The sequence below is a fragment of the Eumetopias jubatus genome, unplaced genomic scaffold (assembly GCF_037043125.1).
Source record: "Eumetopias jubatus isolate StellerSeaLion01/CBP00866 unplaced genomic scaffold, mEumJub1_p1.0 scaffold_11, whole genome shotgun sequence".
NCBI classification, from domain to species: domain Eukaryota; kingdom Metazoa; phylum Chordata; class Mammalia; order Carnivora; family Otariidae; genus Eumetopias; species Eumetopias jubatus.
Genome location: NW_028274817.1, coordinates 13,788,664 through 14,066,601, shown reverse-complemented (window position 1 = coordinate 14,066,601; position 277,938 = coordinate 13,788,664). Strand labels below are relative to the sequence as shown.

At 44.5% G+C, this 277,938-nt stretch overlaps 3 protein-coding genes, 1 long non-coding RNA gene and 1 other non-coding gene across 7 annotated transcripts; 3 read left to right on the top strand and 2 right to left on the bottom strand.

Moving 5' to 3' along the window:
* The first annotated feature begins 24,396 nt into the window (after positions 1 to 24,396).
* Positions 24,397 to 40,041, top strand: VGLL1 (vestigial like family member 1). Its single transcript, XM_028094106.1, has 4 exons — positions 24,397 to 24,598; positions 33,799 to 34,203; positions 36,078 to 36,137; positions 40,001 to 40,041. Exons 1-4 carry the CDS (start codon positions 24,397 to 24,399, stop codon positions 40,039 to 40,041), a joined length of 708 nt encoding a protein of 235 aa, XP_027949907.1.
* Positions 40,042 to 82,585: 42,544 nt separating this feature from the next.
* Positions 82,586 to 82,692, bottom strand: LOC114201458 (U6 spliceosomal RNA). Its single transcript, XR_003607652.1, has one exon. It is a non-coding gene; the product is annotated as a U6 spliceosomal RNA (small nuclear RNA).
* A 43,592-nt stretch (positions 82,693 to 126,284) lies between these two features.
* On the top strand, positions 126,285 to 140,958 carry CD40LG (CD40 ligand). Its single transcript, XM_028094134.2, has 5 exons — positions 126,285 to 126,551; positions 128,392 to 128,523; positions 132,421 to 132,475; positions 134,348 to 134,410; positions 137,086 to 140,958. Exons 1-5 carry the CDS (start codon positions 126,396 to 126,398, stop codon positions 137,460 to 137,462), a joined length of 783 nt encoding a protein of 260 aa, XP_027949935.1. The 5' UTR covers positions 126,285 to 126,395; the 3' UTR covers positions 137,463 to 140,958.
* A 4,906-nt stretch (positions 140,959 to 145,864) lies between these two features.
* LOC114201454 (uncharacterized) lies at positions 145,865 to 170,288 on the top strand. Of its 2 annotated transcripts, XR_003607651.2 has the most exons (4): positions 145,865 to 152,636; positions 167,336 to 167,511; positions 168,266 to 168,551; positions 169,542 to 170,288. It is a non-coding gene; the product is annotated as an uncharacterized LOC114201454 (long non-coding RNA). The 2 variants fall into 2 exon arrangements; XR_003607650.2 differs by lacking the exon at positions 145,865 to 152,636 and having other exon boundaries at positions 165,073 to 167,511.
* ARHGEF6 (Rac/Cdc42 guanine nucleotide exchange factor 6) lies at positions 148,431 to 244,825 on the bottom strand. Of its 2 annotated transcripts, XM_028094132.2 has the most exons (22): positions 244,398 to 244,825; positions 242,899 to 242,982; positions 216,114 to 216,198; positions 213,805 to 213,929; positions 212,315 to 212,516; positions 203,003 to 203,073; positions 188,452 to 188,546; positions 185,608 to 185,703; positions 184,028 to 184,150; positions 170,085 to 170,223; positions 167,691 to 167,750; positions 165,675 to 165,821; positions 162,751 to 162,837; positions 161,892 to 161,970; positions 160,953 to 161,095; positions 159,752 to 159,877; positions 158,148 to 158,168; positions 156,940 to 157,033; positions 155,590 to 155,679; positions 153,674 to 153,773; positions 151,972 to 152,026; positions 148,431 to 150,878 (listed from the first exon to the last, which is right to left on the bottom strand). In XM_028094132.2, exons 1-22 carry the CDS (start codon positions 244,560 to 244,562, stop codon positions 150,738 to 150,740), a joined length of 2,328 nt encoding a protein of 775 aa, XP_027949933.1. In that variant the 5' UTR covers positions 244,563 to 244,825; the 3' UTR covers positions 148,431 to 150,737. The 2 variants fall into 2 exon arrangements, with proteins under 2 accessions (XP_027949933.1, XP_027949934.1); XM_028094133.2 differs by lacking the exons at positions 242,899 to 242,982; positions 244,398 to 244,825 and adding an exon at positions 234,694 to 234,753.
* Between the last annotated feature and the right edge of the window lie 33,113 nt (positions 244,826 to 277,938).

Genomic DNA, 277,938 nt, shown 5'->3' with positions numbered 1-277,938 from the left:
CATTGATTGGAGGATTGGTTTCCTGAGGGACAGGCTGCTGCTTCTCTTCCATACGCAATGCTTGGAACACATAACTACAACACAGACAAACTCCAGGACCGTTAGAAGGGGGCTGTTTTCTTTCTGACTTTTCTCCCCTGCTCATTACGTTGGCTGATATGAAATACTCATGCTCTTTTTATATAAACACCCTGGAAGCGAAGGTCACAAATAGCTGTCAAATGATAAATGATTTGGAAGGTGATATTGGCAAACGGACATCAAGAGTCCTGAAGCGCACCCATGTGTGCGTGCACACACACACATAGTCACCCGTTTACTAAGTAGGTGGGTCTCCCTGGTCCCAACGATGGAGTTTATTGCGAGGCAACAATACGTCCTGGTAGCAAAAGAAAAGAACAATACAGAGGTGGGTTTTAAGCACAGTGATGCTCAACAATTACCTGACAAAGTCTAAGCTTGATGTTCCTTAAAACTATGTTGCTTACGTAAATATCAAATAATGTATTCCACCCCAAAGGCATGAACCAGAAAGGATGCCTTCACATGGCATGAGTGCCCTACTCTCTTGAGTCCACAAGTACCTTGCATAGGAGTAAACTCGAAACTCCATGTTAGGAGAGAGATCATACTGGCCTTGCAATATTCACGAGATATTTGAAGTTATTCCTGCTTTCTACAAAAGCAACCTGACAGGGCAAGTTTGGAGTAATTTGTTGCAAAGGTCTCTGTTTTCTTCCTCCATTTGTGATAACCCTGGACTCTTTCTGAAGCCCCGAGTGGCCAAAGCCAGTCCATTTGGAAGCCACTGCCTCTTCCTTTTAAGAGCAGAATCTGTTTTTCTGGTATAAATTATTTGGGTATTCTGACGCTTGGAGAAATGGTGGGAGTTAGCTGATTTTCTGAATACACCTTTCACAAATAATGTGAATCTTTAAGTAAACCAAACATTTCAGTGTAATGCCAAGAAGTGCTCGTAATTCGTTTGAACAAAGCCAGGGCTTGGAGAATAGGAAGAGGCTTTTAAATGTGCCCCTTGTGAGTATTTGCCAGTATTCTTAGAGATTTTTTTTTTCCTTATGGAGTCTCACATACAAACTGCATGCCGTTTTGGGGTGTGCGTGCGTGTGTGTGTGTGTGTGTGTGTGTGTGTGTGTGTGTGTGTGTGTGAAGACAGTCGCTTCATTTAATAACCAGACCTCTCAGATGATTTTTGCCTCTTACCACACCTCATTTACATGACTGGCTCGTTCATCCCCAAGTAAAATACTAGCCTGGTGTAAGAAAACAAAGTTAAAATTAGCCCTTTATAAAATCACAAATCGGGAACTGCAAACAGCCTAAAATCCTGGACACCAGTTACTACAGGGATCAATTGCTTGAGAGAAATACCTCATCCGAGTCCCACAGATTTGTTATTTGGAACCGAGAGGATTCCGATGTCGTGGGATATCCGAAGCTTTACACGCACAGAGAGAGCTAGAACAGGGCCGCTTGTGTTTGTAGCCCAGTTCCCTGCAGAATGGCCAGACTGCGGCGGTAAGGGGCGCTGGGCTGGGTAAGGAAAGCGAGGCCAGCGGCAGCACGAAGGTGGCTTTGCCGCCACCGGCATTTCTACCACTTCGTAATGCTTCTGCTGAAATAGCAACGGCGAGGTGAGAAGAGCAAAGCTCTAAGCAGACAGCATTTCTGCACACCTGTCAGAATGGCTAAAAACAACACGAGAAACAACAGGTGTTGGCGAGGCTGTGGAGAAAAGAACCCTCCTGCCCTGTGGGTGGGAAGGCAAGCTGGTGCCGCCACTGTGGACAACAGTATGGAGGCTCCGCACAAAAGTGAAAAATAGAACTACCTTATGACCCAACGATTGCACTACTGGGTATTGACCCAAAGAATACAAAAATACTAATTCAAAGGGATCCATGAACCCCTATGCTTATAGCAGCATTATCTACGGTAGCCAAGATATGGAAGCAGCCCACGTGTCCATCGATTGACGAAGGGACTAAGAAGAGGTGGTATGTATATATATATATAGCATATATATATATACAATGGAATATTCTTCAGCCATAAAAAAGAATGAATCTTGCCATTTGCAATGACATGGATGGAGCTGGAGAGTGTAATGCTAATCAAAATTAGACAAAGACAAATACCATGTGATGCCACGCATGTTGGAGAAACAAAAAAAATGAGCAAAAAAAAAAAAGACAAAGCAAGAAACAGACTCTTAACTATAGAAAATCAATGGTTACCAGAGGGGAGGTGGGTGTGTAGGGGGGATTAAGGAGCACACTTATCGTGATGAGCACCGGGTGATGTATGGAAGTGTTGAATCACTATATTGTATGCCTGAAACTCATATAATACTGCATGCTAACTATACTGGAATGAAAAAAATAAATAAAACCTGGGGATGCCTGACTGGCTCAGTTGGGGGGGGGGGAGGCATGTGACTCGATCTGGGAGGTCATGAGTTCGAGCCCCACAATGGGTGTAAAGGTTACTAAAAAAAATTTTTTTTAATCTGCTAAAAAATAAAGCATCTTTTGATCTGCCATTTCCAACTTTTTCATACAAAACAGACACATGAAAAAATGTTCATCATCATTAGCCATCAGGGACATTCAAACCAAAACCACATTGAGATACCACCTTACCCCAGTGAGGATGGCAAAAACGGACAGGGTAAGAAACAACAAATGTTGGAGAGGTTGTGGAGAAGGGGACCCCTCTTACACTGTTGGTGGGAGTGCAAGTTGGTACAGCCACTTTGGAAAACAGTGTGGAGGTGCCTCAAAAATTCAAAAATAGAGCTACCCTATGACCCAGCAATTGCACTGCTGGCTATTGACCCCAAAGACACAGATGTAGTGAAAAGAAGGGCCACATGCACCCCAATGTTCAGAGCAGCAATGTCCACAAGAGCCAAACTGTGGAAAGAGCCGAGACGCCCTTCAACAGCCGAATGGATAAAGAAGATGTGGTCCATATATACACTGGAATATGACTCAGCCATCCATCGGAAAGGATGAATACCCACTTTTCCCATCCACATGGATGGGACTGGAGGAGATGATGCTAAGGGAAATAAGTCAAGCAGAGAAAGTCAATTATCATATGGTTTCACTTATTTGTGGAACATGAGGAATAGCGTGGAGGACATCAGGAGAAGGAAGGGAGAAATGGGGGGGGGGGAATCGGAGGGAGAGAGGAACCGTGAGAGACTCTGGACTCCGGGAAACAAACAGGGTTCTAGAGGGGAGCGGGGAGGGGGGATGCGTCAGCCCGGTGACGGGCATTAAGGAGGGCACGTACTGCATGGAGCACTGGGTGTTATACGAAAACAATGGATCGTGGATCAGCGCATCAAAAACTAATGAGGTACTGTATGGTGACTAACATAACATAATAAAATTAAATTTAAAAAAGGAAATTAGGTTTAAATAATAGTGATGATAAACCTGCAGCATCAATGTCAAATTTCTAGACTCAACTATATGTCTGAAGTTGAAAATGTGATATCTTGACCTCTTTTTTTCTTAAAGTATTTTATACTGCTTTTAAGCAATGTAAGCCTTGGGGTTTTTTTGTTTGTTTGTTTTTGTTTTCTTTAAGTAATCTACACCCAACGTGGGGCTCGAACTCAGGACCCCGGGGTCAAGAGTTGCACGCTCTACCAGCTGAGCCAGCCAGGTGCCCCATAAGCTTTGGTGTATTGGTGATTCTTTTTTTTTTTTTAAGATTTTATTTATTCATTTGAGACACAGAGATACAGAGAGAGAGAGAGAGAGAGAGAGGAGAGAGCATGAACGGGGGGAGAGGCAGAGGGAGAGGGAGAAGCAGGCTCCCCGCTGAGCCAGGAGCCCGATGTGGGGCTCGATCCCAGGAAGCTGGGACCACGACCTGAGCCGAAGGCAGATGCTGAACCATCTGAGCCACCCAGGCACCCCGGTTTATTGGTGATTCTTAAGAAATTATAGATTAGGGTCTCAAAAATTTATCACTTCAATGCTTTTGATATCACTCTTCGCTGGAAATATATTGATTATCATACTGAGATACTAGTAGTGTTAGACTATTGATTTAGTGGATTTACACTTACTATAAGCATCTGTTTAATATAATTTGGTTCAGTCAGTTAGCAAGTAGCGATTAGGCTATTGTGTGCCCATTAGTATGCTAGAAGAGGCAGGGTGGTGGGGATAAAGGCAGCAGTAGGCATGGACCCTCCTCAAATGGCAGTTGTAATCTATTTGAGACAAGGCAGTCCCCCAAAATGTGGCGCTGATCCAGCAGTATCATTTCCAGAGCCGAGAACAGTGCCTGCCGCATAATAGAGGCTCAATAAATAGTTGCTGGATGAACTCATTTATGCTATGGATATACTTGCATACTCCCATTCATCACCAATGAAGAAGTTCATTGGCTTCACCACTACCTTGTTACCATTCTTGGTGGTTTCAGTGTTGAAGTGAACAATGCTGTTCTCCCCAGTCTTCCCGCCTCAGCAGCCCAGCTGTGTAAACCAAAAATCTAGGAATCATCTTTGATTTCTTGGTCTCCTTCACCCCCCACATCCAAGCCCTGCTGGGGCTTCTAAGTCCAAATACAGCCGGAATCTGAATACTTCTCCCCATGCCCCCTCCTACCACAGTAGTACAAAGCACCCTCAGCCCTCAGAGAGCTTCTGAGCTGGGCTCCCCATTTGCACCCTTGTCCCCTTCCAGGAATTTCCTTAATTTCTAGGGCAATTAAAATTTTACTGCCTAAAATGCCCTGACAGCATTCCATTACCGTGTTCCGGTAGCTCTTACAATAGAATCCAAACTCCTTACTGTGGCCTGCCCACGTAGTTCAGTGTGGCCTTGCTGGCCTGCCCCTCCAGACTCATTGCAGTGTGACTCTCCCTAGCACACCACTCTTTAGTCACACGGGCATTAGCTGTTTCTCATCCTGATCTCAGGACCTTTGCACGTGCCTTGGCCTGGGCTGCAGTTTCCCCAGCCAAGCTGCATCTTTGTCATCCTTCAGACCGCTTAAGTCTCACCTACTTAGAATTCCTGACCATCGGGTGCCTGGGTGGCTCAGATGGTTGAGCATCTGCCTTCAGCTCAGGTCGTGATCCCAGGGTCCTGGGATCGAGTCCCGCATCGGGCTCCCTGCTCCTTGGGAGCCTGCTTCTCCCTGTGCCTCTCTCTCATGAATAAATAAATAGAATCTTTAAAAAAAAAAAAAAGAATTCCTGACCATCATATCTATGGTACCCCGCCCCTCCTCCCCAGCCAGCTCCCCCTCCATGCCTCCACAGTGGAACCCTTTTCAGAGTAATTATACACTCTAACACTATCTGGTTGATGTGTTTACTTGTCTTGTGCCCACCTCCCCTCACCCTGGCAGTATGCGAGCTCCATAACAGCCAGGCTTTCTCCTGGCCCCTGCTGTCTCTCCAGTGCCTACAGCAGTGACTGGCACATCATAGACAACCAAATGCCTTCCCAGGTCTGAGAATAATCATCCTGAATGTGTTGTATTCTGTGAGGAGCTCCACATTTTTCAGAGGAATGTGCAAAACTTCAAGTAGGGCAAAGGAAGGGGAGTAATTACAATTATCTATAATATTAAACCAATGAGATAAGATTTTGAAAACACAAGGCTCACTGGTAGAGTTAATCACTATTTGGGGACATAAAGATTATATTTTTACAGTGTCATTATATTCTTGTTCATTATCTTCATAGGGAACTGGCTTTGAATTATAGTAAAAGGTCTTGGTAAGACATGTTAAGCTTTCTATCACTAGGACCTCTCAGAGGGGAGCTTATGGAATCCACATTTCTGGAGATCTTACTGGATACAAAATGTCTTTCTTAAATGAATTATGTAAAATTTCCTTTGGAAAATAATTTTATTTGATTTCTAAAATGACTTCATTCAGGGCGCCTGGGTGGCTCAGTCAGTTGAGCGTCTGCCTTCGGCTCAGGTCATGATCCCAGGGTCCTGGGATCGAGTTCCGCAAGGGGCTCCCTGCTCAGCCGGGAGTCTGCTTCTCCCTCTTGCACTGCCCCCTGCTTGTGCTCTCTCTCTCTCTCTCTCTCTCTCTCTCTCTCGCTCTTTCTCTCTGTCTCAAATGAATAGATGGAATCTTTGAAAAAAAAATGACTCAATTCTCTGACTTCCTACACTCTTCTTCTCTGTCATTTATTCTCTCTACCTGCTCTGCAAACCAGAAAATTTTACCAAAATTCTGTGACTTTACAAACTTGTTTGGGTCCCTTCCAGTCTGACTAAACACGTTATCATTAACCACTAGAACTATCTTTATTTTTGATGACAATGAAGAAATGAGAGCCAGAGATTCAGATGCAGATGCAAACACTACTGTAGGGATTTGGACCAGTTGGCAAGAACACTGTATTTCATTTATATATTTACTGATATTTTTGTTACAAATTCACTGTCTTAATGCCAAGGCAGTGAACTTCATCTCCAGCTCCACCTCGATGTTGAAATCACCCAGAATGATGACAGGGATAATGGTGAAGTCGGTGAACCTCTTCAAATGAATGAGTGGGAGTGTACAAGTCCATGCATGGAATACAAGAACGGGTCTACAAATCTTAGACCTTTTATATCTGAGTCCCATGTAATTGGGAGTTTATTTATAAAACTTTCTGAAGTGGGGTGCCTGGCTGGCTCAGTTGGTGGAGCACGTGACTCGATCTCGGGATTGAGTTCCAGCTCCACATTAGATGTAGAGATTACTTGGGAAAAAAAAAAAAAAACCTTTCTGAAGTATGAGTTCATCTGCTCATTCATTCAATGAATCCAAACTATGGGCCAGACATTTTTTTTAGGTCTGGGAACACAGGGATTAACAAGGGAGAATTGGGGGAGAAATAGACAATACTCATATTTTTTAAAATTTATTTATTTTTTTAAATTTTATTTTATTATGTTATGTTACTCACCATACAATACATCATTAGTTTTTGATGCGCTGATCCACGATCCATCGTTTTCGGACAACACCCAGTGCTCCGTGCAGTACGTGCCCTCCTTAATGCCCATCACCAGGCTGACGCATCCCCCCTCCCCACTCCCCTCTAGAACCCTCAGTTTGTTTCCCGGAGTCCATAGTCTCTCACGGTTCATCTCTCCCTCCGATTCCCCCCCTTCATTTCTCCCTTCCTTCTCCTAATGTCCTCCATGCTGTTCCTCATGTTCCACAAATAAGTGAAACCACATGATAATTGACTTTCTCTGCTTGACTTATTTCCCTTAGCATCATCTCCTCCAGTCCCATCCATGTGGATGTAAAAGTTGGGTATTCATCCTTTCCGATGGCTGAGTCATATTCCAGTGTATATATGGACCACATCTTTATCCATTCATCTGTTGAAGGGCGTCTCGGCTCTTTCCACAGTTTAGCTCTTGTGGACATTGCTGCTCTGAACATTGGGGTGCATGTGGCCCTTCTTGTCACTACATCTGTGTCTTTGGGGTCAATACCCAGGAGTGCAATTCCTGGGTCATAAGGTAGCTCTATTTTTAATTTTTGAGGCACCTCCACACTGTTTTCCAAAGTGGCTGTACCAACTTGCATTCCCACCAACAGTGTAAGAGGGGTCCCCTTTCCCCACAACCTCTCCAGCATTTGTTGTTTCTTGCCCTGTCCATTTTTGCCATCCTCACTGGGGTAAGGTGGTATCTCAATGTGGTTTTGATTTGAATTTCCCTGATGGCTAATGATGATGAACATTTTTCATGTGTCTGTTAGCCCTATGTGGGTCTTCTTTGGAGAAGTGTTTGTTCATGTCTTCTGCCCATTTCTTGATTGGATTATTTGTTCTTTGGGTGTTGAGTTTGGTAAGTTCTTTATAGATCTTGGATACCAGCCCTTTATCTATAGTATCATTTGCAAATATCTTCTCCCATTCTGTGGGTTGCCTCTTTGTTTTGTGGACTGTTTCCTTTGCTGTGCAGAAGCTTTTTATCTTGATGAAGTCCCAAAAGTTCATTTTTGCTTTTGTTTCACTAGCCTTTGGAGATGTATCTTGAAAGAAGTTATTCAAAGTGGATGAAAGACCTCAATGTGAGACAGGAATCCATCAAAATCCTAGAGGAGAACATAGGCAGTAACTTTTTGACATCAGTCATATATTATTTTTTAAAGATTTTATTTATTTGTTTGACAGAGAGAGACACAGCGAGGGAGGGGGAGTGAGAGAGGGAGAAGCAGGCTTCCCACCGAGCAGGGAGCCCGACGCGGGGCTCGATCCCAGGACCCTGGGATCATGACCTGAGCCGAAGGCAGATGCTTAACGACTGAGCCACCCCGGCGCCCCTGAATTTATCTTTGAAAGATAAAAGGGTGGGTGGCTCTGTTAGTTAAGCATCTGCCTTCGGCTCAGGTCATGATCCCAGGGTCCTGGGATCGAGCCCCGCGTCGGGTTCCCTGCTCAGTGGGAAGCCTGCTTCTCCCTCTCCCATTCCCCCTCCCCCTCCCCCTGCTCATGCTCTCGCTCTCTCAAATAAATAAATAAATAAAATCTTTTAAAAAAGATAAATTCAGATAGTACTGGGAACAAATCAAATCAGGGTGATTTGCTACAGATGATTTGGTAGAGGGAGAACATTCCTTAGGGTGCTAAGAAGTGTAGGTTGCTGAAGAGGTGACATTTAAGACAGCACCCAAATGATGAGAAACAACCTGCCAGGTGAAGAGCTGGGTAAAACTGTTCCGCACAGAGGGAATAACAAGCAAAAGTACTCTAAGGCATGGCTTGAGAGCCATGGAAAGGGCATGGGTTTATTTGGAATGGCATGGGAGGCCATTAGAAAGTTGATTTTTCTTTCTTTCTTTCTTTCTTTTTATTTACTTTTTAGAGGGGGAGAGGGAAGGGGCAGACAGAGAGGGAGGGAGAGAACCTTAATCGGGCTCCACTCTGGGCATGGAGCCCAATGCGGGGCTCCATCTCACAACCCTGACATCGTGACCTGAGCCGAAATCAAGAGTCAGAGGCTTAACCCACTGAGCCACCCAGGCGCCCCAGGAGTTGATTTGTAAACAGAGTGGTAATGCAACCTGGTTTCTGTTTCAAAGGGATCTTTTTAACTGCTGTAGAGAGAACGAACTAGAAGAAAGTAGAAAGGAGGCTATCTTGGTAGTCCAGGCAACTAGAGATGGTGATTTGGACTAGGGTCATAGCTATGGAAGTGGTGAGAAATGCTTGGGTTCAGGACATATTCTGGAGGTAGGTATAGCGTGGGGGATGAGGACGTTAAGAAGTTTGGGTTTTGTAAGTACGGGTGTTTCTATTATAATGATGATTCTGAAAAACTTCGCATTCTGCTAATGCGTGTGCTAGAAATAATAGGGTTTGGGGAAAATGTAGGGTTAAGGTAAACCACTTCAAAACCCATAGAACATTGAAACCAAAGCATTAAGAAGAGCAACACCAATTCCAACAATAGTAATATCTCTGCTAGAGTTAACTCAGTTAATCCTTTCCAGCCTTCAACCCCGGGTCAGCTTCCTCCTCCATGAAGGGAGTCCCGGAGGGCACTCCTTTCTAATAGAGACCATTTTTATTGAAATTAAATAAATAATCCAGGACATTGGCTTTGTTATTTTTCATCATTTTAACACAGGAGAAATGCCTTTATAGCATCTTCATCAGTACTCACAGCTTTGAGAGATAGCTTCCCATAGAAAAGACCATTGCCATTATTGAAACCACTAAGCTAGCCACACTAGTAGCTGAAGGAAGGTCTCTGTAGATTTCCTGCTCTCTGCTTGGCGTCTTCCTATATTGCTAAGACCTTCTTTTTAACGGTGAGGAAATTTGCCACAGATTGCTTCAAATGTTGCCATGCTAGAAAAACAGCATGTGAACCAACACAATTTCTGTGTTATGTCAGTTCAGTTCCCTATTGCTTAGTTGGTATTTCCCACCAAAGAAACACACACTGTAGCGAACAGACTGTACAAGAGAAAGTCTTTTGTGTTTTTAGGCAGAAGAGTGATGTGATCTGGTTTATGCTTCAGAAAGATCATTCATTGTACGGTGCCTGGCTGGCTCAATTGGTAGAGCATGCATCTCTGGATCTTGGGGTCATGAGTTCAAGCCCCACATTGGGTGTAGAAATTACTTTTTAAAAGATAAAATTAATAAAATAAATAAATAAATAAATAAATAAATAAATAAATAAATAAATAAAAGATCACTGTGACTGGAGAGAAGGAGAACAATGGAGGAGAGGGCAGGAGTCCAGGTGACAGGTGATGGTGGTTCAGACTAGACAAATAGCAGTAGAGATGGCGAGAAGCTATTGCATTCATTCTGCATATAGTTTGGAGGTAGAGGTGACAGCATTCGCTGATGGAGCAGATATGGGGATTGAGAGCAAGAGAAGAATCAAGAATGACTTTCTAGGATTTTGTCCTGGCCATTGAGTGACTGCTGGACCTCCTAGCTGTAGTAGGGAAGCCTGGGGAAGGGACAGGTTGGAGGAGGGGAGCAACCGATGGCTTCTGTCCCAGCCACATGGTTTGAGATGTCTATACGACATCTGCATGAGATGCCAAACAGGCAATTTGATATGCCATTAAAGCTCCGGGGTTGAAGTCAGAGCTGGAGATTTAAATTTAGTGACATCAGCATAGAGATGATATTTAAAGCTGGAGACCTGGACGAGGAGTCTGCAGCCTTCCAACATTCCTGCCATATCTGATTCTGGTTCTATTTGTCTCTTCCAACTGTTTTTTGCCTTTTAATATGTCTTGTAATTTCTTCTTGTCTTTACTTTTTTAAAAGATTTCATTTTCTTAAGTCATCTCTACACCCAACGTGGGGCTCAAACCCACAATCCCGAGATCAAGAGTTGCATGCTCCACTGACTAAGCCAGCCAGGCGCCCCTGATTCCCCCCAAAACTTAACTACTAACAGCCTACTGTTGACTGAAAGCGTTACCAATAAAGTCGATTAACACGCATTTTGTATGGCATATATATTATAAACTGTATTCTTACAATAAAGTAAAACTAGAGAGAAGAAAATGTCATTAAGAAAATCATAAGAAAAAAAGAAAAAATCATAAGGAAGAGAAAATACAGTTCCAATAATGTATTGTATTTAGTGAAAAAAAAATCCTTGTGTAAGTGGAACCGTGCAGTTCAAACCCACGTTGTTCAAGAGTCAACTTTCCCTTCCCCCAGGTCGGTTAGGCTCTGATAAAAACCCTAGTAACTTGCTTCTCTTGAGGGCAGACCTTGTTACGAGAAAACAGAATGCAAACAAACAGAAAACCAGAATGCTCTGATGTGTTCAAAGTGGTTCGTTTCCCCCTCCGCCTGCCAGAAGCAGGAGACGGGATTTTTCTCGACTATTGAGCATGAGAACCTGATCAAGCTCCTAGAGCTACAACTCACAAAACTGTGGGGACCCACTGATGACTGGGTTCCCCTGCAGTCTTTGGTCTCTCTGGCGCCGAGCTTCCAGCAACGTGTCAATTACACAGCGGGATTTCCTGCCCAGCGCTGCTTCCCTTGGAGCTTTCTGCTCCAGTAAGTTGTGACTCTCCGTATTTGCCTGTCGGGCTATCCAGTGTTCGGGGCAGCAGTTGGCTCTGTGACCTCACTTCTCTAGTGAATCTCTAAGAAGAGTTACTGATTTTTCAGTTTGTTCAGCTCTCCGCTTGTTAGGATGGCAAGCTTTTTACTTGCCCCACCAGCATGGGGACTCTTTTTTTTTTTTTTTTTTTTTTTTTAGTGGATTATATTAAATCACGTTGTATGCTGCTGGGATGCTGCAGAAGGGAGGAAGGGATGTGCAGGAGAGGAGAGGATAATGGCCAAGCTGAAGCCCTAGAGTAGCTTATTTCAGCGGGAAGGATGCCGTCAAGTGGCCTTTGGCTGGGCAATTCCATTGATCCATGCAAGTTGTCTGGTGGCCAACATCACGTATAGCCCTGCCTTGTGTCCAGCAGTTTTCTCATCTCATCCTACCAGGCCAAAACACATTTTGTACTTTCGCTCACTTTGGGGACCGGACTAGCTTTTAAGTGGATTGTGCAGAACTGTCTGCTTAAAAGTCGCGCACTGAATAGCAGTGGAGATCGGGCACCCCCCGCAGAGGCGAGCAGCAGCGCCCCATCGGTTGTGGGGCATATGGGAGCACACCCTCGGGACTCCCAGAAATACTCTGGGAGGAAGAAGCAGACTGGAAAAGGACTTAGGAGTCCTACAAATGTAGGTGATCAAGGGAGCTCAGATTATTCAAGCACGAATGTCAGCGTCACCTCATTTGTGCCCAGAGCCTGATGAGGCTCTGGTGAAGTGCTCTTAGGTCGGCGCTTCTTAAGCATTAGCATGTAAGACCCAAAGGACTAGTGAACACTGGACTCCCTCCCCAGAGACTGGGATTCAGTAGGTCTGGGGTAGAGTCTGCGATTCCGCATTTCTGACAAGCCCTCAGGTGTCAGTGCTGCTGCTGGTCTTGGTAAGAGTCTGGCCTGGGACCAGTGGGGCCCCAAGAAGCACAGAGTCCTTCTCTGTGGAGGAGGTCAGGAAGAGCTTCATAGGAGAGGTATGTGAGCTGCAACAATGTAGACGTTTGGGCCCTGCCATCACCAGGAGGAGTTGAAGTGCGTTTATTTATTTATTTTTTTTTGTGGTGTTGGCAGCTGAAACTAGATTGGTCATGTGGCCATTGACATTGATTGTTGACACGAATGTAATGAAAGCATCTGCGGTGCTGGTGACCATTCCAAGGAAATACTGATTTCAGGTAATGCAATCTTAATGCATGTTGTTAGTTTTAGTAAGTAGATACGATGGGGGAAGATGAAGATTTGAATGACCCTTGGTTATTTCTGAACTGTGAATTTAGATTATGGGAATCCTAATTCATTTATAATGCCTTTTTTTAAAGTACTTTTTTGGTTTATTTTTAAATTTATTTTTATTTTCTTTTTAAATATTTTATTTATTTGAGAGAGAGAGCACTAGAGACAGAGAGAGAGCAAGCATGAGTGGGGGGCAGAGGGAGGGGAGAAGCAGGTCCCCGCGGGGCAGGGAGCCTGACATGGGGCTGTATCCCAGGATCCTGGGATCATGACCTGAGCCAAAGGCAGACGCTTAGCTGACTGAGCCACCCTGCTGCCCCAAAGTGTATTTTTTCTTTTTTAGTAATCTCTGCACCCAAGGTGGGGCTCAAACTTAACGACCCTGGGATCAAGAGTCACATGCTCTTCTGACTAAGCCAGCCAGGCACCCTCTAAATCATTTAAAAAAGAGGAAAGGGGGAGGAACATGAATATGTTTCATTTCCTACCATAAAATATAATGAATTAAAAAAAAATTTTAATATAATAAAATTTTAATAAATACTTTAGATAAATATCCACTTCACCTCCTCCAGAAAACCTTTCCTTATTCAATAGCCGAAGACTCTACCCATCAGATGAAGAGAGTTTTGCTGAACCTCCTTATAGATTGAAATTCTTTAGTTTGGTTTAATTTTGTCTTGCACTTTTTTTTTTTAAGATTTTATTTATTCGTCAGAGAGAGAGAGAGCGCACACAAGCAGGGGGAGCAGCAGAGGCAGAGGGAGAAGCAGGCTCCCTGGTGAGCAGGGAGCCCGATGTGGGGCTTGATCCCAGGACCCCGGGATCATGACCTGAGCTGAAGGCAGACACTTAACCGACTGAGCCACCCAGGCGCCCCTAATTTTGTCTTGTTTTTAAATTAAGCAAAGACCAACAGTGTTATCAATCTCCCTGGAGTTTCATGCAGATGAACAGTGTTCATGTTGAAACCTCGCGGTTGCCCTGCAATTACCTTGTTATAAATCTGAAATCTGTTTTTGGGTTACCTGGCTGGCTTAGTAGAGCGTGCGACTCGATCTCAGGGTCGCGAGTTCAAGCCCCATATTAGGTACGGAGCCTCCTTGAAAAAATGAAACATTAAAATCAAAAATCTGCTTTTGTTAAATGCAAGTTTATTTTTGCATATCTTTTAGTATTCCTTTAAAATAGACTTCATAAAGTAGCTTTCCCGCATCATAAATCATGTGTATTTTACATTTTGATTGATGCCACCAAATTGCCCTCCAGAAGTGTAGAACTCACACCACCACTCAGAGCAACAGTGTGCAAAGGCGTTCAGTCTCCCCTAAAAGGAGGTCTTAGGAGTGAAAGGAAGGGGGGGAAGCAGAGATAGTGACCAGCCGTGGACAACAAGTTCAAGAAGTGTTGCTGAAGAGGAACAGAGGAATGGAAGTGGAAACAGGTGGTTGAGAAAAATGGGAGATATGCGGGCATATTTGAACCACGACGGAAACAGTAGAGATGGAGAAATAGAAGCAGGAGAGAAAGGGGATAACGGAGGGTTAAAAGCTTCTAACTTGATTCATGACCAAGTGCTATTATCTCCGTATCATTAATTGATTAATCCCATCTGTTTCCTGATTTGAAATCTTAAAAATATGAAATTTTCAGGGCGCCTGGGTGGCTCAGTCGGTTAAGCATCTGACTCTTGGTTTTGGCTCAGGTCGTGATCTCAGGGATGTGAGATCGAGCCCCGAGTTGGGCTCTGTGCTGGGCGTGGAACCTGGTTGAGATTCTCTGTCTCCCTCTCCCTCTCCCTCTGCCCCTTCCACCCTGCTCCCACTCTCTCGCTCTCTAAAAAAAAAAAAAAAAAGAACTTTTCCCCGTGTACTTTACAGATTGTTCCACTGATCTTCCATGACTTGGGCTTCCAAGTTACTAAGACAGATTGCAGGTTATGTCCATTGCTAATTACGTCATATTTCAGCAATTATGTTACCAATTTGTAAGAACTCTGTCTCACTCCCTTGATTCCTTCTTTTTCATAGCGGACTGATTTTGTTCTGTGGGTGCAATATTCTCTTGGACATCTCTCCAGATACTGATTTGAATTTTTAAAACGTTTTCCACATTCCACTTTTCCCTGAAAAGTCAGTGGTTTTGCTTATTCATCTTAGTTTTTCTCCGCCGGGCTGTTGGTTTTGCTCAAGTGTCTGGTGATTGGCCATTCATAGGAAGGACTAGATCACTACGGTGTGGTAAGTGGTTTGGGGTCCCCTGCGGTTGTGAAGGTCACTGTTCACCTGACGAGTTTTCTCTCCGAATGTGACAGAACTGGGCAGGGGAATGGTTGGGGGCATGCCCATGGGAGGCTTCCCATTTATGAAACCTGCATAGGGAACAGGTTGCAGTCAGTGTCTTACCAGATGCATAGATCTTTAGGGGATTTAACTGTTCTGCCAAGACGTCTCTACATTCTTACGGCCGGCCCCCCAATTACCTGGGCACTCCCTCCTCTCTCCTACCACAAAGTCCACGCTGGGCCCCCTCTCTGGGCACAAGATGTGCTTTATTTAGAAAGCTGTTCTCACTGGCGGTAGCCAGGGGTGAAAACTACAGCAAGACACTGTGCACAGAGTTGGAGAAAGGCCCATTTGCCTTGGCAGACCTTTAACTAACTTCTCTGCTTTCTGCTCCATGACTCACTCTAGCCCCTACAAATTCAGAGCTTTCTCTGGGGCTCTATTTGGAAGATTCATAATCATTCCTCCAATATCCTTCTCTTATTCCTGTGCTAACAGGGTACGGGTTCCACATTATGATTTCCAGAAATTTCTTTTTGTTTTCGAAAGGTCACATAACAGCGGTTTAGCGCACAGACTCTAGAGTCACACGGCTTGGCTTGGACAGCTTTTGATCTCTCTGTGGCTCTATTTACTAACTGTTTTTACAGTGTTAAATTTTATTTCGTTGATATTGCCTCATTGGGCTAGCCCTAGCATCAGCAAACATTTGTTTTTTCTTTTTCCTTTTTCGTTGAAGTGTAGTTGACATAACAATATATCAGTTTCAGGTGTACAACATTTATATACATTGACCACACGGTGTTGTTACAATATTATTAACTATATTCCCTATGCCACTTATTTTATCACTGGAAGTTTGTATCTTTTAATCCTCTTCCCCTTTTCGCCCACCCCCCCTGTTTACTCATCGTTCAATTTGGATAATAATAGTACCTATTTTGTAGACTACTTAAACGGCTTAATACATGCAAATGGTTGAGTGTTGTGGAGGGCCCGTTGGAAACACTGAATAACTATCAGCCATTACATTTCTCTGGTCTGCGAGTGAGACCTTTCCTGGTTTCCCAGCACTGCTCTGGGTTTGTTCTTCTTATTTTTATATTTCTTCTGGCATTTTAGTGGGATTTGGGAAGGAAGATGAGATGAAATCCATGAACTCTGTCCATCACCTTGGACTGGACGTGAGCACTTGCATTTGAAAAGGGTAAAAAGGAGCCTTCTAGGTGATTAATTTTCTACCATTTTGAATTTCACATTCTTGGTTTACTTAGAATAGCGTAGCCTACAGGAAACCTTGGAGACCATCTAACAGAGGACTGTCTCTTTAAAAAGGAGCAAAAAATGAGACATACTTTCCCCAAGCTTGCGGATCTATTTAGAGGGACAGATCCTTGCTTCCTAGTCCAATGTCCCTACCACTAAAAATAAGTGTCTACCAGAAGTGCCCATCTTGTGCTCTTTCCTCCCTTAACAACAGCACAGTCCCTCCTTCCATCCAAAGCCAGTCCTTTCACCCGGACTTCACCCCATCCTCTCCTGCTTTCCTCAGCATTTTCTATTATTAGTAATACCTTCTTTTTGTAGCATATTCAACCTCTTGCTTTTAACTAGATCCTTTAATCATGTCAAAATCTATCCCTTTAAGAAAAAATAACAACAGGGGCACCCGGCTGGCTCAGTCTGCGGAGCCTGTGACTCTTGATCTCAGGGTTGTAAGTTCGAGCCCCATGTTGGGTGTAGAGATTACTTAAAAAAAAAAACTTTAAAAAAAAAGAAAAAGGAACAACAAAACTATTGGACCCCTCCCCCACCCCCAGACTCTGTTCCATTGTTCTAGTCCATTGTGCTTTCCTCCCCCCCCCCATCCCCACTTGAATCTGCCTCTGGCCTCATCACTCCAGGACACATCCCTCATTAAGATCATGTGTGACCTCCATGCCCCTCAATCCAACAGAACATTTTCAGGCACCAGATTCTCCCAATTCTCAGCAGCATTGGACCCAGGTGACCAGCTCCTCCTTCGCGAAACCTGTTCTTTGGGCTTTGGGACGCTAACACCCTCCCCTCTTTTATCCCGCCTCCTTGCCCATTCCTTCTCAGTAAGGTTTGCTGGCTCGTCACCGTCTACCTGGCCAGTCAGTGTTGTGGTCACACAAGGCTTGGTCTTAGTTCTCTTTTCCATCATTTTTAAAAGTAGCTCAATTCTTTATGTCTCACTCTCTACACTCCCTGGGTGAGTTAGAGCCCAAGGCTTCAATAGCCTTCTATATACTGTCAGCCCCCAAATTTAGATCTCCAACTCAGACCTCTCTCTCTCCTCACTGACTACTGTCATGTCTTCTTAGATGGCTCGAGGATGCCTCAAAATCAACACGTTATTTTCTCTCCTCTCAATGTTTCATAGCTCGGTGAAAGGCACACTCACTAATCGATCGAGTTACGCAACCCCCGAACCAGCATTATCCTTGGTACCCCTGATCCCCTAGATCCGATTCAGCACCAAACCTGTGTATTTTATTTTCTGAATATGTCTTGAATCCATCTGCTTCCCTCTACATCCACCCCCTTCCCCTCCCAGCCGCCGGAGGCAGCTAGCTTCATCTCTCCCCTAGACTCCTGGAGCCGCGCTGGGACTGGTCTGTGCACGGGGCCGTGGCCTTGATCTCGCAATCCGTTCTCTACACCGCAGCCAGACTGATGGCTTCAGCACACATCTGCTTAGGTCACTTCCCTCCCCTTCCCCTTCCCCACGCCCCTCCACACAGACCCCCAGCAAGCCCTCTAGTAGCTTCTCTTTATTCCTAGGAAAAAGACAAAATGCCTCAATATGGCCTGCAAAGCCCGGCCGGCTCTGGCCCCCCGCTCAGCTTTCTAGCTCATTCCTCATGTAGTGCTCCCTCTAGCGTCTCCAACGCCGGCACTGCTTCTTTTCCCCCCAACACTGTTTGCCAGGCCCCTCCCACCACAGGGCCTTTGCACTAGCTATTTTCCCTTTGTGTGGTTAACCCTTTCTCAGCCTCTCCGACCTCAGGCTCAGCATTATTTCCACAAGGAAGACAGTCTTCCCCGAGGAAGTCAGAGCTTCTTATCAGAGGCTCTTCTAGTACCAGACACTGACTTAGTACCATTGCCGTTGTACGTTTACTTGTGTGACTAAATGATTTCTCTCTCCCCGCCACTCATTCATTCATTCATTCAACAAATGTTTACTGAGCCCCCTACCGTATACCAGGCATTATTTTAGAAGGGGCGACGCGCTGTAAAGAAATAAATACGCAATATGACGGCAAGCAGTGAAGAACGGGGAAGCGGGGTAATAGGGCAGAGACTATATGCGAGGCTGCTGACTTGGGTGGGGCGGTTGCAGAAGGCTTTCGGGAGCAGCGGGCAGGGCAGAGATGTAAATGCAACGAGAGGCCAAGTCCAGAGGGCGTGTGTGGGGGGGGGGGGGCATCCCAGGGAGAGGAAATGGAAGGGTCAAGACAAGAGGATGTCGACCCTATTCAAGGAACAGCCGGGAACCCTGTGGGGCTGGAGTGGAGCGGAGGGGAGGGCGGTGAGGTCAGGATGGCGGGCGGGGAGGGGGGTGCACGTCATGCCTTTGGGGCCTTGTAGCCCAGACGTGGGAAGAGGAGCCGTAAGAAGCTTTTAAACAAGGAGTGACTGGATTCTCTGCATGTTTAAAATGATCACTGGCGCTGTCTTGAGGTGAACGGATTGAAGCAGGGAGGCCCATTAGGCTCTGGAGTGGGGCTGAGGAGAAATGAGGGGCGCTCAGACTAGGGCGAGCCCCGGGGGAGGTGGCGAGAAAACACAGGATGGAATGCATTTTGAAGGTAGAACTTTCGGGATTTGTTGATGGGTTTCTCCAGACCCTCCAGTGGGTTTCCTTTTCACTTCAGGCAAAAGTCAGAAGCCTCGGCAGGGCCGGTGAGGCCTGTCTCCCCTCCCTCCCTCCCTCCCTCCTTCCCCTTTGGCCATGTTGGCCTCCTTGCCCTTTTGTGCGCACAGACCAAGCCCGAGACCCCTTCTGCATTTGGCCTTCCTTCGGATATCAGGAAAGCAGATACCAGCATGGTTGGCTCAAATGTCACGTTACCGGAAAAGCCTTTCTCGGTGGTCCTATATGTCTCCCTTCCCTGCTTCACTTTCCCGGTCAATTCCTCTTTGTTGTACTTATTAACCATCTGGCCTACGCATACACTGAACACCTGTAATATGAACACCCAGGCATATAAGCGGTGTGCGTGTTTATTCCACGAAGGCAGAGAGAGACTTGGTCTGTTTCATTCACTCCAGAACAGAACTCCCAGAACAGTGCCCGGCACACAGTAGGGGTTTACTAAAAAGTTTGTGAAATATTGTTGAAACGGAGAAATGAATGGAGCAAAGAATGGCTCCAAGGTCTGGGACCTGAATGACGGTGCCGCCGCCCGAGGTCATCGGGAAGATCTTTCAAGGTGAGCGTCGGGACCGCCGGCTCCAAGCCTCCAGCTGCAGTCCCCGAACTGCTTCGTTCTGTCCCAGGTTCAGAGACGCACGCCCTCCCTCTGGGGCCCACGGAAGGCCGCGACACGTCCAGAATTCTAGGAGTCTGGGCTCCCTTTCTCTTCCCACGGCGAGAGAGGGAGAAAGTTGTGATGAGCCAAACAGACTTGCCCAGTTCCTGAGAGTGAAGGTGTCATCAATGTTTCAGACATTATTGACTCTGTGTGTGGTTTCCGGCAAACAACTGACCGCCTACTTTAAGAGACAATATCACTAAGTGCTTTTTTTTAATGCAAAAAAGAAAGAAATAAAAAAGAGCTACCTATTTTCCTCATTCCTGCAGGTGCCCAACCCGAATGACTTGTTGGAGCGCATTTTCTGCATTCTTAATAGATAGCCAGCAGGAAATGCCTCTTATAGCCCGGGCTGGAGGGGTAGAACGTAGCGAGGGGAGGGTACAAAATCCCCAGCCCCAGCTTCCGCAAGCACTGAGCTGCTCCTAGGTGGGCCAGGCAACTCTGACCATCACTTCGCACCTTTGCTCAGCTGTGGCATCTTGCTGTCTCAGTTGATGGTCAGGAATTAAGGTAGGAGAAGCTGGCGAATTCTGGGGGGCGAGGAAGGATGGAGAGTCAACTGGGCAGGAATCGGGGCAGGGGGGAGCGGTGAGCATCACATGCTTTGCTCACCGCGCTACACTCTGGTCCTTTGGGGGCTTTTGTTCCAAGTGATCACTGTGACAACCTCTCCGACACCCCCCCCCCCCACGCCCGAGGTGCTGGATAGCATTCTGCAGCAGGGTGGTAACCATGTCCTTACAAGCAGACTGTGGTAAAGTTGAGGCCCAAATTGCTGGCATTGGATTCCGTGTTAGAACATTTGTGCAGAAGTCTGGGCATCATTCTGAGGTCGAATTGGAGCGCTAGGTGTTTTTATTGTTTGTGCATTGGGGAAAGGTTGCAAGGTGCGGTGTACTTTTGGTAATTCTGCTATTCTAACTGCACAGCTGGTAAAGCTTGACCTTAGGGTTTTGTCCGCAAGAGGTTTTAACTACAAGCCAGGGACTGGGACAGGATCATCTTCTCCCGGAAAGTAACCCCCCCCCGCCACTCCGCCTCACGGCTCTCCCCTCGGTTCCAGCTTTACAGCGCCCCTTCTCTTAAGCCAGACTCCAGCCAATTCACGCCTGCATCAGGAGACCCCTCGCAGAGGGCTCACTTGGGAATGGAACTGTCCACGTTTCTGCAGAGGTGCAGTGAGATGCAGCTCTGCAAAGGCTGTAGCCAATAACGGTTCTCAGAATCTCAGTATCCCCGAGAGGCACGTCCTCTCCGCTGAGGTCTGAGTGCAGCCCGGAGAATTGCTTGTGACCTAGATCCAGAGAAGTAAGCCGTGTTCTCCTTTGAAAGGTGTGTCCGTGTGTTTGGGGAGAGGTAGCACTTGTACCCCAATCAGGATCCCGGTTGCCTACGGTCCGATCCCTTCAGAGACATTGCCTCTGACTTTCTCCCTCTCCAACCTTTCCTGGCTGTGGCCAGTGGCCTGTGGGCTCTGTGGTCCTTACCCGAGGAGACTAGGAGCATGATCCATGGCCCTGATATCCCAAGGGTCCGGCCGGCTGCCTTCCTTATAGCTTCAGGGATAGTCTACAGAGATAGATTTTGCAAGCTGTTTGTCAAGCCTGAGCCTAGAGCAGTGGCCATTGGCATCTCCAGGACTAAAGCCGTGACTCTTACAAAGGTGCTAAGCAGCGCTTGCAAGTACAGGCTCTCAGGAGAAGCCTGGAGGGAGTGGACAGATGTTCTGTCTGTGCTCCCCAAAGGAAACCAGATGACCGGCTTATGGCCTGGCTCAAGGTTCCCTAGAGATCAGAAGTCAAGGCTTCACATTTGATAAATGGGGAGACTGAAGTTCATAGAGGGGTTCTGTGAGTCCCACCGGGTAGACAGCAAGGGATGGTGGGGAAGGGACGACATTGAAGCCAGAGAGCCCTAGGTTCAAATCCCAGCTCGGCCCCCACCTAGCTGTGTGGCATGGGCAGTTCATTTCACTTTCTGGGCCCAGATTTGCTCATCTCTAAAATGCGGACAGTAGGACCTCCGTTGAGAGTTGCAAAGACTGGAGAAAATATGCATAGAGCTTCTGGCACAGAGGCGGTATTTTGTAAACTGTAGCCTTAGGAAAAGGGCTGGCTCCAACATTTGTCATGACTTTATAATATGTAACACCTCCACTTTCTTTTTTCTTTTTTGGCTGTGTTTGGGAAATAGATTTGACGTTATGACTGTGTAAATTTAAGGTGTTACATGTTAATTTGATAAATTTATATATTGTAACATGATTGCCATTATGGTGATAATTAGCACTCTATCATCTCGCACCATTATCCTTTCTTTTTAGTAGCTGGAATAATTTAGTCCTAGTCTCCTTGCAAGTTGGAAGACTGCTATGATATTGTGCCTTAGATCTCGAGGGCTTCTTTACCGCTTGTAACTTTGTGCCCTGAACAACACCGGCCCGATCCCCTCACCGCCCCCCCCCCCGGCCCCTGGTAACTATCATTTTACTCTGTTTCTAGGAGTTGGACTTTTTAAAATCCCGCGCCAAACTGATATTATAAGTACAGTTGACTCTTGAACTCCACGGGTTTGAACTGCGCGGGTCCACTTATGCGAATTTTTTTACAGTGCTGTGCTGTAAATGTATTTTCTCTTCCTTAGGCTTTTCTTTGCATTTCTTTTCTCTAGCTTACATTATTGTAAGAATACAGCGTATCATACATATACCAAATATGTGTTAATTGACTATGTTGTTGGGAAGACTTCTTCTGGTCAACAGTAGGCTATTAGTAGATTAAATTTGGGGGGAGTCAAGTTATATGTAGATTTTTGACTGTGTTCAAGGCCAATTGTACTTGCCTTTCTCTGACTCCTTATAATGTGCTCAAGGACACCTTTGCTTTATTCTTCCTCTCGATGCTGGGCATTTGGCTCGTTTCCACTTTTTGGCTATTTTAAATAAAGTTGCTGTGAACCACATGCACGAGTCTTTGTGCGGACGTACGTTTTCGTTTCTCTTGGTTGTATGTGCCTAGAAGCAGGGATGGCTGGGCCATAGAGTAAGCGTGTGTTTCACTTGATAAGAACCTGCCCAACAGAGTGGTTGTTTGCGTGTCTTTTGGAATAAGGACACAATGGATTCGTTTTTCAGGTAGTGCCTGGTTGTGCTCAGCATGGCTGTCAACCGGGGGAAACAGAGTGATGTGCTCAATGGAAGGCTTCTGTAGGCAGCAGGACCCAGTTATGGCTGGGGCCAGAATGAGTCTGAAAGGAGACCTTTTAGGAAGGGTCCCCTGCTCGCTGCCAGATTCCTTCCTGACGTTTCTAGCAGGACCATGAAAGAATAGGCTGCAGAATTCATACTCTCCAACCTCTTAATTTTACGCAAGAGGAATCTGAATCCCAGAGAGGCCATGTGCTTCCGCCAAAATCACACAGCTGAGGAAAAACCCCAGGTCCCCTGACTCCTAATTGGTCTGATTTCCCTGCATTGTGCTTTCTCTGCATGAAATGGAACTCCGGCATTCAGCCATTTGTTTACTGACCTGCTTATGCTAGGTGCTAGGGATAAAGAAATGAATAATAAATGGCCCTCACCCTCAAGGACTAGAGAGGAACAGAGACTATTAAACTCTAAGCAGTTGCATTAGATTCCCAAGAATGAATAAAGTTGCCTTTAGCCAGAGCACACTGCCAAGTCTGGTCAGGTGGCCAAAGGTAAAGAAGCATCTGGACAGGGTACTTCTCTACTAAAGGAAGGCCACACAGCATGTCTCGAGTGACCACTGTATGCCTGGTCCTGGCTTTGGTGCAAGAGGACAGCCCCCTCTCTAAAGGAGCTCGCGGTTAGGATGCTATGATGGAAGCCAAGTTTAAGGCAACTCAGCAAACAGCTATTGAGCATAGACTCTGTCTCAGGCACTGTTCTAGGTGCAGAGGATATGGCGGTGAACAGGGTTGACAATCTGACAATCTTTCAGGAACTTTTCACCAATGTTGCCATATACATTAGTGTAGAGAATGTTGATCTTTAAATCTGTACTTGGTTCAGAATATATCTGTCTGGAGGCCTGAGGACTGGCGTCCTTTGTAATCGCCCGTTTCTAGTGGGGGGTGGGGGGTGGGGGTGGGACACCATCCTAGGTAGATCAACAACAACAGCGGAGTAGGAGAATTTGATGTGTTTTATTCTCTCGCATGCAAGGGGTCAAGATGGAGAGCAATGTTTATTATGAAAAGTGAGGTACCCACTGGATTGCTTAGTCAAGCTCTCCAGGGGGGCCCAGGCCTTTGTCCAGGAGCATCTACATGCACTTCTGGGTCAACCTTCCGCTCATTTGTTTTTGGAGGAGGAAGGCACTTCCCCAGAAGGCAAGTTGCTCTTTTGTCCTCAATGGCCTTTTTTTTTTTTTTTTTTTAAACTTCCTGCTGATCTTCTACTGTGTGAGTTGCCAGATAATTCTCCTGCGTGGCTCCTGGGGGCCCCCTCAGCCCTTCGTAGACCTCTGTCTTGTTCCCAGAACATCGATCAGAGGAGACTCCTCACCCTGGTCCTCAGACCAGCGCGCATGGTGGTTGAGCTTCCTGGCACCGCTCAGGAGCCCCCAAAATGCCTCTCCTCCAAACTATAGCCAAGCCACTTGGAAAAAATCGTGCCAGTAACATTTTGTGTTCGATCCGCAGCTGTCCCCTACCTGTGTTGCTCACCATGGAAGAGATGGGGAAGACTGATATCCAGCTGCAGAGACCTATAAAGACTGAGTGGAATCCCCGGTGTGTCCTCTTCACCTATTTCCAAGGGGACATCGGCAGCGTAGTGGACGAACACTTCTCCAGAGCTCTGAGCAATGTCAAGAGCCCCCAAGGATTGAGCCCCTTGAGCCAGAGCACAGATGTGATCCTGAGGAATGGTGAGCATGTTGGGAGGGAGGAGGCTGGAATTTTCGATCAAGGCTACCACGGAAAGACCTGTTCTCCCAAGCCCCTGATGCGCTGACATGTGTGTGTATTTGCAGAAGGCAAGTCACACCGTAAGTGAGAAGCTGCACCCATTTCTTGGAAGTTTAGTGTGAAAATCAACACTGTGTAATCAAGCTAGTTCACCTATTTCGTTCTTTCCTTAATTGCGTTCAATGCTGGGTTCACTGCTTAGTACACAGTTAAGAGCGCCGTGACGGTTCGCTATTATCAGCCTTCATTATTTATTTATTTATTTTAAAGATTTCATTTATTTATTTGTCAGAGAGAGAGAGCGCGAGAGCACAAGCAGGGGTGAGGCAGGCAGAGGGAGAAGCAGGCTCCCTGCTGAGCAAGGAGCCCGATGTGGGACTTGACCCCAGGACCCTGGGATCATGACCTAAGCCAAAGGCAGATGCTGATAAATAGATAAATAAATAAGCAAGCATTCTTACATCTCTAAACAATTATTTCAAGATAGCTGTGTCAAAGAGTGCTCATGAAAATACCCAGGTTTGGAGAAAGCTATAAAAATTAAGCTGTCAGGGCTCTAGTAGGACTTTCATAGACCCTAGACATTTCTGACTCTATGGGCCTCTTCCTCAGTACAGCTATGAAAGAGGACATTTTGTGACTCTGCATTGGTATAAACACAACTTTAATCCAGGCTGGATTCATTTTTATGTATTCATTATTTTGTTATATTCATTTTTCTTCTAATTTTAAAAGACGTTAAAACATTTTCATGGGCTCCTAAAAAGTATCTGCGGGCCCTAGGCACTGTACTTGCTGTGCCTCATGGAGAAGTCACCCTGCAAGATGGATGGGAGTCCATTCACCACTTTGAAATGTGCAATAGACCGGGGTCTGCTTGATTTTAAGAATTCTCCGTTGTAGTTGCCCAGCACCCACGTTGAATGCCTGGCCCCCATGGGAGGATGTACATGCCTCCAAATGATTGTCCACTTTGTGCAAAGATGCCAAGTGGGGGGCCATCTGCCGGTGGGGGGAAGATCTCCCCTCTTTTCAGAAACCATCACTCTGGCTTTGCTCTTTGGACCTGGTTGGGGAGTTGGTGTACATCACCTTTGCAGAATTTACTTCTGTCCTAGAAATTATTTTTCCAGTCAGGTGATGTGATTTTCTGAGACTCTTGGGAGTTAAACACGTGGAAGGGCGCACGGTAGCAGCAGACACTAAAGGAAACGATGCAGTTTGCAGTTGCAATGGGCACAGTGGGGTGGCTGGAGGGTGGGGCTGTGATGTCCAAAGGTGTGTTGAGTAGTTCAGAGCAAGAGCAAGAATGACTGACTGAGTCATTTGGGGGAATTAATGTGTAGTTAAGAGCTGATAAATGGGGTAAGTGGGTTTCAGAGGATCTAATCAGCTCCTTGGAAGAGTCAGAACCCCAAGCTCTTCATGCGTGGACTTCACATGCATGGACTTTGGCTATTTGGCTTTGACTGAGTTGTGAACACGCTGGCCTGGATTCATTATCATCACTCCCTTGTAAGTGCCATCTACCTACAGTCCCTCACATCCTCTGTCCTGCTTGCCTGATAAAACCCAGCCTGAAATAAAACCAACTCTTGGCCTCTTGCCCCATTTCATAGGAAGACTCAAAAATTACGCCCATGCACCCTTCCTCTTCCTCTACTGCTTTTTGGAACTCCCTCCACTCAGGCTTTCATCCTTATCGCTCCGTAACCACTCTCATCAAGGTTAGCCAGTGACCTCCACTTGCCAAGTCAATGGTCTTTCCCTATCTCCATCTTTTTTTGACCTGTCAGCAACATGGCTGCAGGTGGTTGCTCCCCCCTCTTAGAAATGCCTCTTTCACTTGGATCCCGTAACATCACCTTCTCTTGGTTTTCCTCCTTCCTCCTGGGTTACTACTCCTCAGTCTCTTCTGCTGGACGTGCTCTTCTTTTCAGCTTCTAAATGTTTGGAGGCCCCAGTGTTCGGGTCTTAGACAATTTCTCTATCTACACTCACTCCCTAAGGGATCTCTTCTGTCTCTTGGTCTTAAGTACCATCTATGTCAATTTCAAATGCATTATTTCCAGCCCAGACTGCATCTCAGTCCTGTCTAGCCCGCTGCCTACTTGATCCCTTCACATATCTACTAGGAATCACAAACAATGAGTCTCAGACTGAGCTCTTAATTGCCTCCTCGACCCGCTCTGTCCACCGTCTCCCCATCTCAATATATGGCAGCCGCCTCCTTCCAGTTAACCGAGAGTCATGTTTAACTCCTCTCTTCATCCCCTACCCCATACCCAGTCCTTTGAAACAGTGGCAGTTTTACCTTCACAATATATCCAAGGTCTGATCATGTCTTCCCACCTCTGCCGCTATCGTGTTGGTCCAGGAAGCCGTCATCTCAGCCCAGGATTTTTGCAGTAGCTTCCTGACTGGTCTCCTTGCTTCCACCTTTGCTCCCCTTCCGTCTGTTCTCAAGATAGCTGTCAGAATGATATCACCAGAAGGAAAGTTTCGTCCTATGTCTCTTCTGTTCAGAACCCTCCAGTAGCTTCCTGTCTCACTTGGAAGCAAATACAGAAGTCTTGCATGGGGCCCTGTTTTCATTCTGATTTCATATCCTACCACCCCCACCTCATTTCATCCAATCTAGCCTCCTACTATTCGTAAAACATGCCAAGTACAATCCTGCCTCAGGCCCTTTGCACCTCTCCACCCCCTCCCTGAAATGCTCTTTCCCCCAGATAACTGCATGACTTCCCCCTTTTCTCCATTCAGGTCTCCATCGGAATGTCACCTCTCCAGCCAAGCCCTCTCTGCACAATCTCTTTAAAAAATAGAAACACCCCCCCCCCCGCGTCACCCTCTGTCTTCTTACACTATTTTATTTTATTTAGCATTTGTTACCACTGGGCATGTTATATATTTATGTGTTTTCTTTCTTGTCTCCCCCCCATTCTCTAAACTGAATTCCATGGTAGCGGGGCCTCTGTGTTAACTGCTACTTCCCAAGTCCCTAGCCCCAAGCCTGACACATGGAAGGTGCCCCGTAAATATCACTTGAATGAATGAAATTGTGATTCGCATCATAGGGTACTGATGTCTGCCATGGATGGAGTCACCGAAGAGAGTGCGGTGTGTGGTTTTAGAAACAGCTCCACCATTTATTGACAATGTGGTCTCAGGGCACATCACTTCCTCTGTCTGTGCCTCAGCTCCCTCCTCTCTAAAGCTGAGGATCACTTAACTATAGGAGGGGTCCATGAGGTCGTGCATGGCCGCTGACACATAGTGCCATGTAGGTGTTTGTTATGTTTGTGTGGTGGTATGAAAGCTTGACATGTTTTTTGAGTGGTGAGAGTGGGTATGGGGGCCTGCTTTCAAAGCACTAAGATCACAGAGCAGCAAGCACCTCCTGGAAGCCTGCACGTTTTCTAGGGGCTTCTGCCATGTGACAGCTGTATGGTTTCCTATGCCTTCTGACTTCATTCTATTCTGTGATGCTCCTGTGCGTGAAGGGAACTTGGACGTGGCTCTGTTTCTTGCCCAAGCCAACCTTCCGAGGCCAAACAGAGAGACAGCCATCTTCTCTGCCTACCTTCTTGGTTGCATTTACCCTGTGAGAATCTCACGGGTCCCTTGACTGTGACGATGTCTTCCTCACAGAGTGCGGGGCAGGTGGGGCAAATGTTGGTCCAGCTGACTGAGCAAAGGGAGGTCTGTCTTCCTCCAGGCCTCTTATCACGGTTAAGAGTCAAGTTTCTCATAAGCTGTGCTGCCTCACGAGAGGCCCCATGAAAGACCAGTCCCCCAGCAGTTCTCACAAGAGGTGTTATGTGAGAGCCCCACAGCTTCGGAAATGGTGGGAAATCCATAAAGTGGCCTTTCATTACTGCCCGTTAGCAACCTCTCAGGCCCTGCAGGCCAGCCCCAGGCCGCCGAGCCCTGGCTGAACCATGCCCAACAGAACAGGCTCCCATTCATGGGCTCCCGTTACCGACGCGGCCACTTTCTAAGGGCGCTCTGTCAAGCCAAATATGCAAAGCCCAAACACAGAGGCCCATGTGGCTAGGAAATGCCATCGAATTTCCTGGCTGTTTTTCCCAAATCCAAATTATTTTTTTATTTACTTATGTATATTTTATACTGGCTGGACTTTAGAAAAGAAAACACAGGCTGAAGGCATTTTTGAATTATCTCCCTTCTAAAAGGACACTTGAGGATTTCAGAGTAGGTGACCAGAGAAGCTGCGGTAGTTGCCACTTCTGGGGGGCGGGGGGTCAGGGTCCGGATGCACATCCCACCCCACTGAGCTCCCAGAGGTCTTTTGTAGCGAGACTCAAAAGATCATACCTCCTCCTCTCTCCTCTCAACCATAATCCAGTCGGGGTGGGGAGGAAACACTGGTTTGTTTGTTTTGAGTGTGAATAACCATTTGAGAGAGAGTCATGCTAGCTGTTCCTGGCCCTTGTGAACACTGACAACCTCGCGTCTTTCTTTCTGGTGAGGGAGAGGCATCTGCACCAACGCAGAGTGAGGCCCCACTGGACGCTAGACACCATGGGCCAGTGACCAGTCACTTCAGTCCTCAAAAGCCACTGTGATTTCTGAAGGTCAAAGATAGGCAACCTGAATCTGGTGTCAGAAGACAGGAGAGCGGTTACCTCCGGGGAGGTGGGCTCCCCGGGGTGGCGGCCATGTTCTGTTCCTTGATCTGGGTGCTCGTTACCTAGTTTGTGAATACGCCCCCGGTGGCACACTGGCACATTTTCCTGCATGCCTGTTGTATTTCCCAAAGCCACTTTACAAGGGATATTAATGTCCTCACTTCACGGAGGAGGCAACACAGCCCAGCTAGGGTTAAGTGTTGAGATGGGTCACACAGCCTGTGAGTGAGGGCTAGAGGTTGAAACCCAGGTCCATCGGACTCTTTACTAGCCCGCTGTCCTGCCTTTGTAGACCCTGACAACACCCCAGTGAGAGGGCTAATGCCCAGAAGGATATCGCTAATACTGTTGTCTATGGCTAACAATGATGGAACACGTCCTGTGTGCGGGGCCCTTTGCTGGGGGCTCCCACATGGATTAGCTCATTGAATCCTCACACCAGCTATTGGTTAACCCGCACTGTGCCCATTATCCTGGGGAGGAGACTGAGGCTCAGAGAGCCAAGTGATTTGTCCAAGATCCCACCGCCAGTAAGGGGTGGCTATTTGAGACCAGGCCAGTTTGACTCCGATCCTGAACTCTCAGCCACTTGCAAATACTGCACACGCTCTGTGTTTCATCTTCATTTTCATCCGGATAAAGGCTCTGGATAGTCAGCAAAAGACTGGGTACCCCGAGGAGGCGACGGTAAAGGAGGGAGTGGGGCCGAGCAGGCCGCCCTAGTGCCCTGGAACAGGACCGGGTCCCGTAAGCTGTCCTGTCCCCGGTGTTGTTTCAACCTCGGCCTAATACAAACAACATCCTCTTTGTTTCTGGGGTGAATGAATAAGAGGCCAGCACCACTAGCCAAGAAGGCAGAGAAGGAAAAGTCAGTGCGTACAGATCGGACAGGCCGAAAGTTGGACTGTCACGGTGCAAGATGTTCAGAGGGTGCTTGGTCTTAACTTCATCATAAAGCAGGATTTGTATTAAAGGCAGAGACAGAGAAAGGGGAGGAGGGCGAGAAGGAAGGATGGGTGGAAGGAAAGCAAGCCATTATGGATTGGTCTTTTACAACTGTGACTCCAATTCAGTGAGTCAAATGGTTTCCTCAGTTTTTACTTAAAAAAAAAAAAACTTTTTCGGGGCGCCTGGGTGGCTCAGTCGATGAGCATCTGCCTTCGGCTCGGGTCATGGTCCCAGGGTCCTGGGATCGAGCCCCGCATCGGGCTCCCTGCTCCGCGGGAAGCCTGCTTCTCCCTCTCCCGCTGCTGTTCCCCCTGCTTGTGCTCTGTCAAACAAATAAATAAAAAAATCCTAAAAAATATATAACTTTTTCTAATCACAAAAGTACTGTTATTTTTTGAAAATTAGAAAACAAAGATAAGCATTCAGGACATAAGCACACGTGCATCTATGCACACATGCTAAGTTTTACAACGAACGTAACATCATTTTGTACCTAAATGATCTCCCAGGATCATGACCTGAGGCGAAGGCAGCCGCTTAACTGACTGAGCCCCCCCAGGCGCCCCTACAACATCATTTTAATGGCTCCAGAGTATCCTTTTTATAGATGTACCGAATCTATTACAATTTTTGGACATCGGGTTGTTGCTAATTTTTCACTATATTGTAAATATCCTTTTGACGATCCTCGTAGCTACATTTTTTGCACACATCGTTGATTATATCCCTAAATTGTTATAAGGGGAATGACTGGATCAAAGGATGCATTCAAATTGCCCCAAGAGATTTTATGCCCACCTGCCACCGTCCAACCCCAGGAGTGTGTGAGAGCGCCCAGCTCACTGCAATACCGAGAGACGGAGCTGCAAAGGGCACGAGTTTTGGAATCAGCCAGCCAGAGCATTTGCCAACTGCGTGGCCTTAGGCAAGCTGCTCCAAGTCTTTATTTTGTCATCCGGGTCGCTGTGAGGATCACGTGAGCTCATGTGGGCAGAGTGCTAAGCAAAGCGCCTGGCCCATAATAAGTGCTCAGTAAACAAAACTGTTGTGGATTTGCAACCGCTCCTACCCGCCTCTGGTGTATCATTTCCTGGAAATGGATGTGCACTGAGCAATGGCTTCTGAAAATTCTCTTCTGCAACTACTGTCTACACCATCCACCCTCCACATCAGCCCTCAAGTGTTGTTACTGCTGCTGTGGGCTCTTGTGCTCAGCCCAGGACGCGCCCCCCCGCCCCTTCCCGGGCACTCTCTGAGGTTAGGATGGAACTGCGAGGCAGGGTCTAGACGCTCAGAGTTGGGAGTATATGGAATGGAAGCCTTTTGTATTCCTACTAAAAGGAAAATCCAGGCGGCCCCAAGTGTCCTAGAACCCAGATGTTCCTGGACTGGTCTCCATTCATGTAGTCTGGGGTGTGATAAAGCAGCAGTCTTCCCCAGGGCTCCCTCTCTCTCATCTCTAGAGGTAACTAAGAGTGGGGGACCTTGGGTAAGAAAGGGTCACCAGGGTCACTTCTAGCGGTGGCAACAGCCGCTTGAGCCAGTCAGGACTGTGACCTAGAAATGCCTTCAGAGTTCACAGGGTAGGTGAGCGTGGTTGCTGGAAAGAGTGCCCCCCCAAATTCAGGGTCTCCACCCCGTGGGTCACCAACATCCAAGTCTGCTCTGGAAAGATGGCTTTTGCCAGGTCACCCAGGGTCCACTATGGGGTTGCTGTGAATTTGGGATTTGGGACACTGCCTCCCCCCATGCTGCCGTCCAAACTGTGCTCTAGTGCACTCCAGATGGACCTTGGACAGTGGCACACCACCCACTCCCCTGAACATTTCAATCACAAAATTCTGGAAGGCCTAAAAGAAAAGAAAAGAAAAGAAAAGAAAAGAAAAGAAAATTCTGGAAGGGAAGCAGTTGAAAGAAATATTCAAAAGCCACTGGGGCCCTGCCTTGCCCATTTCAAGCATTCAGCCTCTAGGTCATATGTATGAGATCTGTAAGGCCAGTTCGGATGGAAACTGCCCGCTTGTCGGGCTACACATTGTTTCTAACTTGTGCTCAGAACATGCAGTACCCTTATTGAACGTGAAGCACGCCTAGTGATTATACTAAGTCAGCTTAATCACTCTCTTTGTGCTACACAGTGCCCTGAATCGCTACCAGTCTGTAGATATCAATTTTCAAAAGTAGCATTCATCCCCAAGAACAAATTTTAACGTTTTCATGCCCTTGGTTTCATTAAAAGAAGCCAACCGTCGCCCCCCCCCCCCCCCACTCATTGTGAGCGATGTGAAATGTTGGGTGAATGTCTGTGCCACGTAAGTTATGACTTCTTTTGCTCTTCCCGTCTGTATTACATGAAAAGCTATGATGGGAGGGCAGGCGGGGGGCGGCGCTCCAGTGTCACTGTGCAGACCACTCAAGATGCTTTTATCTTGTACAACAACCAGGCAAGTGGAACATTCAGGAGAGCTGGGAGAGACACACGTGGGGCAGGGGAGGTGCGGAGGGGACCAGACAGTCTCTCCAGCCCTCCAATCTTCCTTTGTCTTCACGCCCACACCCCTCCTTCATTATCTTGGATAGATGAGAGGCTCTAGGCTTTAAGCACCATCTGCCAGAGCGCTCTCCCTCCGCCTCTCTTGCCTGAGCGGGTGTTGCGAATGGGGAACACATCCATCCATGTCGTGAGCTGCCCTAGACTTTTGGAACACTCAGATTCAGCTGGTACCCTAGGCACAATTAGAAGAGTATCTATGAGACCAAAGGAGACTCCATCCCCCCTTGCTAGTCCACATGAACTTTGCGAGAAGAAACTGAGTCACCGCTTGACCTTGAGCATTTTGCTTTTGCAGGAAGAGATCCAAGCAATCACTCACCGCTCCAGTTCAGATCCCTACTTGACTAACCTGCTTTGCTAACTTGGTCCAGTCTTAGCATCCCCATGCCCCTGATCCCTCTAGAAAATGGGGTTTCGACCCCTAGACTTGTATGAGTGACTTATTAACAGGTGAGCATTAAACCCTTTATAAAATTCTGTGGTGTCCTTCCATTTGGTGTATTCAAACCACGAGCTATAAAATCAAGCCAACCAGCAATGACCAAACACAAATCACCTTTAATCAAGCAATTTTACTTCTAGAAAAGTTGCCTTGAGGGGCTCGGTGGACACGGGTGCAAAGATGTTCATCACAGTGTTGTGTATATAACTGAATAATACTGTGCTGGTGCTGGCTCTGTTCATTGCCAGGGGAGGATATTTGTGATCTTTTAATGATGCAAAAGCCGCCTTAAAAATCCCATGTGATGTGAAAACCATGTGGACCTGAATAGAAACAAATCCTAGAAAGAAGTATACCTAAAAGTAGACATTGGTGGTCTCTGGATATTGGAGTCAGAGTGGGGTTTGGTTTTTGTTTGTTTGTTTGTTTGTTTGTTTTACTTTTTCTACACCTTCTTCATGTTAAAAAAAATAGAGTCTGTAGTAACCAGAAAAAAATTAAGCTATTTCCACTTTGAAAACAATAAATACCTAACATGTCTTGTAAATCTTTCCTTCCCAGATAGTGACATGCCTCCAAATCAGTGGCGTTTCTCTTCTCCGTGGACAAAGCCAGAGCCAGAAGCATCTTTTGCATATGGTGCCCCCAACTGCAGTCTCATGACTCCGGATCAGTATCCCCTGTCCCTGGCGGGGAGCCCCTCCATTCAGTCTGATGAGCTGTGGCATTACCCCTCCCTAGGCAACCCCAGCTCCTCAGAGTCTGGCTACTCTCAGGCCTACTCCAGTGGGCACATGGTTCCAGAGCCCCAGCCTGAGGGGAAATATGAGCCTTTCCTAAGTCTCCTCCAGCAAGACCGACACCTAGCCCATCCTCAGGAGTCCACGGTGTGGGAAGATTGCAGTTCTGCCCAGGTCGCCAGAAGTGTGGGATTGCTCTGTGACTTGCCTCCCAGCTCAGCCCGTGGTAAGGAAATGCCTCCAGGTACCTGGAGGACTGCCTCTGATTGGTTGTAGTTGAGAGGGGGTTGGCAATGAGATGGGGTGCTAAGGCTAATTGCTCCCTCTTCAGACACGGGGCTTCTGAGGGATGGAATGTTCTGCTTCAATGTTCCATAGATCTTCACTAAGCTTCATCAACATTCACAGATTAATGATTCAGGGTTACATAGATAGCCAGCCAGATGGACTTGGCCCCAAATGGTCACCCCAGTCTGCTGACTTGGACTTACACTAGAAAAACGATTTAGGCTGCTGCCTAAAATCGCAGCGTCCTGCATTCACCTCGCCGTCAGACACCAAATAATCCACTTGTAAAACAGAACTCTCCGACATACCTACAGGCTCAAAACTCTATCCTCTAAACAGGTTGGCAACTTGCAGTGATGCCAGGTTCCTGGGCAGAAACAAGGGCAATCTATACCAACCGTCTGCTCCAAACATTAAAATTCAAAGTCGCTGTAGAAGCTGTCCCACAGCTGCCTGGAGACCGCCACGGGTCGGTCTCCCTTGGGTGTCTGCACCCAGGCCACCACCCCGCCCCCTGAACTAAAACCCCCTTAAGGCTCATTCACTTCTTCATTCACTCATTCGCCCAACAAATATTTAATCAGTGCCTACTAGATGCCAAATGCCTACCAAAGAACAAGACTCCCTTCTTTGTAAAGGCTCGGGGAGAATTGGCCTGAAGTATACTTTCACCAACAGAACAACCCAATCTGCTACAAGATTTGCCTTTCATATGAAACATTGGTAATAATATATATATTTTATGGTTTCATGGGGCCAAATCCACATCCTCTGGCATTCTGTACTCGACAGATTTTCTTTTACAACCCCCTAGTCCATACATGTCTATAGTTCTAGTGTTCTATGCCTGAAAGAAATTGCTAGACGTTGCCTTTACTCGGAACTAACTATACAGTACACAAAGGGCCTGTTCAGCATAGCCTACCTAAGTCAGGCACTGTGTTCCAGCCTAATGTCAAAAACAAATTTCTCATTAAAATACCACTCTATCATTTCCAGAGTTTGATTAGGAATGTACTTCAAGAGTAAATCATAAAAATGTCATGCATGGGAAACCCATGAAAATTCCCACTCCTGTACTCTTTTTCAAAAATTTGTTCCTGCTGGATTCAGAGGAAAAATTAGGCCAACTGTGTTCGCATACACACAGCAGTTAGTTAGAACACAGATGGCTCAAATCCTCACCTCCCAAACATAACAACTATACAGTTCAAACCCAATTCAGCAAATACTTAGTGAACATCTACTATACGCCAGGCACATCATGGCAAAATTATGATGCAAGCATGATCCTATTTCTGAAACCTCTAGACACATTATTACATGTCTATCACCAAGTCTGACTACTGAAAACTTCACGCTCTCCTACTAACATGGACGTCAGTTGTATTCATTGGCCTGATGGTCTAGGATCTGTTGGGGAAGTCAGGAACATTGCCTGTAAGATGGGAACAAGACCCCAAGGTACCTTAAAAACAGAAACGTCTCTGTTTTTGTAACATCTGATAAGAGAAAACGTGCTCGGGGTTTATAAACTGAGGGGCAGGGGGCGCCTCGGTGGTGGCTCAGTGGGTTAAGCGTCGGCCTTCAGCTCAGATCATGATCCCAGGGTCCTGGGATTGAGCCCCCCCCCCCAGTCTGGCTCTACACTCAGCAGGGAGTCTGCTCCTCCCTCTGCTTCTGCCCCTCCCCCTGCTCATGCTCTCTCTCTCTCTCTCTCTCTCTGACAAACAAATAACCTTTAAAAATAAACTGAGGGGCAGACCATTTGGAGTCCCTGGAGATTTCTAATCATGTGTTCTTCCTTTCTAGATAAGAAAATATATTTCCCCCCAGATGGTGGACCTGCCAGTGCCAACCTTGCAAGTGAAAGTCGGTATCAGGTTCTGCCTTAGATACTTTGTCCCTACAGCTTGGGAATAAAACTTGGGGAGAAGCTCATAGTGTGAAAACCAGGCTCTTCAACTGATAAGACCTCGATTTCTGTTACTTAGTATTTTCATGGCTGGAATTTGTTTCATCTTAGTCTCAAAGAGCCCATGTACTTTGTGCCTTGTAAAATGTCTTGACCATTTTTTTTTAAACCATTTTCTTATTTTGCTATCCGAGCAGCTCTATTGCGTTCTCTTACCCGAGCTAGATTTAACCCAGATGACTCAGCGAAATGAGCAAATTCATGAGGATTAGTTTGCTTGTCCCAGATGTTTAGTTTTCAGCCTAGAACATAGGGCTACCCCAGGACTCTGAGGCCCAGGAAAATGTCACCTGAGGCTAAGGGCCAGGACTCTGGGCTCCACGCTCAATTCAGAAAGTGTCAGTAGTAACTTCCAAATGGGAACGATATGGGTCTGGGGGGGAAAGGCATGAGGCTCTTTATGGCCTGGCTTCTAATCCGGGCTCATGACTTACTAGCTTCAGAAACTTGGGCACATTTCTTAACCTCTCCGCTCTTCAGTTGGCTCATTTGTGAAATGAGGATTAAGATAGGGTGGCCCCCCCCAATAGAGTTTCTATGAAGATTAAAATGAAATAATATATGTAAATGCTTAGGATCTAGAATGTTAGCTCCTTGAGGGCCAAGACTTTGAGGGGTGTATACCCACATCCCAGCATCTGCAACAGAGCCCGGCACAGAGGGGAATACATATTTGTTGAGTGGATGGATGAGAGAGTGCTGGAAACAATAGAATGGTGAAGAAGGAAATAGTAAAAATACATTGCCGACACAGTACAGATTCTTTTGTTTGAAGCCTTTGTGTAAGACAGACTAACGGACAAGCCATAAGCTCCCTTGGTGATTAATTGGCCATGCCCAAATGAGGAGATGGATTTAGGGCTGGTTCAAGAGCTTTAGCGTGGCAGAGTCAGGCTTCACATCAATCTCTACCCAAGAGGATGAGTTCTGCTGGCCTACTAATTAATGAAAGTCAGGATTATAAAGTCTCCTCTAAGTACTTGTTAATAGTTTGTACATTTTTTAATGTTAAGCCTTAGAATTACTGAAAACTTGATGCTTTAAATAGTTCCTTTAAAAGGCGAAAAAAATAACAGCAACACGTACGGGTGGGGACTATGAGCCGGATCCCACACATGCCGTCCTGCTCGGTGCCCACAGTGACCTTGTGAATTGTGTATGTGCATATCTTTGGTGCCTTACACAACAGGTCTTCAGGGAATAGGGATTGAACGAATGCATAAATATTCTCATTTTGTACATGAGGAGACGGAGTCTCGAACAGGCGACAAGACTTGCCTTAAGATCACCCAGCATCAGGTGGCAAGGGGTATTCCTCTCTTTGCTCTCAGTCTTAAAGCCATCCTCAATCATAAATGACAATACACATTAATCCTGAGAAACAATTCCAAGTTAAATCAAGTGTACCGTAGTGAGAGTTGGCAATTGGTAGGATCGTTTCAGGGCATATGGGTTCACGGTCTATCCGTGGCCAGGACACCGTCCTAGAATAAGGGTAATATGGGACAGCGGGCACGGGAACCCTATTACCTTGGGCAAAGGGCAAGGGGATGGACTCCCCGAGCCGAGACTAGTTGAGGGGAGATGGGGAGTGGGTACCCGGCTATGCCAACCGTCCCAAGTCAGCTCTCCTGCCACTGTGGCTCTGGACAGAGGGAGGCAGCAGGGCACGGGCACTGCTGGGCACGGCCACTTCCGGGCACCCCAGCAAAGTCCCTGCTCCTCAGCACACCACCAGGCTCCCAGTCTTGGCTGATGGTGAAGACCACGGGGGAGCTTGAAATGCACAGATTCCACGTCCTCACTTCCGGTAGATTTGGCATGGAACTCCATTGCCTCTAAACATTTGACTCTTTGTATATTTTGTATGAACCTGGTTTCCAAGTGAACTCGATGAACGTTTCAGTGGGAATTTCAGTAGTTCTGAAAGGTTTCCTGTGTGAGGCCCCAGATAAAGATTGGTCAAAGGAAAGAAGGAAGGTCGAGTCTCCTCCTGCCCCTCCAATATGGGCCCAGTCCCCTCCTGCTGGCCGAGGCAAATTACTTAACCTCTCTAAACCTCCCTCAGCAACTTTTCCTCTCCCCCCATCCATCACGCTCACCCGCCAAAACCTCCATCCCGGATGAACTTCACTGTCTCCCTTCTGTGCATCACGCTAACCAAACAGCACTCAGGAAAATCACCCCACCCCGCTGTTTCTACTTGCGACTCCTGACCTCAAACTTCAGCTGTGCACTCAGGAAGCTGATGACTCCCATACTTGCCCACTTTTCGACCCCCAGATTTGCACTCTCAGCTGAGGCTCTTGCCCCAGAGTTGATGGAGAAAACAGAGGTCATCTGCTCGGCGAGGTGCCTGCTTCTACCTCTCCCTCTCCTCCCAACTCCTGCTCTCTCTCACTATCTCTGTCTCTCTCTCAAATAAATAAAATAAAATCTTAAAAAAAAGATTTTATTTATTTGACAGAGATAGACAGCAAGAGAGGGAACACAAGCAGGGGGAGTGGCAGAGGGAGAAGCAGGCTTCCCGCGGATCAGGGAGCCTGATGCGGGGCTCGATCCCAGGACCCTGGGACCATGACCTGAGCCGAGGGCAGGCGCTTAACGGCTGAGCCACCCAGGCGCCCCCGTTTTTAAAGATTTTATTTATTTATTTGAGAGAGAGAAAGAGAGCAAGGGAAGGAGCAGAGGGAGAGGGACAAGCAGACTCCACGCTGAGCGCGGAGCCCGATGGGGGGGGGCTCCATCCCACGACCCTGAGGGTATTTGCAAGTGAGTGACTGTAACAAGGGAGCCTGGTCTCTGAGCTGCACAAAGGGAAAGGAGGCCAATGGGGGAAGACGGGTAGTGGAGGCTGATGGACTGGAGGATTAGGTTATGGAAACATGTAGTGCGAAGACTACTTAGGCCAATGACATGGGAGGTAGTGGGTGGAGAGTAGATGTTTGAAATTGAAATGGCAAGGGTGCCGCCTGTGTAGGCGATGACAGAGTCTAGCTGTCTGGCCATAGGAATGGCTGGCTGAGGTGGAAGGAAGTAAAAGGTCATTAGAGATGAGGAGAACGATAAGATTCACGGAAGTGAAGCAAAATAAGAACCAGTAGCTACCTACAAGGCAGGTGCTATTTTTATCCTCATTCACAGGATGGGAAAATTGAGGTTTAGGGAGGTTAAGTAATTTGCCCAAAGTCAAGGTGAGTGAGTGCCAGAGTCTGCTTTCTCTGACTTCCAAGTCCTTATCTTCCCTACAATGCCAACTCTATTCTACTACATATGAAGACAGTGCCTCTTTTTAAAATATATATAAAGATTTTATTTATTTGAGAGAGAGAGAGTGTGTGTACGTGTTGGGGGAAGGGGCAGTGAGAGAGGGAGAGAGAGAGAAGCTCAAGCGGATTCTCTGTGAGCACTGGGCTCGCTCTCACGACCCTGAGATCATGACCTGAGCCAAAACCAAGCGTCGGATGCTTAACTGACTGAGCCACCCCGGCGCCCCAAAGACATGCCTCTTTAACAAAAGAGTAGCTAACATCTATTGAGCATATATGTGCCAGGCACTGTTTGAAGTGTTTTCCGTGTGTTTAATTCACTTGCTCCTTTCCAGAATCTTGGGAGGTAGGTTGCATTAGTGGCCTCGTTGAACAGATGAGAATGTGGGGCTCAGATAGGCTAGGTAACTCGCCTGAGGTCACACAACGAGGCAGTGGAGGAGTCAGGATTCAAACCGCTTCTTCCTCATCACGCTTATCCTGTTTTTCAGAAAGCCAGTCTCCAGAGCGAAGAAATGTGTTCTTTTATTGAACCTCAGTCCGAAGAAGAGAATTCCTTTTTCCAAACCTGCTCGTGATTTTCTACTGTGAATCTAGAGGGTCTAGAGACTGCACCGTCCTTTTTTCTCTTTCCGTCACTAAAGAGCATTGCGCCAGGAGCACGTTGCTGTTCCCCGCAAAATCTGACACTTCTCTTCCTTGGCACCTGCGCCCTGTGGCAGGAGTTTTCCAACTTGAGTGACTCACCGGCACGTGAAATGGTTAAAAGAGCAGTTCAGGGATGGGAACCATAGAGGCCCCCCCACTGCCTGCTTCTCCCACCTTCCCTGCACCTGCTGCCCTCCTACTTAGAAATCAGTCCCCTTAACCCTCTACCAGCAGGGTCTTTCAAACCAAGACACCCTATGGTGTGCTATGGGGTTGTCCCACTTTGCCAACTGAATGGAGGAGATACCAGGAGTGGCCTGAAGCTGTCTAGCCTTAACCCAGACTCTGGCCAGCCGGCCTCATGCTTCTACCAAAGGCAAAATGAAAATGGGGTGGGCAAGACCCATGGAGGAAGTTGAGGCTGGGCATTCCCTGCATCCTCAGAGTCTGGAAGGAAGCTGAAAAGGTTCGGGAAGGCTCTCATGAATGAAGTCCTTTCGCTTGGAATTTTTGACTCCTCAGTTCTAAAAAAAAAAAATGATTCCAAATGGAGTTGCTGAGGAATCTGAGAACTAACTTACTGGAAATTAGTTAGCCGACTGCCGCATCCCAGGCTGGGCCTAGACTAAGTTCTGTGCCAAGAGCATTTCTTAGTTGTGGCTCCATGAGTTTCTTTCTGCCCTCACTTTGAGGATGAGGACTCTGGCATCTGACCCCCCCCATAGGTGTTCAGCTGGACCTTGGTGACATCTTCCAGCCTTCCACAGGGTCCCACCTGGCTTCCACAAACAATGAAGCCTTCCCTTTAGCTCTTTAACTGTTAGTGACATCTGGGAACCATTAGCTCTTTTCAGCACAGAGCCTTTGGGGCCACCCATGTGGATAGCCACCGCATCTTAGATGTGGCAGCAGGACCTCCCCACAGATTGTTCCAGATAAAATGACAAATTTCTTCAAACTCCTTCATGTCTCTAATCTAGTAGAAAGCCTTGTGGCCAGTGTGAGCTTGGTGCTTAGCCCGTGACAACCCCAGAAACCCCTGCTGTCAATGTTCGCCATCCATGCAGCACCCCTCCCCCCACTTGCCCCTGTGTAATAGCTCGGAGGGTGGACAATAAAATGACTTTTTTGGGTTATGCTCTTCTCTGTTCCAAATTCTTTCACATCATGATCTCATGCCGCCTTCCCAGCAACCCTGGGCCTGGCATTACCTCCATGTAATACATGTGGGTACTGAGGCTTGGTAAATGACCTGCCCAAGGTCTCCCCACCATACTACTTAACAAAGGTTAACATTGGCCTGGCTCTTCGATCTTTGTCCTCCCATCTGCTTCATAAATAAAGACCACAGCTCTTGCATGAGTGAATCCATGACCGTGGCAGTTTATTTATTATTATTTTTTAAAGATTTTTATTAGAGACACAGTGAGAGAGGGAACACAAGCAGGGGGAGTGGGAGAGGGAGAAGCAGGCTTCCCGCCGAGCAGGGAGCCCGATGCGGGGCTCGATCCCAGGACGCTGGGATCATGACCCGAGCCGAAGGCAGACGCTTAACGACTGAGCCACCCAGGTACCCCTATTTATTTATTTATCTTAAAGATTTTATTTATTCGTCAGAGAGCACAAGCAGGGGGAGTGGCAGGCAGAGGGAGAAGCAGGATCCCTGCTGAGGAAGGTACCCGATGCTGGATGATGTGCTGGACGATGCGGGGCCCTGGGATCATGACCTGAGCTGAAGGCAGATGCTTAACAGACTGAGCCACCCAGGCATCCCGACCTTGGCAGTTTAACATAGTAACGGTCTCAAGACTACAGTTTTTCCAGTGTGTTACATAGGTTTCCTAGATTAGTGAGAGAAAAGATACTTGGCTATTAAGTTTCTCTCGGAGTTATTTACCTTCTAAAGCCATGTTCTTTTTTAGGTGATGGTTGGGGAAATTCAGGGTGGGGGCTGATTCTAGCACTTGTGATGCTTAATTATACAAGTGTGTGTTTCTCTTGGCTCACGCTAGAAAGATTCATCTGTGCTCAAAGACGATAAGTACCATCAGGATTGAACTCTTAATATGCTATTTAGGGAAAAAGAAATGATTCCAAGAAGGCTGGCATCTTCTGCAGCCTGGTAAGATCTGGTAACATTTCCTTGCAGATTCCGAAGCTCGCCCTTGAATAAAGCTGAAAGCCGTAATCTGTTTTCCCACTGTAATAAAGAGGGAAGACAAGGCCTCCTGCCTCTGAGAGGCCCCTGCCCCTCTGACATACACCAGTAAATCCCCACCCAGATCAACTCCTACTCAATCCTAGACTTAGACTTGTGCCTTTCTATACACATCCTTTCCTTTCCTACCTCACTTCCAAAAAAGCTAACTCGAAAAGCATTTCTTTGACTCACCTTGGCAATTTACTCTCAGAATTACAAATTCACACTCAAAGGTGGGGTAGCTGGCCCTGTGTGTTGTCTGTGGTTTCATCTACACTCCTAGTTGATAATCTTGTGAGATGCTAGTTTGGAGGTGAGGGGTGTAGAATTAGCAGATGGATCAAGGTTTGAACCTGGGAAGTCGGAGCCCAATAGGGCTAGAGTCCACAAACCTCATTCACATCTTTAGCTACAATTTTGGGAAATGGGCAAGTGACCTGATTGACTGACTCACCAGCTGCCGCCCCTCCCCCCCCCAACACATGCCCATTCCTGAACTTGACAGCCGGGAAGAATGGAAATTGCTTCAAATGGGAAACTCCCGCACTTGAATGATGCCTGTACCGAAAAAGCAAGAAAAAGGTGACAACTTCCTTTTTCTAGTAGCAAAAACCATCTTAAGAATTCCAAGTCAGAGGGGTGCCTAGCTGGCCCAGTTGGAAGAGCCTGTGATTCTTGATCTAGGGTCATGAGTTGGAGCCCCATGTTGGGTGTAGAGATTACTTGAAAAAATAATAAAAAATTTTTTTTAAAGATTTATTCATTTGACAGAGAGAGACACAGCGGAGAGAGGGAACACAAGCAGGGGGAGTGGGAGAGGGAGAAGCAGGCCTCCCGCGGAGCAGGGAGCCGGATGCGGGGCTCGATCCCAGGACTCTGGGATCACGACCCGAGCTGAAGGCAGATGCTTAACAACTGAGTCACCCAGGCGCCCCCCCAAAAATAATAAAATCTTTAAAAAAAAAGAATTCTAAGTAAGAATGTTGTTTGCAGATCCAACTGAGACTGGTGTTGGAGCACTTTTCCATTCTACAAATCAGCATCACAGGTAGTACTGGAAATAAAGTCATCCCTCCACAAATCAATGCTAACTAGAATATAACCGTTCTCTCTCTCCCATAAAAACGATTTCTGCCCTTTCCATATGGTTTCCCTAGCTTGATATAATGAATTGAAAATAATTTAGTAAACCATTTGTATCTTCCACACGTGCAGTTAATAATGCAATAGCCCATCTCCATGCCTTTACTTGTGTAAGATTTTAAAACCGTATGTCGCTGTGAATTTTTACAGATTAGTGGGGATGAAGTAGGCTCTTGCATTTTTATAAGGCTTACAGTTTTGTTGCTATTTTTTAATAAATTTAATTAAGATTAAGTCTCAAAGATCTTCTCAAAGAGCAGTCTGGTTATATTTTTTTTCTTTTAATGATTATGCTTTGACGCAAGTTGAGTCTATTTATAGCAGTGATGGTTACTTTTTTGGTAAAAATGGTGACCCTCCACTAATCTTTCCAAATGAGCAGCCTTTTTTTTTTTTTAAAGATTTTATTTATTTATTTATTTGAGAGAGGGAGAGGGAGAAGCAGGCCTCCTCTGGAGCAGGGAGCCCGATGTGGGGCTCCGATGTGGGGCTCGAGCCCAGGACCCTGACAACATGACCTGAGCTGAAGTCAGACACTTAAACCGACTGAGCCACCCAGGCACCCCTCTTTTTTTTCCAATATTTTTAAATTTATTTTAGAGAGACAGTGTGTATGCGAGTGGGGGGAGGGGCTGAGGGAGAGGGAGAGGGGAGAGGGGAGCAGGGAGCCCGACAAATGTCTCCATCTCATAAACCTGAGATCATGACCTGAGTGGAAACCAAGAGTCGGACCCTTAAGGGGCTGAGCCACTCAGACGCCCCTGAGCAGCCTTTTCCTACTGCTGCTGCAAACCCTGAGTGAGGACCCCCCACCCTCCCGCCGTGTTCCTGTCCTGACTCCGCAGGTCGCTAGCTGTCCTCTTGATTGAGGCCCCCCACCCTGCCAGGTCTCCGTTTCTCTATGTGGAAAATGAGATGATCCCTAAAGTCATTTCCAGCTCTGCCGAGCTACATTTTGAAACAAATGTATTTACAACAGGGCCTAGCAACAGTTGCCATCCTGGGGCTCAAAGAAGAGAACAGGATCGGGGCGACTGAGGAGCAGAAGGGAGAAATGCGGCCCCAGATTTGCCGTTCGGCGGCAGGAAGTGCAGTTCACTGTGTGCCTGGTTCGAGTCTCTCTCTGTTCACCTCTGCTCCCTCCCCCCTTATACCTTTCACAGGTTGAAGCCCCCCAGAAGCTCGCCCCCCTAACTTTAGTGCCTGGTTCCTCTTCCATTGTCAAGCATCCTTGTGATTACCTTGGGCACCAGATAATCAGGATAATCCCCCTGTTTTAAGTGAACCTGATTGGCAACCTTAATTCCCTCTGCACCCTTAGTTCCCCTTTGCTGTGTCGCTGGAGATAGTCACAGGGTCCTGGGATTAGGACGGGGACCTCCCTGGGGCTATTATCCTGCCCTGTTGCATCAGGGCTGGCAATCGCCTACCTACCTCTGAATGCCCCCCCCATCATATCGGAGGACCTCTGTGTAACAAATCTGCATGACAGAATTGGCAGTTTTTCTTTGAAATGAAGCGGCCACTCCTCCAAATAGGCATACCCCTTGGCCTGGCAACCTCACCTCTAGGAATGTATCCGAGGAAAATAATTTGACAAATGCACAAAGATTTCAGTGTATAGGTGTTCAACACTGCATTGTTCATAATCGTGAAAAATCAGGAACAGCATAAATCCCCAGCCGCAGGGCATTTGTTGAACAAATGACGTTTCATCCGTCCAATACGATATAATGTACAACCTTTAAAAACGATGCTATAGGGGCACCTGGCTGGCTCAGTCGGTGGAGTGTGCGACTCTTCATTTCGGAGTTGTGAGTTCGAGCCCCACATGGGGTGAAGAGATGACTTAAATAAATAAATAAATAAACTTTAAAAAAATGCTGCAGATCTATAGTCATGAAAATGCATATTAAGTACAAAAACTGTCCACACATGCACTGCACACACACGAGTACTTAAAGCTCATTGTAAAATATATGCCTATAATTCAAAGAGGTGTAATTGTTTATTACAGTATTAGTAGTAGCAAGAAAACTAGAAGTGGTCCCAGTTTCTGTCAAAAACAAATTGGCTAAATAAATGATAATACATCTATACAATCGAACACTGGGGAGCAGGTACAGAGAGTTGGGTAGATTTATGTATGCCAAAATGGAAAGCAATATCATTAATTGAGAAAAGCAGGTTACAAAATAGCAGTTTGGTATTATCCCTTTGTGGTTCTTTTGGAAAAGGAGATGTTAGTGTGTGTTGGGGGGGGAGGTTGTTGCTTTGCACCGTATTACACAACTTCAGGGGTACCATTCACATTTATCATGATGCTTTTTTTAAAAAAAGATTTTATTTATTTATTTGACAGAGAGAGACACAGTGAGAGAGGGAACACAAGCAGGGGGAGTGGGAGAGGGAGAAGCAGGCCTCCCGCAGAGCAGGGAGCCTGATGCGGGGCTCGATCCCAGGACCCCGGGATCATGACCTGAGCTGAAGGCAGACGCTTAACGACTGAGCCACCCAGGCACCACTAATCATGATCTTCTATGTGACTAAGGCTCTCTCTGAAACACAGGGCAGGTGCATGTATATGCAGGCACGCATGTGTGTGTGTGTATATACGTAGCCAGTATATGTGTGTTTGTACATGTGTGGCACATGCATAGATAATTAGTGGGAGAAACTCAGACAATCTGTCAACGGTGATTTCCTTTGCAGAGTGGGTTCGGGGAGCTGATGTGTGTGCAGTGTGTATGTGTGTGTGGTGGTGTCGGTCAGGGCCATTTTACTTTTCACGATATACCCTTTTGTGCTGTTGGAGCTTTTTACAAGCATTTTCATAAGTGTCTTACACAGAAAATTCTTAGAAAATGAACAGTGGTTCTCTCTGTGGGCTGTGATCACTGGGAAGCACCAAAATCGGTTCTGTTCTTTCAAAGCTCCGCTGATAACCCAGAGCCATTCTCTTTTTGAGTCCTGTTCCTTTTGTGAGACTGGAAGAGAGTGATCCACTCCCCAGGTCAGACAAAGCTTCGAGAGATGACCCAGGCCAGACCAGGCCCCTGCCTTCAGATGCATACGTTATTTAAGTGATCAGGACAAATCACTGTTTATCAGGACAATATTAATAACCTTCTTTGGGAAATACTAATTACCTGTATTCAATGATTATTTTCTTTCTTGATTAGTTACAACTCTGTAGACTTAAAAATGAAATTTTTAAAATATGAAAATTTTAGAAACATCTATTGTCTGTTATGAAGTTATTTCATAGGCATTGCTGCATTTTGAACCTCACAGTGACCCGTGCAATTGACAGACAAGGAAACTGAGGCTCAGGGAGATATGTATACATATTGCCAAAAACGGGAGAGGGGAGGGAATGAGTGTTTAATGAGCACCTCCTATGTGCCGGTTACAGCACACAGCTTACTTCATTTTATCTTTAAGACAGGTAGGTATTGTTATTCCCATCCTGCAGATGAGGAAATCGAGGCTGTCGGAGGTTCAATAATTTCCTTCAAGGCCCCTGTCTTGTTCCATCAGAGGTGCCATAACGAATTACCCCAGACTGGGCGGCTTATGAACCACAGAAATTTCTCACAGTTCTGGAGGCTGCAAGTCCAAGTTCAAGGCGCAGGCAGATTTGGTGGCTTGTGAGAGCCCGCTTCCTGGGTCATAGGTGGCCATCTTTTCGTTGCGTCCTCAGGGGGTGGGGGTGGGGGTGGGGGGGGGAGAGACGAGGTTGCTCTTGGGTCCCTTCTATAAGGGCACAGTTCCCATTTGTGAAGCCTCCACTCTTAGGACCAAATCACCTCCCAAAGGCCCCATCGCCAAATACCGTCACTAAACACTCAGGGATTAGGTTAAAGCCTAGAAGTTGGCGGGGGCTGGGGGGGGGAGGGGGGGAGGCAGACAAAAACACAGCTGGAAACTTGGTCGAGGCTCAATTCCAAACCGGCTCCTTCCTTTCTCTCTATTAGCCCCCAGGGATCTCCGCACCTTTTCCCTGGTGAGCCTGGAGTTCCTTTGACATAATCCTGCAATTAAAAAAATAATAATTTTAACTTTTTCTTTTACAGAATCCTGCATTTAAAGCTCTTGAAACTCCTGCTCCCAGACTTCGTAAGCAAGGACGGTTGGCAAACAGGAACTCCGCTCAGAGATTTGGTTAACAAAAGATAAGGCCTCACGACTTCAGAATCATTCTTTGGTTCCTGAGGTAGTAGGTCGGGAAAAGGAGAGAGCCCTTTGTTTTTGTGGCGATGACTGCTTTTTTCATGACAATTATTCATTATTCACATATTTCTGTATTATAATTTAATAAGGACGGTAAAAACACGGGCCCTTAGAGGAATATCCGCCTGCAAGTAATCCGTTGGTAAACTCGGTTAGTGGAGGAGGGGAAATCGGGAGCTGTGGTTCCCCAGAAACGGTTTCCATTTTGCGAGATGAAAAGTTCTAGAGCTCTGTTGCACGACAACGTGAATGTACCTGATACCACTGAACTGTACACTTAGAAATGGCTAAGGTAGTCAATTTTATGTTATGTGCTTTTGACCACATTAAAAAAATCGTTTTAAAAGCCGCTTAGAAAGTTCTGGGAGTTTTTAAACAATGTCCAAGGAAGAAAAAGAGCAAAGTGGTGAACACGTTCTGTTCTTCGCTCTCACAGTGTGAGTGTGTTCCTCGCTCTTACTTTGTGGTTAGTGCAGACCTAGTAACTGCAGACCTGAATCTATCGTACTCACGACAGGTGAGGAATCAAAGCCACAAAGCTCAGAATAATAGCAGGGTGAGGAAGCTGACCATCTCCTTGCACCTGCAACCTCTGTATGAAACAACCCTCAGAGACTCTCTTAAAGAACTGTGAACTTAAAAAAAATTTACGTATCAGCTGTATTGGGACGCACCACTAGATGGTACAAAAAACCTAGATTTCTGGTAATGATTTGCTCATGTTGTGAAGGCAACAGCAGGGTATGTAATTTGAAGTACTCTAAATCCATTCTCTGTTAGCTTGCTTTCCTCTAGCTAATGACAAAAAAGCACTTTGGGGGAAGCCAGTTGGGATCCATTTTCAAAATTTTCCAACCCTTTGGCTGGAATTTTGTGTCTCAAAACCTAATTGCAATGGTGAGATGTCCACTCGAACGGACTTAACCCCAGCAGCTTCTAGCATTATTGAAATTATGAAAGGAGTCTTTCCAATTCTAGGTCAGAAGAGCTTGGTACCTTGAAAGTATATTGCCATTTGTACTGAAAAGAAATACTTTGGACTTCCAAAAGAGGAAGTAGCAGGATTCCATTTACATACAGTTTAAAAACAAAAGCCGGGCAGAACAAACCTATGATGTAAAACGTCAACGTTCTAAAAGGCATAAGACTAGAACTGAGAAATGAAACCAAAAAAGATAAACCTCGGTGTTAACATGTCTGCTCATATCACTGACATTTGACTACACCCTCAAAAGCCGAAGGTCGGTCTTAAAGACCCCATCAGCTAACAGCATAAGGTACAACCATGCCGGCAGGTTCTGGAAATGCAGGGACACTTTCCTACTCGCAAACCAACGCGTTCTGTGATGCAAAAAGAACAGATAATCAATGGACGTTTAAGCCAGGCAGAAACCCAACCAGTAGGATCTTCAGTCTTAGTTCTTGTGTTGTGTTACCGCAGCTGATCCAGTTGATCATTCTGAATAAACTGAAAAGCATCACTGCTGCTACCTCCTAGAGAAAAGAGCCAGCTTTCAGAAGGCAATCCTCATGCCTGAGTCATCTCTGTATTTTATCATGCCTAGCACGGTGCCCGACACAGGGACCTCATTCAGTAAATTGTTGTCCAATAAATAAATGAATGAAAATAGCATTGCGCAATGCTAGGCATGATAAAATACAGAGATGACTCAGGCATGAGGACTGCCTTCTGAAAGCTTTACGGATCCTTCTTGGACCCCCACTTTGCCCCCACCCAAGGCTCCCACAGTTGTCCCTTAGACGGGGGCGCAGGCCATTCCCTGACACCTGGGCTCTGAGAGACTGAAGGCTGGAGGAAAGAATGGGTTGTTCCTCTAGAACAAAGTTGACAGGGGAGATTTTGTTCTAGCCATCAGGTTGTAAGGCCTTTGGCTTCAGACACACAGGGTTTGAGGTCCATCTCCAGCGCTTTATGACCAACTTTGGGCCATCTGAGCCTTGTTTCTTTGTCAGGGTTTGTTGCGAGCATCTTATCACTGCTGCCATGGCCCACCCTCAAGGTGAACGCATAAGTGTGTGTGCGTGGGTGTAGACTTCTTAAACTATTTGAGTAGTAAGTGCTCCGATTTCCCGCGTACTCACCGTGCACCAGGCTCCGGGCTAAGTGCTTTAGATGCATCAACTCATTGAATCATCACAATAAGCCTACGAGTCATGAATTAGAGTCACTCTTTTGCAGAGAAAGGAAAATAAAACTCGGAGTGCTCAAGCGAGGGACCCGGCCCACGCAGCTGGGAAGCTGCAGAGCTGGGATGGAAGCCCGGTTTTGTCTGACTCCAAAGCGCATACTCTTAACCCCTACACTCAACTGCTGTAGCATAATTAAGGGGCATTAAAATGGAACCCTGTAAAAGCCAGAAAATAAAGTAAATAAATAGAAAGCTTTTGCTTTCGCTTGAAAGGCCATTAGTCCCAGCGGCCTTTCGGTGTCAAATGGGAAAGATAATAAGGTCGGCCCATCAGTTAGTAGAAGCAGGCAATCCACTTTACCAGTATGCTGGGCCCTTCTTCCCACTGCTCGCTAAAATAATTACCGTTCATTCAGCCACTTTAATGACTCCCAACCTAGGCCTGGGCGGCTTTCATTTGGCTCTCTACTTCCCTGTAGAACATCAAATTATATGTAGATAGGCAGCCCTCTCGAAGGGACCTTTGAAAGCGCTATTTAACAACAACAACAACAAAAAAGCAGAACTTTCCAGTTTCCAATCTTCTAAAGCCAGGACTTCTTTCCAAACTGTGCAAGACCTTTTGTCAAACGCATTCAAGTTGGCCGCTCTCCTGCCCCGCAGAGTTTGACTCCGTGGATGCTGTGCCGAAGTTCACACTGGGAATGGCCTTGGTGACTAAAACTGCTCCCGTTGCCCTAGTTTCAGCCCGAAATTTGCAAACTGCTTAGGTTCGGGGAAACATTTTAGTCAAACCCGGCCCGATTTCCACCCCTTTGGAGAGAGGCCAAACGCGCGCACGGTTAGAGAGGGAAGGAGGCCCGGCCCGGATGCAGGCGCGGGGCGGGGGGGGGGGGGGGGGGAGCGAGGGGCGGGGGGCTTGTGGGCGGAGGGGGCCGGACTCGGGGGTCTCTGCTGCTCTCTGCAGGCCGGTGCTGAAGACAGATTCCCAAACAGAGACTTTAGAATCGAGTGCAGTTCGTGCGACGAGAGAGAGAGCATCGAACAGGATCTCTGCGCTCTCTCGAGCCGCATTACTGAGCCGCTACTCGGTGTCACTGTCAAGTGAGAGTCCGTGCGCAGAGCTTTACTCCTCTTAGTACACATCTCATTTGAGCATCACAACAAACTGGTGAGGTATGCAGAGCAAATATGAATATCCCCGTTACATAGATCAGGCAACTGAGGCTCAGACAGGTTGCCGGCGTTGCCACATGGGGCATGGCTGGCTGCCAGGTTACAGAGCTTGCCCTTGACTGACTTCGAACCCACTCCCTTCGCCGCAGCACACAGCTTTATGCTGCTTGCCGAGAGCTTGGAAGAGCAACAGTGAAGGCCAAGTGCTCTAGCTGTGTAGCAGCGTCAGGCACACTACTTCTCTTTGCCGCGTTTCCCCCCTTTATTATTATTATTATTTTTAAAGATTTTATGTATTTTTTGACAGAGAGACCCCGAGAGAGGGAACACAAGCAGGGGGAGTGGGAGAGGGAGAAGCAGGCTTCCCGCCGAGCAGGGAGCCCGATGCGGGGCTCGATCCCAGGACCCTGGGACCATGACCTGAGCCGAAGGCAGACGCTTAACGACGGAGCCACCCAGGCGCCCCTCCCCACTCTTTTAAATGGGAAGAAAAACAGCTCAGTTTTCAGTCTTGGGGGGATGATACCTTTTCCTCTTGTCTGCAAGAGTCCCTGCAGGAAGAACAGAGCTACGGAAGCTGGAAGAACTAATTCTGCCCTGGAGAGGTGACCTCTGCCGTTCTGAGGGCAGGGGCAGGGACAGGCGGAAACTGCCAGAAGGATCAGGATGTAAGAGAGAATTGTAAAATATTCTTGTTAAAAACAATCTCAACAGGGGATGGGTGACCTGTCAGTACTGCGCGGGACTCATTGGTGAAGAATTGCATGCCATTCATGTCAATGACCAGACTTAGGGCTTACACATTAGCAGTCTGTTTCAATTATATTTTAAGAGACAAAAAATGCATGGTATACATTTTAATAATTAGAATTGGCTCTGATTCGCAGCCCATGTATCAAAGAAGGTCCTTATAATACGGATACACATATGCAGTTGGAGAATTTTATCTGGCTGGAGGTAAATGCATTTTGTAGCAAAAGGGAAAAAAAGAATTGAAAAACATTGAAAAAATTCTCAAGAGAATTTTTTAAACTATAGAGAATTTGTCAGTGGACAAAATTCATCTTATCCATAGCTACAAAACAAGGTCAGTAGGGGTTGGTCTTGGGAATGTAGGCAAGGACTTAATTCTACAACAGCACTGAAATGGGATCGTCTCCCTATCTCAGTGTTCTGGATCCTATGACAATCCCTGCTCCCCATTTGCTCTTTTCCTTAAATCTCTCTGAGACTCCTCTTTGGCATCTTCAGGAACTCTTCTTTCCCTACCATCTCCTAAATGTTAGTGTTCCCCAGGGATTTCTCGTTGGCCTACAGCTTTCACATACTACACCCTCTTTCTAAGTACATCGTTTCCCATAATACCAATGACCACTGATGACCGAGATGATTGCTCCAGAATCCCTGTCTCCTGCCAAGACCTCTCCTGGGAGCTCCAGACTCGTCACCCACCTGTCTTCCGAACATTGGTACCCAGAAGTCCCACAGGTACCAGCCCTTCCCAAATGTGTTCCTCCACCTGTTTTCTCTGCATCATTTAGTGAAGCCATCCTTAACCTAGCCAGTCAAGGTTAGGAACTTGGAAGTCATTTTTTTTTAAATTGAGATATAATTTGCATAACCACCCTTTTACAGTGTTCAATTCAGTACTTTTTAGCAAATTCACAGTTGTGCAACTGGCCCCACAATCTAGTTTTAGAACATTTCATCACCCCCGAAAGATCCCTCCCCATTCCCTGCTCCTTCCACCCTTGAAAACAATGAATCTACTTTCTGTTTCTTTGGATTTTGCCTATTCTGGGTTTTTCATATAAATGGGATCTTACAGTGTGTGGTCTTTTGTGACTGGCTTCTCTCACTTAGCCTAATGTTTGCAAGGTTCAGCCATGTTGTAGCTTGGATCAGAATTTCATTCTGTTTTATGGACCAACAGTATCCCATTGTATGTATGTACCGCAGTTTATTTATCCATTCATCAGTTGAAGGACATTTGGGTTGTTTCCAAATTTTGGCAATTATGAACAATGACGCTGTGAACATCCACCTACAAATTTTTGCGTGGACATATATCTTCGGTTCTCTTGTGTGCATACCTAGAAGTGGAGTTTCTGGATCATACGGTAATCTATGTTTAGGTTTTTGAGAAACTGCCAAACCATTTTCCAAAGTGAATGGGTTGTGGTATGCCCACCAGCCTTGTGTAAGGGTCAAGTTTCTTTGGGACTCAATCTCGATTCTTCCTTCTCCCTGAGTTCACACGCAGCTAATCAATCACCCAAGTCTTGCCGGTTGAACAAACTCAACATCTCTCCAAACTGTATCTTCTGCTCCAGTCCTCCTACTATTGCTTTGATCTGTCCTACATCATCTCTCACCTGGACCACTGCAATTGCCTCCAGACTGGTTCTTGACTCTGCCTTCTCTCCTCCACTCACTGTCACAATGGGCTCTCTAATAAAACAGGCACTTGACAGTATCCTTGCCCTGCTTGTGCTTGAAACCCTTTAATGCAGTGCCTCTCAACCCTAGCTGCATCGCAGAGTCCCTTCGACAGATTTCTTTCTTCTTTTTTTTTTTAAGATTTTATTTACTTGGCAGAGAGAGAGAGAAAGCATAAGCAGGGGGGGAAGCAGGCAGAGGGAGAGGGAGAAGCAGGCTCCCTGCTCAGTAGGGAGCCCAACTCGGGTGAATCCCAAGACCCTGGGATCATAACCTGAGCCGAAGGCAGACGCTTAACCGGCTGAGCCACCCAGGTGCCCCACCTGGACAGATTTCTAATATTCTGATGCCTGAGTTACACCCAAGGCTGATTAATTCGGAATCTCAGGGGTTGGGAATCCAGGCATCAAGCTCTCCCGGTGATACCAATACGTAGCCAAATAGGAGGAACACTGTTTTCGTGGTTCCCTATTGCTCATATGATAGAGTTCTGGCTCCTTAGCATCCAGATTCTTCACCATCTGACCCCTGTCCACCTCTTCATTTGCATCTCTTTACCCCTCCGGGCCTCACACGGAAAACACCGGCAAGTTGACACTGCCAATGTCATGACTCTGACTGGGTCCTAGGGTGGTTTTAGATCCCTGGCCCAGGACTTCCTCTTATGTCCAGGATCGTAGAGACTACTCCAAGGGCATTATTTGGACCCAATAGGGGACCACCTCCACAGATTTCCTACCTCTCAGGACTTTAAGAGTTTATTCCCATTGTTTCACCTCTATTTGCAAAGGAGACCAAAACCCACTCTTCTTTGCGGCTTGGCCTTTTAAAATCCTCCCTTCTGGCTTTAATTTTTGGCTTGTTCTTTCCTGTGTCCAAACTGAAAGCCCAAAGTGAGAGAAACCCACGCTGCAGAGTGACTCGCTGGGGTTTGGTGCCAAAAACCTTACGACGCCCACTTTCCAATCAAGGGTGACTAAATTATGAACTAGCACCACCCCCACCCCCTCCTTTTTAGTTCCTCACTCGCCTGCTATCACCTATTTTATAATTAGTAGTTGATTAGTATGAAAAAGATCTTCCTTCCTGAATGAGGCCTCACAATTGGGTTTTTCAACTTCTGACCCAAATTGCCGGACAATTTAGGGTTGTTGTTTGCTTGCCGGCTTGCTGGCTTTTTCTTTTCACTTGCCAAATCCTTGAAGCACATTTGGAACAAAGCAGCTTGAAAGCAGTTAGCCTGTTTCTGCACACAAACAGAAGAGCACCTAAGTTCGTCTTTCCACCAACGGTAGAAAAACTACTTTTTCCTTTTGTAGGAAAAGATAGAGATCAACAGCCATGGCGACCAAAATTGAAGCTTCACTTGAGGGGAACCGGATTCCGTTTTCCACGTAACACTGGGTTTGTCTTCCCAGGGCAGGACTCTACCAAATCAGGGCTCTCTCGTTTCCCGGCAGCATGTGGATTCTACGCAGTGGGTTTTTAGGGTGCACCGATGGATGGCTTTGAAACGTTTTCCCACCGGTTTATTACCGGCCAAGACAGAGGTAGCACTGACGCTCTTGTCCCTGAGAAGGCTTCTCTCACAAAGCGTCCCACTTCCTTTGCAAAGTTTACTTATTTTGCTCATCAGCAAGAACGTGAAAATGTCTTTTTCACTTCTTTGTGATCATCTCCCCAGCTCAGCAACTTCGTGCGCCCCTGTCACTTTGATTTATTCAAATGATGAGAAATGTCAACCTATTGAGATCTGGAGGGGACCGTGGGTAGTGTCACCCAGTGCCCTGAAAAGCCAACGGATTTCAACTCTCTGAACGGATGTCAGAGAGGGGCAAAGCTGAGCCCGTGGGACCTCTTCTTGCCATGCTTCTCAGTGGAGTGCTTCAGGGTGATTTGAACACACTTATTGAGGAAGCCACATGGCACCATCTTGGCCAAAAAGAAAAGAATCACTGAGAAAACGAAGCAGAACCTGTTGGTCCCAACCACCGTCTGATCTTACTGGATGGGCAACAGCCCCAGGGGAGTGACAATCTTTGTGAGGGTGCCACTGGTGGAGGACTTCATGGGAGGCCCCATTAATTAGTCTGTGAGGATGGCATCTCACGGTGCTTGGCACCAAGGTAGGAAGCCCTCACTGCTCGTTAGTTCTTGCTATGATTACTAAAAGTTCACTTCCATAGGGTGCCGCTAATGGCTGACCTGGCCTCAGACACGCTGTGACCCTTCCCGGCGTTCTTTCCTGATGGTGGCCGGCCTGGTGCTCTGGTGTAGTCAAAACCATTACAAGAACCCTCAGGGGAATGTCTCAATTCTCCTAGTGGGCTGGAATTCAGGGAACTCTAATGGGTCTTGAAGTAACTGGATCCAGGTCTGAGGCCCAGAAAGGCAAAAGTTCTCTTTCGCTGTATGGGATTCAGTGCGAATTTCACAGGAAGACGAGACCTATAGTACCTGAGGAAGCAAGCTGGTGGTCACCCCTCAAGGAAAGGCTAAGACACTCGGCAGAGCCTTGCGCTGTCTGTCAACAGGGAGTGACATATTAGCTCAGCGTGAAGGAAGTCGGTCATGAGGTGCTATATATAACAGAGCTCCGACCTTGTTCTTAGCTGAGGTCAGGTTGGCTTCCTCTAGAGCCCTTGCCAAGTGGCCTTTGTTGTTAAACAGCACACTGAGCTCTCTCTTAACTTCTTTAGAGGGAAGACAAAAGGATGGATTTGCCGGGCTGGCTGCAGTGAACGTTAAGTGAGTGTCCTCCATAATGAGGGCTGGACGGGTCCCAGCCAAAGTCCACCCGAAATTCACAGTCTAGGTGGGGACGCAGACGGTGACAGGTTGCAGCCAACTCCTACTGGCTCAGGAGAGTTCATAAGTGTTCGGGGATATTGGAAACCGACTGTGAAACACACGGGTATTACAAATTAAATTATATAAACTTACCATTAGATAAAATAGAATTAAAACAAAGGTAACAAGTACTCAAAGTTATCACTTCCTAACCCTTTTTCCCCTGCCTTTTATTATTCTCTGTGCTCTTGAGGTAATCTACGGCTCTTGGATCTCTATGGTGCAAATAATATATACAATATAAAACATAATAATATGATATATGATACCCCATAATGCTGTGCTGCTGACTTTTCTTCCCAGCTCAGTGTTGAGGGACCTCACACTGATAGCCTGAGATGGGCCACGGCAGGAGTACTTATATCATGGAAATCAGCGATCATTAGAATGGAGGATTTTTTTTTTCCTTCCAGAAAACCAGTTATTAAACATTCACCAGCGCTGCACCAGAGACAGACCAGCACATGGTGATTACGGTAAATCCAATGGGCCCCACAGCTATGGGATTTCAGCGTAGGAGGTGGGGGGGGGAGTGTGAGGAAGTGTCACAGAAGGCTTCGGAGAGAAACCAGTGCTGAAGCAAGCCCCTGAAGGATAATTAGGAGCAAAGGCCCAGAAGCCAGAACTATTGGAAGTGTTAAGATGTGTTCTTTGCCCTTGGGGCCTTCTCCGTGGGGTGAGAGAGACCAATGAAGAAATAGGTGGAAGGAAATGCAGGGTCAAGGGCGCTGCTGGGGACTGCAGGTCGGGGGGACTGCTCTGGAAGCACAGAGAAGGGCACCCCGTTAGTGGGGGGGGAAGGAAGGCTTCCTGGAGGAGGTGATGTGATACTTTTTTTTAAAATGATTTCTTTAATTCTTGCTGAACTATTTTGTAAAGCTTATTTGTTTGTTTGTTTGTTTTTTTTTTGTAATCGCTACACCCGACGTGGGGCTCCTCACAACCCTGGGGCGGGAGTTGCGTGTCTGGGGCGCCTGGCTGGCTCATGCGGCAGAACATGCGACTCTTAATCCCGGAGTTGTAAGTTCGAGGTCCACGTTGGGTGTGGAGATGACTGAAAAATAAAATCTTAAAAAAAAAAAAAAAGAGTCGCATGCTCTTCTAATTGAGCCAGCCAGGTACCTCTAGGATATGATATCTTAAGCTGAGCTTGAAAGATTATTAGGAGTGGCCATCTCTCTTGGAAACAGGTAGAAAAATCATGTCTTCTTACATATTAAAATGTTACCCAACATATTCTTCATAAAAGAGTAATAGTTATTCTCCCACACGATGTAGGACTTTGCTTTATATCAGCCCTGACCGAGGGCTTCCAGCTTCTGCCCCTGAATATGGGTGTGGTGGGGGGGGGGGAAGAAATTGGGAGCATTTGTTGAATTCTGACCTAAATGGGACCAAATCCCTTGTTTGGGGGAGTGATTACTAAATCCTATACTCAAAGGTCTGGTGTTTGCTAAGCCCTTGGATTTCATGGACAATGCATAAACCACACCATTCTCTTCTCAATACTGTACATTCCTATAAACACCACGGCCTGACTTATCCAAGAAAAACTGGCCCCGGATAAGGATGGAGTACATTCTGGCATACGCATCAGGATCAGGCCCTTTGAATTGTGAACGGGTCCCTACCTACAGAGAATCTAAGAAATGGTGTTGTCTCACTTTGGTAAGAACACTTGGGGAAAATACCTACTCTCTCTTTGCATTTGGGGCCTTAAAAAAAAACCCAAAAAACTAAAGGTCAGATTAGCAACCTAAAAATGAAACTAGAATGGAGGCGAGGCAAGGAGTGGTGTAACATTTGAGTCCCTGCTGAGAGGAGGCCGATGGAGTTATCCAAGCACCCGGATGTGAAATGTTCGCCCTCCGTGTTAGCAACAGGATTAACCCCTCTGCAAATAAACTCTTGGAAAGAAACCTGGGCTCAGCTTTCGCAGACACTTTGAGTTTTCATTTATTCCTTTGCGTTCTACTCAAGTTTCTCGTTTGCAGGGAAGAGAAACCCATCAAGCTAGTTCGGATAAAGGATGGGCGGGGGAATTGAATTAATTCAGAAAGCTTTACTGAGCATCCACTGTGTGCCAGGTTCTGCGCTAGGAGGCCCTGATAAGCAGTGACTAAGATGGACACAGCCCCTGCCCTCCGAGAGTGTACCATCTAGCAGAAAAAACAAGCACCAAACTCACAATTACACACTTTATCAAGGAACCATAAGCGCGATGTGCCCTCTGAGGGAAAGGAACCAGAGACTGTGAGATCCCATAGGATCCCCACCTAGTGGGACTGGAGGAAGGGTCAAAGAAAGCTCCCCTAAAGAAGTGACATTTATCTCTTCATAATGTATATACATGTTGAATCATTATGGTGTACACCTAAAACTAACATAATATTGCATGGTGACTGCACTTCAATTTAAAAAAAAAGTGATATTTGAAAACACTTAGGAATTTGCTTTTAGCTGGGATAAAGGTGGCACATCTGGTCCAAAATCAGGATGAAAATTGAAAAAATTAAAACTCAGAAACAGTGTAGAAAAACAATCTTCCAAATCTATTTTATTTTATTTTTTGTAAGATTTTATTTATTTATTTAACAGAGAGAGAGAGGGAGAGTGAGCGCACAAGCAGGGGGGAGGGGCAGAGGGAGAGGGAGAGGGAGAAGCAGGCTCCCACCAGAGCAGGGAGGCCGATGTGGGGCTGGAGCCCGATGTGGGGCTCGATCCCAGGACCCGGAGATCATGACCTGAGCCGAAGGTAGACGCTTAACCAACTGAGCCACCTAGGTGCCCCCACCCCACTTTTTAAAGATTTTATTTAGGGACACCTGGGCGGAGGGAGAAGCAGCTCCCCACCCTCTTGATCAAGGAACTGGATGCGCAACTCCAACCCAGGACCCCGGGATCATGACCCGAGCCGAAGGCAGATGCGTCACCGACTGAGCCACCCAGGTGTCCCTAAATAAAATCTTTAAAAAGTGGGGTGAGGGGCACCTAGGTGGCTCAGTTGGTTAAGCATCTGCCTTCGGCTCAGGTCATGATCCCGGAGTCCTGGGATCGAGCCCCACATCAGGCTCCCTGCTCTGCTGGGAGTCTGCTTCTCCCTCTCCCTCTGCCCTTTCCCCCTGCTTGTGCGCGCTCTCCCTCTCTCTCTCTCTCTCTCTCTGACAAATAAATAAATAAATAAATACAAATAAATAAATAAATGATAAATGATAAATAAATAAATAAATAAAATCTAACCTATTTTATACTTGCAGGATCCTCCAATCAGAACACTCAGTTATGTTCCCAGATCTTCCATTCACCCAGGGCATTACTGTTTGGCTATTCCTGATAAAATGCCATCTACTATGGCATTTCAAATGTGTGCATCTACAGGGCTATACCCAGCCAGCACCCCAGAAAGGAATTTTCATTGGTGAATGGGTGGTCTTAGCCATGAGAATGATAGGACCCAAAGGGTGTGGGAGTGCTGACGGTTTAAACAGGACATTATTGGATTTTAAAATTTTGACTCTCTGGCTTCACCAACGACTGTCTTAGTCTGTTCAGGTTGCTTTAACAGAATACCCTACACTGCAGAACAGAAATGTATTTCTCATGGTTCTGGAGACTGGGAAGTCCAAAATCAAGGCACTAGCAGATTCAGCGTCTGGTGAGAGCCCTTGTCCTGGTTTATAGATGGCCTTGTGTTGCTGGGTCCTCACATGGTGGAAGGGGCAAGGGAGCTCTCTGGGGTCCCTTTCAGAAGGGCACTGACCCCATCCATGAGGACTCCACCTCGTGACCTCATCATCTCTCAAAGGCTTCATTTCGTAAGACCGCCATCTTTGGGAGTGTGGTTTCAACATATAAATTTGGTGGGGGGGACACACTCAGTCTATTTCAACAGTGATTTATTTTCCCAGTGCTGTAAAGTTAATAACACCGTTGACTTGAGTTTCATTACTTCACATAGCAGGTATCATGTGCTTTTGAGAGTGCTGCTGTGTTTCCATAGTTACTTCCCATCTGAGAAGTTGGAGAGGAGGCATTGGCACTGACGCCTACCCATGATGGCCTCATCAAACTTGCCTCTGACTAAGAACGAGTAAGAGCAACCACCTAAAGTTGCCTGAATACATCGGCAAACACTGAGTCACTGGACAGGATCCTATTTGTACCATTCTTACCAACATCTCGCTGTCAACCCCCCCCCCCGCCGCTGCAAGATAACTGCTGGGTAGAGAAGAGGGCCTCTTCTCCCCCAGCTAGTTCTCTCTTCAAGGCATATGGCTCTTGTGGTGTAGACAACACAGTTGTCTAGCCTAGGAAAGCCAACTGACCCAAGGTTTGTGCGAACCTCAGCACTTTCCATTTTACAGAAACTTTTTTCAGTTACATTTGCATAAAAGAGCCTTTCCTCTTTACATTTCACTTTGAATTCTACCTTTGGCTGAACCCAAATATCAGAGTGAAACTCAGTCAAAACCACAGTGTAGACCCCAAAGAAGTAAAGGTTTACTTGAAACCTGAAGATTTTCTCAAAAGTTGTTGGGAGGGTACAGACAGAAAGGACCAGGCTTACTCAGATTTACAATAAGGACTGCAATCTCAAACCATGGGTTCTAAGGCCTTGGCTACCACTAGAGGTAGGTGGTGAAATAACAATGATGATACCACAAATAACAACAATCATGACGACTACTAGTAGCACCACTGTGCATTGGGCTTTTATAGGATGCCAGGAGGTGTCATGCTAAGCATTTTTTTTTTTTACTCTCACTGGCTCATGCAAACAACCATCTGGGGTAGTTATGATTATGACCCCACCTTACAGATGAGGAAATGAGGCTTACAGAAGTCAACACAAATGGCTCACGTTCTCATAGCCTGTCGGTGTCAGAGCTGGGATTTGAACACACGTTTTCCTTGACCGTGACTGTGTTCTAACCCAGACCAGGTAGAGTGGGAAATATTTGAACTCATCCTAAGCTCATTTCCAAAGCAAAGGAGCAGAGTGCCATTATGTCTGGATTCCTATAAAATATAATGACAAATATCACACCTCTTATATATACAATTATATATACATATAGGCTCTTTAAAGTTTAGGATGCCGGCGCTCTTGATAATTCTTGTTCTGACTAGACATGAAGTTCACCCTTAGGCAAGTGCTTCTTATTGTGTTAATAAAAATGTGTTTTCTTGGGATGCCTGGGTGGCTCAGTTGGTTAAGCGTCTGCTTTTGGCTCAGGTCATGATCTCAGGGTCCTGGGATCAAGTCCCGCATCGGGCTCCTTGCTCAGCAGGAAGCCTGTTTCTCCCTCTACCTGCTGCTCCCTCTGCTTGTGTTTTCTCTCTCTGACAAATAAATAAAATCTTTTAAAAAATGTGTTTTCTTGCCTGTCTTGAAAGCAAGGAAGGACTAAGAGGAGGCAGCCTGATAGAGGACCTCATGCTTTAGCCAGGTTAAAAAAAGAATCTTGGTTTTCCTTGGGTTGACCACACTGGGCAAAGCCGCTCACTTTGGCAATACTATTTGGGGCTGTTATACGTGGGGACAAGTTCGGATCAGGAAGGTAGGTGAGTAACAATAGCACTAATAAAGAACATATATACAGACCTCAGTTGATGAAGGACTTCATATATGGAGTCTCTCACTTGGTCTCCAGATGTTTTTTGTACCATTTTATGTTGAAATAATTATAAATTCCTAGGAGGTTGCAAAGAAATGCACAGTGAAGTCTGAAGCAGCCTTCCCCTACCTTCCCCTAATGTTGATATCTGACACAACTCTGGTACAATATCAAAGTCAAGAAATTGACATTAGTAAAATCCACAGAACTTATTCAAATTCTACCCGTTATACACATATACATGCACTCGAGTGTATGTGCTCGCACTTGGGTGTGTGTGTGTGTGTGTGTGTGTGTGTGTGTGTGGCTCTGTGCAATCTTGTCACGTGTGAAGATTTGTATTAACCACCACCACAATCAAGATACTCAACTCTACCATCACCACAAACTCTCTTGTTTTACCCCAGAGCCACACCCATCCCCCCCCTCCACTAGCCATCCCTGGCGACCACCAGTCTGTTCTCCATCATTATAGTTTTGCCATTCTGAGAATGTTATATAAATGGACTTACACAGTAGGGACTCTTTTGAGATTGGTTTTTTCTCCCTCAGCATGATTCCCTTGAGACTCACTCAAGTTGTTGCATTTATCAGGAGTGCATTCCTTTATATTGCCGAGTAGTATTCCATAGGGTGGATGCCCGCCCCCCTCAGTTTGTTTAACCAGTCACCCATTGAAGGACATTTGGGTGCTTTCTAGTTTGGGCTATTACGAATAGAGATGCTATCAACATTTGTGTACAAGTTCTTGCATGAGAATTTAGAACCATGAAGTTGTTTGTGGTATTCCTTTATTTTTCTAATGGCTGTAGCCTCTGCTGTGATATCCTTATTTCATTCTTGATATTGGTGATTTGTGTCTTCTCTCTTTTCGCCTTTTCAAACTTGAGTGGTTTATCAATTTTACTGAGTTTTTTTTTTAAGAACCAGCTCTTTGTTTCATTATTTTTCTCTATTGATTCCGTTTTCAATGTCATTAATTTCTGTTCTTACCACTATTTTTTTCTTCCTTCTGATTTCTTTGTATTTATCTCGTTCTCTTTTCTAGGTTCTTAAGAAGGTTAGATTATTGATTTGAGACTTTTTTCCTTTTCTAATATAAGCATTTAGTGCTATAAATTTCCCATTTTGCACTGCTTCAGATGCATCTCATACAAGTTGATATATTTTCATTTTTATTTAGTTCTCTGTATTTTTTTTAAAGATTTTATTTATTTATTTGAGAGAGAGAGAGAATGAGAGATAGAGAGCATGAGAGGGAAGAGGGTCAGAGGGAGAAGCAGACTCCCCGCTGAGCAGGGAGCCCGATGCGGGACTCGATCCCGGGACTCCAGGATCATGACCTGAGCCGAAGGCAGTCGCTTAACCAACTGAGCCACCCAGGCGCCCTTAGTTCTCTGTATTTTCAAATTTCTTTTGAGACTGCATCTTTGACTCATAGATTATTAAGTGTGTTGCTTAGTTTCCAAGTGTTTGGGGATTTCTCTTTTATCTTTCTGTTATTGCTTTCTAGTTTGATTTTGATCAAAGAACATACTCTGTATTTCCATTTTTTTAAATTTGTTGATTTTTTTTTTTTTTAATGACCCCGGACATGGTTATCTTGGTGAATGTCCCATGAGTGCTTGAAAAAGAATGTGTATTCTGGGACGCCTGGATGGCTCAGTCAGTTGGGCGTCTGCCTTTGGCTCAGGTCACGATCTCAGGGTCCTGGGATTGAGTCCCGCATCGGGCTCCCTGCTCAATGGGGAGCCTGCTTCTCCCTCTGCCTCTGCCCCTCCCCCCCTGCTCGTGCGTGCTCTCTCTCTCTCTCTCAAAAAAAGAATCTTAAAAAAATCTTTAGGGTTCCATTCTATTTATTTATAATGCGTTTCAGTAATTTGCTTTGTATAGTTTTCTTAGTGGTTGCTCTGACCATTACCACACACATACATATATTATCACAGATTTCTAATGTTAACATTTTACTACTTTGAGTGAAATATGGAAACCTGAATTCCATTTAGGTCCTTTTACCCTCCCTACTTTTCAGATATAATTGTCTTAAATATTTTCTCTACCTGCATTGAGCTCCAGTCAGATAGTGTTATATTATTTGCTTCAGCCATAAAATATTATTAAATACACTCATGAGATGAAAGATAGTCTATAATGTTTACTTCTATGTTTACCCATTCCATGTTCTTTTTTCCTTTCTGAAGGTTGCTGCCTTCTTCTGTTATCATTTTTTTCCTCTTTAGAGATCTTCCTTCAGCTATTCTGTCATGAAAGTTTGCTAGTGGCAAATTCCCTTAGTTCTCCATAATCTGCGGATGTCTTGATTTCCCCTTCATTCATGAAGGATAGTTTCAATGGATACACAATTTGTGGTTCACAGGTCTTTCCTTTCAGGACTTGAGAACTGTTGTGCCACTTCCTTTTGGCCTCCATGATGTCATATGAGAAACCCACTGTAATTCAAACGGGGTGTTCTCTATAGGATTATCTACAATTTTGTGGTTCTCTTTGGCTGCTTTCAAGACTTTTTCTTTGTCTTCACTTTTCAGAAGTTTGATGATGCTGTGTCCTGGTTTGAATTTGGGGGTGTGGGGGGTTTATCCTAACTGAAGTTTGCTCAGCTTCTTGAATCCATAGGTTTATATCTTTTGTCAATTAGGGGGAGTTTTCATCTATTATTACTGTGAATGTTTTTTTTTTTTTTTTTTGGTCCCAATCTCTCTGTTTTCTCTTCTTGGGACTCTTATAATATGGATGTTTTTATGTGTTTCAAGATAATTTGTAAATTCAAGAGAATTTTCAATAGGTTGTTGACGCATTTTTATGGCATCTGCTTTAAAGTCCTTGTCAGATAACGGCAACATATGATTCATCTCAGTATTGGTATCAGTTGATTGTAATTGTTTTTTTCACTCAGATTTTCATTTTCTTGGATTTGGTATATGACAGGTGATTTTTAGGTAATTTTTTATTGTATCCTGTACATTTTGACTATTATGTTAGGACACTCTTGATTTTATTTAAATCTCCCTTTTTATCATGTAGTTGCCCTGCTTAGTTTAGCGTGTAGGTCCCAGTCTATATGTATGGGCTCTAGTGGCAATGAAAAGTTAGTTTTCTGAGCCTTTAGAAGCCATCATCTTGTAGGCATCTGTTCTAGGTTTAGGCTGTCTCTCAAGATTTAGAAACTCCCAAAGGAAACTGATTTTAGTGTTCCAAGCTTCTATGAAGCCCAAGGGGTTTCTGTTCAACTAGAATTTTCCAAGACCATAGAGCTACAGCTCAAAACCCACTGTTCTGCTAATATAGCTGCCAGTATTTTAGTAAATTATGTTAACTACAGAGGATTTTCTCACAATAATTGTGATCTTTTTGTCCACTCTATTTAAAGTTGGTCTATGCTGGAAATTATACCTTCCTAAATGTCATGCATATACCCTTTCCTTACTAACAGATTTCCTTACAGAATTTGCTCTAAAACAGTTTTCCCTCTGTCAGCTTCGTGAAATGATGATAGTTCATTGTATATATTTATTGTAAACAAGTACATTTTAACTTCAACTAAGAATTTTCAAGGATATTCTTTCTGATGGACTAAGAAGAGTAATACTATATAACTTTTCTATACTCTCATTTTTAAAAATTATTTTGCTCTCTCCATCATAAAGAAAGTAGTGTGTGCAATTTTCGATAGGGTAGTCAAGGAATGCCATCTCTAAAGAAGGTAACATTTGAACTGAGATGACACAATGAGAAGGCAGCTATACAAACATCTGGGGGAATGGCCTCTAAGGCAAAGGAAACAGAAGTGCAAAGGCTTTGAGATGGGAACATGCTAAGCGGGTTTGAGGAACAACAAAGAAATCAGTGTAGCTGCAGCAGCATGAGCAAGGGGGCAAGTAATAGGGGATGAGATCAGAGAGAATAAAAGCAGTCAGTCCTAGAAGACCCTATAGACCATCGTCAGGACACTGGATTTAATTCTAAGGGATTTCACTTAGGTGGGTAGCAAGGCATGGAGGGTTTTAAAAAGATTTTGAAAGACATGATCTGACTTACAGTTTAGAATGATCACTCTGGCTGTGATGTAGAGAATGAAGTGGAATGGAGCCAAGAATAAAATCAAGGAGGCCAATGAGGATGCCATTACAGTGGTCCAAGCAAGGATGGCCAGTTTCTCTCAAACATACTTAAACTAGGGGGGTGGGTAATGATGAAGATGATGAGAGGAGGTCAAATTTTGATATACTTTTTAGATATAGCCCATTGGAATTTTTGAGGGTTTGGATGAAAGGGATGAAGAGAATGTAAAGAATCAAGAATGACTCTTGGGTTTTTGCTTGAATGACTATTGGACTATGGTGCTATTCACTGAGATGGGGAAGGATGTGACAAGGATCAGGTTTGTGAGGATGGGGTAGAAGACAGGGAATCAAGTGTTCTTCTTTGGCCATGTTAAATTTGAGATGTCTATTGTACATCTAAAGAAGTAGTTAAGCAGGAGATAGTATATATGAATGTGGAGCTCAGAGAAGAGGTCTGGACTGAAGATAAAAACTTTGGAGTCATGAATATGCATAGATAATATATAAAGCCATGGGATTGGATGAAATAATTTAGAACGTGTAGGTAGATCTGAGAGTTCAAGGTCAAATTCTAGAACATGCCAACACTTATAGATGGGATTAAAGGGAAAAAACCAGCAACAAAATTGAAGGAAGCAAGCAATTTGGGTAGGAAATTATGGTGTCACTGAAATCAGGAGAAGTAATTATTTCAAAAAAGAAGGAATGTTCAATCATGTTGAATGCTTAAGAGTTCGAATAACATGAGAATAACAAAGTGACTACTGAATTAAGCAATGTAGATGTCATTAATGACTTTGACAAATGTATTTGCAGTGGAGTGGTGGAGATGAAAGCCCAGTTGGACAGTATTGAAGAATGGATGGGTCAACTGATGAATGGATAAACAAAATGTGGCATATCTGTAAAATAGAATATTATTCAGCCATGAAATATTTATCCATGCTACAACATGGATGAATCTTGAGACATTATGCTAACTGAAAGAAGCCAGTCACAAGATACCACATATTATATGATTCTATTTATGTGAAATGTCCAGAATAGTTAATTCTACAGAGACGGAAAGTAGATTAGTGGTTGCTTAGGGCTTGGTAGGATGGGAGGAGTATAGAGGGTGATAGCAAAGGGTACAGAAATCTTTCTGAAGATGAAAATGCTCCACCTCTATAAGTATACTAAAAGCCATTGAAATGTACTAAAATGGTGAATTGTATGATATGTGAATTAAATCTTTAATAAAGCTGTTTTTTATAAAAAAAAAGAGTGAATGGAAGTAGTTATTAGAGTATGTTTGTATGTTCATGGCCTTGATGCAGTAGAAAGAGAAATTGGTGATGTTTTAAAGAAGGGATCCCCACAGATATTTCCAACTACCTGCAGGATAGCTCCACCTGGAGGTCCTATTGGCTGTAACTCAAAATTTTATCCCAAATCCATTCAGTGTACTCCACCCCCACTTGCTATGGTTGTGGCCCACGCCATCAGCATTGCTCACTGGACTCTTGTAAAAGCCTCCTAACCTGGTCTCTCTGTGGCCACTCTTGGTGTTCTCAAATCCATTCCTTACCATGCAGCCAGAGTGATCTTCCTAAACTGTTGATCTGATCTCAATTCCCCTACTTAAAACCCATCAGTGATTCCCCATTGCTCTTACAATATAGTCTGAGCTCCTTACCTTGGCCTATAAGACTCTCCAAGATCTGATCCTAAGTCTATGTCCTCCTCCCTGACCGTTATCACCTTTACACATTAGGCTGCAGTCATAGTGACCTTCTTTCTGTTCCTGGAATTCATCCTCACGTCTTTTCTCACCTCTGAACCTTTGCACATGGATATTCTCTCTTCTCACAACTCACTTCTCACCTCATCACCCTAGTGGCATGCCTTACTTCTACTCATCCTTTAAGACATCTTTTCTACGTTGTCTTCTCTGACCACCTATATTAAATTAGGTCCCCCTTTTTTTATTCCCATAAATCCCTGAGCTCTTGCTCTCACAGCGGGTGGCATACATTTTTGTATCCGTTTATCTCTCTTCCTCACTAAAGTATAAGCTCCAGGAGGACAGAATCTAGGCTTTCCTTGTTCACTGCTTGTGTTACGTTGCTAAGCCTACTGTTACGAAGTACCACAGACTGGGTGGCTTAAACAGCAGAAGTTTATTGTTTCACAGTTCTGGAGACTAGAGGTCAGAGATCATGTGTGGGCAGTGCTGTTCCTTCGGAGGGCTGTGAAGGAGAATCTGTTCCAGGCCTCTTGCCTAGCTTCTGGTGGTTTGCTGGCCATCTTTGGCGTTCCTTAATTTGCAGATGCATCATAGAGATCTCCGCCTTCATGTTCATATGTGCATCTGTGTCCATGTGTTTCTCTGGAGACTGGGCCCCTAGTCTTCCATCAGATCCTCAGTAATTTGTGGCCCTACAAGTGCTAAGACCCACTAGTTTATAGGGCAAACACTGCTTTGCTATGATATAGGAGCCCATCATATGGTCCCACCTAGCTTTGCTGCCTGACCTTTTACATGTCCAACACCTTGTCTCCAGTCACTCTGAATGAACTGTGGATTCCCTTCATGAGCCATTCTCTTGCTCACCTCTGAGCTTTTGTATATGCTGGTGTCACCTCTGCCTAATCCAGAATCCATTTTAGTTCATCTGGCAGATTCATACTCATCTTTTAAAAAATCAGCTCTGGGAGGGTGCCTGGGTGGCTCAGTTGGTTAAGCGACTGCCTTCGGCTCAGGTCATGATCCTGGGGTCCCGGGATCGAGTCCCGCATCAGGCTCCCTGCTCAGCAGGGAGTCTGCTTCTCCCTCTGACCTTCCTCCATCTCATGCTCTCTCTCTACCATTCTCTCTCTCTCTCAATAAATAAATAAAAATCTTTAAAAAAAAAAAAATCAGCTCTGGGATTAGCCCCTCCAGGAGAACTTTGACCTCTCTGGAGAGAGGTAAGTATTTCTCCTTTTGGGTTCCCATGTTCACACCTTCAGTAAAGAATATACCATAGACAAATACGTCTGTGTCTTCCACTGGACGCTGATATCTTGGAGAATGAGGACCAACTCTTACCTCTGAATCCCTACATTAGATGAGTGTCATTTACAGAATAAGCCTTCAAGAATGAATTTTAAAAAAAGAATGACTGCCCTGAGGAAGACAGGTTCCAACTTAAAGAATAAGTTTCTCACTCTAACAATAAAATGTTATTTTTGCCTCTAGACACTGCATGGCCACTCATGATGGATGATACTCTAGAAAGAGGATATGCACAGGTGAGAGGCTGACCTGCATCTGGCCGCCAAGTTCTCTTCCAAGTCTGAGAGTTTCTGACTCCCTGAAAGCTTGACCTTCATCTTTAATTTCCTTCTGACTGGAATGGGGCTTATGAATTGGATGACATGTCACCTTTGAACTGACTGATTAGGCCAGGGTTAGAAAAGGTACTTTCCAGAAGTTCACCATCCCAGGCAGACTCATAGTGCCTGGCTTTGTCTTCTCAGCACCTCTGACTTCCCATCTGAAAACTGACTAATACTTGCTAATTTATGTTCTGAAATCCTTTGATGAAAATGCCATATATGTAAGTATCAAGTAGTGTTATGAATAATAAAAAATGGATGAAGTTTCTATTGCTCACTCCTTGAGTGGCACTATAAAAAATGGATGTCTTTTGCAAAATTACAGGTCATATCTGCATTGGAGAAAAGAGACTGGTAAAGCATATTCAATCCCTCAATCCTTTGAATTCAACGTAGCAATGTATTTGCTTTTCCAAGACTCTCCTGTCTTAGTCCATTCCGGCTGCAGTAACAAATTACCATAGACTGGGTGGCTTTTAAACAACAGAAACTTATTCTTCACAGTCCAGGAGACTGGGAAGTCCAAGATTAAGGCACTGAAAGATTCGGTGTCTGGTGAGAGCCCACTTCCTGCTTCATAAATGGCCATCTTTTGGCTGTGTCCTTCCATGGCTAAAGGGTGAGGGAGCTCTCTGGGGTCTGTGATCAAGACACTGATCCCATTCATGAAGGCTGCATGCTCATGACCTACTCTCCTCCCAAAGGCCCCACCTTTTAATACCATCACATTGAGGGTTAGGATTTCAACATATGCATTTTGAGGGGGTCACACACATTCAGTCTGTAGCATCTCCTGATTATGAAAATGCCATAGAACCTTTCAGTGTCACTGTGGGCTGTGCTCAGCAGACTTCCATCCCAGACAATGGAGCCTCACCGCGGTGCCTATCCAGTGCTCTGTCTACTCAAAGCAGTGCTCCCTTTCTGGGAAATGCTCCTTTCTCCATTCTAGCCATGCATGGGAAGGACTACAGCTATGTTCTTAGAGAACTCTGTTACCTGGGCACAGTGACTGGTATAGATATGGGCACCTGATCCAAGGTAGGCCAATCCTTCCTAGGATCTTTTAATACTTGACATTAGAAAGAGCGAGTAGAAATTCCTCTCTGGCAGAAACTCTGGGAGGTATGAGCACAGAACTGGCCAGCTGCCATGCATCCGGCTCTGCGGAAGAAATTTTCTGAGAGAATGAAGCTGACACTCAGTGAGGCAAGGATGGGAGTCAGAAAAAGAAAGGGAGAGGAAAAAGGAAAGAGAGAGAATTCAAGTCCTTCATTCCAGTTGTCTCTGCCCTTCCCATGACTTGGTTATGTGAACGAGTAGGTCTTTCTTTTTTGTATAAGCAACATCCCAGCTGGGGTTAAGTCGCTGGCAAGCACAAGAATCCTGAGTAATATACACATGGAACATGCTATTAGCTCTGGAAATGAGTGAGGAGCCTTAAGCCTCCAAGTACTTTCAGCTCAAGAGAAGGTATTTTCTTTTTTCTTTTTCAAACCACTTTATTGAGGTATGACTCACATATGAAGAGCTATACATTAAATATCAACATATAAAACTTGATGAGTTTGGAGATAAGTATATGCCTGTGAAACGATCATCATAATCTTTTTTTAAGTTTATTTATTTAAGTAATCTCTACCCCCAACGTGGGGCTCAAACTCATGACCTGGAGATCAAGAGTCACATGCTCTTCCAACTGAGCCAGCCAGGCGCCCTTTATAATCTTTGCCATAAACATATCCATCACCTTCAAAGTCTCCTCCTATCCTCTTTGTCATCATCATCATCATCATCATCATTATTTTGTGATAAGGACACTTAAATATAAGATCTATCCTCTTCACCAAAATTTCAGTATGCAGTGCAGCATTGTTAACTATAAGCACTGTGCTATACCATAGAGCTCCAGGGCTTATTCATCTTACAACTGACACTTAGTACCCTTTGACTAATAGCTCCCGGTTTCACCACCCCCAGCCCCTGGCAACCAACATTCTACTCTCTGCTTCTATGAGTTTGACTATTTTAGATTCCTCATTTAAGTGAGATCATATAGTGTTTGTCCTTCTGTGTGTCTGGCTTTTTTCACTTTATATAGTGTCTTCCAGGTTCATGAGACAAGACATTTGCTATCCAAGGCACTTTTCTCAAGACTCAAGAACGTCTCCTCCTCCCGTGGCAATAACCTGGGCGGGGGGCAGTGTAATAGGAAAGAGAAGGAGCTGACTTGCACATGAAAAGGGCCTTACAGATCACGTGGTCAAGGCTTCATTGTACAAATGGGGAAATGGGGCTCCAGAGAGGGGATGAGATGATGCTCCCAAAGTCACACGGTAAATCAGCAACATAGCCAGAACTAGATTCCAGTTGTCCTCATTTCTTCTAACTCACTGGTTTTCCATCTGAAATTATATAAAGGAAATTGTAGTGCATTTTTGAAAAAACACCAAACTTTGTTTTCTTCACAGAATGTGCATCAACCTCTGAACCCACTTGTTCTATCCTTTCAAGTTAATGACTGTGCAAAATGTCAGGAATTTCAAATTATGTATCTGCTGGAGAGTTATGGCCATGACACTTAAAATTTTAGTTCTGCCAACTACTTTGACTCATATCCAATTCTCAACTTTGGCATGAAAGTCTAATGAAGGATCAGGTCCTTAGTCTTTTTATTTTTCCTCTTATAAAACTACTGCTCTATCTGGCCTTTAAAAGAACGATGTGACCAGCTTTTATTTTGATAATTGTATCCTCAAGACTTCCACAAACTGATGAAACTGTCATTGCTGTGGAAGTTTCCTGAAGCCATTAAGAAAGTATAATAGGTATTTTGGAAATGACGAGATTCATGTCATTGTCAGGCCCTTAAATATTTCTTCAGAGGGAAATGTGCACAAGTAAGATATTGCTTGTTATCAATCAGTTCGTTGGCCAATCAATCAATCAGTGAGTGCCTGGTAGGTACCTAACACCGCTCTAGTTGGGGAACAAAACAAGTAAGGCCCCTGAGACACTTAAAATATATGACCGTAGATATGTTTCCCATTTTATTTTTTTAAGATTTATTTATTTATGTTGGGGGGGAGGGGGAGAGGGAGAGAGTGTCAATTAGACTCCGTGCTGAGTGCAGAGCTCGACGTGGGGTGGGGCTCTACATAGGTCTCAATCTCATGACCCTGAGATCATGACCTGAGCTGAAACCAAGAGTCGGTCGCCTAACCGACTGCACCACTCAGGCACCCCAATATGTTTTCCATTATAAACATGCAGCAGCTTCCCCATGGTGGTTTGCTCTTCTTGCAATAGGAAGCTACATGGTAGACTGGAAAGATCCAAGGCTTTGGAATCAGGCTGTGGTGGAACTGAACGAAGTTTACTAATTGTGCAAACCTGGAGAAGTTAGCCCATTGCTGCCCCTCACTCTCTTCATCTATAAAGTTATAATAATAAACAATATATGCATTAATAACTATTGATAAATAATAGCAGCATTTTAATTAATCGCTAATAAGTCACACTGTCAATTAGTACTCAACATCAACATCATTAATTAATGCTAATATTATTAATCAATATTGTTAATACTAACATTAATAATTACTATTAACATTGACATTAATTGATCTTGATGTTGATATTTGTTATAAGAAATAATTTATTATTCTAGCAATTATACCTACCCTTTAGGGTTGTTCTGATAATGAAATGATATCATTTCCCTGGCATATAGTAGGTGCTCAATAAATGCTAACTAGTATTATGAAGAATGACTGATACATGTTTATGTCCAATTGTTCACGAAAGTGTGACAACTCAGGGAAGCAGGCAAGACAGTGTAGCAATCAAGAGCATGGGCTCCCGAGTCTGACAGAATTGGGGTTCAGTCCCAGCCACAGCACTTGAACTACCTGTGTGACCTTGAACAGACCACCCAACTCCTCAAATCTCAGTGTTCTTGTCTCTGGGATGAGGATAACAGAAGAACAGAATCTACCCCATAGGGTTGTTGGCACAGTTTGATGAGATGCGAGCTGGAGAGAATTGAGCACCGTGCATTCGCTCAAGGATGAGGTTGTCAGCATCTCTGCCGTAGAGACGGTGTGGTCACTTTACAAATCACTGTTATTTAGATACCATTTCCTTTCCAATAATCACAGGTAGAAACAACTGAGTCACTCATTTTCATCTGCTTTTGTCATAAGGGTCTGAAACAGCAGTAAAAAATAGACTTAAGGATACTTTTTAAAAAGCACTTAAAGATTTTCAAGATGATGCATCGAATTTCCAGCAGACTATTATTTTTTTTCAGAACGAGAGATCCAGATCTTCAGCAGCAACTCTTCTAGACACTCATGTAAGTAAGTAATCTAATGTTTGGGGGACTTTGAGAGAAGAGGCACACTGTGAGTATATAAAAGTGTTTACAATGAAGTGAAATTAGTCCTTTAGGCACTCTGAGATTGTGTACAACTAATATCGCATCACGAAAATCCAACTGCTAATATAGTTCTAAAGGAAAGATAAGGCAGGCCAAAGATTGCACTGTTTCAAACACATCTTGTAAAAAAAAAAAGATGAATTTAAACTTTTTCACTGCATTAAAATCTTAATTTCCCTAAAATAAATCCATTTCTGAAATAAAAAAAGAAGATAGCTCTGGATGCAGCGTCAGGGAGGAAGCAGAAGAGGGAAAACAGTCATTGACTATCGGCCCCATTACTCGGTCTCTCTCACCCTCCCAGCAGCCCCATGAGGTGGCTGCTCATGTTATCCCCATTTTGCAGAGGAGAAAACAGGCCCAGCAACATGGCGGAGCTTGTTCTAGAGCACACAGTGAAGCAGTGATCTGAACATGGGTCTATTTAATTCCAAACTGCATATTTACTCCAGACCTGACCCTTGCACTGCCACCTGTGACCTCAGGGCTCTTGAACATGTCATTTTGTTTATCTGTGTCTTGTTGCTTAGGTTGCCTTTAGCTTCATGTAGTAGAGTAACCAACACCAGTTTAAACAATAAATTTAATTTTCTCAAATAATAATGTCTTGTTGCTTAGGTTGCCTTTAGCTTCATGTAGTAGAGTAACCAACACCAGTTTAAACAATAAATTTAATTTTCTCAAATAATAAAGAACTTTGGAAACAGGTGGTTCTAGAGAAGGGACTGCAGCTCGAGCCCCCAGTTCTCTCTTTCCACTCTGCCATGTTTGGTGGGAAAGCAAAGTCTCCCACTCAGCATTGTACTCAGCAGCTCCAAGCATCACACAAGCACCGGACAACTTCCAGAAGCAGGAAGTGGGTGGAGGGAGGAGACTTTCTACATGCCCCTCTCTTTGATGAGAGAAGAAAACCTTTTCCAGAAGCCTCCCCTCACCCCTCTGCCAGTGGACTTCTCCTTTGTCTCATTGACCAAATTAGGCCACATGACCAGCCATAAACATGGCAAGAGAAAAAGAATCACCATGCTTGGCTTGGACAGTAATGACAGCAGCCGGGGACACCTTCCCTGAGGTCAAGAGCTCTTGGCTTGAAGGCCTGATACAGTCAGGGTTCTGCTGTCGAGGAAGACACGGAGGTGGGAAGGCCAATGAGCAGTATCCAGTAGGGTCTGACATGGGCCTCCATTTCCTTTTCAAGCAGTGAGAAAGTTGTTCTGGGCCACCTCTCTCTCTTTTTTTAAATTTTATTTTATTATGTTATGTTAGTGACCATACAATACATCATTAGTTTTTGATGTGGTGATCCATGATTCATTGTTTTAGTATAACACCCAGTGCTCCAAGCAGTACGTGCCCTCCTTAATACCCATCACCAGGCTAACCCATCCCCCCTCCCCCCTCCCCTCTAGAACCCTCAGTTTGTTTCTCAGAGTCCATAGTCTCTCACGGTTCATCTCTCCCTCCGATTCCCCCCCCCTCATTTCTCCCTTCCTTCTCCTGATGTCCTCCACGCTATTCCTTATGTTCCACAAATAAGTGAAACCATATGATAATTGACTTTCTCTGCTTGACTTATTTCCCTTAGCATCATCTCCTCCAGTCCCATCCATGTGGATGTAAAAGTTGGGTATTCATCCTTTCTGATGGCTGAGTCATATTCCATTGTATTTATGGACCACATCTTCTTTATCCATTCGTCTGTTGAAGGGCGTCTCGGCTCTTCCCACAGTTTGGCTCTTGTGGACATTGCTGCTATGAACACTGGGGTGCATATGGCCCTTCTTTGCACTACATCTGTGTCTTTGGGGTAAGTACCCAGGAGTGCAGTTGCTGGGTCATAGGGTAGCTCTATTTTTAAATTTTGGAGGCACCTCCACACTGTTTTCCAAAGTGGCTGTACCAGCTTGCACTCCCATCTGGGCCACCTCTCAATGAGATGGAGGAAAGGGCTCTAGGTGCAGTTAAAAAACAAAACAAAAAAACCCCTCAAACCTGAGACAGATAAAAATACACCTAATGAACACATACAAAGTCCACTCAAGTTCTTTCTCCATCCCTCAAACTACACTGGTTTTTTTTTTTAAAGTTTGTTTTTTTTTTTTTTTTTAGATTTTATTTATTTGACAGAGAGAGACAGCGAGAGAGGGAACACAAGCAGGGGGAGTGGGAGAGGGAGAAGCAGGCCTCCCGCCGAGCAGAGAGCCCGATGCGGGGCTCGATCCCAGGACCCTGGGATCATGACCTGAGCCAAAGGCAGATGCTTCACGACTGAGCCACCCAGGCGCCCTTACACTGGTCTTTTATAAGTCCTTTTCCCCATCAAAGCTGCACTTGGCATTCCTTTTAAACTAGTTTGTGAAGATGGTAGTCCTAGGGGTGGGGGGGGGGTAGATAGGACCTTGTCCTTCCTTGGCCTCCCTCCCCCCTCCAACCCTAACATCCTAACATCTGATCACCATCAATCTGGGTATAGGACTAGTCCTGTCGAAAGGAAGGAAGGAAGGAAGGAAGGAAGGAGGGAAGGAAGGAAGGAAGGAAGGAAGGAAGGAAGAAAAGAAAGAAAATAACAGTGAAATAGTCCACTGCAGTAGCATAATAGACCCAGAAGAAATCTGTTTTCTGTTTGATTTCTAAGTGAATTTTATTTGACCACAAGTTTATCCCAATCGGAAAATTTTCTACCACATTTTGTATTGTGCTAAAAAAAAAAAATCAGCAGTTGTCACATTTTCTTTAAAAGTGACTGTCAGATTAAATCTTACAACAGCTTTAGCGACTTAAACCACCTCCCCAGAATGGTTTAGAGATGTGTGCTATGGTAAGAATTCTCATGTATTATTTTTGTATTCAATATTTTACCATCAGCCTCTTAACCCCAGGGAAATGTAGAAACTGAATACTTGTCAAAATATTACATAGCCTTTCTAAAATTGCGGTACTGTGAAAACTGTATTTGCACTGTAACTCAGATTCTTGATAACACTATCTTTTTTCCCACGATGTAGAAAATTTCCTTTCCTTTCTTTATGGGAAATGTTCTTGTTTTTCCACAGGTTTTTTTCGAAAAGACTTAGGGCAGACCATTTTTACCTCTCCAATGATAACGATTCGGTCATCATTTCAACCTTTTTCTCTAGTCCTTTTAATTACTTCTTGAGAACCCTTTACCTCGCCTTGGTCTCAACAGCCTTGGAAAGAGGAAAGGCAAAAAAGTACCTGACTTAAGACCAGTTACCTCCTTATCTGGCCTTGACTGTGCCTTCATTCACTCACAATCACTAGCTATGCCCTTTCTGTGTGCCAGGCACTGACCCTTCCAGGCCCTGAGGAAACAGCAACGAAGAAGACAAAGTTCTCTGCCCTCCAGAAGTTTATACACGCCCTGTGTTGGGGAAAATTAATATCCTCCAATGAGGCCAGGAGCTCCCATTGGAACCCATATCTGTGGAGTAGTCATTCCTCATGTTTATTAAGTGCACTGTGCTTTATGTGTAGAGGTTAAAAGATTCAAAATGCTAGTATTTGATTTTTTCTTTTTTTTACCTACAGAAATGAGAATTTCAGAAGATTCGACCTATCATTTTCACGTGAAATTCTCATAACAATTCTATAAGGTGAGTAATGCATGCGCTCCACTTTACATATGGGGAAAGGAGGCTGGGAGAAGTTAAATAATGTAGCCACTTGGCACAGCTGGGCTTCGAAGTTGCATCTGTTTGATTCAGGACCCAGAGCTTTTAGCCTCTACCATATGCTGCCTCCTAAGTTAGTGTCGCTACTTCCCACCACGCTGTTTCTCGCCCCAGGGACCACATAGTCAATTACTGATATATTCACTTAAAAGCAGAAATCTGGACCTCACAAATTCAGCAGTTCTAATGAAATCAATTATACGGATACTCATTGCATAGCCTGGATCTGAAGTGTCAAAATAATTCTTATAGATTTGAAAAGTTATTTTGAAAACAGTCTCATTGGATGTTTGAAATCAAATGATGGGAGGAATCAAGACTATTGTAAAATATGTGCTTAATCTAAAAGCAGGATATTCGGATCACATCCCTGGTCCTTCCCTACAACTTGATGTTCCTCTTGTACAGCTTTTGTCTGATGATATATCACTGTATTCTCAGGCCCCCTGGCTAAGGAACGTCAAGGTCTTTTTTATTTTTTAACTCTTCCTCCTTCATCTTTTGACAATATCCACTAACCAACTAATCAGCAAAGCCTTATAGTGCTACAAAGCTCACCTCTTAAATCCAACATCACATCCCCCATAGCTACTGCTCGGCAGTGTGAAGGCAGAGCAGAAGATGACACTGAGGGTCCAACTGCACAGATGTTTTTGTTCACCCAGATACATGCATAACAAGAATGTAGGGGTTCTTTTTCTGTAAAGATTTTTTTTTTTTTATTTTTATGAGAGAGGGGGAAGGGCAGAAGGGGATGGAGGAAAAGTCTCAAGCAGACTCCTAGCTGAGCGTGGAGCCCGACATGGGGCTCGATCCCACAACCCTGAGATCATGACTTAAGCCAAAATCAAGAGTCTGCCGCCCAATTGACTGAGCCTGTGTCTCAGCTTCTACTGCTGGCTGACAACTCTTAGCCTTCCTTGGCTTGTACCTGACTCAAGGTACCTGACTTGTATCACCCCAGCTTTTGCCTCCATTATCACATGTCTGTCTTCCCTCTGTTGTCTGTGTCTTCACATGACCTTCTTATAAGGACGCCACTCATGGGCTTTAGGGCCCAACTTAATCCAGTATGACCTCATCTTATTTTAACTAATTATTTCTTTAAATACCCTATTTCCAAACAAGGCCACGTTCTGAGAGGACATGAATTTTGAGGGGGACACTATTTAACCCAATACACCTTATATTGGGATTTAGTACCAGCAGAATTATAATGGGTGTTTGATGTGATGACTAGACTCTAACTTTTTCTTCCTAGGGGAAAACAAACAAAAACAAAACTCTAGTTTTGAAGGAATGTATGCAATAACAGAATCTGAATGGAATGTTTCTGGTTACTATTTTGTAAACTTCCCCTTTCTTGGAAAACACAGAAGTGGGAAATGTCTCCACAGCTTCCCATTAGTAGATGGTGTTAATGATTGGCCTCCGATTGTTACTAGAGTCAACTAGTCCATTCTCAAGACATCTTGGTGTTGCCTACCCCCCAACTTTTGCCTTTCTACCAAACCACGTATTAACATACCAACCAGCTTTCAGCAACATCAGCCGGGTAATCATTGTAGTTTCAAGGGAAACATAGCTGATCTCATCAACTTGGGCAAAGTCTCTTGGAAGCAAATGCCATGACACAATTCAATTATTTAATCAAATAATCATACTATTACCCATAATCACAATTCAAGTGACCATCTTATTCGCATGGCCATTGGTTAGGACTGTTATGAATCCTGCAGATTGAAACTAGCTGATGTTGGATTCTGTGAATAGGCTACAAATTCCAGGGTCTTCCCCTTCTGTGACTCCTCAGAATTCCCCAAGGGAAGCTTGCCAACCACAGAGCTGACAAAGATTGCATGGCTCTGCTACCAAAGGAGCAAAGCTTTCTTACCATTGTTTTCATCTTTGAAATGGAAATCTCAAGAAAGAGACAGCTGTTTGTGGTGAGAAATATAACAAAGGCCCTTGTCTTGGGCAAAGTAGGGGTGATGAGAATTCAAAACTATATCATGATGAAAATGTGGACCCCTTAGGTCATCTGGAGAAACTTCTTCTTTCTGTTCAGGATTGTCTGTTTTGTTTCCTTCATGAGAACATAAAATCCTCTCACCCTATTCCAAGGAGAAGGCTGAATGACATGCAAGCAACTGTTGAAATCATGTTTGCTCAAGTTCTGGTGTGGAGGGAAAATTCTATTGCTTGCCAGCAATATTTTTAAAAACTAAGCATGTCCAGTCTGTTCTTCACAAATTTACCAATCAGATAAGTCCTTCACCAAATAAGAAAAGAGCTTACTAGGAATTCCTGGGAAAAGATTTGCACTGACAAATATTTCAAATCTATTTCATCCCTGTCACCAGACACATCATTTTGTGCAAAAATAAGCCAGTCAGAAAGAACTTCAGAAGATCATTTGTTGTTGATGGTTGGTAATTGTTTATTCCATTGAATGAAAAGACTTTTTTTTTTTTGCTGTGACACAAATCTGAATATCCCCACTCTGCATCCCACTACCACACCTGTGCACCCTCAAACAACTAGAGAACTCAAAAACAAGCCCCAAGCAACACTCAGATTGACCTACTGTGTCCCTAAAGTGCAAGTATACATAATAAACATAATGATAGAAGTCAAGGCAGGGGATGTGGCTTATTCCATCCCTTTTCATTGGTCTTTAAATAAACATATATGTGTTTACTGCCCTTCCACTTTGGACAATTTTTTTTTCCTGTAATTTGCTGTATGGGGGAAATGTAACTTCATGAAGCACTTTTTCCTACAAAGTGTGAGGCTTGAAAAACATGTCTAATGATGTGTATGTGTGTGTTTGCTTGCTTTTGTCCCCCCATTTTTATGGAGGTATAATTGACAGTTGAATTGTAGTGTATTTCAAGTGTAGGGCGCCTGGGTAGCTCAGTCGGTTAAGCATCTGCCTTCGGCTCAGGTCATGATCCCGGGGCCCTGGGATTGAGTCCCACATCGGGCTTCCTGCTCCGCGGGGAGTCTGCTTCTCCCTCTACCCCTCCCCCCTGCTTTCTCTCTCTCAAATAAATAATGAAATCTTTAAAAAAAATAAAGTGTACAACATGGTGATTTGATATACATATATGTTGTGAAAGGAGTCTCATTATCAAATTAATTAATGGATTCATCACCTCACATAGTGATGTTTTTTGCAAGAATGATTAATTTATACTCTCAGCAAATTTCAATGATACAACACAGTATTATCAGCTATAGTCACCATGTTATACCTTAGATCCTCAGAACTTATTCATGTTATAATTGGAAGTTTGTATCCCTTTCCCAGCCCCACAGTCCAATTTTCCCACTTCCCAGCTCCTGGCAACCCCCAATTCTACTTTCTGTTTCTATGAGTTTAACTTTTTTTTCTTTTTCTTTCTTTATTTTAGATTTCACATATGAGCGATACCATGTAGTATTTATCTTTCTCTGTCAGGTTTATTTCACGTAGCATAATGCCCTCCAGTTTTATCCATGTTGTTGTAAATGACAGGATTTCCTTCTTTTTAATGACTGAATACTATTCCATTGTATCTGTACATACACCATGTTTTCTTATCCCTTTATCCATCAACAGGCACTCGTTTCCACACCTTGGCTATTGTAAATAATGCTGCAATGAACATGGGGGTACAGATATCTCCTCTAGATAATGGTTTCATTTCCTTTGGATATATACGTGGTAAGTAGGACTGCTGGATCACATGGTAGTTCTATTTTTAATTTTTCGAAGAGCCTCCATCCTGTTTCCCATAGTGGTTGTACAAATTTGCAGTCCTACCAACGGTGCACGAGAGTCCTTTTTTCTCCATAACCTCTCCAGCATTTGTCATTTTTTTTGTCTCTTTGATAATAGCCATCTTAATAGGTGTGAGGTAGTATCTCACTGTTGTTTGGATTTGCATTTCCCTGATGATGAGTGATGCTGAGCATCTTTTCCTGTGTCTGTTGGCCATTTGTACATCTTCTTGGGAAAAATGTCTATTCAAGTCCCTTGTCCATTTTTAAATTGGGTTATTTGAGGGTTTTGTTTGTTTGTTTTGTTTTGTTTTTGCTATTGGGTTGTATGGGTTCCTTCTGTATTTTGGATATTAACCCTTTACCAGATATGTGGCTTGCAAATATTATCTCCCATTCTGTAGGTTGCCTTTTCATTCTGTTGAATGTTTCCCTTGCTGTGCAAAAGCTTTTTAGTTTGATGTAGTCCCACTTGTTTATTTTGCTTTTGCTGTCAAATAAAAAAAAATCATTTTTAAGACCAATGTCAAGGAGCTTATTCTCCTATGTTTTCTTCTAGGGGTTTTATGGTTTCAGGTCTTATGGTCAAGTCTTTAACCATTTTAAGTCGGTTTTGGTGTGTGGTGTAAGACAGGGGTCCAGTTTCATTCTTTTGCATGTAGCTGTCTAGTTTTCCCAACACCATTTACTGAGGAATCTGTCCTTTCCCCATTGCATAGTCTTAACTCTTTTGTCAAAAATTAGTTGACCATAGATGCATGGGTTTATTTCTGGGCTCTGCATTATGTTCCATCGATCTATGCGTCTGTTTTTATGCCAGTACCATATGCTTTTGACTATGAAAGCTTTGTAACACAGTGTGAATACTTTGAAATCAGGAAGTGTGATGTTTCTAGCTTTCTTCTTTTTTTCTAAAAATGGCTTTAGCTGTTCAGGGTCTTTCACAGTTTCATACAAATTTGAGGGTTATTTGTTCTAGTTCTGTGAAAAGTACCATTGGAATTTTGATAAGAATTACATCGACTCTGTAGATTGCTTTGGATATTATGGACATTGTAATAATTTTAATTCTTTCAGTCCATGAGCATGGAACGTCTTTCCATTTATTTGTGTCTTCTTCAATTTCTTTCATCAGTATCTTATAGTTCTCAGTGTACAGATCTTTCACCTCCTTGGTTACATTTATTCCTATGTATTTTATTCTTTTCGATGCTATTATTAATGGTATTATTTTATTTCTTGAGGCATTTTAGAATGCTTTATTTTTCTATTTTTAAAAAATATGGAATGCTTCATGAATTTGCATGTCATCCTTGTGCAGGGGCCATGCTAATCTTCTTTGTATAGTTCCAATTTGAGTATATGTGCTGCGGAAGCAAGTACAATGGTATTGTTTTCTTAATTTCTTTTTCTGATAGTTTGTTGTTGGTGTATAGAAACACAGCTGAGGGGTACCTGGGTGGTGCAGTTGGTTAAGCTTCTGACTCACGGTCATGATCTCAGGGCTGTGAGATGGAGCTCTGCGCTCAATGGGGAGTCTGCTAAAGTTTCTCTCTCCCTTTCCCTCTGCCCCTCCCCTTGCTTGTGCGCTCTCTTTCTCTAAAATAAATAAATAAATCCTAGAAAAAAAACCAACAACTGATTTTTGCATGTTGACTTTGTATCCTGCTACCTTACTAAATTTCTTTATTAGTTCCAACAGTTTTTTGGCTATAGTCTTTAGGATTTTCGATGTATAATATCATGTCATCTACAAATAGAGACAATTATACTTCTTCAATTAACAATTTTGCTTCTTACTACTTCTTTGGATGCCTCTTATCTCTTTTTCTTGCTTGGTTGTTCTGGCTAGGACTGCCAGCACTATGTTGAATAAAAGCGGCAGGAATAGGCACCTGCATCAGAATTACCTGTGATAGTTCTTTAAAAAAATACAGATTTCTGGGCCCCTTTGGCTCCCTTTCTCTTTCTGCACATTGGCCTGCCTCAGCCTCAACCTCTGCTTTCTACCTTGACTTACTTTCCTCATACTATTCTAACTTTTTTAGTCTATTCTCAACACAGCTGTCAGCATGATCCTTTAAAACTCTTCAGTTAGATTCTGCCTCTCTTCGACTCTCCTCAAAACTCTCCAGTGGCTGCAGTCACAGGGTCCTTCATCCAGAGTTCAGCTCTCATGGGACTCCTGGACTGTTCTTCTCTTTCCTTGTACCTTCAGGCCGAGAAGTCACTTGCCCCTACCTCATCCCTGTGACCTTGTCTCTTACTGCCTTCCCCCTGGGGTCACTCTATTCCAGCCAGCAAGCCTCCTTGATGTTTCTCAGATCTGTTTCTGCCTCAGCCCTTCGTTTTTGGCCCAGATACCCACATCGGTTATTCCCTCACCTTTTAAAGGGCCCTGCCCCAATGTCACCTTCACTGAGAGTCCTTTCTTTTCTGTAAAATAGCAACCCCATCTACGCCCTGCTGGACACTCCCCAGCTCTCTCACCCTGTCTTATTTTCTCCTCGCATATTATGGATCCATTGTTAGTTTGTGTACTGCCTGTCTCCCTGCACTAAAATGTAAGCTCCAAAAAGGAAGAGATTTTTTTTAATATTTTCTTTTTTTTTTAAAGACTATATTTATTTGAGAGAGAGCACAAGGAGGTGGAACAGCAGACAGAGGGCGAAGGAGAAGCAGAATCCCCGCAGAGCAGGGTGCCTGATGTGGGACTCCATCCTAGGACCCTGGGATCACGACCTCAGCCGAAGGCAGAGGCTTAACCAACTCAGCCACCCAGGTGCCTAAAAAAGAAGGGATTTTTTCTCTCACAGCTCCAGCCGTAGTGTCTAGCCTGGCACACAGGAGGCCCTAAAGAAACATTTTTTGGGGGGGCGCCTGGGTGGCTTAGTTGTTAGGCGTCTGCCTTCGGCTCAGGTCATGATCCCGGGATCCTGGGATCGAGCACCACATCAAGCTGTCTGCTCAGCGGAGAGTCTGCTTCTCCCTCTCCCACTCCCCCTGCTTGTGTTCCCTCTCTCGCTGTGTCTCTCTCTGTCAAATAAATAAATAAATAAAATCTTTTAAAAAAAAAGCTTTTTTTGAATAAATGAATGAATGAATGAACCATATATAGGCATGTAAACGCTGAGCTCAAGATGGATGCATATTAAGTGGTCATAGTGATACCTCTGGGGAGTGGGATTATGGAAAGGGGACTTTCATTTTTGACTTCAGCTTCTTTACTGCTTGAATTTGTATAGCAAGTATGCGTTGCCCTTGTAATTAGAAAAATAGAAATAATAGGGATTTTGAAAAGAAAATGAGCTTTCAAGGGCCAAAAAGCTGCTTAGGAGATTAGGTTGGGCAGCAGGTGGCAGGGTTGATTCAACTTGAGCTTCACTCGGCCCCCGTCGTGTGCATCGGAGCCCACGGGTACGCTGGCTGGCACTGGCAGAATGCCAGGGAGCGGGGTGTGAATAGAGCGAACAACGCTGCAAGTAACACACAGCGGGATGTGAACTGAAGCTGGGTCTGGGTGCGGGGTTACTGCAGATATTTTTTTTAATCTTCTGGGTGCTTTTGTGTATATTTTGATTTTTTTTTCCAGGATGAACATGTAGTACGTGTGGACTGGGGAAAAGGAAAGCATTCCATCTTTTGAAACGAACATTTTAAAGGTGTCATATCTTGTGCCCCCCCGCCCCCGCCCCAAGCAGGATGCTGCCCTGCGTCCAGACTTTAGAAGTTCCCTGCCTGTGCGAGCCTCAAGGAAATGCCTTCAGCTAACTTTGGGAAAACAAACTGGGCATTCAAACTTACCAATGTCAGTAGGTTGTGGGATCACCTCTGTTTCAGTTTACTAGGAGTTTCCCGGGTATCAGCTGAGAAGTTTGGAGTTACTGTTTTGAAGCGTCAATAGGTTCATGACTACAGTCCGTAAAGGTCTCTAGAGATGCATATTTTTTAATAAAGATTTTTATTTATTTATTTGAGAGAGAGAAGGGTAGAGAGAAAGCATGAGAGGGAAGAAGGTCAGAGGGAGAGGCAGACTCCCTGCCGAGCAGGGAGCCCGATGCGGGACTCGATCCCGGGACTCCAGGATCATGACCTGAGCCGAAGGCAGTCGCTTAACCGACTGAGCCACCCAGGCACCCTCTATAGATGCATATTGAAAAAAGAAAATCTAGAAGAATATTTTCATGTGACACTTTTCTCTTACCCATCTCCCCAAGCTTCTTTCTGCTTGATAACAGCTGCTCTCACCAAGAGGCATTTCAAAAACAGGATGATTTTGTCTTTGCCAACAGGAACCAATGATTAATGAAAGACACAGCTCTACATGGCTGAGGCTGGAGGCGGTGGCGGGGGGGAGGCTGTACACTCCCACAGCCGGCTGAGCATGACCATCCTTCGTGCCTCTTGGCCTCCAGGATCTACATGCATATCTCACCTTGGGGTGAAGATTTTCCTGTTAGTGCCCCCCCAATGCACATACACCTATTGCACACAGACATACACGTGTGTATACACACTCATGTGTGCACACGCACACACATCTAGCCCCGGACAGGAAGCTCAGGAGGCACCTCTGACCCCTGTGTATTTTACCCTCTTACCACGTGCGTCTTCCTTCACCCCACCTATGCTGCACCCCACCCATTGGCCAGTACCTTCTGGCCCACGTCCATCATCCTGCTGAGCATCTGCTTCCCCAACACCCCCACGTCTTCACTCCCAGCTCCTGACTCTATACCCATCCTGCATGGACTTCAGTCAGAGCTCCGTTATGCAAGGAACAGAGATCCACTCAAGCTGGTTCCACAAAGAAGTGTAGGAGGGGGCAGGCGGGTGGGCCAGGGATTATCGTAAGGAGATGGAGATCTTACGGCTCTCCCAAGAGGGCCACCGTGGTTGGACCTGGAACAGGAAGCATGACAGCTACAATTTCTGGGGCTCTCTCCAGAGGCCCAGGATCTCTCGCAGTGTCTCTGGTCTGCTCTACATATCTGCTCCATCTTGTTCTTTCTGTTGACCGGTTTCCTGCTCACTTTTGCTCATAGACAGTCCCTCACCTTTGACCCCACTCCAAGTCTGTCTTAGAGCCTTTCTCTCTCAGATGGTGGCTCAGAGTCTCAGTGGCCCTCTACCCTATTCCCAAGAGAGGAATCTCATTGTTCAAGTTTATCTTCTTAAGCCAGGCCACAGGAGTTCTACAGAGAGTACTGACCTTCCTATGAAACGGCCATCATTGGCCAAATGCCCACCGATCCCGCTGTAATCAGACAACTTTAAGAAGGGTGGGGTCTCATGGACATTTAGGCTCACAGAAGCAACTTGCAGATTCCCTGTGGAAAGGTAGGCAAATTGTTAGCATGTCTGGTACAGCTAGCCTGGAAACTGTGGTCTGATGCAAACCCAGACCAAAGGGCCCTGTCCACCGACAAGGACTTACAAATCCTACACGATATTCGTGTGCCCTGTCTATTCTCAGAGACTCCCAGAGTTGTTGGGTCCTAGGGTTCATTCGGCCTACTGACGCCTGTCCTAGCCCTTGCTCACTGGTCACGAAGTCCCTTCGTTGAAACAAAATGTGATAAATTCATAATATGGAATATCATTCCACCATGCAAAGGAATGAAGTACAGAACATGCTATTAACACGAAGGAACCTTGAAAACATGCTATGGTAAAGAAGCCAGTCACAAAAGACCACATACTATATGATTCCATTCATATGCAAGTCCAGGATAGAAACATCTACAGAGACAGAGAGAACATTAGCGGTTGCTTAAGATGGGAGGTGGGAGGTGGAGGGTAAGGAAGTGAGAGCTAAACGGTATGGAGTTTCTTTTTGAGGTAATGAAAATTCCACATTTCTAAAAGTAACTTTGGTGATAGTTGCACACATCTGTGAACACACTAAAATTCATATCCCCACAAAACTCAAGATGGCAGAACTGCAAAAATCTTTTTTCTCAGACTGGTGAGAGATTGTTCAAGTGAAGGGAAAATATTAGACACTCTAACTTCCAATTAATTTTGCCTCATCATGAGATGAGTCATGACGTGCACGGAGACACCAATCCCAACAAAGGTAGCCAAGCGTGGTAGTGAAATTCCATCCCGCAGTGCGCAATTCTCCCCCACTAGTTTTAAGAATAAAAGCATGAGGGGATAGACGTGTGGGAGACGGCATTAGACTTTTCCAAAGAGTTGTTACAGTGAACAGAGCCATCGCTTTTGCCTGTGGGAAGTACTGCATTTAGATGTGGGACAGGCGGTGGCCAAGAGGGCAGAATTTCTTTTGGAAAGTGGAGAATGGCCCAACTCGTTTGACGGACCGAGTGATTTTCCATACCACAGCTGTACTTGTAGCACTTCAGGATATGATCTCCAAGTTTTTTTAGAGGTAAGCAGAGCAGTGCCGTGTTTCTAAAACGAATAACAGAACAGAAATAGAGGGGAAAGAGCAGTGCAGACAGGGCGCATCATGAGGGACAGAACCAACCGTGGAGCAAACTGCCAAGTCTGACCTTCCAAAAACCTAGTTTATATTACTTAGCTCTCAATGTAGAAGTCTGGTGTCTCTGAAGTTTTTTAATGTATTTAGCTATTAAATATCTTTAAAATTAGAACCTATTGCTAGCACACCAACATGGGCTCACAGAGAGCTCATACAAAGAGCAAAGAGCAAAATGCGATTTCCACAATTAGTTGGTGCTAAAAACAAACAAACAACGAAGATGTGATTCGTATGCTTATTTAGCCTTTATTACAGAATTTTAAAACGGGGAAATTCAATCACTTTAATTGACACTGAAAAGTACAACAGAGAATAAGGTAAAGCAATTCATATGTATGGGTTTTTTTTTTTTAAGATTTTATTTATTTATTTGTCAGAGAGAGAGAGAAAGAGCAAGCACAAGCAGGGGGAGTGGCAGGCAGAGGGAGAAGCAGACTCCCCGCTGAGCAGGGAGCCCGATGTGGGACTCGATCCCAGGACCCTGGGATCAAGACCCGAGCCGAAGGCAGACGCTTAACAACTGAGCCACCCAGGCGCCCCTGTTTGTATTATTTCTTAACTTGCTTTTTGTTACCCGGTGATATGAAAATCCTGTTTTACAAAGGTCTGTGTCACAAAAGGAAGAACACACACCTCACAGTTGGCAGCATTTGGAAACTTAGAATAGACTACTCTCAAACTCATGAATTATTTGATATTCTACAGCTGTTTTCCTCCAATTTTTAGAAGTGGGGCAGGGCTGGGCCATCCTCACTTTGAAGTATTCTGAGTTCTTGCTTGCTTGATGCAGACACAGTTTGAAGACATAAATCTCTGTTTCTGGTGTCAAACTTCTTCCTTTCTGTCACAAGCTCATAGGAAATGAGTGGCCAAAATACACCCATTGAATAGACGAGATATGATAAATAACAATATCACAAATCTATGGAACCAGAAAGACAACCACGGCCCATTTCCTCACCTCTTCGCCCCAGAGATGGTGTTAGCACAGAATTAGTAAATCCTCACCCAGCCTCCTTTTGCAGAGATTGCAGGAGGTAAGCTCTGCCTTAGCAGTTGACCTAGCCTCCAAAATAAAGCAAGAAATTTTCCACTTCAAACTTCTGCCAGCTCTTGGGGTAGGTGGCTCTGTGGCTGGTTTACTTCTTTGCCTCTGGAGCACAGTCTGAAAGCAGGAGAAAGAAAACACTGGTACTTGCTTTGTGTAACAACATAACTTGGCAGGGCAAGCCTGGCAGGTTTTGTGACCCTTTGAAAAGTGTTTCTATTTCTCACTTTGAATTGGACTGGACCGTCCTTAATAATTAATGGGGCCCCATTGGAGACATGTTGACCTCCTAAACGTATGGGCTGTTGAGTCAGCCTGCCTACGTTCCCATTTACCATTTACCAACTGTGGGGCCTTGAGCAACCTTAAGGTTACTAGCTGTGTAACTTCTCTGAGCCTCAAATACATCATCTGTTAAATGTTAATAAAAATAGTCCCTCCATGGACACCTGGCTGGCTCAGTCAGTAGAGCCTGCGACTCCTGATCTTGGGGTTGTGAGTTCGAGCTTCACGTTGGGTGTAGAGATTACTTAAAAATATCTTCAATGGGGCACCTGGGTGGCTCAGTAGGTTGAGGGTCTAACTCTTGATCTCAGCTCAGGTCTTGATGTCAGGGTCATGAGTTCAAACCCCACATTGGGCTCCACGCTGGGTATGGAGTATAGTTTAAAAAAAAAATTAAAAACTAAAATCTCAAAAAAAAAAATAGCCCCTCCACGATGGTGTCATGAGGATTAAATCGTCATATCTCATTGAATCTAAGACATGGTCCCAATCATTGATTGTAGGATAGACCATTATTTTATGTACCACTCAAAAAGAAAAGGCAAGTTACCCCTTAAACTCTATACACCTTGAACACCTTGATTTTGAGACATCCTGGTTTCAGAAATGTTAAAATATGAAATGTGCACATTTCCTAATCAATGAAATACAGTAGTTAATACTGATAAGGTGCTTATAGCAATGCCTGGCATAAAGTAAGTGCTTAAAGTTTGTTATTCTGGGGTGGGATTTCCCAAAAAGAAGGCAGTCATCCCCACCTTGAAAACGGAAGCCTTATTGAGAAGTGCAGAGCCTTCAATAGGAGAGAGCGAGGCTAGGACCCCGATGTGTCCACGAAGGACCCTTGTACAGGAGTTAATCTTTTCATGCTTTTCTGTTGCACAGCACAAGGGCAAAAGCCATGTTTAATGTATGGTTCACATCGTCTGTCCCTCATTGCAATTCTCTCCAGTTACACTTACCCCTGCCCCTCCGCTAAAGTCTGACCCTCTGCAGAACTCTGCATGGTGGAGTTTGAGAGGACTACAAGGGGAGGAGAGCCTGTTCCACGTTCAGCTTGGAGCTGATGCCCAGGCAGAGGAAGCCACTGTCCAGGAGCTCCACGTGGTGCCAAGTCCGACCGTGAGGAGCTGCCCGGATGGAAGAATCTCTGAGAGTGGCCTGGGGCGGGGGGGGACCCAACACTGCACAAGTGGCTACCCAGGGAACGCCTGACTGAGGAGTCAGTGTGAGGGCGGGAAGCTTCCTTCCCTAGGATTTTAGAGAAACACAGACCCTTGGGGTGACAGAAGTGGCTAAGGCTTGGGTCACATCGGTGATGATATTATAAGACAATCCATGTCACTGAATTGGATCTGTACCTTCACTGTATTTCCACACTTTTAAAAAGAACGTTTTTCACATTTGATTGTTTCTGAAATCAGAATGTATAACTATGATGGTGGTGATGAGGATAAAAAAAAATAATAATATAATAATAACAGCTAATGCTTATATACAACTTAATGTGCACCAGGTGTTCTTCTAAGTACCTTATGTGCATGAACTTACTTATGACCCTGTGAGTTAGGTCCAGCTATTATCCCCTTTGACAGTTGAGGAGACTGAGGCACAAAAAGGGGAAGTGCATTTTTCAATATGTCACACATGAGCATCTATAAAGAGGCAGAGGTGTGCAGAACCACGACCTTAACCATGACACTGGCATCCAATTTACCAAAACCATGGCGTTTGTGTTCTTTCCCAAGGCTATCTCTCAACCAGTGGTGCCTCTTAGATACCCGGTGGTATCTTAGAATTGAGAAAACCCAAGTGGTGGTTAAACTGTCCCTTCAGTCCAATTTCAGTCCCATCTTCATGCACTGGGTCCTGCAAGGGACAGAATAGGGCAGTGGCTTCTCATTACATGGCTTTGAGTCCCAGCTATACCGCTTACAAGCTGAGTGAGCTCAGGAGAGTTTTTAAATTCCTCTGATCCTCAGTTTCTTATAAGATGAGGATGATCACAACATTTTCTTTAAAAGAAAAAAAGATTTTGTTTATTTTAGAGAGAGTGTGCGTGTGCCTGCGATCAGGAGAGGGGCAGAGGGAGAGGGAGAGAAGCAGACTCCCTGCTGAGCACAGAGCCCGACACGGGGCTCGATTCCACGACCCTGAGATCACGACCTGAGCCCAAACCAAGACTCGGCGGCTGAACCGACTGCGCCACCCAGGCGCCTGGGGTATAACATTTTCTACCTCACAGAGCTGCTGTGACCATAAAAAGAGATAATGCATGTGAACTTCCTTGAACACAGCAAATGCTCAATAAATGGAGACCATTTTCATCTCTCATTTGACTTCCTGGAGTGCTCAGATGAAGGGCCTTCCCCTCCAGTGTTCAGTGAAGGGGGTGGTTCTTATGCAGTGAAGACTAGCACCTTTAGACAGTGCCAGCCCTCAGTCAGCTCAAGCTTTCTAGACTCTTCTCAGTGCTTTTAGAGCACAGGTATTGTAAAGGGCTCACTGCAAGGCCGCCATATGCCTAGGGAACCGCTGCTACCACAAACCAGGCACGACTTTGTCCCAGATGGGAATGTGTAACATTTGCTCGTTTAAACTGGAAAGCAACGCCTCTAGGTTTTTGTTTCATGTCATTCAACCTTTTTGAATATTTCAAACCCGACCTAGGTTTGCAAGAAGCCCCTAAAGGCTTTGTCAGGAACAGAAAACATTCAAGCAAACAAAAATCAGACCCTGCCATCTTGCTTGAAGCAATGAATGGCCACATGCCAAGTAATAAACTAGAAATTAATGGTTCAGGTGCTGAAGTGATACCTAATTAATGAGCGGAGAAGATGCTGGGACTGAGTCTGTGGTAATCAGACAAATCCCCTTTGTTTAACTGTGAGCTTATGTCCTCTTGTTCTTCCTGTGGAAAAGAAGGCAAGCTTTTAATCCTCCCCTGGGTAAAAAGCCTTTTAATGGGTTATTAGCATGGAATCAGTGGATTTTAAGAAGGGGTTTGAGAAGAAAAATGTGGTCGAAAAGGGAGAGAAAACTGCCAGATGACCTGAGCGGTGGGAGAATCCGAGGCTGAACTGTTGTCTTTGGTAAGAGATACCTTGAAATTGACTCGTGGATTACAGAATGAGTACAAGTTTGGCACCTAGCTTTCTGAGACTATTTTGTCCCGTTCCTCGGGGAATGTGCATGGATCTTTGGTTTGAAGATTTTGGATTTTCTCCCTCAGCATGTGTCCCGAGGGGCAAGACACAAACCACAGCCAACCATCATAGCAAACTCATGGTCCTCTCATTATAAGCACACTGCTTCAACCAGCTAACCAGGCACAGCCAAGCCAATCAAGTCATCAATCCAACTGCTCTCCCCAAGGGCCCCCGATAGGATTTCTTGCTGTATATAATAACCAAACTCTGGGCCCTGATCCGAGTATTCAGGCAAATTTTGCCGTGGCTCAGTGTCTGAAAATGAAATCAGTCATTTCTGAAATCGGAATATCTGGTAGGGCCATCTCTGGGCATGGGGCCCCCCAACTCATAGTTTCCAGATAATACTCTATGGTGCTCATTTGGGCTTCAGCAGTTCACGGCCCTGATACTCTGAGGAAGGAGCAGGTATGAAAAACACTTGGGGGGAAATGTTTGGGTGGGTAACAAATAATTATAAGCCAGCTAGTAAACATTGGGTGAACTATTCTAAGTGGGTTGAATCCTTAGGGGCTAAGTCGCCACCTCCGATCTTTTCTGGAAATAGTTGGGGAGGAGATAATACATGGAATGAGAAGCAGAGACAGAGTTTACACAAACACACAGAGCAGCCAGGTACTCTGAGAGCTGGGTAACACTTGTCGCAGACAGTGGAAGAAACAGGAATAGCAAAATGATTAAGAGACAGGCAGAGGAAGTGGGCTGCCTAGATTTAGATCCTGTCATGGCATTCCGCAGGCTGGGCAAGTTAATTGATCTCCTCAGGCCTCAGTCTCCTAATCTGTAAAAAGGAGGTAATAACAGGATAGCTACCTCATGGAGTTACTGCAAGACTAAGTGTGTTATTAAATAGAAAATTATAGGGGTGCCTGGGTGGCTAAGTCGGTTAAGCGGCCGACTCCTGATTTCGACTCAGGTCACGATCTGTGTCCTGGGGTGCAGCCCCGTGTCCTCGGGCTCAGCACTCAGCAGGGAATCTGCTCCAGGATTCTCCCTCTCCCTGTTCATGCTTTCACATGCTGTCTCTCTAAAATAACTAAATTAAAAAAAAAAAAAAGAACACCATAACAGCACAGCTAAGCACGTGCTAAGTGCTATATATTATTGTTTCTGAGGGTTTTTTTTTTTTTTAGATTTATTTATTTGTCAGAGAGAGGGAGAGCACAAGCAGGGGGAGAGGGAAAGGGAGAAGCAGGCTCCCAGCCGAGCAGGGAGCCCGATGCGGGGCTCGATCCCAGGACCCTGGGATCGTATCCTGAGCCCAAGGCAGACGCTTAACCCACTGAGCCACCCAGGCATCCCTATTGTTTTTGAGTTCTAAATGTTTCTAGAATGTTCTTCCGAACTCGGCTGCTATGCCAGTTTACTGAGCAGCCATTAAGGACAGGGCAATTCAAAGGTGGGTGAGAGGAGAGCTGCTATGAGGAAAACTTCCAAATTCAGGTGATTGACTACCACCCGCAAAGTCTAGTTTTTTTACACACCCACATCTAGGGGACAGGGGAAAGTGGGAGTGTTCCCACATGGAAATGAAAGATTGAAATTGCTTATTTCGGGAAAAGCCAAAACAAACAATATGGAGATACAGTTGGGGCCGTCCCCACCTACTTCCTAGGTGGCTTCATAGGAAGCTGGCATTGGCCCTTTGAGCAGTGCGGGGTCATCTGGGTCTGGTTCTGTCACACACCTACTCTTTTCTATTCCACCATGTAACAAAGAACCAAGTCACCGTTCTTTGGTTACCGATCACTTTGATGAGTGCAACTCTTCATTTCCTAGTAACCGTTTCCTTCCTCATTACTAAGCCCTACCAACCGAAGGCCTCTGAGCCCTTCCACTCTGACTCAGAACAAGAAGCCCGCATGGCAAGCCCGACGCCATGAATCAGAGCTTTTCCAGTGTTTGTTGATAGGAAGGGAAGAATGCAGGTATGGCAACAGTGATCACAAGATCTACAGCTTTGGAAACCTCTCAAACCAATTTCTAGTCACTCGTCATCTAAAGATTTTTCCTGAGGGGTAAAGCACCTTGATGAGAAGACGGAAATGATGACACAGAAACTTCAAAGGGCTCCCCCTCTACCCCCACCTCATCTTATGCTCCGCTCCGTCCCGTGGCCCCCAAGGGCTTCATCGCTCAGGATGGGGAGGAAAGGATTTGACACCAAATTCACATTAAGTTGTTAGCAGTCGTGAGTGTGACCCCTTTAGGTAGTAGCATTTACAATTTGAAGGGAATCCCGGGTAGGGTGAGAAATCTCTAGTGGTGGACACCCAAGCCCTGGGACTTCTAGTCAGAGTAAGATGAGCTGGTTTGGGTGAGACTTTCCTCAGGTATTCCAATTAAACCATTTCTCCCACCCTGGTCAATCTCTAACCAATTACCCCCTTTCATTTTCTTCATAACCCTTATCACTATCTGAAATCATCTAGTTAATTGATCTATTTATTTGATTATTGTCTGTCTACCCTCCTAAGAATGTACTATACATTAGGACATGGACTTTGTCTGGTTCATTCACTCCTAAATCCTTTAGGGCCCAGAACAGGGTCTGCCATATAACAGGTGCTCAATAAACCCTTGTGAAGTGAATGAAGGAATAATGAACTGAAGCGATGTTTTTAGCAAGTTTTCCTGAAAGTGAATTGTTCCTCTCCCCACATAGCCTTTGACAATTCAGACCCCATAAATTTTTTTATGGAGCAAATAAGACTGCCCTGTCCTCCCTGTGCATTAAATAGCACAGGTCCATGGCAGTAAAAAGAAGCTCTTTTGTCACTCGAAGGACTTTTGGCAAGAGGTAAGCTGGAATTTGGGCTGCCAGAGGCCACAACACTCTCCTAGATATATATACACCAGCTTGGGGCCAGATGGGAACACTTCTCTTCTAACATAATTGAAATGCTGAAGAGGAATTTGAAAGATGAAGAGAGCAGGTCTCCACACGACAACCCCATAGCTCTGAAGGTTCAAAGGTTTCTACTTTGTTAGATGTACATCTTCTAATGACTCCCCGCTCTCCGTGGCATTTGCCTACGATAACCCTCGCAAAACTGAAAGGCTTTGGGACAGGCCCCCCCTCCCAGAATGTGCCACTCTGGCATGTGGATTATTTTGAGCCAACGGCAATCGAGACTCTGCGGGCTCAAGAGAAATTTTTGCTCCTCCCTTAACTACATAGAAGAATCTAAATTGGAAGGTCTTTCCAGAATAAGGGTTATTAGCAGAGATATATTTTCTCTGAGTAACCCATCTGGATGGCAGGGCAAACATCAAATTACCAATATTTGCTCTTCTTATTGCCCTGTGAAGTACTTTCCTTTCCTCTGAAGTCCCAGACCCCTACCCCCTTCTCCTGAGTTGAGGATGACACACAGACCCTGGTTTGCCTGTCTTTGGAATTTCCATGTCTGCGTGGATTCCCTGTAGGTGTGCCATTAAACGTGATTTTCTCCTGTCAATCTGTCTCAAGTCAGTGGCTTCTTAGTCCGGCTAGAAGGACCCTTGAAGGGGATAGGAATTTTTGCTCCCAGACAACAACAGTAAGGTGCGTAGGTGGCAAGTATTATTAGGCCTATGTGCAGGTGGAGAAAGTGAAACACAGCCAAGGTGGGTGAGTTGAACCAGCGAGGTGGCCTACTGTGTATTCCATTCAGGTTGCCATGCACTGAGTGCCTACTTTGTATGGACATAACTCTCGAGCTGTGTCAACCAATCGCCCGTGTTATTTTTCTCATTCAGATAGGCCTGGGTTCGCTTAGCTCAGGACTGGGAAAGGCTTCTGTGATAACCTAGAGGCTGCATTTGAGCACGCAGCCACAAATGAACAGAGTTGTGAAGGCCAGGGCCCCTGTGATGACACCCAGTGCTTAAGAGTGGTGGGTTTCCTGTATAGAATGAAAGGGACCTTCTGGCTGGTTCGTGATCACAAGGCTCACTCTGGGGCCAGGCTCTGCGCCTCCCTTGCATTATCTCATTGGGTTCTCATAACCCTTGAGGTAGGAAGTCTCTTTATCCCCCTTTTACAGAGCTTTACAAAAGCTCACTGACTTGCTCAAGGTCACAAAGCAAATAAGTGGCAGAGCCACTTAAACGGGAATCACCTGGGTCTACCTCTTTCTGGAGGGAGCCTCAGAGCATTTGTTTTGAGCTGAAGACATACCCAGCAGCATACTACGGCATCCAGGTAGAGCACTGGGGATCTGTCATCCCACACAGAGTAGAAAGCTCATTCAGCCCCAGTCCCACACAGTCGCCACTGGCATCAATAGCACAAACACTCAGTAAAGTGTGTGGTGAATGTGTGAATAATGTTGGTAATGAAGCCATTTAACCTTTCAGAAACGGTGACCACATGTTTAGAGTCTTCTGTTGGAAAATAGTATTTTAGAAAGAGCTCTATCCAACAACACTGTCATTTGTAAGTTCCCACACATAAAGGGCTGGCCTTCAGTTATATGGAAAATGAGCTTCTGTGGAAGAGCCCCACCCCTCCACACCCCCACCCCGTCGGTTCTGGATAGCTGGGCTTGCTTGCATCCACTGTCCTCCCTTCCTACGCAGGGACGAGGCCGTGGTCAGTTGCAGGGATCGTGAGCGTTAAGTTCCGAAGTCAGGTTGCTGGGCAGTTGTCATCTTGGCTCTGCCACTTGTGAGCACTATAATCTTAGGCACATTACTTCATCTTTATGCCCTCCATTTCCTCACCTGTCACGTAGATTAAATGAGTTCTTATTCGTGAAGCACTTAAAACAGAACCTGGCATGTAGTAAGCACTGTATAAGTTATCACGCTGCTTCCGGTAAGAAATGACCCTGTGATGACAGACTGGCTCGTAGATAGGCCACCCAATAGACGAAGTAGAAGCAGCAAGTTGAAGGTTAAGCCTAGAAGGTACAACTTCCGGCACCAAGTATTTCCTCTTTCCACCGTTTGTTGGTGATCTCCAGGGTAGTGAGATTGTGGCCCACCAGAAGCCACACTCCGTGACCACCAAAACTCAGAATTGCCCACCTCAGTCTTCTAGCAACGCTGCTAGGGTGACTCAGCACTCGCTTTGATTCCCCCTTAGCACTTAAGCCCGAGGAGAACCCAAACCACAGCAGCGGATGACATCGGCAGTGTGTATTCGGGCAGCCCCTCTCACTCCTTCCTTCAGAGTCTCCCTCCTCCAATCTCCCAGGCACTCAGGGTCCTCAATAGAGGAGCCTGGCGGCTGGGCAGGGCTCAGGCTATCGACCTTCCCGGTCTGGGATTCTGATGGAGCAAAACCTACCTCTCCAGTCGCTAGCTGGATTCAAATGGCCTAAGCCCTCATTTACAAAACAAATCAACCCCGCCTCCAATAGCTTCCTAATCTTTATTAGTGATCTGCCGGACTGATCCAAGATTGTTTTGTTTTTCCAACCCCCTCAGGATGTCCTCCCTCCTCTTGCGAGGCCACCCTTGATAGCTATGACCTCTCTTTTTTTCAAAGTCAGCCATAGCAAACCACATCTTAGGAGCATCTGAATAGGTCTATAACATCCTTACTTACGTTCTCAGTGGCGAAATGTTGGATGCCTTTATATCTTTTTTTTATTTTTATTTTTATTTTTTTAAAAAAATTTTTTTATAAAGATTTTATTTATTTATTCATGAGAGACAGAGAAAGAGAGGGGGAGAGAGAGGCAGAGGGAGGAGCAGGCTCCCAAGGAGCAGGGAGCCCGATGCGGGACTCGATCCCAGAACCCTGGGATCATGACCTGAGCCAAAGGCAGACGCTTAGCCATCTGAGCCACCCAGGCGCCCTATATCATTTTTTTTAAATGTCTGAGGTCATCTGTTAACTATTTTTCTTTTTTAAGGTTAAGAGATTTGGGGAAGGGGCACCTGGCTAGTTCAGTTGCTGGAGCATGCGACTCTTGATCTTGGGGTGTGAGTTCAAGCCCTACATTGGGTGTAGAGATTACTTAAAAATAAAATCTTTTTTTAAATAAAATCTTTAAAAAAAGAGAGATTGGGGAAATTTATAGGTATAGAAAGCTCCAAAAGATTAAAGGCATGGTTGTCTTTTTTTTTTTTTTTTGATTCAGAAGAGCACATTTTATCAGTAAAATGTAAGATCAATTCATGCATGCAGAGAGTTTTCATGAAACATTCATCTGTGTTTATGAAATGTTGTAGAAACCAATCCTTGGACTTCTAGCCTCCAGAGCTCTTAGACATTAAATTTCTATTGTTTAAGCCACCCAGTATGTGGTCTTTTGTTACATCAGTCTTAGCAAACTAATAAACTGCATGTATGGCCAATTAATATTATTCTTTTTGGATAGGTAAGGTGATCAAGCATGCAAATTTTTAATAATCTGTATATGCTGAGGGGCCAGGTATCCTGGGGCAAGTCTTCAACAGCACAGATATATTCCAGAGCGCAAGGTCACCGACGTGAAATAGCTGGCTGGTTTAACCAATAGTGACTATAGCTCTCAACATTTTGTCCTTATGCTCTGGCATTCTGGCACCAGGAAAGTCTGTGTCACGGTTCGCTCTGTTTTTTTTTTTTTTTTTTTAAGATTTTATTTATTTATTTGACAGAGAGAGAGGCAGCAAGAGAGGGAACACAGCAGGGGGAGTGAGAGAGGGAGAAGCAGGCTTCCCGCGGAGCAGGGAGCCCGATGCGGGGCTCGATCCCAGGACCCTGGGATCATGACCTGAGCTGAAGGCAGACGCTTAACGACTGAGCCACCCAGGCGCCCATACACAGTTTGCTCTGTTTATGGGGAACACAAAGCTAAGGGGACCAGATCCACTTTCCAGATGCCCCTCTCCTGAGATCACAGCCCACATAGTCTGAGGCCTATAGTGAAGAGGTACCAGTCCCAACTTGAAACGACAGGTCTGACTGCCTTGGCCACTGGAATAGGCTCAGGTAATGAGCACAGAAGAAGGAAAAAGAACTCACCCTAGAACCATAGCAGAAAGCAAAAGGCCCTGGGTTGAGAAACCTGGCTTCTTAATCTTCTTCTCAAGGACCTTGAATAAATTACCTAACCTCTCAGGGTCTCTTCATTCATATCTGTAAAATGGATGAGTTGTACCCCCTTCCTGCTAAGACAGAGGTTCTCAGGATGGGATCAGCATGAACCAGCTGTAGCATAATCATCTGGGACATTTGTTTCCAGCAAAATCCTGGGCCTTACCCCAGACCCACTGAATCAAAATCTCCTATCGTGGGGTCTTGGAATCTGCATCTTAACAAACTGTCGCTCCAAGGTCTCTTAATTTTTTTTAAGATTTATTTATTTATTTGGCGGGGGGGGGGGGGAGGCGGTGAGTGGGGGAGGGGCAGAGGGAAAGGATCTTCAAGAAGACTTCCCCCTGAGTATCGAGCCTGATACTGGGCTCAATCCCACAACCCATGAGATCATGACTTGAGCCGAAACCAAGAGTCAGGCGCTTAACAAACTGAGCCACCCAGGTGCCCCCAAGGTCTTTCTCAACTCAACATCTCACAAGTCTATGACCTATTATCCACTCTGCCTATCCCACTTATTTGCTTAGAACTAGGATCATTTTCTCACTTGGACCCCTTGTTACTCTTAGCTGCTGGTTTGATCCTTAGTGTAGCTGGTGATGTCCTCAAGGGCTTTTAGCTATAAAAGCCATATTTGTACTTTTAAGCAAGGAGAAAAGCAAAAATAACGGTTTGGTGGGGGAATAAGTTTGAAACTACTAGCTTAACGTAAACTTTTGATATTGTCTGGCTTTTAATTCTCCAGAACTTGTTTGGCCCTCATGGACACAAATAATCATGGGTAGCCTCACTAAAAATTTCCTTGAACTGGTTCCTTTGACCAAAAAAAAAAAAAAAAAAACCAACAAAAAAACCCACCACCACCACCACCACCACCAACAAAACAGAGAGAAGGGTTCACTAATCATTTGAATTCTACCAAACATCACATAATTGTTTTGCATATCCGTATTTTGGCCTTTCCTGCTTAAAGGTCTTTCCTTGGGTTTGCAAACAGGAGTTTGAGAAGAGTCCTGGTACTGACTGAGCTTTCTTGGTAATGTCACAAAATTTCCAACCACAAAGTCAATCTCCATTTGAGTCAGAGCAATTAGAGGAAGACTGATGGCTGTGGACAAAAGTACTAAAATATTTTATTGAGGAAGCCAAATAGGTAATTCAAATGGGAAAATGTCTTTTTACCATGGTGGGGTTCAATCTGCTGCCTTTTAGCAGGGAGATGCTCAGAAGATAGTCTTAAAGAAGAGGAGAAAATATGAATATTCGAGACTCTCACAAGCTGTAGGGAATGGCATTGAAGGATGATATTCTGGGCCTTTCTGTAACATCTGTTTATACGCTCTTTCTATAACTTAACATTTAAACCTTCATTTCTACATGATCTGGGTTGGTGCTTCAGGAAAAGACTTATTTCAACTAGTCCCAGATACTATTAGTCAAAGTCAATAGTAAGTTCATAAACACATGTGATCTTGGGCTCAATATGAACGCATACCATAGAGATAGTTAGAAAATCATTTTTAGCAAAGCTGAGTGCTGGCTAAAGGAGAGGTTCCCTGTATAGAAGTTGGAATCAGTAAGGCCACCAAATGCTTAAATGGCTCTTTTCACTTGAGAATACACTGGTGCTGGTAGCTTTCTTATTTCCTGACCTTTGGCGGCTAATGATGAAGATTTTCTTGTATCAAGATCATACTTTTTTTTCCATGGAATCCACGATAATAAAGAGGGTCTATACTTATAAAAGAAGCTCACAGTGCAAATGATTTGGATTGATAATGCTTGTGCAAATCAACAAAGACAAGTTACAGACTGCAAAAATTTCCAAACATTTACCAGGCTCTAAGTAAAACTTCAGGGTTAGAAGTTTTCAGCAATGTGACAAAATGTAGTAACCCTTATCAGGACTCTAGAGTCTGGGTAACACCTCCATCAGCTGAGCCACTTAGAGTCAGAAAGAGTCTGTTGCTCACCTTAGGGTTTCATATGATGCCCTCCAAGATGCTAGAATCTTCTCACTAGGTTACCACGGAGCAAGGTGTAAACCCATCAGGGTACTCTCTCCATCAAAACAACCAACCAGATTAAAAGGGTGTGGGAGAGGCCTCCACACATACAGCCTCCACATCAAGGCCCCTGAAACGTCTCTTTAGCTAGGAGGAGGTGATATAGGTGCCAATATAGAATCTGAGTTTGAGGGCGGTAACCTTGAGCTGCTGAAAATGGCTCATCCAGTTGCACCCATACGTACTCCATTGCTCATGGAGGGGTATCTGTTTAGACAGACCTGAGTTTGATGCTACTCATGCCTTGGGGCTCCAACCTAAGGGTCTTTGAAGAAATGACTGTCTTTACCTGACAGAATAAAAGCTTTTTGAGAGCAGTAGCCATGTCTCCGATCTCTTAACCCCGTGCCTCTTGCGGGCAAGTAGGAGAAAAACCACAATCTCACAGTGATGCGATGTTCTTAAAAAGAAAGCATTCTGTTAAGTTGCCTTTTAAAACGGTGGTTAGGGGCACCTGGGTGGCTCAGTCGGTTAAGCGTCCAGCTCTTGGTTTCAGCTCAGGTCGTGGGACCGAGGCCCGTGTCTGGCTCCACGCTCAGCCGGGAGTCGGCTTGAGAGTCTCTCTCTCTCTCTCTGCCCCTCCCCCCTAAAATAAATAAATAAATCTTAGAAAAAGATAAAACAGTGGTTATTAGAATGTGGAGCAACATCAGATGCTTAGTAGAAAAGGCTAAGTGGAGACAACTGTGTGAGGTGACGGATGTGGTAATTAACTCACCGGGGGCATCCTTCCACAGCACATATGTACATCAAATCATCACAATGCACACTTTCAACATCTTACGATTTTATTTGTCAATTATACCCCCAATAAAGCTGAAGAAAAGCTAAGTGAAAAAAGCACCATGTAGTCATTATATAGATTCTATAATCACAACCATGAAAAATTTTATGTGAAGGGAAGACTAGAAGGAAATATGACAATAATGGTTATGCTAAGAAGGTAGGTTTATGAGTAATTTTGTTCTTTTTCTCTTTTTTGGCAATATCATGAAATAATACTTTTTTTCAAAATTATATTTAAAAGAGGGGTTTTTGTCTAGTTATTATAAAGTTAAGTTTCCAACTTGAAAGCATGAATCGATTTTTTTTTTCCCTTGCATAACCCAATCTTCCAGAAACTGAGGATCTCAATGGCGTGAGCAGTTCTTCGTCCTAAAGAGGTTGCCCAGGAGAGGGGCTCAGCTTGCGCTCTTGGCTTTGGTGAGTAGTCCTGGAGGAACTCGGAGTCATCCCAGAAACAAGAGCCAGCAGCCTCATTCCTGTCCGTTCTTTTAAATCGAGGCCACGGTGCGACCCATGCTTCTGTGTGCCCACCAGCGTGGTTTCAGAAAGCGGAGTCTCAAGGAGGATAAAGAGAAGAATGGAAGCCCCTGATTTGGGCTCATCATGGACGGGCTGGAAATAGGGAAATGGCAAAGGAGCATGCTGGGTAAAAGATGGTGCCTCCTCTTCCTGGGAAGGAAGATGACCTTTGTGGCTAAGTTTGCCACTTAGAACTTTCCCTGTCCCCACAGATCATCCAGTGAATCACCAGGTTTTGGGAGGGCTGCTTACTACCTTCACACACACACACACACACACACACAATTTCAAAACCACATTTGAATTGATCCTGCAATTTTTTGTTTGTTTGTTTATTTGTTTGTTTGGAAAATGTAGAGAGGGAAGGGTTAGGGCACCATAGAAGCTTAACACCTAGTGTTTGTTGAGACAAAAACAGTTAAGTGACAGTGCCTGGTGCTATGTAATTAAATGCCATATGAATGGAAGAACCCTCTGAGGTTACCAGAACAGCCTCCAAAGTACTCTGCCACCCTCTGGGCTCTGGAGCTGTTTTCATTTATTAGGATTTGGTATTTAGTAATTATGGAACGTGCTTCTGAGAGACAGTGCTAAAATCATCTTTTTCATTTACAAAATCAGTTCCTAGTAGGGACAGATTTGGGAGCAAGTTAAATAAGAAAATGCTCACCCCACCCAATGTTCAGGGGAAAGTGAGTATGAAGTTGTATGCCCAGTGTGAATCCAGTGATGCAAAAGGTATGTATATTTATTTCTTTATTTAGAGAGACAGTGCATGCAAACCAGTGAGCCTAGAAGGAAATACTCCAAAATGTTATCAGTGGTTATCTTGGGGTTGCGGGTGCTTTTGTTTCCTTCTTTATATTTTTCTGCATTTTAAAGTTTCCCACAATGAGCACTTACCAGTTTTCTCATCAGAAAACAGGAGCTCCATCAGGCATCGGTGGGTGAAGCATTCTAAAATGAAGAGCCCCACGTGAAAATAATAAAATGGGTTTAAGAACAATTTTACAGACTTCTCTGGCTAACTGAAAAAGAATTCTTCACAGAAATTAAGCCTCTTTGAGGTACACTTTTTTCTGGTGAGATCTAGTGGGGCAGCCACCCCCCCCCCCCAAACTTGCCCTAATGTCTTGACCAATCACCCAGGGCCTGAGCAAGCCGGAGCTGAGGGCCTATGGCATGCCCAGCATTGCACCGGGTGTCATGAGACCTCTGTCTCTCCTCTCTTTTGCGAGTGAGCTTAGCCCCCACTAGCTATGGAAGGAATTTGGATTTTTTTCTGACCTTGCCTTCTCTAGCATTTCCTACCATTGTGAGAGCCATCATAGCACAGAGGTTAAAATCACAAACACAGGAGTCAGATTTGGATTTTCATCCACTCGGTGCTGCTTACAAGCTTGACCAACTAACTTGACCTTTCCCAGCTTCAGTTCTACCTCCCAAGCTGCTCTTGGGAGCCTCTGATGAGATAAAGCGTATGAAATCTTTGGCATGGACTGGGTGTATCATAAGTACCCCAACTATGCTAGTCCCATCCAGTTTCCTTCCCACCGTCACCCCAAATTCTGGAATACTGCAATATCTTGCCACGTGTCACACAGGAAAGAATCACAGAAACAGCAATACACGGCACTGGGCGGGAAAAAAAGGGGATGGTAATCTGGGATGCAGTGCAAATATGTGACACCGTTCCTAGCCATCCACAAGAAGCGCAGACTTTCTCTATAGAAGGAAAGGCCACGTTGGGTGGTAGATGATTTAGTTGCCACAGGAACTTAGATAAAAGAGAGAATCCTATGGGGCCTCCTGGAAAAGGTACAGCTGAGGTTGAGTCTTGGAGAGAGGAGTGTGGGGGGGTGTAAAAGAAGAGGAAGTGAAGGCATAATGGAGGCTGGGCTGTTGGCCTAAACTCATACCTTGCTTACAGCAGTAGTTTGTGAGTAGAATATAAAAACAGCAAGAGTCCCTCAGGGAACATTTTGTGGTCCAATCCCCTCATTTTACATCTAAAAAAAACCGAGACCTAAAAGGGGAAGGCCACACAGTCACACAGCTGGTCAACAGCACGGCCAGGACTAGAACCTTGGTCTTCTGTCCCACCCAGAGCCCAGGGATGTGGCACAAGCCTGGGAGAGCCTTGGGGGCAGGGATCCTGCCTTTGTGGAAACTGAGTGGGGATGGGAGGGAGGGAGTGGAGCATGACTGCAAAAGGGGATGTTCTAGAATTGGATAGTGGCAATGGTTGCACAACTCTGAATATACTAAAAAACCGTTGAACTGAAGTCAAGAGTTGGCCGCCCAAAGGTCCGAGGCACCCAGACACCCCTGAACTGTACACTTTAAATGGGGGCATTATATGGTATGGGATTTATATCTTGATAAAGGTGTTACAAAAAGTACTGAAGTGGGGTGCCTGGGTGGCTCAGTCGGTTGAGTGTTGACTCTTGATTTCAGCTCAGGTCATGATCTCAGGGTCCTGGGATCAAGCCCCACGTTGGGCTCTGCACTCAGGGTGGAGTCTGCTTGAGATTTTCTGCCTCTCCCTCTCCCTCTGCCCCTCCCCACCCCCTCCCTCTCTCCCTAATAAATAACTAACTAAAACTAAAAAAAAAAAAAAAAAGTACTGAAGCCCCCGAGGCCCATCCTGGGTCCTGGCCCAGAACAGGAACCCAGTTGTCAGGAAAGGAAATGGGGCAAGTGAATGGCAGGACAGTAGAATGCTGTATAGTAAAGACCATTTATCAACTGCAAAACTTCATACATACCAAGCAAAAACACCTGGGTGCCTTTGAGGTGAGGTCTCGAATTCATTCTCTGAAGTTCTTCGGTTTGGCCTTAGATGCCATTTCTCCCCCTCCTTCCCTCACTCAGAATGCCCTTGATCTCTTCATAAACAGTTGAGATCAGATGGTAGGAGTGCCAGGTGTTAGGTTCTGGGTACCGGCCAAGAGCTAGCTGGGTGTGTGGAGACCCTGTGGTTTGGGAACTGCTCAGGCCAGCAGAGGCCCCAGGCCGCACCCCCATTGCCTCTAATAACATGACAGGCACCAAAGAGGGGTTCAGTTTTGATGCCTACCCGGTTTATATGCTCTACAGCTTCCAAAACCTTCTGTGAAGTTGTAAGGGGTCCCTCAACTTCTTGAACACAGTGGTAAGGCTTTCGATGAATCAAAACACATATATCCATAACTGTTTTCCCTTAGTTCTCATTCATTCTTTTTCATCCATTTGTTCATTCGTTCCACAGAACAGAAATGTCCCCTACCCTTGTGGACTTTATGATCTAGTGGGAGAGAATCACTGTGGTAAGCACAATTCTAAGATGGTATTCGAGATTCCTACACCCTGAGGTACATGCCTTGTATAGTCCCCTCCACTTGCATGCAGGCGGGACCTAGGAGTATGATGGGCCATTACTCTTGTGATTATGTTACATTGTATGGCAAAGCTGAAGGGATTCTGCAGATATAATTAAGGTCCCAAATCAGTTGGTTTTGGGTTTCTCAAAAGAGAGACTCTTCTGGTGGAGCTGACTTAATCAGCAAAAAAAATTGTCAGATGACAATTGGGATAAACATTACAGAAGGGGAATGTAGGGTGCTAAAGAGGAAGATTGTACTAATCTCGCCAATGGGGGTTTTTAACGATATATATTTATATATAACTATATATTTATTTAACTTTATATATATTATAAAGTATATTATATATTTAAAATATATAAAAATATATTATATATAAATATATAAATATAAATATAAAACGATAGCTAACACTCAACATAATGTATACTGTTTTCCAGGTGCTGTTCTTGGTGCCTTGTTTAGGCCTTGCAATAGCCCTAGGAGCAGAGACCATTGTCCCCATTTTGTAGATGATGAGATGAAGACACAATGAATTTACTGACTTGTATGATGTTGTGTGCTTGGAGAAGGGTGGAATTGGGAAGCTAGGCCGTGTGGTTCTGGTGCTGAGGGTCAGTCCAAGCCAATGAGCCCAGGAAAAGCCTTCCTTGAGTGGGGAGGTGGGCGGTGCTTCAGGGGAGACAAGAAGGATGAGCTTCGTTCTTGCATCTTTTCGAAACCCTCTTGGGTTTCTACGGTACCTCCCAGGCCTGATTCTCTTTGGACCCCCCTCTTCACTTCTCTTTTCTCTTTTATCTAATTTTGAGATTCTCCTAAGGTCTGGTTGCTTCCTCTCTGCCCTCTTTTTAATGTCCTCTTCTTTTCTGCAAGGGCACTCACTCTAATGAATGGTCTTTTAGGAGTCAGTTGATCACTTTTGAGCAATGAATCAAAACTAATTTCAGAATTAAGTGGCATATGTGTCAATTTGCGTAAAGGTAGTAAACTGTCTGGAACTTGAAGAGAAATGATAGCTGCACCAGCTTGCAAGTCTAGCTACCCGGTAGAATCACACGAGAAAGCTGTTCAGGTGATTCTAATGGGTAGCCAGGGCCGGGAACCATTGGCTTAATACCGATAAAGCCAATTAGTACAATTTTCCTTCAAGGGGGTCTAGGAGTTAGCATGGAGGGACGGGCGAACAGTGTTACTTTGTTGACAAGACCATGCGTAAGTAAACACAAGCTAGAACAGCGTGAAAACATCTTACATCCACTGGTGCAAATGAAAAAAATCAGGAGACCAGAAAAATGATGGTACATCACTTCCCTTAGTGTACTCCACACAGTGTTAATGAGTGTTAGACACACAAGAAAATAAGGCAGTAAGAGGGTAGGAGGAAATGGTGCTGTTTGATGGGACTTTCCATATATATTGCTGAATCCTCATGACACTTAGAAGCAGATATTATCCCTGTTTAAAATATTTGGTTTTTTTTATTTAAATGTAATTAATTAACCTATAATGTATTATTGGTTTCAGAGGCAGAGGTCAGTGATTCATCAGTCTTATATAATATGCAGTGCACGGGGTGCCTGGGTGGCTCAGTCGTTAAGCGTCTGCCTTCGGCTCAGGTCATGATCCCAAGGTCCTGGGATCGAGCCCCACATCGGGCTCCCTGCTCCGCGGGAAGCCTGCTTCTCCCTCTCCCACTCCCCCTGCTTGTGTTCCCTCTTTTGCTGTGTCTCTCTCTGTCAAATAAATAAATAAATAAATAAATAAATAAATAAATAAATAAATAAAATCTTTAAAAATATAATATGCAATGCTCATTACATCATCTGCCCTCCTTAATGTCCATCACCGAGTTACCCCCTCCCCTCTAGCAACCCTCAGTTTGTATCCTGTGATTTATTTAAAATATTTGGAAACTGAGGCACAAAGAGGATGTGATATGCCCAAAGTTATAGAGATAGTAAGACTGAAAGATACATGTACCTTATGAATGAAGAACGTCAATACTGTTCCTCTTCTAAAAGTATTTATCAGCAATCGATGGTGAATTTTTGCCTTTTCTACCATGGATTACAATAGTGTTTTTTTCTTCATTCTGTTATTAACATAAATTTGATTAACAGATTTTCTAATACTAAACCATTCTCGCATTACTTGAATGGGTCCCTCTTGGTGAAGGTATATTAACATACTGCTCAATTTCCCTTACTAATATTTTACTTGGCACAGTTTCAATAAATATTTATGTGTGAGACGGATGTTAGGCAGTTTAATTTCTTATACTCTTTTCCAGGTTTTTACATTCTATCTTATCATTGTAAGAACACCTGAGATTTATCCTCAACACATTTTTTAAAAATTTTATTTATTTGATAGAGAGAGCACAGAGGGAGAGTGAGAGGGAGAAGCAGGCTCCCCACTGAGCAGAGAGCCCGATGTGGGGCTGGGTCCCAGGACCCAGAGATCATGACCTGAGCTGAAGGCAGATGCTTAACCGACTGAGCCACCCAAGCACGCCTACTCTTAACAAATTTTTAAGTGTACAGTACACTATTGTGAATACAGGCAGGATGCTGTACAGATCTCTTGAGCTTATTCATCTTGCTCAAACTGAAAATTTATGCCTGTTGATTAGTAACTCCCCATTTCCTCCTTCCCAGCCCCTGGGAAACACCATTCCAGTCTTTGATTCTATGAATTTGACTACTTTATTTCATTATTTTTTAAAGATTTATTTATTTATTTTAGAGAGTTAGAGAACAGGGCGGGGGGCTGGTGAAGGGATAAAGGGAGAGAAAGTCTTAAGCTGTGCGGAGCCTGAAGCGGGGCTCGATCTCATGACCCTGAGATCACAACCTGAACAGAAACCAAGAGTCGGACACTTAACCAACTGTGCCACCCAGGTGAGCCTGAATTTGACTATTTTATGTACCTTATATAAATGGAATCATGCAGTGTTTTTCTTCTTTTTTTAAAGATTTTATTTATTTATTTGACAGAGAGAGACACAGTGAGAGAGGGAACACAAGCAGGGGGAGTGGGAGAGGGAGAAGCAGGCTTCCCACCGAGCGGGGAGCCCGATGCGGGGCTCGACCCCAGGACCCTGGGATCACGACCTGAGCCGAAGGCAGACACTTAATGACTGAACCACCCAGGTACCCCGGTGTTTGTCTTTCTGTGACTGACTTATTTTATTTAGCATAATTTCCTCAGGGTTCATCCATCCTTCTTTTTTGAGGCTGAATAGTATTCCACTGTGTGTATGTACTACATTTTCTTTATCCGATCATCTGTCAACCGATATTTAAGTTGTCGCCACATCTTGGCTATTGCTGCAATGAACATAGAAGTGCTAATGTCTCTTCAAGATACTAATTTCAATTCTTTTGGATAAATACCCAGCAGTGGGATTGCTGGATCACATAGTAGTTCTATTTTTAATTTTGTGAGGAATGTCCATACTGTGTTCCATAGTGCTGCACCATTTTGCATCAACACGTGCAACGGTTCCAATCTCTCTATGTTCTCATCAACACTTGTCACCTTTTTCTCTAATAGTAGCAATCATGACAGGTGTGAGGTGATGTCTCATTGTGGTTTTGATTTGCATTTCCCTGATGATTAGCGACATTGAGCATTTTTTTATATACCTATTGGCCATTTATATGTCTTCTTTGGAGAAGTGCCTATTTGAGTCCTTAGCCCATTTTTAAATAGAGTTGTTAGGTTTTGCTTTTGTTTTTTGTTTTTTGTTTTTACTATGAGTTGCAGAAGTTCCTTATATATTTCAGAGACTAACCCCTTATCAGATATACAGTTTGCAAATATTTTCTCCCTTTCTGTAGGTTGCCTTTTCACTCTGTTGATTGTTTTCCTTGCTGTGCAGAAGCTTTTTAGTTTGGCGTAGTCCCACTTGTTTATTTTTGGTTTTGTTGCCTGTGCTTTTGGTGTCATATCTATGAAATCCTTACCAAGACCAATACCATGAGGCTTTTCTTGTATGTGTTCTTCTAGGAGTTCTATGGTTTGGGGTCTTACACTTAAGTCTTAAGTTCATTTTAAGTTGATTTCTGTGTGTGTAAGATAAGGTCCAATTTCATTCTTTTGTATGTGGATATCCAGTTTTCCTGACATCATTTGTTAAAGAGAATATCCCTTTCCTACTGTGAATTCTTGGCATCCTTGTCAAATGTCAGTTGACAGTATATATGTGGATTTACTTCTGGGATCTCTACTCACTTCCAATGGTCTATATGACTGTCTTTATGCCAGTGTCTTGCTGTTTTGATTACCGTAGCTTTGTAATATATTTTCAAATCAGGAAGTATAAGGCTTCCAGCTTTGTTCTTTCTCAAGATTGTTTTGGCTATTCAGGTTTCTTCATTGTTCCACATGATATTTAGGATTTTTTTTTCTATTTCTGTAAATAATTTCATTGGAATTTTGTCAGAGCAGCATTGAATCTGTAGATTGCTTTGGGTAGAACAGACATTTTTACATTATTAAGTCTTTCAATCCTTGAACATGCGATGTTGTCTTTCCGTTTGTTTGTATCTTAATTTTTTCATCATGTTTTGTAGTTTTCAGTAGACAAGTCTTTTTTTTAAAGACTTTATTTGTTTATTTGACAGAGAGATACAGCAAGAGAGGGAACACAGGCAGGGGGAGTGGGAGAGGGAGAAGCAGGCTCCCCGCTGAGCAGGGAGCCTGATGCGGGGCTCAATCCCAGGACCCTGGGATCATGACCTGAGCCAAAGGCAGACGCTTAACGACTGAGTCACCCAGGCGCCCCCAGTAGACAAGACTTCTACCCCCTTAATTAAATTTATTCCTCAGTATTTTATTCTTTTTATTATAAAGAATATTATAATATTCTTTATAATATAAAGTTATAAATGGAATGTAAATGGAATATAAATGGAATATAAATATTATAAATGGGATTGTTTTCCTAATTTCCTTTTCAGAGAGTTTGTTGTTAGCATATAGAAATGCAACTGGTTTTTTATATTGATTCTGTGTCCTACAACTTTACTGAATTCATTTATTAGTCTAACAGTTTTTTAAAAGGAATCTTTAGCGTTTTCTATATATAAGATCATGTCATCTGCAAACAGGGATAATTTTACTTCATCTTATCTGATTTGGATGCCTTGTTTCTTTTTCTGGCCTGATTACTCTGGCTAGAACATCCAGTTCTATAGTGAATAGAAGTGGCAAGAGTGGGGGCGCCTGGGTGGCTTGGTCATTAAGCATCTGCTTTTGGCTTAGGTCATAATCCCAGGGTCCTGGGATCGAGCCCCATGTCAGGCTCCCTGCTGAGCAGGGAATCTGCTTCTCCCTCTTCTGCTTCCCCTGCTTGTGTTCCCTCTCTCGCTGTGTCTCTCTGCCAAATAAATAAATAAATAAATAAATAAATAAATAAATAAAATCTTCAAAAAGAAAAAAAAAAGTGGCAAGAGTGGGTATCGCTGCCTTCGTTCTTGATCTTAGAGGAAAAGCTTTCAGCTTTCCATCACTGAGTATGATGGTATCTGTGGGCTTATTGTATATGGCCTTTATTATGTTGAGGTGCTTTCCTTCTATTCCTAGTTTATTTAGAGTTTTTATCACGAAAAGATATTGGATTTTGTCAAATGCTTTTTCTGCATCCATTGAGATGATCAAGTGATTTTTATCCTTTATTCTATTCATGTGGAGTATCATATTGGTTGATTTGTGTATATTCAACCATCCTTGTATCCTAGGGACGGATTCCACTTGGTCATGGTATTTTAGCCTTTTAATGAGCTGTTGAATTCAGTTTGCTGGTATTTTGTTGAGGATTTTTGCTTCTATACTCATTAGGGATATTGACTTATAGTTTCCTTGTGTTATCAGGTATTATTGTGCTGACATCATAAGATGAGTTTGGAAGAGTTCCCTTCTCTTCAATTTTTTGGAAAAGTTGGAGAATGAATGGTATTGATTCTTCTTTAGTGTTTGGTGGAATTTACCTGTAAAGCCATGTGGTTCTGGGCTTTTCTGTCTTGGGAAGTTTTTGATTATTGATTCAATCTCTTTACTCATACTGGTCTGTTCAGATTTTCTATTTTTTCATGATTCATTCTTAGTAGGTTGGTTGTATGTTTCTAGGAATTTGTCCATTTCTTTCAGTTCATCCAGTTTGTTGGTGTGTAATTCTTCATATCAGTCTCTTATGATCCTTTTTTATTTCCGTGGCATCACTTGCAATGTCCCTTCTTTCATTTCTGATTTTATTTATTTGAGTCTTCTCTCTCTCTCTCTCTTTTTAGTTAGTCTGGCTAGGTAGTCATCAATTTTGTTTACCTTTGCAAAAAATCAGCTTAGTTTTGTTGTTTTTTTTCTATTGATTTTCTATTTCATTTACTTCTTCTCTAATCTTTGTAATCTCCTCCTCTCTGCTAACATTTGCAGGCAACTTTTGAGTTACAAATGTTCTGGACACGGGGCGCCTGGGTGGCTCAGTTGATTGGGCATCTGCCTTCAGCTCAGGTCATGATCCCAGGGTCCTGGGATTGAGCCCTGTGCTGGGCGGGCTCCTTGCTCAGTGGGCAGCCCGCTTCTCTCTCTGCCTCTGCCTGCCACTCCCCCTGCTTGAGCTCTCTCTCTGTCAAATAAATAAATAAAATCTTTTAAAAAATGTTCTGGACTTCCTGAAACTGACATTAATTTCTCTTCTGTTTCCTCTACTCCCTTTTCCCCATCTATTGAATCAAATCTCCTGTGCTAGAGGAGGTGGCTAAAAAAGAGCCACAGAACTAGGTGAGGGGGTGGGAAGAGAGTGGAAAACTATCATAAACCTTCATTGGGAATTAGATTTTTCCTGCCTCCCCCCTCCTACCCAAAAAGGCCTACATTTCTTCCGGGCCATGGTTTGAGCCTGCCATTCTAGAATGTTCCATAATGCAAATATTACTTTCCTGCAGAGGTCATGAAATGTAGATTTTTGGCTTTCCGGTCTTGCTCAAAGATCGTCTTCATTTCAGTGAAATACCAGTCCAGAAGCTACTTTGAAAAGTGTCATATGCTGTCCCCAGCCTCAGTTTAGGAATAACTTGTGCAAAAGCCACAATTGCTCTTCTTTACAAAACCTCTACTGTGGTTTTCGCACATCACTGCTACCTTGAGCACAGTCTTTCCTCTTTCTTACAGAAGTAAGAGAAAGTATTAGTACTAAGTCAGCTCTGTTCACATTTCCGGTTTCAGAGGAGCTAACTCTGAAGATGCAGTAATTTTCATTGTTCACCAACTTTGTGAAGGATACTCCCCAAACCCACCCCACTGACAGAAAATTCTCTCAAGTCCTAAGCTGCAAATGAACATTTTGCTCTTAGGTGGGAGTAGATTTTGAGATAGGACTTTGTTAAGAATTATGAAAATAAGGAGCGCCTGGGTGGCTCAGTTGGTTAAGCATCTGCCTTCAGCTCAGGTCATGATCCTGAGGTCCTGGGATTGAGCCCCGTGTCAGGCTCCCTGCTCGGTGGGGAGCCTGCTTCTCCCTCTACCCCACTTGTGCTCTCTCTCTCTCAGATAAATAAAAATCTTTAAAAAACAGAATTATGAACTTAGGAACATTGGTAATTGACAAAATGCATTAATTCCTGGGCTTAGCCACATGAGTGATATCCTGGGTTGGCATTTTGTATCTAGAGGTTCCTAATGCTGTGAACCCCAGAATGCTGGGGCAGAAGTATGCAGTGTTGGAAAAGAAGGAAAAACCTCTCACAACTCCCCTCCCGTACAGCTCAAAGTCCTAGAAGACTTCCTTTGCCAGAATACATATGGCTCCACCTGGACACAGAAATGTGTGATCTCTCAAAAATCTTTTGCTATCAAAACTGCACCCTCTCCTTGTCTAGTAAATTAGCCAGGAATGGTCCTTAATTAAGATAGTGGTGGAGTTTTCCTTTTTAAGGCAACTTCCTTACCTACAATTAATTGGCTCATAATCCTCCTTCAGCTTCCCCTTCCTGTCTTGGTGTGTGTGAAAGAAGCCAGGAAGGAGAAGAGCCGTGAACTCCTACAGGGTCCCCAGAGCTCCGCTCCTGACCCCAGTGCTCGGAGGCCCCTGACCCTCCGTCCTCTTCTCCAGTTTCTTGGCTCGCGTCCCAGCTTCCAGAGACCCAGTTCTTCGCACTGAGACTAACCACATTACCTGCCCCCCCAAACCTCTCCCCAGCCAGGGTAGCTTTAAAGCGTCCTGGGAATTTGCCTTTGAAAAAGAAAACCTGGGTACAAAGCCTCCCGTCTGGGAGAACCCTCCCCCCAACAAGGCCTGATGGGAATGGTGGGAAGGTGTCATCTGCGTGGAGGATGAGGGGGATATCCCCAGGAGAAGGCACGAGAACTGGAGGTCGGGCTAGAGGTACAGCCAGGGATGGAGGTGTCCTCCCCTTGCCCCACCTCACTTCCTTTTTCCTATTTGTTTCAACAAGTCTTCCTTTCTGACTTACTTTCGGACATTTTCTGTACTTCTCTTGTTCTGTTCCTGAACTGAGACCCTTCTGTAACCACTTGGCTGCCATTTCCTCTCTCTGTCTGTCTCTGTGTCTCGGCGTTTCTTGATGTGCTCCCTATGTCAGGACTGAATAAATCTTAATCTGCAATTAAGAAGCCCACCCATCTGCAGAGCCTGCCCTCCCCTTGACCCCGGATCTTTCTGCTGGGTGGTGCTATTTTTGGACAAGGAGCTCTTTTTATTATCTATCTATCTATCTGTCTATCTATTTATTTTAAAGGTTTTATTTTTAAGTAATCGCCCAACCACCCCACCCAACGTGGGGCTTGAACCCACAACCCCAAGACCCAGAGTTACACACTCCACTGATTGAGCCAACCAGGCGCCCCAAGGAGCTCTTGTTAGACTCACCTCGAATCGTACCACATAGGTGCCCCCGTGTAGGTGATATGAGAGGTCATCCTTTGAAATTAGCTAATCTTTGCCTGTGGGTGGGGGTGGGGGTGGAGGAGCAGACTGTGGAAGGACAGAGATTGAGAAGAGAATAAGATCCCTTCAGCAACGCTGCTGCCTTTTGCAAAGCACAGAGGCTTGACTTGAACAAAAATGTTCCTGGTAGCAGAAAATGCTTCTAGGGGGGAGCTTGCTTTTGTCATGGTCATTCAAGGAAAATGTACTGATCACCTACTATATGCCAAGCACCCTTCTCAGGGCTGGAGATACAAGTGGCTTGGGGAACATGAAAGGCAAAAAGTGTTGTCCATATGGATCTTACATTCTAGAACCTGCTCCTGGACCAGGTGTCAGGACCATGAGTGCCAGTCACAGCCCCATCAGTTATTAGCTATGAGACCTTGGAAAAGTTCTTTAACAACTCTCTGAGCCTAAGAATTCTTATCAATCAGAGGGGTATGAGGTTGAATGGGTGAATGGATATGGAAGTGTGTTCTGTGAAGAGTATCAAATACCCTATAAATATATGGTTTATTTTTGTCTATCCTCACCCCTGCTGGGGCTTTTAGGGAGTAGTTCTTAACTGCGGGCCTTTAAGAAATGAAGGTGCCCTGCGACTATTTCACTTAGAAAGATTCTGTGAGTGCACGAGAGTACTAGTAATCGAAGATAGGAAGATGACAGATAGAGACACATGTTTTTTACACAAGTAATACATATTCATTGTGGGAAACTTAGAAAATACAGACAAGTTAGGGCGCCTGGGTGGCTCAGTCGTTAAGCGTCTGCCTTCGGCTCAGGTCATGGTCCCAGGGTCCTGGGATCGAGCCCCGCATCGGGCCCCCTGCTCCGCGGGAAGCCTGCTTCTCCTTCTCCCACTCCCCCTGCTTGTGTTCCTGCTCTCGCTGTCTCTCTCTCTCTGTCAAATAAATAAAAATAAAATCTTAAAAAAAAAAAAGAAAATACAGACAAGTTAAAGCAAACAGATAAAAGCCTTCCAGAATTTATCACAGATGAGTCTTGTAGTACCTTCCAGGCTTATTTCTCTATGCATGTACAGACTAGTGTAGAGCATAATCGGAGAGGGTCACACAGTCCTTATGCTTGAGAGTATGTCTTCTGTTGAGCATTTTTCTCTTCATGTCATGACCAGCATAGCGTTTCACAAGATGGGGCAAACTTTTTCTGTACAAGTGCTGTATTCGTTTCCAATGGCTTCCATAACCCTACAGCAAGCTTGCACACCCCACACATACACTACCACAAATCAGGTAACTTAAAACAACAGAAATTTATTCTCTCACAGTTCCGGAGGCCAGAAGTTCAAGATCAAGGTGTAATCAGGGCCATGCTCCCTCTGAAGGCTCTAAGGAAGATCCTCTCTTGCCTCTTCCAGCCTCTGCTGATTGCCAACAATCCTTGATGTTACTCGGCTAGTGGCAGCGTCACTTCAGTCTCTGCCTCTGTCACATTGCCATCTTCCTTCGGTGTGTGTCTGTGACCAAATTTTCCTCTTCTTATAAGGACACCGGTCATTGGATAAGGCCCATCCTAATTCAATATGGCCTTATCTGATTTCAACTGATATCTGCAAAGATTCTATTTCCAAATAAGGTCACAATTTACAGATTCCAGGTGGAAAGAATTTGGGGGGGCTGCTATTTGACCCAGCACAAGTGTCAACCCCATTGTTTATTTGAACATGCCTCAGGTATGGTTGGTTCTTCTGTGTCGGGAGAGTGGCCGCCAGGTATCCATGACCCTGTCACAATAGCGGGTGCCAGGGCTTCCTTCTCCTCCGAGGCAGGAAACATCTTGATGTCAGAATCCTTGATTGGAGGGGCTCCTGGCCGCCTCGGTCGGTAGAGCATGCGGCTCTTGATCTCAGGGTTGTGAGTTCAAGCCCCATATTGGACGTAGAGATTACTTTTTAAAAATTCTTGATTGGATTAGATGCTGGATGAGATGTAGATGTGCTCCGGTGGGAGCTATTCTAAGTCTACATTTAGCAAGACGGCACCATCCACTGTGGGACATTGTGAAGGAGAAAAGTTCTCAACTCTATTCATTTGCAGGTAAACACTTGAGCCACAACGGCTCTCAAAAGTGTGGTAATCGTTTCCAACTATTAATCTGTGGGCAAAAATTAACATGGGTGCAGAGAATGGAAGGGAACATACAGCTCATTTCTAATTAGTACTCATAGGCATTTTGGGGACACTCTCAACTTACTCTTACCCAAGTGGAACTATGGAAACATTATATTTTTGCCATGATATTTGTACTAACAGTGTATCACAGGGGTCCTTCTAAGCCTGTAAATATACTTCTGTTCCAAAATTTATTAAACTACCAATCCTAAACCCTTTGACACAGCCCTTCTGCTCCTCACCCCACCCCCATCGTGGTCCTTGACATCTTACCATTTTATTGAATCTCTTCACCTCCTTTTGCACCCCCACTCTGCCAGAAAAAAAAAAAATGTTTTCTGCCTCTGGCATTTCCTTAATTACATGCAGACATGGTTGGATGTTCTTTGCTAGGCTGCTTAATCAGAAGCCTGGACGGACCAGCTGCAGTCTTAATGAACTGACTCAGGAAGGAAATGCTAACAGAGATGGTGCACTGTGCACTCAGTGGGTGGGAGCTGATGGCAGCTAGAAGACCTGAGCATTGTGAGGGGCAGCCTGATTCCCAGGAAAGAGCATTGGCTGGAAGTTTGGAGGCCCGGACTAGTCTCTACTCTGCCGCTAACTTGCAGCACGACTTTGGTAAATCATCCCCTTTCTCTGAGCCTCAGTTTCCCCACTTAGGAAAACATGTGACCGGCCCCAGGAGACCTCGTGGGAAAACTAGAGGTCCTCTGAGTGAGGTCCTACTAAGAAGACAGTCTCCTGTGAGGTTATGGAGGAAATGGGTTAGGAGCAGAAGCACTGTTTCCGAAACAGCCCCAGGAGTGAACCACAGGAGGGATCAGAGAAGGACTGCTCAAGCTTTGGGTCAGAACTAAAGAGGGCGGCCTAGAGAATAGTAGGTACAAGTTAGAGAAAGACAGAGTGAGAGAGACAGGGTGAAGTCAAGAAGAAGGATTGGGTAGGGGTAAATGAGAGGGGCCCAAGGAAAGGCTGTGTGGTGGGGTCTTGGTGCATTGGAGTTTGGGGCCAGCCTGAGCAGAGTTCTGGAGCTCCAGGGGAGGTGCAGAAGGCAGGCTGAGACTGGAACGAGGGAGGTTAAAAATGGGCTACAACCACAAAGACAAGCCTTAGATGTTCAGGCTGATTTCTGAAGGAAAATGGGTGCCAATAATATGCCCCCCCCCATAGAACACTCGAACCCTGAGACCCTTCACTCTGGAACAAAGGGGATTTTTTTTTTTTTTACTATAAAGTCCTAATATTCTGTGCTCCACCTTAAGGGCCCATTGGAAGAAGCTGGGGTGCTGTGCAGAGCCCAGAGCAGGGCTTTGATCCCAAACATGCAGCCTCAAGAGGAGAAAGAATTTCAGTCTCTGGGTCTTTCTTTGCATGTGCTATTTCCTGTACCTGGACTGCATTCTTCTCTCACCCAGAAAATTCCCTCAGGGCTCTAACATTATCTCTTCCAGGAACCCTCTCTGACCCTCTCACACTTCACCCTCACTCCTCCTGTGCGCTGCCACAGCCCCATCTACTTGCCCTATTGTGATGCTTCCCTGGTGTACTATAGTTGAGTCCTTGCTTTCCTAGCTCCTTAACTAGCAGTTCTTTCTTTTTCATTTTGACTCCCCAGACCTATCAGAGAGACTAGTGCTTGCTAAGTACTGGGCAAATCCTGGCTGCATGGATGTGGACTACTTGTTGTCAGCCCCAAGTACCTCAAGCAGTCCTGTCATAGAAGACAACAATGGGAAAACCTTTGGGAATTATACAGAAAGCTGCCATGGGACTTGTGTCTTTCTGCTAGACACACATCTAATTCTCAGGACAACCCTATGAAGAAGGAACTATTGCTATCCCTGCTTTATAGACAAGGCAACTAAGGCACAAAAAGGTTAAATGATTCACCTAAGCTCCCACAGCAAGTGGAACAGTCTGGAATGTCTGCTACCAAATTCTGGCTATTTCCACCACCCTAATCTCTCAGAAAGATTGTTACACCCAAAGACTCTTCCCTAGTCAGGCTAATGACATTATTATTTTCAAGTAATTGTTTTAAACGATTGTGTTCTATGTTTTTGAAAAATGTTAGCAACAAAGAGGACATATGGATAGCAAATGAACACAGGCAAAGATGTTCACCATCATTAACCATTAGGGGAATACAAATCAAAACTATAATGAGGTAATATTATAGACCTTTCAGAATGGCAAAGATAAATAATACAGATGATGCCAAGTGCTAGTGAGGATAAGGAGCAACTGGAACTCCCAGTTAAAACTATCTTTGGTGATAGAAGGCAGAATAGTGGTTCTCTTTGTGAGAAGTAGAGGTGACTGGAAGACAAGAGGGAGGTTTCAGCGGTACTGTAAATGTCTACATCTGGGTGATGATTACAATGGGTATGTTTACTTTATGAAAATTCATTAAGCCTATGATTTGTGCATTTTTCTGTACATAAAGGTTTACTTCAATAAAAGTTTATTAAAAATAAATTCTTGTAAAAGTAAAATATGTTCATTGTAAAAAATAATGCAAAAGGTACAGAGGGTATAGAGCAAAGAGTAAAAGTTGCTTCCCCGCCTCCCAGTTCTACTTCCCAGTGGCAATCAAAGTTACCTGCATTTCTTGTCCATCTAAGCATATCGATAAATACAGCTCTATTTTTCTTACACAAATGGGGAGTGGAAGCAGAGTGCCCACGAGTCAAAAAACAAAGAGTGAGCATTTGCCAACAAAATTCACCTTTGGGGCTCTGGGATGGAGGTAGGCAACTGGCAGAAACAGAAATTGAGGAATCTGGCCACACTAGCAAAGCTAATACCTAAAACCAGGCCAATATTCCAAACACTGAATGTTGGGATTTGTCGGTGGAGTGCTAGGAGCCAGGATTCAAAGTTATGACAAGTATCTCTTCTTCTGAGGAGCCTTCCCTGATGTTCTTTCTATCCCAGCCACCTGTTGGGTCGGTACTCCTCCTTAATATTCCCACAGAAGTCTGTGTTCATCTCTACTGTGGCACTTCTCACATTGTTTTATGTTTGTCTGCCCATTGTACCGATTGGCTGCTCTGAACTGGGAGCTCCTGGCAAGGTAGGGACTATTATCTTCATCTTTGTATTCCCAGCATCCAGCTCAGCACCTGGCCCACAGTAGGCACTCAGTGAATGTTGATTTGAGCAAATGAACCGACTGAAAGAAATGTCTCCTGTAATTGCTTCTTACCAAGCTAGCCAAAAAGGGCAGCATCGTGGATGGAGGCACCAGAGAGTACATCATCTCTGGCTTTTTGCTGCAGTTCTGCATGGAGAATCCCACATGGGGCAACAAAAAATCTCAAGGCCAGCTAGGACTTTGCACTGGAAGCTTTAAAATGCAATATCTGGCTTTGAAGAAGACGTATAACACAAATAATTTACTATGCATTGATAATGGAAGTTTTCATTTTCTGTTGACTAATAGAAAATAAACAACAACTTTTAAATTCTCTTCCTTTGAGTGTGATGTGTTTAGGTTAACATGTTGATTGTTCAATGTTTTTAAAAAATGTGACTCTTGCCTTCCAGATCTCACAGAAATATCTGAAAAGAAACTTAAAAAAAAAAATGAATAAGTACAGGGTTTTTTGTTGCAGCATTGTTTATTACCTTTCCAAAAGATTTATTTATTTATTCGAGAGAGAGAAAGAGAGAGAGAGAGGGAGAGGACAAATGGGGGGACGGGCAGAGGGAGAGAACCTTCAAGCAGAGTTCCCACTGAGCTCAGAGCAGGACTGGGGGCTCAACCTCCTGGCCCATGAACTCATGACCTGAGTGGAAACCAAGAGTCAGATGCTCAACCGACTGAGCCACCCAGGCGCCCCTGTTGGAGCATTGTTCAATATCGTATAACTGGAAACAACCTAAATGTTTATCAATAGGGAACTAGTTAAATACACTGTGGTATGTCATTATACAATGGAATACTATGCAGTTGTAAAAACAAAAAAGAGTAAAGAAGCACTTTGCTGACATGGAATAATCTCCAAAATATATTGTTAAATGAAAAAACAAAGATGCAGAACAGTGTATTGTATACTACTGTGTGTGAAAAGGGTGAAAGAGAATATGAACTTGCTTGAATGCACAGAAGAGCTTCTCTGGAAGATGTATAAGAAACCGACAACGCTGGTTGACAATGGAGGACTGGGAGAAAGAGGTGGAAGGACGACTTCACATTGCACATTCTTTTATATCATTTACCTTTTTACCCATGTGACTGTATTATGTGGCCAAAAATAAATGTAAAAAGAATGAAATCACAACCACGGGAAACAAGAAAAGGTGACATCAGTGTGAAATAAATTTTGAGTGATACCAACAAGAAAGAAAGGCAATGAATTTGGACTAGATGAGAAATCAGAGCAGAAAACATTGCAATTCAGGAACTCAGAGGTCAGAGTGGGTTTTCCCAAGGAAACACCAATCTCAGAGACAATGAATGCAAAGGGCAGGGGTAGGCTGACGGGTAATCATTATGGTAACTCATTGAAGAGTTGCAGTGGGAACAGCTGGGGTAGGTGGGCTCTTTCTCTCTCTCTCTCTCCTTTCCCCCATGAACCCTTTGTCAGCAGCAGCGTTTGGCTTTTGCCCTCAGGCTGAAGTTGCCTGAGGAGGGCCTTAGGGAGGGTGCTAAGACCTCTGCAAAAGACAGGAAAAAGAAAACAAAAGGAAAACCAGCATCAGTCAAGAGTGAAACCCTCTAAAGGGCTTCACCCCCAGAGAAAAGCCCTCCTTGCTTTATCAGTTGTGGGGGTCCCTGGCCTTCCTGCCTCTCCACCCACATAACCTAAAGGGAAGCCTGCTTTTTGACAGGCTCTACCCACTGAAACAGAACCCGCAGTCAGCCCTCCCATTCCGGAGAAGGGTTTGTGGGGGGAAACAGATCAGTGCAAATTGCAGAGGAAACCCATGCTATCTACCCATAAAAACAAACATAGTTTTTCATTCATAAATATGACCAGACAACAAAGGGTCATCAGACATTTGAGGAAAACTATCAACATGAAAGAGAAGGACCAAAATAAACAAATGGAACTGACCCCCGAGGACAGAAAGATAATTAAAGGAATAGAAGAAAACTTAAATATATTCCAATTTGTATCGCCAGAGGCTAGCCAATGCTACTTTACCAGATTAGAATGTTGTGCAGCTCCCCTTTCGATCCCCTTAAAAGAAAATTCAGTAAATCGGCAGAGGTTTTACTAATTCCTTACAATGTGTCAGGAAGCAAGGATTCTGAGTTTGTTTTTTTTTTAATTGTCTCTTTCCTCTAGGAGCTAATGGTAGGGAAATTGAACAAGTCAATTATGAGGTAATGTGGCAAATGCTAGGGGAGATGAAGCGCAGAAGATGGATTAAGCCTCCCACCTTGTCTGCTGGGAAGGGAGGTTTCAGAGGGCCTATCTTCTTCATCAACCTTAATGGATAAGGGCGGAGAGAGTCAGCATGTGCACAGGGAACAGCTTGACCAAGCACAGTACATTTAGGGGACTAAGCCTAGCTTGATACGGCTGATGCTCAGGGTTGAGCAGGACCAAGTTGCGAGAAAGATGAAGACAGAAAGGTGGGCAGGGAACAGATCATGTTCTATGCTAAGAATTGAGATGCTGTGCTCTAGGCCAGGGTTTCCCAGACATGTTCAGGGAAAAGAGTCCATGCAAGGCCATTTGTAGAACAAAAAAAAAAAAAAAAAATGGTGATATATTTAACTCTTTCATATGTACTGGAAATAATTTTCCTAGCAGAAACTATGACTGTGTTCTAGGTTATCAATATAAAATCACAACCACAAGCATAGTCACACCAAAAACAAACTGTTGAAGTATGATCCCTTGTTTTTTGAACTTTTCCCTTGATATCTATTTGCTGCAATTCAGTCACTAGCTAGCAAGAAAGCATAGTAAAAAAGGGGGACAGAGATTTCAGAAAATTTTGCATAAAAAAACTGAAAAATGAAGCAATTCAATCCATCAACTTCATTCTTTTTGTGAACCAAGAGAAAGATGGTCAATATTTGACTTTGGGCGCAGGCACTTTCATGCACTCTATAGATCTACAGATTTCTTGGAAACTAAGGTTGAGAATCACTTCCGGATGCATTAAGCAACTGAAGTTTTTGAAAGGGGGCCCAACACCAGGGCCAAGGCCACTCCTTCTTGGGGGAGAGACAGGTATGGTACATCCTGACACAAAGGACATTTGATCAAGAATCAGAAATCAGAAAATAGAGCCCAAGTTTGGAAGCTGGAAAGGTAGCCAACTGTTGTAGAGGACCAGGCAGAGGAAGGACGGAAGAAAGAGGAGGCTTCATGGACTGAAGTGCAAGCAGGTTATCCTGGAGCCAATCCCATTCCTGCTGAACATGCCAGGGCACTCGGTCCATCTGTTTCCCTGCGTCTGGTGCAGAATCTTAGGGGGTCAAGTCAGATTAGATAATATGGTCACTTATAAGACTTAGAATTAACATTCTTCTGGCAGTATGAAGGATGGATGGGGTAGGGCAGGAAGGGAAGCAAGGAGATAAATTCGGAGAGTACAGGTTAGTAATCTAGCAGAGAAGGGATGTAGGCCCGGACTCTGATGTTGGCACGAGAAAAGTGGTGGAGGTCAAGAAGCTTTGGGGAAGGGGCACCTGGGTGGCTCAGTCGTTGGGCGTCTGCCTTCGGCTCAGGTCATGATCCCGGGGCCCTGGGATCGAGCCCTGCGTCGGGCTCCCTGCTCTGCGGGAAGCCCGCTTCTCCCTCTCCCACTCCTCCTGCTTGTGTTCCCTCTCTCGCTGTCAAATAAATAAATAAAAAATCTCAAAAAAAAAAAAAATAGAAGCTTTGGGGGAGAAGAAGCCCCTGGGATTGGGAAGGAATCTGGGCAAGAGAGAGGGAAGAATCATGGACGGGTCCCAGGTCTCTGACCTGGTCAATTAGGTGGGTATAGTAGCACTGTACCCTGAGATAGGAAGAAGCTTGAGGGAGAAGAGGTCTGGGCTGGAAGTGGAGTTAAGCGTAGGGCGTGCAAATGTGAGGTGGCTTTGGGATATCCAAGTGGACATATTCCGAGGTAGTTATAAATCTGAAGCTCAAGGTTGTAGTTATAGATTTGGGGTTTATCACAATGAAGGTGATAGTGAAAACCATGACAGTGGATGGGAATCACCCAAGGAAAACGTGTAGAATGAGGAGCAGGGAGGAGAGATGGGAGGGGAAGAGAGGAGAGAAGAATGAGAATGGGCTAATATCAAAGTTTTAAGGGGAACGAAGGAAAAGGGGAAACACACGAAGAAGCATTCTGAGAGGTAAGGGGGGAAAGCTTTCAGAAGGGTGACAACAGAATCATAGGTTAACAGACTCATAGAAAGGCCTCTAAAAATGAACCCTAAAAAGTATTCAGCCCAAACTAGGGAGCTAATAATGGTGGGAGCAGTTTCAGGGGAATATTGGGGACGGAAGTGCGACTTCAGGAGGCTGAAGTTGAGCAAGTGGGAGGCAGGGAGATTGGACAACTCTTTCTGGAAGGTGGTCATGGGAACAAATCCTGACATTGCCGGCATCTCTGTGGTGGGCCCTTCAGCGTCCCCTCCCTGCGCACTTGGCCGAGCTAATCTTGGCAAGGCCCTTGCAGTTCTGGCATTTTGTAACCCTATGAAACAGGCTTGGGGGAAGTCCTCGAGCCCATTTTGGCTCTCATGATCATTTTCCTTCAGTGGAACTCAGGTTACTTGTCTAAGAACTGAAGCCTCTGACCTGACTGATGAAAGTTTATCACGTGCATTGAAGCCACCTACTTGGCAGATGCAGTGAAAAGCTACACAGCTCTGGGCCCAAGGACAGGATGCAGGCGCGTGGGAGGGGAAGAGAGCAGGTGCTAACAATACAGATGGTGTGCCTACCGGAGCACTTTGTTACATTTCCTATTTGTCTCTCAAAACAATTTTATAGGAATCACGAAAGTGATCTTATCATGGTTTCTAGACCAGGTTGGGATGTGGGGTAGGGATTTCCACGGCTGCTTTTGTTTCGAAGGCAATCTGATAAGACGACACAAAAGCCATTGAGAAATGCATAATCCTACACATCTCAATGATTCAGTTCGTTGTCAAAACTTGGGGTGTTTTTGATGTTGTTACTGTTCTTTTGTTTTTTTACTAGTATGTAAGGAGGTGGCAATTATTTGGAAAACTCATTACCTTTGGCTAAACAAATCCCCCCAATTCAGGATGAGTTGTCTGTTGCTTAACACGTCTCAAAGATCTTTCGTGCACATTTTTATTTGATCTTTGCAGCAGCCTATAGTGATTTGCCTGAGGTCCATAGCCATTTGTTGGTAGAACAAGAACTAGAATTCAGGTCTCTTAACTGGAGCCTGTTCTCTCTATTCCGAGCCATTACACCAGCATCAGGAATTATCTGACAGACTGGAATAGTGTAGACAAGCAATTTGGCCAAGTCAAGCGAGGATTCCGACTTTAACCTCGATCCCAGGGTTTTGGACCCATTTCCTTCAAGACCCTCCTTCTCTTGGCCCTTGAGAAATTTATGTTTCTTAAATTACCTGTCCAGCTAAAATTTTTTTAAAATAACTCTCAGCACTCCTTTTTGCTTCGTGCCATGTAGACTTGAAAAGCTGCTGGGATTTCACTGGGTTTGAAGATTAAAGAAGTCTTGAGAAGCAATTAGCTGGGGGTATACCTGTCATAAAAATCAGTCCAAACTTTTGTTGACATTCGTTCCTTTCCCCATATGCCAGGTTCCCGGTTTGTATTAGTAAGACTGAAATTGAAATAAGTCTGTTGCTGGTGGACACATTTGTCACTTTCCTTGAAACTGGTGAACCCAGAAAACTAGCGATAGGAAAATATCGCCATTCTCTCTTAAGAAGTCTATGACATTTCAAGGCAAGAATGAATGTATGGAAGAAGAGACTTGTTTCTTCTTTACTAACAAAAGGGAAAGCCTGGAAGTGAATGATATGGGTATAATTAAAAAAAAAAAAAAACCTTTACGTAACTTTTTTTTTTTTTTTTGCTGGGAGAGAAGACTACGAAGCACATTTTCCAGGAAGTGTGGGCTGCAAAGATTGTGCGCTCTTAACTAATCCTGAGTAAGGTGGCCACTTTGACAGTGTTCTCATGCTGCCTCTGCCACCTTCTCGGTCTGAAGATAGCATTTCAACTCTAACACAGCATGATCGAAACATATAGCCAAACTGCTCCCCGATCCGTGGCCACCGGACCACCCGTCAGTATGAAAATTTTTATGTATTTACTTACTGTTTTTCTCATCACCCAGATGATTGGGTCAGCACTCTTTGCTGTGTATCTTCACAAAAGATTGGACAAGGTAAGCTGAACCAGGAGCCCTTGTTAACTGAAGTTGGGGGTCCTCATTGATTTGCGGATTGATTGGTTTTAGGTCTACCCAGATGATGGACAGTGGTGGGAGTTCACATAGCTAAAATGGTCTCGTGGCATAATGCTTGTCATCTAGTTAGTAAGGTCTCCTGCTCTGATCTTGGGTCGAGAGCTCGGGCTCTGGAGTCAGACTGCCTCGGTTCAAATCTTGACTCTGTCCCCTAATAGCTCTGCGATCCTGGGCAAGTTATTTTATATTTCTGTGCCTCAGCTTCCACATCTGAGAAACGGGGAAGATAATAGTACCCAGCTCGCAGATTAAATGAATTTAGCCTCGTAGCAAGATTAGAGCAGAGCCCCGCGCAAAGTGAGCACTAGGTGGGCATTAGCTGTAATTCTTTGCTAAAGTTTTGTTTAAGAAGTAAACTTTTCTGATGGAGACGCCTTTTTCTTTAATTGCTAACTAGAGAAGAAGAGTATGAATTTGATCTGAAACTTCCCAGTATTTCAGAGGAGCACGGACATGGATAAGTCCGGAATTTGCAGTCTTAGAGTAAAAGCGGCATTCTCTCTATAACTCTTCACTGATTGTAGTTGCAAGCTGCTCAGTTTCCCTCTGAGATGTTTTACATTCTCAAGTGGCTGGACTTACAGGAACAAAACTGTAGAGTAACTTAGGAGGTAGTTTTGCATCCTCAGGACAAAATAACTGTTGGGATTTATCCTGTTTCAGTGCGCTTACCCATTTCCACTGAGGGGCATTATTGGCCGTAACCGACAGAACATCAGTCATATATGAAAAGGAGAAATTTGATGAATTATCTGGCTGTTCCTATAAGTCTGGATGTGGGGACTGTGGCTGTACAACCTCTGGAGACTGCATTTTCTCAGGGATGTTTGAATGCCCTCTATTGGGATCCCATCCTAGAATTAACGCCATGAAGTTTTTCATCAGGATAAGGAGGGGCAGTGACGGTTGGGGCAATTCACTGGGTTACTCTGATTTTAGTTGACTAAAGAGCAGGGTTCTGGGTCTGGTTGTTTGTTTGTGTTTGGCCTGGTGGGCTCTGTCAATCAAATGCCTGGACCTAAGCCTAGCCTCTATGGGGGGAAGCGGCGACCACATCTACCAAAGCATTGAGGTGTGTTCTTAATGACAGTGGAAGCCACTGGCTAAGTGGATCTTGTTTTAAAACAAGAAAACAGTCCAGAATCAGTTGATTATACAAGTGAATTCCATACATTTAATTATTCTGAGACATTGGAAAATAAAATCTCTCTCGTTAACTTTGGGAATGAAAGATGGCTTCCTTAAAAATGCAAATGTTTTCCACAAATACTAAAGTTAAAAAGAGAGAGATGTAATTAGAACTCAAGTTAATTGACATACATTGCAAATTAACTTCTTTTTATAAAGCACTGCAGCACCAACTAAAATGAAGTGGGCAAATGAGCTCAATGGAAAACGATTTTAGACGCTGGGTTCACAATGACCTATCGTTACAGAGCAATGAGGAATATGATCATTCTCGAATATTGCTGGTATAATACATGGACAAAATGTATACTTTGTAATGAAATTTTATTAGAATAGCTGTGATTTCTACCTAGAGTTTCGGGTAATAGGACATTTTAATTGCTGGCTTTTGTCGATTTTTTAATGGCTGATACCAAATAACAATAATCCGGTATAATAACTTTTATTCTCCATTTATATCTGCAAAATCCTCCTCCTGTTACTGATGCCATGGAAGTGATTGTAGGGGCAGACATCATTAGCTGCCTTCTCCAGAATTATGTTTCTCATGTCCATGTTATTTCACAAATAGATAGAAGATGAAAGGAATCTTTACGAAGATTTTGTGTTCATGAAAACGTTACAGAAATGCAACAAAGGAGAGGGGTCCTTGTCCTTACTGAACTGTGAGGAAATTAAAAGCCGGTTTGAAGCCTTTCTCAAGGTAAGGAGCTCAGTTGTTGATTAAAGGGTCGTTGAAACGTTTTACTGCTTTTGCTAGGTCAGGAAATGAACGCGGACGATGGAGAAGTTTTGTAGACATAGGTACATATGTGCGTACATATATACATGGGTATATGTATCCAATAAAAACAAAGGAAAAATGAAGCCAAAATCCTATGTGAAAGGGAAAGGGAAATTGGAAGTGTGCACATTCATAGGAATGTTCTTGAGAGGAACAAAAGAGCCTCTTTTGGGGATACTACATGCAGCTGCCCCTGTGAACATTATGAAACACACCGAGTTTGGCCCTTGGCATTTCCCTATCTTTCCACCCAAACTTTGCTGCCTTGTCACTGCGGACCCATGGTCGGGTCCCCATTTCCCAGGGGAGCGAGAATCACTGGCCGGCCACAGGGTACGGGCCTGCCCTTACTGAGGGTAGTAGGGACCTCTGAAGGCTGGGGCTCTCACACACAAACAAACGCTTCTCTCGTGACAGAATTTCAGGTGCCATGAAAGCGAGATCTTTCCCCTTTATTGTGAGGAGAGCTGTGGGGAAAGGGGATGGACTTTCTCGGTGCCGCTCAAACCAGACCCCACAGAACACCACTTGCTCATGAAGCCAGTCCACTGTAGGGCCGTCCAAGCCCTGAGGTGGACAGAGGCCCCAGCGAGGAGTCACTGCAGTCTCTGGGGCCTGGAATAGGTACTGCAAACAAGAAGTCTTAGAGTGTTTACTGAGGGCGCACTTAACAACATGAATTCCATCATCACAAACAAGGAGTCCAGAAGCTCTTTCTCCTGGAGCAGAGCATCAATCTTTCTGCTTGTTTCCCCTCTCAGAACACTGAGTAAAATACCCTTGGCCCTCAGCTCACTTTGGGGTCATGAATAGGAGGCGGGGGGGTGGGGGGGCAGGTAGTCTGGGTAAACCAACAGCAGTTAGTTCTCGCATATAAATAACGTATCATTTAACCTGGGAGTAAAGGGCTTAAGATCTTATTTCTGAGCTTATTCCTGTCCTCCAACGGTAAAGACGCTAACAGCCTAGTCCTGTGTCACCTACAGGAATCAGAGTGCAGCCCAAATCTGCTGCTGGCTTTTGCATTCTTTACACTCATCTAGGTTCTAGATGAAGACTCCTCTTCATTGGCCAAGCTTGGAAATGAGTTGAGCTTCTCTGGTTGTCCGAGGATTCTGGCCAGGACTCTAGGGTATTGGGAGGTGTTGCAAATTCAAATGGGAAGAAAGCCACTTCCAGAACTACAGTTATTAATCCAAATATTTATTGGATATTTAATGTCCTTGGCCATGCGACCTTGGGCAAATGACCTCACGTCCCCGGCCGGGCCTGTTTTCTCATCTGTAAACGAGAGGGCTGAGGTTATCTGCCCTGACGCTGTGTGATTATATGATCAGCCTTGCAGCGAGAGTGCTGCTGGTTTTCCCCCTCCTCTCTCTTTCTTACTGAGAGTCTTACCGTTCAACGGCCAATTTCTAATGGCTTTATTTCAGGTCAGATACATAAAACTTCCCAAATCAGCTACCCAGGAGAGGAGCAAGGGAAACTGGCGGGCTTGGCCTCTCCGCTTATGCTTGCACGAAAAAAGTGACAGCTCCAAAGTTCCATATTCTAGAAAGGCAGACCTTCTCAGGCCTGTCAACCAGGGCTCCTGACGTAAGGCAGAGGAAGCCCCTCGCCTCTACTGCCACAGGAGCGGGATCCCATATGTCACATAGTCCTCCGGCTTCTCAGTCCTCCCCCGAAGACGGACCCGCTCTCCAATATCCATTCTGCCAAATTTCTCATTCTAAACAATATTTTGGACGACTTTTTTTTTTTTTTTAATCCAGCCGGCCACCTGCAGAGTAACCCCAAATTGGATTTTCATCTTCTCAGTGAGTGTTAGCAGGGCTTTCTTTCTGGGCTTCACGGTCCGACTGGACCAGGACAACCAAAGGCTTGAATTCGGGGGTTCCAAATCATAGGACTTGAAGGGGTCTTAGAAGTCACCAGATCCAATGATCAACCCAGGACTTCAGTCTTCTCCCCACAGCCCCTACCGAGTGGTCACCAAGCTCTGCTGGGACAGCTCTAGTGACGAGTAACTCATTAGCTCCTGAGGCAGGTAGCACCAAGCTGTCACTTTGAGGGGAAGATGGAATTTGGGGCTTATGCTCGGGGAAGTGCAGGCAGCGTCTTGAAGAGTGTAATGTCACGGTACAATCACGCCACCCCGCTAGACTGGTCAGTTCCAGGGTCGTCTGCCCCCCTCCCCCAGGCCTGAGATGTCTTTGATGAAGGTCAAAGCATTTCCTTTTCAAGGTAAAGGTCAACCTGTCCACACCTGCCACATAGACTTCCCAGTAAGAGAGAAATCACTAATCTGAGATTTTTCTGAAAGTCAACTTTGACAAGTCTTTCAGTTGAGGTGGGGAGTGAAGGAAGGGGGAAGAAAAGGGCTCTGGGGAGTGTGGTTGGGGGAAAGTTCACAGAAAGGCAAGGCTGGGCACATAAAAGACAAACTTTGCTGACTTCACGTTTTCATCTTGGCCAAACCCTGACACCAGTGCAACCACGTAGCCTAAAAGTACCTCAACCTCGATCATCACAGTCCATTTTTGAGAAGACACTAAATACTCATTTGTTTACTGGCTGTCTCACAAACATTTTCCTGTCGCCGCATTTTCTCAGCTCAAGTGGAAACTTGAAGGCCTGTGGTCCCTGTGAGCTTTTCGAGGCGCAGGATCCCCAGTAGGGCTCTGTGACTTTCACCCTCACATCTGGCAACCGAGCTGAGCCTACCGGGGACGCTCAACAGTCCCGACACTAATTCCTTTTGGGGAAGGAAGGAAAGGAAAGGCCCTATAGAAAATGGAGTCCAGTAATGGGAAGGCGCGCAAGACTTTGATCATCAAGGGGGAAAATACTAGTGTGCTCGGCACTTGTATTTAGAGCCCAGAGTGACGGTGTGAGCTAAGCAAATAGCCAACTCCATATAGAGATACAGATACTGTTTTCTGAGGCAAAGAGAGTAATCTCCACGGTGTGAACGTGATCTCAGAGTTTCTGCTCTTGGCTTCAGCCTCAGACTCTTGGGTGACCTCGTGCCAGCCTGCTAAGCCCTCGAGGCCTTGTATTCAGTATCTTTAAAATGGCAGCCGTAGCCCTGATTCCCTTCCTGCTTGTGTTGATGGCCATGCCCGTGAACTTCCCCAGTTGCTAAGTGAAAAGAAACCACTTAAGAAGTGTTGCATTTGCCTTTGAACACCAGCATCATTGGGAGATTACCTGGGTTTCCTATATGCTGATTATTCTAAATATATACAGGCCCCACAAAGCGACCAACTGCAAGAGAATCTCCTCATCCCCTCGACAGGGACAAGACAAAAAATGCCTGAGGGTCTGTTTGTAGTCTGGAATTTCTTCCCAAGGTCAAACGTACTATTACCATTTCCTAAGAGATCTCAGACCAATTTTATTCTAATAGATACACGCCTTGCTTTATGTTTAATAATATTCTATATACCAGTTCCCAAGGTGGAAACGTCTCCCCATTCAGCATTATTTGTCAATACCCGTCAAAGGCGGGGAGGCTGGGGTCATAGGAAGGGTCAGCTTCACAGCCTCTGGTCTGGAGAGAGCACTGCAGTGGAGATAATAGGGCCCCGATCCTGCCTCCAGGCTCACCCCTGGGCTTTCTGGGCTGTCAGCTCATCTGTCAGAGCCACGGGCTCCCAATCGCTATGATGGAATTAATGACAGGCTCTAAGTCCATGTGATAATCCTCACCAGGAAGAGGCAATAGAGTCATGACAGATGCCAAATGAATGATACCTCTAAAACCCCACACCAGATTTCCTGTCAAAATGACCTTTTGCACTATTCTTATTTTAGGAGATAATGCTAAACAAAGAAGTGAAGAAAGAAGAAAGCGTTGCGATGCAAAAAGGTAGGTTGCTATTTATCAGTTTTTGTGAATACTTAAAACCTAAAAGGAAGTTTCAGGCTGATCACACTGAACAACCCAGTTGTTAGAATTAGGGAATTTTTAGCCCTGGAAATAAAATAGGACTACAACGGCCAAATGGACACCTTCTCTAACACCTGTGATTTGGAAAGGTTTTGTATGTGCACATGTATGGGCAAGGCTGTGTTCTTTTGATGCTGACAATACCTAGGATGAAGAAATGCCACTGTTTTCAATATCTTCATCAAAGCAACCATACAGCCTGGTGCCACCCACAGAGGATAAGATGACAAGAAAGTCATCGCTGGCATTCATCGCTCAGTGATAATAGCTTTGGGTGGGGAACCATGGCCAGTGGGGTGTCTGCGATCAAGGAATGATTCTGTGTGACAACATTCCATTCTTTGCCCTGTTCTCCATGTCAGAACACCTCCAACATCTCAGGGTTGGAAGGGATCTTGACTGGAAGGAAGGGTTCTCAAACGCAGTGCCACCCACATAGCACGAATCTCTTTCACAACCATCTGGCCTCTGATCCAACACGCTAGGCACCTTCTAGCTCATTCATCATCCTGGTCCAACTTTGAATGGCTCTAGTAATTATAATAAGATTACTGTACTACTCAGAGAGAAGTCTTTCCTCCTCTGGAGTTGAAATTTGTTCCTATAATCTCCACTCACTAGACCCAGTTCTGCTCTTTGGGACCATACTAAGCAAAGTAGAATTCTTACAGACAGCAGCTGTCCAGATGTTGAAAACAGCAATCGTGGCCCCCAAGCCTCTTCTTCTCCAGGCTAAACCTCCCCAGTGTCTTCCACTGTTCCTCCCATGACCATTTCCGGGGCTTCTCCTCTCCCTGTTCCTCCTAGAATTTAGCACCCCAAACACAATAATAATGCTTGGAGTGAGCGAGCGGCTGAGCATGGGGGAGATGGAGTGTTGGCAGACCAGTGTTATTCACAACGTCAGTGAAAACGATGCTATCTATGGCTTATTAATACATACAAAGAAATATATCCATACAGAGATACAGATACTATTTTCTGAGGCAAAGAGAGTACTCAGAGCTTGCGTTAACTGTTGCTCTGGATGCAATGGGCCATCTGATTTCCATGAAGTTTTCGTCTTCAGAATGACTGTAAGATGTGTTGAGTGGTACCATGTTGTCTGTGAGTTACAGTGAAATTTGAGGAAATGGTGCACGTGGGTGTTGCCTAGCAGTCTTCAGGAAAAGGATCAACTTAACTGGTTATCTAGGTCATGCAATTTGATTCAATATTTATAGGGCACCTACGAAGTGTCTGACAGCAGGCTCATTCTTGGTAAAAAAAAAAAAAAAAGAAAGAAACTTCCACACAGTCTCCGCACATGGGACCTCGGCACATCTAATTAAAGAGCAAAGTTTTTACCCGAGAAACAACCCGAGCTAGGTACAATAGTTTGGCCAGTTGCTTGACCATGTCAGACACTGTTGGCATCATACCAGCTAAGTGTGCAGACACCACCTTGGGGCCCAGTGAGGTTCCCAATGGCCAGGAGCTGTTTCTAACAGCAAGATTCAAAATACATTTCACCAAGACCAGGAGTTTTAGCCTGCGTCAATCTAGCTGAAGTGGAGTCAGGTACTGAACGACCATTAGAAGAATGGGATCAATGCAAATAGCCAACTCAGTTGTTCAGATTCTAGAAACCTGCTTTCCCCTGTGACAGGGATTTCAGACCGTTGTACTCTTTCTTTTGTGTAACCTACTTACGCCCTGTCTCTATGACATAGCTATAGGACTAGACCGGATAGTTCTGTGGGCAGTATGGTATTGCTTTGGCCTGACAGTTGGCTTTTGGTTTCATTTCAGGTGATCAGGATCCTCAAATTGCAGCCCATGTCATAAGTGAGGCCAGTAGTAACACAGTGTCCGGTAAGTCCAAAGCCTCCGAGCCAGTCACCTGGGTGGGAAGGCTGAGATGCGCAAGCACGGCAGCCTAATGACCAGGCTCCTCTCTTCCTCTGGGGCCCAATTTACCAACCCATCCATACACCTCTCATATGCTCTCCTTTGTCTTCAAAGTGAGCTCAGATGCACAGATGGGACTTGAAGGGACAAAAGGAGGTGGGAAGCAATCCCGATGTTCTCATTATGTTCTTGCTCAATGGCCGATTCTAAATGATGAATTGCTGGGTAGAGGGACCATTATTCTGAGAACATAGAAGAGATGGCAGGTAGTGACCTCCTGGCTGGGAGCATCCCTCACGCTAACCCCTCTTCGCTGTGTGTAAATGGGCCTCAGGGGGTACTTCCTGCCATCTGTCAATCCCTGTATGATTAACCCCAGCCTCACGGGGGCCAACCTCAGGGAAATTAAAGGTAAAATCATTCTGCAAAGATCAATAGGTGCCAGGACGTTAGATTTTCCAATGAAGTAACAGCAGATGACATACTGTAATCTTTTCAACTCTGAAAAAGTTTATTTCCATATACGTTCTGCCATCATTCTAGCTCTTAGATCTTTTTTCCCAAACCTGTACCTTGAGAGAGCTGGTGCTGGAGAATTTGTCGCATCTGATAAATGGATGGAAACATGCCTGCGAGCACGAAACCCCCTCACTAGATAAATGCAGTCTGAGGGCATCAGAACAGTCTTGGAAAAATTTAGCACAGTTTTCCAGAAAGGAGTTCTAAACAGTGTGTGTGTGTGTGTGTGAGAAACACACATACAATGAGAGAGATAGAGACAGAGACAAAAAGAGAGAAGAGGAGATACCACCTCATCTCTGAGGTGGCTTGGGCTTCTCAGTGGGCGTAATATATACGTGGTTATCACAGATCATGACACGGAAGGAAGAGCACTGGATAGGAAGTTTTTGAACTGAGATTCTAGAACCGTGACTACCACTTGCTAGGTGACCTTGGGCAAGTCCCTTTACTGCCATGTTCCGCCTCACTTACTTCACAGGGTGACCCTCAGCGTCAAATCAGCTGATGTGGAAGAAGGTCATACTGTCATGTGCTAGACAAATGCAAGGTGCTGTTACTTAGCTTCCTTTACTGTAGTTTGGATGTCAGTAGAGTCGCAGAAAGCCCTTCATTAATACCAGTTATTTCCTACCATATTTAATAATCCTGCCAGGTAGCCATTCTCAGCAAATACACTTAAGGGAGAACATCCCAGCTGTGGTGGCTTGTCCGGGGTGGCAGTCCACATGACACTTGCACACCCGGATTGCATGACCTCAACAGAGACACCACTTAGAAGAGTAGCTTCCCGCTGGTCTTTGCCCACCAGCGCAGAAATCCTTGCCCTTGGATAGATTTCGTGGCCTCAGATTCTGCCAAAGAGTCCAAGATTGATATGGTCCCAGCATATTTCGGTCCGCCTCACAGGAGGTCCGCAGGGGATCAGGTGTGAAGACAACAACATTCCTCACCCTCCCCCCCCCAGTCCCAAACCCCCCACTCCTGCCTGGTCATGCTGCCACAAGCTTGACCTGCACCCCACAGCAAGGACAAAGACTAGGTAAGGATTTACAGAGATAATCCTAGTGGACTAAAAGATAGAGAACCTGCCCTTGGCTTCTCAAATGGCCCGAAAGTGAAAACATCATAAGGAAGTGTCATTTCTGTAGTGGTCCGGAGGGCCAAGAAATGTCAGACATTTCAGGATGCCTTTCCTGTTACTAAAGGATGAATCTTAACAGCTTGAATCTCACACCCTGATAGATCGCCAAATAGGAATTTTTAAAAAGGGCTCAAGGAAGCAAATGATCGATACTTTCACTTCTCCCCAACCCCCACGCCCGGCAGTCTAGCTGGCTGTGGGAGCTGAGATTTGAAATCGGGTGCACACACTACTTTGAACCCACTCAACATCTCCGCCGAGAAAATGGCACACCGTTGGTGGGTACTCAGGTTTAGCCACAAGAACACAGGTACTTTCAAGTTGGTGGCGCCCACTACAATGGAAGATCAAAACACACAGTGAAATGACAGGTTCATTTTCATACTTCCTTGCCTAATTTTAGTCCTTGCTGTGGGAGGCAGGTCGGGTTTGCGACAGCATGCGCAAGTAGGAAGAAATGGGGTCTTTCCTTTTGTCAGCTGAGGCTGAGCTACATAGACCGGCAACTCTTTGACTTTGTAAAATCCAAAGAAGGTGAGATAGTAGTGTTCATATCAGCAAGGATTTTGTCTGAATGTCTTATAAGTGTGCATAGTTCAGGACATGGAATTTTGAAATCACTCACACTTGAAGTTCAAGGGCAAATTGGCTCTAAACGCTCTAAAGGAAGAAGGAAACTCACTGTGCCCGGTTGCTGTATTTAATCTTCAAAACAAGTCTCTGAGAGACTCTGTAATACTAGCCCCGTGTTACAGATGAGAAACTAAAAGCTCAGGGTGATTGAGGGTCTTGGCGCGAGCTTGACTAAAGTCTGGATTGGAACCCAGCTCCATCCGACTGTGAAGCCCCTGCCGATCGGTCAGCCCCCAACTATCACGTGTATATGAAGCTGGTATCGAACATTAAACTCTGTGTTCTGGAGGAATGGGAGCCATGCATGCCTCACCTCACCACGAACTCCCCCTCTCCGTTACAGTTCTCCAGTGGGCCCCGAAAGGGTACTACACCATAAGCAGCAACCTGGTAACCCTCGAAAACGGGAAAGAGCTGGCCGTGAAAAGACAAGGACTCTATTACATCTATGCCCAAGTCACCTTCTGTTCCAATCGGGAAACTTCGAGTCAAGCTCCATTTATAGCTAGCCTCTGCCTGAATTCCCCGAGCGGATCCAAGAGAGTCTTACTCAGGGCTGCAAACACCCGCAGCTCCTCCAAACCTTGCGGGCAACAATCCATCCACTTGGGAGGAGTATTTGAATTGCATCCAGGTGCTTCGGTGTTCGTCAACGTGACTGATCCAAGCCAAGTGAGCCACGGGACGGGCTTCACGTCTTTTGGCTTACTCAAACTCTGAACAGTGGCACCTCGCAGGCTGCGGCTGAGCTCATGCTGGTGGTCTTCGTAATACAGCAAAGCAGTTAAGACCACCCCCTGTTGAACTGCCTATTTATAACCCTAGGATCCTCCTCGTGGAGAACTATTTATTGTACACCCCCAGGCATGTAGGGCTGCGGGCATCCAGAGAGTCCCATGAAAAGACGAGACCATTATGCGCAGATGGAATTGTGAGTAAACGGCAGATCATTAGTCAAGTTTCGTTTCATTTCTTTGCATGCAGTGTCTTTCCATGGATAATGTATTTGATTTCCCAGCGAAGACGCGGAAGGGCAATGGGGAGCCTCAGCCCTGGGTCCCCGCGGCCCTGATGGAGGGGGCAGGCTCTAGAAAGTCTGATGCAGCGGAGAACTGAAAAACCCTGCCCCCACCAGCCACCCTGACTCTCATCCTCTCCCTCCTCCGCGCCCCCCCCCCGCCCCCTAGACACACACAGTCAGGCTGTTGCTAATCGGTTATCTTATTTCAACCCTGTCGCGTCTCCAGCACTGTAGGCGGGAGGGGAGAGCAGAGGCAGAAGCTCTGAGGCTGCCCACTCCTCCTCCCGAAATGACTGTATTTAAAGGAAATCTCTCGTATCTACCTGCAGTCTCCCTTGTTTCCAGAGTGAACTTGTGATGATCTTGTTATTTATTTTTTGAATAATAAAGTGCCCTTAATGTTATTGTTGTCATCTAGCACCTAAAGCCCTTGGCCAGGTTGGTGGGGGGTGGAGGAGGAATTGTTGGGAAGGGTTCTTCCCAAACTCGGTGATGGGTTCATAAACTTGGTTCTCAAGCTTCTTGCACCACTAAATATCTTGGCGACCGCACCCTGCCTGGCTGTCTGCGATAGGCTTTGATGGATCGACGTGAAGCTCGTTCGGTGAAAAGCAATCTGGGTCTTTATTTCCAGCCTGCTCTGGAAAGGCTGCAGGGGATGAAAAAGAGACTTTTTGTTCTTGATTAATCACAGCTAAGCGAGGCTGGAGGGAGGATCTTTAATGAAAAGCAGTTGCTGATCTTTTTCGTACTGTCTAGGTGGTTCTAGCTTGGGTGAGAGGCAATGGAGCTGGGACAAACGGGGGAGAAGTACTGGTCCCCCGTTCTGCCACCAAAGCCAACAGACCTATTCTTTGGTCACCTTCAAGAAACCCAGAGTGGCTTGTTCATTTTTATTGGCAGAGTGCGTTGCTTAAAGCAAACACCTAGGTTCAAGCAGGAAAATATTACTGTAGGAATAGGAAAGGGGAAGGGGGGAGTCCACTCTGCCCACCAGCCCTGCTCTTTGGTCCTGTGGACCACACAACCCCTCCTGGACTGAGTGACTTTGAAGACGTTCTAGCATGAATTGCTAACACAAGGCTGAAAGCATGCTAGTTGAACTTGCTTGGCTGCATACCGTCTTCAACGAGAGAACTTTGGTATGAGCAGAGGTGACATTGCTCGATTCAGGGACTCATGGATATGTCCTCAGTGCTGTCTTGTCCTCCGGAGCAAAGATCCTTCTACAGCCTTGTCCTCTGCACGGGACACTTGAAGGAAGTGGGGCAGCGGCATGGCAGCAAGGAGACATTGGTCATGAGATTCTCATAGGTATGGGGCTCCCTTAGGAAGGTCAGGACCCCAGGTCCAGCTGAGAAGAGGGCCTGGCCCCGTCCACAGAGAAGAGACAATCCACGGGTCATGATTTTCCCTCCCTCACGGTACCTGAGTGCCCACTTTGGGGGACAGCAGTGCTTGCCCAGCTCGCGCAGGTGAGACATGCGGGCGGGGGTGGGAAGAAGCATTCCCCGTTTAGTAAGGTTCTTGCGCAGGGAATCCATGTCCAGCCTGGACAAAACTTTTACAGTCTTTGTATACTCACATGCTCTGATTTAAACATTGCCCTTGCACTTCACCCTACCTTCTTCTTTGGACATCATATCTCCCAATTATCTCTGCCTCTGGCAACCAAGTTGCTAACGATATCTGTTATCAAAGGAATGCTAGAGTTACAAAAACTACATGTTCTAGTCTATTTCTTCTGCTCTCGTGCTTCCTACTGCTCACTGAAAGACGCCTCCCAGAGCTCCCGTCCAGAACTTTCCCCTGCATGTCAGCCTCACCTAGCCAACGGCCTTCAGCCGCTCAGACTACTTCCTCATGAGGTCGCCTTGTCCCATCCTTTACCCTCGTATCTTCCTGTCCTACATGCTCACAGTGGGCTGTCTCCTCAGCCCCGCCCACTCCTGGGTTCAAACACCGCCTTCATGCCTTTAGTCCCGACCTGCCTCCTGCAGTTTGTCCCCTCAAGCCCAATGCACCCAAATGGAACTCCCAGTCTTTCCCCCAACGCAACAGGGTCCACTTTGCCAGGGAATGGCAGCCTCACTGTGCTCACTCCCATGCGCAATCCTACCAGCATAAATACATCACCTCTATTTCTTAAATAGTCTGTAAGTTAATCTACTTCTTTCTGTCTCTACTGCCACTACCCTAGTCCACACTACCGTTCATCTGTCTCCCAGAATACAACAACAGCCTCCTAGCCTCCCTGCCTCTACCCTTGCTCCCTCTCATTCATTCTCCGTGCACCACCAAAGTGAAGTAGTAAATGAAAGTCTGATTTGGGGCGCCTGGGTGGCTCAGTCGGTTGGGCATCTGCCTTCGGCTCAGGTTGTGATCCCAGGGTCCTGGGATCAAGCCCTGAGTCAGGCTTCTTGCTCAGTGGGGAGCCTCCTTCTCCCTCTCCCTCTACCCCTCCCCCTGTACTCTCTCTCTCTCTCTCTCTCTCTCGCTCGCTCTTGCTCTATCTCAAATAAATAAAATCTTTAAAAAAATAAATAAATGTCTGATTTTTCCACTCCCCTGCTTCATCATCTCCTGCAAATACCTCTCTCAATGTCTTAAGTTCCAACCCTCAGTTCCGCTAAGCAAGGCTACACGTACTCTCCCGCCTTGGGACCCGGGCATGCTGTGTGCTTGGAACCCCCATCCCCCTCCCCACTGCACCCTGCACTGAGCTTCATGGCACTTACCGAAGTTGAGGTTTTTCCTACTATGCTGTGAGCTTTTTGAGAACCAAGACCTTGTCCTGTACATCTGCTCATGGTGACTTCAGCGTCTGCCATAGCGCCTGGCATAGAATTGGCCCTTGATTCATTGTATGAAGAAAAAAATGAGTGAATAAATGCCCCTGCTTGTAACTTGGTTAAGTAGTTCATGAAATAATTCTGGGTGTTGGATAAAGCATAAATTTGCAATACTGTAAAAATATTTTATGTCCACAACATGTATATGATAAAACTGTACTCAAGGAGCACAGAATGACTGCGAATTATACTGTAGATAAAAATAAATAATCTCTTTTTCTGGGGTGCCTGGCCAGCTCGGCTGGTGGAGCATGTGACATTTGAGCTCGGGGTCCTGAGTTCGAGCCCCACGTTGGGTGTGGAGATAACTTAAAAATAAAATCCTTAAAAAGTACATCATCTATTTTTACTATCTGGTTCATGATAGTTTGCAAAACAGTACATGAAGTTGGTCCAAACTTCACTTGAACATTTTCAAAGTTGTTCTAATAAATGATGGGGACTTGAGAACCTACAATATTCTGATCATAAGTTATCTGATATCATCCCATTTTTATAAACATGTTACTTTTACATTCCATCTAAGGATTGGCAGGAAGGGAATGCTTGAAATGACCAATGATTTTTATTTCCAGGTAAAGAGAAAATGAACAAAGTACGAAATATTACTATCACTCTTACTTGGTAGGAAGCAAAGGTCTAAACGATGCAAACAGTGTGCCCAGGCAAGCTGTGGGTACGGGGCACCCCAGTTAAAGGAAAACAACACATTGACTCCCAGGCTCCAGGAGGGAACGCATTTCATGCTGAATTTGACTATTTCCACAGGGCCTGATGCCACTGTGTTGGAGGCCACGCTGCCGTAGGCCTTTAAAGCAGTCTGAATGAAGTAAGAGACGCAGAAACCTGGAACATGAAGCTAAGTAGAATTTTTTTTCTCTCTCTCTGAAACACATCTCCAGTTAAAAAAAACAAAACCAGGGGCGCCTGGGTGGCTCAGTCAGTTAAGCATCCGGCTCCTGATCTCAGCTCAGGTCTTGATCTCAGGATCGTGAGTTCAGGCCCCGCATTAGGCTCCACGCCGGGCATGGAGCCTAATTTTGAAATAAGTAAGTAAGTAAATAAATAAATAAGTCAAAACGTTTTTTAAACACCCCAGAAAGGGGCTCCTGGGTGGCTCAGTCAGTTAAGGATCTGCCTTCGGCTCAGGTCATGATCCCAGGGTCCGGGGATAGAGTCCCGTGTTGGGCTCCCCGCTCAGCAGGAAGCCTGCTTCTCCCGCTCCTTCTGCCTGTCTCTCTCTCTCTCTCTCTCTCTGTCAAATAAATAAATAAAATCTTTAAAAAATAAATAAAACCCTCAGAAATAGTCATTGTAGTGTAGTGGTTGCATCTGGAGTCAGAGAGACACCGTCCTAATCCAGGCTCTGCTATTTTACCACCTTTATAACCATGGCAAGTCATTTCTCCTCCTCTGGGCCTCAGGGTCCTTGCCTGGAAAGCAAGGTTTATGAGGGTTTAATGAGATCATTCACAGAAAGTCCCCAGCAGAGCCTGCTCTCTGGAACAGAACACCAGTGTGAGACATCTGAGACCAAGGAAAACAGGCCTCGCCCATTGTAGTAGGCCAAAGACCACACCCAGTTTGAAGGAAAGTAAAAGAAAAAAAAAGGCAGGGGATTAGATCACATACCTAACATTACAATAGATTTATGTGTAGCAAAGACTCTTTCTTACAGTTTCATTGTCAAAAACAATGAACCATTGGAGGCTTGGGGTTGCCAGATATGTCAGCTGGCTTGAACAGTTCCACATTTAGCATATTTAGGAAGGTTTTTTTCTTTCTTCTTCTTCTTTTTTAGTTTCAGGGGTAGAATTTAGTGATTTATCAGTTGCATATAACACCCGGTGCTCATCACATCACGTGCCCTCCTTAATGCCCATCCCCCAGTTACCCCATCCCCCACCCCACCACCCCTCCAGCAACCCTCAGTTTGTTCCCTGGAGTTCAGCATCTCTTATGGTTTGGCTCCCTCTTAATTTTCATCTTATTTTATTTCTCCTTCCCTTCCCCTGTTCATTTGTTTTGTTTCTTAAATTCCTCACTGTTGGTGGGAGTTCAAACTGGTGCAGCCACTCTGGAAAACAGTATGGAGCTTTCTCAAAAACTTAAAAACAGAACTACCCTACGACCCAGCAACTGCACTACTAGGTGTTTATCCAAAGGATACAAACATAGTGATCCGAAGGGGCACATGCACCCCAATGTTTATAGCAGCAATGTCCACAATAGCCAGACTATGGAAAGTGCCCACATGTCCATCTACAGATGAATGGATAAAGAAGATCGGGCATATATATACAAGGAAGGTTTCTTTTAAGAAAGACTGTGATCATTGCTTCCCGATCTAAAGGACATCAGCACACAAATGTACCCCTTCCATACCACACTCCTGTGAGTAACCCCAAAAGGCAGCTCGGCAACTCTCAAGAACACACAGTGGGGTTCCCATTGCCCACTCCTGGAGTTACACTGAATTACCTTCCCACTTCCCTGCTAACGTAATCCCACTTAAAGTCCAATAATTTTTGTCACAAACTCTAGTCCTATCTTCTGTACCTCTCTGCTGTAAACCTCTTTGAAGTTCAATGTGCAACCTTTAACTCAGATTTTTTTTAAGATTTTATATTAATTTATTTGAGAGAGAGAGACAGAGATAGGGACAGAGACAGCAAGAGAGAGCACGAGCCAAGAGGAGAGGGAGAAGCAGGCTCACAGCTGAGCAAGCAGCCCAACTCAGGTCTCGATGCCAGGACCCTGGGATCGTGACCTGGGCCGAAGGCAGACGCTTAACTGACTGAGCCACTCTGGTGCCCCTTTAACTCAGATTTGATTCCCATTTCTTGTTGCTAGGTTTTTTTCAATCCATCCACGCACCCATCCAACGCTGACTGATGTTATATCTTCTGAGCTAAACATGAGACGAATGTGATCCAGTCCCTGCCCTCAAGGAGCTTACAGTCTTCTGCATAACAGGGGTGCAAACATTTAAACCCCGGGGTCCACGCTGCAGCAGGGGTTAGGGACCAGTGTTGCACATGATACATGCGGAGGACACGTAACTCAGACAAGCAGAGGAAGGCAGGTGTCAGGAAAGGCTTTCCGGGAGTGGTGGCACAGAAGGGTTCAGGGCAGCTCCCAGAGGGCCTTGCGTGGGAACCAGTCTCGGTGTATGGCCACACAGCTCGTGCCGAAGCCCAGTCAAGGAAGAGGCCCGGAGCTCATTTGGCAGAGATAAACCGCCCTCCGGCCTGCTTTCCGGGAGGGGCTGACTCCACAGCATCCTGGGCGTGGCTCAAGTGGCCCGAGGGGCAAGTTGTGAGAAGGTGGCCAGGAGGCTGGGCCACAGACCAGACCCTGCAGGCTTGGAGGCCACGGACAGCTTAGACCCCCAGGTGGCTTCTGCTATAGACACTAAGGCAAGTTTTCACAGGTTTCCCACTCAAATTATGTGGAACATTTGCTCGTTCAACAAATATTTATTGAGTAGGTAGGTACGATGGGCTGGCCCCTGTACCAGGCCCTGAATTGACATAGATGACAGGAGTCAATCCCTTAACATTTCATGTGGGAGAAGACCCAGGCAGAGGCAGCACAGGTCAGGAAAAGGGCTGTTGGAGTCTGGATTCCCTGAGGACGCAAGACTTGAGATCACTCTTTTTTTTTTTTTTTTAATAAATTATTTTAAAGTTACAGAGAAGTTGCAAAAATAATAGTATAAATAGCAGCGTATCTTTTTTCTGAACCACTTGAGGTTGTGTGCATCATGGCCTCAGGGTGTATTTCCTAAGAATAAAGATATTCTTCTTTATAACCACAGCACAGGTGAGCCCCCAGTAACACAGGTTTGGATTTTTTTTCAGTAAATAGAATAAATGTATTCGCTCTTAAGATTTTTTTAATAACATTTTCTTTGCTTTGGCTTACTTAATTGTAAGAATACAGCATAAGATACATACCAAATATATCTTGACTGTATAAATCAGTAAAGCTTCCAGCCAACAATAGGCCATTAGCTTAGTTTTTTTTGGGGGGGGGGGGTCAAAATTACAGGTGGATATTTTACTGTGGGGCGGTTGATGCTCTTACCCTGAGATTGTTCAAGAGTCAACTGTACACTTACCAACTTCCATAAATTTAACATTGATACTGATCTGCCATTTGTATTCCAATTCCATTAAATGATACAATAATATCTTTTATATCACTTTGCCCTTCCAGTACAGGATCCAGTCTGGGGTCAGGTACTGAATCTAGTTGTCACGTCTCTTTAGTTGCTTTTCATCTGGAACATTTCCACAGCCTTTCTTTGTATTTAATGACATGGACATTTTTACCTTTAATAATAACAATCTCTCTTCCTTAAAAAAAAAAAAAAGAATGTTCCTTATTTTGAGTTTGTCTGATGCTTCCTCTTGGTCAAGTCCTAGTTATGCTTTCCTGGATGGCAAACCACATACATGACGATGTGTTCTCAGCGTATTATATTTGGAGGCACATGATGGCCATTTGCCCCTCATCACTCATGTGGATTTTGATCACTTGGTGAAGGAAGGTGTTGTCTAGTCTCTGCACCCTATAGTTACCTATAGTTACCATTTTCACCTTTGTAACTAGTAAGCAGTCTTAGGGGAAACACTTTGAGACCACGGAAGTATCTTTCTCATCATCAACATTTTCCCCTTTAGCATCTGAGAGTCATTTTTGCCTGAATCAGTCTTTAGTATGATGGTTGCAAAATAATGATTTTCCAACTCTGGGGTTCCTTCCACATTTACCAGTCAACACTCAGCATGGTCCTATAAACAAGAGCTTTCCCTTTCTCCCCACTTACTTATTTATCGGCATGGACTCATAGATTTCTACTTTTTTCAATGTTTTCTAATTCATTACTATCCTTATTTTGGTGCTCAAATTTACCTTTATTTGGCCAGTGGGAGCCTCTTCAAGTTGGCCCCTGTGTCCTTGACATGTGGCCCTGTCAGATTCTTTTCTTAGCATTCTGGTACTTTCTGGCACAACAAGATGTCCCAGGCTCATCTTATACCTTCCCTGCTTCAGCCATAGAATCAGCCATTTCTCCAAGGAGCTCTGATTCCTTTCAGTACAGAGTATAAGTGTTTAGAAACCAACTTCTGGGCACTAACTGTGTTCCTTGCTATTAGGGTGTCACTGCTCCTAGGAAATTATATATATATATATATGTATATACACACACACACACACACACACACACACACATATATATACACACACACACACTAATAACTATAAATATATATATTCATACACACTCACACAAAAGCTGTCAGAGTTAGCAAATAAAAATTCTGGATACCCAGTTATATTTGAATTTCAGGTCAACATTGAAAAACTTAGTATAAATATATCCCATGCAATATTTGGGACATGATCTATACCAAAACAGTATTTGTTGCATCGCTGAAATTCAATTTTTTTAAGTAAGCTCTACACCCAACGTGGGGTTTGGACCCAAGACCCCAAGATCAAGAGTTGCAGGCTCTACTGGCTGAGCCAGCCAGGCACCCCAGCTGAAATTCAAATTTAACTGAGCATCTTGTATTTTATCTGGCAATCCTAATACATACAAACATTCATAGTACATACATATAAATGTACACATACACACGCAGAGACACACATATATACAATGCGTTTTAGAAATCATGAGTTCACATCGATACTTGAGCTAACTCTAAATGGAAAGGAAAGAATTTTGCTTGATGGACAGGGATGGGAAAAGGATTTTAGGCAGGGCAAAAGGCCTATTACAGGACTTAAGAGAAATTCACGGAGATTAAATTTTACTGTGTGGTGGGGAGTAGCAAGAGATTAAATTTTTAAACAGATGAATGACACGGACCTCTTAGGTAAGCATGCTACTGGCACCAAAAAGGACAGACTAGAGAAGGTGGCACAAGAGGCAAGGAGACACATTAGTCTGAGGGAGAGACGACAAGTGCCAAAAACAGGTGATGGCCAGGAGGACGGAGAGGAATTCAGGAGCTACAACGGTGTTAAAAAGGTTAAGACTGGATGACTAGACTTATAAAGGGTTAATGTATAAATTTATACAGGGTTGAGGGAGAGGATGGAGCAGAGGATAATGCCCATTTTCCTGACTGGGGCAACTAAGTGGCCAGGAGTGCTGTTCACTGGGATGGGAGACATTGGAGGAGCAGATCTGGGAATAAAAATGAGGAGTCCAGTTTTGCACATGTTGAGTTTGAGGTGCTGTAGGACAGCCAAGTTGAGACTGTCCAGGAACTAGCTGCATCCATGGGTCTGGAGCTCAGGAGAAAGATCGGGATGGAAAACTACGGACATGGGAATCACCTGCATTTTGATCAATGAAGTTATAGGAGTAGACGAGGTTGTCCAGGAAGAGGCCATAGAAAGGAAGAGAAGAAGAAAAGTGTTGAGGATCAGCAAATGTTCAAGGGACAGGCAAAGGAGGTGGAGCCAGCAAAGAAGACAGGGGTGGTCAGAAAAGTTGAATAAATGTCAGAAAAGTCGGGATCAGGAAAGCCAAGGAAGGAGAGATTTATCAAGGAGGCGAGGGTCAAATAATGTGGAGATGTCAAGATAGGAATTGAAAAGTGTTCCCCGGATTCTTCAATTAACAGCTCATTAGTGACTACTTCACGAGAGTAGGTGGCTGAGGTAGTAGCCTACTTAGCAGGTGCCAAGTACAGAGGAGAAAGCGTGGTGGAAAGAGCGCGGATCCCAGAGGTGGACAGACCAGGGTTTCGAATCCCAGCTCCACACATACTAGCATCTTGTTCAACATCTGTGCCTCTGTTCTTTTGTAAGATGGGGCTAACCAATACCTCATAGGGTGGTTGTGAGGGTTTCGTGAGCTCAACCATATAAAACACTTGGGATAGAGCCTAGCACATGGAGGTGTGATATTGTATCTAATGCTTCAGAGTAGGAAACCTAAACTGCCAAAGGCATCCCAAGCAGCAACGTAATACTCAGTGCCTACAAAATTGTTGGCAACAGAAGTGGAAGTCAGGGGGCTTCCATTGGACTAATGGCTTCAAGGTCATTTTATTGTAGCTGTGACCCAAATCTAGTTCAGGAAGCTTCTGCTCCACCACCGCTGCCGTGACAATCTCCCACGCACTAAGCTCTGAGTGGACACATTGGAAGCTAGAGTACGGAAGCCACAAACACATCTCTGGAACTGGCCGCCAGCCACCAAGCCCAGGAAGATGTCCTCTGCCTAACGTGAGCCTTCCAAACATCGTGCAAAGGCATCTCATTGGCAGAACTGAAAATGTATCAGAACCCATATTGTATAGAGAACCCTAGCTGCAAGGGAGTCTGAGATAGGTCTTTTTTTTTTCCTTTTCTTTTCTTTAGGCGTCCAAGGAGAAACACAAAAAGGGTAGGAAGGGATGCTGAGTAACAACAGATAATATCCAGCACATCTGTCTCGAGGTGGAGCAAATATTTTCATCTTGACAGCTGACACCAGCATTCCAACTGTGGTCAAAATGTAGGCTATCACTGGTTGACAAAATCCTGATACCAGACAGAAAATGGTGTACAAACAGTCCATAGGTTGGGACCGGAAGGACAGGGGTGGGGAAATTAAGGAAGGTTCTGTCTTGTGGCATGAATTATCACTGTAAAGTGGGGAGCAAATATCACCTGCCCTGACGGAAACAGGTGGAAGGCCAGGGGACCCGATGAGAGCAGACGGCTAATGAGTACATGGGGGAGGAAGCTGCCACCGTGTGAGAAATCCTTCTGCACACTGGCTAGCAAAGAAAACACGGGACTTAGTTTATAAAGCATTGTTATTCTTATTTATTGAAAATGTCCATTTTAAAAGTCTTCAAAATAAAAACAAGTTAGAAAATTTGAGCTTGTGTAAGAAGAGACATGACAGAAGAGGAAGTAAAAAGCCTCTAAGGGCAGCAGTTTAATTACAGGGTAACAGGAACCCACTTACAGAGTGTTGTAAACAACACAACTATGGAGACACTGCTCTCGGTTTAACATGGCTTCATTTCCTTTATATTACTGCTTAATATGTGAGCGCGGACACCACTCTGAGTACCGAGGGCCTCTCCTCAGAAGGGCCAAGTTCCAAAAACATGCATATGTACACGTTGCTTTAAAATAAAGACCTTTCAATATTATAAGCAATCCTATACCTTATCGACTATTTTGTAATCACAAAAATGTTCCCTATGGATGTAGTTTGCACATTTACTGCAAGGCATTGATTAACCACAGGCGGGGCAGATGCTCAGATCTGTGTGGTTGTTGTTAATTTTTAGGTGAAGGACGGAGTATCTAAGCTGTTGGGCTTAAAAACAGAACAACGGCCATTTCCAGAAATCTTCTTCACTCTTGAGCTTCCAAAGATGGCTGCGTGTGGTTGGCTGATGGCAGACTGTGGAATCATCCCCTTCCTGTGGGGAGTTCTTCCTGTGCAGCAAACAGTCAGCAGCCCTGTACCGTGTAGCTATGGGAACTTGAGACCCCCCCCCCCCAGTACTAGAAAGAAAAAGAGCTTAGCAAGCTGGGGGATTCAAGCTTCAAGTGTGGTTTCTAAACACCATTTGCAAAACCCACATGTATAGGCACCCATCAAATGTATCTGGTAGACAACCTTGACCAGTCCATTGGCCCTTTGCCTCTCTTTCCAGTGATCTACCCCACCTGCCCAATTGCACCTGTCTTGGGGAGAGAAAGGGGCAGGTTGCACTGCTCTGTCCTGGAGCCTTGTGCCGACTTTCATTTGTGCTGAATTTGGATGTGTTTTGTTCTTCTGGGACCCTCTTCTAAACCTGGTTTACCACAGTTCTAATTTTGGAGACACTTACAAAGGTGATTGTTTGATTCAATGAGCAATGTTAGTAGACCAGTTCCAAATACTGAGCTTCGCTAGCAACCAGCACACGACCACTAGAGGGGTCCTTTCTTTCTGGATATACAAACTGGACCAACAGCACATTTCTGCAAATAATGCTCCAAGTTCTACTCAAAGAGGCTGATGAATATTACAGCTTCTCACTGCATACCTGGGAAAGCGATAAAGTGAATTAAAGCGGTCTACTAGGACACAATATCTCCTCAATGCAGATTGTTTTGAAGGATGAGAAGTCCCATGTTGAATATGCAATGTAGATGAAGTAACTGCTCACAGTCTATATTTTCAAAAAGTAAGCAAAGCGCACACATACTAGTTTACACACCGCTTCGTACGGTTGGCTGAAAGCACTGGGGAAATAGAAAACTTACGCACGAGGCAGACGGTTAGGGGGGAAAACCTATCATGCACTGGGCAGGGATGGTCAACTCTGCGGCTAAAGGGGAAGATTGTCTAGTGCAATTTGCTAATGGGTCTGGTACTGGCAGGGGTGACCGGAGCTTCTGCCCCATAGAGTTAAAATGTAAACCCACATAAAAGGAATAAGGGTGCTACTGTTTTCTTGGCCTTATAGACAACACAGGGCAGTAATTAAAATAAAAAGTGTGCATTGAGGGGTGGCACATGATAGTCAGGGCAGGGTGGCTGGGTCACTGGGCAAATGTGCTAGTCTTCCATTCACCCTACCCTAGTCATAGCTCAAGGAGCTTTGCCCTCCTTAAACTGGGTACTGAGGGGCTTCCAGATACAAGAAAGCATGAAAGAAAAAGTCAAGTTCACATTTACTAAGCCATGGCCAGCCACTGTGATATGGCAGCCAGCCCCAAAAGAGTGACGGGACGGGGCGGGGCAGGGAGGAGGGTAATGGCTGGTGAAGAGGCACTATGAATTGAAGGCCATCTGAAGACCGTTTAAGTCATTTGCCTATACTAGTTGTCCTTTTCTTATTAGATGGAAAAGACTCTGGGGAGACTTCCACCACCACCTCTTGCTTTTACCCCAGTCAAAAAGAAAACAACCAACCAATAACTGAATGACAACAAACACTCAAGCAAACAGAGACAGAGAAAGAGAAAGAGAGAGAGCGAGAGAGAGAGAGAGAGAGACTGACTCAGGTACAAAATAAAAACCAAGGAAGTGACCAAACAAATCATTCAGCTGGACATTTCGAGATGCCCTGGAGGCACGTGTGCCCAGCTGCACAGTGATGGTTATGGAAGAATGGAGGTCTTGCTACTGGACTCGGCCCGAATACACTCATCAGTCTGCTTCAACAGCCTCCGGACCAGCTTTTCTAGGTCCCTTCTTGATTTCAATTCTTCTTCCAGGCACTGCTTCATTCTTTTATTTTCCTATGATGGCAAAAGACTTGTTAATTCCCCAACCAAGGAGCGCCTTCCCAGGGCTCCTCCTGCTCCTCCTTTTAGCAGCCTTCACCACTGACTGTGCTTTCCTTCCTCAGGCTCCCTTCGCTCAGCTTCTAGACAAGGCAGCCCTCTGCCTCTCTGACCCCTCTCTGGCCGAGCCTTTGCATTCTTCTTGCTTGCAGTGTAAGTGTCCTCTACGGCTCTGGCCTGGGGCCCTCTTCCAACTCAGCTCTCTTTTCACTTAGTGTCTCTTCTCCTTCAACTCAACTCAGGGGCCTCCCGAGTCCTTCTGACACTTGACCTCATCTCATCTCACCAGCACTGGGTCCACAGTCCCCAGTGTCAGCTTGATATTTACAAGCGCCTCAAACTCATAACGTCCTAAAATGAACTCAGTGTCTCCACCGTCACCCCAAACTTCTCTTCCTCCTGTGCCTCCTGATCTCCGTGAAGGGCACCACCCTTTCAAACTAGATACCCACGTAAGAAGCTTCATCTTCAATCCCTGGCTCTCCCTCTTAATCCCAACATCACAGCATCATTTTCCACAGGCTCTACCCCTGCGATGTGCCTTCCTTTACGTTCATGTTCCTCCCTCTGCAGCCTCAATGGCACTGCCTCAGTTCAGGACTCCATCGTGTCTCACCCTGAGTTTTGTGATAACCTCCCAAGTGGTCTTCCAGTCTCTGTTCTCCCCCCTCCAGCCCATCCTTTCCCCCGTCACCAGGTACAGCCAGTCCCCAAACACCAGGAAGAGTGTGCATCATGGAGCACTGGATCACATCTGCAGAGGATCCCACAAATCAAGATTTACAGTTCTGTTTACACTCACACACTCAGGGATGATTTATCTTTGTTAACATTCTGTTTACAAATGTCAGAGAGCATGAAAGTTGTAACTAAGTATGGGACCCTATTGTAAACCGCTAAATAGGTATATGAGCAATCCTGAGAAATTTAAAGCCAAGACCGCGTGGTAAAATCAACAAAACCCACCATGAAGACACAAGAAAAATCCCCACCTCACTACGTTGTTCCTGTTATGTGACCCAAGAAAATGACTTTTCTATTTCATTACCTGTTTCAGTTCTTTGACCTCATCCTTCAAGGCATACACAGTGTCGACCAGACTCCTAGAACATAAATTTCAGAGATTAAGAGCTGGCACTGAAATACTATTAAGAAAAACTTAAGTATAAAAGCAGCTTTCGAGAACTACAGCTCCTGAAAAGCAGTGGACTTTCCAGCTGGTCGGGAGAGACACTGCCATGAATGGTGCTCGTGGTCCCTATTTTCAGGGGCCAACAACCGCCCGCACCCGTGGTCATTCGAATGCCATGTCATGGCACCTTTTCTCTACTGCCATCCTCCTTGGCCACTTGCTTCCCAGCTTGGGAGAGTACAAAAAAAGAGAGACTCGGGCTCATCATAAGGTTTTGATTCTTCCTTTGGGGCAGGAACGAACATCACCTAACATGTAATGTGGGGTGTCATGAGACCTGCCTATCTTATGGTATCCGGGCAATGGCACTGCTGTTCTCACCTCTCTGACCCTACATGACCCTACATGACACAAAGTCAGGGGCATTCTTTCTGGAAGATCCCATCTGTTCCAAAAGAGGATAAAGTGCCCTGGCTAAGTCATGGGACAGTTACTTCCCAGATGGCTCTCTCCCTGGACAAGACCTCTGGAGATCTGGGTTCCAGTTCGGATTCTCCCACTTACCAGTCCTCCAACCTTGGGTAACCAGTTTCTTTCTACTCCTCTCCCTGTCTTACTTTCTTCACATACAAAATGGCAATAATACCACATTCCCCGCAAGCCTCACAAAGTTGTTGTGGGGATTAATATAGCTATTATAACAATTATTATTACAACTGTTATCATTTATTGAGTGATGACCATGTGCCAGCCTTTATACTTATTCTTCCATTTAACCCTACCACAAACCTTAAAGTATTACTATCATACCCATTTACGGATGGGGAAACCGAGGCACAGAGTGGTCAAGAGGCTGGCCCCCACATCACACAGCTAACACGATGCAGAATTTGGACATGAACCAGGGCTGTTCTCTTAAGCCCAAGGGCTTTACCATTTTGCCACATCACTTCATATACCAGATGGGAAAATACATTGACGATGTCAAGCACTTTGAAATATGCTGTCCTATGCAAATTTAGGCCTGACTTCAGAAATGACTCAAGTTTAAACAAATGAATTATTTGGCTACTTTGTGTTTATTTTATGAGCCCATACGTACTTAACCTGATTTTTCCCCCATTGGGTCACCCTCACTAGTGTGCAAAGGTAGACCGGGAACATCATTTCCCTGAGCCTCAACTTCAATAGAAGTGGTGAAAGTAATGCTTATCTCGCTGGGTTTCTGTAGGATTCTAAATAGGTCAAGTATGTAAAAGTCCAGGGTTTGACTCAGTAAATGTGAGAAGCAACCCCCTGGCCATGGAAACTGGTGCTGTCGCCTTCCCAAGTGCCACCTAGACCCATCTGGAGTGCTATTCTTGCATACCCTAGAGCACCTTCCCATGTGGGGGAGCCACTGTGCAGAGAGTTCCACCCGCTCTGCCTCCCCTCCCCACTTCCCCTTGTTGGGGGGCAGCCCTCCCACAGCTCCCAACTGCATGAGAGCAAACAGGGCTATATTCCCAGAGAAGGAGGGACTGTCCTTCAGTGCAGGCTTTGCAAGAGATGCACTGCCCTGCTGGAACCTTCTTTCCAGCCCCCAGACAAATCAGAAAAGGTAGCCCGCTCTACTCACTTTTCTTCGATGATAGTCTGGCCATTGCTCCTGGTTTCTTCAATGATGAGTTTCTCCTCCTCGGGGAGTAAGACTTGTGGGAGCGAATCTTTGCGTGCACCTACAAACAAGGGTTGTGAGGGGAGAGTTACCCGAGACTGCTCTAGGTGTTGCTCCCTTCTACTATTGTCACTGAGGGGTCCTTGTTGATGGCACATTGCTGCCTTGCACCCAGAGAGCAGTCATCCAACATTTGCTGACTAAATCTTCCTGACGTGAGAAAATAGACAAATACATTGATTCAATTTTGGCCAGGGTGGGGGGCATTTTGTCAGTGAAGTCCGTTCCAGTCAAAGGTGGAGCAGGGGTTGGGCGTTACCGCATCAGCACAAAGACATGGGCATGTTTATGGCTCTGCTCAGACTCTCTCCAGGCCCTGGGGATGGAAGAGGTGACAGAACAGACAAGGGACCGGACCAAAGAGCTCTCCTGCACCTCCAACCTCCCCCTCACTTCTGGATCCTTCCTCTTGGAGTTCGAGCCCTTAATCTTGAATCTTCAAGTTGTGTGCACTCACTGCCTCCCCCTTGCTGAGGTGGTGGTGTCTCTGCCTTCCACAGGGCCCAGCACTCCGTAGGCGCTTACTAAGTAGGCAGCAGACTGACAAACTGCCTGGTTAAATGCACTCAGTTCCCCAGGAAACAGGACTTCTGGCTGGAGAGAGGGACAGAGAATGGGAGGCCTCCATGATGCTAGACATTTGCCACATGTCAGGGGCAGGCTAGGCAGGAGGGGTGGAAACGTGACTCTCGAGGCCAGAACACTGCCTCCACCTCCTACAGATCTGCGGACACTGTTGATGTGAAGAGAGCAGGTTCAGGGAGCAGATGAGGTCATGTTTTGTATGAGGGATGCTTCTTCTGGTGTCTCCCTGTCCCCCTCTCTTTCCTAGTTTTCACGCCCCAAACTGCTCTCACGTTCCATTCCTGCCTCCTTGAAACTTGTTCTCAGAGCCAGGATCTGTCTATGAAGCAGAACATAGGACAGTCCTCTCTTCACGGTCAAATGTGTGAAGTCTGACATCAAATGTTTTCCTCACGCCAGCCTTGGGGACATGTTACTTTGAAGGCATCGGTCAAGGCCATCCGCCCAAGTGATCCCCACCCCTACTCAAGTGATTGGTCATTAGCTGTCCAACAGGGAGCGTTACGGAGAACTGACTTCTTCTGCAGATGCAAACACCTTGCACCAGGTCTCCTGAATGTCTATAATCACAGCAGACAAGACAGAACTGATGCGACCTGGTTTTTTAAAAAGCTCAAGGAGCAATCAGAAAAACCTCATCTGGCTTTCAGTTTGTAGCCTGAAAGGTGCTGGGAGGTGGGGCGGGGGGTGCCCTTTGCTGGTAGCTCCCTGTAAACTGCACACATTCCAAACGGCCCCTGCTGAGCAGCTACATTTCCAGATTTTCAGAGCAACTTTGAAACCTGAGCTGGGTGAAGCACTGTTCACTTAAATATGCAGCTGATCAAAGATAGTATTGTGACTTCCTTTCCAAATCTGCCTATGAGAAGAGATTAGCATCAGTTCACAGACACAGGAACTCTCTGGGCTCTTTAATTCCTAACTAGTGCTCGTGAAGGTATCCGTATACTTCAAAGGAGAAGGACTTTAAAAGAAAAAAAAATCTTTTTTTTTTTTTTTTCTCATTTCTATCACCTCCAACTTTTTTACTCTTGCGTCTCTCTTTCTCTCTGGGTGAAAAGAAACAGCGGGTAAACAAACCGCCTGGCAGCTCAAAGCACCTTATCGGAAAGATGCAGTTCTGAAGCACTCCTCTGCACCCGGTCACCTGCTTTTCTCTTTTTTCAAAGAGGCGCTGAGCAGTCAAAAAGAAATAGCATTCATTAGTGAAAGTGGTTTGGGAGGGAACCTACTTGAGCCGTGGCCTTGTTGAAAATTTGCGCTGGTGCAGTAGGCTTCGATCACTTTAAGGATCTGCGCGTCTTCTTCCAGAGCAGCAGTACCTGTCGGATTTAAGGAATAAGGACTTTGCAGAGACAGATCTGCCTCTGGACCCTCGAGATGACGCGGCGCACTCCGCTGCTGGGGGCTGGCTTCCCTGACTGGAAAGCCTCCTTCGGCCGCTTTCTTTCCATTTTTCTTTGCTGAGGAAACCTTTTCATCGTTTGGGGGCTTCTACTCAGACTCCAAGGGGCCACAATGACCGCAGCGGGCGTGGCCCTAACCTCAGTTCTCAGCCAAAGTACACCACAACCTGCCTCCCCTCCAAATTGTAAGGCTCCCCTTCTCTAGGAAGCTTTCCCCCATAGACCTCACCCATTTTTTCCAAGCAGCCAGCAGAGTCATTGATTCTCCCTTCCTCCCTCTCCCTCTCCAACTCGTTCTGGAAGGGATTGGGGGATGGAACCCTGCTAGAGGGCTGATGTGCGCACCCAGGGGTGGGCTGGGCTATGCAGAAGCTGGAGTCTGGCAAAGATTTCTCCAGACTGTATTTTTGGCTGAGACACTGAGGAGGCATCCCTTACTCCTTCATGTGTGTCCCAAAGTAACTCGGTCCCAGCCATAGAGGCCAATGCGCACATATGGACTGGCCAACCGACTCTGCTGTCCGCCTGGGAATCAAGCCGTTTCCACACGGCAGCAGGCTGATACCTTGGCTAACTGGGAACGTCACTGAGCATTAAATTTCCAGAAGGATTTCAGCCTTCAGGTCTGTTTAGTCTATCTCAGTAGCGGAAAACATCTTGGGCATCAGAAACTAAGGGACAAAAAATGTATCCATAGCAAATGTGGCCCTTTAGTGGTTCTCAACCAGGCGGGGCAAAATCTTCAACGCGAAGATCATATGGAGGGTGTTTGGCTCAGATCACATGAAGTGCAGTGGGAGGCAGCTCGTTCAAAAAGCTTAGAGGTGACCAAACCCTAGAATGCATGCATTTTTCTTTGTGTAACAGGTGATACAGAGGACAAGCTGCTCTCATCATCTGCTTCCAACAAAATTCTTCTGCTAGCTCATCCATAACTGACCGTCAAAAAGTATAAAACACATGGCGCCTGGGTGGCTCAGTCGTTAAGCGTCTTGCCTTCGGCTCAGGTCATGATCCCAGGGTCCTGGGATCGAGCCCCACATCGGGCTCCCTGCTCGGTGGGAAGCCTGTTTCTCCCTCTCCCACTCCCCCTGCTTGTGTTCCCTCTCTAGCTGTGTCTCTCTCTGTCAAATAAATAAATAAAATCTCTTTTAAAAAAAAGTATAAAACACATACTTTTCCGAATCACGTATTCCTCCTCCGATGGCTTTCTTTCCGTCTTTCTTTTGTGAAGAAACTTCTTCATTGTTTTGGGGCTCTTACTAGACTCCTGTAAGGATAGAGGTTTCTTTATGAATTAGAATTCTCCCCCTGAAAACAAATTGAAAAGAGCAAATGAAATTAAACCGAATGGCTCTCTCTTATTTTGACAGTTTCCAGAGTGCATCAAAATTTAATAACATACACAAAAAAATGGCTCCAATAAACTCTAAAGGGTTACATAAAACAGAGGCAATGACATTGTCCTCTCAATTGCCATAGGGACAGGTGCCATCTGTAGTGAAAGCAGTGGGTGTTGATCCTAGGGAAATAACCGTATTCCTAACGTGGTTTATAGTCCTCACTGATACAGTTTTAAGGGAATTAGGTAACAACTGTAGTACATACTGCTTTTCAAAGAGCTTCAAAACGGTTTAAATACATTTTCCTTAGCAACAGTCCCCCAAAGAAGAATATTAATTTCCATTTGTCAGATGGGAAAATTTAGGCAGAGGGACTGAATACTTTCCCTGAAGTCAGGGAGCAGAGCCAAATGAGGGATCTCTGGATAAATAACTCGGGGTCAAGAGTCACGGGTGTAGACCCAAGCTTAAATATACATATATAAAGCCATATTTTTAATTAGGTGATTAAAGAGCCATGAATTATTGAATTTGCTTTTGCCGTCTGAATAACCAGTGCCCATTATCAAGTATCCAAGTAAACGGATTAGAATCTTAGACCCTGGTGACCATTCTTCTCCCAATCTCCCATGCGATGCGTATACGTGATGTATGGATAATAATTAGTACCTCAAAATATACGGAACAAAGAATTTAATTTCTTCCACTTAGCCACAGTGACCCACTTAGACTTACTTGAAAACAGACAGACATGGAAAACTCACATGTGACAAAAAGAACAGGAAAAAGAGCATCAAAAAACACACACACACACAAAGGAAAATGGGCATTTTTAGGGCATCTAAGACGATGTTTTCAAATGTATTTCACAAGAGCCTGCTTTTTTGAAGAAAGTACTTACATGTCAGATTTGCATCTTCATATTTTAGCCACCAGTTAGAACAAGGGACAAAACAAGCATAAAGGAAAGCTTCATTCATCAAAGGTTACAGCACAGCATTATGATGTCACTGTAAGCCAAAGATATTGTTCTACCCTTACCTTTAAGATATAAGACATCCTCTAAAGTGAATATGTAAAGAAAGAGAAGATGAGCGTGAGAGGTCGATGGTTATAATGACCAAATCCATTTATCAATAATTCTAAAACAACATTTGAAATGTTAGTGTTATCATCAATTACACAGAAAGAATATCATCATGTTTCCCACATTAGTCTCAGATGCAATATCATCATGCAAAAGCCCAAGGAATACAGTTCTGTGTGGAATAACAAATACTGAAAATAACCGAAATACACACTATGCAGTAAGAATATATTAATAACTCTCTTCTCCCAGTGGAAACAACATGATCATGCCTTAGTTTTAATGGATTAGTTCTGTGAAGGATTAAGTCAACTTTACCCTTCAAGGCTCACCTGCATTTGAACTTAGTAACTGACAATTACAAAATATCCATCGTTAAAAAGGGGACCCAGGTAACTATGATGTGGCACTCCTGGTTTACATAATCAGAGAAGAAAAGTGGATGCCTGCGGGTATCACTGGTCGATTTCCAAAGCAAACCTGTGGGACTATTTCCTGGCCCAATTCTGGACAGAGGTACATAATAAGGATTCTGCTCGAGCATTATTTCTCCTGTCGTGCCCAGCTGAAATGATCAAAAAATCCTCCGGTGTCCAAAGACTGTTTTATTTTTGCTGCACTCGGAGTTGGAGGCAACAATTAATCAAAACAGCAGCACGGTGTTTGAGATCGGGACAAACTTAAAATTGAGCTAAATCTGTGTCAGGCATCAAAACACACGTTCGAAATAGAAATATATGCTGTCTTTTGCCCCCTAATTCTAAGACGCACCTCATAACTGTCACGGACTTAAACCTTCACTCGGTAAGACCTAGGTAAAGAACAGTTCCTAATAAATGAGGCTCTTTACTGAAAGCTGAAACGATGAGAAACAGCTTAGGGGAAAAAAAAAATAAAAACACTGGATGGAAAAAGTAACACTCCACAATCACAGGAGCTAGTAGTGACTGACATTTCCTGACTGCAACTTTCAGGAAAAAATAGAAAGAAACTTCAAGTGCCCACACTACCCAAATATCCAATGCCCTCTAAGGTTGTTGCCTAAAAGCCTCTACTTAAAAGACATTCTTTTCATTAAATTCTTTTCCCTTCCCAACTGCAACAAAAAGTCCAGGCCCTCATAGTTCAGACTCATGGCCTGGTCCCATAAGACTTTCCTGGTTTGGCTTAATAGATCAAAATGATCCAAAAATGCAGAATTGGGTCTGCTTGGGTGGAAATTCGGGTCGAATGAAGTGGCTCTTGTTTGAGACGTGTGGACGTGATTACCAAAGGGTACAACTGTCTTGTCATCAGAAAGGTGAAGCAGAGGCACTTTAGGAGGGGACCAGGGAACTCAGGCAGTGCACATAAACCCTGTGGATATTTGATAAATATCTGCACAGGGACACTGGGGAAACGGGAAATTAAAAAATAAGAAATCCCTGAGTCTAACAATTCACAAGTGACTGACATCTATCCCCTAGCATAAATTCTAGCACATTCCCACAGAATTATCTGTAATGAGCTATGAAATGAGCTTGTCAGAAGCATTTTATACCATAGGTAGCAAAATTACCTCTTTATAACCTAGTGCTGCTGATGGTCTAAGTGGAGGTGCAGGTCGTAGACAACTTAAACTCCACGGTTTTATAATTTGAGGAGGTTCCAGGGGTCCTCGGGGCTGTCCAGTAGAGCTAAAAGACTGGGAAAATGTCTGATGAGATGTTGGCAATCTGCCATTTGAACCCAACCTTGGGCCACACGGCAAGAGAACAGCAACAGTGTCATTGGATCAGCAAAGCCAGCCATAGAAAAGGAAAGGTGGGCAAACAAAAGTCTCCAGTTTGAGAACTGGCACTTTCCAGGCCAGCTTATGGGGTCTCTAAGGAACAGCACCACATTGACTCAACATCCTATGATCCTATCTTCCCTCTCTCTTCTGGAATTTCACTCAAGCCAGGGGTGGCTTTCCTTTAGAAGAGAGGAAAGCGGAGTCAACATTGAATGTGTTCAGTCATGCATTGGGCGCTCGACTAGGTGCCAAAATAGGTTATTTCAGTGGAACGACCAAAGAGGAACCTCAGCAAAGCAAAGTAACTAGCTGGCGACTGACAAAGCCAAGATTTGAACTCGGGTCTGATGCCAAAGCCCTCGTTCTTCCCACCACAACACACAGTGCCTGAGACTGGAGTTTTGGCATCACCGGTTTGAGTGTTAACAGACAACACGGCAATCTTTGCTCTCACTCAACAAGTACGGTAAAATCTCATTGATTCCAATTCCAGGAATTCCAAAGTTGTGATAACTCGGAAGAAGGCAACGCTGCAAGTTTACCCTCGAAGGTGACCTAGTGAATGTGGTAGCATCAGTGAGATTGCATGGCGGGGCTTAAGTCCTGGGGAAGGGAAACTCTGTGTTTTGACTCAGCACACAATGAGTAGGAGACTAACGGTCGCTAAATAAAATGAATTTTGTGTATCACTGAAATATCTTAGTGGGGCTTGTGATGAGAAAAACTTTGCCGGCAGTTGGGGCAGGGGAGTCCCTTAATACTGTCAAACAGAAGTGCACACCTCTCGGTACACCTTTGTCTTAATTTGGATGGGCCACCCTCCACAACAAGAAATCAGAATTCGTGAGGTTTTACTGTACTTTGAAGCCTACAAATATAGACGAGCTGAAGACTAAGGGCATGCTCACTGCTTCTCGTAAGTCCTCTGCAGGCAGGTCTGACGAGAGCCTCAACAATCCCCGGACAGCGCGAGTGGACCACTTACGGAATGACCGCTGCAAGATGATGATGAGGTCTTGGATAACGAACTGCAGGAGGCGGGCCCCCGGATCAGTCTGCAGAGCTGCTCCAGCCACTCCTGCAAGTCCTGGTTGCTGCTGCAGTGGATCACGATTCTCTCCACGTTACCTGCATCGCCCACCGGGGAGCATTTGGAAACAAGAGCGAGCAGAAGCCTGAGCTCGCCTCCTTCATAAACAGACTCGACGCAACTAAGACTCAGGTGTCTGTTTTTAAGGAGGGTTCACACCTACGTGCTAACCCTGTGGAAACGTCTATGTTGGGGACAGGTCATGAAGTCAGGAAATAAATACCTGTATCTGATTTCTAAAACTGTCCTTGACTTCTACTGCTTACAGAATCTGAGGAAAGTAGTCTAAAACTTTAAACAAACTCACAGGGCAAAAAGTGAAGGACAGAGCCATCTCGTTCACAGAGAATACTGTAGTGCCTCAGACACTATTCAAAGTTGAACCAACATCTAATTTGGGCTCCCTACTGGGGAAGAAGGGGGTAAGGCCCCGGGGCCAACATCCCAGCGTCAGCCACTGTGCCGTGTCTGTGCAAAACGTGGAAATCACACAGGCCTGGCAAAAGGGACCCCAGGCCGAAAGGTCAGGCCTGGCATTTTGCTTGGTTTGTGCATTTACATCAGTCCGTTTTGTTATTTCTGAGGCCCAACAGTGGCTGTCTTAGGCAAGAAGAGATTGAAACTAATGGCAAAGCCGAGGCTTCTGAGTGGCCAGGAGACTGTGTTCTATCGCTGGGCCCTAATTATCTCAGGAGAGCTAACATACTATGCTGTGCCCAGGTAAAGCTCACTCATAGCCTTATCACAGAAAATAATGGCATTTATTTATTCAAATCCCACCTCGTCTCAAAAAGGATTTCAAGCAACTACTTGAAAAAAGAGAAAATTACCTACCTGTGATTTCAAATGTGTTGTCATTCCCTTCGATTTCATCTAATCTAGTCACCACCATTCCTGCTACTGGTATTTTTCCCTATCAGAAAAAGAACATTCCCGTTAATTCTGTGGTTATATGCACCTCTGCTTATATCTATTAGATTTTTCTGACCCTCTCAGGAATCCCTGCTGAATGACGGCTAGACAGATTTCTCTGGCCTGTCAATAGAGAGTATGTTTCCCTGCTTTCAGTTTTAATTAGACAAGAAAGCAAGGGGGGAAATATGGGTTGTGTTTTGCTAACGCGCCCTGAACCATACGGTGGAGATTTACAAACAGCTTACTTTTTTCTAACACATTTGCAGGAGACTCAGTCAACAAAGTAAAGACTCAAAAAAAAAAAAAAAGTCCAATTTTACGAAAATTAGTAATTGCTCTACCAGGCTGAAGGAAGTTTAACTTCCCAAGGAGTTTCACGACTTGCACCTCAGAACCCCAAATCATGTGATATGACTGCGACTAGACAGTCACAGGAGTGGGTCCCAGCTTTATAGTTTCTCAGCAATAATGATACGAGATGAGCCCGTGAAACATGGCTGCTGATTTATCCGGTTGCAGACTTAGAGTTCTGTTTAAACATTCATAACCTAGCTCACAACCAGAGCAGTGGACATTGAAGATAAACTCATTACAGCAGTATAAAGGTTTCTGATCTAAGGAACATCTGTTCTTATAAGCCGTTTAATTACAACAAAGGGTCAGAACACTCTGTGTTCTCTGGCTGGAGCTTTTAATGCCGTAGTGGAAATATTGCATCTGGATGGAAACCTGTTTTCATTCTGGGTCCTGCTATTTGCTTTATATGAAATCTACTAACCTGATAGATAAAGCCACTCATCCGAGGACTTGCAGATAACATTATCAAGACACTTGAGAACAACAGGAGGTACCGCTCCTCTTTTTCCTAAAGTGAAATGAAACATGCTAAGCGGAGAACAGAAATTGGACATTTTATTTGTTAAGAATTTCAGGAGTCACTGTTGTGTAACCCAGAGCTTGTGAGGCAACGAAACATGAACAGTGACCTTTTAAGAAAGATACCCAACCTCAAAGCACCAAACTAGTTGAATTTTGCTTTGAAAGGAGTACAAACCCATGGTTTATCTCTCTTCTTCCTCTACAAAACAGTTAGGTGCAAATAACCATGCTTGGTTCCCAAGTACGCACGCCTGAGACGTCACAGGGTTCATGCCAAGGCACAAGGCTCTGGGGTCACAAAATGAAAATGATTTTACTTTAAAAAGGAGCAAAACAGAAGGGGCTTTCAGGCCATAGGAAGTTTCCTATGCTCTAGCATGTGTATTAAATTCTCATTCATAAAATTACTTTTACTCGGTAAGAATAAGATAACTATCATACCCATGTAATGGGAAGAAGTAAATACTTTTTGAAAATGGCATGAAAGGAAATTTCACACAGGAGGGCTTCTCTGAACCCCTTAAACAGATAGGCGATTAGTAGGTGCAAAAAAATTCTGTTCGGCTTACACGCCCAGCCATGTTAGCTGCAATGATCCTTATGCCTCTCTCCATCTCCTTCCTTGCACTTGAGAAGGGCAATCCTTCGAGGCTCACTCTTCTACCAAGTTCTCTGCAGCCTCTCACATCTTTCTCTTGCTTGGTTTCTTTCTGCAGACACTTCATCTCTTCCTTCTCCTTCCAGCAGCCTCTCCTGCTTAGCTAGTTTCTTCTCTTTTGCCCTTACCATCCGCCCATCTCCTGTCCCTCACTGGCCCCCACGGCTCCTTCTTCAAAACACAGGCCCGCCTCGCTGTGTTGCGCTTCACAGATGCTGCCGTTTTTACGATTGAAGGTCTGTGCCAACCCTGCGTGGAGCAAGTCTACAGGCACCATTTTTTCCAACAGGCACCATTTTTCCAGCAGCATTTGCTCACTTCGCATCTCTGTCACGTGTTGGTAATTCTTGCCATATTTCAAGCTTTTTCACTATTACTGTATTTGTTCTGGTGATCAGTGATTATGACTCACTGAAGGCTCCGATGATGGTTAGCATTTTTTAGCAATGAAGTATTTTTGATGGAGGTATGTACTGTGTTGAGACATAACGCTATTGCCCGCTTAATAAACTACAGTACAGCGTACAGAAAACTTTCACATGCACCGCGAGACTGAGAACTTGATTTGACTCACTTCAGTGTGCTGTTGGCTTTGTGGCGGGGCTCTGGAACCGGACCTCCAGTGTCTCCCAGGTATGCCAGGACCCCGTGCCTTGACGTTCTCTTGCCAAATTACTTGCTCCCTTCATTTTTCTCCCCATTGATTCCTTCCTAACTGCGGCCCCACTGCCCTCTGGAAGTCATCAATAACTGCCTTCTAGCGAAATCCAATGGCTTCTTCTTGCTCTCCATACTCCTTGACCTCTGACCCTTCGGCAGCACTCAGCCGGCTGACCACTTTCCGTCACCCCTCCCTCCTGGGGTTTCCATAACAACACGCTCCCCCAATTCTCTGGGTCGGGCTCTTCCAGGTACTAGCTCCTCCTCCCTCCACCCGAGAGGTTTATCCCAAAGGTGTGAAAGACTAATAGTTAGACTCGCGGCCACATTAACCCTCCCCAGGGTATCTGCATCTTAAATGAGATTGCTTGTTAACCCCAAGTCATGAATCTCTGACAGAGACCTGTCAGGGACTATAGGGAGATGTTTTGGGATGGGGAAGGCAATTCTAACGCCCAATAAATCATACCAGGTGACATAAGCAACCTTCCTCCCCTGCTCTGCCCCCTTCCTAAAAGACATAATCCATCTTCAGCCTTCCGTGCCTCTCTCTGGATATTTTCTTCCTAGGAAGGCACATCTGTCAGGAACAGCTAAATCTCTGCCTCCAGCTCTGCCCTCCCACCCACGTTTCTCTACCTTAGTAACAGCCGCCTACAAGACCTCTCCACCTGGAGACCTACGGCTGGTTACCTGCAAGTGAACAGGTCTAATATGACGCCATCATCTCCAGCCCACAGGTCACCGCTTCCTCTCCACTTGCCCTCCTAACCGGGCTCAGATTTGCCCCCTGCAGTTGTATTTTCTCCTCCACCACCTTCGTCGGCGCGCGGGGGGGGGGGGGTGGGTGCTTTTCACTTTGCAACCCAGCTGGTCCTTCTGTGGCCAGCCCCCTCCCCTCCAGTTTCCCTGAGGCCCATGCTTGTCCGATTGAAGCATCATCAACTCCCCCTTCGTGGTGTGGATTTGAACAGCTCTTGCCCGATGCCTGGGGTTCTCAAAACCCGACCTCCGTCTCTTTCCCTCTCCCAGCACGCTTCCTCTGCTCCTGACCGACGGGCTTCCCCACTGTCCCGTGGCAAAAGGCCATGCTCCTGTTCTCTCCTGAGATAAGAATGGCCTCTACCTTACAAAATCCTCGCCTTTCTTCTTTGTGGCCTTCCCCCTCCAGGCCCAGCTCCATAAGGTCTTCTTGCTCTCCCCCTTCTCCGAACTTCTGCGGAATCCACTGTGGAGATCTGCACAACCTACCCTGACTACTTGGGTCTGTTCGCTAGTTGCAGCTTGTGTTTCGACCTGTTTGCAAGGCATTCCTTGAAGGCAGGGATCACCGCGGGTTCTCTCCGCCTATCTCCTGCAGCACCTAGTAGAGTGCCGGGCAAGGAAGAGCTGCTCAGTTTCTTCGAACGTTCAAGCACCTGACCTTGACGGAGAGACAGGTCAAAGAAGAAAAACAGGAAAGAGGAAAGATGGAAGCAACGGCACTGAGGTCTGAAACGTCTTACCTCGCACGTTCCATGCTGCACCATTACTTGTGACATAAACAGCACATTTCCCAAGGTTTTAATACTCTCTCCTTCCCAGGCCTGAATAGGCTCAGAAAGTATCTGCAACTCCAGCTGTTTTCTCTTTCTTAGGTCTTGGCACTGCCCCTACAGAACCAAAGCAGAACATAATGGGCTAGGAATTCTTGCAAAACAGACCCAAATCAAGACCAAAGTGAGATGAAGTTTTGGACTTTCAGATTTCCAGAGTCCCTATTCCTCAGCATGATGTGTTCCCAACAGACAGAAAGATCCACTATCCTAACTCTGTAGCCAAAGGTTTTGTGAGCAAGAGCTACTTTTGCCAAAACATCAAGATAAAGTGGTAGCAGGGGCCATGCATTTGTTTCGTTATAAGATTGATTTGATTCACTGTGGCACAGCCCTATACTTTAGGGACTAGTAGTAGATTGGTATGGGGAAAAAATACTAAATTAATTTTTGTTCCTAAAAGAACTGTGAAAAAGAGATACAACTGAATTTTATGCATACAAACTGAAAATACAAGCCAGGAAACAGTATGTGGGATATGAATACGATTTATATAAATATCACTGCTTCAGAAAGCATGAAGTTATTTCTTAGAGTAATTTAACAGTATTCATTCCAAGTTGAATATGAAAATGAGCATATGGTTAGTTATGTTACTGTTTCCAAATAAATGTCATAGTTTTTTGGGGTGTGTTTTCTATAAAATCTCTGCTGCCCCTTTTAGCTATATGGCAACTGGAAGACATCAGTTCACTCTACACACATTTTTGAAGCATCTATACTGGGAATAAATATACCATGACCATCAAAGCAAGCTTCGCAACATAGAAAATGGTCAGAAAGACCTATTATTTTTTTAAAAAGGAATGTTACATTCAATTTACATAGGACAAAATAAAGGGGACACAAAAGAGTCATAAATGCCATGGCTGTCAGTGGGCCGTTCGATTAGGCTGAGCCATGTAACTGCTTTTGACCTATGACAATAGCAATTTTAACCTAATACCTCACTCTGGTTTTCAACTTGCTGTTTACCTGTGGACACATCAGGTACTGATCTTCCGACAGCAATAAAAATGAGGTGATGGTGAATGTCCCATCACAAGCTTATAGCAAGAATCAATAACTAACCATGGATCGATCCCAACTACTTGGAATGCTACAGAAATGTCTAAAATGAAGCTAAACTTGGGGTGCCCGGGTGGCACAGTTGGTTCAGTACCCGACTCTGGGTTTTGGCTCAGGTCATGATCTCGGGGTCGTGAGATTGAGCCCCACATCCAGCTCCGTGCTCAGTGCAGAGTCTGCTTGAGATTCTCTCTCCTTCTCCCTCTGCCCCTCCCGCCTGTGCTCTCTCTCAGACAAATAAGTAAATCTTTTAAAAAAGGAAGCTAAACTTAATCAATCACCCAAAGTAACACTATCTTTTCTCCTAAAATGCCACCAAGTGGTTTTACATCAGTGGGTTCAAGAAGACATTAACCATCACGCTCAAGATACAAGATTACAGGTAGCTTTGATAGCAATCTATATAAAGCAATTGCATTTTGGTAGGTTTTCTCCTTTTAGATTTGACGAAGGATTTCTTTTTCATATGCAAAGAATAAACTCACACCTTTTGGCATAAACAGATGAATCCAGTATCGATGCCAATCAGTGACTGACAAGCTACGCAGACATAAGGTGAACGACATGGGGGTAAAGACAAAGAGACAAAAGGAAACCCCCCACCTACACAGCAATGCTTAATGTGGCAGAGACTTCAAATGTGAGTGCTTTATGCCCGCAGCCTGGCAACCTTTCGCAGGTAAGCATGATTTTTTTGGAAGACAAAATTAAATGAAGCAATCACTGCGATACTCTTGCTAAAGCTTATTGTTTCCATTCTAAAGACCTTTGCATGAGGAAAGAAATGTTACACACAAGTCACTCTCTTAGGAACAAAGCATACAAAACGGAGAATTATAATTTGAGAGCATCACCTACCATGAGAGTTTTGAATGCTATGATTGCTTTCAGAATATCCTGATGATCTGGATGCGTATCCTATTAAAGGAATACATTGTAAAACAATATTAAAGGAGAACAGATCAGCCGTTGTCAGGGGTCGGGGTGGGAGGAGGCTGTGGCCGCAAGAGACGGGAAATCTGAGAGGGTGATGGAACCGTCCTGCATCCCCATCACTGCGGTGGTCACAGGAATCTACACACGTGATAAAAGCCACAGCACTGCACGCCAAAAGTAGGAAGTCCATTTTACTGTAGGCAATAATTTAAAGATCACAAAATAAGACAGCACTTGAGCATTTGGCATCTCAGCGCCTCCAGTGACCAGGTGACCAAGAAACGAAGACAGCTGGTGGCGCTTCATGGATTTGGCAACAACATCCTAGATGTGGTTCCTGAGACTTTAGATAATAACTAATTGGCAGTTGGGGGCCATCATCAGGCCATGTTGTTAATAAATGACAAGAGGTAGGGAACTGTGGGAACCGAGTGGTGGGTAGAGAAAAATCAATCCCATTTCACTTTCCTTCACAATCCTTCATTTTCCCTCTGCAGGCTCAACATGGCAGGTGGGAACAAAATTCCAGGTTTCATACCATTGTGCTCCTTTGTAAGCCATGGTAGTACCTGTGGTCTGCAATTCCATGGTACTTACGACCCCAGCAAGCGGACAGGTTCAAGAACGGCTTTGAGGAATCCTTACGTCCATGACTGCTCATGAAGGGAAAGGGGAGATTCTTGGGGAGGCTGTAGACCTGATGTGGGGGTAAGATGTCTACCTAACCTCTGGGATTCAGCTGGAATAACGGAAGGACAAAGTCTGCTGCTCCACCAGCCTTCGGTAAGAAAACACAGAGCCGAACGGACCCACGTCAGGAGAAAGCATCTCAGCGGACGGCGAACTAGCGCTGAGGGAGGGTGTGGGTTAGCTGATGGTGGGAAATGGAAGGCAGGAGTGTAGATGGGCTCCAATTCAAGGAAGCCCCAGATAGAGGGTCCAGGCAGTGGGGGCGTGGGGGCGCATCTGGGGCTTCTCCGCCTCTAACTGAGTGTGTATTAGTACTCCAGCATTGAGCCCTAACAGAAACTGAGGCCACTGGTTTCTGGGTTTTTGCGATAAGCAAGGAGGGGCAAACCTCAAACGGTTCGGCAAACTGATTTAGCTTTTGGAAAGGCATCCAGAGGTCAACACCTTCCCAAGCCCTAACTGAAATTTCATTCCGGCAGGCTTTACTCACTAGCTCCCCACTGCCTCCAGCTTTCCGGCAGGTCAAATAACCTGAGAATGTGGTTTTGCTCAGAGGACGTGCTTTCAATCCTTACAAATGCTGACAAGACCGGCAGCGTGCAACCTTTTTCTTTAAAGATAATCAAACCCTTTAAAACCTCAAAACCTTTCCCCAGACACAGGAAGAGCAACTAGGGTAAACGCAGCCTCCCTCAGAGGGCCCTCCTCTCCCACCCACGCCTCAAACACCCACGCTCGATGGCGCAAGGACGACTCTAGAAGCTATCCCTGTTGATTGGTTTTTAATAAAAGGATCGGGCCTCTTGCTGAAACAGTATTCCATGATCAGACCTTGTTGCCAGTCAACTCTAAGTTGGTAAACACAAATGCGAGGGAACTTTGATGTAGGTCCATGGACAGAAACACAGATCAACTAATACTGGACCCATTTATGAATCTTTAAGGAAATTCCAGAATGTTCCAGCATAATCCAGAGTCAGAAAGCTCAATGATCACAGGGCTCCCAAGATATTTATCCCTGTCTGTAGTGAAAGTGATATCGATATTTTCTATTGTTTTGCTTTGTTTATCTCCCCAAATCAGGTTGGTTCATATACCAGAACAACAGAAGATCTTGGTCAATTTTGACTGAACCACCATCTACAGAGGAGGAAAACCTACGTCAACTTGAGAAAAGCAGCAGCACCGAGGCTGGGAGGGAAAATGATCATGAATATTTAGTAGTAAAGGGAAAAAAAATTAATGACTCTGTGAATTGATAGAGGTGTGAATTAACTTGCTCATGGTAATCACTTCACAATCTCTACATATATTCAGCCATCCCATTGTACACCTAAAAAAATCACATTGTACAACCTAAACATATACAGTTTTTGTTTGTCAATCACACCCCAATACAAGTGGAAAAAATAAATAAGTAAAAATGAAAAAATCTTCGGGGGGGGGGAAGAATGCCCCCTTTTTATTTCGCTGCATTAAGAGGGAAACTAGAAGCCCAGCAAGAGAGAAGACTGGATCAAGTAAAATGCGAAACCAAGGCTTTTTCTGAATTCCTTAGTGAGGTTAGTCTGGAGGGAGACTGGCTGCTTCTTCCAGAGCAGAGGCCCATACCTTGCCTTCCCTTACCTCCATATGCCGTTCCAACTCTTGCAAGAGAGTAACATACTTTTCCAGTCGCATGAATGGTTTGCTGAGGCTGGTTGTTAAAATGAGGATACCTGGGCTGGATGCACCTTGACTTTCCATGAACTGTTCCAGATCATCACTAGCAAAAAAACGACCGCAGTTTTGTTACTGCTTCATGTTCCAAGTAAAGAATTATCAACCAAATTATTGATTTATTATTAGAAGAATATTATTTTCCTGTACTTTGCACAATATAAAACCGAACAGAAATGAGTTTCATTAATCCAAATGCCGTCCAATTCACGCCAACTCCATTCAGTAAACCTTTACTGAGTTCCTGCTATGCAATCAGCCTTGTGTCCAGCACTGGGGCTACTGTGGTGAGCCAGATGCTCAGGATCCCCAGCTTCCTCTGCTCGTACGACAATCCTCTATTGACATCTACTAAGTAACAGGCTCTGGTCTCTGCTGGGGGATACAGCAGTGAACAAAACAAAAATCCCTGCCCTTAAGAAGACTGCCCTGACGGACATGGGACATACAGTCTACCAGATGGCCCCAACGTATGGTTTTAGTCACTTCAAACGTTCTAGTTATTGGCTGGTCGGTTGCCGAGGGTAGCAACTCACCGCATACTCCCTATCACCGGGCACCCACTTGTAATGTTCAGAATCAAGTTCAAAACTCAGATAGCTGCATGTGTGTCTGACTAACCACAGAGTCACTTAGCCTAGGATCTGAAACCAGTGCAGCAGGGCTACACAGACAGTTCTATAAGGCGGCAGCTTGGTTAAAAGAAAAAGACTATTCATATGTCATGAATTCTACCCTATAAGCTTGTGCTTCTTCTTTCTTCCTTTTTGCACCGTCTGGATTGTCTCCTTTCCAGCAACGTGATACCGAGTCCTGGGGCTGCAAGCTCATTTTAATATTCATTTGTGCAAGGACCCCCACTGTCTACGGGGACGGCATGTTCTGAAACTTCTGCTTCTACCTTGGCCCCTTTTGCCTCCTTGCTTGCCGGTGCATATCCAATCAGTCTCAAGTTTATTCCTTTCCATTTGCACTGCCACTGCCTCAGTTCAGACCTTTATCTCTTCCCATCTGGTTCACTCCAAGAGTCCAACTGGTCTCCTGGCTCCCGGGCTTTTTGGCTTCCCAGCCATCCTGCAGACCACGGCTCTAATCCTGTTGCTTTCTACTCAGGAACCCCTGATTGCCTGCAAACCCAAGCCTGCACTTTCTAGCCTCCCATGGGTCCGACCCATCTCTCTCCTCACTCTTTCACGAACCCTCCACTACAAAATGACTTACTTATTCTCCCTAGAAGACAGCTCAGGCAGGACAGTGCCTAACCATGGCATGTTGCAATCAGTGGTGAAACATGTTCAAAGAAACTTGCTATCAGCAGTAAAACACTGAGGGGGGGGGCAGGGATGGGTTGGATTGCAGGTTACCCCTATTCATAGACACATTCCCTCCTTGGGCTTTTGTGAGTGGGAGAGGAAGGGATGGGGTTTCGACTAATGCCCTGGCAACCTGGAGCCATGTAGGGTCACACGTATGGCAAAGGGAAAATGGGCTGGGAATCACTGCTTTCATGGAAGCGGGATCGTGTCTGAGTGGTCATGCCTGACAAGCCACACGGATTGTATCCGTTTTTGCCCCAGAAGCCCCTGGGAGGAAGGAGGTGCCCTGGACCTGGAGTCATAAAACAGGGCTGGTGACCCTGGATCAGTTACCTGGCCTCAGCTGACTCAAACCTACTTCCTACTAAAATTCTGAAGATTCACCATTGGGGTTTGGAAGGCGACTCTTTCACGTTAAGGTCTTCGGGAGTGCGTTTAATCCTATTTAATATGCGCAACGGCCCTTCAACCCAGGTGTTATCCTCATTTTACAGATGAGAAACCTGAGTCTCAGGAAAAGTGAGTAATCGGAAGTAAATGGCTAAGTTGGGGTTCGTGCCCAGGTCTGAAGTCAAACCCTCAAGTCTTTCCATGACACCACACGCCTCTGTATAGAAAAGGATTTTGTAAACTTTAAAGTAGTTTGTAAATGTATTTGTATTACTATTATTACTGTGCCAAGGCAAATACCTTGCTAAAATCACATCTTTAGAAACTACCATTAAGCTGTGATTTCCAGCTTAATGGAAACTCAATTGATGTTAAATTTCCAACCAAGAGCATAAAGTGCACAAAGAGGTTTAAAAATTCATTGCATATAAAATATAATTAGGAAAATAACTTGAATTTGGAGAGTGCATTTGAGTAGAAATGTAATTTAGAGAAAATCACTTTCCTAATTTCTTTTCAATTTGGTAAACAAGTCTTGTTTTTTCTTTCCATGACTAAATAAGTGCCCCCGTCCTCAATGTTCTACTCTAATTGATACAAGGCTTGCGACAATTAAAAGCAAATACTAACGCGTACTTTGTTATTACTTTCCATGCAGCATTCTAACTTTTAGGCTTGCTAAATATTATAAAAGAGTTTTTTTTTTTTATTTTTCAACTTAACACGAGTTCATTGGCTGTTGGGGAGGAAATGAACATTTTACTGTGCAACAAAAGAATAAAACTACCTTAAGCTGCTGCCCATTACAATAACTAGATCCTGCAAGACACATTTTACTGAGCCAAATAAACTTAATCCACAAATTAATGTCATTATACAAAAATGTAAGACTCAAATTTATATTGTCGTACCAAAGAACAAGCTGTCTTTAAAGTGCGGTTTTTAATTTTATACAGCCTGTTGGAAATGTCAATGGGTTAAGGCTTGTTTTTCAAGCTTCACATGTTCTGTACACGTGATGTGATACAAGAGAAGCAGTTCTCAATGTATAAATGCTGTCTTAGACTCAACATACGTTTATCTCACAGAATGCAGGGTGCATGGGGCTCTGGGATGCTCTGGCTTGGGCTGGAAGGCTCCAGAAAACTATCTTACCTTCTAATACCTCTACAGAGCTTAACCATATCATATGAGAGTGTTTCTGTGGAATCTTTGCATAGATTTCTACTTTGAACGATGAGAAGTCTACCTAGAACATCTGGAAAAGGATCAGATATCCCCCCCCCCCCCCCCCCCCGCCCACACACACACCCTCCTGCCCACACCCCTATCATGGTAATCACTGGAAAGGGGCAAGTGAGGCCTGAGGAGCTGAAGGGCCCGGGCCTCTGGCCAGTGGAAAATCCCAGGGATGCCATGCAACTGAGTTGGGTGGATCCCTACTACCCCTTTTTCATTAATCTAGTCCCAGAGAGCAGGCTGTCTGCTTTTTTTGTCCCCACCACTTTTTATTTGTGATCAGTCTCACTCCCTTCCCCAGTTCCTCAAAGACACAGACAGGACCGAATCCAGTCTCAGAATGGTCCCTACGCTCCTTGTCCCCGAAGCAAGTACAGAACACAACTCTGGGTTTTTCTCAAAGTCTTCATTGCTGACAACAGGGTAAACAGAGTGACAACTAACAAGAGGAAAAGGGCACAGTGGCGACACAGTGGTGTCTGTCACTGCAATGGAGACAGAAGTACAGTTTAGACCTGTCTTAGCACTCACTCTCCCCTCTCCTTGCTCTCTCTTTCAATCCGGGTCCCTTTCCCTCATGAAAAGGATGGGAGCCGCACCAAAGCACGGGAGAGAGGTGGGTATTTTTGTAAGAGAGAGCTTATTCCCAGGAAGAAATAAGAGCTACAGTAAGAAGCCTGAAGGGGAGAGAGAGGGGAAACCCCAAAAGACCTCAACCAGGGATAACAAAAGACTGGGGCAGCCATTCAAATATATGTAAATATGGGGACACATCAAGGTTGGGGTCTGCTTCTATACCCATATTCAGCTAATACATTACTGCATTTTTAACAAGGTGCCAACAGGCCGTGAATTTTTAAAGCTGTAGAGCTTTGACAAATGTCAGGCGCGTTGCTGGTATGATACTGCCATCTGCAGGCTGAAGGGAAGAACTTCAACCGACTGGCCTGCTCAGGCTGGAGGGATTTTCCAGTGTCTAATCATTCACAGATTCAGCAAGGAAAGAACAGAAATCCACCGATGTCCTTGTTTCAGCTGACACCTTCATCTAAAACGGGATTTTAGAGGCGCCTGGGTGGCTCAGTCGGTTAAGCAGCCGACTCGGTTTCAGCTTAGGTCATGATCTCAGGGTCATGAGATGGAGCCCCTGACGGGGCTACACGCTCAGCAGTGAGTCGCCTAAAGTTTCTCTCTCCCTCTCCCTCTGCCCCTACCCCCACCCACTCTCTCTCTCTAAAGTAAATAAATAAATATATTTTTTAAAAAAAGACAATAAAACAGGATTTTAGACCGAAATTTCTGTAAATTTCATTCAACTCTACCTCGCCTCTACTAGTCAGCATAAATCACCACAAAATGCATGTAACAGAGCTGAGATTATATTAGAAGCACATCTGGGGAAACCCCCAAGCATTTCAATTTAATTTTTACTCCTTACATGCAAATTAAAGGTAAGATTAAAAATTCAGTTCTATGGGACTCCAATGAGTCTTCCGTCATTTCAAGGGATATTTTAAGATTCTCAAAAAACACCACAAACTAAAATGAAGCAAATAGGATATGATAATCCCCCCAAAGTTGAGAACCTCTAAATTAACTTTAAATCATAATGTTTGAAGGAATCTGTGCTGTTATTATAAAATTAAATTCCTAATGTGGGTAAATGCAGTCAGTAACATTTCAGCACACAGAGTTAACAATAGAAACTTCACTGAACACTACCATTTCTTTCTGGAATTGCTATTCTCAGATTAAAAGGAAAAGAGGGGCATCTCTTTTTATTGGTATTCAGAAATTTGCCCTTATATACGCAAGATGTTTATGTATCCACCACAGGAAAAATGCTTCTGGATCTTTTTTTTTTCTTCATTGAAGATAGGTAGTAAAATATTAAAACATTCCCGGAAATGATAAAACCAAATTCAGAACTGTGGTTCCCTGTGGCCTGGGAGGGAGGGGCAGGAAGGAGCAGGGAATAGGAGAGAGTACACACAGGACTCCAACTGAAGCTAGGATTTGTTAAGCTGACTGGTGACTTGATTTTATCTCTGTTTTTCATCTGCTGGAAATACCGCATACCTTTCTTCTAAAAAGCAGCTAGTAGCCGGTAGCAGATGAATACAGTAGAAATAAGGAGTGGCTACAACTACCTTGTGCTAGATGCTGGGTCCTTTGTAGACATTATCTCATTTAATCCCCACACAAACCCACTTTGAGCTGAAGAAGCCAATTCTTGGCCAGTGTGGCTGAGAGGTTGGAGGCTTCCTTCTCTACTCAGCACCCGCCCCCCCCCCCCGCTACCCCCCCCCACCCCCGCTCACACACACATAGGGAGGAGGCTCTACCCCAGGACTGGCAGGCTGAAAACACTGGGACCCAACACCCTCACCCCCACTCACTTGTTGGGCAGAGGTTCTGTGCTGGGAGAGGCAAGCAGAGAAGACCAGAGGCTAGTGGCACAAAGATTTTGCCCAGGGAGGAAGACAGCCTATAGGAACAGAGAGTTCTGAAGCTCTCCCCAGAGGAACTGGTTTTAGTTGAAAAAGAGTGTGGGGGAGGGGCGCCTGGCTGGCTCAGTTGGTAGATCATGTGACTCTTGATCTCAGGGGTCATGAGCTTGAGCCCCACATTGGGGGTAGAGCCTACTTTAAAAAAAAAGAAAGAGTGTGGGGGAAATCCAAGCCTAAAGGCTCTTACAAAAACAATGAAGATTTTGGTGGCAAGCAAGTAGGAGGATGATGGCAGTTCGTCTTAATTAAGAGCAAGAATCTAAACCCTAGGCCAATTAGGTTACAAGAAAGAACCAAGGAAAGAGACAGCTAAGAAGGGTCAAAACAAACTTCAAAGACTGGTCTCAAAAGCTACTTCGTTGGATCAGATGACAGATCAATTTATGCCCCCAGGGAATTGTCAAAAAACATGAGAGCAATCAGCCGGAAATTAGTGGAGCCTAACAGCTGGATGTGATATGGAACTGGGGTAGACAGCTTATCAGGAAAATCAGGGAGAGATGGGCAAAGAGAACCCTGCTAATAAAACCACTGTCCTTTCAGGATGACTGTGTGCATGACCAAGGCTGGGTCCTCCGAGGAATGACATCAGAGGTGCACACTGTGGGCAAAACAGACCTCACTAAAAGAGTCTATCAAGTCACTAGACAAACCAAGAAGCAAACAACAACAAAAACACAGCCCCAGGAGGGGAGAAAGGAATCAGTGTCCAGAGTTGCTAAACCTAAAATTATTGCATAAAGTGTCTAGTTTTCAACAACAAAAAAATAGGTAACACACAAAGAAACAGGAATGTGTGACCCATATATAGGAGATACAAAGAGACAACAGAAGTGTGAGAGTGACAAAATGTCAGACTCAACAAAGACTTCAAAGTAGCCATTATAAATGTGTTCTAAGAACAAAAGGAAACCAACCATGCTTATAGAAATAAAGGAAGCTATAATGACAATGTCTCACCAGAGAGGATCAGTAAAGAAACAAATTATCAAAAAAAAAAAAGAACCAAATGGAAATTCTGGGGTTAAAAAGTACAATAACTGAAATTTTAAAATTTGCTGGAGCTGCTCAGTGGTAGATCTGAACTGGCAAAAGAAAGAATCAGTGACTTTGATGATAGATTCATAGAGATAATGCAATCTGAGAAAACGGGGGGCAGAGGGAACAAATAAAGAAAAATGAACCAGCTTCAGAGAAATGCAGGACATCTTTAAGCACAACAAGACATGCATCCTGAGAGTCCTGAATGAGAGGAGAGAGAGAATGGAGCAGAAAAAAATATTTGGAAAAAAAAATGACTGAAAACTTCCCAAACTTGAGAAAAATGTTACTCTACATAGCCAAGAAGCTCAATGAGTTCCAAGTAGGAGACATGCAAAGAGATCCATATACAAATTATAGTAAAAATGCTGAGAGACAAAAACAAAAGAGAAAGAGAAAAACAACTCATCATGGGCTATGGAACCTGAATAAGAATAACCGCTAATTTCTCCTCAGAATTAATAAGGGCCTGGAGGCAGTGAAATGACATACTCAAGGTAAAGAAACAAAACTGCCCACCAAGAATTTTATATCCATTCAAACTATCTGTCAAAAATGTAGGTGGAAAGAAAACATTCCCCAATAAACAAAAACAGAGAATTCGTTGCTGGAAGACCCACCTTACATGAAATATGAAAGTTAGATGATAAAATCAAGTAAATCCAGATGTAAATTCAAATCCACACAGAAAAAAAAGACCAGCAAAGATAATCATGCAATTATGAAAGACAGTATAAATACCTATTACTCCTTTTTCTCTTAACTAATATAAAAACAAATGTATAACGCATATACATTTCATATAATCATATCATGGGGCCTGTAACACATAGAAATATATTTTACAACCACAGCACAGTGGAGGTGGGTGGGAGGAAAGCTCTATTGGAATAAGGATATGATACCAGATAGTAACTCAAATCCACAGGAAGAAATAAAACACATAGTAAATGAGAATGTTAATGGAACAGATGCTCTAAATATATTCTTGTTCTCCTTTCCTCTCTCAGTTTCATTAATACACATAAAGTTACACCAAATAATATTTATCGCAATGTTACTGGGTTTGTAGCATAGAGAAGTAATATGTATAACAATAGTAGCCCCAAAAAGGGAAGACGACACAGAGCTATACAAGGAATAACATTAGTATATCTCGCTAGAATTAAGTTAGTGTGAATATAAAGGAGATTCTGTTAAGTTAAGATTATATATATATATATATATATATATATATATATATATATATATATAGAAAGTCTCTGAGCAACCACCAAAAAAAGGAATTCAAAAACTCACTGAAAGACTTCTGGTTTCAGCTCTGACATGTAGAGTTTGGAGGGCATCATTACTATTCTCACAAGAAAAAACACTGAACTATCTGAAAATCAATGACTTTTCTTAGATCCACTGGGAATTGAGATCACAGGGAAAACCACCCCCCTCCAAATCTGGAAGGACCGGTAAATACAGAGAATTAAAACAGAGCTCCACTTCCCTGAAGGAGAAGCCACTGGAGCCAGTAACTAGTTGCAACACTCAAATGCTAGTTTTGATGAATTTAGGAGTCTAAGTGTGGACTAGCTGGGCAGTTAAAAACTCTTGACGCAGTCTCGAGATTCCAATACTTTTGTGGGTTTTGCATCTAAGAGCCCATGCAAGTTCTCATGGTAAAAATTGGAGAAAAATCCCATTGTGTACTGTTCTTACACTTAAAAATTTGTTTAAGAGGGTAGATCTCTGGGGCACCTGGGTGGCTCAGTCAGTTAAGTGTCCGCCTTCGGCTCAGGTCATGACCCTGGAGTCCCAGGATCGAGTCCCAGGGTGGAGTCCTGCATCAGGCTTCCTGCTCAGCGGGGAGTCTGCTTTTCCCTCTGACCCAACCCCCTCTCGTGCTTTCTCTCTCTCTCACTTTCTCTCTCAAATAAATGAATAAAATCTTAAAAAAAAGAGGGTAGATCTCATGCTATATATATATTTTTGCCACAATAAAAATAAAAGGGAAAAGTTTTTTTAAGGTGGAGGAGAGGGGCATCTGGGTGGCTCAGTCACTTATGAGTCCGACTCTTGATCTCAGCTCGGGTCCTGATCTCAGGGTCATGAGTTGACGCCCCGCCTTGGGCTCCATGACGGGAGTGGAGCCTACTTAAAAGAAAAAAAAATAGTGAGGGAGAAATAATACTTCCTCAGCAAACAAAAACTGGGGGAAATTATCACCAGTGGACCACCTTTGCAAAAATTGTTAAAAGAAGTTCTTCAGAGAGAAGGAAACTTAGATCTACATAAAAAAGGAAGAGTGTCAGAGAATAATAATAATTAAGAGTCAGATTCATAACTGCCTGAGCTACTTTAATAGCATAATATGCTAGGAGAGAAGATAAAATGAAATCATATAAAATATTTAACTAAAACCAGAGAAGTCAGTAAAAGGGGGGTAGTAAAGAAACAAAGAACAAGTACAATGAATAGAAAACAGTTATAAACATGGTAAACATGAATCCAACTATATCAATAATCACTTTAAATGTAAATGGTCTCAATATGCCAATTAAAAGACAGAGATCATCAGAGTGGATTAAAAAACAAGACTCAACGGTATATTGTCTATAAGACATTGACAGAATAAAAGGAAAAGGAAGCAAAAGATATATAAAAAAATAGCTGGATTAGCTACATTAATTTCAGAAAAAGCTGACATCAGAACAAGGAAAACTATCAGGGATAAAGAGGGAGCATTACATAAAGGTAAAGGGCCAATTCTCCAACAAGACAAAACTATCCTTAACATGAATACACCTAACAACGGAACATCAAAATACATAAGGCAAACATTGATAGAACTGAAAGGAGAAATAGATAAATCCACTATTGTGGTTAGAAACCTCAACATCCCTCTATCAATAATCAACAGATCCAGCAGATAGAAAATTAGTATAGATATAGCTGAACTGGACAGCACTGTCAATCTAATCATCTAATTTACATTTATAGAATACTTCATCTAACCACAGCAAAATATATATTCTTCTCAAGCTCACGTGGAACATTCACCAAGACAGATCCAATTCTGAGACATAAAACAATGTAACAAATTTATAAGGATAGAAGTCAACAAAGGGTGCTGGGACATTAGACATAGACATGCAAAAGAATGAAGTTGGACCCCTACCTCACACCATATGCAAAAAGTAACTCAAAAATAGATTAAAGAGCTAAATGTAAGAGATAACACTATGAAATTCTTAAATAGGCATAAATCCTCATGACCTGGATTAAGCAATACTCATTTAGCTATAACATCAAAAGCACAAGCAACACATATTGGACATCATCAAAATTAAACTTAAAATTAAAACTTTTGTGCTTCAAAGGACACCATCAAGAAAGTGAAAAGACAACCCACAAAGTGGGAGAAAAATTTTGCAAATCATGTGTCTGATAAGAGGAATGTAAAGAAGAATATATAAAGTGTTGCAACTCAACAATGAAAAGATGAGTAGCCCAACTAAACAATGGGCAAAGGATTTAAACAAACATATTTTCAAAGAAGATATTATAGCCAACAAGCACGTGCAACTGTGCTCAACATCGTTAGCCACTGGACAGAAGGAGAGTGACTGCTACTGGCTACACAGTTGCTTTGGGGGAGATAAAAATGTTTTGAAACTAAACAGTGGTGATGGTTGCCCAACCTGGCAAATATATTAACAACAACTCAATTATACACTTTATTTACTTATTTATTTTAAAGATTTTATTTATTTATTTGACAGAGAGAGAGAGAGACAGCGAGAGAGGGAACAACCAGCAGGGGGAGTGGGAGAGGGAGAAGCAGGCTTCCCGCAGAGCAGAGAGCCCAATGCTGGGCTCAATCCCAGGACCCTGGGACCATAGACCTGAGCCGAAGGCAGACGCTTAACCGACTGAGCCACCCAGGTGCCCCTCAATTATACACTTTAAAATGGCGAATTTATGGGACACCTGAGTAGCTGAGCCGGTTAAGCATCCAGCTCTTGATTCTGGCTCAGGTCATGTTCTCAGGGTCCTGGGATTGAGCCCCGCATGGGGCTCAGCACTCAGCAGGGAGTCTGTTTGAGGATTTCTCTCCCTCTCCCTCTGCCCCTCTCCCCAGCTCGTGTGTGCATGCATGCACTCTCTCTCTAAAACAGATAAATAAATCTTAAAAAAAATAAAATGGTGAATTTGTGGTAGGTACATAATTTCTCAATAATAAAACAAATAATTCAATTTTAAAAATAGGTGAAGGATCCGAATAGACGTTTCTCCAAATGAAGATATACAAATGGCCAATAAGCCCATGAAAGACACTTAACATCATTATTCATTAGGGAAATGCAAATCAAATCACAATGAGAGATCACTTTACACCCATAATGATGGCCGTAATCAAACAGACGGATAACAACAAATGGTGGGGATGTGGAGAAAATGGGACCCTCTGACACTGGTGGTAGGAACATAAATGGGTGCAGCCACTCTGGAAAACAGTCTGACAGTTGCTCTGAAGGTGAAAACAGAAGAGTTATCATATGACCTCGCAATGTCACTCCTAGGAATCTACCCAAGAGAAGTGAAAACATACGTCCACCCAAAGACGTGTAGCTGATGTTCAGAGCAGTGGATTATTCACAATCCATATGTCTGCAAATTGGTGAATGGAAGAACAATATGCAGTATCTACATAATGGAATCTTCTGTGGCAATTTAAAAAACGAGGTACTGGGGCGCCTGGGTGGCTCAGTGGGTTAAGCAACTGCCTTCAGCTCAGGTCATGATCCCGGGGTCCTGGGATGGAGCCCCGCGTCGGGCTCCTGCTCAGCAGGGAGTCTGCTTCTCCCTCTCCCTCTGCCCTTCCCCCTGCTTGTGCATGTGTGCTCTCTCTCATATAGATAAATAAAATCTTTTTTAAAAAGTAAAAAGTAAAAAAAAAACAATGTACTAATAAGTGCTACAACATGGATGCAGCTTGAAAACATTACAAGAGAAGAAAGCCAAACACAAAAGGCCCTATGCTGTGTGATTCCACTTAAATGAAATGTCCCAAATTAGCCAATCCAGAGTGACGTAAAGGACTTTAGTGGTTGCCTTGGCCTGGCAATGGAGGGCGCCTGCTAATGAGTATGGGTTTGTTTGGGGAGTGATGAAAATGTTCTCCAATTGATTGTGGTGATGGTTGCCCAACTCTGAATATGCTAAAAATAATTCAACTGTATGCTTCAAATGGGTGAATTGCATGGTATGTGAAGTAGGATTCAATAAGGCTGGTAGATAAAAAAGGAAATGGTAACATTTTCTTTCTCTTTTTTTGGTAATGTTTTATTTCTTAAGCTGGGTGGTGTGTACATGGGTGTTCATTTTATTGTAATTCTTTAAATTTGCATTTAAAGCATTCTTTGTAGGTAAAATATAGATCTCAATAAAAATACTGTTTTTAGGGGCGCCTGGGTGGCTCAGTCGTAAGCATCTGCCTTCGGCTCAGGTCATGGTCCCAGGGACCTGGGATCGAGCCCCGCATCGGGCTCCCTGCTCGGCGGGAAGCCTGCTTCTCCCTCTCGCACCCCCCTGCTTGTGTTCCCTCTCTCACTTTGTCTCTCTCTGTCAAATAAATAAATAAAATCTTTAAAAAAAAATACTGTTTTTAGAAGTCTGACAGACCTAGATGCTAATTCTGGCTCAACCACTTAAGAGCTATGAGCTCTCTGGCCGACTATTTGACCTTCCAATGTCTTATCTGTAAAGCAGGGATGGTAGTAATAGTAATTCCCTCAGAGGCTCTTACGTCATGCGCCTGGCGTGCTGTCAGTACTATTATTAGCCAATATTAGCTCTAAGGAGTTGAGCCACTTGCCTAAATAACTCAGAATCATGGCCTCTCTTTCTTTAAACTCCAACTTCCATATTTGCTATTCCACAAGAATTCATGACTTCGATCAGGGGAATAAAATGGACCTTCAAGTGGGACCCACTGAATTCTACCTTTAAAATGTCCTTACTTAATGGCTCTATAAAGTCAATAAAGCTCCTTTTTAAAAGATTTATTTATTTATTTATTTATTTGGGAGAGAGAGTGAGAGAGCACAAGCAGGGGGAGTGGGAGAGGGAGAAGCAGCCTTCCCACCGAGCAGCGAGCCCGCCGTGGGACTCGATCCCTGGACCCTGGCATCATGACCTGAGCCGAAGGCAGACGCTTAACTGACTGAGCCACCCAGGTGCCCAAGTCAATAAAGCTCCTAACAAACCAGGACAAAACCAAAATTTCCACCACTTCTGAGGGTTTGTGTCAACTGGTGTTCCAGTCTGGCCCTGGGGGTTCAGGTCTGAGCCAGATTAAGAAAAGAATATTCTTTCCAGTCGTGAGCAGCCTCCAGAATCCATATGCATTCTGAGTCTGGTCTCCAGGTTACGTCCTAAGAGACTCTGTGTGGTGAGAGACACGCACCCACCCCCCCGCCCCTGCCAGATTTCTAGCACATGATTTCAAAGTTCAAACTGCATCTTTAAGCCTATCATCCAGGGTTCTGGCCCAGATGAATGCGTCTGTGAATGCGTCAGGGATGGGGAGTCAGGGGGTAAGGAAGGGTAGGAGAGATATGAACTTATCTGGGTCCCTTGCAAGGACTCTTAAAGGAGATACTGTTTCGTTGTTCCCCATGAATTGGAAACAATTTATATTCACGTACAAATATTATCACAGCCCGTTGCTTAAAGTGCTTGCCAGATAGCTCACCCTGCTAGTTTCCTTCCACCTTTCCATGTTAATGAGTATCTGCCTCTGAGCCATAGCGCTGTTGGAAATTTCCCCCACTCGCCAAAGGGAAAGTGAAAAAGAGACGAAGCCAAGCACTCTAGCTATCTGCCAGTAACTCAGATAAACCATTCGCTGGGACAGGAGAAGGCGCAAACACCGGATCTAAATAGAGTTTGGCTTCAGGAAAGCCCTCCCTGATGCTACCCTCCCCCTACACGAAGCTGAGACCACATTGCAAAGTCTCGTGGCATCTTTTTAATTTACCCTTTTGTAATACCACGTTTATGACGTTTAAGTTCATGTATTTCTCTTGAGATTCTGTGTTCCAGGAGGGGAGGGACTTCCTCTTCCTTGTTGACTGCTGTATCCCCCATCAGCTAGTACAGGACCCTGCCCATAGGAGATGCTCTGTAAATTACCTATTGCACGGACAGACAAGCAATCGGTGGAACGACAAATTAATTCCTGCAGCGATGAAGGGGGATGATCAAAAGTTCAACTGGAGACCTTGGATTTCCAAATGAAGCGGTCCTAGGAAAGGATCTCACGGTGGAACAGCTTACCTGGGGAAATGGTACAACTCACCTGTGCTGTGTGAGCACATTGACAGCTGAAGGATGATTTGCACAGTAAGCCAGGTACATAGATTTAAAGTGAGGCATGAGGTTCAGCAGGCAACCTCCTACTTTGTGCTGATTTTCTGGAAACCTGGAGGTGAGACAAGAGGAAACACAGAATGTAAAATAAGGAAGAGGATTCCAATGAAATCTGGCGACACACGAACCTTCTGAATTCTTTTGCCAAAGTGAACAGAGAAACTAGATTATAACCACTTTTGCCATGGAATGCAAGTTCTTGACTGCCGCTTTATTATTATTATTATTTTTTGAATGGGGCAATTGACCATCACTTCAAACTCGAGCCGCCAAACATAGCGCCCATATATAGGGGCCAGATACTTACTTGAAATGACCAGGGAGGGTTGTTTTTTAAAGATATTTGTTCAAATTGCAATATTCAAAATTTTAGCCGGGCACACACAAAAATACTCTTGGCTAATTTATATGAAGTTCAAGTACAGACAAAAGTAATCAAATCCCAAACTGACACATCAGAAAGGAATATTATGTAGTCTTAGGGGCTTGGCGGCTGCTAGGCAGGATGGCCTCAAGGCTTTAATTTTTTTAAGTTATAAGCCACCTGTTTTCATTTGTAGACCAATCAGAAAAGTGAAAGAAAGAAAAAAAAATTACTCAGCATTCCACCATTCAGAGACAGCTATTAGAACAATTTTGGCATATTCCTTGGTCTTCCTTCTACATGTTTCTCGATAAAATGGAAAACAAAGATTACAAATCTAGTTTGTAATCGGTTCTTCTCACTTACTGACTTATCTTTCCACGTCAATAAGCTGGATCCCTATCAGCATTGAGGACGGCCCCTCAGGCCTCTGGTGTGGGCTCTTACCATCTTCCTTCCCGGATGACCACCTGTATCCCAGAAAGCTCAAGAAACAGGCAATCACCCCGGTTTCCCTGTAGATGATGAAAGTTGCCAACTTCTCTGAGATACAGTGCTTGCAAAATTAATCTTGCTACAGAACTATATTGCCTGATGATCATTACAGTCCATTCTGCAGTATGAAGCTGAACACCTCAACCATCGAGCTAGCCTTCCAGTATGTATTGTGGTTCACATAAAGATATACTTTCCTTTCCCCACTTTTTGTGTATTTCAACTGTTACTATAATAGACAAGATACCAGGCGTGATTTAAAGAGAAAAAGCAGCTTATGCAACTGAATGAATCACCTGACTAACTTTTCCAAGTAATTTGCAATGTACAAAAGAAAATATCCAATCAATATCAAAGGCAACGTCCCTGGTCAATGGAGAGCTTATCTGTCTCTCATACTGACCAGGAGCAGTAAACCGATACAATTTTTAAATAAAGTCAGAAACAATTTACTCCATGTAGAGCCCTGATATACAACCAGGGGTTTGGCTCTCCCTAGCGCATTTTGTCTGTACTGGGACAATTTATCAACGTTGTAACAAATGAGTAAATACAAAGTGTCCCTATCTAAGACAACAGCTAGCAGGAAAAGAAAACACACCAAAGAAATGGTGTTGCTAGCTATTCTAAGGGCAACATACAACACTTACTTGGAACATTCTTCCAAGGCTTGGCAGAGCGTCTGTTGAAAGGAGCATACTTCCTCGAAGTTCCCCAGTAAAGATGTAAATTCCACAGTACTCAGACTGAAACAAACAAACAAACAAACAAACAAACATAGTTTCAGTGGATAGAACTTCAGGATGATTCCAGTTATCCATCTCTGGTCTAGTGAGCTGATAATTTGCTAAAAAAAATTGGCAAATGGGATGAGGGAAGCAATCCCTAGATTTTAACTTTCGCTTTTTAATTTACATCAGCTCTGTGGTCTTAAACAACATTTAAAAGCATCTTTCCTTGATTTCCTTTTTCTACAATAAGAATAATGATCCTAAACATGTGTTTATTAAAGACATTTAGGTGTTTTACAATGCAATGAGAGAACAGATAACAAGGGTGTAATATCTAAGTATCTCAATAGGCAAAATACATCATGGCTGGGGATCAATGCAAACAAGTTTGAGTATTCTAGAGGAGCTGGGAGAGTAACTGAAAGATACTATAAATGCTCATAGACTGCACAGGGAAAAACCACAAAATCCAGTTTCTCTCAATTTAAAATGCTCATAAATCAGCAAAAGGAAATCTTTATCAGAGGAAGCAGAGGAGAAGAAAATAGTACCGATTTGTTTGTTTGTTTGCTTGTGGAATGGAATGGAGCAAATAAAGGCAAATGGAACAATTTTATCCAGAGCCTCCGTACTATGAATTTTTCTCCATTCTTCCCTCCCAAACGGTAGGTGATACAACATATGCCAACACTACTCACACAAGCACTTCACACCTCTGCAGGCATCTCACAAATATTTTTATTTTTTGTATTTTGTATTTTATTTTATTCTTTTATATTTTATATTTTAACCTGACAACAAATTCATGAGGTAGGCGCTATGGTCTCCATCTTACATGTAAGGAGACCCGGGCACAGAGAGGTTAAGCAAATCACCCAGTGTCACAAAGCCAGTGAAGGGTGAAGCCAGGATTTAAACCCCAACATTCTAGCTCCAGAGGCCATGCTCTTAAACGCTTTTTGGGAGAAGACTTTTCTGAAGACTTAAAAGGCCAGTGTCGGCCACGTGTTCTTTCTTCTTCACATCGTAATACGAGGGGAGTGTTTCCAAGAGTGATTTTTGCTGACAAAGCAAAGGAAGCCCCACACAAACGTTACCAGTAACCCCTTGAGCATCAGAAGCGCCCAGTTCCTCTGCCATCATGCCCTTCTGAACCACAAGCTGGAAAACCCCTAGCATGGGTGTCAAAAGCGAAACCTTCAGCCAGCCAGCTTCCCTGACTTTCCTCCCTCATGGCCCCAAGAAGCTGACTGGGGGGCCAACTTGAACCTGATCAGGGACTTTCTTGGCCCCCTCAGGATCAGACAGTAAACAGTCTGGTTTGCTCCAGTCGCTCTGGGGTCCACAAGACAGCCGGTGGAAACTGACCCTGACTGCATTCTGAATTTATATGGCAACAGGGAAGTTCTGAGTCAGGCTCTCCTCGCCTCCTTCATTTGAAATCTTACCATCTCCCCTCCCAGGGTCACCACCTCGGTTTCCTGCCTCTGCCTGTCACCTCCACAAAATGGAAGGCACATTTCAGTCAGTGGCAGGAGGCGTGGTGCGTCGAGTCTGGAGGCTTACTGGCTGTGTGATGGGTATAGCAGTAAGCCTCTCTGGACTTCAGTTTTCTTATTTGTTCAATGGGGACAGTCATTTCTTCCAGGGCACTAGACCCAGTGATTCATTGAGGTTCCTTCCATTCAGCTCTAAGAAGTATGATTCACAGGATTCACTTCATGTTTTACATAATAATAACAAAAGACACTTTGTTGTTGATTGCATTTCAACTCTTACAAAACATGGGAATACAAAATCCTTTCATACTGAAGTGAGATTCCCACAGTGCATGGAAAATAACCAACTGGGAAATTTAGCAAGACCTTATGCCTTAGCAAACATGATTTGGAAAAAAAAAAGGGGGGGGGGGAATTGTGAAATATGTTAAACTTATTTAAGCCTGAAGTCCAGTAGTTGAGACAGCTGTCCAGCAAAAGTAAACTCTAAATGAGGGGAAAGAGGAGGCTTTTGTCCTCCAGTATGTGGGCCCACGGCTCAACTTTCTATTTGACTTATAGATTATAATCTCCAGTAAAGTGTAATCAATTAAAATAAAAACACAAACGCCATTAGCCACTACATGCTAAATAGGCCATGCCTACAAGCACACGCACAAAAAAAGGTCAGTATTTTTCTTCTGTGAAAACGAAGTTTTCATTTCAAACCTCAGTCACTTCTAAGACCAGAATAAGGTTTGAGTATTTTATTTAAAACAAAACAAAACAAAACATTTGAACAGCTCTATCATTCTCTTTGGCCTGGGTGAAATACGAGCTCGAGGTGCCCTTACAAACATTCACAAAATGCCACACTTTTTCCACTCTCAGACCGTAGGAAAGAGTCTCTGCCCCAGCAAGCAAAGGTCAGGGGGAGCATGAAACTTTCCAGTTTACATGTTTTCTGCATAAAAACACCAGCAGGTCCTGTTTGTGCCAGGTAAAACTGCATGTATCGCTTTTAAAATGTACAAGATAACAATTGTGGCAGATAGAAATGCAGATGTGCTCATTCCTTCCACAGCCAAAAGAGACAGAAAGCCAAGCTCTCCAGCAGCAACATCTTGCGTAATTTCCGCTGCCTTGACCATGTTCTTGGCAACCTGTGATCTGTGGAAATTCTTCTAAAGGGCAAAATCAATTATTCAGTGACATAAGAGCAATGACTCTGGATGCTGACATTATCTTGCTTTATTTAGCAAGGGGTTTAAAATGTAAATCTTACTTGTTATTGGACTGCAGGGGTCTTAAGTAAGTGACAAGTAGAGACTGAAGTTCTTTAGCATAATCCTTTTCAGTGTCCAAAATGTTCTGTAACACCTATAGAGAAACAAAGGTCAAGGTCAAGATTTTGTATTTGTCAGGACAGTCCAAGGTAAGATAGAGCTTTAGATCTTTTAACCAAATTACTAGGCTAGCACTGTAGTAAAAGTAAGAAGCGCAAAATCTGAATGCCCTTTGTTTCATTCTAGCAAACTACTTTAATAATTGCACGACCACTGGTTATATTGCATAATTCACATGAATACAGTTTTTCACAGTTACTCATAACCGGAAGGACCTGGCCATTTATTTACACAGCGCTGTTCAGAATGCTTTCATGGGCTTTAAATCATTTATCCTCGGGAAAGGTCTCAGTTAGCTAACAAAGGGTCATATGCCCATTTTATGGATGAGAACACTGAGACCAGCTACCTTAAGACATACAGAATTTATGTCAGGATAATTTCACGATAACTGAGGTCAAATACCACAAAGGATTCTTCTTTAAGGTCTCGATAAGACCTTTAGGGGACAATACCTGAGGCCACAGGGAATTGTTAAGTAGAGTTAGAACCGGTCTTTTAAGAAAGGCAAAAAGTGCTAGCATGAACAGTTCAAAGAGAAGAGGAAGCTGAAGTGGGAGGAAATTAACAAGGGGAATAAAGCATTATGAAGAATAACCAAATTAAAATCCTCTAGGCAAAACAACCAACGTACAGAACGCAAGGTCTCTTGCCCCACCCGTCCTAGGGGCCTGCCCCATTCCCCAGCCTCCTCTGCAAATAGCTACAACCTAACATTTCAAGCTCCTAGAGCTCGCCAAGCTAACATTTCGGTATATCGTCTCTCCTAGCTCCTCATTCCTTCAACAGAAATGTACTGAAGGCCCACCCTGCGCCCAGCGCCATGCTGCCTGCAGGGCCTTTCCGCTCTGTTTGCAGGGGGGCACCGGTAAACAGAGGATCACAGGACAATGTGAAGCATTCTTGGCTGCAAGGAGCCCTGCAGGCAACCAGGGTTCCAGACACAGACTCACAAGACAATGCATGGCGATCCGCTTCTGAAAGGTGGAGTGGACAAAGCGAGCGGAGGCCCAGGTCACTGTGGGCTTTGCGGGGAAACCACCAGACCGGCGGGTGGTCGTCCAGGCTCTGCTACCGACGGACAGGTGGCTACAGTTTTAAGGCTTCACTCGCCTCACCTCAGATTGGGGCATTTCACCTACCTCAGGGACCACTGTGAAGAGGCACTGAGACGCTGCACAGGTAGGTGCTGCGGGAGCGGGAAACAGTCCCGCCAGTGGAAGGGCTTAAAAAAGGTTTCTCCAGGGCGGCGCTACTGACACTTCGGCCCAGACAACCCTTGGCTGTGAGGGGCCGCCCTGGGCATTATGGGACGTTGAGCGGCGTCCCTGGCCTCTACCCACTAGATGTCAGCTGCCCGCCCCCACCCCACCCCGTATGGCAACCGAATACCACCTGAAGGACAATATCGCCCCAGTCGAGAAACCCTGGTTGAGAGGCCACAGGCCACAGCGTGGCTTCAAAAGCGAGGGCTTAAGCCGTACCCCCTCCTCCCTAGCCACTCATGTCTCCTTTCAGTTCCTCTATTCCTCAGAAACTACTCTCAAAAGGCTTAAGTGTCAATAAACCCCGGGACCTGGAGGCACTAACGCTCTCTGAAATTAATCCAGTGATGGGATAGGAATGATTCCCCTCCTCCCCCATAGAAAGCTGAAGCACTACCAAGGAAATGGGCAACTATCTGGAGATGAACAAAAAAGAAAACACAGCATAAAAAACTCATGGGGGGCGGCGCCTGGGTGGCTCAGTCAGTTAAGCGTCTGCCTTCGGCTCAGGTCGTAATCCCGGGGTCCTGGGATCGAGCCCCGCATCGGGCTCCCTGCTCAGTGGGGAGCCTGCTTCTCCCTTTGCCTGCCACTCCCCCTGCTTATGCGCTCTTTCTCTTTCTGACAGATAAATAAAATCTTTAAAAAAATTAAAAAATTAAAAAATTAAAAGAACTCCTGGGATGCAGTTAAAGCAGACAAATACATAGCTGTAAAATGTCCATATCGAAAAAGAAGAAAGAGGACTTCCAGTGTCTGGCCCAGCATTTAAGCAGCATGGCAGTCATTACTCCATCCTAACAATAAGCTGATAGCTGAACTAACTGGGGGGGAAAAAAAAACCCGCCTGACTTTCCTTATATCTGTCAGGGAATTGAGGCCATGGGGGAAAATGCTACCCCCAAAAGTGAAGAGACAGACAGGCAGATGCAGAAAATCAAAACTTGCTGGAGCAGAAACCCACGAGCAGAGGCCTCCACGGAAATCAGGAGCAGGGCAGGAAAACCTGAGCTGTAACTGAATTGCTGGGGGTGCAGTGTGGACAAGTCTGAGTTCAAACCCCCAGGGGGCCCAGTCACAGGGCAGCACACCCACCTTTTGTGGTACCTCCGGCAGCTCTACCAGGCTGTCACAATGAAGAGAGGAGGAAAATCTCCCTCCTGCTTCAGAAGCGGGAAAGGAAAGGTAGCCATTTTGAAATACACCAGAGCATTCTGTCCATCCTAACAAGGTCTGCCCTCAAGAGAGAAACTATTTTACCAGAGCTTAACCTATCAGGTTTCTACCAGAGTCTAACCTAGCTAGGGGAAGGGAAATACCTTACCTCAGCTCCCTCTAGCCTTCCTGTCCCCGCTAAAGGAGGAAAACAACCTGAGAAGCACTGGTGAAGTTCATAGTCAAGAGACAGAAACTCAGCAAAAGACCATAGGTCTTTTTTTTTTTTCCAGTTAGTTCAGCTATCTACTTATTGTTGGGATGGAGTAATGACTGCCACGCTGCTTAAATGCTGGACCAGAAACCAGAAGTCCTCTTTCTTCTTTTTCGATATGGACATTTTACAGCTATATTTGTCTGCTTTAACTGCATCCCTAATCGTTGGACTTCAGAATCCCTCCCCTGCCCCCACCACCATATTACTAAAGGCCTACTTACTGCAGTTCCTTTTACACAGCATGTCATGTTTGGCTTCCAAAAAAAAGTTACAAGGCATACTAAAAGGCAAAAAACACAGTTTGAAGAGACAGAGAAAACACTGGAACCATAGTCAGGTATGGCAGGAAGGTTGGAATTATCAGACTAGGACTTTTAATATGACTATGAGTAATACGCTAAGAGCTCTAATGAAAGTAGGCAACATACAAGAACAGACGGGTATTGTAAGCAGAAAGATAGAAATACTTAGAATGAATATGAAATGGTAGCGATCCAAAACACTATAATAGAAATGAAGAATGCCTTTGATGGGCTCATTGGTACACTGGACCACTGAAAAAAAGAATCTCTGAGCTTGTGGATATGTCGATAGAAGATTTTGAAACTGAAAAGCAAACAGAAAAAAAAAGACTTAAAAAATGGAACAGAATACCTACGAATTGTGGGGTAACACATTTAATGAGAATACCAAAAGGAGAGGAAATGGAGAAAGGGAAAGAAGAAATACTTGAAACAATAATGACTGAGAATTTTTCCAAATTAATGTCAAACACCAAATGACAGATCCAGGAAGCTCAGAGATAACCAGCAGGATAAATGCAAAAGACAAATCCACCTAGGCATGTCATATTCAAAGTCCAGATAAAGCAAAGATAAGGAAAAAACCCTGAAAGAAGCTGGGGGGGAGCCCCGCTTACCTATAGAGAAGCTAAAATAAGAATTATATCCAACGTATCCTCAGAAACCATACAAAGAAGAGGAGAGTGCAGTGAAATATTTAAAAAATTAAAAAAAAAATCCCACCAACCTGGAATTCTGTACCCTGTGAAATTTTCCTTCAAAACTCAAGGAAAAGTAAAGATTTTCTCAGGCATACAAAAACTGAGGGAATTTGTTGCCAGTAGACCTGCCTTGCAGGACATGTTTCAAAAAAGGCTCTTCAGAGAGGAGGAAAATGCTATAGGTCAGAGACCCAGATCTACATAAGGAAAGAAAGTATGAGAGAAAGAATAAGTGAAGATAAAATAAAAACTCTAATTTTTTATATTCTTAATTGATGTAACAGGTAACAGTTTGTTCAAAATAATAGAAACAATGTATTCAATTATATATGTAATTAAGATAAGCATATATGTATATGCTTATAAAAAAGATAAGCATATGTATGCTTATAGATGGGCATATACAATATAATGCTTATGTAGAAATGGAATGAATGACAGCAAGTATACAAGGGATGGGAGGGAGGAATCTGGAGTACTCTGTTATTATAAGGTACTCGTGCGACCTGTAAAGCAGTATAGTGCTATTTTTGCACTAGTTCTAAATATACATTGCAAGCTCTAGGTCAACCACTCAAAAAAGTAAAAAGAAAATTCTAGAATGATACAAACTACCAAAACTGCCTCACAAAAGAAACAGAAAGTCTCAACACCTGTAACAAGTAAAGACATTGAATAAGCATTCAAAACAATTCCCATGGGGCTGCCTGGGTGGCTCAGTTGTTAAGCGTCTGCCTCCGGCTCGGATCATGCTCCCAGGGTCCTGGGATCCAGCCCCACGTCAGGCTCCCTGCTCAGTCAGAAGCCTGCTTCTCCCTCTCCCACTCCCCCCTGCTCGTGTTCCCTCTCTCGCTGTCTCTCTCTATATCAAGGAAATAAATAAATAAGTCTTTAAAAAAAATAAAGAATACTTAAAAAAAAAAAAACAAAAACAATTCCCATGAGTTAAAGCCGAGGATGAGATGGCCTTACTGGTTGATTCTACCAAAAGTTGAAAGAATTCTTATCAGTCCTTCACAAACTCAAAATCCTGGAAAAGAACAGAGTAGAGGGTATACTTCCCAATTCCAAAACATACCACAAAGCTATAGTAACAAGATAGGTCAGTACTGGTATAGGATAGATGTATAGATCAGTGGAGTAGAATTGAGAGTCCAGAAATGAACCCACGGTCAACTGATTTTTGACAAGTGTACCAAGACCTTTCAATAGGGAAAGAACAGTCTTTTCAACAAATGGTGCAAGGACCACATGTCTACACGCAAAAGAATTTGCACTCTAAATCTATAACATATACAAAAAATAATTCAAAATGGACTCAAGAGTTAAAACTACCAAACTCTTAGAAGAGAACAGAGGAGGAAATCTTCATGATGTTGGATTTGACACCAAAAGCACAAGCAACAAGAGAAAAAACACATAAGCTGGAATTCGTAAAAGTTAAAAATTTTGTGGGTCAAAGGACATTATCAAGAAAATGAAAAGACAAGCCACAGAATGGGAGAAATATTTATAAGTCATATATCTGGTAAGGGTCTAGTATCCAGAATATATAAAGAACTCCAACAACTCAACAGTAAAAATAATTACTTGAAAGTTGGCTAAAAATTTGAATAGCCATAGAGTTTCACCATATGACCCAGCAATTTAATTCCTAGAGAAATGAAAACATACGCCCACACAAAAACCTGCACATGAATCTTCACAGAGCATTACTAATAACAACCAAAACGTGGATACAATCCAAAGGTCCATCAACTGATAAATGGATAGACACAACCTAGTATATCGATGCGATAGAATCTTCGCCATAAAAAGGAAAGAAGTACGGGTACATTCTACAACATGAACAAACCATGAAAATAATATGCTAAGTGAAAGAAACCAGATACAGAGGAACAAATAGTGTATGATTCAGTTTATATGACATGTCCAGAATAGGCAGAATCCATCTAGACAGAAAGTAGATTAGTGGTTGTCAAGGCCTGGAGGAAGTGATTGCTAATGGGTACAGGGTTTCTTCTTTTTTTATTATTTAAATTCAATGTAGTTAACATATACTGTATTATTAGCTTCAGAGATAGACTTTAGTGATTCATCAGTTGCATATAACACCCAGTGCTCACTCCATCACGTGCCCTCCTTAATGCCCACCACCCAGTTACCCCATCCCCCCACCCACCTCCCCTCCAGCAACCCTATTTATCTCCTAGAGTTAAGAGTCTCTTATGGTTTGTCTCCCTCTCTAATTTTGTCTTATTTTATTTTTCCCTCCCTTCCCCTATGTTCATCGGTTTTGTTTCTTAAGTTCCACACATGAGTGAAATCATATGGTATTTGTCTGTCTCTGACTGAGTTATTTTGCTTAGCATAATACGCTCTAATTCCATCAATGTCATTGCAAATGGCAAGATTTCATTCTTTTTGATGGCTGAGTAGTAGTCCACTGGAGACAGGATATGATATGATATATATATTGGAATATATGTAACATCACCTCTTCCTTGTCCATTCATTTGTCGATGGACATCTGGGCTCTTTCCATAGGTTGGCTACTGTGGACATTGCTGCTATGGGTACAGGGTTTCTTACTGAGGTGATGAAAATATTGTAAAGCCAGACAGTGGTGCTTGTCACATAACTGTTAACTTACTAAAAATCAGTGAATTGTACAGTTTAAAATGGTGAGTTATGTGGTATGTGAATTATATGTCAATAAAGCTATTTTAAAAAGTCAAAGCACACATTTCTCAGCTGTTAATAGAAACTCTTTCTGGTTTTTCTCTCAGACTCCAAGTCCTCACCCAGGAGAGTGCCCTTCCAAACTCGAATCTGTCCATCATGGAGCTCTCTGCCCAGCTGGGCCGCTCCTCACAGCAGTGCTCAGCACTAATATGCGTTTTGTATTCTTAGAAATGGAGAGAACTGCACCGGAATTCAGCAGTACCATCTTTTTTTAAAGGAAGAGGTAAAACATATGCAGACTGCTTTATTAACAATATTTATTTGTCCTATATGTATTGAGGGCAGGGAAAAGGTGGTGGCGTGCCTTCCTGCTCACGTTGAGGAAGGAACGAAGTCATCTAATCATCTACTTTTGTTCATATTTTTCTAGAAAGACCATGTCTGGAAACAAGCCATCCCACATCCTCACCCTCTTTTCAAGCACTGTCGCCTGTGACTGTCACCCTACCCAAATTATAATGTCTGCTGGAAACGAGGAAAAAAAAAAAAAAAAAAAAACTAGATCCAGTCATTCATTGCCTGAAGGGAATTTTTAAATTAGAAAAGTCAGACATTATTTACATCATAAAATGTGATTTTTACAACAAACAACACGGCTTTAATCCGACCTCCCTCTCACTACTGAAACAGCTTTATTATTTCAACTTCCTCTAAAATGCTATCATCGGGGGGCTCCTTTAAAAGAAATCGCTAAGATTTTGCAAAGGAAAAAAAGAAAAGAAGAAATCACTAAGATTTTGCAAGAAGGGTACCAACTGTCCTGCTCCAACGGGCTTCTCCGATAGGTGAGGCAGCACGCTCTGTAGAAGTTTCATTCTTTTTTTTTTTTTAAAGATTTTATTTATTTATTTGAGAGAGAGAGAATGAGAGATAGAAAGCACGAGAGGGAAGAGGGTCAGAGGGAGAAGCAGACTCCCTGCTGAGCAGGAAGCCCGATGTGGGACTCAATCCCGGGACTCCAGGATCATGACCTGAGCCGAAGGCAGTCGCTTAACCAACTGAGCCACCCAGGCGCCCATAGAAGTTTCATTCTTGATGGACCCACTAGCCTGGGACCCGCAGAAGGCAAAGGTGAGTTAGTGGGTGGACACCTGCTGCCTCTGGGTGAGTTCTGGAGAGCTAAACCGAAAATGTATTTTAACTCATATTGTTACAAATTTTGAGGGTGGCTGAGTGCTGGCTTTATAAAACTAAACTGACAAAGGTGGTCAATGAATCCTTCATTATTTTAACTCATATTGTTACAAATTTTGAGGGTGGCTGAGTGCTGGCTTTATAAAACTAAACTGACAAAGGTGGTCAATGAATCCTTCATTAAGTAGTGCAAAAAAAAAAAAAAAACATTGAATGGTAACATACTAAATAAAATAGCGCTGCCCTTGCTGTGGTTTGATTAGTAGAAATGCTCATCTGGGTGGATGCTTGGGATGCTTTCCCAAATTCATTTGGGCTTTTATTGCTTTCCTCAATCTCAAAAGACCAAGTGATGAACTTCTGAGACTGGTTCTTTATTTTTCAGGCCACGGGGCATCTACTGGAAGAGGAAAAAAGGGAAGCAGACAGAGGAGGCTATGTGTTCCCAAACAGAAGGCCTCAGTGGTGAGTCAGAAGGCAAGGGGTTTGGCAAGCCAACCAGCTTCAGAGCAGTACAGTTTGATCGAGATGAAATCCATTCGACCTTACTAAAATAGACTGCACCCAGACATTGTCTTCGCCTCCCTGACTCTGTCTTCCCAAGGACAACTGAGTATCCTTTTGCTTTATTAGCCTCTGACTAAATTCAGAATAAGACAGATGGTGAGAAGCCATAGAAAAAGAGGTGGAGGCCTTTTGTACCTCCATCCTGGGCTATCGATTTTCCAGTAAAATATATTTCCCACGTTTCCTGGAAAGGCTTGAGAGTGAGTTCATTTTTATAACTCTTTCTTCCAAAAGGAAAGAGTCATAGAGTATGAAGGAATTATTTAAGAGGCGAAAATACATAAACCAAGGCTGAAAACAGAGAGATGTCCCATGATCAAGGGGGACTCTAATGGCCTCAGGAAACCTTAAATCAAAGCAAAGACATCATATTATAGGAATTCTGAGATAATTATGATGCCTGTAAAAATGAGCTCACGTTGATAAAGTCCTACGGGACCTAAGAAGGCACCATATTACTGTATTTGTATCATCTTTGGCTTATATGCTCCTCGCTTACGTCTGAGTACAGTGATTGGTTCCACACCTCCAGGTCCTTGGCTTTCCCGAAACAGCACAATCTCCCTATCAACAGACTCTGCAAATCCCATCACCACCTCTACCTCCAGCTCTCAGATGGAAGATAAACAGTTGACCCTCGAACCACACAGGTTCAAACTGCGCAGGTCCACTTAGACGCGAATTCTTTTCAATAAATACAGTACACTACTGTAAAGGTATTTTTTCTTCCTTATGATTTTCTTAATAACATTTCCTTTTCTCTAGCTTACTTTATTTTGAGAGTGCAGCATATAACACGTATGACATGCAAAATAGGTGGTAATCAGCTGTTGGTGTTACCGGTGAGGCTTCTGGTGAACTGCAGGCTACTGGTTAAGTTGTTGGGGAGTCAAAAGTTATACATGGATTTTCGGCTGTGCAGGGGGTCAGCGCCCCTAGCCCCCAAGTTGCTCTAGGCTCAACTGTATATGAACGGGTAAGACAGGAAATGGGTAGGTGAAAAAGTACAAGGGATATGGAAGAGTAAATGGGTAGATGTACAAAGTAGTTTAGGTCGGTAGATTAAAAAAGGGAAGGTGCACAGAGGACTTTCAGGGCAGTGAAAATACTCTGTATGATCCGCTAATGATGGATACGTGCCATTATACATTTGCCCAAACCCAAAGAACATACCACACCAAGAGTGAACCCTCATGTAAACTATGGACATTGGATGGTAATTATTCTTCAGTTGTCACAGATCCCTACTCTGGTGGGAGATGCTGGTAGTGGGCGAGACTGTGCATGTGTCTGGCTGGGGTGGGTAGATGAGAAATCTCTGTACCTTCCGCTCAATTTTGCTGTGAACCCAAAACTGCTCTATAAAATAAAGTCTTAAAAAGGTGTGGGGGGGTAGATAAGCACTAGAGAAAGGTAGAGAAAACTCAGGGTGGGAGCAAGTGGGCAGGTAGATGAGTAAGAGAGAAAATGGGGTAAGCAGAAGGTGGGTGGTGACAGCAGAAATTGCAAGAGGTTTCCTGGCATTTTTATGGGATCTAACATGCCACACACGCCCCACCTTTCCTACCAAATGCAGGTTCTTTAAGACACACCCTTAAAGCATCTGCCACAAGTTACAATGCAGTAGAAGAAAGTTAGAAAAAAAAAAAAATGCTGCCTATTACTGCTTGTATTTGCCTGTTTGGGAGTAGGGAGACATCACCTCTCCCTCTGCAGACGGATGCTCACAGCCGGGACTGAACATTCAGATCCCTGCGTGTGGCAGTGCAAAGGACAGCATCCTTCCCATGTGCTGTAATGAATGCGGTGAATAAAGCACTGCACCTTCCCAGGGACATTTCGATGGGAGAAGAAGAAAGTGCAGTCCACCCTGTGACCTGCGGGGATGGACTGCAGGCGTGCACACTCTCGCCTGGGCGACTGTGCCCAGACAGTTCCCCCCCGACACACACACACCTGAACTCCCTTCCAGCTCTTCTCTACTTATCTAAGTCTTAACATGCTTAAATCCCTCCTTTCACTGAACCTTTCCCTTTATTGGTTCAACGTCAGTTTAGTGAGCTTCAGAATCACCTGTAGGGGAGGGGCGAGGAAGGGGCTGAAGGAGTTGTTAAAAATGCGGTTTCCCGAGATCTGGGGCCAGAGATTCTGAGGTATAGCAAGTCAGGTGTGGGGCCCAGACAGCTGCACGTTTAACAAGCTTCCTGGGGGGCTTCGGATGCAGGATCCCTCGACCACATTTTGAGAAACCCATCTTAGGACACTTTATAACTTTTCATCATTCTCTGCCATGTGGCTTACACTATCATGTCGGTCCTGCCTTCCCCATGAGGCCGTGGGTGCTAAGACCTAGGTGCTGCGTGTAAATTGAGCCTGATAATGAAGCCACTTAGATTCATTTTTTCAGTTTTACTGAGGTACAACTGACAAATAAAAAGTATATATATTGGGGGCGCCTGGGTGGCTCAGTTGGTTAAGCATCTGCCTTCAGCCCGGGTCGTGATCCCAGGGTCCTGGGATCGAGTCCCGCATCGGGCTCCCGCTCAGTGGGGAGCCTGCTTCTCCCTCTCCCTCTGCCTGTTGCCCCCCCCGCTTGTGCTCTCTCTCTCTCTCTCTGTGACAAATAAAATAAATAAAATCTTTTTTAAAAAGTATATATATTGGAGGTATATAACTTGATATTTTGATATAGGTACACATTGCAAAATGATCACCACAATCAAGCTAATTAACATCCCTCCCCTCACATTGTTGCCGTTTTCCTTTCTTGTTGCTATTGTTGCTGTTGTTATTTTTAAATACTTCCTGGCACATAACATCAAGTTATGATGGGCAAAGAAAGGCAAAGAGCAGGATAAGATTATCAGAAAAACAGTGACTAGAAAAATGACACACTGTCTTGCAATGGTGAAAAAAGCTCACCAAATGGCAGTGTATCTTGAGAACACAGAAGGAACCAAGGTCAGGGGCAGCACAAGTCTCCTCTGGCCTGCCACGGCCCTAAAGGATGCTCAGCACATATTCAAAACAACAGGCCAGTCTCAGTGAGACACACTGATGTGCCACCAGAATTGCACCAAGGCCTGAATGGGGCAGAAATCAGCAGAGGATCCCTTAGAAACTTGAAAAGGGGGAGATGATATCCACAGACTTACCAATTCAAGAGGTCTCTACCCTGCCCAAGTTTATAGTATATAATGGTTATTTTTAGTTTTTAAAAGATTTTATTTATTCATTTGAGAGAGAGAAAGAGAGAGAGAGAGAGCACATGAGCAGGGGGAGAGGCAGAGGGAGAAGCAGACTCCCCGCTGAGCTGGGTGCCCGACATGGGGCTTGATCCCAGGACCCAGAGATCACAACCTGAGCTGAAGGCAGATGCTTAACCATTGGAACCACCCAGGGGTCCCGTGATGGTTAATTTTACATGTCACTTCACTGGGTCACGAGGTACCCAGCTTAAACATTATTTTTGGGTGTATCTGTGAGCACTTTTCCAGATAAGATGAGCCTTTGAATTGGGAGAGTGAGTAAAGCAGACTGCCCACCCCAATGTGGGTGGGCATCATCCCATCTGTTGAGGGCCTGAATGGAACAAAAAGGTAGAGAAAGGGAGAATTGTTCTCTCTGCCTGACTTCTTGAGCTGAAACATCAGTCTTCTCTTACCCTCGGACTAGAACTTACACCATTGGTTCTCCTGGTTCTCAAGCCTTTGGACAATTCAACTTCTAGGAATCCATTCTACACATCTTCATACAGTTTGCCAAAGTCCCATGTATAAGATCTTCACTGCAGAATTGTTGATATAGCAGCAAGGGACCAGAAGCAATGCACATGAACTCCAACAGGAGTTGGGAGAGACAAACTGCAGGACATCCAGAATTTGTATATAAGATTTACATAAGGCCCGTAAGAATCACAGAAGTTAATGTGCCTTGGGTAATCCAAATGACATTTTAAATTGGTAGAATCATTGTATGTACATACTACATCTTCTTTATCCATTCATCTATCGATGGACACTTGGGCTGCTTCCATATCTTGGCTATTGTAAATAGTGCTGCAATAAACATAGGGGTGCATATTTCCCTTTGAATTAGTATTCTCATATTCTTTGGGTAAATACCCAGTAGTGTGGTTGCTGGATCATAAGGTAGTTCAATTTTTAACTTTTTGAGACACACACACACACACACATATACACACACACTGGAATATTATTCAGCCACAAAAAAGAATGAAATCTTGTCATTTGCAACAACATGGATGGAGCTAGAGAGTATTATGCTAAGTGAAATAAGTCAGTCAGAGAAAGACAAATACCATATGTTCTCACTCATATGTGGAATTTAAGAAACAAAACAAATGAGCAAAGTGAAAAAAGACAGAGAGAGGCAAACCAAGAAACAAACTCTTAACCACAGAGAACACAATGATGGTTACTAGAGGGGAGGTGGGTGGAGTGGGGGATGGGGGAAACAGGTGATGGGGATGAAGGAGGGCACTCATGATGAGCACTGGGTGATGTATGGAAGTGTTGAATCACTGAATTGTACATCTGAAACTCATAATACACTGTTAACTAACTGGAATTTAAATAAAAACTTGAAAAAATAAATTGGTAGAATCAGCAGAGGCAGAGACAGCTCCAAAGCAGCTTGACGGCATACTCCAAATCCACAGGGAGAAGAAGCTATGGTAATATTTTCATCTACCATTTGACTGCATCCTTTCTTTAAAAATTGAATCACTGCGGGGGGCGGGGGGGGGAAGCGCCCAGGTGGCTCAGTCGGTTAAGCGTCTGACTCTTGATTTCAGCTCAGGTAATGGTCTCAGGGTCGTGGGATCAAGCCCTGTGTCGGGCTCCATGCTCAGTGGGGAGTCTACTTCTCTCTCTCCCTCTCCCGCTGTTCCTCCCCCAACTTGTGCACCCACGAGTGCTCTCTCTCTCCCTCTCTCTCTCTCTCCAAAATAACAAATAAATCTTTTAAAAAATTAAATCACTGGGGTGGGGTGGCTGGGTGGCTCAGTCAGTTAAGTGCCTGACTCTTGGTTTTGGCTCAGGTCATGATCTCATGGTCGTGAGGTGGAGCCCCCCCGTTGGGCTCTGCGCTCAGTGCAGAGTCTGCTTGAGATTCCCTCCCTCTCCCACCCCCTCTGGCCCTCCACTTGCTCATGAGCTCTCTCTCTCTTTCTCTCTCTCAAATAAATAAATAAAATCTTTTAAAAAAATTAAATCACTGGGGGATCACCTGGAAGTTAAAAGAAATGGTCAGAGAGGAAGGGAGAAGGGAGCCCAGCTCTGTTGGGTAATATATTTTAACCTCATAAATGTAAGAAGAAAAATAGTGGTAAAATTGTCCCCTATGATTATTGTCCGTGTCACCTATGAAGCTCCTTCCTGAGTTTTCATACCAACTACTGCTCACATCATCATTATGGAGCAAATTCACCAAAGAGCGCAATTCTGTCTTTTGAAACACAATGTATAGAGATGTGTAAAAACTCTCCATGCACAGAATGAAAGGAGTGTGCAGTCCAAACGCATATCCAATACTGCGTGAAAAGCGACACTATTTCAGCTGAGGTCGAGGACGACGACGAAGCTACCAGACAGGAAAACTTAGAGGTTATGTTGACTTGACCTTTTCATTAGTGACTGGGCCAAGTCTGGAAAGGAGACATGAAGGAAAGCAGAGAGAAGATTAAGGAGAATAATAGGATTTTTTTTTTCAAATGGGAACTTATTTTGAATATTGCACATGCCCTATTTATAGCTAATAGATTTTGACATATCTGTGTTCAAGCCAGAGCTATTTCATTCCTCCCTCTGTGCCAAAGGGCAGTCTTCCCTTCAGGCTCTCCTCAAACACAAGGTTGATAATATTTCCGAGGACATCATAATGGATTGATTGATTCTAAAATAAAATCACAGTATATAATCACTTAAAACTTATTGCTCAGAGGAACTTGGGAATTCACCTTCTAAATATCTGGTAAGGCTATATCTAATGGCTGAATTTCCCCATGATGCCTACATGTGAACCGATTTCTCTTTCGGCACTGTTTAATAGGCCTTGCTCTGAATCTTTGTGCTACCTTTGAATTTGTCAGTACAGTGGATGTAAAAGTTCTAGCCATCTGTACAAGGCCTATTGACATTAGACCCTTGCAATACTCCACCGAGTCTCCCATAAGTGTCACCTCAACGCATCCGTGGCTCAGCCAGTGAAAAGGTTCCATACAGACAGTCAAGAAATTCTTTGGTTATGATCTGAACACTCACCACAGTATAATAGTTCTTGGTAAGCGGAGTAGTTTCAAATCCTTTGACAGCCTTGGGGGAGAGAGGTCTCTCTGTGAAAAAGACATTTAAATTATGTTAATAACATCCAAGGCGAAGAGCAGCATTTTATAACGTAGGTCCACTAACCTACTACAAATATTGTAAAATGGAAAGATCAGTGGAAATGTACAGTCCTCAACAAGTGAAACTATACTTTTACTAAACTCTAGATGGTCCAAGTTAGATCTTGTCCAGGCCCCCTCAATCTCTGAGGAGTTGACTCTGGGAAACAAACTGAGGGTTACAGAAGGGAGGTGGGTGGGGGGATGGGGTAACTGGGGGATGGGCATTAAGGAGGGCACATGGTGTGATGAGCACTGGGTGTTATACGCAACTAATGAATCTATCAAAAACCAATGATGTACTACTATACATTGGCTAATTGAATTTAAATTAAAGAAAAAAAAAAAAGCCTAACTAATGAATGGCAGGGCCAGGGCAAGAACTTTTCTCCATTTGGGCGTGTTTAATTACTGCAGTCTGTCTCTCCACTCAACTTATTCAAAACAGATAAGCAAAGCCAATGCTAACCAAATATATGTATTTGTAACCTGTAAGTTATACGAGTATGATATGGAGAATAGCAACCATCCTCTCTCGGGGCTCTCTACTGTGCCAAAAATAAAATAATTAAAATCTCTAACACACTGAAAACTAGCAGGAAATTCTTATTTCTTTTATGTATCATTTTAATATCATAACATTCAGTGATAAAATGCTTTCTTTTACAAAGTTACTCTTACCTAACCAAACTCATGACTAAGAGACATCCTAACACATTCTTTCTTTAAAAAAAAAAAAAAAATTTAAGATAAATACAAGATGGTGATCTTTTCTACCCTCATTTTCTCCTTTGCTTCATTTTGTTTTAATTCCATTTCTATCTTGCTATATTATATGCTGCTTTAAATTCTCTCTGAAGTATGGTAGAGTATATATAAATAACCAAATGATAAGATAGCATCACGCTTGGTTTTTCCTTTAAAAAAATATTTTCTAGTTTTATATCTACTACATTCCAACCCTAAAAAATGTAAATTTTAGAAAAGAAAAAAAAACTGATTATTAGCCCATCACTCAGAGCTAACCATCATCAGAGTAACATTATAAAGCGTGTCTTCCCATCCTTTTTATATATGTATTTGTGGACACACACACACACACACACACACACACACAGGGATCTTTCTTACTTTACTTACAGTTTTGTAATTCTCCCAACAACCTTTAAAAAAATTTTTTTTTTATGTTATCTCTATTCCCAATGTGGGGTTCGAAGTCAAGATCCCAAGATCAAGAGTCTCGCGTTCTACCAAATGAGCCAGCCAGGCGCTCCTCTGTAATTCTCCTATCACAACATTATTTCATGAATATTTTCTCATCTAACCTTGACTTTTAACTATTATTATATTAAAAATACCCTTTACGTGATGTAATGAGGACTGGGTATTATATAAGATGACCTCTACCTCTGAAACCAATAATACGTTATATGTTAATGGAATTTAAATTAAAAAAATATCCTTTATATTTATTTAGCACTTCGTAGCTTTCAAGACATTTTATTTGATCCTCACAACAGCCCTGTCAGGCAGAGATGATCTCATTTTGCAGAAGAGGTCACTAAGGTCAGGGAGATGAAGTCAGTTGCCTAAGGGCACGTATCTGGGAAATGGCAGAGGCAAGGCTGAAGGCCAGGTGTCCCTTAAGAAGAGCCTGCACTCCTAACCCATATGATGTGCAGAGATAAAGCTACTGAAGGGCTCGGTTGATGGCATTGGCAGTGATCCCTACTGGAGATCAGAGGGACCATCAGTTTGAGCTGGGATGGTCAGAGAAGACTTAGCTGGGCAGGGGGCACTTCTAAAAAAAAAAAAAGATTTTATTTATTGTTTTAACAGAGACAGAGCAAGCGAGAGAGAGCACGAGCAGGGGGAGTGGCAGAGGGAGAGGGAGAAACAGACTCCCCGCTGAGCAGGGAGCCTGATGTAGGGCTCGATCCCAGGACCCCGGGATCATGACCTGAGCCTAAGGCAGACGCTTAACTGACTGAGCCACCCAGGTGCCCCATGGGGGCACTTGACCTAGTCCTGGAAGGTGGTAAGAATTCAAACCGGGAGAGAAAACAGTAGAGAGTTTTCCAGGTAGGGAAGATTCCAAAAGCATAGCTGTAGAAATGGCAATGCTCAAGGAACGACTGTTCCTATGACAGTGAATCGTCCAGCTGGGCCACGCTGGGTAGAGTGAAAATAAGGCAAAAAAGGCAGCAATCTGGGCCAATTCTGTCACTTCCAAGTGATGACAAGTGGGGCAAAGCCAGTTTCCGGGAGCTTTACGCTATTTCAAGATCCTAGATCTACCTGGTGGCTTCACGAGGCCTAACTGGGCAAAGCAGAGCAATGCAGAGGCACCTTGCCTATACTTGAGATTGTAAGGGGCTGAGCCAGGACTTGAACCGGGTACTGTACTGCCAAGCGTGCTGTGCCTTCCAGTCCGCCGCTGTGTTGTACTCTTAGACATATTCAAAAGTGGCCGCTGCCGAGTTCTTTTGAGTTTTTTTAATCAGGCCCGTTTTCTACAGCATAGTGATAATGGTTCTACTGAGAACTCACAGAAATTTTGTGCGATGATGATGTAAACCAGTCTTGATAAAGATGGAACTTTCTAGCGATACCAGCAAGACGTGGTCACCTTTCAAGAGGCAGGCTGAAAGGGAGGGTAAACAGTAACCGAGAGCCTGCCAAGAAACGGAAGAGGGAAGGAAGGGCCACAGGAATGGGTGATTGCAGTTGAAACAAAATGTTAACTATGTCAAGTAGAATGGAGACACATGAATCGAAAGGAAGGAAGTGGCCGGTCCGGAGACTCCCGGGTAGCGAAATGTGATGCAAAGACACAACTGGTGCTTTGGTAAGATCAATAAAATTGTCAAACCTCTAGCAAGACTGACAGAGGACAAAAAAGAGAGAAGACACGAATTACCAATATCGGGAGTCAAACAGGGGCTATCACTTAACAGCCCCTGGAGATATCAAAAAGATGATAAAGCAATACTCTGAGCAACTCTACACATACACATTTGATAATTAGATGTGAAATGAATAAACTGTCCAGAAAACAAGGACTATCACAACTTACCCAATAGGAAACGGACCATTTGAATAGCCTTATAACTAGCAGGGAAACTGAATTTCTAAACTTAAAACTCACGAAAAAGAAATCTCCAGGCCTGTATGGTTTCGCTGGAGAATGCTATCAAATGCTTCAGGAAGAGGCAATACCAATTCTTCACAATTTCTTAGAGAAAATGAGAGGAGGGTTAACCTTCCAACTCATTTCATGAAGTCACTATTACACCGATCCCAAAGCCAGACAGGGAGTCTAAACAAAGAAAACTGCAGACCAACAGCCCTCATGAATATAGATGCAAAAAACCTTAACAAAATGTTAGCAAATAAAATTCAGCAATATTTTTAAAGCATTTTTAAAGCACTGTAGGCCATGGAATTCATCCCAGGGATGCAAGGTTGGTTAAATATTCAAAAATCAATGTGACCCACAATATTAATAGTCTAAAAAGAAACATCACACGGTAATATCAATCAATGCAGAAAAAGCACTTGACAAAACTCAGCACTCATTCACGGGGAAAAAACTCCCACCCTTCTCCAGCCCCCCAAAACAGGAATGAAGCGGAACTCCTTCAACTCAATAAGGAACATCTACCCAAAACCTGCAGCTAGCGTTTATGGAAACGGTGCGAGATGGAAAGCTGAGCGTGCGCCCCCTAAGATCAGGAACAAGGCAAAGCGGTCCCTCTCATCACTCTTCAATTCAATCCAATCACTGACATCAATCAGCATTAGCGAAGAATTCAAACGGGTTATGTGGCATAAGGGAACTCAAACAACAGCAGTACCACACAGACAGAGCCCTAAGAAACCCTCCTAACCCTGAGGTAAAGATCTCTTTCCAATTAGCCTCTGGTCCCTTCCCCTCCCAAAAAGACATCTAATGACAACTAGTTTCTCTGGATATGAAACATCCATGTGACATACCCAGGGGACTACAACAGGAAATCTAAATATAAAGCTCAATCCTAGTTTTGCTTTACGATCAGTAGGAAGAGCCATTTCTTAATCTGCCTTAATACAGATTTAATTAGAATGCTACCGAATCTCCTCATCTGATATCTATATTTACCTGCTAATAAGAAGCTTTAGAAGATGGATTTAATGACCGTTTCACTGAACCAGTGGCAGAAGACAGAATTTGCTTAAAATATCTGTTCTGATCATACTTGCTTCAATACTTCCTTGGCATGGAAATTTTGCCAGGAAAATTTTAACGCCAAGTCCTGACAGAACCCTTAGTTTTTCCCTAAGTAACAAAGACAAAAATGAAAAAGAGATATAATTTGCCATGTTCCTGATGTATTGGCAGAAATTTCTCTAAGGTATGAATAACATATTAATTTATAGGTCACCACTGATTTTTAAGTAAAGGACTGAAAATTGTATCGATGGCTAATTTTCTTTTTTTTTTTTTTAAGATTTTATTTATTTATTTATTTGACAGAGAGAGACACAGCGAGAGAGGGAACACAAGCAGGGGGAGTGGGAGACGGAGAAGCAGGCTTCCCGCTGAGCAGGGAGACTGACGCGGGGCTCGATCCCAGACCCCGGGATCATGACCTGAGCCGAAGGCGGATGCTTAACGACTGAGCCATCCAGGCGCCCCATCAATGGCTAATTTTCTTAGTTATAATAAAAAAAAACTTTTGTTCAAATTAGGGTTTATTTTTCTCATGTAACAAGAAATCAAGAGGTACACAAGCAGGACTGGGAACGATGGCTCCATAATGTCACCACTGTCCGGATTCCATCATCCTTGGCAAGAGGCTTTTATCTTCATGGTCACAAAAACCTACACCACCTTCAGCCTCAAGCTCATGTTGAAAGGACTGTTGTGCGTGTGCGCGCGCACACGCGTGCGTACGTGCATATGTGTGTGAGAGAGAGAGAGATACTCAAATATTCTATTTCTGAACTTCCTACAGTAGTAGATTGGTGGTTCCACAAGTCCTCTGAAACCATCCTCGTCCTGAACAGAGGGAAGAAGCTGCCCCCAGGGCTTTGGCCATAATTATCTTCTAGACAAAAGCTACAGTGGAATCTAAAACTTAAAATGCTACTCCCCAAGGGCATTTACCAGAGCACAAAGTGCTCTTGTCCATGACAGGCTCAAGGGAAGGGAACTGCACACAGCACTCCCACGACACAGCAGTCTGCAGGGCGAGGGTTTGCACGGGGCTAGGGTTGCTTGGTTTTGTTTTTAAGACAACACAAAGGAATGGGTAATGTCGGCCTGAATGAACGGTACCCAAGGCTACCATGAATGAGTTGGTCAGAATTACGGACTATTTGAGTGACCTCAGTGTTACATGTCTGATCCAATCGTAAGCAGACAGGGATCACAGGAGTCCTTTAGTTCGATGCCTGGTTCAACTTCTTGGATGACCCACGAGGTTGTACCGCCGTGAGGTTTAAAACTCGAAATGGACATGGGGCGCCTGGGTGGCTCAGTCGTCTTAAGCGTCTGCCTTCGGCTCAGGTCCTGGTCGCAGGGTCCTGGGATCGAGCCCCGCATCGGGCTCCCTGCTCGGCGGGGAGCCTGCTTCTCCCTCCCCCACTCCCCCTGCTTGTGTTCCCTCTCTCGCTGTGTCTCTCTCTGTCAAATAAATAAATAAAATCTTGTAAAACTCGAAATGGACAGTGTCGTGTCTACGGAGATGCATTTCATCTATGGATCATTTAAAAAAAAAAACTCCTTAAAGACAAATGTCCTTTCCTCAGCTTATATATCAGTATGAGCTTTGTGGAAAGAAATTTAAAAATTGACAGGTATTTTCTAAACCAAACATAAAACAGCACAGCATCGAACTTAAAATTCCCTCAGCAGCATCCTCAATCTTCCCAACAAGACATCTTTACTCCATCAAGCTGATCTCTTCTACCGTCCCCCAAGCTCCCTCTGCTCGATGCTACCACAGACCCTCTGTGGTTTTTGTCCTGTCCCCACCAATCGCTGTGACTTGGATTGTCCTCTCCTCTCATCTGGGCCTATCCACAGCCTCCATGTCTTTGAGGGCTCAGCTCAAGCCCTACCTCCTCCCCAAAGCCTCTTCCCATCTCCCCACCCACAGCACACTCCCCGTCCACTGATGATCTGCTATGGAGTTCACACATTATCATCATCTATCACTTTACACGGTCTGTTACTGGTTTCATCTCCAGCTGTTAGCTCTCCCCCAGACTCCAAATCCATAAGGACAACTACCTGCTGGAAATCTTCCGAACTATGATTCTCTGGCGCCTCTACTCCACATGTCCAAAGCAACTCTTCGTTTTCAGTGCCGACCACCCACCCAACACACACACACACACACACACACACACACACACACACCCTCTTCATCCTCTCTATTAATGAAGTTCAGCACGTATTAAACATTTCCTATATTTCCTGTGTCAAAACCAATGTGTTAGGCGCTCTGGAGACAGAAAGCTGACAAAGATGAGTAAGTCCCTGTCGCCCTACGTGTCCGGTGAGCCAGGCATCCCTCTTTGGCTCACCATTCTCCACAGCACCCCGCCAGGCATCCCTCTTTGGCTCACCATTCTCCACAGCACCCCGCATTTAACTCCATCACTGAGCTTATCCTACCACATTCTAAAAGATCTCCCTCCACTTGCTAGACTAAGAACATGAGGGCAAAACTCAGGTCTCGCTTTCTCTGCCTCACCAGTGCCCAGGACAGAGCCTGATAGCCCAGTTGTGGCAAAGAACCCTTTGCTGGCTGGCGAGGTGCATGACACCACATGCCCTCAAAGAGCTCACCCTCAAGCTGGACCCCTAGACTTGGAGTTATCCTCACCTCTTCCCTTTTGCTCATAACAAATCATCAGTGAATTTTCTCTACTGTATTTTAACAGTATCTACCGCACCCACCCACTTCTTCTGCTCCACTATCGCAAAAGGGGCTTGTACCACTATCTGGACTGCCTAGATCTGAGTAAGAGCCTCTGCTGGCTTCCCCACACCCTCGTTGCTTGGCCACCCAGCCCCCACACCACCGCTAGAAAGAGCTTTTGGAACCACACGTGATCCCCTGCTTTTCGTTGACACCCTTCTTCATGTGGCTCCAGCCAAGGAAGGCCCCACTCCTCTTGACTTGCCTTCCCCTCAACCCAAGTCACCCTACCACCCACTCCATGCCCTCCGACTTCCATTCTTTAACTTACTAACGCCCTCCAACCTCTCACCTGCAGAAGCTTCTCTTCATCCCTCAAGACCCAATTTAAGTGCTTCCCCCCCGCCCCTAGGTTACTGTTAACAGAATCATCTCTTTACTGCTCCCACAGCATCTTATCTAGGCTTAGAGCTTTGCCTGTGTTACTTAGCTTGTGCTACCCGTTACAGTTGGTAATGTCCACACCTAGCTTGACCACTAGACTGTAAGGTCCTTGGAGGCAGGGTCCATGAGGGCAGACTATTATAGCCCCCCCACCACTACTACCCAGTATCTAACTGACGCTCAGTGAACAAGCCGAACAGAACGTAATGACCTGCCCCACAGTATTCGTTCATTTTACATAGATTTCCTGAGCCTAAACAAAACAGAAGAACATCTCTGCCCTCATGGCACGTACATTCTCATGGTAAGATACAGACAGTGAATGAAATAAATAAGCACATGTATACCACCTTAGATGGAGAGAAGTGGTAAACAAACAAACAAACAAACAAAAACAGAGCGGGGAAGGGGGACAGGGGCAATGGGCATAAGGTTCGGTTTTCTCAGGTGATCAAGACCACCAGCTCAAAGTAACTGAAAGATGTAGCAAGGGGTAAAAATCAGCTGTGAGAATCATCAAAACCAAGGAAATTCCAAGCAAGGCCTGTGAAAATATTTCAGGGCTCAACAGAAACGTCGGGATTCCCAGTAATGAAAAATGCTAAGGGGTGCCTGGCTGGCTCAGTCGGTAGAGTGTGCGACTCTTGATCTCGGGGTTGGGAGTTCAAGCCCCACGTTGGGTGTAGAGTTATGTAAAAATAGAATCTTAAAAAAAATGCTAAGAAGTCTACCCATACACATATAATTATAAATCCGTTAGCAAACATTTATTCCATTAAAGGAGATGCCCCCTCCCCACCCCCACTGCCCTTAAATGAACACACAACCCAGAAAGTGTGCAAATTAAACTTTCTCTTAAATGCTTTAGGGGAAAAAAGCTCCTAACAGTGGTTATCTGGGGGAGGGAGCAAAGGAGAGAGGAATTCGTATTATCTACATTACACATCTCTGTAATGTTTTAATTCATTTACAGTGAGCCTATAATTATATTAGTTAATAGTATTAATTTTTAGGCATTAAGAAAACAATAAAGACATCTAAGAAAGGAAAAAAATGCACTGAGGAGCTAACTACTCCTCAGTAGGAGTAGTAAATATTTTGGGGAAGTGAAGACATACAATAATGGGAATAACTGAACACTATGTTATGTGTATTGTGACATAGCTTTATACATCAGGGCTCTTTGGTAATATAGGCAGGGCCTACTTTCTTAAATAAGAAAAGGCAAGGAAGTTACCTAAGAAAGTTCTAGAAAGACTACTGAAGAATTATTAGATTTCATTCTCTGGATATTATTATGAAAGAGGGTAAGTAGTTAGCAGTATACAATGAGTTAAGGACAATCTTCTTCAGAATCAAAATGGCCAGACAGCTTGCAGTCCTACGGTTGTTATTTCTCGAACACATCTCTGAGGCATTTAGACTGAGGTCTGCTCAAAGGGCTTAGGGCTAAAAAAAGGAAGTTAGCACATGGCCTCCCTTATTATTGTTTTCTATCATGGTGAGTCTTGGAGCAGCAGGAAGGACTACGCACTGTAGTCCACGGGCTAGAATTAGTAGACAGAACGGGACATAGTTAAGGTGGAACAGTTGTCTGAGCTTTGAATTCTTTGGCTTTTTTAGGCTTTTGTTGCCTTGATGTAATCTAAATACAACTTCGTTTCAAAATATCTAATCACAGATTTTCCCCCCCAGTTCTCTTCTACCCTTATTGTTGGCATGCATGCGCAAATACAAAGAGTTTCTGGGAACCAATTAAAACTATAAGATTCGCAGCAGGAATACAAGAAAGTACAAGAGTCACGTTCAAAAAGGCTTTTAAAAGATCCACTTACCACTGGATTTAATTTCTCGGACATAATTACTAGGGAACCAGCCTGTTCTGCCATTTAATGTGCCTTCCCACCAGCCTCCTTCTTCCACTCTGGTGACATAAATGATGTCCCCTTTACAAACCGACAGTTCATCTTCGTTAGTCTGCTTAAAGTTGAATCTTGCCTTTACTATCAACTGATGGCTTCCATTTTCTGTCATCTCCTAGAGAAACGAAAGCCAGATTAAGCAGCCCTCTAAATGGGGCAGGGGCAGAAATTAAATGAATTGAGGCAAATAAAGTGGGGTGAGCAAGGATGAAACCCCAGGTCTACCTCAGTCTTGAGTTGTTAGCTGAGGAGTGGGACTGGGGGGTGGGGGAGGTTAAGAAGCTGCTCGGAAGCGCATGCAACCTTTTGCGTTTCTGAGAATGTGTGTTTTGAAGGGGGTCGTAGCTTTCATTTCCCTCTCCCTCACCAGTGACCTAAAGATACCTGTTTAAATGAGCCGGGAAACAGAGTAGAATGATAAACCATTCCACCCTGCCTCTACCCAACACACAGACACGCTCTTACATAATTACACGGCCAAGATTAGGTATGAATCCACCCATAACATCTGCCTCCCACCTCCCGATTGCTAAGAATATCTTAAATTGGCTAAGATTTAGTCATACGCAAACATCAAATACCCCATCGTTACCTGAGTCAGGATTTGTTAACCTGTCATGGGCCCCTCTGAGAAGCTGATGAGCACAAGGGATCTCTGCTCAAAACACAGGCCCAGAAGTTCACATGCAGGAGATTTTGCACACAATCTGAGAGGGTCCCGGGGCTGTGGAACTGTAGTGTTCATCAGCTCCTCAGAGGGATCGTGATCTCAAAAGTTTAAGCACTTTGGAAGTAGTTAAAGTGCCTTGGAAGTAAGAGCTCCTGATGGCTTGGAGCAAGTGGGTGGCTTCTGACAAGGAATAAAGTCTCTAGCGAGCAGAAGACAGGCGGTTCCTCCCAAAGAAAAGCTCCCGTCAAGACCAAATGCAAAGATAATGGGGCTACAGCCAATGTGGGAGCTCCTCACAGGCTCCCTAGGAATGCAAAGAGAAAAATAAAATGGTGATAACGATGATGAGAGCCAGTAATAGGTATTGATTGCCTCGGCTGTGCCAGGCACAATCTCATTCCCCTAAGAAATGACAGCAAACTGCCATCAGGAAGTAGTTACCATGACTTCCATTTGCACAGCCTCCTCCGCCACACGACTCACTCAGTTCGAGGAAGGGAAAGAACTCTGGGGCTTCAACCCCGGGTCTCTGACCCTCTGGCCCACAGGCCTGAACTGGCACTGGGTTTCAGAGTAGTTTTGGGGGCAATGCCCCCAACACACAGGCCGGCTATCTCATCACAGATGCAGGGGAAACCGGGACTGGAGCCGGGCGGCGGGGCGGGGGGGGGGGGGGGGGTGTCTCATTTGACGGATTCCAGAACAGGCAAGGGGAATTGGGTTCTATACTTACCACCGCCTTTGAGTGCCTCTGCAGGCCTGGGGCTGTGCTAACAACTGTTGTCTGCGGGTTTGTCTGAGAACTGTTAGCAGCACTAAGAGAAGAGGAACGTCCACATGGTCTTTCTGAGAGCTGATCTGTGAAAAGAGGAAAAGGCAAGATAAAAGGAACCGCTCATGTCAGAAACACAGCTACAACATCACGTCATCTTTCATGGGACATTATCAAAGGCCCCCGGGGCCGTCCTCCTCACTGTTAGCCTTAGGATCGTGCCCAAGTGTATCTCATTCCACCCCACCCCCACCCCCTCCAGTTTGGTGGCCAACTTCCTTCTGCGGAGCCTTACTGGCCATTGCTGTCCAGTAGAATGAAAAACAGCGACAAAGCCACATTTTCGCTTAACCCATTTCCCTACCACTCTCCCCTCTTGAACCAGTTGCAACAGTACGCCCTGTTAGCCAAGGCAGAACTATATTGGGTACCAAACAGCTGTTTGTGGCTCTTATTACTTTGAAATATTTCAAACTTCTCTCTTTGTGTTTTGGCCCTTAACTGGGTGGTTCTGTCTTCCTCGTAGGCAGCAGTACGTGTGGTGTCTGTAATGTAAACTCTCCCCCGGAGCCTGGGGGTGGGGGGTTGGCGGGGAGGAGAAGGCGAATCGGAGAGAGAATGTGTGTCTGGGAGAGATGCAATCTTGATACCAGGATTCTTCTTTTAAAAAATCAAACTCAAGAATCTTCTCTTCCTTGAAACCTTGTGAAATTCGATCAGACCAGCGCTGAGCTGGATGTTTTCCGTATGCTGACAGCGTGCTAAAGAGAGGAGCTGGCTTCTTGACAAATTCAAATGAGGGTTCTTTTCCTCTCCATTTATTTTTAAAAGACATAAACTGCAAAAGTCTAAAGCCCAAACATTCCCTAGGCGACAAGCTCAGTATCCAAGTAATTTCCTTGATGCTGTGGGTTTTAACTTTCACCTCCTTGTATTTTATAAATATCTGTGGCAAGGGAAGAGACTGTAAAACTTGCTAGCAGAGTTTGGCAAAGGAACGTATAATTTGTATGGCATAATGTTAGAATTATACGATCCTCCCTGCCCAACACTGGGTGGTTGTCATGTGTGTTAAATATAGTTACTTGAATTAGCTGTACTTTCTGCTATACGCCTTGCAATAGCTCAAAAGCATTTTTTTCCCAAATAGCAAAAGAACAACTCTGGAGAAGTATTTTTACATTTATTGCTATTATATACAGCTCTTTTGACTAAAACTATAATTACTTGATAGCTTCCTAGATGTTCCATTCTATTTGGCACTTGACTATATTATCTGCTCTTGTTTGCTAATTGTTTCACGTGGGTAAGTTGAGTCTCCCTCAACAAACAGTCATTTTCTCAAGGGCGGGGACCATATCTTACACTTCCTTTGTGGCACCTGGCAGTGCTGGGCACACAGCCTATTGACTCTCCAATGGTATGAACAGCAAGAGTCATGCTCGGGCATAAGGGTCCCGGGGTCAATCCGACGGGGGCTGGATCCCAGCTCTGCCACTTTCCAACTGGGCAACTGTGGGCCTGACTTCCCTTATCTGTAACATGGACCTAATAATAATACCTACCCCCAGAGTCGTTTCAAAGATGAGACCACTGATGGTTCTTAGAATTGCTTAGACCCATGGTGAGGGCTCAACGCATTTTACCTCTGGTTATTTCCACCCAGCTGTAGGTAAGATGCTGTCTCACAGAAGGAGTGAAGTTATACTCCAAGGTATCAGCGTTTTCTTCACATTCATTAGGATTTACATTCAATACCTCCAATGTGGTAGCTATTAAGCATTTAAATAAAAAAAAAATACTCTTTTCACTCACTATGAACCTGAGGTTTCATTTCCAGAGCGAGGTTACTGACAACTTCCTTTACATGGACGGATACACACAAAAAATCTATGAGAAAAACACATCTGTAGGGGGGACAAGGAAGTAACAGCTATCTTCTGTAAAGTTTATGAAAAAGAGAACTGGTCTTTTCCTTTTCATTTTCTGTCTTGTTATACTCCGTTGCTTATTCCATAGCTTTGAACGAAATAGTTTCTTGGTTCTTATCATTATATGAAGGGCATTACAGTAACATCTGTGAGAGGCATGTTAAAATCCTCAAGTATGAACAATTAAAGCACGTGACACCCACTGGGATTTATTTTCGAGGAGAGGAGAAATCTGCCCCATTCGCGAACAGTCCTGGCCACAGCTGGCTCCTAGGGGAATGAGAAGCCCGTGGGTCCAAACATGTCACGCACCACTCATAAATCACAAACCCTGCTTACCTTCTGTTGCTTTGTTGACAGCTAAAAGAGTGCTCAGAACCTTGGAGAAGTTGACCCCTGAATAAAGGTCATCAGGATCAAATACCTATGAGAAAGGAAATTGAAACTGTCAGACACAGTAAGGATTCAACTCAGCAAACCAAACTACGAAACGGCCACTTCCTCTGGCTCTCAGGAGACAAAAATGTACAAGCCGAGACCCAAACCTCTGTATACCTTCGGGAGAAGTGAAAGCAGCAGCTGAGCCACCCAATGACATGTGGCAGGCCATCAGTGAGTCAGAGCGAAGCGGTGATGGGAAATGAGAGCCAAGCTGAGAAGCAGGGCCCACAGCAAACGCGCTCGCCTGACCTGAGCATGTCGACATTCAACCCGGTTCCAGGAAACCCAAATGCATGGGTTCCAGTTCATGCCCATCACCTACACAACATCCTTACAGTCTGCCAAGAAGGTGCTGGAGCCTTTCTGAGATGTTTCCAAGTGTGCAGTTCAATCACCGGGTTCAGTAGGGCCACCGTCCACACTGCCTTGTCCTCTGCTCTGTCCTCCCCGCTGCCACCCACTGGGTCCCAACGGCCTGGGATCCTAACTCCACGCTGCCCAAACTTTTCCAAGGCCTGCCTTTGGCTCCCGACCTGGGTTCCTGGTTTCTGCTGCTTGACCTTGCCCCTCTCAGCTCGTCTTCATGGATTTGAACCTGTGCTGGCTCTTCCTGGCCTCAGGTGACTTTTCCAGATGGGACCTCTGGCCTTCCGCACACGGCTCAACCATCAGCAACAAATCATGAAACAAATACAACACTTCACTTTGCCTTCATTCTGATATGCCACTGTCCCTAGGGAAGACACCAGTCAGCTGTTGTTTTAAATACAAACTAATTGTTGATTTATAAATGTATTCCACGTATGGAAAATGTTTGGACAATTCTTCTAGTCTCCTATATGTGTATTTGAAACTAGAAGTATCCTCAAACATAGGCACAATCTATGAGTTTGCCAGCCAACAACGTAGATATACTTCTCTATAGGAAACCCATGTTCTGGATGGAAATGCACCTTCTAAAAACATTTCTTCCCAGGAGGTCTAGAAGTTTGAATCTTCTTTTCCCAGATGCAGTGATAGGAATAAAATGTACCTTTTCATGTGGGACAAGATTGGTAATGTCATTCCTAATCTGCGTGTTTTCTGGGAGCCACGTCAAGGCAAAATTTTCTCTTCTTTGTGTACATATTCTTCAAGACCTAAACTCTGTCTCTAAAATGAAAATATACCGTAGTCATTTTTTTTTCAACCTGGGAGGGGGCATCAATATAGATAATATATGCACATGTGAGCCTATCGAAGTCTGCCTCTTCTGGGATTCACGACTGTACTGTTCGTTTAATCAATGAATGTTTTGCATTCAAACAATATGAATGAAGAGCCCAATCACAACTAAAAATGACACACTAGAGGCGCCTGGGTGGCTCAGTCGGTTAAGCTGCCGCCTCTTGGTTTTGGTTCAGGTCATGATCTCAGGATCAGGACTGAGCCCTGCCTCAGGCTCTGCGCTCAGTGGGGAGTCTGCTTCCGGATTCTCTCTCTCCCTCTGCCTCTCCCCCCAGTCACATGCACGCACTCGTGCTCCCTCTCTCTAAAATAAATAAATCAATCTTTGAAAAAATAAAAATGACACACTAATCTACTTTTAGTAAAGGGGTAATCCCAATATTACTAAAGAGTCAAATGACACTACAGTCCAAATATGTTTCTGAATGCTGCAATATAAAATTCAAAGTTGTCCAAGAATAAATGCGTAGGCATTCTGTTTTAGTTTGCCAAAGTCTGGGTGAACAAGATACAACAGACCCTGGAGAGAGAACCTAGTATCCCAGAGGATTCCAGATTCACTGAACCTCCCTTAGAGCACATCAGTGGGAAAGTGTTAACGACATGTATGCCAAAATGGTAACAAAGCAAAAAATTCACTCGTTTTAGCCCATAATTCCTAACGGGAGCGTGAATATGTGTGTGCATGTGGATGTGTGTGTTGGGTAGGTGTGGTGGAGATGGGGAGAGCCTGAAATAAGAAGCAGAAGTAAATGTTAGCAGAATGAGGCAGGAGAGCAAAAACTGATTAAAAAAAAAAAAAACCCTCTCCCTTTCTTTTTCTGTTGCTCCTTATCCAGGTTAACTGACTGCCCATACGTGGCAACACTGGCGTTATTCACTTATATGGCCACTTGGCTGAAATTAAGACAAATAGCCTGATCAGAAAATGAAACGCGCATCATCAGCAAGAGTCACTGCATCTGCTTGAGGGGAGCTGCCTGGACTATACAGTTTCCTTTTTAGAAAAACCCAATACACTAGAGTTTGCCCACGGACACTGTTTTTCTCACTGCAAGCCTATTCTGTAGCACTAGGAGCTACACAGGAAGGAGCTGGAAGAAGCCTCTAGGGAGGAGTAGAGGAGGCAAAGCCTAAGAGTTACGATTTCAGAGCGGTGGAAAGATTAAATAGAACCAGGAACACTGTCCACAGCACCACACCCTTCCAAACCCCAAACTGCATGCTAGTAAACATTCCACTCTGGACTCTGCCTCCATGCACTGAGACCGGTCCCCTGCTAAAACGGAAACATGTGGAGGGAGCACAACACGTTCAGCTGTTAACAGTCTTTTAGACCTTCATGGAAATGAGAGGCATGAGCCCAAGTTTAGAGATGATGGTGTGAAAAACCTAAAGGCACTGGTGCCCAGCTGGGAAAAAGCAGAATTGTCCAACGTGGAGGGGGTATGGGGAGAACACGGAGAAGTAGGCTGTGGGACAGGCCATTTGCCTCGGACTAATCCCGACCAGTTATACATACAAAATGGAGAAGCAATTCCCCTCTTCTATCTGCAAAGCACTGGGGCTTGTGAAAGGAAATGCAGATTTGCATATTTACGATGCCTGTGCTTTTCCAACATGAAGCTGTGATGATACTCGTCTTCTGCTACTCTGTGCAAGCCTCACTAGCCTGTTTAGTATGGCATGAAGCTGAGTCCCAGATGAGCGGAACTTTCTCTCGACCACTTGGGTCCAGAAATTAGCTGGTTCGTTTCCAGTTGGATCTGCCAAGGTCAGATGAACAGCAGGATTCCCTTCCTCCATTGACCACAAACAACTGTGATGCAGACAAAAAAGGATTGCTTCTCAGACTGCTGCCTAGTGCTTTCAAGGTCGCTCCTGCAATGGGATGAGGCAAGGTTCAAGGATAACAGCAACAACAAACATTTACTCTACTCTGGGTAAGCGACAGGAGGGACAGAGATGAAACTTCATGAAAGATGTTTTTTTTGTTGTTGTTACTTTTTTTTTAAGTACTGTTGACCCTTGAACAGTACAGGTTTGAACCGTGCAGGTCCACTGACACATGGATTTTTTTCAATAAATACAGTACAGTACCGTACATGTATTTTTCTCTTCCTTATGAAGTTCTTAATAACATGTTCTTTTCTCTAGCTTACTTTATTGTAAGAATGCAGTATATAATACATATAACATGCAAAATACATGTTAATTGACTATTGATGTCATCAGTGAGGCTTCGGGTCAATTTACATAAGGCTACCTAAGGTCCAATTCTACATCAGCAGCTGAACTCAGACAAGACATTTTATTTTGTTTAAAGATTTTATTTGGGGCACCTGGGTGGCTCAGTCGGTTAAGCGTCTGCCTTTGGCTCAGGTCATGATCCCAGGGTCCTGGAATCGAGCCCCGCATCAGGCTCCCTGTTCAGTGGGGAGTCTGCTTCTCCCTCTACGCCTCCCCCTGCTCATGCTCTCTCTCTCTCTCTCTTTCTCTTCCCCCAAATAAAATCTTTTTAAAAATAAAATTTTAAAAAATAATTTATTTATTTGAGAGAGAGAGAGAGAGAAAGTGTGTGCATGGGTGGGGAGGGGCAAAGGAAGAGGGAGAGAGAATCTCCAGCAGACTCCTTGCTGAGTGCGGAGCCCAATGCGGGGCTCGATCTCACAACCCTGAGATCAGGACCTGAGCCGAAACCAAGAGTCGGACGCCTTATCGACTCCACTACCCAGGCCCCCCACAAGACATTTAATCTTTAAATGTTTCTGCACATTTTAATATTTTGGATATCCACAATGACAGCAAAACTTCTTTTCCATCCACTAAACACCAGGTGTTAATTCTGAACGGTTGGGGATCTGGCAGTATTAACCACACAGAAGTTTATATTTTCATGGCTTTACATATAGACCCTTTTGGAGTAGTTTTCAGTTTCAATATGTAGGCTATTTTATGACATTTTCCCTAAACTGACCAACACAAGGAAGCACATGAGAGGAAAATCTCCAACCCCCCTGCTCCATTCCCTCACTAATCTTACAGGGACAGGGTCCTGATTTCCTGAGCCCCTGCCATGCACTGACACCGTGATTGCAGATTTTATATATAAATATATATATATATATATACACACACACACACACACACACACACACCCATGTCCATTCATTGCACGTGATTCTCCCAGGTCTGTAACATAGGTACAATTATTTCCCCCATTCTATAGATGAGCAAATTGCACTCCGAGTGGTTAACTCACAAGGCAAGAGATCCAAGAAAGTGCTCTGAGGGGCAGTTTAGCCCTGTCTGCATACTTTCCACTGTCACGAGGCATTCGAAAGAAGAAAAAGAGTTCTGCGCCTTTATGCACAAAAAGCAGTCCCTTGCCGCTGTCACTATGATCCGCGTCTGTACCATCTGCAGCAAGTCTGTTACAACCTCTAAGATGACTAATTCCACTAATCGTGGCAAAGAGAAAACCTCCCATATTACAAGCCTGTCTCCAAGGGGCCGTGCCTGATTCCGGTGCTGGCCTTCTCATTTCAAGCCCTGACCCGACCCAGTAGGCACCTGCTCCTGTTTGCGGGAAGCGGGGGAGGGCTGCACCGAGCTACCCATATTCTATTCGTTCATCTGGTTCCACCTTGCAAGCCGCCGTCCATGTTTGTGAGGTGTCGGCTGGGCGGGGGTCCAGCCCGTGGTTACAGGGCCACGCCAAACCATCCCCTGGCACCTTGCTCTAACCATCTGAGATAACCAGTGACAGCCCTGGCCACATCCTTGTTCAGAGAAGCCATACCGCATACTCGTTCGGAACAGGGGACCGTCTCTAAAGTCATGGGGCTTGGGTACCATTCAATCGACTTCCAATTAAAGTTAATTGAGGGTTTGGGGTGATCACAAGAGGCTCCGTCACTCAACTGTTAAAACCTCATCAGCTGAAAAGCAAGGGATTCAGTGGAACCACATGGACATAGCTTCTGTTTCGGGCCCTTTAAAAAAAAAAAAAGGATTCCAAATATTTTAAGAACATTCCATGTCTCCCTTGTTCCTGCTGAATAAAATCTCAAATTAACTTAGCCCATCTTGAATCGCATTCTCCAATTCTCACAGCTGAGCATGCTGCCTCTGTTAACCCCTGAACTTTGGAGGAAATGTCATTACAGAATGCACCAGAGCAAGCAAATTGGAGCTGCTTAGTCATATTTCGCTGGGTGGCACTGCTCCTGGCTTTGTGAGCACAACAGGGATGCTGTCACATAGCTCCCCCTGAAAGCAGTCACAACGTCAGCAACAAATAATGCTCTTAGCTCAGAAATGGCACTCAATGAGCCACTGGTACTCCCCTTCCTAGAATACGGTGGATGGCTTTTGTATTGTGCCTGGTTTTCAATAATAACTTCCTATTTGATAGGGAGTAAACTTAAAGACAGCAAATCCTGCTCTCCGCTCCTCTCGTTTCCTTCCTTCTCTCCATTTCAGCCATTCAGAGCGGCAGTAACATCTGTGTCGGCAAAGAGCTCCGGCGTGAGGGTCAGGAGATCTTGATTCAAACCCCAGATTTGTCACTGCAGAGCAGTTGTGAGCACCTTAGGAAAGTTACACCACTTTTTTTTTTTTTGCGGCTCTGTTTCCCATCTGGAAAGTGAGAGAGGTCTTTGACCAGACTAGCACAGCAAGGCTCACCGGCCCATCGTCCGAATAGGGGCCCTCAGAGGCAGCACCTTGGCTGTTTCCCCAAGGTCCAGAGTCTGGTCTTCAATTCTCATGGCTCTTGAGAAGGGACTCACCCTAACCACATTCACAAAAGGCCACTGCATCAACCAAGTGGCCAATTTGCTAATTTCTGCTCAAAGAAATAGACCATTAAGAAGATTGGATATTCCCATCTTATGGCCAGCATATCGCTCTCTTCCCAAGAGAGAAATCTGCATGGTAAGCCAAACCAGAATTAGAAACTTGTTGGATAGTATATAACCAAAGCAAAGGGAGTCGGGAGTATCACAAGCTAATGTAATTACTACCTGTTTATAAGTGCACTTCTTCAAAATGTCATTTTAAAAATGACTTACTGGGGCACCGGGGTGTCTCAGTTGGTTGAGCGTCCAACTCTTGATTTTGGCTCAGGGCATGATCTCAGGGCTGTGAGATGGAAGCTCTCTCTCTTTGGCCCCTCCCCCATCTTCCCTCTCTAAAAAAATTAAAATTAATTAATTAATTAATGGCCTATTTATAAATATTCTGGCTCTATCTTGCTGCCACTGCCTAGTGGCACTTGGCCTGTGATTGTGGACAGCTTTAACCAGTCTACGTTCTTTTGTCTCTGGATTTATATAGTGTCATTTTACGTAAGTAATGTGTGCTTCTGGACTGCCTGGACCTTATAGAATCCAGAGCCAGGAAGAGTTCAGCTCCGTAGAGCTCCTATGACCGGAGCGAGGATCTGAGCGGAACCCCTCATCGCTCACACCTCATTGCAACATCACCAAATCCTCTTCCTGATGGCCACTTCAGAATCACCAACACCTTAATGGCCTCCATTCTTCCTTGTTAGCACTCTTTTAGGGGAGAAAACACTTTCTCCACAACAGGGAGTTCTCTTCAATTGAGTATTTTTTTAAAGATTTTATTTATTTATTTGAGAGAGAGGGAGCGCGCATGCGCACGAGAGAGCACAAGCGTGGAGAGCCAGGACCCCGGGATCACCACCTGAGCTGAAGGCAGATGCTTAACTGACTGAGCCACCCAGGCGCCCCTCTTCAATTGAGTATTAAGTGCTCGGGAAAGAGCAGAATGAACAAGGAATGACACAGGTATCTTGGCCAGGACGGCCACAGGATTCAAAAGAGAAAGAGACAGAATAACCGGCTTTGGATAATTTCACCAAGAAGACAGTAGGCATGAAGGGAAGGAAAAGATGAAATCTCTCTTGTTAATAGGGCTTGCCAAGCCCAGGACAGGAAGCAGGGCGCCTAGGACCAGGCGCTGCTCAGCAAGACGCCATTGCGGCCTGTCCCCCACCTCCCCCGGCACTCCTGTCACTAGAACCTTTGCAGGAGCTGCACTGGCTGCCAGTTTTGAGGGGTGGGGTGGACGGGTAATTCCTCAGCTGCCAGAACATCTGGGTGCCAGACCAGGGGGTGTCCTCCCCAAGCTCCTCACCCCCACCCCTTCAGGGAAGGGGACTTATTTCCTAGCGTTCCAAATTGGAATGCGGAACCCATTTTCCCAGGGACATAGGGCCACATCTGCCACTTGGTGTGTGAATTCTACAGCTCAGCCACACTTATTAAACAGGCTGTTGTGGGCCAGCCGGAAAACTTAATCAGCACACAGAACCTGGTTTCTAGGGGGAAAATGTTTTCTGTGTTCCTAACAGTACCTTACAAATCAACTTTTGGAAAAGACTCCGTTTTACATGGAAGAATGCCTGGTTGTGTGGTCCCAAATTAATGTCCACCTCTGTTATACTTTCTCCTTGTCCTTTCAAATAAAGGATGAACAATTACCCTGGACACTCCAAGCACTCTTTATGTTGGAACTGCCCATGATTCGAGAATCAAGTGATAACACAGGAAGACGATGAGAAGAGCCTCAGAAATGGTAACAGTTGACAAGTCCCGCCTGTTTAACGGGGCCAGGCAGTTAGGGAGGAGCCTCCCATGGGAAGACAGGGCTCCTGCCACCCCAGCTTTCCCAGGAGTCTGCTAGGGCTGGAGCCCGGGAGCCTAGCAGAACCAACGGCTTTGCTGTAGAGGCCACACACAGGAAAGACTGGTGTTAAATGAACGCTACACAAAGATCAGGGAGGGAGGAGGGTCATGAAAAGAGGAAGCACTGCAGGCTGCTTTCCGTGGCAGCTCCTCTAGCCAGTTTCATCTGCTGCTTTCCAGAAAGTTCTGCAACGCCTTACCCTAAGGCTTCTGTCTTCAGAACTGCCCCAGCCTCCCAGTCTGTAGAGATGGCGGCACACACTCAAGCCTTCAGCCACCTACCACCTACACTGTACCACTGTATTTATTCTGTGGGTGTTAGGATTAGCTCTGGATTTCCAATGAGAAGGCGGACTCTTGGAAGCCCAAAACTGGCCCCCACAGACCCAACCTGGGGTTCAACGTATGTGAGAGCCTCGATAAATAATCATTCACTGGCTGATCAACAGGATGTACTGGCAGAGACACTTACACACAAATCAGGCCTCAAATGCAAGCCCCATGAAGCCAGTTCTTTAAAAACTTTTTCACTTCTGGATCCTGTGTTTAGAAGACTGCCTGTCACATAGCAGGCGCTTAATAAATATTTGATGAATTGAGGAAAGTTTAGAAGCTCTTGCCAACAGATGATTAATCACAATTGAAGAAAAAGCATTGCCAAAATTACAGTAAAGTTCAAAAGAACAGGATTAAGGAAGAAACAATTTCCACGTGACTTTCCAGGAAACGCCTATTAGCTAACATAACAATACGCCTGTACTCGTCGGCAGAATTAAGCCGCTCAATTGTGAGATGACCAGAGGTGCTTCAAACTCCAAGGTTGTGGGTTTCATTGAGTTATGTGCCCAGTTTGGGCCAAGTCTGCAATTGCTGGCCTGTCCCGGGTAGTACAGGGGCCTTTCATTCTCCTCACAAAGCGCCATGACCTACGCATCACAGAGAAAGGAAGTGGGGAAAAACTGGAGTTGGCTCTATTTTTTGAACTGTTTTTGCTTTGCTGGAGTTGGCTGTATTTTTTGAACTGCTTCATGGTAAATCGCTTAAAGGGCAGACACTAGCAGCCAAACTCACCTGTTCATCCCTTACTCCAAAACAGGCTCTGAGTCACAGCCAGAGCACAGTGGGACGTGGCAAAATATGCCAAAGGAACTCACGAGAAGCAAGAAGGGGTGAGAGGCAAATCGAAAGCCTACAATCCACATGCCCCAGCTTAGACCAGCTAATCTGGGTAGGAAGGATGTTGTGCCAAAGTTACAACCATTTTCTTTATTTAGAGATCACCCTCAACAGTATATTTGGCAAAGACTTTTGGCACTCCTTGCCAAAAGTCTATGTGTGAGTCACCTTTTCAAAAGTATGTCATTTTCAGAGATGCCCATCAATGCCTAACAGACAATTAATTAATGTTCCTCCATCTGATCTCAAACAAGATTTACACCTAGGATACAATCCAAACATGGTGAGGTGGGTGTTTGGGAGCTCACCTATCAGACATGTCAGGAATGGTGCTTTCCATGAATATCCATGTCTCTCAGCTTAATGGAACCCAGCCTTTAAGTGCCTACAGAATCCAATCCCCAGGCTTCAGGCCGGCATTCAGATTTCTTCTCAAGCCCATCATTTCTCACCATCGTCAACTTGTATGCACCAGAATCCTTCACTTTCTTCACTGTGCCTCTCTCCGATACGCACACTTCTCCTTATGAAAAAGGCCCCTCAACCATTTGAACCCCAGCTGTCCTTTGGGGCCCAGACAACATCACTCCCACTCCACGGGGTCTGCCCCAGGCACTACACCTCAGTACACAATAGGCTTCTTCTTCTGAACTCTGTGTTACGGTCTAGACTCTGGACCCACTAACTTGGATACCTCGCCATATGCCACCATCCACCCTGTTAAACTCCACGATTTCCCATACTGCCTCTTCCCACAATGCCACAGGCACAGCACCCACCGTACAGACAGCAAACAAGTACTTGCTGACTATGATGCTTTCCTTTTCACCTGAAAGTTAAACAGGTATTTCTTCCACCAGAAACACCTGTCCTTCTGGCATGCCTTCCCCGAAAGGAAAGACAGAGAAAAGGTCATTTTTTTTTTCTAGTAGAACCTGACCAATCAGGGCTCATCTATTTTTCCATCACTTGGTGAAACAGAGTCTTCTTTGGAAGGCTGTGATTGAGAGTCGTGAAGAATGCTGACAAAGCATTTATCTCACCAAAAGGAAGTGAAGGTACTGCCTGGGATCACTTGGGAGAATCACAGTTACAGAGTCCTAAGGTGCAAGTGTCACACCTTGAAAACCCAATGAAATCAAGACAGTTTGGGTAACATAAGAAATAAGTGTGGGGCGCCTGGGTTAAGCATCTGCCTTCGGCTCAGGTCATGATCTCGGGGTCCTGGGATGGAGCCCCGCATCGGGCTCCTTGCTCAGCGAGGAGCCTGTATCTCCCTTGGCCTGCCTGCCTCTCTCTCTCTCTGACAAATAAATAAATAAAATCTTAAAAAAAATAAGAAGTGAGCTGAGGACTGGAAAAGCAGAGAAGGTCTTCCATATGACATTATGGGACCTAATTCACATACCATTAATTTTCTTTTCTTTTTTTTTAATGAAACAGTTTGGCATAAAGAAACAGAGTAAATACAGTAAATACTGTATTACGAGAGACTAAGCTTTCTTTTTATCCTTATTTTCATTCATTAAAGAGTCATTTCTATGAAAGAAAGTCAACTCTTGATAATCTACATATAGACTCTTAGATATACAAGCTATCTAAAATACATTTTTAAAAAATTCATCCGGGGTCCTCTGGGTGGCTCAACTGGTTAAGTATCCGACTCTTGGTTTCAGCTCAGGTCATGATCTTGCAGTCGTGGGAAATAAAAAGGATAGTATGTAAAATCTGGCACATAAAGGAGTCACCCACGAGCTCACCAAAACCATTGTTTTCCACTCTGTGGTCTTTCCTGGAAGGTAATTTTGCGATCCCAAATCAAGACTTGCCCCAATCCATAACACATTCCTAAACACCAGCATATCTTCAAAGAACGCAAAGTGGTCATGCTACAGCGCAAATGCTTATTCACACTATCACAACATATACGCCCCCAAAGAAACGGTTACACTTCTTTCGTTGTTAAAATACTGCATTCTCTTGGTTTGCATACGTTTCTCACAAATTATTGGTAAACAGCCCCAGTTTGCTGGAGACCTAGCCATGAAGAATAGAGAGATTATAAAATGGAATGTTCCTTAGTGTTCAGGCCTGCTTTCACAGGCTGGGCTCTTCATAAAAGATGTGAAGAGCTTGACACCTTAATGATGCCTCTTAAAATAATGTCCACGCTTCCAAGGGTGGAGAAACCTGCCTGCTATTGTCTAGAGCGAGACAAGCCCTTAATAACAGTGTCATTCACTGCTTTGCAAACTGCTGCCTTCCATCTTACCTTAATTTAATCCTTTCTTTTCCCTATTGCCCGTTTCAATCCCTCGGCTGATATGTCTGATCTCTGTAATAATATTCAAGTCCCCAAGAAAGTATAAAGCTGGGATTTTACTCTATTTGTTTTTAAGCAGAACTTAATTAGGAAGGTAAATCTTCTGCCAGAAGTCAAGTAGAAATGATGGGTGGCTCTATGCTCTTTCGGATGAGCCCTTTCTGAACCCGTACACCCCTCTGCATGGTAGGGTCCAAGTCGGCCAGGCTACGACAAAGCCTGGAGCTAATCAGACAGACGTCTGGCATCCTAAATCTTTCTTCCAGACGACAGCAGAGGAAGGGGCAACGTCACTACTGAAATGCAGAGGTGGAGCAGCTTCTGGACTGGGTGGACATATATCCCCTCTAAAAAGTTGGTAAGCGAAGGCCCTACAAAACTGACAAGTGCCCTCACCCTTCTTCATTTGCAGTTCAAAGGCCAGACCTTGCACTTCCTTTTGGTACTAACCCCAAAGTCATCACCAATCGTCCGGCATACCTTCTGCTGTGCCAGCAAGGACTGACCCCCCCGGGGGCTACCTCGATGATAACCTATGACCAGATAAGAATGGGGCCGGAGTAGGGGATCGCTGGCCAAGATTGTGTGGTTCTAGTAAAGAGCTATATTGTGCTCTGGTGCCCCCAGAAACAGCCTGGATTAGAATCAACATTAAAACCAAATTAGAGGGGGCGCCTGGGTGGCTCAGTCCTTAAGCATCTGCCTTCGGCTCAGGTCATGATCCCAGGGTCCTGGGATCGAGTCCCGCATCAGGCTCCCTGCTCCGCGGGGAGTCTGCTTCTCCCTCTGCCCCTCCCCCCTGCTCGTGCTCTCACTCTCAAATAAATAAAATCTTAAAAAAAAAACAAACAAATTAGAGTGAATGGGATTTAAAACAAGATAAGGGAGACTCAATTGGTCAAATTTTCTAACGAAATGCATTCCATTTGGTATTATCAATATACATTCAACCCAACCCACAAATGCCATGTTTCCTTTTTAAGTAGTACATACCGTGTTTTTTTGTACAGAAGCAATTGATTTTGATTTTCACCCTCTACTATGCCCAATTTGACAGATTTATTACTTATTTCCCCGGCGCAAGGGGAGACTTTTTTTTTTTGTCGGTCATCACCAAAAATAGAAAACCATTTGTTGAATTGTTTAATTTAACTAAAACAACAAGCATCTTGCTCTGGGGTGTATTTTTAAATTTCAAGCTATTGTAATTATAAAATGGATGTGTTTGTTTTAAAAGACACAGAAATTAAAAATAAAACACACGAAAGACACAAAAATTAAACTACTTCATCCAGGTAGTAAATGTGAGAAACTGAAAATATTCTTTTATCACCTTCTAGTTTCTGCATAGACTAGAAAAGAGCAAAAAGCATTCCTGATTTTTCAATTCCAAGGGGAATCCATCCAAACTGTTTCTATTATTAGCACACAAAATGGTAGCTAAAAAAGTTTCTGTGGTTAACAACTGAATAATTCATAGTCTCTGAAGAATTCGGTTCCTTGGTCTTCTCCAGGTCCTCCTTAGAACTGGAGTCCCACACACCTCTAGTCCTGAGTTCTTATAAAGGAAACCATATACAAATTGTTTCCAGCAGTTAAATATTGGCCACCCTAAGCATTCAGAACAACATTCAGACCAACAGCAAGACAACCAGCTGGAGACCTTTACATGAACTTCTATAACAGGTTCATAAAACTCTTAAGATTACACATAAATTGACAGAAATTATAATTAAAGGTTGCAGTCTCTGTTCTGTGGGTATCACTGAGCCACAGCATCACTGAAATTTAAACTGCCTTTATGTAGCCCTCCAAATAAAATATGTAAACAAATTAAACAGGACATGTAAATAATTTTAAACACATTTCAGTACACTCTAATCTAAATTCAAATTATTTTCTATGATGTGAGGCACTGAGAATTTCAAGTACAAAAAAAGAAAAGCACTTCAATTAGTGAGTGAAAGATGTAAATAATGTTGAAAGGCCTGATGCGTGCTGGTCAACACGAGAACAGAGGCCAAGGCCGCCACCACGATTCATCCAAAGTTCCCAGAAAACATTCAACTCGGTTTTGCCTTCAGAAGAGGGGTGTCAAGTCTTAGAAAATATGTAGGCATTTTACCTTCAACTTTACTTTTTAAAAAAATGTTTTTTTCCACAAGCAAGCAGTCTCTGTCCAATAAAGCATGGAACCAAGGAAAAAGATGGCTGGATTTTGTTTTCCTGTTTTAAGGTTCCTCCCTGTTTAAATTCTCCAAGTAACTGGTATAAAAGCTCAGAAACCTGGGAGAAGCCATCATCCCAGAGAGGCCACAGTTTACCCCTGCCTGTATCCAAGTTTTTTGTTTGTTTGTTTCACTAGGCTCCACACCCAGCGCGGAGCGATCTCACCACCCTGAGATCAAGACCTGAGCTGAGATCAAGAGTCAGACACTTCACCAACTGAGCCACCCGGGCGCCCCCCAAGTTGTTTTCAATGTTAGGATTTCAAAAGAAGATCTCTCTCTAAAGTATGACTCACTTCTTAGAGTTTGCTTAACATAACTAAAGACTTAAGTGAACTTTTTTTTTTGATAACACTATGTGATCATTCATGAACACTAGTCTACTGGGATATATTAAAATTCCAGTTAGGAACTAGCTTTCATTGAGTCTGCTCAGTGCCAGGCACTGTGCCAAGTGCTTTCTCTGCTTTCTCTCGTTTCCGGCTAAGGGGTAGTGTATACCTGACAATAACAAAGCACACACATTACCTACTGCTACCACCACGGAAGTTAGCACACACCTAAGAAGTGGCCGACCCAGGTCAGTTCAAGTCCAAAGCCCAGGCTCTTAAGCACTGCACTCCTCATGCATGCGACTCCTCAAGAACACAGGTTTCCCTGACCAGGATTCAAACCCAGACCAAGGTAGGGGAAGTCACAAATTCGAGCCACTGGACTGCACAGCATGTGCTGAGCTGCCTGACCCCACACCAAAGGGCCCCAGATGGTTATGTATTCGGGGCTCTGCTTTTTAGAGTTTTCCTGCCTCCTTTCCTGGCGTGCTGCTGATTTCACTGCTTCCATGTTGTGCGTGGATATGTACCCTTTGTACCACTGCCAGCACGTCTAGTCCCTGGCAACCCCCCTTCTCCCTTTATCACGACCTTCTATCTCGATGCTGTTCTCCAATTTACAAAGTGCTTCCACATACCTTATCTCATCTAATCTAATTTTCTATTTCTAATCCGTTTGGGGATGAGCAACCAGATTACCCATAATTCCAACATGCTTAGATAAGTAAAAGTCATTAGGCTCCAAGTGAGATCCTGAGGCAGTCTCCCAGGAATAAAGTGCGGAAGCCTTAGTGCAAAGAGGTGGGGGGAGGCATCTCTTCTGCAGTCCAGACCTTCCCTCACCACTCACTCATGCTACTGGTCGTTCATTTAATAAACATTTACTGAGTACCTGCTATGCGCACATGTTATATTGAGTGCTGGGATTATAAGAATGATCAACCTTAGCTTCCTGCCTTTGAGAAGTGCCAAGACTAGAAGAGAGATAAACGTGTCCACAGATCCCTGTAACAAGAGTGGCCCGCCAGCATTAAGATAGCCTGGCACAAAGGATTATGGGAAGGGGGACAAGAGTTGCCCAATCCAGCAGAGAAGATTTTCTAGAAGATCTGAGGCTGTGGAGGAAGCTTGGTATCTCTTTCTTTATGGTTCTCAGCTAGATGGCAGACACTGGAGGTTGCCAGATGGCTGAACTCTAGATAAACCATGGAAATGGTTCTCAAATCTGGATGCACATCAGAATCACTTGGGGACCTTTCAAAACAAACTAATTACAAGACATGGTGGCTCTGGGAAACTGTCGGGCGGCACCTACTCAAGCTGAACATACACATACCCTGTGGCCCAGCTGTTCCATTCCCATGTACAAACCCAACAGAAATGTCCACCAGAAGCCAGGCACAAGACAAGCACAGCACCCAGCAGCACTGTTCACAGCAACCCCAAACTGGAAACAACCCAGATGTCCATCAACAGGTGAATGGATAAACAAAAGATGGTACATCCACAGGATGGGATACGACTAGCAATGAAAAGAATGAACCATTTGGATCCACAACATGGGTGACTTGGACAAATGTTACTCTGAGTGAAAGAAACCTTATACAAATGAGTACCTACTATATGATTCCACTCATATAATGTACCAAAACAGAAAAAAAAAAAATGAATCTATTGTCTTAGAAGTCAGGGCAGTGGTGCCCACTGGTGAGGGGTGTGTCTGGGAAGGGGCATGAGGGTGGCTTCTGGGTGCTGATAATGTTGTGTTTCTTAACTGGTGTGCTGATTATATGGATGTGTTCAATTTGTAAAGATTCATCAAACTATATACTTAGAATTTGTGCGATTTCCTGAATTCATGTTACATTTCAATATGATGTTTATTTAAACACTAAAAAAGAAAGAAATACCAGGGTGCCTAGGTGGCTCAGTTGGTTAAGTGTCTGACTCTTGATTTTGACTCAGGTCATGATCTTGGGGTTGTGAGATCGAGCCCGGTGTCGGGCTCTGCGCTCAGCGGGGAGTCTGTTTCATATTCTCTCTCCCTCTCCCTCTGCGCCCCCCCATGCACTCTCTCTCTCTCTCTCTGAAATAAATGAATCTTAAAAAAAAAGATTCTCTCTCTCCGTCTCCCTCTTTCTAACCCTTTCCCTCTCTAAAAATAAAAAAAAGAAAAGAAATACCCAGGCCTGGGCCTCACTACAGACCAATTAAGCTCAGTGGGGTGGGCGTGGGAGAACCCAACATTTGTATTTTGTAGAAGCACCCCAGATGGCTCTGATGTACAGCCATATCTGAAAAGCAAGGGGCTTGATGATCCTGTATTTATCAATAGCTCCTTTTGGGGGACAGTCCGGCACATGGCAAAGGGAATGAGTTCTGGACTCAGGCCCATCAGCAATGACATTCTGATTTGCACTGACGGTGTGGGGCATTTATCTGGATGATCCCCAAACCTTAGTTTCCTCCACTGTATAATGGGCACAACACCACCTCCCTCCCAGGATTGTTGGGACTTAGAGCACCTAGCACAGTACCTAGAATATAGTAGGTGCTTAAGAAGTGGTAGCTAAGTGGTAGCTACTCCACTCCTTTTCCAATCCTTTGCATCTAAGTTCCTAAGTACAGTGATGAGCAGATCGCTGCAAATGCACAAAACCAACGCTCTCCAATTTCTCCTCCTGAATGAGTTTCTTTGTAAAGACTGAAGTAATATTATACCTGGACTAATGATGTCAAACGAATATCGGACATTTCTGGGCCCTAGTTTGCTCACTCTATTCAGCACCTGCTATCCCTGAAGATGAATGGAGAGGACACGGACCGTACCATAAATACAAACCACAGACCCCCCCTTTAGAAGGCTTTACTCCTGCCCTCATCCTTAAGAACAGCGCCAGCCCTGTGCGAGCAAAGACAAGGCCAAGATGTGAGTTGGCAGAAAGAACAGAAAAAATGAGTAGCTTGGAAGACATACCATCCGTAAAATGTGCCAGATGAAACGCTTTTGTATAAAATGTCATAGTTTAGTAAAAACAAACCAAAATCCTGAGCTGAGAGCAGAAGATCCAGGTTGGAGTTTTGATGCTATGACTGGTAAGCTGGATGACTTTAGTTAACTTACTTTTCGGTTTCCTACATGCTTTACAAGGGCACTGTGAGTTTCAGATAAGGTAGGTAGAAGGCAATCTAAAAAAATTAAGTGGCAAAGACATGCAAGACACAATACAAGCTGCAAATTTACTTTGTTCCAAACTCCAGTCACCAACCACCACCACCCCCGGAGACTGAGAACTCTCTGATATTAACCGCTCCGAGCACACCCAGCCTGAAGCTCGCTTATGTAAGAAGGGACTGCAGCACTGCCTGGCATGTAGCATAATACTTTACTTAAGAGAAATCCTTGGAAATGCCTCAGCTGAAGTACAAGGGCAGGCCCAGGCCTTAACGTTTTGGAGAGAGGTGCTCTCAGTCACAGAACACCAGAACTGTGGCTGGAGCAAATGATGTCATCCAAGCTCCTCTTACCATGGTCAATGTCAAAATTAAGATAGGAAGTTCAAGGACAAATTGTGGGCTTTCCAGGCAAATAGAAGTTAGAAAAGCAGTTTGGACCTTAGAATCTTGTGGTTAAAATTGTTACTACTTTACAGAACATCAACCGAAATGTATCCTATTCTGTGATTTTTTTTCCCGGGGTTACGTGAAGCTTTTATTCACAAAACCATAAGTAGTTGCGTAGGCAAATATATTCCCTCATTCCATTTGTATTCCCACTACACATTAAGAAAAGAAAAAAAACTCGTGTGAGTCACCCCTATAGCCCAAAACAATAACAAACCAAAAATAAAAATAAGATTTTTGAAGAGACAGAGATAAACTTAAGGGCTCTCCACTCTAGAGCTAAGAAACGAAATAGCTCAAATACCTGTTGGGTTCCTAAATGACTGGAAAATGAAACTCGGAATTAACTACGGGCACGTTGGCACACCTTGCAGAGTACGGGTCTTCCCCCATCCACAACCCATTCCTGCGACAGACCTGTGTACTCGACGCCGAAAATATCCGCAAACGTGCGGATGCCGGGGACTGAGCTGGTGGGGGTGGGGGGAGGCATCAAATTAGTATCGAAAATAGTACTGTTGACTCCTGCCCTGGTTCCGGGGGAAAGAAGGAATCCTGTCCGCCGCAAAGCCGGCGGCCAGAGCCGGACAACTCGCCCCTAAGTTTGGCGCGTCCTCGCTCCGCGCCCTCGGCCCCCGGTTCCCCCCGCCCCGCGCGCGCGCCATCCCGGCCCCCGGGATCCCAGGGCACTGCCAGGCCCTGGCCAAGCACCGACCCCGCGGCTGGGGCTGCGAGCCTCGGCAGGGGGAGGAAGGGCGGCTCCTCTGCAACCCGGGTCCTTCGGCACCACCCTGGCCCTTGCGTTCTCCCCTTCCCTTGACAACCCCCCCCCCCCGCCCCCAGGCAGGTCACCTGGCTCGGCCGCTGCCCGCCGCTCCTCCCGCTGCTCGCTCGCTCGCTCCGGCCGCGCCGCCGCCGCCGCCGCCGCCGCCGCCGCCTCCTGGAAGCGGCTCGCCCTCGCGAGTCACGGGGCCGGCGAGCGGGCGGGCGAGCCCGTGCCAAGGCTGCGGGAACCGTGCACCCCAGCCGGGGCTGGGACCCTGCCCTGAGCGCGGCCGCCACCCGAGCGAAACTGGAGAGCTGGGCTCGGCTCGCCCGGGCGGGGAGGGGCTGCTGCAACTTTGCTCCCGAACGCGGGCGAGGAGGGGGCGCCCGTCTCCAAACTCCGTGCCGCGCCCGCCACCTCGCCAGCCTAAGGATTTTCTTTATGCCTTTTTTTTTTTTTTTTTTTTTTTAATCTAAAGGGAAGCCAGATTCTTGCCCTCAAGTTCTTGCTTCCAGGGCCGTGCGGCTCGGCGGGCGGAGGAGCGCGGCGCCGAGCGGGCTGCGGGAGACGCGCCCGCCGGGTGCGCTGGCGGCGGGCCGGGCCAGGGCGGGCGGGAGCCGCTGCCCGGGGACCCCGCTGGGCTGCGCGCGCTGGCCCCTTCGGGCCTGGAGCCAGAGCCCGGCAGGGAGAGCGGCCTGGAGGGACCGGGCCAGCGGCGGGGAAGCGGTGACCCGGACCTGGATCGCCGAAGTAGGAACTGGAAGTGACAGCGGCAGGGCAGCCGCCGCCGCCGCCGCCGCCCGGGTAGCCGTGGCAGCGGCAGAAGCCGCGGAGGAGCGGCGGCGGCCACACTGCGCATGCTGCTGCCGCCTGCAACCGCCGAGCCCGGGGCCCGCTGGCGCCCGGCCTGCCGCCGGCCACTGCCGGAGCCCCGGGAGGGAATCCCGGCCTCGCGGACTAGCCCTTCCTGGCGGCCCGCGCCCTCCTGCCGCTCGCCGACGCCACTCGGAACGCACCCCCCCCCCCCCGCCAGCTCTGTGCCCAGCCGCCGAGACAGCGGGAAAGGACGCGCTCTCCGGCGGCCCTCCACATCTGTCCCTTCCCCAACTGTCCTGCATGCCCTTCCTGGGCTCTCTCCTAACAGGACCCAAGTCAAAGGGGCCTGTTAGGAGCATAAAAAGGCTCATGATAGATGGGGAATATTTACCGCCTTACTTGAAGTCCAGTTTTTACAGAAATACGATGCAGTCGGTAAAAGATTAGGATGGCCCGAGCCCTGGGTGTCAGTCAATGTAACTCAGGGAAATTCCGTTAGGAGTGTCAGATTTGCTCAACAGAAAAACAAACAAACAAACAACTTACCGATATCCTCTTTAGTCTTCCCACTAGCACAAATTGAGCAGCTAAATATACAAAGCTCTGCCCAGCAGAAACTCATGGACTTGAGCCAGTTAAAAACAGAGTATGCAACAGTTAGACATTACCAATCCCTACTCTAGTCTCCTTTCACAGATGAATCAACTGAAGGCGGGGGGGGGGGGGGGGAGCTCTGACTTCACACAGGTGGCGGACTTAGTCTTGAAGGAGGGCCCGACTGATACCCATTACAGCTACTGACCTCACTCCCCCAAGATGCTTCTGCTCTCCCGGAGCTGAAGCTCTCTTATGGGAGATTTAGCCTTGCCTCTTGGTCATGAGTAGATCTGCCTTCCTTCTAGAACTGCCTTCATGCAGAGCAGTCCCTGGGAAATGGCAAATCGTCCATCCCACAGGCCCCACTTTGGGGATGGCATCCATGCTGTTCCAGTGACAAGGCAGATGGAGTGACTCAGGAGACAGGAGGCAGTGAGGGGGTGGGGGCAAAGAAAAGCCATACTGATACCAGCTGGTACTGGAAAGAGAAGGAGAGAGAAAAGAAAGAAGGGAGGGAGAGAGAGAGAGAGAAGCACTAATTGAGCCTTATATACATTCAGTGAAATCCTTCATGAGCAAAACATCTTTTTATAAAAGTAGGCTTGGCCCAGGAGCAGAATAGGAGATAGTAGGGTATCCCCGGCAGTGGGTTGGTACTAAAGGTGGCAGGGGACGAAGCAGGAGTACCAGCTGGGGATGAGGCCAGGAGGAGAGCACGAGGGCTGTAGCCAGAACAGTGTAGTCAAAGAGGTATCACCCCAGGCCACTCTCAATTGATCAGAAGAAGTATATCTGTCCCTCCTCCTCCCAAGTTCAAAGGCAGAATGAAAATAAAACCACCATTGCTAAAATAGGTTGTCAGAGGACTTCCTGGTCACATTAGTGACACTCTACCTAGATATGAGGGTTTTCCCATATGTTCTAGATCTTCTCTTGAGGCCTGAGTGTCCTCCCTGCCTTCTCCATTCTGTAAACAAATAAAAAAGATAGAGCTGGTTCACAGAAAAGGAAATACAAGTGGACTATAAAGGGGTAAGAAGATGTCCAAACTCACTAGGAATCATGAACCTCAAATTACAGCGGTAAACGAAATATCATTTTCACCCAACATTTTAGCAAACATGAAAGATAAATAATATCCAGTGCTGCCAGGGACATGAGGGAGAAGGCACTTCCTACTCTATGGTGGTAGCAGAGCTTCATATAGCATTTTTGTAGGGGATTTGAGAATATCTATCAAATTTTGACACAGTAATTCCATTTCTATGAAGAAAAATGCTTCAAGAATAATCACAGATGTACACAAATCCACCTCTATGTGCACATACAGCCCCATGAGCCGCTGGGACTTATCCCAGCAATGCAAGATTGATCTAACATATGAAAATTAATCAAAGTAATATAACATATCAAGATAATAAAGGACGAAAACCAATGGTCATCTTAACAGATACAGAGAAAGCATTTGACAAAGTCCAGCACCCTTTAATGACCAAAAAAAAAAAAAAAAACCCTCAAAAAACTAGGAATAGAAGGGAATCCTTCAATCTGATAAAGGACATCTATGAAAAACCCACAGCTAACAATCCTACTTAATGGTGAAAGACTGCAATCTTCCCCCTAAGATTAAGAACAACACTAGGATGTCTACTTTAATCACTTCGATTCAACATTGAACTGAAGGTTCTAACCAGGCAACTTAGGCAAGAAAATGAAATAAAAGGCATCTAGACTGGAAAGGAAGAAGTAAAACTATCTCTATGCACAGATGACATGATCTTGTACAAGAAATCCACAAGGAATCCAAAAAACCATTAGAACTAATGAAAAAGTTCAGCAAAGTTGAAGGATACAAGATCAATATGCAAAACATCAATTGTATTTCTATACACTTGCAATCAACAATCCAAATATGAAATTAAGAAAACAATTCCATTTACAATAGCATCAAAAGGAATACAATTCTTTGGAATAGACTGAACCAAGGAGGTATAAGATGTGCACACTAGAAACTATAAAACACTGTTGAATGGAATTTTAAAAGACCCAAATAAGTAGAAAGACATCCTGTGTTCATGGATCAGAAGACTTAATATTGTTAGGATGGCAATACTCCCCAAAGCCATCTACAGACTGAACACAATCCCTATCAAAATGCCAGCTGGGTTTTTTTGGGGGGTTTTTTTGTTTTTGTGGAAATGGACAGGCTGATCCTAAAATCCATATGGGCACACAAGGGATCCAGAATAGCCAAAATGATTTTGAAAATGAAGAACAAATTTGGAAAACTCATGCTTTCTGATTTGAAAACTTATTACACAGCTACATTAATTGATTGAATGGGGAAAAGAATAGTCTTTTCAAAAATAGTGTTTAAGAGAATGAATTTGGGAGATGCCTGGGTGGCTCAGTTAGTTAAGCGTCTGACTTTGGCTCAGGTCATGGTCTCAGGGTCCTGGGATTGAGCCCCACGTCGGGCTCTGCGCTCAGTGGGGAGTGTGCTTGTCCCTCTGCCCCTCCTCCCGCTTGTGCTCTCTCTCTCTCTCTCTCTCTCTCTCTCTCTCTCTCTCTCTCTCAAATAAATACAATCTTTAAAAAAGAGAGAATGAATTTGGACTCCTACCTCACACCATACACAAAAATTAACTCAAAATGATTCAAAGACCTAAATGTAAGAGCTAAAACTATAACACTCTTACAAGAAAACATAAGTATAAATCTTCACGACCTTGCATTAGACAATGGTTTTTTCGACATGCTACCCAAAACACAAGCAACAACAACAGAAATAGATCAATTTGACTTCATCAAATTTAAAAAACTTCTGTGTTTCAAAAGATACTATCAAAGTTGGGGAGGTGCTTTAGAGAGTGCTTTGTTTCTTAGATGTCTCGGCAGACCTCCCTGACCAGTTACTAGCTGTGTGGTCTTCCAGAGACCCTAGGACACTACAGCCATCTGAGAACACAAAGATGGAGGTCCCTTGGAGAGGCCCACTGGCCACCCAGAGGTTCAGAAGGCCGTTGCTCTTTAATGGGGCCGTCGTGCTCCACAGCCAGTACTCAAGATGTCACTGTGCTGCTCCATCTCTGGTTTCATTTTTCTACATTTCCCAACTGACCCTTTCAAGCCCGCACTCTGTCTTTAGAAAATAACAGTGTGTTCTGGGGGCGCCTGGGTGGCTCAGTCAGTTAAGCCTCTGACTCTTGATTTCGGCTCAGGTCATGAGCTCAGGGTCTTGAGATCAAGCCCGCATAAAGGGCTCCATGCTCAGCGGGGAGTCTGCTTGCAATTCTCTCTCTCCCTCTCCCTCTGCCCTCCCCCTACTTGTGCTCTCTCTCATGCACGCTCTCTCACGCTCTCTCTCAAATAAGTAAATAGAATCTTTAAAAAGTCAAACTCGAAAAAAAAAAAAACAGTAAAATGGTGGTTACCACGGGATGGGGAGATGGGGAGATAAAAATTGATATTGTTTAAGGGCACAAACTTGCACTGAGTACTAAATAAGCCACAGTGATCTAATGTCCGGCATAATATTGAATACAGACAATATCGTACTAGTATTATGTGACGTGATAGATACCACTGCAACAGCAATCATATTGCAATATATAGAAGCAGCAAAGTAACATGCTGTACACCTTAAACTTACATGGCAAATGTCAAATATATTCAATTAAAAAAATTAATTTTAAAAATGGTAAATATTCGTGTCTCAGTCTGTCTCCTAGCTAGCTACGTGGGAGCTTGAGACTGGATGGTCAATATTCCTGGCTGCGGGGTTCCCCCAGCTCAGCTTTCAGTCCCATGCCTTAGGTGCATTATCTCATTTGATCCTTAAAACAATCCTACGCAATAGATATTATTAATGTCTCCTTTACGCAGATGAGGAAACTGAAACAGAGAGAGGCCAAGTAACTTTTCCCGGAGTCCACAGTCAGTAACTGACCAAGCCAAGACTCTAATCCAAGTCTGTCAAACTAGAGAAAGTTATGTGCTTAGCCGTAGTGCCAGATACCGCCTTATTCCAATATCCCTATGATGTTCAGGCCAGCCTCAATGATCAAAGAGAGACAAAAATATGCCCAGCGCCTTGATTCAAGAAATGAAAATTAGCATATACTTTTCAGAAAGATTTGTACCCAAAGTGGGTGAAAATATTTTAAGCATTGGTACTTAAAGGAGTAAGCATTAGTTATCATCAGAAAAATCCACTTCTGTGAAACGACTCATTATCCCACAGTGCTAGACCCAGGAGGTGTTTCTGTATCATCTAGTATTCTTAGAACTGCAAAGAAGCTCAGGATACCTTCTGGCAGCTTCACAGCGCAGAAATCATTGGCAACCTCACCACGTTTTTATTTGTCAAATAAAAAAGAAAATGCCATGATCTGTTCCATAGTAGACATCATTCTAGAAGATATATAGAGAGGTCTCAGGCTACACCTACCTCAAAAGACACACACACACACACACACACACACGTGCAGAGACACACAGCTAACAGTGGGTAACAGGGACACCTGGAAGAAAATATTCTGAGACAACTATAGCCTGATGCTGTAGTTAACTTTAGGAAAAATTCTGAAGCAAGTCAAGTCTATCTGGGGCAAAGCGACTTGTATTACTACTGATAATAATAGCTAAGACTTGGAGAAATACTTACTAGGCGCCAGGCACTCTTCCGGGGACATGAATTCATTGACATCTTATACTGATCCTATGAAATGGGTGCTGCTATTATTCCCCCTTTATAGGTGGGGAGACTGAGTCACAGTCAAGGAACATGCCCAAGGTCACAAAGCTACTCCTGAGAGAAAACCGAGCATTTGAACCCAAGCAATCTAGCATCAGAATCCATGATCAACCCACTACTAATACTTCTCCACAAAAAATACTGCTAAAAACGAGTCTATACTTCTTATGTCCCTGGTTCTCTGCTGAGCACTGTACATACATTAACTCATAGATGTTTTTCAGGTCCAAGCTCTTAGCTCTAAATTATGATGTAGTATCTCATTTGATCCTTTAAAACAACCCCATGAGGTAGCAATTATTGTGTCCATTTTACAGATCAAAACACTGAGGCAAATACCTGAAGAAAACAAAAACACGAATTTAAAAAGATAGGCACCCATACGTTCATTAAAGCATTATTTGCAATAGCTAAGATATGGAAGCCACCCAAGTGTCCATCGATACATGGATGGATGTGGTATATATGCACTCAAGCATAAAAAAAAAAAAAGAATGAAATTTTGCCATTTGTGACAACATGGATAGACCCAGAGGGTATTATGTGAAGTGAAATAAATCAGACAAAGAAAAACCATTACTATATGATTTCACTCATATGTGGAATCTGAAAAACAAAACCCAACATAGCAGAAACCGACTCATAAAAAAAAGAAAAGAAAAGAAAAAGAAACCGACTCATAAATACAGAGAACAAGCTGGTGGTGGCCAGAGGGGAGAGGACCGAGGGGATGGCAGGAACAGCTGAAGGGGACGGAGAGGCACAGACTTCCAGTTATAAAGTAAGTAAGGCACGGGGATGAGAAGTACAGCACAGGGAACATAGTCAGTAATTTGTAGGGGCGGCTGGGTGGCTCAGTCAGGTTAGGCAGCCAACTCTTGATTTCGGCTCAGGTCATGATCTCAGGGTCCTGGCATCAAGCCCCATGTCAAGCCCATCATCGAGCCCCCCACTGGGCTCTGCACTCGGAGGGGAGTTTACTTCAGGATTGTCTCTCTCCCTCTGTCCCTCCCACCCCCAAATAAATCTTTAAAAAAATAATATTATAGTAACATTGTATGGTGACAAATGGTAGGTACACTTATTGTGGTGAGCATTGTGTAACGTATAGAATGGTCGAATCACTACATTGTACATCTGAAACTAACATAATATTATATGTCAACTATACTTCAATTTTAAAAAACCTACAATCTTTTTTAAATGAATGTATAAGACTTCAGCATCATTTGAATGTACTATAATTTATTTGACTATTCACCTATTGCTAGATACTGATGTTGTTTCCATGGCTTTTGCTTCTGCAAATAAAGATGTCTCACATACACACACACACATAGACACACGGGAACAGAGAAATTAAGTAATTTGACACTCAGACAAAAGTATCACCTCCTTTCCAGCAATACCCCCATACGTACTCTAAGGATCCATATAATATAAAACAATGCAATGTAATTTAATATACAATTTCTACCGCAGGGGTAGGTTCTCTGGGCTTTTCAAGGCCTCTGTTCTAAAGTGTTAATAGGGGGGTGCCTGGGTGGCTAGGTTAAGCATCTGCCTTGGGCTCAGGTCATGGTCCCAGGGTCCTGGGATCAAGCCCCGCATCGGGCTCCCTGCTCCGCGGGAAGCCTGCTTCTCCCTCTCCCGCTCCCCCTGCTTGTGTTCCCTCTCTCGCTGTGTCTCTCTTTGTCAAATAAATAAATAAAATCTTTAAAAAAAAAAAGAAATACATAAAGTGTTAATGGGAAAAAGTGACAATATGCTTTCCTCTCTTCCCAACTCAGGGGGGTTACGGTGACCCCCTAGAGCAGCCAGTTCCCCCTAGCAGGGAAGCACCCCATACAACCTCTGTCACCGAAAGCCTGTTTTCAGGGCTCGGATGCTGTATTAAAAGAATAAATCCCATCCTAAGTTTTGATTTGGTTTGGTTTGTTTGCTTTTGGCACTGGTTTCTGGAGAAGACAAACTAGCAAGCCACCCCTGGAGACCACCAATCTTAACCATGGTTTCCATACAATGCTACCCCGGTATGACAGTCAAGATCAACCGAGGACTTGCAGTACAGCACCATCCTCACCAGCTCACCAGTGGGGCGAGGCACCCCGGGCGGGCTTACCTGCACTTGAAGTGTTGCACATCCTTTCAGGAAGTCACTGATGTTGCTGAGGCAATCAGCTTCCGTTTGGGGCTCCGAACAGTACTAGAGAAACACAGTCAGAGGTCACTTGGACACTGTCATCCCATGCCAAGCATACCATAGTCCTCATGTTCTGATAACTAGATAGGTAGGCTTTCTAAGGCAGGGGACACATTGCTATCAATCCAGGAAGAGAAATAACCACTGGAGGAAGTGATGTAACAGTCTAAACGGTCGGTCTCTTTCAAATGTCACCAAACTTTCAGTCCCAAACCATCTAAATCTACTGACAAACCCTTTGTTAGCCTTCTGCCGAAGTGCGGGGGTAGCGAATTGGATCCAGACTGTTTTTTGAGCTTTGGTTCTTGCTTTTAATCTATTACTTTGCTCCCTCCTCCCCCATGATAATTTATTAAAATCCTGTTCTCCCATTTACTGTTTGCTACATTTGGGAACAGTTCTGTATGCTGTGCTTTAGTACTGTTTTTCTTTTTTTCAAGTTTAAGGAAACTTATAAGAAAATCAATTTACTTGATAAAAATACAAACTGGTTCAAGAAGGCAAAAGAATTCACGTTATGCTCACGGTCACGTACCCTGCTAACCTTAAGAGCTGTAGGATTCAACCTTTAAACTTCCTTAAAGTGCCTACTTTAGAAATGACCCATCCTCGTGATCATGGCTTTCCAACATTAAAACTTTTGGCTTTTTAAAAGAGGGTAAGGTTAGTTTCACTTTGAACACATGTTGCATTCAAAACACATATCTGGTTTCTATTGTTTTAGCAAACCTTTTCTGACATTTTGGATTATTTCTCCTGGTTGCCTCTGTTTCAAAGGATATTTTATTTCTTTGAGCAGAAAATCGACATCGATTCTAGCCAAACTGTCAATAAATACCATCAATAGGGGCGCCTGGGTGGCTCAGTTGCTTAAGCCACTGCCTTCGGCTCAGGTCATGATCCCGGAGTCCCGGGATCGAGTCCCGCATTGGGCTCCCTGCTCAGCGGGGAGTCTGCTTTACCCTCTGACCCTCCCCCCTCTCATGCTCTCTCTCTTCCATTCTCTCTCTCTCAAATAAATAAATAAAATCTTTAAAAAAAATACCATCAATATCTCTCATAAATCATCCCATTATTACGCAGACTCATATATACCCCAAGTGCAAAATATGCCCTTGGTACATGGGGAGGTAGAACACGTATCTCTGGATGGAGCAAACGATACGGGTGTTTTCTCCTTGTCCCCTGGCACCAACGGTGTACCACGGTTTTACTATCTCTGGGGGCCCAACTGCGAGAGGATAACGTTTCATTTTCTGAGTTTCTCAAACAACAAAAACAATGAGAGAAGGCCAAACTCTTAGGAAGAGATTCAAGGGGGCGAGTCCCATGGCCTGAGCAACAGAACATCTCAAGGGTTACATTATTGCTGCTCTCTGGTGGTGAGCAATCCCAAAGAGACTGCCCATTTCCCTTACCTTTTCTAGAGAGCCCGGCCTAAGTCTGTTGATCAGTTTGCACAGCACTACCCCATTCTTCAGTGAGGACTTCAAGAACTGCTCCGGGTCACAGACGGTCTTTTTGGGGGAATCTAAAACTCCCAAGGATATAAGCCATGTCACGATTCGCTCCTCTGGATTCATCACTGAGGACCGCACAGCTCCCTGGGGCAGCTGCAAGGACTAAGCCACATCCGTAATTGCATCTGCTACTGCCTTCCGTTTTTATAAGTTCTCTTCTGTGGCTTGCAGAGCAAAGCGTTTCGACAACTTTTCTTAGATAATGGTGGAACCCACACGAATTACGGGATCTTAAAGCCACCAGAGATCACACTTAAAAGATGAAGAAATAGAAGGAATAAAAATCCTTGGATGATGCTGGGTTTCTTTTTCCAAACCTGCAAAACAAATTCATGAGGGTTAAAAAAAGAAGAAGAAGAAGAAACACACAAACACCACCACCCCCCCCCAAAAAAAACCCCAACAGTGCAAGAAGCTGTAAAGGAAGGAAGTGAGGAGGATGCTGGGGAGGGAGGAGAGAGAAGGAAGCAAGTGCTCTTGGAAAACAGAGGGGACCTTGGAAATGAGACACTCATGGGCCAGTCTGGGAAAACACTGCCGATAAATAGTCTAGCCCCAGTGAAAACCTGGCTCCGGTCAGGAGGAAGATGCCAACTGGCTCTTAGGTCAGACAGATCCGAGCCTCGTGGGGAAGGTAGGCTGGGAAAATTCTTCCGAGAAATGGCCGGATGCCCTCATCCTGTCTCACAGAGCTGGTGTGTCGTGATCATTCCTCCTAGAACACCTTGATTGCCTGGTGATAATGTGCCAAGCACATGAAGACCACGCCTGCTGTCAGCCATCACCGTGTATAAGCAGAAGCTAGAAGAATGGCATTTTACTTTGCAGCCAAAACGCTGTGTTTAGGGAAAGAGGCTAAGGATAACATCTGACATCCTGTTTACTTGCATTCTTTAGCAATTCTTTTTCTGGACCTGGTTCCACTACACAATCCAGCTGCAGTACCCCTAGCAAAGGCGCAGACACAGTCCCATGAGCGGGTACAAAATACTTGAAACCAGAACTTTTGAGAACAAAAGAGCGCTTGTCCTCTGTCTATACTACAGTCTGGAAAGCTGACGCGTCCCCAACAAGAAACACTTTGCATTAAAAATGCTGCCCTGAAAAAAACAAACCTGGTCTAGAACAAGAGATCTTGTTATTCTCAAACATTTTCACAACCAGTTGAAAGAGTCATACTATTGGGAAACGTACGAGAAGACTAATGTGAGCAGCATAGCTTTAAACTGGCAAATGCATGGACCTCCCCGTCAGTCACTGCCCCTCCTCACGCCGGGGATCCTGCTAAGCTTCCGAATCCTTCTCAACACAGCTTTAAACATCTACCACCGAATAATCAGCTTAGATAATCCTGCTGAATGTTTTCAAAGCTTCCCCTTCTTGCCCTGTTCCTACCACTTACCACACTTCACTATTACTACTTGTTGATATGTTCCCTCCACCAGAATGTAACTTCTCTAGAGTAGACAGCTTGTCCGTCTTGTTTAACACTGTTCCCAGCAGCTCCAGGTACACAGATGTTTAAAAATGCTGAATGAGGGGCGCCCGCGTGGCTCAATCGGTTGAGTGTCTGCCTTTGGCTCAGGTCATGATCCCAGGGGTCCTGGGATCAAGCCCTGCATCGGGCTCCCTGCTCCGCGGGAAGCCTGCTTCTCCCTCTGCCCACTCCCCCTGCTTGTGTTCTCTCGCGCGCTGTGTCTCTCTCTGTCAAGTAAATAAATAAAATCTTTTTTAAAAATGCTGAATGAATGAGTGAATGAACTCCTATGTCTTAAATCAAAACTCTTTTCCTTGGTAATGATTTTTACTTTTATTGAGATATAATTGACGTATAATAAATTGCACATATTTAAGATGTCCGATTTAATGAATTTTGACATATGTATACACCTGCAATACAATCACACACACACACACACACACACACACACACACACACACACACACACACAATCCAGGTAAAACTTTCCATCATCCCCAAAAATGTCCTTGTGCCCTTTCAAACCCTGTCCCCCTCCCTTCCCTTCCAATCTGCTTTCAGTCCCTGTAGATTAGTTTGCATTTTCTAGAATCATATATAAATGGAAGCATAGAGTATGGTACTTCCCTTTCTCTGGTTTCTTTTGCTCAGCATCATCGTTTTGAGATTCATTCATGTTGTTTTGTCTATCAATAGTTCTATAACAAGGATTTGACCTCCAAATGTTTGGTTTGATGTAATTATACTTAGAAGCAAAATAAGTATAGTGAATCAAAAGTTTTAATTGACTTTTGACCATAGCCAAAGCTATGTCATAGAAAGAAATACAAAATCCATTCGGTGGTAAATTCAATTCCCAAGTCAGACCTACTTGAATACATTTTTCTATGTCATTTGGACAATTTTTCACAATTGCTCATCAAAACTGTACTCTACAGACAAACAAATCTGACAGTATTATTGAGGTATCCCTTACAGTTTCTGATCAAGAACAAAGCCGAAGTAATTTCAGGAACCCAGCCTAGCCCAAAACAGGCTTAAGCCCACTGAGGTCACCCGGATAAAAATCTGCCTCATTTTGGACAATGGCTATAGCAAATTACTCTAAGTACTAAAAGTAAAACCAGAAAAGCAAGGCCACCTCCTCAAGGCAGTTCTATTAGTACGAAGATTGGGAGTTAGGGTCAGTATGGAGATTAAGGAATGCCAGGACTGTAGCAAGCATGTGGCTGAATGACTAGCCATGGAACTGAGGCTGGCTAGGGAAGCAGGGGACGCCACAAAGGAGCTGATGAACTAGGGGTATAGGGTGGGACGCTGGAAGACTAGAGGTCACACTGATACGAAGAGCAACAGGCTTCCCACGACAGCATGAGTAAAAAGAGAAAAGGTAAAAAAAAAAAAAAAAGAAAAGAAAGAAAGAAAAGAGCGAGAGAAAAGGTTTCTCACTTGACTGCCAAGTCTTAGCAGTACGCACCCTGGGCCACTGAGCCCAGCCCCGTCGCTCACTGCCTTTCCCACCTGCGCCCTCTCATCCTAATGGACTCTCTGGCAGAGCACAGTTTGGTTGCTTCTCCAGAAACACCTCTTTGATCGTGTAATACTCCTGCTCAAAAACCCTCAAAGGCACTCCATCGCCTAAAGCCGTGATTTACAAAGAACAATGTACAAAAATAATCACCTCTTGTGAGGGAAGGCGGAGAAAAGAATGAAGACTTGGGAGCCCTAGTCCCCAGAACCCTACTTCAGAAGATCTGCAATGGGGCAAAGGAATCTATATTATTAAATACCCCACTTGAGGGGCGCCTGGGTGGCTCAGTCGTTAAGCGTCTGCCTTCGGCTCAGGTCATGATCCCGGGGTCCTGGGATCGAGCCCCGCATTGGGCTCCCTGCTCCGTGGGAAGCCTGCTTCCCCCTCTCCCATTCCCCCTGCTTGTGTTCCCTCTCTCGCTGTGTCTCTCTCTGCCAAATAAATAAATAAAATCTTTAAAAAATAAAATAAAATAAAAATAAATAAATACCCCACTTGATTCTGATAAGGGGGACCAAGGTCACACTTGGAGAAACAATTTGGTTTATAACCTTCCACTCCACCCCAAATTCTTTTTAATCTTTAAAGATTTTATTCACTTGAGAGAGAGCATGCATAAGCAGGGGGAGGGGCAGAGGGAGAAGCGGGCTCCCCACTGAGCAGGGAGCTAGATGTGGGGCTCCATCTAGGACTCTGGGATCTTGACCTGAGCCAAAGGTTTAACCAACTGAGCCACCCAGGTGCCCCAACTCCACCCCAATTTCTGCCAACATCTGGGTCATGTCCGCTCAGTTCCTTGACTTCCCTATTTGTGACTGATGGATTACCTCCAGCCCCTCTTTATGCTTGCTCTGTGAAAATGGACCTGGGCCTTTAAATCATTTTTACTTTGCCAGCTGGCATGACATGAACTTTTATGGGTAGCTGGTGGTAGACATTGCAGGAAGAAGGGGTTTTACTTCCTGTTTCCTGTGTGCTCACTCCACAGGCTCTTGCCGAGCTCCCAGCTTTCTTAGTGCTCCCCTTCTGCAACACTGGCTTCCTCCAGTGCACAGTGGGTAGCAGCTTCCCCTGGCACCCTTTGGGGGGGGCGGTGCTATGGCAAAGTACCTCTGGTGAGACACCTCCCCCGTGAAGGGGAAACAAGCACCCTCCCAGGGCACATTTTCGGCAAGTTCTAGAGGGCGGATGTCCAGCGAGTTCCACTGACTCAGCCCCATGGCAACTTCTGTAATAAGGCGTGGACCTCAGCTGTAGGTGAAGAGGGGAGGTTCTCACGGCTCTATGGAAGTGACCAGTGTGTTATTTCATATTGTACCTGCTATATGCCTATACTCTTCTAGAGTTCTACTTACTTCGTACTAGTCAATCCTCTGTTCCTGTTAATAATTGTGTTAAACTTTTCCTGTTCAAATCCCTCTGTGGTTTCTCTGTCCTGATTGGACCCAGACTGACAGGCCTCGTTATCTTCTGTGAACGCTCCTCCGCTTTCGCCAACCACTTGCAAGGTCACAACTTGTACTTTTTGGCATCACACAAATTTCTCTGCTTCCTAAATCATGAATTCAAACATTACATTTTCTAACTACAACCTACCATTTTTCCAGCTGGCTTGTTTGGTTTCTCCCGTGACAACTAGCCCTTAACCTTGTAGGGATCTTCAAAGCATTGTTTTCCAAAATGATTATGCAATTTTACTTTCCTGAAATCAGATTCTGATTTCCCATTGCTCCATATCATAGCTAATACACATTTCAGACTTTTATTTTTTTAAAGATTTTATTTATTTATTTGACAGACAGCACAAGCAGGGAGAGTGGCAGGCAGAGGGAGAGGGAGAGGCAGGCTCCCCGCTGAGCAAGGGAGCCCAATGTGGGACGCGATCCCAGGACCCCGGGATCAGGACCTGAGCCAAAGGCAGTCGCTTAACCAACTGTGCCACCCAGATGCCCCATTTCAGACTTTAAAATTTTTATTTTCATGGGTGTAAAATTTACTTTTCTATGATTACTAATAAGGTTAAAGCATTTTTAAAAAATTATCTTTTAGAGAAGGAAAGAGAGAGGGACGGGGGAGGAGCAGAGGGAGAGAGAGAATTTTAATCAGGCTCCACGCCCAATGCAGAGCCTGACCAGGGCTCAATTGCACAACCCTGAGATCACGACCTGAGCCAAAATCAAGTCGGATGCTTAACCAACTGAGCCACCCAGGTGCCCCTAAAGCATTTTTTCATGTGTCAATTGGCCATGAATATTTCCCCTTCTGTGAAATACTTGCTCATTTCCATTGTCTACTTTTCCACTGCTTGTCCTTTTGTTATTGATTTGTAAAAGTGTGTAATACATTATGGATACTAAACCAATGTGTTTGTGAATATCCCCTTGTACTCTTGTTTTTCATCATGGTGTAATATGTGGTGTATTTTAGGAAATAGAAGTTCTTGATTTTCAAAAATAAGATACTTTATCTCACTCTCATGTAAAATAAATCCAGAATTTGGCGGTCCAAGGCTAGCATGCAGTCTCATTAGAGACCCAGGATTCTACTCTCCTGCTACTTCACCATCTTTAGCTTCCCACCTCATAGTTCAAAATGACTGTTTATGTGAACTTGGACTAGGCAATAATGGTTTCTTAGATATCAGACTGAGGCCACAAGCAACAAAAGAAAAGAATAGATAAATTGGTCTTCATCAAAATTAAAAATTCTGTGCTTCAAAGGACACCATCAAGAAAGTGAAAAGACAACTCCAGAAGGAGAGAAAATATTTGCAAGTCATATATCTAATTAGGGACTTGTATCCAGAATATAAAAAGAACTCTTATAACTCAATGATAAAAGGACAAATAACGAAAAATGGGCAAATTATCTGAGTAGACATCTCTCCAAGAAAGATATAAAAATAGCTAATAAACTCAGGAAAAGATCCTCAACATCATCAGCGGTCAGGTAAATGCAAATCAAAACCACAATGAGATTCCACTTTACACTCATTAGGATGGCCATAATCAAAAAGACAGATATTGAGGTACCTGGCTGGCTCAGTCAGAAGAGTATGTGATTCTTTTTTTTCTTTTTTTAAGATTTTATTTATTTATTTATTTTAGAGAGAGAGAGAGAGAGAGAGCACAGTGGAGATTGAAGCGGGGTGGGGGGCGGTGGGGAAGAGAGAATCTGAAGCAGATTCCATGCTGAGCATGGAGCCTGACAGGGGGCTCAATCTCACTGCGAGATCTGGACTTGAGCTGAAACCAAGAGTCAGATGCCTAACCTACTGAGCCACCCAGGTGCCCCAAGAGCATGTGATTCTTGATCTCAGGGTCATAAGTTCAAGCCCCATGTTGGGTGTAGATATTACTAAAAAAAAATTTTAATAACAAAAAAAAAAACCCAAAAAGATAATGATGTGGAGAAATTGGAACTCTCCTACATTGTTGGTGGCAGTGTCAAATAGCACAGCTGCTATAGAAGACAGATTTGCAGTACCTCAAAATGTTAACATAGTCACAGTATGGCCCAGCAATTCCTCTCCAAGAGAAATAAAAACATGTGTCCACATAAAAACTTGTACACAAATATTCATAGCACTTAGTCATAATAACCAAAAAGTTAAAACAATCCAATGTTCATCACCTGAGGAATGGATAAAGTGTTACAATCAAATATTACTCAGTCACAAAAATGAATGAAGTGCTGATACAGGCCACATCATGGATAAACACTGAAAACATACTAACTGAAAGAAGCCAGACGCAAAAGACCATATGTTGTATGATTCCACTTCCATGAAATGTTCAGAATAGGGAAATCCATACAAACAGAAAACAGAACAGCAGTTGCCCAGCACTGGGGTAGGGGTTGAGGGGAAACTGGAAGTGACTGCTAATGGCAGTAGCACTTAACCATCAGAAGCAGGGTGGGTATAATTACCATAAAGTACAGTAAAGTTGGAATGTCACCAAGGCATGCCTGACCCACAGGTATCTAATGAGATGACTCATAAAACATTGTGTCCTATGGGCAAGATATAAGATATTCAGGATATTGACCTTTTGGTATATGTTTTAAATTTTTTCCTAGCTAGTATTTGTCTTTTATGTATTTCTTTAAAAAAAAAAAAAGATTTTATTTATTTATTCGACAGAGAGCGGGTACAAGCAGGGGGAGTGGCAGGGAGAGGGAGAAGCAGGCTCCCACTGAGTGGAGAGCCTGACGTGGGGCTTGATCCCAGGACCCCGGGATCATGACCTGAGCCGAAGACAGATGCTTAACTGACTGAGCCACCCAGGCGCCCCTGTCTTTTATATATTTCTTAACAACTACTATACAGAAATTTAAAATTTTGTATATAATTAAATATACCAATCTTTCCCTTTATGATGTATACCTTTTATATGCTTCAAGTCCTTCCTCAAAGTCACTTCAGAAACTTATCCTAGGGTAATGATGACAAGTTCAGAAGATATATGTTGATGACAATAAAATCACAATCTGGACGCCTGGGTGGCTCAGTCGGTTAAGCATCTGCCTTCAGCTCTGGCCATGATCCCAGGAGCCTGGGATCAAGCCCCATTTCTGGTTCCCTGCTCAGTGGGGAGTCTGCTTCTCCCTCTCCCTCTGCAGCTTCCCCCACTCGTGCTCTCTCTCAAATTAATAAATAAAATCTTTAAAAATAAATAAATAGGGGCGCATGAATAGCTCAGTCAGTTAAGCATCTGCCTTCAGCTCAGGTCATGATCCCAGGGTCCTGGCTCCCCACTGCTTGTGCTCTCTCGTGCGCATGCGTGCTCACTCTCTCAAATAAGTAAATAAAATCTTTTAAAAAATACTCAATTAAAGAGAACTCCCTGTCGTGGAGAAGTGTTCTCTCCCCTAAAGGAGTGCTAACAAGGAAGAATGGAGGCCATAAGGTGTTGGTGATTCTGAAGTGGCCATCAGGAAGAGGATTTGGTGATGTTGCAATGAGGTGTGAGCGATGAGGGGTTCCGCTCAGATCCTCGCTCCGGTCATAGGAGCTCTGTAAAAGCCCACTCGAAGAGGACGGGAAAAACAGGCTATAAGCAGGGCGAAAATATCACAAACCACGTATCTGATAAAGGCCTACTATCTAAAGTGCATTTTAAAACTCTCAAAACTCAACAATAAAAAAAAAAGGAATCCAATAGAAAATGGGCAAAGATATGAACAGATATTTCATGAAATAGAATAGGTGGATGGTAAATAAACACATGAAAAGGTGATCAATATCATTAGCCACTAGGGAAATGCAAATTAAAAACCACAGTAAGATATCAGTACACACATAGCAGAAGAACTAAAATAGAAAACAGTGACAACACCAAATGGTGCTGAGGATGCAGAGATACTGGATCACTCAGACATTGCTGGCGGGAAGGGAAAATGTTACAGCCGCTCTGGAAAGTAGTTTGCAGTAGTCTGTACTTGCCATACAACTCAGCAATTACGTGCTTGGGCATTTATCACAGAAAAAAATAAAAATATCAAAACCTATACATGGGGGCACCTGGGTGGCTCAGTTGGTTAAGCATCTGCCTTCAGGTAGGGTCATGATCCTGGGGTCCTGGGATCGAGCCCCACATCGGGATCCCTGCTCAATGGGGAGCCTGCTTCTCCCTCTGCCCCTCACCTGGCTTGTGCTTGCTCTTTCTCACTCTCTCTCTCAAATGAATAAATGGAGTCTTTGAATAATAATAATAATAATAAAACCTATACATGAACATTCATAACAGCTTTATTTGTAGCAGCCCCAAACTAGAAACAACCCAAATGTTCTTCCTTCAACAGGTGAATGGTTAAACAAACTGTGGTGTATCCAGATTACAGAATCCTAAACAGCAATAAAAAGGAACAAACTACTGATACACACGACAACCTGGATGGATCTCAAGGGAATAATGCTGAGTGAAAAAGAAGCCAATCCCCAAAGTTACATACTGTACGATTTCATTTATGTAACATTCTTTTTTTTTAAAGATTTTTTTTAAAGATTTTATTTATTTATTTGCGAGAGAATGAGAGAGAGAGAGAGAGCACATGAGAGGGGGCAGGGGCAGAGGGAGAAGCAGACTCCCCGCTGAGCAGGGAGCCCGATGCGGGACTCCATCCCGGGACTCCAGGATCATGACCCGAGCCGAAGGCAGTCGCTTAACCAACGGAGCCACCCAGGCGCCCCTTTTTATATAACATTCTTGAAATGACAGATGCCCAGGGGCCTCACAACGCCAGAGGTACAACACACATGGAAAACCCTTGATGTCGACAAACAATACAAAGACATATAGTATTATATAGTCTGCTTCCCCAAGAAGTGGATTTTCTCCTTCTGGAGGGGCAACTTGAGAAAAGGCATCATATAGTTCCCCAATAGAGCCATTAACTTTGCCTTTAAGGTTAAGTTTAAGCAGGTATTCTTGGGATGAGTGCACAAGCACATTAATTTTGGAGGTATTCTGCTGACAATCTGGCGTTCTGTGGTACCCTGGGGGTCACGTCTTTCAGCTTTTTCTACTCCTTAGATTTTGCCAGAACCCACCTGGCAACCAATATTGGGAAATCTGTCAAGGAAAGAAAATTCAGCTCTCTCCTTTCTCCACCATCATGCCATGTGTGGTTGACTCTGTTCCTCACCATGTCTCCTTACAAGACTTTCAAGATCAAGCAATTCCCGGCCAAGAAACAAAAGCAGAATTGTCCGATTCCCCAATGGATTCGGATGAACACTGGTAATAAAATCAGGTACCTCTTGAAGGGCAGACATTGGACAAGAACCCAGCTGGGTCTATGAGGAGCTGCACACGAGACGGCACACATATTTATCCTGCATCAAGGTCACTAGTGTCTTACTATATCAAGCTGGAAACATCACCACTATCTGGACAGCTGGTCATGTTTTATTGGGGAAGTGACTGTTCTCTTTGTTTCTATGCTTCTGCACTAGTAGGTTGGTTCAGTAATAACTAGTGAGAACTTTTGTTTAAAAACAAAACAACTCGAAGGCCTAGAAGACTTGTCTTATGAAAACCACCAATTTGGATGGCCAGTGTGGTCTCCCCATTCCATACTGTGAAGTGGTAGGTGATGATGCAGTCTGGTCACAAAGAACTGACATCACATATGAAAAGAACTGACATCACATATGATGGGAGCTTCATATATAACAGGTAGAAGATTTTCAGAGGTGACTGTGGAAAAGCTTTTATCAAGACTGTATGGTCCAGGAGGGCCTGGCTGGCTCAGCCAGTAGAGCATCTGACTCTTGATCTCGAGGTTGAGTTTCAGCCCCACATTGGGTATAGAGATTACTTTAAAAAAAAATCCAAAAAGCAAAATACAAAATAGCATATATGGTATGATCCTCCTTTTTAAAAATAAATGCTTAAATATGCCTAAAATTGAAGCATATAGGGGCACCTGGGTGGCTCAGTTGGTGAAGCGTCTGCCTTCGGCTCAGGTCATGATCCCGGGGTCCTGGGATCGAGCCCCACGCTGGGCTCCCTGCTCAGTGGGGAGCCTGCTTCTCCCTCTCCCCTCCCCCCACTTGTGTGCACACACTCTCTCTCTCAAATAAATAAATAAAATCTTTTAGAAAAATTGAAGACTATACCACAGCTGTTATCACTGAACACTCATTAAATATTTCTTCATCTTCAGATGCAGAGTGTTCAATTAATCATACTCCTCAGTTTACCATGCATATAATCCTACATGAGGACTCCCCTCATACTTTTCCTTCGTTCACAAACTCTCCTCATAGACACCCATTCCAGTGTGTGTGATAAATGTCATTAAATATCCATGTTCTCTCATAAGGTTTGTAGTGTGCTTTACATAAATGATATCATGCCATAAATCTTGTTCTCTTTCTTACTCTTTTTTTTTCATCGAACATAAGAGTCTTCAGCATCTGGCTAGCTTTGCGCTCTTTCTTTGCACCATGACAACTGCCACAGTTCTTGGTAACTTCCATACCTATATGGATGACCAGTCCAACACTGGCCTCTGACTGCCTTGACCTTCTCATTTCCCATGATCTTGGCTTTTACTCTCTCCACCCACTCTCATAAGCATATTCAAATTCCTATCATTACCAAAAATGCACCAGCTCTGAAATCTCAAGTTCAAACATTCAGCACTCTAAATACAATCTTATAGTTTTCCAGATCATTTCTTCTAGTACCCCTATCCCAACCATCTTGTTATCCGCTTGAGCCAAAACCTCTTTATGGTCCATCACTGCCCTCCTGTCACCACTCTCCTTGTTTTTTTTTTTTTAAGATTTATTTATTTATTTATTTATTTTGAGAAAGAGCGCGCGCGAGAGAGAAAGAGTACGAGTGGGGGGAGGGGCAGAAGGAGAGAATCTTTCAAGCAGATTCCCTGCTGAGCGATGAGCCCACCGTGGGGCTCGCTGAGGGGCTCAATCCCATGGCCATGAGATCATGAACTGAGCTGAAACCAAAAGTCAGACGCTTAACCGACTGAGCCACCCAGGCGCCCCTACCACTCTCCTTTTTAACCAGCTTAGATTCCATGGTCCACTGTTAGAATTATTTCCTTGCAAATTCCCTCACCTTTCTTCCTTCACTTTCCCTCCACCATAATCATCTGCCAAAATCCCAACCCTGGCTAAATTCAACTTTGCACTAGCGGAATGTGACCAGAGAAAAACTTTACAATAGTGATGACTGGACTCACTTCATTACTTCACGCCTCTCCCTAAAACTTCACACTCATATATTCAACTGCTTACTTGTCATTTCCACATCATTGTAGCTTGTATTTGTGAATATACTAAAAACCATGAATTTTACACTTTAAATGGGTTAATCGTATGGTATAGGAATTATATCTCAATAAAGCTGTTGTATATTTTAAAAAGGAGGAGGAGGAGATAAATTCAACCCATCTCACCCCCCCAAATAGCCGAGATTATTTTTAAAAATAAAAATAAAGAAGGGATTTTTACCCACAAGATACCAAGACATACTATAAGGCTATGATAATTAAGCAAGTGTGGTGTTGACTCAAGATTAGGTGAAAACAAATCAGTAGAAAAAAATAGAGAGCTGCCCAGAAGCCAACTCTTGCCTATGTGGGAATTTGGTATATGATAGACATAGTATTTTAGATCAATAGGGAAAGATTGCCCCCTCAATAAATGATGTTGAGACAATTGGCTACCCATTTGGAAAAGAGGTAGATCACCAACTCATACCACAAACAAAAAATACATTTTGGCCTTGGGATAAGGTATTCCCAAAAAGGACCTCTCCCCCCCAGAAAGAAACCCAAACCAGAAACACAGGCTTCCTTTATACTGCATCGCAGAATTAGGCAGACTCACTGGCATGGCCAAAGCTGTTTGCCTATTTTCTGGCCAGCACACACATCCTCCAGCTGCTGGGAGCGCTGGGGTTAACAGCTCACACATGCAGCCGCCTCCTTAGAATTGCTCTAGCTGTTGGGGACTACCTTGCTTTATTACTTTTCCTTGCAACAGGACCAAAATAGCTACAATTTTACAGACTTGCTATCTTCTAGTTCCACAGGTCAGAAGTCCAACATAGGTCTCGCTGGGCTAAAATCAAGGTGTCAGTAGAGCTATGCTGCTTTCTAGAGACAAGTTCTGGGGACAATCCATTTCTTTGTCTTTTCCAGCCTTTGGAGGCCATCTGCTGCTATGGTCTGAATGTTTGTGCCCGCCCCTTCCCCAAAGTTCGCCAACTGAAATCCTCACCTCAAACATGATGGTAGTAGGAGGTGGGGCCTTTGGGAAGTGAAGAGGTCATGAGGGTGGAGCCCTCATGAATGGAATAAGTGTCTCATAAAAGAGACCCCAGAGTGGGGCGCCTGGCTGGCTCAGTAGGTGGAGCATGCGAATCTTGAATTTGGGGTTGTAAGTTCAAGCCCCATGTTGGGTACAGAGGTTACTTAAAAAAATAAAAATAAAAGAGGCCTCAGAGAGCTCTCTAATCCCTTCCACCAAGTGAGGACATAGTGTGAAACCACTTAGAATCTTTAAAAAAAGGGGGGGGGGACACCTGGATGACTCAGTGTGTTAAACGTCTGGTCTTTCTCTGGTTTTCTCTGGTCACATTCCGCTAGTGCAAAGTTGAATTTAGCCAGGGTTGGGATTTTGGCAGATGATTATGGTGGAGAGAAAGTGAAGGAAGAAAGGTGAGGGAATTTGCAAGGAAATAATTCTAACAGTGGACCATGGAATCTAAGCTGGTTAAAAAGGAGAGTGGTAGGGGCGCCTGGGTGGCTCAGTCGGTTAAGCGTCTGACTTTTGGTTTCAGCTCAGTTCATGATCTCATGGCCATGGGATTGAGCCCCTCAGCGAGCCCCACGGTGGGCTCATCGCTCAGCAGGGAATCTGCCTTGGGCTCAGGTCATGATCCCAGGGTCCTGGGATGGGCCCTGCATCAGGCTCCCTGCTCCATGGGGAGCCTGCTTCTCCCTCTCCCTCTGCCTGCCTCTCCCCCTGCTTGTGCTATCTCACTCTCTCTCTGTCAAATAAATAAATAAAATCTTAAAAAAAAAAAAAAAAAGCAAGCCCTGGCTCTGAACCAGGAGGAGGGCCTTTACCCAACCACGCTGGCATATTGATCTTGGACTTTCCAGCCTCCAGAACTATGAGAAGTTGTTTATAAACTACCCAATCTGGGGTATTTTATTATAGCAGCCAGAACACACTAAGACACCTGCATTCCCTGGCTTTCAGCTCCCTTTCTCCATCTTCAAAGCTAGCAACAGCAGGTTGAGTCCTCATATCACAGCTCTGCCCCACTCTTCTCCCCTCCCTTCCATTTTTAAAAACTCACGTGGTTAGATCGGAACCACCTGGACAATCAAGGATCCTCTCCCCATCTCCCTTAATGACATCTGCAAATCCCTTCTGCCACCTAAGGTAAAAATTCACAGGTCTCAGAGATTAGGACATAGACATCTTGGGGAGGGGTCATTATTTTGCTTAAGCTGGAGAAGTACAATTTTTTAAAAAATGAGGTATTCTCCAAACCTAGAAATCATTCCCATAATGGTAGTAGAGAAAGAGAACACTTTTATTATTAAATAAACATTAAACCAGAATGTGATGTGCATCATAGGTAATCTACTAAGAGATTGCAAAGGCAGAAAGAAATCTCACCCTTTGATACAGCCAGGCAGATACAACCGATTACATGCATGTTCTGAAGATAAATGATGGCCTACTTCTTAAGGAAGAGTGCCTCACAGCACCATTTGTCACACATAGCTAATCCTAACTTTACTTTGTAATTGGCGTGAATATCTGTTAGCTAATTGGCTTTATCGAGATAGAAATCAACTTCTTGGGTGCCTGGCTGGCGTAGTTGGTGGAGCATGTGACTCTTGATCTTGGGGTTGTGAGTTCAAGCCCACACTGGGTGTACGGATGACTTAAAAATTAAAATCTTAAAAAAAAAAAAAAACAGGGACGCCTGAGTGGCTCAGTCAGTTAAGTGTCCGACTCTTGATTTCTGCTCAGGTCACAATCTCAGGGTTATGGGGTCGAGCCCCATGTCGGGCTCTGTTTTAATCATCTCCATTATTTTTTTCCCTTTCTCTGGGGAAGTTGTAGCCATCTAAATCAAGCAAATGCATAGAAAAACACAAAGCAAAGCATTCATCAAAATTGTGATAGAGGGGTGCGTGGGTGGCTCAGTTGGTTAAGCGTCTGCCTTCAGCTCAGGTCATGATCCCAGGGTCCTGGGATGGAGCCCCGCATTAGGCTCCCGTCTCAGCGGGGAGTCTACTTTTCCCTCTCCTTCCACCCCTCCCCTCTGCTTGTGCTCCTGCTCTCGCACGCACACACGCGCACTCTTTCTCAAATAAATAAATAAACTCTTTAAAAAGAAAAGTTTTCCTTTTAAGGCCAATAAATTTCCCCTGAGGTCCATTGATTACATAAGCAACATCACATTTACATGATAATTTAGACCCTTCAGTAAATGTTCCATCTTTCCAAATAATTTTTTTTCAGATTTGAAATACAAAGATTCCCATGGCCATCATCTAGTATCAAAGTCTTATTATTTTTTAAAAGATTTATTTATTTATTTGGGGGGGGGCAGAGGGAGAGAATCTTCAAGCAGACCCCCAGCTGAGCGTGGAGTCTGAGGTGGGGCTGGATCCTACAACCCATAAGACCACGACCTGAGCAGAAACCAAGAGTCGGATGCTTAACCGACGGAGCCACCCAGGCGCCCCTCAAAGTCCTATGATGAGACAGCAGTTCCAGAGTACAGATGGAACCTCTGGTGTTTACTGTACATGTCTGTAATGTCTTAAGTCTTGAGGACACATCGATCCTACGGGTCATTTTTCACATTGGTCTAAATCAGTACTTGTATTATTGTAACAGTCAACTGAATATATGTAACAGGCATTCATCTTTGTTTATCCACCCATACTAGGACTAGAGAGAACTTACCTCCCAACGTCAATCTCGTGATATCAAATCTGACTTCTGCAGTTTCTGTCTCTAGATGCCAGCTTTGTTTGTCTGTTAATTCAGTGTTTTTGCTTTTCTATTTTCTACAACAACCTTCCAGATCAAACCAGTCAACAAAAGATTTCTGTGTGAAATTTAGAGCTTGAGTACATAGATGCGTAGTAACCACTTTTAGTTTGTTATAATCAAAAATTACTAATATAAAGATGGTCCCACATGTACTGTGCCGATAATCAGAATGTTGGGTTTGTAAACCCAGATCATGTGCATACCAAGAGCATGGTGTAGAGCTGACCGGAATATGTGGTTGTGGGAACCATTACTTGGAGTGCAGAAAGAAAAAGGCGGGTAACAACGCTTGTGTTCTGAGTAAATGTGATTCTTAAAGTAATTGGAATAACCACTGCCATGAGTGGGACACCGATGTAGCCCTATGAGAATAGTAATCAATTTAATAGACTATCATTTTTTCAGTTGAGTTCAGTATCAATATCCATTACTCTAGAAAAGTCCTTTGTGGGAACCACAATGCAGTCTTCCTGGGGCGCTGACTTCCTGGGGTGAAAGCCTGAATCCAGCTAAGTTTCTCCTTTACTTTGCTGGCCATGTGGGCGATCAGCAGCACTTGACATTGGACAGCCTGTCTTTCCTTTGGAATATCTTCACATAGATGAGGCTTCCCAACTGATAGAGGGGGTAGACCTCTTCAGGCAGGTCCTTCCAGGTCCTGTGACCTTAAGTCTCAAGGTTTCTAGGAAAGAGAGAAGCCCTTTTAAGTATTGAACATGATTATGAGAAGCTTCAGTTAAATCAGGCACAGGATCTGGCCTCAGACCCAAATTCATAGACCTGTCAAAGTAAGTTCAAAGGGAGAGAGTCCCTGCTTTGCTAAAGGGGTCACTTTAATTTTTTTTTAAGATTTTATTTATTTATTTATTTATTTATTTATTTGAGAGAGAGAATGAGAGAGAGAGAGAGAGAGAGAGCATGAGAGGGGGGAAGGTCAGAGGGAGAAGCAGACTCCCTGCTGAGCAGGGAGCCCGATGTGGGACTCGATCCCGGGACTCCGGGATCATGACCTGAGCCGAAGGCAGTCGCTGAACCAACTGAGCCACCCAGGCGCCCTCACTTTAATTTTTTTTTTAAAGATTTTATTTATTTATTCATGCGAGACAGAGAGAGAGAGAGGCAGAGGGAGAAGCAGGCTCCCAAGGAGTAGGGAGCCTGATGCGGGACTCGATCCCAGGACCCTGGGATCATGACCTGAGCCGAAGGCAGACGCTTAACCATCTGAGCCACCCAGGTGCCCCTCACTTTAATTTTTAATAAGCCTCCAGGTCACTTTAACCTGGTAGATTGCTGAATCTTAGCCAAGGAGTTTGATTCATTTGCTCTGCATATCCAGAGGACTGAGGCTTACAGGAACCTGCAAACATTGGCATAATTCCTGGGCAACAGTAGAAATAAAATGACTTCCCCTGTCCTAGTCAGTGTGAGCCAGTACCCCAAAAGTGGGCGTTATGTGCATTACGCGAGCCTGTACCACTGTCTGAACGTCAGCTTTTTTTTTAAGATTTTATTTATTTATTTATTCATTTGAGAGAGCGAGAATGAGAGAGAGAGAGAGAGAGAGAGAGAGCACATGAGAGGGAAGAGGGTCAGAGGGAGAAGCAGACTCCCCGCTGAGCAGGGAGCCCGATGCGGGACTCGATCCCGGGACTCCAGGGTCATGACCTGAGCCGAAGGCAGTCGCTGAACCAATGGAGCCACCCAGGCACCCCTGAACATCAGCTTTTGAAGTGGGAAAAATTTCAGGCCATCTAAACATCATACATATCATAACGAGACAAAATCTCTTACCTTCTGCAAGCATTAGTTCTATGAAATCCAACTGCCTCCGGGCTCCTGGTAAAATTGGTTAAGGAGATGCTCTGGTGCTTACCTTGGGAGTGGCCTGTAAATAATTCTACTGATAAATAGTACACCTCCTTTAATATATTTTGAATAATTCCAGCTTTTTGGTAGGCATAGTAAGAGTCAAGTGCCGGGGTGCCTGGGTGGCTCAGCTGGTTAAGCGTCTGCCTTCAGCTCAGGTCATGATCCCAGGATGGGGGGCGGGGACAGGTTCAAGATCTGCATCGGGCTCCCTGCTCAGCAGGGAGTCTGCTTCTCCCTCTGCCCCTCCCCCCTGCTTGTGCTCTCTCTCGCTTGCTCTCTCTCAAATAAATAAAATCTTTTAAAAAAAAGAGGCAAGTGCCATTAAAATGCCCTTTTATTCAGATGGTTTTGTTGATGATACAACACTAACTGGGGCACAAAAAATATTGTCAGGTAATTCCCATACCCCGGTCAAATTTGGCTTCTGTTTCAATCCATTTGCCCATTTCCTTTGGTGAAACACATTATTTATTTATTTTTCACACTTTTTTTTTAATAACAAAAGTTTCTTAATGTAGGAAGAATAGGGCTTCTAAATTTGGAGTTTGCCAGGTTTCCACAGCACTGTTGCAGCTGTAGTCAGTAAAATGAATTACTAGGAGCTGAGCATTTCGCTGTAAAGCCCCTAACAAATCAGCTATCAGTTTTCCATGAAATATTTTCCATGAGATATTTTTTTAGCTTGATAAAGAAAAATCCTCTACTGTTTGCTAAGTTGTGCTGTTGCATGACCAGCACCAAACATAGATTGATTAATAGTGGATTTTATACGTTGGTTTTAAGTCCAGAACTAAGAATTGCAGCTGTAGGAACTGGTATTGACTTGTCTGCTTGAGCAGGTTTAATTCCAGACAAAACGTGAACTTCCCAGGCCATATGATAAGTCATCATAGCAGAGGAGGCCTCACATCGGCCACTTTTAGGCAGAGCACATTACCCACTGGTAAAGATTATTACATCTGCATTTTGTTTTTTGTTTTTAAGATTTTATTTATTTATTTGACAGAGAGAGAGAGCACAAGTAGGCAGACAGGCAGGCAGAGGGAGAGGGAGAAGCAGGCTTCCCGCTGAGCAGGGAGCCCGATGCGGGACTCGATCCCAGGACCCTGGCATCATGACCTGAGCCGAAGGCAGACGCTTAACTGACTGAGCCACCCAGGCGCCCCTCCATCTGCATTTTGAACAAAAACATCATATAAATCAGGTCAGAGTTTTCAAAATTTGGATTCCTCAACGCTGGGAGAGAGGGTATTATCAATTTCAGTTGTCCAAACCTTCTTCAGATTCTAGAAACCAAACCAGAACGTCTGGAGAATGATCATGCAATTGCTTCATGAGAGGTTGTATCTGCTCTGCAAAAACAGGAATCCACTGTCTACAGTATTGTACTGGTCTCTAAATTGTCTAATTTTTTTTTTTTGTAGGCTGTTTGATCTGCAAAATGGGTTGACTGCTAGATGGTCACACTCTGTGGCCCACAGCTGGCAACACATGCCCTAAATCTTCTACCTCAGATAAGCAATACTGCAATTTGTCTCGTGAGGCTTTATACCCTTGTAAAGCAAGAAAGTATAAGAAAGCCAAAGCATCAATCAGTTTTACATTGCTCTTTGGTTTCTGAGGCTGCCAGCAAACCATCTACATTTTGAAAATTATAGATCCCTCTAGTGGAATAAATTTCTCTAAGTTTCCCTGTAAATGATTAGGAAAAAACAATAGAGGAGTCTCAAAACCCTTGAGGAATTCTTTGTCATAAATACCAGACTCCCTCCTAAGCAAAAGCAAACAAGGTTTTGGATTCTTCTGCTACAGGAACAGGAACAGGAACAGGAATAGGAACAGGAAGGGAGGGAGGGAGGGAGGGAGGAAGGAAGGAAGGAAGGGAGGGAGGGAGGGACATGAGAGATGGGAGCCAGGGCTGGTGATAAGTGATCCAATACAAAACTGGGCTCCCTAGTGGCAATTGGGGTGTTAGGACTCTGGAGTAGTTGAGGCCAGGTAATAGCACTTAACCATCAGAAGCAGGGTGGGTATAATTACCATAAAGTACAGTAAAGTTGGAATGTCACCAAGGCATGCCTGACCCACAGGTTATCTAATGAGATGACTCATAAAACATTGTGTCCTATGGGCAAGATATAAGAAGAGCCAATAAGGGTATTGCTTTATATATGTATAAATATTTATATATTTAATAAAAATTCAATAAGCAGAAGTCTGAGGTGGCTATAGTTGGCTGCATCCCCCTCAAAATTCATATGTTGAAACCTAACCCCCAATGTGAGGGAATTTGGAGATGGGGCCTTAGGGAGGTGATGAGATCATGAAGGTGGAGCCCTCATGAGTGGGATTAGTGCCCTTATAAAAGAAGCCCCAGAGAGTTCCCTCACCCCTTGTGTCATGTGAAGTTACAGTAAAAAGATGGCTTGGCTGTCCATGACCCAGGAAGCAGATTCACAAAAGACACAGAATCTGCCATCACCTTGATCGTGGCATCACGTGGCACCTCCACGTGGATCATGGAGGAATAAATGTTGAGTTTATAAGCCCCCCAGTCTCTGGTGTTTTGTTCCAGCAGCCCAAACAGACTAACACAGAAGTCAACTGTCCCAGTGGAAAGATCACAACCCCTTTCCAGAATGAAGCCAGTTCGCAGACCCCAGAACCCATAAAATAAAGGAGAGGCCAGGTTCCTGTGAGGAAGCACCCTACGACATGACAAATATATCAGTAGTGATTTCCCCAGGCCTTTCTCCAAAAGCCTGTCTGACCACTTACTCAGCTAGCCAGGGAAAGGGGAATACACAGAACTTTTGAGGTGTAGCGCAACCAGGAAGTGAAATAGACACTGATGCCAAGCCCACGGTGTTATTGCAGCTACCCTGTTAGAGAGGGGTTTATGGGGGCCAGGTAATAACGAGATAAGGAATATTGGCTCAGATCTCAGAGTGGGTACAGCAGTCATCTACACGGCTCCCAGATGAAGAGCTGGAAGGAATATATGAGCAGATTAGCAATCCTTGTATCAGTTCCTTGACCTACACAGTAAGAGCTACTGTAATAGGAAAGGCCCTGCGGAAGCCCCTGAAACCCTTCCCCCTCCCACAAAAAAATCCTCCAGTGACCAATGTAGTAAATAAAAAACAACATCACATCCCTGGGCAGGGGTGCTGGGGATGGCAAAAATTAGTGTCATCCTCAAAACATTAAATGGTGCAAGAGTCATGGTCCCCCATCGTATCCCCATTTAATTAGTCTGGCACCTGCCCAATAATAGCCAGATGGTTTAGGTACCTTAGTGCTATATTATGAGGGAGAACAGGAGAGATAACATAGCCCTGGGGTAAGACTGTGAATCTGTATTGGTGTCTGTTCCATGAGGATGGAAACTGTTTTTGATTTTTCTTCCAGATGGGCACGAAAGAACTTATTTCCCGAAATCTGTAGCCACCTGCCACCTGCCAGAGGCTGTGTTAATCTGCTCCAGTAAAGATACCACATCCAGCCCAGTAAAAGTAATTGGGACTATTTCATAGATCATATGGGTCCATCATATTGATGGTATGTTAATTAGACCTGATGAGTGAAAAGCAAAAGTACCCTGGATGCCCTAAGACATATGCACTCTAGAGAAGCAGAGATAAACCTTACAAAGACTCACTGATAAGCCACATTTGTGAAGTTTTTAGAAATCTGGGTCTGGGAAAGGCTGAGACATTTGCTCCAAGGTGATTTTTGAACTTTGAAACTCCTCCCTCTAAGAAAGGGTATAAAAGTGGACCTCTTCGGGTCTGGAAGAAACATGTTCCACCATTGGGAATACTGCACTGGTCCATTTATTGAACGAACTAGAAGGCTACTAGTCTTGAATGAGGCCCAGTGCATGAAAGGGCTCTGTAGCAAGTTCAAGCTGTAGTAAATGCAAATCTGCCACTTGGGTCAGATGATCCAGAAAGCTCTGTAAGACTAGAGGTATCTGTGGGTTTTTTTTTTTATAGTTTTGGTTTTTGTGTGTGTGTGTAATCTCCACACCCAACGTGGAGCTTGAACTCAAAAGTCACATGCTCTTCCGACTGAGCCAGCCAGGCACCCTAAAATATCTCTGTGGTTAAAAAAAAAAAAAGTGCTGGGGCACCTGGGTGCACAGTCAGTTGGGCAACCGACTCTTGGTTTCGGCTTGGGTCATGATCTCAGCTCAGGGTCATGGGATCAAGCCCCGAATCAGGCTCCACGCTCAGCACAGAATCTGCTTGGGATTCTCTCTCCCTCTTCCTCTGCCCCTCCCCCAGCTCATGTGTGCTTGCTTGCTTTCTTTCTCTCAAATAAATAAATAAATCTTGAAGAAAAAAGTGCTGACAAGCCCAAAATGGAGCAGTGCAGTGCAGATCCTTAGGGTTCTGGAGCAAGGCCATGCCAGTTCTCTGGAAGCAGAGAACTATCATTTGAAAAGGAGCTCTTGACATGCTATGGGTCCTGGTAGAGATTTGAGCACTGACCTTGGGACATCAAGTGACATCATATCCCCAGAACTACCCATCACGAGCTGGGTTCTGTCAGATCTACCCAGTCGTAAGTTTGCACAGGCCCAGCAGCAATCCATTTTAAGATAAAGTGGTACATGCAGCAGAATTAGGCTCAGGCAGGCCCAGGGGGCACAAGTAAGCTGCGGGAACAGGTAATCCAGACACGTAGGTCATCCACCACTCTTGTACTGGTACCTCTCCTTCAACTCACACCTATAGGCATACAGAAGGGGGAGCATCCCTTATGACCATCTGACATAAAAGGAAAGAACTCAAACTTGGTTCGTGGATGGGTAGGTTCAGTTTGGGTTCAAGCTGAAAATGTGTAGGTGCTTCCCTCTGGCCACACTCAAGGATTTCTATGAAAGACATGGGCAGAGCTTTTGGTGGTACTGTTGGTCATCCACTTTGTGTGGAAGAAGTGTCCTGGGGTTATAACATATATTGGTTCATGGGCACAGTGGATGGTTTGGTTGGCTGGTCAGGGGCTTGGAATGGAAAGATGGAGAGATTGGGGTCGAGGAGGTCTGTGGAAGAGGCATGTGGGTGGACTTAGAGGAATGGCACAACATGAAGATTTTTGTCTTTTCATGTTAACACCCACCAGAAAGCAGAAGCAGCACTAAATGACCAAGGAGACAGGACGACCTGGCCAGCTGATATCAGCCACGGTGACAGAGATGGAGGCTATGCATGGGCCCAGTAGCATGGTCTTCCTCTTGCCAAGACTGATCTACATATTGCCGTGGCCAAATATCTGACCTTCCAGCAACAGAGACCAACACTAAATCCCCAATGTGGCACCATCCCTTGAGGATAGCAACCACTGACTTGGTGTCAAAATATTTTGACCCCTTCCCTTTGGAAAGGTCAGTGGTTCATTCTGGCAGAGACTGACACATATGTCAAGTATGGATTTGCCTTAACCGCCCACAAGGAAGGCCTCAGCCAACACCACTATCTATGGGTTCACAGAACATCTGATCTATCAATATATACCAAGTTCCTAGTTCCAAACTCACAATTCAGCATGTCACTCCTCCTCCCAGGGAGGAAAGTAAGTGAAGGACACAGAGAAGTGTTACTTTAATAAATGTCCCTCTACCTGAAAACTGGGGGAATAAGAAGTAACCCCCCTTGTCTCAGGGTGGGTTCTCCAGAAGCAGATGTTGAGATGAGAACTCATGTACATGGAATTTTTAAAAATAGATTAACAGAGAAAGAGCACGGTGGAGAGAGGCAGGAGAGGGACAGAATCTTAAGCAGACTCCCCGCTGAGCACAGAGCCCAACCCGGGGTTCAATCTCATAACCCTGAGATCATGACCGGAGCCAAAGTGAGACACTTAACCGACTGAGCCACCCAGGCACCCCCATATACAAGCGATTGACTTGAAGTGTTCCCAGCAGAACCTGGTAAGAGAATGGAGGAAGCTTAACAGGAAACAGGAAGAAGCTAAACAAGTGTATAATTTCTGGCAATATCCCTGTGGAGGATTGCTTCAGCATGATCCACCAGGGGGACTCTGAGCATAAATTATGCCTCAGAGTTTGTCTCTACTTGAGCCAAAGGAACCAACCTTTCCTACTCCCACATCGGCCAGTCATGGTGTAAAGACTGTCCATGGCTTGCAGGTGAGGACGAACAGGACTGTGTAAGGATGAACGTCAACTCACAGGCATTGCCAGCTCTCTGCATGTGCAAGCAAAGCAGCTCCATGAACCACCCCCAGACATTCCCACTAATAATGTTGGATTACTTATCCGGGCACCCCATAGCCCAGTCAAGTTGACACATAAAATTAACCATCACAGGTACCTTGTGGTTTGGAGGAATTCTAAGTTTTCAAATTTATGAGTGCCAAGTCGTTCCTGATACTCCGTTTTTTTATCCTTCCGATGTCTGTAGGCTCTGTAGTTTGATGTCTGATATTGGTATTTATGTCTTCTTTTTATCTTTGTCTAACTTGCTAGAGGTTTATCAATTTTATTATTTTAGAAAAATCACTTCTTGTTTCACTGATTTCTCTATTGTTTTCCTGTTTATAATTTCAGTGATTGTTTTAAGAGAGAGCGAGCAGGGGCAGGGGAGGGGAAGAGAGAGTGAGGAGAGCGAGGGAGAGCGAGAATCTTAAGCAGGCTCCATGCCCAGCACAGAACCTGATGCGGGGCTTGTTCTCACGACCCTGAGATCATGACCTGAGCCAAAATCAAGTCAGATGTTTAACCAACTGAGCCACCCAGGTGCCCCTCAATTTCAGTGATTTTTGTCCTTATTTTTATTATCTCCTTCTTTCTGCTTTCTTTGGTTTCATTTTGCTTTGTTTTCTAGTTGCTTAAAGAAGGAAACAGGTTATTGATTTGAGAACTTTCCTCTTTTCTAGTTTTTTTTTTTAAGATTTTATTCATTTATTTGACAGAGCACAAGCAGGGGGAATGGGAGAGGGAGAAGCAGGCTCCCCACTGAGCAGGGAGCTCGATGTGGGGCTCCATCCCAGGACCCCGGGATCATGACCTGAGCTGAAGGCAGACATTTAACGACTGAGCCACCCAGGCGCCCCCCTCTTTTCTATTTTTTAAAAAATTTCTCTTTCATGGGATTGTAGAATGGTTTCACTTTGGAAAAGAATTTTGTATTAACTCAAAATGGTAAAAATGAGTTACGATACCAGGAGAATTGAAAACACATGTTTACACAAAAACCTGCACAGGAATATTCACAGCAGCATCATTCATGATAACCAATAAAAGTACAAACTACTCAAATATCCATCAGTTGTTGAATGGGTAAACAATGTCATATTATTTGATTAATAAAAGGAATGAAGTACTGGGACAGCTGGGTGGCTCAGACGGTTAAGTGTCTGCCTTCGGCTCAGGTCATAATCCCAGGGTCCTGGGATCGAGTCCCGCATCGGGCTCCTTGTCAGCGGGGAGCCTGCTTCTCCCTCTCCCTCTGCCTGCCGCTCCCCCTGCTTGTGCTCTCACTCTGACAAATAAATAAAATGTTTGGGGAAAAAAAAAAAAAGGAATGAAGTACTGATAGATGCTACAACATGGATGAACCTTGAAAACATGTTAAGTGAAAGCAGCCAGTCACAAAAAGACACATATTGTTAAGGTTCCATTTACATGCAAGAATAGGCAAACCCACAGAAAGAGAGAGTAAATTAGTTATTTCTAGGGCCTAGGGGAGAGAGGGACAGGAGGAATGGGAAGTAACTGCAAATAGTTACGGGCTTTCTTTTTGGGGTGATGAAAATAAATTAGTGGTGATGGTTGCACAACTCTGTGAATATACTAAAAACCACTGAATTTCACACTTCAAAAGGGTAAATTATATCTCAAAAAATTTCCCTTCCAGCACTGCCTTAGATGAGTCCCACATATTTTGATATGTCATATTTTCATTCAATTCTATGTATTTTAAAAATTTCCTTTGAGATTTTCTCTTTGATCCATGGATTACTTAACAGTGCTGAAGTTTTATTTCCAAATGTTCATCGATTTCCCTGTTGCATTTCTGTTACTGATTTCTAGTTTGGTTCCATTACAGTTAAAGAGAATATATTTAGGTGTGGTAGGCTAAATAATGGCTCCCCACAAAGATGTCCATGTCTTGATCCTCAGAACCTGTAATGTTATGTTACACGGAGAAGAGGAGTTAAGACTGCAGAAGGAATTAAAGTTCCTAATCAGGGGTGCCTGGGTGGCTCAGTTGGTTGGGCGACTGCCTTCGGCTCAGGTCATGATCCCAGAGTCCTGGGATCGCGTCCCACATCGGGCTCCCAGCTCGGTGGGGAGCCTGCTTCTCCCTCTGACCCTTCTCCCTTCTCATGCTGTTTCTCTCTCTCTCATAAATGAATAAAATCTTTAAAAAAAAATAAAGTTCCTAAGCAGTTTACATAAAATAGGGAGATCATTCTGGATCACCCATATAGGCCCAATCAAACCACGAGTCCTTAAAAATAGAAGACGGGAGCAGAAAAGGTCTGAGAGATGCAACATGACAAGGACTCAACCTGCCATTTCTGACTTTGAAGATGGAGGAAAAGGGATATAACCCAAAAAACTGGTAGCTTCTAGAAGCTGAGAACATTCCCCAGTTTACAGCCTGTAAGTAACATGGTCATTAACTCTATAACCTACAAGGAAATGATATCTGCCAACCACCCAAATGAGCAAGGAAATGGATCCTCCTGGTTGTTTCATTAGTTTGTCCAGTTTTACAATTGCTTATGGCTGGAAAGCAGGTTTCATACCAATTACTCCATCATTGTCAGAAGTGGAAGTTGTTTGGTTTACTCTTCTGTGTGTAGACTTCAGTATTTTTCATGTTTTTTAAAAAGTTAAAGAAGATTACTACCATACACAGGTAAAATCACCAAGGGCTTACCCCTCAGAAATAAAGGTTTAGGTCATACCACCAAGTAAATACCACCATTAACTGAGATAAAAAGGAATATAAAATTGATCTTTTAGGAAGAACATTATAAATACCAATATGGTCTTGTGACCAGTTACTAAGTCAAGTGTTGTAGATTCCACTCTAATTTTGTCCCCTGCTCTAGCATACTCGTTTCCTCCCAATACTTTACATATTTGGAGATAGGGGCACCTGGCTGGCGCAGTCAGTGGAGCATGGGCCTTGGGGTTGTGAGTTCGAGCTCCACGTTGGGTGTAGAGATGACTTAAAAAATCTTTAAAAAAAAAAAAAAAAAATGGAGGAGCACCTGGGTGGCTCAGTCGTTAAGAGTCTGCCTCCGGCTCGGGTCATGATCCCAGGGTCCCGGGATCGAGCACCGCACCAAGTTCCCTGCTCAGCGGGAGGCCTGCTTCTCCCTCTCCCACTCCCCCTGCTTGTGTTCCTGCTCTTGCTGTCTGTCAAATAAATAAAATCTTAAAGAATGGAGATGCCTGGGTGGCTCAGTCAGTTAAGCATCTGCCTTCAGCTCATGATCCCAGGGTCCTGAAATTGAGTCTGGCCTCGGGCTCCCTGCTCAGCATGGAGTCGGCTTCTCCCTCTGCCTCTGCCCCTCCCCACTGCTCATGCTCATGCTCTGTCTCTAATAAATAAAATCTTCAAAGAATAAAATTTAAGTTTAAAATTTTTTAAAAAGAATGGAGATAAACATAACATTTTTAGTCCATATAGTGGAGAATATGAAAATAAGCTCCCAGAGATTTTGCACTTGGAAGTTGAATGTAATTATTCATGAAACTTTAGGGTGTCTTTCTTTGGGGTGGCCATGAAGCAATACATTTGGGGATATATGCAAAATAAAGTGTGTTAGGTGGACACATTTTTGGAAGAATAAATGAGAAAAGTGTATTCATTTTTCATTCAACACGTATTTATTGAACTCCTACTGTGGCAGGCACTCACTTAGGCTTTTGGGATACATCAATAAACAAAACAGGCAAAGTTCCCTGATCTCATGGAGATTATATTCTAACAGTGAAAGACAAAAAATAAACAATGGATATAATAAGTAGGTAAATTACATGGTCAGAAAGGAATAAGCATTATGGAGGGGGAAGGGACTAGAGCAGGGCAATGGAGCTCAGGCATGCTGGGAATGGGGTGAAATGGGGTGGACAGATGCAGTAGTAAATAGGACAGTCAGGGTAAGCTTCATTGAGTGGGTGGGTGAGATGTGAGCAAAGACTTAAGAGAGGTGAGTCAAACGGTTATCTGCAGCAGGTAGTGGGTCGAAAGCCCAAGCAGGCCCTACTGCGTTCTCTTTGTGTAACATGTCAGGCTAAAATCAAGGTGTTGGCCAGGCTGGGCTGGGGGTATTCTCTGGACCTTCTGGGGAAGAATCTGCTTTAAAGCTCTTTTGGGCTGATGGCAGAATTTAGTTCCTTTCCATTGCTGGCTGTCAGCCTGGGGCTGCTCTCAGGTTCGAGGCTATCTTTATTCCTTGACACGCAGCCTCCCTTACATTTGCAAGCAAGCAAGAGTAACAAGCAATTCTTCTCATGCTCTAACCTCTGACTTCCTCTTTTGCTACCAGCCAGAGACAAGCTCTATTTTTTTTTTTTTAACATTCTCTGCTTTTAAAGAGCTCATGTTATTATACTGGGCCTACCTAGACAATCTCCCTTTTGATTAACTCAAAGTTGTCAGATTAGTAACCTTAATTATATCTGCAAAATCCCTTTTTATTTTAGTGATCTCTATACCCAACAGTGGGGCTCGAACTCACAACCCCAAGTCACATGCTCTTCCGACTGAGCCAGCCAGATGCTCCTCCCTTTTACCTTGTAACTTAACACAAGCATGACTATGACATATCATATTCACAGCCCTGGCTATTAGGGAGAAAAATCTGGGGAACCACTTTGGAATCCTGCTTACCAGAGACACAAAAAGAAGTAGAAAACCTGAATGGATCTGTATCTACTCGAGAAACTAAATCTAAAACAAAAACCAAATTTATAAACAAAAAGCAGAATCAGACCTATAAATCCAGAGAACAAGCTGATGGCTGCCAGAGGGGAGGATGGGAGGCTGTGCAAAATGGGTGAAGGGGCATGGGAGTTACAGGCTTCCAGGATGGAATGACTACCGTCACAGGTACAAGAGGCACAGCGTAAGGAATATAGCCAATGACACTGTAATAGCAATTATTCTTGTGGTGAACACCGCACAACGTATAAACTTGTCCAATCACTAAGTTGTATACCTGAAACTAACAGTGTGTCAACTAGAATCAAATATAATTTAAAAAATTTTAAACTTTTTAAAATAAATTTGCAATAAAAAAAAATCTTCCCATAGAGAGCATTCCAGGCCCAGATTTCATTAGTGAATTCTATCAGACATTTAAAGACAATGCCAATCCTAAACACACTTTTTTGGAAAACAGAGAAGGAAACATTTTCTAATTCATTTTATGAGGCCAGCATTACCCTTCATACCAATTATGGACTTACTGCCTCTCAGCTCCAAATTCACATCTTGCTTGCTCTGTGAAAATGAATCTGGGGGCCCTGGGGGGGGCTCAGTCGGTTAAGTGTCAGATGCGGTCATGAGAACGAGCCCCAGGGCAGGCTCCGTGCTCAGCAGGGAGTGTGCTTCAGGATTCTCTCCCTCTCCCTGCTCGCAAGTGCTCTCTTTCTCACTCTCTCAAACACATCTTTTTTTTTTAAAGACTTTATTTGAGAGAGCACAAGCGAGCACAAGCAGGGGGAGGGGCAGAGGGACAGGGAGAAGCAGATACCCCGCTGAGCAAGGGACCCCGACATGGGGCTCGATCCCACGACCCCGGGATCATGACCTGAGCCAAAGGCAGTCGCCCAACCGAGCCACCCAGGCACCCCGATAAATACATCTTTAAAAAAAGAAAATCTGAACCCTTTAAATATTTTCCCTTTGCCAGCTGGTGTGTAACAGTATATAAAAGGAAAACTTGTTTCCTCTCTACTACTTTCAGTACTTGTGGCTACCAAACGTGGGTTTTTTTTCCCACATTGATGCATTCTCTGACAACAGCTGGGTGGCAATTCAATTCTATCTACCTAGAGTTAGCATCTATAAGGGCTCAGTCCAACAAGACTGCCTCACTTAAGATGCCAAGGACAAGTCTGGGCCTCCTATACTTCTATCAAACAGATTCCTACCACCCCTTCCTCGGGTTTGATACTTTTCTGGGACAGCTCACAGAGCTCAGGAAAAAAAGCTGTACTCACGATTTACCATTTATGATACAGGACACAACTCAGGAACAGACCAATTGAATAAATGCATAGGGCAAGGTACGCGGAAGGGACACAGGGTATGCGTGCCCGCCTCGGGCAGGGCATACTACCTCCCCAGCAACTCCACGTGCTCACCCACCAAGAGGCTCTCCAAATCCCCTTGGTTAGGTTTTTCTGTGAAGGTTTCATCACGTAGGTATGACTGATTAAATCATTGGCCACGGGTGCTTGGCTCATCCTCCACTCCTCTCCCTTCCCAGAGGTCAAGGAGGTGGAGCTGAAAGTTCCAATCCTCTACAATCACATGGTCAGTTCCTCTGGCAACCAGCCCCCATCCTTGGGGACTTTCCAAAAGTAAACTGAATTAACGTAAACTCGGGTGTGGCTGAAAGGGGCTAGTTTGGAACAAACGGAGACATTCTTTCCACCTTTATCACTCTAAAATTATTTCAGGAACTGGGGACAAAACCCAAATAGAACAGAAGATGCTTAACCTTTATCACTCCAGAGCTGTTTCAGGAGATGGGGATGAGAAGACCAAAAGATGTATTTCTTAATCTATCACAATAGCACATTAGGGGGGCGCCCGGTGTTTCAGTCGCTAAGCGTCTGCCTTCAGCTCATGATCCCAGGGTCCTGGGATCGAGCCCCGTATCTCCCTGCTCGGCGGGAAGCCTGCTTCTCCCTCTCCCACTCCCCCTGCTTGTGTTTCCTCTCTTGCTGTGCCTCTGTATTCAAATAAATAAAATCTTCAAAAAAAAAAAAAAAAACCACCAAAACAATAGCACATTAGGTTTTGTCAATGAAGGGCAGAGAGACACTGCATGGAGAAAAAGGGTTTTGCATCCGAGTCCAGGTATGCTTGTTTGGCAGCCTCTTACAAGATGTTCTTCTCTAGCCTGGGCAACTCCTCCAGGCCTGGCTCCTGCAGTGAGGGCAGGTTCCTCCAGCCTCAGGCCCTTCCTGTGCTCAAGAGGTGGTCTGGGCACAGCAGCTTCCCCAGGCGGCCTCCCAGTCCCTTTTACAGCCCAGTACCTCTGGTGAGAGAGACCGCTCTCCCTAAGAACCTTCTCCGTTACCCTAGAAAATAGTTCTAGTAAGTTCTGCAGGTTAGGGAGGGGGACCACAGTGACTTCTCTAACCATGGCCACAGCCCAGTATTCTTTTATTCTTAAAGAGCTCTCCTTACTGGGGCACCTGCGTGGCTCAGTCATTGTCTGCCTTCAGCTCAGGTCATGATCCTGGGGTCCTGGGATCGAGCCCCACGTCAGGCTGCCTCTCCCTCTCTGCCCGCTGCTCCCCGCTTGTGCTGTCAAAATCTTTGAAAAGTTTCTTGATTTAGTAATCCCTTGTCTTCCCCATGCATATTAAATCTTTATATCAAACCTTCACTGTTGAAATGACTGCATGGTTTCTCTTCTGATTGGCCCCAAATACTGACTTGACCTAGAGAGAGAAACTGAAGTGACAACTGGAGATGAACCCACACCAACAGGATCTGAGGATCGGTTTGTTCAAGCCTTTGGGCTTGAGTGCAGTGTTCCTTGCAAATGGAAACTAGGATGGTAGTTAATTCATGGCATGTAAGAGCATCACAATGAATCAAAAAGTGCTAACTGAAGCACACGCTTTGAGAGCCCCAAAGCTTGCTGTACTTAACCCTTGTACCAGTAAGGTGACCATAAAGACTGTACTGTTGGTTTGTGTTCACCTGAACGCTTACAAAGAAAAAAAATTACAAGCTCAAGTCCATTAACTGGCAGCTCCAATCACAGTCTGAGAATCAAAGAGTTTCCATGACTTATTTCTTATAGTCACAGGGCTGACAGTTCTGAAAAGTCAACTGTACAGGGTGCCGAATAACGACGATAGTTGAATTCAGGCTCAAGTTTCTCATACGAAAGGGCAGGGGTTGATAAGGAATGAGACCCTGCTGGACACTTCTGTTTGGACCCAGATGAAACAGACAATCTTTAACCTCCAAGTCATCCTGAATCTCCCTTACCAGCTGAAGCAGACTGCCCTGCAATGCCTGCAAATAAGCCTTCCTCTGTTTAAAAACCTCTGCTTAAAAACGTTGAGAACCTCACGTGGGGCACACTCCCTGAAAGGGGGCTCTATTCTCAAGATCCACCACAACCGCCTCCCCCTGCCACTAGAGTTCCCATAAGCAGGGTCAAATCTCAGCATCCTCCAGGCAGCCAGGTGTACACTACAACCCAGGAAGAAACCGCTTCCACACCAAACCGGAGTGGATAGGCAAAATACGGGGATGCACACCATTAAATACTATAGCTAGAAGGAATGGATCAGATACGTATTGGCAACATGACTAAATCTTCAAAACACAATGAGCCGTTACAAGAAAACAGGAGATATTTAACACAATACAGCATTTCAGTGGATTAAAAATACATGCATATAAAACATCAATATACATTAAATGCATTAGAATGGTTGCCACTGGGGGGAGGGGCCCCTGGGTGGTTCATTCGGTTGAGCTTGTCTGCCTTAGGGCTCAGATCATGATCTTGGGGTCCTGGGTCGAGTGCCATGTCGGGCTCCCTGCTCAGCTGCAAGTCCGCTTCTCCCTCTCCCCATGCTCCTGCTCTCTCTCTTTAAAAGAAAGAAAGAATGGTTGCCACTGAGGAGGGGAAAATGGTAAATGGGAGCGGGGATTAAAAATGTGAAAATGACGGGCGCCTGGGTGGCTCAGTCGTTAAGCGTCTGCCTTCGGCTCAGGTCATGATCCCAGGGTCCTGGGATCAAGTCCCACATTGGGCTCCCTGCTCCGCGGGAAGCCTGTTTCTTCCTCTCCCACTCCCCGTGTTCCTGCTCTCACTCACTGTCTCTGTCAAATAAATAAAATCTTTATAAAAAAAAAAAGTGAAAATGAAATGAGAAGGGCCCTGTATGGATTAATCACCATAACGTACCAAAAAAAAAAAAACAAAAAAAAACTGAGGACTATGACTCATGGCGGGGGGGGGGGGGGGGGGAAGAACCTTGGCATATAATAGGGACTTCCAGTCCTTGACAAGATTCTAACATAAGGTGCTGGGCTCCTTCCCCCAATTCCAGCCCTGAAGATGACACACAAGAGGAAAACGGACAGATGATGAAATCTACTTATGCAGCATTTACCATGTGCCAGGCACTATTAACTCATTTAATCCTCATGCTCTGAGATAGCCCATGCTAGGACAGATACTCTTCTCCCCATTAAACAGGTGAGACAAGGAGAGGTTAAAGTAAATTGCCTCAGGTCACACAACTGGTAATGCTGGAGGTCGAATTTGAACTCAAGATAGTCTAGATGAAACTGAGGAACACCTAGAGACTAGAGAAGGTGAGTCTAGGGCAGGGATGGAGGTCAGAAGAGAGTGGTCTAAAATGGAAGAGGGGTAGGCACCACAGACAGAAGAGAGACCAGAAGAAATTTCTAACTGTGCCCCCCTATTTTTCCCTCCTCCAACATCACTCTGGAACGAGCCTTCTCCACCTCATCACCGTGTTAAGACAAAGAACAGCAGTGCCAAGCCAGCTGGAGGTGGGTTACATTAAGGCAGCACTGAGGTCACTGCAGTGGGGAGCATAGCATGTGTGAGCACCCAGGCCAATCAGCTCCCACCTCCCCCCACACAGTGAAACCCCAACCTCACATCTTATTTATTTGACAGAGACAGCGAGAGGGAACACGAGCAGGGGGAGTGGCAGGCAGAGAGAGAAACAGGCTTCCCGCGGAGCAGGGAGCCCGATCCGATGCGG

Bases quoted from the DNA above. Each gene is read 5' to 3' on its own strand.
- VGLL1 (XM_028094106.1), top strand. From the start codon at position 24,397: ATGGAAGAGATGGGGAAGACTGATATCCAGCTGCAGAGACCTATAAAG. The intron at 24,599-33,798 runs GTGAGCATGTTG...TTTCCTTCCCAG, and splicing joins AGATGTGATCCTGAGGAATG to ATAGTGACATGCCTCCAAAT. The intron at 36,138-40,000 runs GTCGGTATCAGG...CCTGTTTTTCAG, and splicing joins TGCCAACCTTGCAAGTGAAA to AAAGCCAGTCTCCAGAGCGA.
- CD40LG (XM_028094134.2), top strand. From the start codon at position 126,396: ATGATCGAAACATATAGCCAAACTGCTCCCCGATCCGTGGCCACCGGA. The intron at 128,524-132,420 runs GTAAGGAGCTCA...TTCTTATTTTAG, and splicing joins GGTTTGAAGCCTTTCTCAAG to GAGATAATGCTAAACAAAGA. The intron at 132,476-134,347 runs GTAGGTTGCTAT...GTTTCATTTCAG, and splicing joins AAGCGTTGCGATGCAAAAAG to GTGATCAGGATCCTCAAATT.
- ARHGEF6 (XM_028094132.2), bottom strand. From the start codon at position 244,562: ATGAATCCAGAGGAGCGAATCGTGACATGGCTTATATCCTTGGGAGTT. The intron at 212,517-213,804 runs GTAAGTATAGAA...TCGTTTCTCTAG, and splicing joins AGAGGCACTCAAAGGCGGTG to GAGATGACAGAAAATGGAAG. The intron at 150,879-151,971 runs GTAATGAAATAG...TTGCCATCATAG, and splicing joins AGGTCAAAGAACTGAAACAG to GAAAATAAAAGAATGAAGCA.